This window comes from Equus przewalskii, chromosome 1 (assembly GCF_037783145.1).
Source record: "Equus przewalskii isolate Varuska chromosome 1, EquPr2, whole genome shotgun sequence".
NCBI classification, from domain to species: Eukaryota; Metazoa; Chordata; class Mammalia; order Perissodactyla; family Equidae; genus Equus; species Equus przewalskii.
In genome coordinates, this window is record NC_091831.1 from 80,600,382 (window position 1) to 80,830,959 (window position 230,578).

General features: G+C 42.6%; 2 protein-coding genes and 1 long non-coding RNA gene across 28 annotated transcripts; 2 read left to right on the top strand and 1 right to left on the bottom strand.

Annotated features, from left to right (window-relative positions):
- The first annotated feature begins 36,584 nt into the window (after positions 1-36,584).
- ALOX5 (arachidonate 5-lipoxygenase) lies at positions 36,585-93,133 on the top strand. Its single transcript, XM_070569187.1, has 14 exons — positions 36,585-36,879; positions 44,539-44,737; positions 49,196-49,277; positions 62,799-62,921; positions 73,310-73,416; positions 75,456-75,628; positions 79,281-79,427; positions 86,967-87,170; positions 87,910-87,996; positions 89,609-89,787; positions 90,098-90,219; positions 90,592-90,692; positions 91,066-91,236; positions 92,404-93,133. Exons 1-14 carry the CDS (start codon positions 36,730-36,732, stop codon positions 92,581-92,583), a joined length of 2,025 nt encoding a protein of 674 aa, XP_070425288.1. The 5' UTR covers positions 36,585-36,729; the 3' UTR covers positions 92,584-93,133.
- Positions 93,134-101,658: 8,525 nt separating this feature from the next.
- Positions 101,659-222,444, bottom strand: MARCHF8 (membrane associated ring-CH-type finger 8). 26 transcript variants are annotated; one of them, XM_070569312.1, is made up of 10 exons: positions 222,262-222,441; positions 172,974-173,153; positions 129,706-129,819; positions 128,069-128,209; positions 125,186-125,236; positions 110,719-110,801; positions 109,628-110,473; positions 108,025-108,205; positions 105,901-106,048; positions 101,659-105,510 (listed from the first exon to the last, which is right to left on the bottom strand). In XM_070569312.1, exons 5-10 carry the CDS (start codon positions 125,210-125,212, stop codon positions 105,209-105,211), a joined length of 1,587 nt encoding a protein of 528 aa, XP_070425413.1. In that variant the 5' UTR covers positions 125,213-125,236; positions 128,069-128,209; positions 129,706-129,819; positions 172,974-173,153; positions 222,262-222,441; the 3' UTR covers positions 101,659-105,208. The 26 variants fall into 26 exon arrangements, with proteins under 26 accessions (XP_070425413.1, XP_070425417.1, XP_070425329.1 ...); XM_070569316.1 differs by having other exon boundaries at positions 222,134-222,365; XM_070569228.1 differs by lacking the exons at positions 128,069-128,209; positions 222,262-222,441 and adding exons at positions 202,541-202,691; positions 222,134-222,166.
- Positions 174,997-178,463, top strand: LOC139075102 (uncharacterized). Its single transcript, XR_011525154.1, has 3 exons — positions 174,997-175,136; positions 177,994-178,101; positions 178,208-178,463. It is a non-coding gene; the product is annotated as an uncharacterized lncRNA (long non-coding RNA).
- Positions 222,445-230,578: the final 8,134 nt, after the last annotated feature.

The following is a 230,578-nucleotide window of genomic DNA, read 5'->3' on the forward strand; positions in this document are numbered from 1 at the left end:
TCAAAGTACTGAAAGAAAAAAAAAAACTATCAACAAAGAATACTATATCCAGCAACACTTTCCTTTGAAATGAAGGAGAAATTAAAACTTTACCAGATGAAGTAAAGCTGAGGGAGTTCATTACCACTACACTTGCTCTCCAAGAAAGCTAAAGGGAATCCTTCAAGTTGAAACAAATGGATTATAGACAACAACATGAAGCCACATGAAAATATAAAGTTCTCTAGTAAAGGTAAATATATGGAAATATATAAACCTGTATTATGTAATTTGAGTACATAAATCTATTTTTAATTCTAGTATAGAATTGAAAATTAAAAAGCATAAAAATAACTATAAATGGAAAACTGTTAATAGATATACACTATATCAAGATGCAATTTGTGACATTGGTAACATTAGGGGAGGAGGAGAGCTGTAAAGGAGTACAGCCTTTGTATGCAATTCAAGTTAAATTGCTACAAGTTTAAAATAGATTGTTAGATCTTTAAGATGTTTCACATATCCCCATAGTAACCACAAAGATGTTATCTATAGAATAGACACAAAAGGAGACAAGAAGGGAATCAGGACATGTCCTTTCAAAAAAAACAGCAAAACACAAAAAAGTCAGTAAAAGAAAAAACGAGGGTCAAAGAAGCTATGAGACATAGAGAAAATAATGAATAAAATGGCAAAAATAAGTCCTTCCCTGTCAGTAATTACTTTAAATGTAAGTGAATTAAACTCCTCAACCAAAAGATATAGATTGAAAAATAGATTCAAAAAGTAAGATCCAGGGGCTGACCCCGTGGCTGAGTGTTTGGGTTTATGCACTCCACTTTGGTGGCCCAGGGCTTTGCCGGTTTGGATTCTGGGTGTGGACATGGCACCGCTAATCAAGCCATGCTGAGGCAGCATCCCATATAGCACAATCAGAAGAACTCACAACTAGAATACACAACCATGTACTGGGGGGACTCTGGGGAGAAGAAGAAGGAAAAAAAAGAAGATTGGCCACAGATGTTAGCTCAGGCACCAATCTTTAAAAACTAATAATAAAAGGACCTGTATTTATACTGTCTATAAGGGATTGAATTTAGATCTAAGAAAACACATGAGTTGAAATGACAAGACGGAAAATTATATTCCATGCAAATGGTAAACAAGAGAGCAGACTGGCTATACTACTATCAGACAAAATAGACATTAAATCAAAAACAGTCACAAGAGAAAGAAGAACAATATATAATGATAAAAGGCCAACTCACAGGAAGATATAGCAATTATAATATATATGCAGCCAACATGAGAACTCCCAAATATATGAAACAAATACTGACAGAATTGAAGGGAAAAACAGACAACAAAACAATTAATAGTAGGAAACCTCAACATCTCACTTTCAACAATGAATAGAACGACTAGACAGTATACCAATAAGGAAACTCAGGACTTAAACAACACTATAGACCAATAGACCTAACAAACACATACAGAACACTCTACCCAAGAAGAAAAGAATACACATTCTTCTTAAGTGTGCATACTCAAGGATAGACCACATATTAGACCACAAAATAAGTCTTAGCACATTCAGGAAGATTGAAATCATACAAAGTATCTTTTCTGATTACAATGATACAAAACTAGATATCAATAGCAAAAGGGAACTGGTAAATCCCCAAATATGTGGAAATTAAACAACATACTCTTGGGTCAAAAAAAATCACAAGGGAAATTAGAAAATACCTTAAGACAAAGAAAAATGAAACTACAATATACCAAAAATTATACGATGCAGTGAAACCAGTGCTAACAAGAAGGTTTATGGCTGTAAATGTGTGCATTAAAAAAGAAGAAAGATCTTAAATCATCAACCTAATTTCATACTTCAAGAAACTACAAGAACAAACAAACAAACTAAACCCAAAGCTAACAGAAGGAAGGAAATACTAAAGGTTAGAGCAGATATAAATGAAATATAGACTAGAAAAACAAAGAAAAAATCATCAAAAATAAAAGTCAGGTTTTTAAAAAAAGAACAACAAAATTGACAAACCCTTAGCTAGACTAACTGAGGAAAAAGTCTCAAATAACTAAAATCATAAATAGAAGAGAGAACATTACAAATGATGCCCCAGAAATAAGAAGGATCATCAGAGAATATTATGAACGATTCTATGCCAACAAATTGGATAATCCAGAAAAAATGGATAAATTCCTAGAAACACACAACCTACCAAGACTGAGTCATGAAGAAATAGAAAATCTGAACAGATCTACAACTAGTAAGGATATTAAGTAATCAAAAACCTCCTGACAAAGGAAAAACAAAAACTTCCTAACAAAAAGAAGCCCTGATGGCATCACTAGAAAATGCTCCAAGCATTTAAAGAATAATTAACACCAATCCTCCTCCAACTCTTCCAAAAGATTGAAAAGGAGGGAAAACTTTCAAACTCATTTAGTGAGGCTTGCATTACTCTGATACCAAAGTCAGACAAAAACATTACAAGAGTAGAAAATTACAGACCAATATCCCTGATAAATATTGATGCAAAAATCTTCCACAAAATGCTAGCAAACTGAATTCAACAGCACATTAAAAGGATTATACACCATGACCAAGCTGAATTTATTCCTATAAGGAAAGGAGGGTTTAACATATGAAAATCAATGTAATACACTGCATTAGCAGAATGAAGGACAAAAACTACATGATCATTTCAATTAATGCAGACAAAGCATTTGACAAAATTCAAAACCCTTTCATGATCAAAAAACAGCCCTCAACAAACTAGGAATAGAAGAAAAATACCTCAACATAATAACAACCATACATTAAATCCCACAGCTAATATCATATTCAATGCTGAAGACTGAAAGCTTTTCCTCTAAGATCAGGAACAAGATAAGGATGCCTGCTCTCACCACTTCTATTCAGCATAGTACTGGAGGTCCTAAAAAGAGCAATTAGGCAAGAAAAATTAATAAAAGGCATCAAAATTGGAAAAGAAGAAGTAAAATATCTCTGTGTGCAGGTGACATCTTATAAACTCTGAAGACTACACAAAAAACCTGTTAGAATTAACAAATAAATTTAGTAAAGTTGTAGGAAACAAAATCAACACATAAAAATCATTTGCATTTCAATACACTAACTGAACAATCCAAAAGGAAATTAAGAACACAACTCCATTTACAATAATATCAAAAGGAATAAAATACATGGGGATAAACTTAACAAAGGAGACAAAAGACTTGTACACTGACATCTACAAAGCAATGCTGAAAGAAGATACAAATAAATGGAATGGCATCCTATGTCCATGGATTGGAAGACTTAATATTGTTAAGATGTCAATACTACCCAAAGCAATCTACAGATTCAACGCAATCTCAATAAAAATCCCAACAGCATTTTCTGCAGAAACAGAAAAATTCATCCTAACATTCATATGATATCTCAAAGGACCATGAATAGCCAAACAATCTTGGAAAAGAACAGAGTCAGAGATCTCACACTTCTTGATTTCAAAACATATTACAAAACTATATTAATTAAAACAGCATGGAACAGGCATAAAGACAGACATAAAGACCAATGGAATAGAATAGAGAATCCAGAAATACACCCTGGCATCTATGGTGAAATGATCCTTGACATGATGTCAAGACCACTCAATGGAGGAACGAAAGTCTCTTCAATAAATAGTGTTGGGAATGCTGGATATCTACATGCAAAAGAAGGAAGTTGGTATTTTACCTTACACCATATACAAAAATTAACTCAGAATGAATTAAAGATCTAAATCTAAGACCCAAAACTATAAAACTCGTAGAAGAAAACATAGAGATAAATCTTCATGACACTGGATTCAGCAATGATTTCTTGGATATGACACCAAAAACACAAGCAACAGAAGCAAAAATAGACAAATGGGACATCAAACTTTAAAACTTTTATGCATCAAAGGATACAACAACAGAGTGAAAAGTCTACCTACAAAACAGGAAAAATGTTTATGAATCATATATCTAATACAGGACTAATATCCAGAATGTGTAAAGAATTCTTACAACTCAACAACAAAAAAGAATATCATGATTTAAAAATGGGAAAAGGGCTTAAATAGACATGTCTCCAAAGTTGATATACAAATGCCCATACGAAACGCACATGAAAAGATGCTCAACATGACTAATCATTAAAGAAATACAAATCAAAACCACAATGAGATATCACCTCACACATTAGAATGGCTACTATCAAAAAACCTGGTAAACAAGCATCGATAAGGATATATTTAAAAAAAAGGGAAACCTTGAGCATTACTGATATGAATGAAAAATGGTGCAGCCACTGTGGAAAATGTTATGGCAGTTCCTCAAAAAAATTAAAAATAGAATCACCACATGATCCAGCAATCCCACTTCTAGGTATATATCCAAAAGTATTGAAAGCTGGATCTTGAACAGATATTTGGATTCTTATGTTCATTACAACTTATTTACAATAGCATAAGGTGGCAGCCACTTAAATGTCCATTGACAGAAGACTGGATAAACAAAATATGGTATATACATATAATGGAATGTAATTTAGTCTTAAAAATTAAGGGAATCCTGGGGCTGGCCCCGTGGCCGAGTGGTTAAGTTCGCGCGCTCTGCTGCAGGTGGCCCAGTGTTTCATTGGTTCGAATCCTGGGCGCGGACATGGCACTGCTCATCAAACCACGCTGAGGCAGCGTCCCACATGCCACAACTAGAAGGATGCACAACAAAGAATATACAACTATATACCAGGGGGCTTTGGGGAGAAAAAGGAAAAAATTAAAGTCTTTAAAAAAATTAAGGGAATCCTATCACATGCTACAACATGGATGAACTTGAAGAACATTATGCTACATGAAATAAGTCAGTCAGAAACAGACAAATACTGTGTGATTACACTTATAAGAGATACCTAAAGTAGTGAAATTCATAGAAGCAGAAGGTAGAATGGTGATTGCCAGGTGCTGGGAGAACACAGAAAAAAGGAGTTGTTTAAGAGACATAGAGTTTCAGTTTTGCAAGATGAAAAAGTTCTGGAGATCTGTTGTACAACAAAGTGAACATGATTAATACTACTAAACTGTACACTTTAAAATGGTTAAGATGATAAATTTTATGCTATGCATTTTTACCACAAGTAAAAATTAATAAAAGAACCAAGTGGAAATCCTGGAGCTTAAAAATGTGGTAACTAAAATAAAAATTCACTAAATGGCCTCAATATTATATTTAAATGGATAGAAGAAGGAATTAACAAACTTAAAGACTGATCAATAGAGACTATGCAAGACAATAAACAGAGAGAAAGAGAACGAACGAAAATGAACACAGCCTCAAAGAAATATGGGACACCATTTACACATAATGGGAGCACTAGAAGTAAAGAGAAAAGAGAAGAAAAAATATTCAAAGAAATAATAATTAAAAACATTGCAAACTTATTGAAAAACAATAGCCTACATATCTAGGGGGCTCAACAAATGCCAAGTAGACCCACAGACATAGCACAGTAAAAATGCTGAAAGTCAGTGACAAGGAGAAAATCTTGAGAGCAACAAGAGTAAAAGCGCTCATTACTTACAAGGGATTAATAAGATTAACAGTTGACTTCTCAGCAGAAACACAGGAGCCAGACCATGATGGGAAAACAAATTCAAAGTGCTCAAAGAAAAAAACTGTCTAACCAAGGATCCTATATCCAGCAAAGCTATATTTCAAAAATGAAGGTGAAATACTTTTCCAGATAAACAAAAACTAAGAGAATTGGCTGCTAGCAAACAGATTAAAAGCAAGTGACTGCAGATAATAATGCAAATCTACATGAAAATAAACAAAGAGTACTGGTAAAGATAACTGTATAATTACAAAAGACAATAGAAATGCAATATCTTTTATAAATATGGGCATAAAAATCCTCAGCAAAATATTATAAACCAATTCTAGCAATAGATAAAAAGAATTATACACCATGACCAAGTGAGATTTATCCAAGAGATACAAGGTTGTTTTAAAACTCAGAAAATCAATTAATACAATACATCATGTCAATACAATAGAGGACAAAACACATATGATCATCTCAACAGACACAGGAAAACTACTTGGAAAAATTCAATGCCCTTTCATGATAAAAACACTGAGCAAACTAAGACTAGAAGGAAACTTTCTTAACATAATAAAGGACATTTTGAAAAAAACCACAGCTAACATCATACTCAAAGTGGAAAGACTATAATCCTTACCCCTAAAATCAGAAAAAAGGCAAGGATTCCCCTTTTCATCACTGCTATTCAACACTGTACTGTAAGTCCTAGCCAGAGCACATAGTCAACAAAAAGATATAAAAAGTATACATATTTGAAAGGAAGAATTAAAATTTCCTCTATTTGCAAATAACGATTCTATATATAGAACATCCTAAAGAATCCATCAAAAAACTACTAGAATTAATAAACAAATTCACAATCTGCAGGGTACAATATCAGCACACAAAAATCAGTTGCATTTCTATAAGCCAGCAATGAACAATCTGAAAAGGAAATTAAGAAAACAACTTCAGGGGCCGGCCCCACAGCTGAGTGGTTAAGTTCGCACACTCTACTTCAGCTGCCCAGGGTTTCACCAGTTCGGATCCTGGGCGCAGACATGGCACAGCTCGTCAGGCCATGTTGAGGCGGCGTCCCACATGCCACAACTAGAAGGACCCACAACTAAAATATACAACTATGTACTTGGGGGACTTGGGAAGAAAAAGCAATTAAAAAAGAAAGACTGGCAACAGTTGTTAGCTCAGGTGCCAATCTTTAAAGAAAAAAGAAAGAAAGAAAAGAAAAGAATTCCATTTACAATAGCATCCAAAAGAGTAAAATTCAAGAAATAAATTTAACCAAGAAAGCAAAAAACTTGTAGACTGAAAACTATAAAATATTCCTGAAGAAGAACTAATTAAATAGAAAGATCTCATGTTCACGGATTGGAAGATTTAATATTGTTAGGATGGCAAACTCCCCCAAAGATGTCTATAGATTCAATGTAATCCCTATCAAAATTCCAATGGCCTTTTTTGAAGAAATGGAAAAGTCAATCCTTGAATTCACATGTAATTGCAAAGGGGTTCCAAATAGTAAGAACAATATTGAAAAAGAAAAACAACATTGAAGGACTCGCACTGTTCAATTTCAAACTTAACAACAATGCAGTGATAATCAAGACTGTGTGGAAGTGGCAAAAGGATAGATATATAAATCAATGGAATATAGCTGAGAGTCCAGAAGAAAACCCAGACATCTATGGCTAATTGATTTTTGACAAGGGTGCCAAGACCATTCAAGGAGGAAAGAAGAGTTTCCTCAACAAACAGTGCTGGTACAACTGGATCACCACACGCGAAGAATGAGGTTGGACCCCTTCTCACTTCATATACAAAAATGTACTCAGAATAGATCAACAACCTAAATATAAGAGCTAAATCTACAAAGCTCTTACAAGAAAGCAGAGAGAAATCTTCATGTTGTTGGATTTGGCAATAGATTTGATTTGACACCAAAAACATGAGCAACAAAAGAAAAAATAAAGCGGACTTCAAAAAAATTAAAAACTTTTATACTTCAAAGGACATTTCAAGTATGTGAAAAGACAACCTACAGAATAGGTGAAAATATTTGTGAATCATATAATTGATAAGAGTTTAACATCCAGAATATATAAGGACTCTTACAACTCCACAACAAATAAAACAATTCAATTTTTTAAATAGGCAAAGGACTAGATCAGACATTTCTCCAAAAAAGATACACAAATGGCCAAAAAGAGCATGAAAAGATGTTTGGCATCATTAGTCATAAAGGAAATGCAAATAAAAACAACAAGGAGGTATCACTTCATACCCACCGGCACGGCTAGAATCAAATAGTAAAACAGCAACAAGTGTCCACAATGAGGTAGAGAAAACGGTATCTTCACCATTGCTGGTGGGAATGTGAAATGGTGCAACTGCTTAGGAAAACAGTTTAGCAGTTCCTCAAAAAGTTAAACATAAAATTACCATGTGACCCAGCAATTATACTCTTAGATATATAACCAAAAGAAATAAAAGCATATGCCCACACAGAAACTTGTAAATGACATTTACAGCAGCATTATTCATAATATCCAAAAGGAAGGGACAACCCAACTGCCCATTATTGGATGAATGGATAAACAATATATGATATGTCCATCCAAAGGAATATCAGTAGGTTATCTGACCACAATGGAATTAAGTGAGAAATCAGTAATAGAAAAATATCTGGAGCCCGCCCTGATGGTCTAGTGGTTAAAGTCTGGCACTTCACCTCTTTGGTGCCCAGGTTTGTTTCCTGGTTGTGGAGCCACACCAATCAGCTGTCAGTTGCCATGCTGTGGTGGCAGCTCACATGGAAGAACTAGAAGGACTTACAACTAGAATATACAACCATGCACTGTGACTTCATGGAGGAAAAAAAAGAGGAAGATTGCCAAGAGATGTTAGCTCAGGGCAAATCTTTCCCTGCAAAAAAAACCCCAACAAATCGTGGGCATGACTTGCCATGTATTAACAGATATATACATATCTGTTAATAAATATATATATATATATATATATATATAATATGCACATATGTGGAAAATTCTCAAATACTTGAAAGTGAAATAACAAATTTTTAAATAACACATGAAGAAAGAAGAAACCAAAAAGGAAATTAGCAAGTATTTTGTGTGTCTGTGTGAGGAAGATTGGCCCTGAGCTAACATCTCTTGCCAATCTTCCTCCTTTTGCTTGAGGAAGATCATCACTGAGCTAACATCTGTGCCGATCTTCCTCTCCTTTATATGGGATGCCACCACATCATGGCCTGACAAGTGGTGCTAGGTCCGCGCCTGGGATCTGAACCAGCAAACCCCAGGTCCCCAAGGCAGAGGGCACAAACTTCACCACGACCCACCAGGCCAGCCCCAGAAAGTATTTTTAACTGAACAAATATGAAATAAACTATATCAAAGTTGTGAAATGCAAATTCAAGCATACTTAAAGGAACATTTATAGCACTAAATGCACATATTACAAAAGAAGAAAGATCTCAAACCAATTACCTCTGTCTCATTTCATTAGAACTAGCAAAAGGAACAAACTAAGCCCAAAGTAAGTGGAAGCAAGGAAATATTAAAGATCAGAGCAAAACTCAATAAAATCAAAAACAAAAAATAGAGAAAAATCCATTACACATAAACCTTTGATTTGAAAAGATCAACAAAATTGATAAATCTCTAGCAAAATTAATTAGGAGAAAAAAGAGAAGGCACAAATTGCCAACATGAGAAATGAAAAAGGGGAATCACTACAGGGAATAGAGATATTAAAAGGGTAATGAAAGAATAGTGTGAAAATTTTATGCCAACAAATTCAACAACTTAGATGAAAAAGACAAACTGCTTGAAAGATACAAATTTCCAAAGTTCACTCAAGAAGAAACAGAAAAGCTGATAGTCCAATACATATTAAAGAAATTGAATTTGGAGATTAAAAACTTTGCCACAAAAATCTCCAGACCCAGAAGTCTTCACTGGTAAATTTTGCCAAACATTTAAGGAAAAAATAATGCCAATTCAATAAAAACTCTAGAAAATTGAAGATGATGGGATATTTTCTAACTCATTGCATGAAACTAGCATTACCCTTGTACTAAAATCAGATGAAGCCATTATTAAAAAAATTACAGACCATTATCTTTCATGGCCATAGATACAAAAATTCTGGATAAAAATTTCGTCAACCAAATCCCAACAATATACAAAACCGATAATATAGTATGACCAGGTGGGGTTTGTCCCAGGAGAGCAGGGTTGCTCTAATATATGAAAATTAGTCAATTGTCATTCACCATATAAACAAACTAAAAAAGAAAAAATATATGACCATCTCAATAGATGCAGAAAAATAATTGACAAAATCCAACATACAACATCCATTCATGATGAAAACCCTCAGCAAACCAGAAAGAGAGGGAAACACCCTCATCCTAATAAAGGGCTTCTATGAAAACCATACAGCTAACACCAAACTTAGTGGTAAAAGACTGAATGCTTTCCTCTGAAGATCAGGAAAAGGACGAGGATGTATGTGTTTCCATAGACAACTTGATTATATATGCAAACAAGCCTATGGATTCTAAAAAGTCAAAGACAGGAGCCGGCCCAGTGGCGCAGTGGTTAAGCGCACATGTTCCACTTCTTGGTGGCCCAGGATTCGCCAGTTCAGATCCTGGGTGCGGACATGGCACCACTCATCAAGCCATGCTGTGGCAGGCGTCCCACATATAAAGTAGAGGAAGATGGGCATGGATGTTAGCTCAGGGACAGTCTTCCTCAGCAAAAAGAGGAGGATTGGCAGACGTTAGCTCAGGGCTGAGCTTCCTCAAAAAATAAATTAATTAATTAAAAAATAAAAATACAAAGACAGAAAACAAAAAGACAAGCTATTAAAACAAATAAGTGAGTTTAGAGGTGTTGCAGGTACAAGACCAACATATAAAACTCAATTTTATATCTACATGCTCACCATGAACATGTAGCAATTGAAATTACTAATTTATTCCTAAATATATAAAATATTTCAATTATATATAAATATATAAAATATTTCGGAATAAATATGACAAAAGATGTGCAATATATGTACCCCCAAACCACAAAATATTGGTAAAAGAAATAAATAAGAACTAACAAAATGAAGAGATATGCTATGTTTGCAGATTAAAAGACTCAGTAGTGTTAAGATGTCAATTCTCTCCAAATTAATCTATAGATTAAAGCAATCTCAATCAAAAGCCCAGCAGGCTTTTTTGTAGATGTTGTTAAACTACGTCTAAAAATTATATGAATATGGGGGCTGGCCCCGTGGCCAAGTGGTTAAGTTCGCGCGCTCCGCTACAGGCGGCCCAGTGTTTCCTTGGTTCAAATCCTGGGCGTGGACATGGCACTGCTCATCAAACCATGCTGAGGCAGCGTCCCACATGCCACAACTAGAAGGACCCACAACGAAGAATATACAACCATGTACTGGGGGGCTTTGGGGAGAAAAAGGAAAAAAATAAAATAAAGTAAAATAAAAATTATATGAATATGCAAAGGACTTAAAATTGCCAAAAGAACTTTGGAAAAGAATAAAGCTGGAGAAATACCACTACCTGACTTCAAAATTTATTATAAAGCTTCCATAATCAAGACAATGTGCTACCGGTGAAAAGACAGGTGAGTAAATCAATGGAATGGAATAGTTAGTCCACAAGTAGATTCACATATAGAGATTCAACTGATTTTGGGCAAATGTGCACAGGCAGTTTAGTGGAGAAAGGGTAGTCTTTTCAAGTAAATGGTGCTGGAAAAATTGGACATCCGAATGCAAAGAAACGAACTTTGATTCATACCACGTACTACATACAAAAATTGGCTCAAAATGAATCATAGGCGTAAATGTATAAATACCTAAAACTACACAATTTCTAGAAGAAAACATAGGAAAATAGGTTTTTATTAGCATTAGGCAAAGATTTCTTATATGCAATACCAAAAGCACAATTCATAGAAGAAAAAATTAATAAATTATACTTCATCAAAATTATGAAGTTCTGCTCTTCAAAAGAAACCGTTAAAGACAAATCTTAGACTGAGATGAAATATGTGCAAATCATATACCTGATAAAGGACTTTTATGCAGAATATAAGAGAATACTTAAATCTCACTAATAAGAAAGCAAACTATCCAATTGAAAAAAATGGGCAAGAGATTTGACTAGATGCTTCACCAAAGAAAATATACGTCACAAATAAGCACTTGAAAATATGCAAATGTCACTAGTCATTAGGGAAATACAGATTAAAAGCACAATGAGCTACCAACACACACTTAAATGGCTAACATTAAAACAATTATACTAAGTGTTGATGACAAGTGGAGCACCTGGAACTCCCACACACTGCTGGTAGGATGTAAACAATATAACCACTTTGGAACACAGCTCGTCAGTTTCTTAAACTCTTACCATCTGATCCAACAATTCTACTTCTGGACATTTACCCAAGAGAAATGAAAATGTATGTCCTTAAAGACCTGTACATAAGTGTTCATACAGCTTTATTTTAATAGCCAAAAAACTGAAATGTTCATCAACAAGTGAATGGATAAACAAAAAGCAAGACACTATACAATTAAACAGTTCTCAAAAATAAAAAGAATGAATAATTGATACATGCAGTAACATGGATGAATCTCAAAGTAACTCTCCTGAGTGAAGAGAAAATCCAGAAAAAAAAGAGTACCTACCGTATGATTCCATTTGTGCAAAAATTCTAGAACACGTATACTCATCTGTAGTGACAGAAAGCAGATTGGTGGTTGCCTGGAGGAGGCATGGGGAGTGATTACAAAAAAGCATGAAGAAACTTTTGAGAGCGATGAATATGTTTGTTAATTATCTTGATTGTGGTGATGGTTTCACATGTGACCAAACATTTCATAGTGTACACTTCAAATGTGTGCAGCTTGCTGTATGTCAATTATATTCCAATACAGTTGTTAAAAATTTATTTTTGACCAAAAAAATATCCTACCTGATGGCAAATTGCAGTCACTTAAAAGATGAATCAAAATAAATGGCTCATAATGAAGAAGATGTGGTAAAAAAAAAATACTCATAGTAAGCATTGAATCCATTTAAATATAGAACCATCACTAAGAAACTGTGCAATTTATGGTTACAGGACAGAATACACATAGTAATATAAATATCTAGAAGTGAAATTACTGTGACAAGGAATTTTCATAAATATTGCCTAATTGCCAACCAAGGAAGCATTTTTACAACTACACTCATACTATTTTGGTATTTCATCTTTGCTAAGTGAAAAATATGTTGTTGTTTTATATTTTATTTCTTTAACTAGAAAGGTTGAACGGCTTTTCATATTTGTTAAATTTGCATTGTTATTCTTTTCTCAATTACTTGCATGGGCTCTTGCTATATTAGGAAATTATTTCATCCACCACACATTACAAATAGCTTTTGTTTCATATGTGTATCTATGTGTGTGTCTGTATGTACAGGAATTTTGACTTTTTATGCAGTCAAATTAACAAGTCTTCCCTGTTATGGGTTTCAGCTTTTCCATCTTGCTAAGAAAAGCCTTGTTTATAACGTTGAAAATATCTAGTGTTTTTACTTAGTAATTTTAAGGTCTAATATTTTATACCTAAAACTATGATTTCACAGTTCCTCAAAAATTTAACATAGGATTGTCAAACGATTCAGCAATTCCAGTTCTGGGTATATACTCAAAAGAACCAAAAGCAGGCATTCGAACCGATATTTGCACACACATGTTCATAGCAGCATTATTTACAATAGCCAAAAAAGTGAAAGCATCCCAAGCGTCCATTGATAGATGAATGGGTAAACATCTGGTGTAGACATACAATGGAATATTGTTCTGTCTTGAAAAGGAAGAAAATTCTGGCATATGCTACAACATGGATGAACCTTAAAGATATTGTGCTGAGTGAAATAAGCCAGTCATGAAAGGATAAATATTGTATGATTTCTCTCATATGAGGTACCTAGAGTAGCCAAATTCATAAAGATAGAAAGGAAAATTGTCGTTAACAAGTTCTAAGGGAAGAGGGGAATGAAGAGTCATTGTTTAATGAGCATAGAGTCTCAGATTTGCAAGATGAAAACGTTCTGGAGACGGATGGTGATGATGCTGCTATCGCAATGTGAATGAACTTAACATGACTGAACTGTACACTTGAAAATCATAAAGAATATAAATTTTATGATATGTGTATTTTACTACAATCAAACCTGATTCATCCAGTAAATATTAAGATGGGAAGAGAGGAACCATTGTTCTAACCCATTTACTGAAAAATCTATCCTTTCACTACTGCTTTGAAATGCAGTATTTACCTTACTTTAAATTCCCAGAGTTATTTGAGTCTACATTGAGACTCTGAATTCATGTCTGCCTATTCCTGATTCAGTATCAAACTGTTTTAATTACTGTAGCTAAATCATATGTTTCAATATGGTTTCCAGAATTTTTTTGACTATTACTTTATCTTGACCCCATGTGAACCTTAATATCAGCTTATACAGTTCCAAAAAGGAACCTTGATATCTTTATTGAAATTACATTAACTTATGGATAATTTAGGAGGATTAGACATTTTTACAAATTTATCCTCCTCTCTAAGGGTTAGCCATGTCTTTCCATTTTAGTGTCTTGTTTCATATTTCTTGGTAAAAGATTAGAAGGTATTACACATAAATTTTGCACATGTATTACCAAGTATATTTCTAGTTATTTTATCTTTTTTGTGCTGTTATATATAGGCGTTTTCTCTACCATCATACTTGTTAACTTTGTAAAGATTTACATTTCTTAATTCTTGTATTGTTTCTCATAGGAATTAGTTAAATTTATCTATTTATGCTTATATTTCTCTAAGTTTTTACCTTATGAAATTTGAGGTTACATTATTATATTGTATTATCCAGCTAGGGCTACCACACAAAATACCATAGACTGGGGGGCTTAAACAATAGAAATTTATTTTCTCACAGTTCTGGAGTCTGGAATATCCAAGATCAAGGTGTCAGTTAATTTTGTTTCTGCTGAGAAGTCTTTCCAGCTTGCAGATGGCTGCCCTCTCAGTGTGTCCTCACGTGGCAGGGGGAGGGAGAGAGATCTTTTCCTCTTCTAAGGTCACAGTCCTATAGGATTAGGGCCTCACTCTTGTTATATCGTTTAACCTTAATTACCTGCTAAACCCTATCTCTAGATACAGTCACCTTGAGAGTTAAGACTTCAATGTATGAATTTAGCGGGGACACAATTCGGTCCATTGCATATACCAAGATTCAAAAAAGTTAGACCTTCAATGTTGATTGTGTTCCTTATAATCTAAAAGGTCATAATATGTCAACTTTATGTTTTTTTCTCATATTCTTTTATTTTCAATATGAGAATAATAATAGTAGTGTTATTATTAGGATTAAATACAATAATTACTGTAAAGTAAAAATAGCAAACCCAAAACAATGAATTTTCAGGGGAAAACAGCATAAGACTAATGCAAAAGTTCTACTCAGAATATTAAGGAAAAGAACATAGTGTACAAAAGACATATTTAATATATTTTGAAAGAAGTTTCAATCTAGGCACAAAAGAAAGTTTTTGACAAAAATATTCAAAGGAAATGTAAACTCTATGAAACCACACATCAAAGAATATATTCAAGAGATCAAAGAAGGAATAATAAAATTCTTTTAGAAGAGAAAAAAGGAGCCAATGAAAATAAGGAAAATTTTCAAAAAATAAAGCCATGCACATCCTAACTAAGAAGCAGTAAGCGGTAGAATTGCCATTACAGAAAACTGAACGAATGACGTGGAGAAAAACCTTGAGAAAAATGTGAAGAATGTGGTTGAGATTATCAAAGAAATGAAAGCTATTAGAAAAGTGATTGACACAGGGGAGAAACTATGGAGATCCAATATATGAATACTTGATGTTCTTGAAAAAGGAACCAAGAAGGGGAATAGAACAAATAAAAAGATATTATTGAAGAAAACTTTCAAGAATCAAAAGGACACCCAAATCTTTAGCTTAAAAATGTTCATCAAGTCCAAAGCTGTGGAAGACATCTCCCCAGTAACTTCAGATGCTAGAAGATAGTGAAGCAAGGTCCACAGAGTTTTGAGGTAGAAGAGATTTGACTCAGGAATTTAATACATAGCCAAGTTATTATTCAAAGATCAAGGAAACATAAAAACAATCCCCATTATTCAAAAACTAATGATGACATCCAATTACCTTTCTGCAAGATGTATGCTTGCATACTTAACAGACTAAATAAAAAACAAAAATAAATTTTAAAATGTCATCAATAAGGAAATCAGGATGGGAAAGTGCTATGAGCATGAAATGAATTCTTTTAGACATGGACTTACATTTCAATAACAATTACAATTCAAAATGCAATTCTTGTAATTCTTGACAAAACTTCAAAATTTAAAACATGCTAATAAACTAGCAGTTGGGGGCAGACTATTCACTGTCTAGTAAGCTATTTTAAAGATTTTGAGCTTTACACCAATGTGAAAACTTTGAAGCATTTTAAGCAGACAACATTGGTGGTGGTGGTGATGAGGTAACATAATGAGGCTCTCTTGTTTAGAAGATCAATCTGGCTACAGCTGGAAGAATGGATTGGAAGGAGCCAAGAATAGTAGAGGGGTCATGTTAAAAATGGCAGAGTTGTAGCAGTAGGGATGAAGGGACACGGGCAATTTGGAGCATTATATAGCAAGTAGAATCAACCATCATTGGTGATTGATAGAATATAGGAGATAGGATGGGACAGGCAGAATGTTAAGTTTACTCACATAATTCTGGCTTAAGCAGTTGTCTAAGTGTTGGTGACTTGTATTGAGATAGAACAGAATGGAGAAGTTGACTTGGGGACAAAGATCATGAGTCTAATTTGAACATGTTGAGTTTGAGATGCCTGCGAGATATCCAAGGAAAAATGACAAAGATGTCATGTACATACACACCAGAGACAAAACACACTAATTAATATGAATGCAAAACCTCAATAAAATTAGCAAAGAAAAGTGCTTTGTGTTAGAGGATTGCAAGTAAGCTTCAAAATTAGGAAACCTATTAATAAAATTCACCAAATTAATCAGCTAAAGGAAAAAACATACAACCTCAATAAATTTACAAAAATTATTTGATAATATTTAACATCAAGTCCTGATTTTAAACATTTACTAAAATTCAAGAATATACACTTTTTTAATATTGTTACAAATAATATGTGGAAATGATACATATTATAAAATTATATAATTTATATTATATTTGATGACATCATGCGCTTCTGCCATCACTCTTTCTCCCTTTTCCACAAGCACATCAATGTCCCAGATAAAGACTGCTCCTTTAGGCCATATTCCAAAGCAAAAAGGATGTGGAGCAGAGCTGTGGCCAGTATGTTGCAAACATGTCAAATGAGTGACAAATAATCTTTTGTTACCATACGCCATTGAGATTTTAGGTTTGTTTGCTGCTGCAGTATAACCAATGGAAGCAGACTAGTACTGACATTGTTACCTAAAAAATGCAATGCTGACCAACAACAACAACAGTGACAAAGGCTGTTAAAATATGAGGGATTGACTCCAGGGGTGGGCAGCGAGGAAGCTATTGTTGGCACCTGGAATGATGGCAACCCCTGTTCTGTAGTGGTAAACATAATTCGGAGAACAAATAATGCACGAATAATTCTGTGCTTTCAGGCGAAGAATTAGGAAAACAGACTATTAAAAGAGTGCCTTGATTGCTGTGGGATGCATCTTAAACAAAGTACTACAGGAAAGAAATGAGCTCAGAAAATAATTGACCAGGTTGGAAGTAGGATGAAAAGGAATACAGGGAATCCAGAAATTCCAGGATTTGCAGTGTTGAAAGTTGCAACAATTTCTCACTTGTAGCCAGTACAAGATGAAATTTAGAAGAGCTGTGAGCAGAAAAGTCTCGTTAAAACCCAATCTCATGTGAAGTGCCAAGTTAATGGGGCAGTTGTGACATTTTACTAAATTCTGAAATAAGGAGTCACCCAATAAATCCTTTCAGTTGGACAAATGGCTCAGAGAAAAAGACCAAGGATAGAGAACCTGATTTGCTCAAGACACTGGTAATTAAGTCTACACGGGAGGATGTATCAATGAAGTGTGTGTAGCTATAAGCACGAGTCTGACATATCACATAAATTAAAAGCTTGTTATATTTTTGAAAGATTTGTACTGCAAAAAAAACCCAAAAGCAAAAACAAAAACAAATTCTGCTAGCCTGGACTAAAAGAGACTGTGATTTTTTGAGGTTTGAAACAATCCTTAAGTCCCAACCTTCTATGGGCAAAAAATTCATGCTGAAAAAGCTGCTCAGCACTTAAGGAGGTCATATTTTCTAATGAACAGAAGCTGTACTCACCACTGCATGGTTCCCACAAATGGTAGCCCTGTCCTGAAAATGGCAGTGTCCCACAAAATGCTGCTCCTTGAGCCTCGATCCCAGAATGAAGAGGACACAGAGCAGAGCCGAGCATCTGCAGCTGCAGAAGCACCTTTGTCAAATATCAGAGTTTATAGACAAGATTAAATGAGAGGTGCCAAAATGCAGAATAATCAAATGACAGAGGGGCTTGCCTGATTACAAAAGTCAGGACTTAAACAAGATGGAAATTCACTGATTCCACATTTATTAAGCATCCACTAAGTGCAAATCCCAGTGCTGAGCACTGAGCAGTGGGTGATGGAGTCAGGCTCCTCCCAAACGCAGGAATCCTCAGAGACATTTCTGACACTTCCGAGAGGGATGCGGCTTAGTGAGGACACGTGGTGGCCCATGACACCCTAGACTCACCTTCCACACTCTGCCCTTTTTGTTACCACCACTTGGGGATAAACTGTTAAGATGAAAACCAGGAAGATTCCTCTCCTGAATCCTGCTCTCCCCTCCTCCGCCCCACTCACTCTGGAGCAGCTCTTCACTTTGCCACCAGCCCAGCTGTCTGGGGCCCTGGCCACATCAGCCTTCCAAGACCAAAGATGTCAAGTGTTTGTCCCCAAAGCTGGGTAAAGATAAGGGTGTGCCCTCCTTATCCACTTCCTCCCACCTCAGGCTCCCCTCTTTCCCTCTCCAAGCAGGACCTTTAGCTGCAGACTTGGTCCCTGGGGAGCTGGCACCTGGTGTGAAACCCCACCAGCCCCCAGTCCTGGACAGGTGAGAAGATGAAGGAGAGCCATCGTGGCCGCCTCACGGAATAGACTTACTGGACAAGTCACTTCACTTTTCTGAGCTCCTCTTTCCCAGCCGTCAGCTGAGAATAACAACATTCCTCTGCCATGCCTCCCACAGCCATTGTGAGAAGCCAATGGAGTTATGTGCAAGCAAATGCCTTGTAATGTACGAAGTGCTATGCACACATTCATTGATACTATATCATTAGTCTGGTAGATCAAAAAGGCTTAAACTCTAAAAGTGAGGTTTTTTTCATTCATTTTACAAAGCATACCTCCCTTCTCCCCCACATCTTTGATTAAGACCAGGGGCCCTGAGTTTAGACTGCCAAGATTCAAATCCCAGCTCTACCAGGTACTAGCTATATGACCTTGGGAATGTTACCTGGTCCCTCTTTACCTCAGTTTCTCCATTTGTAAAATGAAGGTCAGAATAGTACCTGCCCAAATAAGATGCTCACCTCATGCCTGGCAATATGAAGCTCTAGTAAAGGGTAGCTAACATCACATGCAGAACTGACATTTTTGGGTATTGGGTTTTTATCATACTGTAGCATTTTTCTTCTTTAAGATTTATTCACTCTAAGGGGCACTTTCTTGGATACTGACTGCAATTCTCACAGGCTTGAGACATTGAAGCACACACGCACGTGCACACGCACACAGACACAATGCCATTCAGGAGTATTTAAACATGGGCTTTCTTCTCTGTAAAATTGAGTAATGGCATTTACTTCCTGGGAGTGTTGTAAGAATAAATGAGACAGAGTATGTAAAATTTCTTAGCACCGAGTGCCTGAAAAATTACTATTTCCCTTTCTCCCCACCTTTATGTCACCTGAAATCCTTGCTGTGGGGATCGTGCATGTGAAAGTGAACAGAACAGGCAAGATCTCAGAGTGCTCAGCCTCTAGCAGGAGACAGACAGCAAACAAGGGAAGACTCAAGACACTGTGAGGTAGCATGAAGAAAGTTCACGGGTCACGAAGGGGGAGAGAACAATGAGGAGCGCTTTCAGATAGGAGTTAGGGCCAGCTTCTAGGAGGACCTAAGACAATGCTCAGACCCCTTGGAGTTACTATTTCTCTTGTGCTTGTTCAGTTAGAGTTCACAGAAATCATTTCTTGTGATTATCTAATCTTGGGATGAAAACTGTCATATGGGTTTCAGCCTGAGCATGAGAATTGTTTTCCCTTTTGAAAAAGGCGCTGATAACAAATATAACAAGTCTTTCAGAATTTTGTCCTTCATGGATCAAAAAGTGTCTTTGGGGGCTGCCCTGTGGCTTAGGGGTTAAGTTCTCGTGCTCTATTTCAGCAGCCTGTGGTTCGCAGGTTCAGATCCCAGGCACAGACCTATACACCACTCATCAAGCCATGCTATGGCAGTGTCCCATATACAAAATAGAGGAAGATTGGCACAGATGTTAGTTCAGGGACAATCTTCCTCAAGAAAAAGAGGAAGATTGGCAATGGATGTTAGCTCAGGGCCAATCTTGCTCACACACACACACACAAAGTACCTTTGTACTTAGTCAAGAAGTTCCAAAGGGAAGAATGCTAATTAGCTTTGTCTCCCTAAGTAAAGGAGAGTAGTTGAATTGTGCTACAGATGGTAAACCTTCCTGGGTCTTAGGAGAGCATAAACCACAGTAAGGTAGCTTGGGGTGCCCTCCCCCACTTCTTATGTAACTGAAGCACAAAGCACAAGGGATGAGAAGATGGGAGGAGGGAAGACACTCACCTAAAACTGTCTGAGCTCTGACCACAGGCTGAAGAAGCTGCAATAGACATTTCATCATTATCCTCACAGCAGGATCCTTACAAAGATATGTGAACTTCTTAAAACTTAGTCTTCTTCCTCTTATTCTTCCTGGGACGGGACAGATGACCTAAACAAACAACGTGGCTGGGAGGGACTAGTAACATCCACCTGAGGACTTTGAAGTCATCCATCCTAGGGCAGGCACAGGGAGACGGCTTTCCGGACAATTCATTACTTTTTCTTTCTTTCTCTAAATCCCCAATGAATGAGCATTTCTTTTTACTGCTCAGTGGTAGACAGTGCTTAATTTTATTTCACTGTGCAAATGGACCAGGAGAAACTGAAATGAGCTATAAATGTTTGGAACTGGCCAAAAGAAGGTGTGGTCCCACAAAATACCCTCCAGGGGAAAATGACTACTCAGAAGGACCTGTCCCCAGTCACTTCCCTGGCCAGCCATGTTGCCCTGCTGGAGCAGCACCCTTGTCCTACTGCAGTTATGAGCACAGGGGCTGCAGAGCTTCCTGTGGACACGCCACAAGGTCCACTCCATGAGTCAGGGACCATGTGACCAGCTAGAGGGGAAGTTAGAGCTGCTCTCATGAGCTTAGGCTCATGCCGCCTGTCTGCTTTGCCAAACACCAAAACCATACTTTCCTAGTAAGTTGCAGGCTCTCCAGTTAACTCAGCCTTCCTATTTACAGCTTCCATTTATAGCGCTTCCATGCCTGGCACTGTGCTGAAGACCAAGAGATCAATAAAATACAGTCCCTGTTCTCAAGTACTTCAGAATATGTTGGGGAAAATGGAGACAGAAGCAAATACTGATGGGACAGAGTGGCAATGTGCCAAAACATGAGTATGAGCAAATGTTGTGTGAGCCCAGAAGAGGTGCAAAGAACTCTCCCTGGGGAAGTCAAGGAGGGTTCCATGGGAGAAGCAACATTTGCGTAGGTTCTTAGAGGTGGAAATCAGGAGACTGAGAAGGAGAATAGGAGTCCTCCAGACCAAGGGAAGGAAATATGCCAAGATTTCATGGGAATGATAAGAAATGGAGTGTTCAGGAATGAGCACAGTAGTGGAAGCATGGTATGATGGTCAGTTTTACGTGTCAACTTGGTTAGGCTACAGTACCCAGTTATTCAACCAAACACTGATCTAGATGTTGCTGTGAAGATATTTCACAGATGGGATTAATATCTACAATCAGTTGACTTTATGTAACAGAGGTCTAGGTGGGCCTAATCCAATCGACAGAAAGGCTTTAAGAACAGAACTGAGTTTTCCCTGAGGAAGAAGTTCCTCCTGTGGACAGTAGCCTCAGCTCCTGCCTGAGAGTTTTCCAGCCTGCCCTTCCTGACAGCCTGACCTACAGATTTCAGACTTGCTCACCCAACTCCAACAATCACATAAGTGAATCTTTGCAATAAATCTCTTCATGTATACACATATCCTTCTGGTTCTGGTTTGCTGATGGAACCCTGACAGATACACAGGGGAAGGGTGGAGGAGTGAGTGGATGAGAGCAGACAGGGCAAGATTGTGAAGGGCTAGTGCACAGAGTGAGTGCATCACCCTAAGGACAAGTGATTTTCCACAGTGTTTCCACCTGTATCAAGGAGAGAGATGACAGCTGGGGATGAAACAAGAAAAAAAGCCAATCAATCAACACTTCCAGCCCCTGCATTAGTTCACTTTATGTTCAGCTGGAGCATCTCCACTTTTATCTGCTTCCTTTTATTTGAAAAAAAGGATTCACTCTTCAGGCGTTAGGAAGCAACGATGCAAGAAGCATTTCCAGAATGATGGCATGAGGAGCTCCACAGATATTCTCCAGAGTGAAACAACCATTACTGGTGAAAATTAAAAACAAAACAAAAAATATTAAAGTGAGTGGAAATTGTCCTAAAAGCATACAGCAAATGAAGGAACATTTATCCAAGAAAATCTACAAATCTCAGTAAGAGCAGTGAGAGTCTGTGGCATTTAAGCCTTGAGCCATTCCCTCCTTCCCCTCCACCCAGCTCAGTGCAACAGAAACCCTATTCTGGGGATGTGCAGCCAAGAAGATAGAGCTCCCTTGTCCCCCAGCAAGGGAGGGGCAGACCACCACTATTTCTCTTCTCATCTGGCTCTATATTACAGAAGCTCTGTTACAGGCACGCTTGGCCGAGAGGTCTAAAGCTCCTTTCTTCCACCCTTCCAGCCTCCACTCTTAGGGCGCAAGTTCTATCCCAGGCACAGCAAGCTGAGAATGCTGGGTCCTGAGAGCCCTCACCCCAGATCACTCACAGGGTGGAAATTCCATGCCAAGAGAGGAGGTTCCATGCAAAGAGACACTGAAGAACAGCGGCTACTACCCCACTCACTGCCCAATTCACAGAGAAGTCATCTGAGAAAAGCATGCCACTGTCTCCAACCCAGCTCCAGAGCAGTGGCATGGTGGACCTGCCTAGGGAGAGAGGCAGGCTGTAAGAAAAGAGCTCCATAGTTCTGCCTAGGGGGACTGACTTTGTTTGGAAGAGAGCATGGTGAAGTTCAACCTCAAAAACAGTGGAGATTGTGGTGGCAAGAAATTAGGAGGAAGATGGCAGCTTAATGAGAGCAACAACCTAAACCATAAGCCAAGTAGAAATGTACATAGAAACCAAGGAAAGAAACAGCTAAGAAGAGTCTTCCTAGGTTAAAGCAATCTTCAAACACAAGTTACAAAGACTATTCCTGTAAAGGGTCCAAATTTATTTGGTGATCAAACTATAGAGCAATTTGTGCCCCCAGGAAACTATGAAAAACAACATAGCAATCAGCCATCAATTACTGGAGGCTAGTAGTGGGGTATGATACGAAAAGAAGCAGAAAATGTATTACATAAGGGAAAGAGAAAGTCAAAGAGAGCATTGCTAAAAACCTTGTCATCCCAGCTTGGAAATGCACATGCCCAAGGCTGTGCCCCTGAGGAGTGACATCAGAGGCCCTGCAACATTGAAGGGGAAATAGACTTCAATATATAGTGCAGTCAAGTCAATAAAAAATGAACAATCAAGTGACAAAAACCTGGCATGGGGTGCATGGGACTGGCGGAAATGAGTATCCAGAGTTGCTAAAAAAGTATTATCTAAAACATCCAGTTTGGAACAAAAAATTATGAGACATGCAGAGAAACAGGTAACCTATACAGAAGAAAAATTTGATCAAAAATATTAATCTATACATCCAAGAACCTTAGTGAAATCCAAGCAACAGAAATTGCCTTTGAGAGTCCAGATGTCAGACATAGCACAAAAACTTCAAAGCAACTATTTTAAATATGTTCAAAAAACTAAAGGAAACCATGCTTAAAGAGTAAAAGAAAATGTGATGAAATGTCTTGTCAATTAGAGAATATTTATAAAGACATAGAAAATATTTTTTTTAAATCAACAACCAAATGAAAATCCTGAAGTTAAAAAGTACAATAACCAAAATAAAAATTTCACCAAAGGGGATCAAAAGTAGACTTGAGCTAGCAGAAGAAATAGTGAAAGAATTTGAAGACAGATTGATAGAGACTGTGAAATCTGAAGAACAGCAAGAAAAAAAAAATGAAGAAAAATAAATAGAACTTCAGAGTAATATGGGAAACCATTAAGCACACCAACAGATACCTAATGGGAGCACTAGAGGAGAGGAGAGACATGTACAGAAAAAAATATCCAAAGTAATGGCTGAAGACCTCCAAATTTGATCAAAAATATTAATCTATACATCCAAGAACCTCAGTGAAATCCAAGTAGGAAAACACAAAGAAATCCACACCCAGACACCTCATGGTCAAAATGTTGAAAGAGCAATGCTGAAAACAGCAAGAGAAAACAACTTCTTGTACAAAAGGAAACCTCAATAAGGATAACAAATGACTTTTCACTAGAAACAATAGAGGCCAGGAGGCATTGGGATGGAAATTCAAAGTACTGAAAGGAAAAAATTGTCAGCGAAGAATCTTATATCAATTTAACAAAATGTAAGAAGTTTTAGCCAAAGTAATTAGGCAAGAAAAAGAAATAGAAGGCGTCCAAATTGGAAAGGAAGAAGTAAAATTATCTCTGTTCACAGATGACATGATTTAATGTGTGGAAAACCCTAAAGATTACACACAAAAAAACTGCTAGAACAAGTAAACAAATTCATCAAAGTTGGAGGATACAAAATCAACACACAAAAATTAATGGCACATCTACACACTAATAATGAACAATCTGAAAAGGAAATTAAGAAAACAATTCCAGGAGCTGGCCCAGTGGCATAGCAGTTAAATTCACATGCTCCACTTCAGCAGCCCAGGGTTTGCTGGTTCAGATCCTGGATGTGGACCTATACACTGCTCATCAAGCCATGTTACGGCAGGTTTCCCACATATAAAGTAGAAGAAGATGGGCCCTGTGCCCATCTTCCTCCAAAAAAAGAAAGTAATTCCATTTACAATAGCACCAAAAAGAATAAAATACTTTAGAATAAATTTCACCAAGAAGACAACAGACTTCAGAAAACTACAAAATATTGCTGAAAAAAATTAGAGACACAAATAAATGAAATGAGATCTCATGTTAATAGATGACTTCATGGACACTTAATATTGTTAAGATACCAATACTATCAAAGACAGTGTACAGATTCAATGCAATCTCTATCAAAAGCCCAACAATGTTTTTTGCAGAAATAGAAAGTCCACCCTAAAATTCACATGGAAGGGCATGGGACCTTGGATTAAAAAACAGCCTTGAAGAAGAAAAACAAAACTGAAGGCATCACACTACCTGATTTTAAAACTTACTATAAAGCTATAGCAATCAAAACAGTGTGGTATTGGCATAAAGACAGACATAGAAACCAATGGAATATAATAGAAAGCTGAGAAATAAACTCTCACATATATGGTCAGATGATTTTCAAGAAGTGTACCAAGACCATTCAATGAAGAAAGAAGAGTCTTTTCAACAGATAGTGCTGGGGAAACCGGATATCTAGATGTAAAAGAATGAAGTAAAACACTTACATCACACACAAAAATTAACTCAAAAAGGACCAAAAAGCAGAACTCAAGATCTAAAACTATAAAACTTTTATAAGAAAACAGGAGAAAATCCTCATGACATTGGGTTTGACAACAATTTCTTGAATATGACACCAAAAGCATAGGAAATAAAAGAAAAATAGATAAACTGGACTTGATCATAATTCAAAACTTTTATTTTGTGCACAAAACTTTTGTGCTTCAAAGAACACTGTCAGCGTAGTGAATAGATGACCCATGAAATGATACGAAATGTTCACATATCATATATATGATGAGATTAATATCCAAATTATATGAAGAACTCCTACAACTTAACAACAAAAAAATAACAGCACAATTCAAAATTCTGCAAACGGCTTAAATAGAAATTTCTCCCAATGAGGTATACAGATGGCCAATAAGTACATGAAAAGATGCTTAACATCAGCAATCACTAGGGAAATGCAAATCAAAACCACAATGAGATACCATTTCATATCCCTTAGGATGGCTATATCAAAACAACATAAAATAACAGTGATGGTGAGGATCCAGAGAAATCAGAACACTTGTGCATTGCCAGTGGAAATGTAAAATGCTGCAGCCACTGTGGAAGATGGTATGGCAATTTCTCAAGAAATTAAACATTGAATTGACATATGATCCAGCCAATCTACTTCTGGGTATAAACCAAAAGAAAATTAAAAGCAGGGAATTAAACAAGTATTTCACACCAATGTTCATAGCAGTATTATTCACAATAGCCAAAAGGTGAAAACAACCCAAATGTTCATCAATGGTTAAATGGATAACCAAAATGTGGTTTATACATACAATGTAATATTATTCAGCCTTAAAAAGGAATGAAATGACAAATGCTACAACATGGATGAAACATGTTAAACATTATGCTAAGAGAAATAAGCCAGACACAAAAGGACAAATATTGTATGATTCAACATATGAGGTATCTAGAGTAGTCAAATTCATAAAGACAAAAAATAAACTAGTGGTTACCAGGGGCTGCAGACAGCAGGAAATGGATAATTAATGTTTCATGGGAACAGAGATTCAATTTGGGAAGATAAAAGAGTTCTGGAATGGATGGTGGCCTTAGAAGCAAAAACATTATGAATGTTCTTAATGCTGCTGAACTGAACACCTAAAAATCAATATGATAGTAGTAAATTTTCTGTTATACATATTTTACCACAATAAAAAACACTTTTGTAAAATACAATTACTGGAAAAATGAACGAAGTAAAGAAAAAAAGATACATTTATTTAATGTATTTTTGCCATAATAATTAAAAGAATTTTACATCCAGCAAAACTACCTTTCAAAGATGAAGGTGAAATAAAGACATTCAGCAAAACTACCTTTCAAAGATGAAGGTGAAATAAAGACATTCAGAGATTACTATAATTAAGAGAATTCTTTGCCAGCAGGTGAACCTTAAAAGAAACACTAAAGAAAATTCTTCAACATGAAGCAAGTAACATCAGACAATAATTTGAACCCACCCAGAAAAACAAAGAGGATCAGTAAATGTAATTATATAGGTAATTATAAAAGACAGTACATTTCAGGACAATTGTATGTTTTTCTCTTTTCTTTCCTTAACTGATTTAAAAGGCAATTGCATTTTATATATGTGTGTGCGTGTATACACGTATATATATAGAGAGAGAGAAAAAACTGAGAGAATTAAAGGAAGAAATAGATGATCAACAGTAATATTTAGAGACTTTAAACCCCTACATTCAATAATGGATAGTACACCAAGCAACAGATCAACAAGATATAGAATACTTGAAAAATAGTATAAAACAATTAGCCCTAACACACGTCTATAGAACAATCCACCCAACAACAGCAGCATACATATTTTTCTCAAAAGCATGTTAAACATTCCCCAAGATAGGCCATCTGAGAGGCCATAAAACAAGCCTCAAAAAACGTAAACAGAGGAAATCATACAAAGTATGTTCTCTGACCACAATGGAATAAAATTAGAAATCAATAACAGAAGGAAATGTGGGGAATTCACAAATATGTGAAACTTAAATAATACATTCCTAAATAATCAATAGGTCAAAGAATAAATCATAAAGGAAATTAGAAAATACTTTGAGCTGAATGAAAATGATGATACATCATACCAAAACTTATGAGACACCGCTAAAGCACCACTTAGAGGGAATTTTATAGCTGTAGACACCTATACTAAAAATGAAGAATAAAAAATCAAACAACTCCATCAAAAAATGGGCAGGGGGTATGAACAGATATTTCTACAAAGAAGATATACAGATGGCCAATAGGTACATGAAATGATGCTCATCATCACTGATCATCAGGGAAATGCAAATCAAAACTACACTAAGATATCAACTTATATCTGTTAGAATGGCTATAATAACCAAGACAAATAAATAACAAATGTTGGAGAGGTTGTAGAGAAAAAGGAACCCTCATACACTGCTGGTGGGAATGCAAACTGATACAGCTGCTGTGGAAAACAGTATGGAGATTTCTCAAAAACTTACAAATACCATATGACCCAGCCACCCCACTACTGAATATCTATCCAAAGAACTTGAAATTAGCAATTCAAAGAGACTTATGCAGCCCTATGTTCATTGAAGCATTATTCACAGTAGCCAAGACGGGAAGCAACCTAAGTGCCTGTTGACTGATGACTGGATAAAGAAGATATGGTATATATACATACACAATGGAATACTACTCAGCCATAAAAAAGGACAAAATTGTCCCATTCACAACAACACAGATGCACCTTGAGGGCATTATGTTAAGTGAAATAAGCCAGACAGAGAAAGCCAAATACTGTATGACTCCACTCATATGTGGAAGATAAACAAACACATGGACAAAGAGATCAGTGGTTACCAGGGGGAAAGGGGGAGGGGAGTGGGTACAAAGGGTGAAGGGGCTCACCTGTAAGATGACTGACAAATAATAATGTACAACTGAAATTTCACAATGTTGTAAACTACCATAACATCAATTAAAAAAAGGATACAAAAAAGTAAAGATCTCAAATAAATAAACTAAACTTCACCTTAAGACATTATCAAAATAAGAGAAAACTAACCTAAAACAACAGAAAGAAGGAAACAAGAGCAAAGTGGCAAAGAATAAAATAGAGGATGAAAATTAACAGAGAAAATCAATTAAACCAAAAGTTGATCTTTGAAAAGATGAACACAACTGAGAAACCTTCAGCAGAATAACAAGAGAGAGATTGATTAAGGGGTTCGAGGAGAGAGGAGACGCAAGTATCTAAACTCAGGAAGGAAAGAGGAACATCAGCACTGATCTGACAAAAATAAAAACGATTAGAAGGTAATACTATGAACAGCTGTATGCCAACAAATTACATAACTTACAAGAAATGGACAAATTCTCAGAAAAACAGAAACCACCAAAGCTGACTCAAGAAGGAATAGATCTATAACAAATGAAAAGATCAAATCAATAGTCAAAAAACCACCCACAAAGAAAAGCCCAACCCAGAAGGCTTTACCACTGACTACTACCAAACATTCAAGGAAGTATTAAGACCAATTCTTTACAAACTTTTCCAAAAAGTACTAGTGAAGGAACATTTCCCAACTCATTTTATGAGGCTGGTATTAACCTGATAGCAAACCAGAAAAAGACATAATAATAAAACTAAAGATCAATATCTCTTATGAATACAGCCACAAATATTCTCAGCAAAATACTAGCACTGAATCCAGCAAGATTAAATAGAAGAAAAAATAGTATACATCATAACCAAGTGAGCTTTGTCTAGGATTGGAAGGACAGCTTAACTGAAAATGAGCTAAAGTAACACTCCATATTAATCGAATATAGGAGAAAAACTGAATGATACCTTAATTGATGCAGAAAAGAAGCATTTAATACACTCCAACACCTTTTCGTGATAAAACACTAAAAAACAACAGGAATAAAAGGAACTTTCTCAATTTGGTAAAGGGCACCTATGAAAATACCACAGCTAATATCATACTTAATGATGAAAGACCAGATATTCACCCCTTAAATTAGGAACAAACAAGGATATCTGCTTTCACCACTTCCATTCAACCTTGTACTGGAGGTTCTGGAGAAGGCAATTAGGCAAAAAAAAAAGAAAGCAAAGGCATTTAGACAGATGAATAAGAAGTAAAACTATTTCTATCCTCACATGACATAATCTTGCATAAAAGGAATACGCACACACATATGCACACACACACACACACACAAAACCATTAGAATTAGTAAATTAAGTTTAGTAAGTTTGTGGGTTATAAAATTAATGTAAATAAATCAAATATTTTTCTATATACTAGCAATGAACAATCTGACAATAAAGCTAAGCAAACAATTCTATTTACAGTAGCATCAGAAAGAATAAAATATCTAGAAATAAATTTAACCAGGGCAGAGAAAGACATGTACACTGAAAACTATAAGATAACGATGAAAGAAATTAAAGACACAAAAAAATAGAAAGGTATCCCATGTTCTTGGATTGGAAGAATTAATATTGTGAAAATGTCCCTTCAGCCCAAAGTGATCTACAGAGTCAGTGCAATCCCTATCAAAGTCCCAACAGTATTTTTCACAGAAATAGAAAAAACAATCCTAAAATTTGTATGGAACCATGAATAGCCGAAACAATCTTGAAAAAGAAGAACAAAGATGGCGGCATCACACCTCCTGATGTGAAACTATATTACAATGCTATAGTAATCAAAACAGCATGGTACTGGCATAATAATAGACACATAGACCAATGGAACAGAATAAAGAGTCCAAAAATAAACCCGCATATGCTCAGTCAAATAACCTATGACAAGGGTGCCAAGAATATACAATGGGGAAAGAAAAGTCTCTTCAATAAATGATGTTGGGGAAACTGGATATTCACAGCAAAAGAATGAAAGTAGACCCTTATCTTACAGCACTTACAAAATTAACCCGAAATGGATTAAAGACTTAATCGTAAGACCTGAAACCAAAACCATAAAACTCCTAGAAGAAAACAGAGGGTAAAAGCTCCTTGACATTGGTCTTGGCAATGATTTTTGGATACAACACCAAAAGCACAAGCAACAAAAGCAAAAATAAACAAGTGGGACTACATCAAACCAAAAAGCTTCTACACAGCAAGGGAAACAATTGACAAAATGAAAACGCAATGTACCAAATGGACGAAAAAATTTGCAAACCACATATCTGATAAAGATTTAATATCCAAAATATATAAGGAACTTATACAACTCAACATCAAGAAGAACAAACAACCCGATTAAAAAAATGGGCAAAGGATATGAATAAACAGTTTTCCAAAGAAGACATACAGATGGCCAACAGGTACATGAAAAGATGCTCAACATCGCTAAGCATCAGGGATGCAAATCAAAACCACAGTGAGATCTCACCTCTCGCCTGTTAGGATGGCCATTATCAAAAAGTGAAGAGACATGGGGCTGGCCCCGTGGCCGAGTGGTTAAGTTCACGGGCTCCGCTGCAGGCGGCCCAGTGTTTCGTTAGTTTGAATCCTGGGCGCAGACATGGCACTGCTCATCAGACCACGCTGAGGCAGCGTCCCACATGCCACAACTAGAAGAACCCACAACGAAGAATACACAACTATGTACCGGGGGACTTTGGGGAGAAAAAGGAAAAAATTAAAAAAAAAATCTTTTAAAAAAAATTTAAAAAAAAGTGAAGAGACAACTGTTGGCCAGCGTGCAGAGAAAAGGGAGCCCTTGCACACTGTTGGTGGGAATGTAAATTGGTGCAGCAACTACTGAAAACAGTATGCAGGTTCCTCAAAAAATTAAAAATAGAACTACCATATGATCCAGCATGCTTACTTGTGGGTATATATACAAAGGAAATGAAATCAGGATCTCAAAGAGGTATCTGCATTCTGATGTTCACTGCAGCAGTATCCGCAGTAGCCAAGATATAGAAACAACCTAAGTGTCTGTCAATGGATGAATGGATAAAGAAAATGTGCTGTGTATGTATATATATATAATGAAATACTAGTCAGCCATAAAAAAGAAGGAAATCCTGCCATTTGCAACAACGTGGATGGACCTGGAGGACACCATGCTAAGTTAAATAAGCCAGACACAGAAATTAAATACTGTATGATCTCACTTACATGTGGAATCTAAAAGTGTCAAACTTTTAGATTTAGATTTTTAGAACCGGAGAGTAGAGTTTACCAGAGGCTCAGGGTGAGAAGAATCGTGAGATGTTGGTCAAAGGGTACAAACTTTCAGTTATAAGATGAATACGTTCTGGGGATCTAATATACAGCTATAGTTGTTCATCACATAGTTGATAACCATAACAACATAATAATAATATAGTTAGTTATTAACTATAGTTAATAATACTGTGTTGTACACTTGAAATTTGCTGACAGAGTAGATCTTAAGTGTTCTCACCACACCAAAAAAAATATGCTAACTATGTGAGGTGATGGATATATTAATTGGCTTGATGTGTTAATTGCCTTGATTGTGGTAATCACATCACAATGTATCTGTATATCAAACCCTTATGTTGAACACCTCAAATATATACAATTTTTTAGTTGTCAGTTATATCCTAATAAATCTGGGGGGGGGGGGAACCAAAAATAAATAAATAGCTTTCCTTCAAAAAACAGGATAAAATATTTAGGAATAAATTTAACAAAAAAGTACACTGCAAACTACAAAACATTATTGAAATAAATTATAAAAGATTTAAATAAATTGAAACATATCTCATGTTTCCAGTTCAGAACACTTTATATTGTTAAGATAGCAATATCTCCAAACTGATCTACAGCTTCAATGTAATCCCTATCAAAATACTAGCTTGGGTTTTTTTTTTGCAGAAATTGACAAGTTGATCCTATAATTTATATAAAATATAAATAGCCAACATTCTTGAAAGATAGCCAAAACATTCTTGAAAAATAAAGAACAAGGGTGGATTCACACTTCCCAATTTCAAAACTTGCCAAAAAGTTACAGTAATTGAGACACATCACGCTGACATACGATACACATATTGGTCAATGGAATAGAATTGAAAGCCCAGAAATAAACCCCTACATTTATGGTGAATTGATTTTTTTCTAAGGTACCAAGATAATTCAATGGAGAAAGAATTGTCTTTCCAACAAATTATGCTGGACAACTAAAGATTCATATGCAAAAGAATGAATTTTTTTAATGGGTCCCTATATCACAGCATACATAGAAACGGGCAAAATGGATCATCGGTCTAAACGAAGAACTAAAACTATAAAATTTTTAGAAGAAAACATAGGAGAAAATTCTTGTGATCTTAGTATAGGCAACAGTCTTTTAGAAATGCTACTAAAATTACAAGTGACAAAAGAAAAAATATATAAATTGGGATTACTCAAAATTAAAAACTTTCGTGCTTCAAACATAACCATCAAACAAGTGAAAAGACAAGCCACAGAAGCAACAAAATATTTGTAAACAATATAGTTGATAAGGTACTTTTATCCAGGATGTAGGAACACTTACAACTCCATAATAAAAAGATAAATAAGCTAATTTTTTAAATGAGTCAAAGATCTGAATACACATTTCTCCAAAAAAGATATACAAATGGCCAATAAGCATGTGAAAAGATGCTCAGCATCATTAGCCATTAAAGAAGTGGAAATTAAAACCACGAGATACCACTTCACAGAGAATATAATGTGTTGGAGAGGATGTAGAGAAAATGGAAACTTATAAATTGCTGATGAAACGTAAAATGGTACAGCCACTTTTGAAAACAAACCGGCATTTCCTCAAAATGATCAACATAGAGTTACCATATGATCCAGCAATTCCAGTCCTAGTTATCTCCCCAAGAGAAATGAATACATACGTCTACACAAAAATGTATGCATGAATGTTCATAATAGCCCAAAAGTGGAAACAACTCAAATTTCCATCATCTGATGAATGGATAAACACAATGTGGTACATTCATAAAATGGAATACTATTCAGCAACAAAAGAAATAAAGTACTGATACATTCCACAATATGGATGAATCTTGAAAATATTATGCTATGTGATAGAAGCCCGTCACAAAAGATCACCTATTGTATGATTCCATTCATATGAAATGTCCAGAACAGGTAAATCTATAAACACAGAAAGTAGATTAGTGTTTGCCCTGGCTGGAAAGATGAGGAGGTAACGAGGTGACAAAAATATACTAAAACTGATTGTAGCGATGGTCTTGCAACCATCTGAATATTACTAAACACCATTGAATTGTACACTTCAAATGAGTGAATTGTATGGTATGCTAATTACATCTCAGTGAAGCTGTATAAAGGAAGGAAGGAAAGAAGGAAGGTAGAAAAGGAAGCAAGCATTGATGGTCTTTAAGTAAGGCAGTGAGATGATCCTATCCATGTTACAGGGAAACAATTCTGATTAGAGAATCGGAGCGGGAGGGGGCAGTCAGACTAGAGGCAAAGGGCTTAGGTGGGAAGCTGTTGTGACAATCCATACAGGAGATGCTGAAAGCCTGAACCAGCACAGAGACAGTGAGGACAAGACGTAGAGATGTTCTGGAAACTATCCCATGATAGCAAAGTTTCTGTAAAGCAAACATTTCATTTTCTGCATGAGTATAAATTACTACAGTCCTTGGGAAAGTAGCTTAACAACGTGTTACAAAGGTCTCAAAATGTTCATATACTTTGGCCTATTCTTAAGTCCTTATCTTAAGAAAAACTTTTTTAAATGTTTTAAGCACAAGATACATACTATATAGCATTATTTATGAAGGAAAGCAATCTAAATACCCAATACTAGTGGACTGATTAAGGAAATGGTGGTATATCCATGTAATTGAATATTACACAGTCGTTAAAATATATAAAAAGTGAAATTACATAGGAAAATATGTCATAATATTAAGAAAAACAGAAATTTGACATGAAATTGCACATACAATGCACTCTTAATGGTGTAAAAATGTCTGATGTGAAGAATTTTCACTAATTGCTTTTTCTGCTTGTTGTTATGAATTTTGTTTCTGTACCAAACTTTTCTATATTTTCAACATTTTCTACAATGATAGGTCACTACTTTTGTCAAAAGAAATATATCGTATTTTGTTTTTTAAAGAAAAATAATAGCCATTTTATTCTTAAAGGACAAACGCACAGCCATCCTTCACACCTCCTCCAGGGTTTCCTGGAGTACTATCTTGCCTGGTAGGGGTCACGTTCCACTTTTGTGCTGTCTTCATCCATCTCATCTCAACTATGCCTTTCATGTCCTACAATTTGATTCCCCAAGAACCCCTTTGCTGTCTGTCTTTTGATGAATAAAGCCAGTCCCACTGAAATCTGCCCTCCCCTCCACCCATAGAGGTGGAATGACAGGTACCCCTCTCTGCCCAGAGTGGTGGTCCTGCCAGGCACAGGAAGCAGCAGGATTTGCCATGAGGTAGAGCCCAGGCTCACAGAAATGGTGAGCCTACCTTTGGCCTGTCTCTGCCCATGCCTAAAAATGAGTGTACAAAGCAGGTGACTTGACATACCCACCACCTCAAATGGAAGGAACCTATTTTTCAATTTTAGCTCATTTCATGACTGAATGACCACCACAGTCTGAGCCAGTTCTGAAGTTGGGGGTCGGGAGGGTGATGGTGGGAATGAGGGTGTGGGGGAGGTGTAGGCGAACACAGAAGACTTTTGAGGTCAGGTCGCGGCAGTGGATAGCTGACCACCGGCGGGAAGCTTCCCTCTGGCTCACGCTTTCCACTAACATCCCTTCCAGGCCTCTGCCCACCGCCAGTTAGCACGCCTCCAATTACTCCGCCGGGCAGCCTGTTCCCCAGGTACCGGCTCTAACCCCTGGAACCTTCTTGCTGTGGAGTCCATCTTCTTCCCTAGGACTTCCAGCCATTGGTCCACTCCCATGAGCCATCTCCAAACAAGCCTGACTCCTTTCCCACCACGCACCCACCTCCTGGCCCCCGAGTTTCTTCAGCCCCTCGCCTCCCAAGAGCGCTGACCTGCTCCAAACAACCTCTAAGTGGCCACACGTGGGTTTTCTTGTCCTGGCCTCCCTCTCTCTGGCTGCCCTGCCTCCCATTATACACTAACAATCTCGCGGCCTGAGCATGGCAGGCATCTGACTCACCTCGGTGCCCGCCTGCACCCGGCCCAGAGTGACATTCAACCAAGCCTGTGTAAGAAGTCAATGCTGACAAAAGTCTCTGCGTTGCAGATTCCACCCTCCTCCAGGAAGCCTTCCTGACTCACCAGGTGGGTTCCTCTTCCCGCGGTAGACTCCCAGAGCATCGCTGCTCTAAGTAGCCACAGCGGGAGTAGTTGCCGGGGTCGTGCGGCCTCACCTCACACTGAGAATTTGGTGAGAGCAGGGACTATGTCTCGTTTCCTAGCGTTCCCGGGAGCCCAACCCCAGAGCCATACAAGAGCCTGGCACCGAGGGATACCGAGGCAGGAAAGATTGGTGAAGAGTGGTAACAATGAATGAGAGACCAAGCGAATGAATGGATGGATAGATGGATGAGGGGACGGGACGGCAGCTTAGGCTGCCCGGGTCCCCTGACTGCTGAAACAGACACCAAGCCGAGGAGGTGAGACGCAGGAATGGGTGACATCTACGTGTCCGAGGCGGGTCCCATCCGGTCAGAGCTGCAGGAGGGCGGGGCGGGGGCGGGGCTGGGGGGGTAGGAGGGGGGCCTGGGCCGGGGGTGGGGGCGGGGCCAGGCCCGGGGCCAGGGCGGGGCCTGGCCGTGGGCGGGGCCGGGGAGGGGCGGGGCGGGGCTGGGGGCCGGAGGCGGGGTCCGGGCCCTGGCGGTGGGAGGAAGAAGCAGCCGGGTCGGCTAGGCGCGGACGCGAGGGGACAGGCGCGGAAGCTTCGGACGCTCGCTGCGCCCACGGCTCGTGGCGCTCGCTTCCCGCCACCATGCCCTCCTACACCGTCACCGTGGCCACCGGCAGCCAGTGGTTCGCTGGCACCGACGACTACATCTACCTCAGCCTCGTGGGCTCCGCGGGCTGCAGCGAGAAGCACCTGCTGGACAAGCCCTTCTACAACGACTTCGAGCGTGGCGCGGTGAGTGCGCGCGGCCGGGGCGGGCTGGGGGCGCCCGGGACCCGGCGGGCGGCAGAGGCCCAGCGCGGGGAGAGCCTTCCATCCCCTCTGGGCGGCCGGGATCGGGTTGGGGCGCGTCCCGAACCCCGTCAGGGCGGCTGGGACCCCAGGTCGGGGGCGAGGCGCTTCCAGGGTGAGGTCTGCAGGGGGCTGCGCTTCTCCCCTGGGAGCAGAAGGTGTAAAGCTTGCTCTCATTTCACAGATGGGGACCCGAGGCTCTGAGAGGCCCCTTAACTGGGCGAGTGCTGCGGGCAGCATTACTCGTGCCCCCTTTCCGCGGGTCGTCAGGGTGGAGGGGTGTGCTCACGGAGCTTGCGGGTCCTTGCTCTGCTGTGAAGCACAGGTGGCACCTCGGAGCAGCTGCGAGCTGTGGGGAAAATGCGCAGGTCTGGGGGCCTGCGTTCCCTCTCGGCCTGATCCCTAGCCCACTCTGTTCCCTCTCTGGGCCCCAGTTTTGCCAAATGTAAAATGGAAGGGATGGCTTCAGGCCGGCCCAGGAGTCCTGGGTGAGCCCAAGCCCAGCTGGTGGCCCAGAGTGGCGCTAGCCCATGTCTTCTCACCTGGGGAGCTCACATTCTCAGGACAGAGGGATTTAGAAGGAAGGACCAAGCGAACCCAAACAAGGAGAAGCCTTTTGCAGACCTGGAGGTTGTCACTGGCTCCCAGCAGAGTGCACACTAGGGTACACTTCCACCCGAGGTGTGAGGCTCAGTGGAGGAGGAAGAGGGAAACGGGCTTCCCCCTCCCTCCTCACTAGAGACCCGGGAGCTGTGGGAGTTCAGGGAGCAAAGGGAGCTGGTGTGTGTGACACCTCTAGTCTGTGGTGCCGGGTGCTATGTGAGGCTGTGCACAGGTGGCCTCATTTAGAAGCGGGTTCCTGATGCTGACCTGGGCGTGAATTCCAGCCTGATGGCTTTCTCTATGAACATGGCAGGTCCTCACCAAGCACTCAGTGATGTGCCCAGCCCAGTGGCAAGCACATAGGAGGAGCATTAGATGACTATTGTGATAACCCCAAGACGCTGCAGGTGCCCAGGGAATATCTGTTCCCTTCCACCACCTCCAGCCCCTGACCTGGACCAAAAAGATTTAGACTTCGCAAAGCTGTCACCACTTAGTTGGTTATGAGGTGGAAGCATATGAAATTGCTCATAGCTGACTTTGACAAAGAAAAGTGGCAATTTTCTTGTGGTTCAACCAAATACGTCTTGGATAAAATTCATGAAGTATGTTTTAGGTCTGCAGAGCCTAAAGTAAGTAAATAATAGTCCACTCCTTTTCGGAATTCCAAACTCAAAGCGGGCTTGATCCCTACCCAGGAGCCTCAGAACTTCCCTCTAAGCTGGCCTGGCACTTAGCAAAATTCAGCATATTAACCTGGCCTGAGCGCCTTTCTCTTCAAGGGGGTCAGGTGTTGAGTATAAGAATCTATTGTTTGATTTCCCCAATCAGGGAACTGGCCCTAAGGACAGTGGTGCGAAGGCCTAATGAGTCTTCTGCTGGGGATGACACCGGCTGCCATTCCTGAAGCACCTTCACTTATTCCCATTATTTCATGGATTCCGCCAACACTCGGGGAGGAGGAAAGGGTACAGACTACTTCCCTTTTATAAGTGACCACCGTGGGCCCCGTTCTCCACACACCACACAGGCTGGGCTCACACTGGGCAGCACAAGGCACCCCACGTGTGGCTTCTCCCCGGAGAAGACAGAGTGGTGTGGCCCTAACAGGTCGTTGGAGGAGGGGTGAGGCCCTGCTCTGTTCATTATTCCCTCCCTCTATTCTGGCTTCGCCACCCTGAGAATTCATTCAAATGACACTGTGATTAAACACCTCAGTGAGAGTCCCAGAAACAAATTTCAGGAGCGATTTGCATGTCACATTTCCATTGAGGTGAGAGAGGGCAGGTCAGGGGGGGCTGCTGCACTGCAGAGGAGTCAGCCGGCTCCCACAGGCTCTTTGAAAAAACCAGCTTTTGAGAAAGTTCCTGTTGATGCAAAGTTACTCCACACTTTGTCTTGCACATCTCAGAGCTACTTCCTCATGGTCCAGCCAGTGTCCCTTTAAGGTCAGTCTGTCCCTTAGAGGAAATACTTGGTAAGAAAGTACGGCTGTTTCATTTGACACTCATGCACCACATAATGTTTCGGTCAAAGAGCTTTATACACAGTGGTCCCACAAGATTACTACCATAGAGCCTGGGTGTGTGGTAGGCTACACCATCTAAGTTTGTGTAAGTGCACTCTATGATGTTCGCACAATGACGAGATCGACTAATGACGCGTTTCTCAGAACCAGAACGTATCCCTGTTTAAGAGACGCATGACTGTACTCAGGAAAGTGCTACAGTCAATATGGTTAACACAGTAACCGTAACAACAATAAAGACTATTTCCAGGCAACCAATTCAGTCATTTCCAGGTCATTGGCAGATCAACACCCCCAGTTCTCCATGCACAATTCAGTCAAATAATGCACAAGACTGATTTTTTTCTCAATATGTTGGTCACAAATCCCTGATTATTCTCCTCAGCGTTCTTCACAGTGATTCAGGACCCCAGGACTGGGAATCCCAACCCCTCCAGGTGCGATTCTCCGGTAGATGGTCGCACCTTCACTGGCTCCCCTCGGTCTGCTGCAGAAAGCCCAGACTGTGGACTCGAACAGCCCAGAGTCCAGCCCAAGTCTAAGCGCATTTGACAAACTGACTTGTTTCTTTCACTCTGAATTTAAAGTAATTCCAGTTGGATCAGATGACTTTAACAGGTCTGAAGATTTCTGGGAAGTCCTACTTGGCCCATTTTCGTTCCATGACAACACTTTTAGGAAAGCTTAGGGCAATAGAGTGATGTTTAATATATTGTCCTTGAATATATTCAGTCAGTGTAAATGAGTCTTATAACTATATATACTTCTTAAATATATTCAGTGAATATTCTTATATTCATGAAGAATACATTCCAGAATACCTGCTTCTCGAGAATAAGAACATATTAATGAAGAATAAATATTTCCTTATCATCCTGAATCTCTGTCTCTATCCCCATCTTCCCTTTCTGTCTCATCTCTTCCCTACATTCTGCCTCCTCTTCCTCCTCCTCATCCTTCCTCTACTCCCTATTCCCACAATCCCCTAATACCCCATTTCTCTCTGCTTTTCTGCTCCACTTTCTCCCTACCTCTCTCTCTCCCAGTCTCCCCCAGCTCCTCCTCCTCTGCTGCCTCATTCCCCGGCTCTCTGTCCTGCACTTTCCCCTCTCTGCTCCTCAGTCTCCCTGACCACTGCCCCCTTTCTCCCTCTCTCTGCCCCTTGCTCTCCCCTGCTCGTCCTTGTAGTCTCCCCTCTCTCTTGTCTACCCCTTAATCTTCCTCTCTCTCTGCTCCACAGCCTCCTCCTCTTCCCTCCCACTCCCCATCAGCTCCCCTGCCCCAAGATGAGCATCCCAGGCAGGGCCACATCATGACTGTCCTTGCTCCAGCAGAGAGAGCCCTCTCCCTGTCCCAGCAGCAGCAGGGATCTGGGGCAGAGACCAATGAAACCTTTCTTAAAATGCTGATATAAAGATCAAATGAAAATTGACCAGCTAACACTTTGCTGAAATACTCAAAAGCCTTAAAACCATATATCCAATATAGAATTGAGAGCAACAAGCGAAATCAGCAAACTGGCCCTTCCATGAAATGAGGCTGATGAATTGCATGTTTCCCTGCCTCCATGTCTTTCTCCAGCATCTGACCACTGCACCTGATACCTCTGCCCCAAGGAACTCCATGCTCCAGCCTCTGCCTTCTGTGTGCGAATTCCACACCGGAGGGAATTGCTCTAAGTTCCCTACATCTGAAATGCCCCGCCCACCTCTTCTCCTTCCCACTCACCTCACCTCTGAAATCTTACCAGCTCATATGAGCTGCCTCACATGCCGTCTCTTATGAAACTTTTCCATGTCCTTCCACCCCACCCCATGTAGCCTCTTCATACTCAATCAAGAGGCTGAACCAGGGCTCAAAGCCGGGTCATCTAGCTTCCAGTCCAGGGCTTTTCCCACAATGAGGCCGCGGGGAACAGGGGCAGCAGCCGGGGCTGGGCCATTACACAGGTGTGGATTCTAATCTTGGGACCACCAGTTACTCATAGCACAGTAACTGCCTGACCTCTCTGGGCCTCAGTTTCTCTCTGTAAAATGGGATAATCTCCCACTCAGCCATGCATATGTACTGTATTTATTGTGGGCCTGTTATGGGCCATTCACTGTTAATATTGTTCACCTTACAGAGTAGACATGAGAAGTCAATGTGTCACAGCAAATAGATGACAAACACAGCATGTGCCCAGCATACTGACCCACAGAGAGGAGGGAAGGAGGTCATCACAGCTTGTAACTCTGTGTACTTTCCTAAGGCCTGACATTGCTGTTTAATGTACATGACCCTAAGATCTTCCTGGAGGCCTTTCTCTATCCTCTGTGACTCTCCAGTAGTGGCTTTCTTGGATGCCTGAGCCGCAGTCACCAGACTTTGTCCCTGAGACTACCTGAATTGGGTTGGACCGAACTCCTTGGAGCCTGGTTCACCTCCTGTAGTACCCGGCCTGAAGCCAAGGTCAGCCAGAGACAAGCCACACTGCAGGCCTGTCCCTCTCTCCTTGCCGAAGACACTGTCAGATGGCATATTGAGTCCCTGTAAGTCTGTCCAGTCTGTTCATCCCGGGTGAAACTCCAGGGCCCTCTACCAAGCACCTGCAAGGGTGGGTTGAGAAGGGGGACCTAGAGGGTCCCATTCTCCTGTGACTGCATCACAGGTGTGCTGAAGGGGGACCCCACTGTCCCATTCCCTCAGAGAAGCTGCTTTATCTCTCCCTTGTTGGTCACCACCCACAGCTGCACGTCTGACCCTCTCTCTGAGAATCCCCCAGTCCTGGTGAGGCTCCCTTAGCATCATGCCCCTTCTCTTTGTATTCCAAGGTGCTGGGCTCCTTCCTCCCATAAGAGTGCCCACCTCAGATGCTCATGGTGCCTGTTACTTTAGAATGACTGTCCTCTTCCCCATCACCCCAGCCTTCCTGGCATCCACCCCCAGACACCTTCAGCCCCCTCCAGCCCCTGGAACCACAAGAAAACCACTTCCCCTGGAGCAGCCTCTCCCAGCCCCAGCCCCAGCCTCACCACACTCTGACTTCCTTTTGCTCAGACTGCCCTGCCAACACCAAGAATGCCCCTCCCCTACCCCCATTCTCACTCTGGCCTCAGAGCCCCTTCTCCAACCCCACAGCAATTCCCTCCAGGTTTTGAGCCAAGAGGTTTGAGCTCATGAACTCAGTTTCTTTCTCCCACATCTACTTCTGGCTACTCAATTGGGCAGGTGTAGTCAAGGATGGACTGCAGTGTGGGGACCCAGGCTAGCTCATGGCTGCTCGCAGGCTGTATGGAGCCTGACGCCCTATGACCCCCAGGAGTCAGGGAGGGAGGACCATGTGGTTCTGATAGACACAGCAGCTGATGGCCTCTGCCCTTGGAAAAAGCAGCCCACTCAGACATCATGTCATTTGGATCTCTCAGTGGTCCTGCGAGCCAGGCATTATTTATCCTTGGTAGGTGAAGAAACAGAGCCTCAGGGAATGGAGCAATTTGCTGAGGCCCATGGTCAGTCACTCTGGTGCTGGGATGTGAATTCAGGGCCCCCTGAGGCTGGCAGTGCTGTCTTGACACTGGGCTCAGCTTGTCCTCTGCCCCTCACTGCCCTCCCCTGATGCTCCTGGGTGGGAATCTCTGCCTTGGCCCCACAGAGAGCTGAGGTCTCTGTAGATCCCCAAGGCAGGCGGGGCCCAGAGTGGGGTGGACCCTGCAGATAGCCAGTCCTGGGCCACCCAGTCCCCACTCTGCTTCTCCAGATGGACATTGGGCCTCTTGCCCCATCAGAGCCTTCCTGCCCTGGCCCCCTGATGCCTCAGATCCGGGGTCTCCCTTCTCTCCCTGCCCCCTAGAAGCCACCCAACAGGAGCTGCATCCTTCCTTCCCTCCCCCTCCTCCCCGCTCCTCAGGTTGCTTGCCCCTCCCTGGGACTCCTCTCCCAACTCTGCGTCCCTGGGCCTGCCGGCTTCTCCCCAAGGGTCAGCACAATACAGAGGTCCCATAGGCCCTGGGGATCAGTACTCTCAGGCCTCCCCAGGCCTCCTTTCACTGCTCTCCTGCACGACAGACTATGGGGCAGGAGGGGGTTTCATCCTGCAGGATGGGGCATTCGGCAGGACAGATGAGCTTGTGCACCTGTTAGGGACTTGGAAATGTCATCCCAGCACACAGGACTGGCTCCTCAGAGTCTGTTTCTAACTGGGGACCCAGGCCCAGACCACAGGGCACGGGGAGGGGGCTTCCGCTTTCTAACCGCAGCGTCTGGCATCTTCGGCAACCACAACATGCGAGCTGCTCACTGTGCTCTGAGACAAGAGGTTTGCTGAAATATCCAACTTCCCATTCCTCTTGTGAAGTCCTCCCAGGGGTTCTTCTGGCAGGTTGGTGGGAGAGGGTTGGAAATAGGGACGCATGGGGTCATGTGCAGGATGACCACCCCTCCCCTCCATTTACTTCAGTATCATGCTGACAACTCTGGGTTCTGCTGGCAAGGAAGAAGTTCAAGGATTGGTGAAATCTGGCTTAGAAATTGCCTTGGGAAGGAATTGGATCCAGGGCTTCTCAAACCTGCTGGTCTTCAGAACGCCTAATGCAATGCTTGAGCCGTCGTCCTTCCTTGCCATTGAGAACTGCAGACACACAGACCATCCAGGAGCCACGGGGCAGCGAGAGTTGCCCAGCACTGCCACTGTGCCCGCCCGTCTTCTGGAGGAAGGAGCCTCGCAGCACAGGGTGCTGAGCAGCTCAGTCCCAGGGGCCTGAGGGGCAGCGCTGCACATGGCGTGGGGTAGCACCTTTCACCAGCAAGGCCAGCCTCCACCCATGGCCGTGCCCCAGACAGAGGGGGAACTGCTTGGTCTGAGTTCCTCGGCATCACTGCGGCTCAGTGAATTGCAGATGCCCCAGGAGGACTTGAATCCATGCAACTTCGCTTAGACCTGAGCCTCCCCATTTTCACTCAGTTATTCACGCCACTGAGAACGAGAGAGAGGTGGAGAGGCTGTACTGGAATTCCAGCTCTGCCACTGAATAGCTGAGATGGGACTTACTGAGACTCATTGTCTTTGTCTGTGACACGGGTCATAACCCGCCCCCTCCTCCCAGGGTTGTTGTGGGGACCCATTGCCATCTTCAGCACGCCCTTTGCAGGTTGTAAAGGGTCACCCCTGTGTGTGAGGGCCAGTTTTCCCCCCTGGCCTGTCAGGGTGGAAAGGCCAGCAGCCTCGCTGCCCTCCTTGTGAGTGGGGGCAGCGGAAGAGGACCCTCACTGCACAGCCCAGCAGAGGGGACTCCTGCCTGCAGTCTCTGCCTCCTCCAGCCTGAGGACGTGCAGACAGCAGAATGTCCCTGTCCAAGCAGGGCCAGCCCTTACTCACTAGACTTCCATCTCTGTCCCCCAGGGCACAGCACAGAGCCTTGCTAAATGAACTAAGGGGTGATACAAACGCTCGGAGGACCCCAATGGGCTGATTTGCCTTTTCTCCTTCTCAGGTTGATTCTTATGATGTGACAGTGGATGAAGAGCTGGGCGACATCCACCTGGTCAAAATCGAGAAGCGCAAGTACTGGCTGCATGACGACTGGTACCTCAAGTACATCACACTGAAGACGCCCTCCGGGGACTACGTGGAGTTCCCCTGCTACCGCTGGATCACGGGCGAGGGCGAGATCGTCCTGAGAGATGGCCGAGGTGAGCTGCTCAGGCCCCTTCCACTCCCTGGGCTTGCCAGGAACCGAGAGGGCTTGCTGACCACCTACCTCAAAGAACTATCTTCACGGGAATAATGACAATGCTGTCATGGGTTGAGCACCTGCCCTATGCCTCGATGCACCTGCAGAAGGCATGACCTTCCTCAGGGTGCTCATGAGCCCCAGGCTCAGAGACTGGAGTGTGAGGCCCCAGGCACATGGCCAGCCATGTTGTCCCTCTGTGCTATGGTCCTTCAAGGGGAAGATTATGACCCCCTTTTTGTCAGATGGTAACTAGGGTCCCTAGTAACAAATACCCCTGGGACATACCCCTACATGGGCAGCTCTCCAGGTGTCAGGGAAGTGGCATCACTGGCCAGATTCACAGACACCCAGGCCCGGACTGCCCTCTGTGAGGTCACAGTAGAGCCTGGGCTCCAGGGCACCCCACACGGAGGGGCCATGGGCAGGCCTGACGTTCACAGTCACCAGTTGTTAAACCTGAAGTCCCACGTTTTGCTGAAAGAGAAAAGAACCTAAAATCTGCCCTCTTAAACAAGACCCTCAAATGTGCAGACGCCCATCTGGGCCTTCCTCAGGAGGCCAATCTTCATAAGAGACGCAGCTGGCCTGGTATGGAGGGGGAGAGAAGAGGCAGATGGCAGAGGTCAGCTGAGGCCGCTCTCCCTCTGAATGGCTCCTCCTTGCACACTAGCCTCTTCACATGCATGAGTCCAGTCCAGGTCGAGGTTCTGCCTTACTTCAAGTCATGGCCTTTCAGTTTGCTCACACTCTAATCCTGGAAGGATGTGTCTTTAGATGCCATGCGTCACTAGAATAACGAGGAAGAGAAGAGCTGCTTCTACCGGTGGCACCGTTGAACGCCTCCTAGTTGACATTGCATTCTCTGTCGCTTGTCCATCGTTCTTCACAGAAGTTCACTGGGGTCAGTAAAACAAGAGTATTACCTCCATTTTTTAACTGAGAAAACTGAGACCAAGGAGGAAAAAGTTCCTCTCTACCTGGTGTTTCTAAACTTTCAGGCCACGTCCCATTGTTTCTGACATGGAATTTAACTTAAGACACCAAATTCCAAGAATATTCCTGAACTAAATGATTGGGGCTAGGAGTTTTGTCCCCTGATCTCATGGCAGGAAAAAGATCACAAGATTCACTTTGTCTTTTGGTTGGCCAGAATGTGGAAGGCTGTAGACGGGGCACTTTTCCTTTTCCAGTGGTTGGAAAAACACTAGCTCCAAATCTCCCTCCTGCCCCTCTCACCCACCGTCTCAGTTGTGGAGTCCTTCTTCCCACAGACCCTGAATCTCTTTCCAGTAAAAAACGTATGGCACATTCAGATTGGGATATTTAGGAAGGTGTAGGCCAGTGTGCAGGGCCATTAGCACTGCTAGTCCTGGATGGGGAGAGAGAATGCCAGAACAATCCAGAGGGGTGTGTCCTGGAGACTGAGCTCCCTTGGGAGGAGCTGAGGCCCCCAGCAGAGATGCAGATAGTGGGGGAGACACTCAGAGAGCAGATGGGGAATCAGTGTCCTCTCTTCACTGTCGCCATGCCCCCCGTTCTCTGGTCAGGGTTCCCAGTGGCTGAACCCAACGTGAAGCCCATTGATGCAGTTCATTCCAGTTGAGGACAAGATCAGGGACCTTCAGGGACAGGACAAGGTGAAGGGTGGGTCTAGAGAGGGGCACATGAAGCTATCCAGCTTGTTCCACTTATCTATCACTATGTAACAATCTTAGTGGCTTTAAGCAGCCATTTTATTTTGCCCATGATTTTGTGGGAAAAGCTCAGCTGGGCAGTTCATCTGTGAGTCATAGGGCATCAGCTGGAGGCTGGGGCAGTTAGGGCTAGAGGATTCACTTCTAAGATGGTTCTTCTCTCACATGTCTAGTGCCTCAGAGCTCCTTGGTGTCTCTCCCTCCACATGACATCTCATTCTTTAGGGCTTCTCCATGGAGCTGAGGCTCCTCACAGCTTGGTGGTCTCAGGGTATTAGCACTTCTTATGTGGCAGCTGGTTTCCAAGAGCAAGTATTCCAGGCGACTGTGGAAGCTGCCAGTTTCCTCACACCTGAAAACTGTCACAGTGTAACTTCCACCGTATTCTATTGGTCCAAGCAATCACAGAGCCCACCTCGACTCAAGGGGGACTTAGATCCCCCCTCTCGATGGAAGGAATGTCAAAGAGCTTGTGGCCATCTTTAATTCACCACATGGCACAATAACCAGTCCTTTGGACAGCCTGGAAATGAGGGGGCCCAGCCTACAAGCGATTCAATCACTCGCCACATGATAACCTCTGAAATCTAATATTTCACCACTGCACCATGGGTGAACAGAAAAGTCCGAGGCTGTCACTGTGGTCCCAGAGATCCAGAGCATCTCTGTGAAGGGACAGCTTCATTAAGGCACAAGTATCAGTCTTTTGGAATCTGCCCCTGAGCTCTGCTGCAGTCAGTCCAGGCTTTGTCACCTGCCATGTTCCTGGAAGTCTGGCAGTCACTGGGGTAGAATGTTCCAACACCCTCAGGGCCAGGAGAAAAGGAGCTATATGCCTCTTGAAACTTGGCATGTTGCAATTCCGCATGTCTTGACTTATTCATACCACTGAAGCTGGAGAGATGCAACTCCTCAGAGCTAATGTGCCTGAGAAATAGGCCTGTTATTTGAGGTGGGTTAGAAATGATGCATGTCGAGTGCCTGCAACAGTGCCTCCTGTGGCCGATGATAACTGTTGTTACAGTTAATACCTTGCCTTCCGTGACCTCTGGCCTCCCCTGTTGGTTGGCTTTACGCAGAGGTGTCCCATTGATCTTTCTCTTTGGGCCCCAGTTCCAAGCCTGGGACTGGAGCTGCCTCGGGCAGAAGGTGCTGTGGGCCAGGGAGCTCCGAGTGTAGGCTGAAAACTGTTGGGAGCTGGTCTGCCATGCAGTCAGTACAGAGATTGAGAGCAGGCGTTTACAACCTTTCGGCACAACTTGCCAGAATAATCCCATGACTGGTGCATCTGATAATAAAAACAGGGCCTATATTTTGAATGTCTTCAGTTTGTTTTTCATTTTGATTTTCCAGTAGTTAATTTTAATCATATTTTACAAAAATATCAGTCTGTGATGGAATAGAAGTTTTAAAAACTGGGCCCTTCACCCCAGAGAGCTGGAAAAGCACTGTTCTGGGCCCCCTTTTCAGGCGATGCTCTGGAATCCTGCTGCTCAGATCTCTGTTGACTCTGTTCACTGCTTCCCTTTAAACAATAGCATGAAGGGTAATCGTGAACCAACCTCCCTGCTCTAAATGCCCTGAGAAGCACCACCCACCCTCAGCCACCTGCCCCACTCCTGGAATGAGAGATGAGACACCTCTACAGTCTGGGCCTAGAGGGAGGAAGAGGATGCTCGGGTCCATATGGTTCTAAGGATAAGAACGATGGCTGTTGTTCCCATTTACTGGGCACTTACTGAGTGCCCAGCACTGTGTGGGGTTCAGGACCCTAGAAATAGGCGTTATTATCTCCATTTTACTTGTGAGGAAGCTAAGGCAGCTTGCTCGAGGTGACACAGCCCAAGTCCACACCCAAACCCAGCTGTGTCTCTTCTAAAGCCCACACTGCAGGACACCACATGCTGTTTTAGAGTTCAGCCTGGTTCCCAGTCCTCTGTGCAGGCACCACAGGGAACTGGATAGTGTCAGCGTCTGTATGTTGGGTCGAAGTCACACGTTTCTCCAGGAAGCAACAACCAGTTGGACTTAGAAACATGAGTCCCTGCTGCTCTCTCAGGCAACACGGAAGCCTGCAGTCAGGTGCCATTTCTGCTCTGCATGAAAATTGCAGAGGGGAGAGGAGTGAACTACTCTGCAGTGGTTTAAAGAAATCCACCAAGGACCAGGAAGAGAGGAGGGGCAGCTCTGCTCCAGGGACCCCAGGATGGTTGGCAGAAGCAGTGTCCTGGAGGCCAGGTGGAAGGTTAGAGCCCCCACGTGGAAATCCACAGGCAGGCCAGAGATGGGCACACGGTGGGGCTGCCGGAGAGAGGCAGAGATTCATTGGCCCATGTCGGGAAAGCAGAATGAGAACCAAGCCTGACTCATGTGTCTGGAGAAGATTCTCAGGGCCTGAAGGTGCAGAGCCCTCAGGCTTGCTGAGTGAGCAGGCAGGAGGAGGTGGAACTGAATTTGTCTTTTATAAAGGGAGTGGCTAAGAGCATAGGATTTGAGTTTTGTGTTGAAAATCCACTTATTAGGTGTGTGACCTTGGGCAAAGTTCAAGGGCAAAGCTAATCAACCTGCCTAAGCCCCAGTTTCCTCAGTATAAAATGGGGGAGTGTGCTGAGGTTTAAATGAGATGATGCATGTGAAGTACAAGGTGTCTGAGGGAAACCTAAATATGGGGTGTTATTCTTCTTCCTGAGGCTCTTCTCACACTTGTCCTTTCCTCACAGCAAAGTTGGCCCGTGATGACCAAATTCACATCCTCAAACAGCACAGACGTAAAGAACTGGAAACGCGGCAAAAACAGTACCGGTGAGTTATGACATCAGACCAAATGGCCAGAGGGCCATGGTATGAAATAAACCCTGCCCTCAGCTTATGGCCCATCACTACTGAGAAGTGATGACCAAGGCCCCAGCTCCCTGTGGTGCTCCTCAGTCCCTGGCTCCACCTGAGCACCGCTCCAGGCACAGATGGTGAAGAGAGTTGTGGAGCAAACTTAGGATCAGCCATCTTTTCGTTTAGAAGGAATGGGGCAGTAAAAGCTTGGATTTATCGTAATGTTCTCCCACCTTCCATTGTAGGATTACCCCTCACTTTTTATGTCTTCCAATAATAATTTAGTTATAAAATTGATATATAATCTACAACAAAATTGACAAATCTTTAGCTAACAGACTAAGAAAAAGGAATGAGAGGACTCAAATTATTAAAATTAGAGATAAGAGAGGGAGCATCAATACCAAGTTCACAGAAATTAAAATGAATAGAAGGGTATACCGTGAACAACTGTATACCAACCAATTAGATAAGTTAGATGAAAAGGACACATTCCTAGAAAGACAAAAACTGCCGGAACTGACTTAAGAAATAATCCAATCACAGGCAAAGAGATTGAATTAGTCATTTTAAAACTTCCCACAAAGAAAAGCCCAGGCCCAGAGGGCTTCACTGGTGAATTCTATCAAACATTTAAAGAATTAACACCAACCCTGCATAAACTCTTCCAAAAAATAAAATAGAAGGGAACTTGTCTCAACTCATTGTATGAGACCAGTATTATACCAAAACCAGACAAAGACATCATAGGAAAAGAAAACTGTACACCAGTATCTCTTATGAATGTAAATGTAAACATTTTCAACAAAATGCTAGCAAACCAAATCCAGCAGTGTGTAAAAGGCATTATACAATGTGACCAGGTGGGGCTTATCCCAAGTATGCAAGGTTGGCTTACCATCCAAAAATCAATTAATGTAATACACCATGCAAATAGAGTAAAGAACAAAAAACACATGATTATCTCAATAAACACACAGGGAAGCATTTGCCAAAATCCAAAACCCTTTCATGATTAAAATAAACACTCAAAAAATAGGAATCGAAGGGAACGTCCTCAATCTGATAAAGGGCATTGACAAAAACTCACAGTTAACGTCATACTTTATGGGGAAGGACTGCATGCTTTCTTCCTGAGATCCAGGAGCAAAGATGTCAGCTTTCACCACTGCTGTTCGACATTGTGGTAGAGGTTCTAGCCAGGGCAATTGGACAAGAGGAAAAAAAAGGCACCCACATTAAAGAACGCTGAGTAAAACCATTGCCATTCACAGATGACATGATTTTGTATATAGAAAATCCTAAGGAATTCACCAAAAAACTATTGGAACTAATAAATCAGCAAGGTTGCAGGATACAAGATAAATATACAAAATTCAGTGTTTTTCTGTATGCTGGTACTCCACAATCTGAAAATTAAAATAAGGAAACAATACCATTTACAATAGCATCAAAAGAAATAAAATATTTATGAATAAATTTAACGAAAAAAGTCCAAGACTTGTACAATGAAAACTACAAAACATTGTTGAAAGTGATTAGAGAAGTTCTAAATAAGGTGAAAGACATCTCACGTTCATGGACCCGAGGACCTAATGTTCGTAAAACGGCAATACTCCCCAAAGCAGTGTACAAATTCAAGGCAATCTGTATCAAAATCCCAGCTGACTTTTTTGCAGAAATTGACAAGCTGATTCTAACATGCATGTGGAAAGCAAGGAACCCAGAATAGTCAAAACAATCTTGAAAAAAAAAGGTGAGAAACTCACACTTCCCAATATCAAAATTACTGCACTCCTGCAGTGATCCAGACAGTGTGGTGTTGGCATTAGGATAGACATATAGAGATCAATGACATAGGATTGAGAGTCCAGAAATAAGCCCTCACTTATGTGGTCAATTAATTTTCAATAGAGGCAGCAAGACAATTCAATGGAGGAAGAATAGTCATTTCAATATATGGTGTTGGGACAACTCATTAGCCACAAGCCAAGAATGAAATTGGACCCTTACCTCACACCACATACATAAATTAACTTAGAATGGATCAGATACCTAAATGTGAGAGCTAAAAGTATAAAACTTTGAAGAAGACAGGTAAACCTTCGTGACCTTGGATTTGGCAAAGGATTTTTAGATACAACAAAAGCGTAAGCAACAAAAGAAAAATAGATAAATTGATGTAATCAAATTTGAAAACTTTTGTGCTTCAAAGGGTACCATCAAGAAAGTGAAAAGGCCACATCTATGGACAGCTAATCTTTGACAAAGGAGCTGAGGGCCTACAATGGAGGAAAGAAAGTCTCTTCAACAAATGGTGCTGGGAAAACTGGACAGCCACATGTAAAAGAATGAAAATCAACCATTCTTTTTCACTATTTACTAAAATAAACTCAAAATGGATCAAAGACCTAAAGATTAGGCCTGAAACAATAAGTCTTCTAGAAGAGAATATCGGCAGTACACTCTTTGACATCAGCTTCAAAAGAATCTTTTCGGACACCATAACCCCTCACACGAGGGAAACAATAGAAAGAATAAACAAATGGGACTTCATCAGACTAAAGAGCTTCTTCAAGGCAAGGGAAAACAGGATTGAAACAAAAAAACAGCCCACTAATTGGGAAAAAACATTTACAAGTTATTTATCCAACAAAGGGTTAATCTCCATAATATACAAAGAACTCACAGAACTCAACAATAAAAAATCAAACAACCCAATCACAAAATAGGCAGGGGACATAAACAGACATTTCTCCAAAGAAGATATACGGATGGCCAATAGAGACATGAAAAGATGCTCATCATCACTAATCGTCAGGGAAATGCAAATCAAAACTACGCTAAGATATCACCTTACACCTGTTAGAATGGCAAAAATATCCAAAACCAAGAGTGACAAAATGTTGGAGAGGCTGTGGAGAAAAAGGAACCCTCATACACTGTTGGTGGGAATGCAAACTGGTGCAGCCACTTTGGAAAACAGTATGGAGATTCCTCAAAAAGTTAAGAATAGAAATGCCTTATGACCCAGCCATCCCACTACTGGGTATCTATCCTAAGAACCTGAAATCAGCAATTCCAAAAGTCCCATGCACCGCTATGTTCATCACAGCATTGTTCACAATAGCTAAGTCATGGAACCAACCTAAGTGCCCAGCAACTTATGATTGGATAAAGAAGATATGGTATATATATACAATGGAATACTACTCAGCCATAAAAAAGGACAAAGTCGTCCCATTCACAACAACATGGATAGACCTTGAGGGTATTATGTTGAGTGAAATAAGCCAGACAGAGAAAGACGAACTCTATATGACTCCACTCATAGGTGGTAGTTAACATAAAGACAAAGAGAACTGATCTGTGGTTACCAGGGGGAAGGGGGCTGGGGAGAGGGCACTAGGGGTGAAGTGGTGTACCTACAACATGACTCATAATGATATACAACTGTAATTTCACAAGGTTGTTAACTATCATAACCTTAATAAAAAAAAAAAAGAAAGTGAAAAGGCAACCCACAGGATGAGATAAAGTATTTGCAGATCATGTATCTGATAAGAAACTTATATCCATAATATATAAAGAACCCTCACAACTCAATAATACAATACAAATAATCCAATTTAAAAATGGACAAGGACCCGAATAGACCTTGTTTTCCAATAAGCACATGAAAAGATGCTTGGCATTGTTATTCATCAGGAAAATGCAAATCAACACAATGAGATGCTACTGCACACTCATTAGGATGGCTAGAATCAAAAAGTCAGATAATAACAAGTGTTGGTGAGGACATGGAGAAATCAGAACTCTTACACACTACTGGTGGGAATGTAAAATGGGGCAGTTGCTTCAGAAAATGGTCTGGTCGTTCCTCAAACTGTTAAATATAGAGTTACCATATGGTCCAGCAATTGCACACCTAGGCATATACGTAAGAGAAATGAAAACATATGTCCACACAAAAACTTGTACATGAATGTTTATAGCAGTGTTATCCATAATAACCAAAAAGTGAATATAGTCCTAATATCCATTAAATAATGGATGTATAAATAAAATGTGGTGCATCTATACAATGGAATATATTTCAGCCATAAAAAGGAATGAATAAACACTTCTCCCGAGAAAATATATGAATGGCCAATAAGCACATAAAAAGATGCTTGACCCCATTAGACATCAGGAAAATGCAAATCAAAACCACAAGATACCACTTCACACCCACTAGGATGGATAGAATCAAAAAGACAGATAATAACAAGTCCTGCCAAGATGTGGATGGAGAAACTTGAGCCTCATCCATTGCTGGTAGAATGTAAAGTGATGCAACCACTTTGGGAAACAGTTTAGCAGTTCCTCAAAATCTTAAACAGAGTTACCTCCTAGCAATTTTACTCCTAGGTATCCACACAAGAGGAATGAAAATATGTGTCCACGTGAGAAACTTGGTACACAAGTATTCACAGCAACATGATTCATAAGAGCCAAAAAGTGGAAACAACCTATATTCCATTAACTGATGAGTAGCTAAACAAAATGTTGTATATCCCTACAATGGAATATTATTTGGCATGAAAAAGGAATGAGCTGTGGATACATGCTAAACCATGAATGAATCTCAAAAACATTAGCTAAATGGAAAAGACATTTACAAAAGACCATATATTGTATGATTCTATTTAGATGAAATGTCCAGAACAGGCAAGTCTATGGACAAAGATCAGTAGATTAGTAGTTGCCTAGGCTGAAAGTGGGGAATATGGCATGGGGAGTGACTATTAATGGGTACGGGGTTTCTATTTGGGGTGAAAATATTCCAAAATTAGATTATGGTGGTGGCTGCACAACTCTGTAAATATACTAAAAAGCTTTGAATTGTTTACTTTAAAGGGGTGAATTTTATTGTATGTAAATTGTTTCTCAATATAGCTGTTGTTAAAAATAATACATGATCCAGAGTGCACATTTGGAAACTGGTGGTCAGTGGGCTGTTATCCAGCCTCTTTGTGTGTTTAATGGGCCTTTGTGGAGTTCTGAGTAAACAGGGCTTTTATTCTCTGGGTGTCCCCAGTCCAACACCTGTCTTCTGTCTGTATGAAGGCTTCTTCCATTTCCTGCTTTGGCCCCTGGAGAAATTTAAGTTTGAGTCCTTCCAAGGGAAAGGGGTGAAAGGAATCATGCTAAACATTCAGCACTGTTTCCTGGGCTGGGCGGGGGTGGGGCGGGGTTTGGCGAGAGATGGTTGTTACACTTTTCCACGTCTTCCTCCATAGTTTAACTTCTTACAGGGCATATGTAGTATATCAGGGTTTTTTAAATCTAATAAAAGCAAAAGAAGAGGAATAATGTAGAAGCAGAAAAATACCTGTAATTAATCCATTTTCACTTTTATTTATTTGAGACTGAGCTGTGTACACAATTTGACATCCTCCCTTTGTTTTCCCCTTAGAAGTATAGCAGGATCATTTCCCTGTATTTTAAAAATCTCATCACAAAAATCCTATCACATTATTCTAGCTTTTATATAATATTCCATTGTATAGATGCACCATAATTTGCTTAAACACCAGCCTGACTAGGCGTTTAGGAAGTTTCTAGTTTTTTATTCTTATAAACAATGTGAAAATCTTTGTGAGAAACTTTTTGTGCATTATTAAGTATTTCCTTAGGATAGGTGCCCAGAAATGAAATTACTAAATCAAATAGGGTAAGTTATTGTATAATAGTGTAAGTATATATTGACAAATTTCCCTTCAAAAATCTTTAACCAGTTTTCACGAACTGTGTATGGGTACCCACTTCACCAATACTTGCCATAGCTGGCAGTATCTTTTTTTGTTAGCTTTTCTAATTTGTCAAGGCATCTCTCATCTCTCAGCTCCTCTTTTCCCCCACTCTCAGCAACTCGCTGATGTCCAGTGGTTGATAAATCCCCACTGAAATGCGTGATTGCCTGAGCCTCAAAACTATCTTTACCTCTGTCTTCCTTTCCATCAAAAACTTACATTTCCATGAAACAGAATGAATAAATGAGAAACAGAGCCATACACACATGGCTACTTGATATATTACAGAGGGCACCGATGATGAGCAGTTCTGGGGCGGTGGGGCATCTGTACAGAAGGGGGAGAGAGAGGAGGAGGAGAAGAAGAAGAAATTGGATTCTACTTCTTGTCATTCAGAAAATTCAGTTTTAGGTTGATTAAACTTAGATGTTAAAGGCAAAACTATAAAACTTTTAGACCTAAGCTTTTAAGAGATTTTTCTTCATAGCCTCAAGGGGAAAAGATTTTTCAAACACAATTCAAAATGCGCTAACCATAAGAGGAAAAAAGAGGTCAGTTCACCTACCTTGAAATGAGGAACTTCTGCTCACTGAGACATACCACAAAGAGAGTGAAAAGACAATTCACAGAGTGATGGACAAGAATTATTATTCACAATATACCAAGGGCCCCTACACATCTCTAAGAAGAACGTTGTCAATTTAGTAGAAAAATAGGCAAGAGATTTGAGAACAAAAAAGATGCTCAGCTTCGTGTGTAATCAGGGAAACCAAAAGTGAGATCACAATGAACTCCCACTATTATTACACATGCACACACACCACATACACCCAAAGTGTTAAAGAACCTGTGGAGGGGTAGGAAGGCTCATGCACTACTGGCAGGAGTATAAATTGATACAACCTCTGTAGAAAACAATTTTTCAATATCTAGAAAATTGAAGCTACATTAGAATCTATGACCCATACAATTTATTCCTGGATCCAAATCCATGTGCATGAGTATCTGGATACGTGGACACAGATGTTCACAACAGCAGAATTTATGAGAGCCAAAATATAGAAGCTGCACAATATCCATCGACAGTAGAGCAGGTAAAAAAATTGTGATCGTTCTACCCTGCGAGGAAAATCAGTGAACTGCTGGCGCACAGAGCAGCATGGATGAACCTCACAAATACAGTGTTGCAAACAGAAGCCAGACACAAGTTTGTCTGGCCAATCCCTAAAAGTTTGCAATTATCTTGTTTAGGGAAACTTATGTAGCAGTGGAAAATAGACAAGAACACAGAAATGATCATCATAAAAGCAAAGATGGTGATTGAGGAAGGATGAGCAGGAAGGGGGGCTGAGGGTACTGGCAATGTTCTGATTCTTCATCTGGGTGTCACTTACACAGATGTTTTGTGCATTTTTGTGCATGTGTGAGTGTGTGCTTATGTACATACATAGATTTGTATGTTCTACTTCATAATAAACATTTTAAAATAAAACTTTTGTGTCTTTATACGAGGTCCAGGTTGGGGGGTAATCTGATTACACTGTGGGTGATGTTAGGGATTTATGAATTGGTGATGTGTTTTAGAATATTGGTATGTAAGCCTCTCACTCAGGCACCGTATGATGGGTTTGGAAATGTTTGTACTTGGAACAGTGCACAAGGCATTGTCTGAGAGCTCTGCACCGCCCATTCCCACCCTGAAAGGTAGTTGTTTCTATGCTCCTCTCTCAGCTTTCCTCCCCACTTCAACCACCTGTGGCAAAGCCTGTACAATGAGCACTTCACGTGCTTCTGGCCTGGTGGAAGGAAGGAATCCTAGACTGTGGTGATATGACACTGTTTGTGTTCTGTTAGGTGAGTGGACAGCAAGTTTTATCAGTTCCACACTAATTCATACTAAGATGTTAATGGCTGGTCAGTTTCATTAGTCTTACTGACATTGTCTTAGCCCAGTATTTTCCAAAGTGTGCCCTGGGGCATTAATCCCCAAACTTTCCCCCCAGAGAAGGGTCCCATGGTAAAACAAATTTGGGAAACTGTTTATCACATCCCCGTCCTGGAGGTTCACGATGCCTATAAGCATTGAGGATTCTGAGAAGTTCTCTGGTAATGGACCATAGTTAGTTTTGTTTTTAATCCAGTGTTTCCCAAGAGAATTTGACATATGAATCTTACCGTGCTGCAGAACGAGTACCCTATGGAGTACGCTGTGGGGAACGCCCCTTTACCAGGAGAAGTGGATTCAGTGCTGCGTTTATTTCTCAGGGGTGTAGCTTTTGGCAGGGTCTAGGGAGAGGGGCAGGGGGCTTTAATGGCGAGATAACTTGCCTCTTTCTTAGATCTAATGGTCATTTTTTCTTCCTCCTTCCACGTTATCTGTCCTTTTCAAACCCCCTCCTCTGCTTCCGCTCAGGAAACGCTGAACTTTGCGCTGTCTGCATAATCTTGGAGTTCCTCTTTTACATGAACTCTCGGGCTTCCAGATTAAGGTTTAGAAATAAAATAACAACTAAGAATAGTCTCCAGTGTGTCAGAAAGCCAGCAAGTCCAGCTGGCCTTCGTCACTCAGTCAGCCAGGCAGCGAGATGGAGAAGTCAACACAGGTTGACCGTGTCCTTCCACTGTGACTGCGTGGCCTGTGTCACACACACAGAGCAATGTATGGTGGTGTGGGTTTTAATCTACATCATTTAATCTAATCATTCTGTGACTTGCTTTTTCTCACTCATCATTCTGTGTTGAAGAGCAACCAGTTGACGCAGATAGGTGTGGTCCATTATCTTAGCTTCTGTGAATAAACCTTCGTGCTCGACCACTCTCCTCCTGATGCCCGTGGGAACTGTCTTTCATTTCTGGCTGTTACAAGCCGCACCGGCCGCCGTGGGCTTCCTCATGGGTCTCCTGTTGCTCTCACGGAAGAGTTACTCTAGAGAGCATTCCTAGACGTAGACTGCAGGGTTGCAGACCACATTTCAAGTTTTCTAGATATTGTCGATTGTTTTCCAAAAGGGTTCTGCCAATTCTTGCCCCAAGGAGCCGTTTCTGAGAGTTGCTGTTTCCCCACGTCGTCGACATACTTCGCGCCTGAGGCATTTCACTCTTGTTGATCTAGGGTGTGTGAAATAGTATCTCCTGGTTCTCCTCAGTCTTAAATTGCCGCATGTCTCTTCCTTTATGTGAATATACCATAATTTATTCAACCGTTGTCCTATCTGTGGACCTTCAGCCTGCTTCCCACTCGTATGTTTGGTTGGTTTTGGTATTAGAGGCAGTGCTGCAAGAAGCGGCCTCGTGCAAACATTTCGTTGTACTGGTGCGTTAGTCCCTGTCAGCTCGTTTTCCAGAGTTCACCCTCTCTGCGTAGCCTCTTTTTTGAATTGCCTATTTATGTGCTTTATTTTTCTGTGGTTTTTAAATTATTAATCTAAAGGAGCGCTTTACATGTTAGGATAGTGTCCCTTTGTGATACGTATAGCATATATCATGGCTTCTATTGCTTTTGTCACAGATTTTAGTTCTTTATTTTCTTAACTGTGTGTATTGTTTTTCCTTTATAACTTTTGGGTTTCGTGCTTTGCTTAAAAAGGCCCTCCCCATGCTAATGTTACATAAATACTCATATTTTTGTCTACTACTTTTATGATTTTCGTTTTGCCTTTTTGCCTTTAATTCGTCTGCCATGTATTTTTATACAGGATGTGAAGTAGGGGTCAAAGCCCCCCTCTATTGTTCTCTACATAAGACAGTCCTTCCCTCTGCCTTGGGATGACACCTGTGGCACCCAGCCCTGGCGCAGGGCAGTGGTCCTATGCCTGGGCTCCGCTGCCACTCACTGCCCCTTACTCTGTGTCCTGTGCAAGTCAGTTAATCTCTCTGTGCCTCAATTCCCTCATCTGTAAAATGGGGGAAATAACACTACTACTTCATAGGGGTTTTGACAGAATTAAATAGGTGAAAGCATGAAACACACCAACTAGTATTTGGCACATAGAAAGCATTCAGTAGGTATTAACTAGTTTTTTACTATATTCATATATCTTCTTGGGTCTGTTTCTAGACTTCGTGTGTTGGTCTGTTTTTCTACTCTATGGCCCAGCGCCATCTTTCACTATCAGAACTTTCTAATAAATGTTAATAGCTGTTTTGTTATCTCACCATTCTTTTTTAAGTTTTTCATGATAAGAATTGCTCTGAAATTACATATAAATGTGTTATGGATTGGCATTTTAATGACACTCAGTCTTTCCATCCAGAAACACAGTGTGTCTTTCCTCCATCCAGATTTGTGTAATGTCCTTCAGTAGAATTTCTAGTTTTCTTCATGCAGGTCTGTCACCTTTCTGGTTACTTTATACCAAGGAAACGTATAGCTTTTACATTCTGGATGGGATGTTTTTGCAGTTGTAAATAAATATTGCTGCAATGAAGATAAATTACTCATTTTTAGTATTTGTTGTGATAACTTCCTAAACTCTTTTATCAGATCTAATCATTTTCAAGTCTTTTTAGTTACCTAGTTATTAGATCATGTTATCTAGATGATAATTTTGTCTCTTATTTTGCATTATTTACGTCACTGATATTTTTCCTTATTGCCAAAACAAGTAACGGTAGCAATGACTCACAAATTGCATCATTGAATCAGTCCTCTCTGGGCTTTGATTTTTGAGAAAATGCTTTTGATATTTTTGTTACTTTAAAATTATACTTGCTATTGTTTTCTGATGAACACTGTTTACAGTATTTATGAAATTCTTGGTTCGTTCTAATTTCATTTTTGTTTGACTGAACGTGTTCAATTAATTTCCTCCAAAAGGGTACGTGGGTAATACAATCTGAGTCCATGCTCGTCCCCACCCCTCAAAAAGATTCTCCTGCCCTCGTCGATTTCTTGATTTGATCTAAGAGGCTTAGATGATGATCTAAAAAGAAAAGTCTATAAACACTTTACACTGTCTCTTCATTTTTAGTATCGCAAATGAGAAAACCCTAATGAAAGTTTGATTATTTTTCTCTTCCCGGAATCTTGTAAGTTTAGGAAGCATGTCTCTCCTCCCTCTGCTCCCTCCTCCCTACCCTCCTCCCTCCTCCTTTCCCCTCATCTCTCTCTCTCTCTCTTTCACGTTCTCCTCTCTCTTTGGCATTTTAAAATGTAATCAGAACTGGGGCCAGCCCTGTGGCTGAGTGGTTAAGTTCACGTGCTCCACTTTGGTGGCCCAGGATTTCACCGGTCTGGATCCTGGGTGTGGACATGGCACCGCTCATCCAGCCATGTTGAGGTGGCGTCCCACATGCCACAGCTAGAAGGACCTACACCTAAAAATATATATGTATACACAACTGTATACCGGGGGGATTTGGGGATAAAAAGCAGAAAAAAAAATTTAATCCGTATATTTCTAGGTATGCCTTTTTCGTTTTCTGCCTAGGATTTACTCAGAAAATTGAGGTCTTTTCAGCTTAAGGAAGTTTTTCTCTTATTTCTCTGATTTTTACTTCGTATATTCCTCTCTCTCCTTTTGGAACTTGTATTCTCTGCATATTAAATCTTATGTACCTGGCCTTCTTGTCTCCCATGTTTTCATTCATGGCTTCCATGTCTTTGAGGTTTTGCTCTGTATTTGTGTCACATTTCCTTCCGTTTTGCACAGAGCAGTGCCTGGCACGTAACAGGAACTCAATGATTAGTTATCAAATGAATAAATTGTGTCTTCCAGGGGACCAATCAGATCTCACAGTGACTATTCTCTTTTTCCATTTTTCTATTGAATTTTCAATTCAGGAATCATGTTTTGTGGTTGCAGAAAGTCTTTTTACATTCTAATTGCATCTTCTTAAGACTTCTCTCCATTTTTCTTAAGAAATTAAATGTCTTTTCTGCTTCTTCCTTCCTTCTGCCTGGTTGTTCAACTTGGACTTCCTCAACAGAGTGTGGTTTTCTCTTTGCCTATTTATCTGTGGGTATGAAGGCCTTTGGCCCCTGCTTTTCATATCTCAGGCAACAGTGACCTGCAGTGGAAGGGACAGAGCTGTTTGGTTTCAGGGGCCAGGAGCAAGTTAGCTGGTGAACTGTCCTGTCTCTGTGCAGTGAGAGGCCATCATCTCCTGATAGCCCAAGGTGGGGCATTTCTGTGCATGTGCTGCCAAGGCCTGGGAGATCCTTTCTGTGCCGAGGAGACATGCCCCATGTCTCTCCACGTAAACCCTACACATCAGATGATGTGAATGCGTTTGCTGGCACATTTGTCCTCATTGGGCTCAATATTTACACACTGAAAAAATCTAGCTCAGCTGGGCTCTTCAAATTCATTAGAGCCCTTGGACTTCCCAGTGCCAAGGAGAAAATGGTTAGCAATGTTTAAATTGTTATGACTAATTGACAGTTAATACCAGTGGGGCTACCAGATGACTGCCTCAATTTTAGACATGTGTTGGAGATACCTTGAATTATTTTCTAAAACAAAGGGAAAAAAATCCATAAACTAGTTGACATTTTATGCCTGTCCACATTTTTATCTCTGTTAATGTACCAGCATTGGTGTTAATACAAACAATAAAAATAGAAAGTTTCCTTAAAGTCTAGGAAAGTAGAATGTTGTGAGTTAACTAACAGTGAGAAATGCAAGGTGCTATACATCAAAAAACCCTTTTCAAAATGCGTTTGCTCCAAGAGCAATCAGGTCCAGCCCCTGTTCACCTCTTATGATCCTAACGAGAGGCTTACTGGGCCAACCAGACACCACAAAAAATGGGATTTTGTGACAGTAAAAGCACAAGATGATATTAAAGAGACTCAAGACTTGTTAATGACCTAAAATCTCAACCTTTTACTTTCCTCTTATAAAAACAGATTCAAAGGGAAGGAGAATTGGGAGTAGAAAAGGAAAAGCTGAAATCCTAAAATGTAAATTTTGGTTTTTAAGCAACTACAAGATCTTTCTCCCAGCCCTGAAGAAACTAACAGTGTTTTCTTTTGTTTTTACAGTAAAAAAAATAGAAGTAAAATTTTTTTAAAAAACTAAAAACAGAAATGCCCAGTGCTGCAGGATAAGTTTCCAGGACACCAGGATCTAAAGATTTTGGCCAGATAGAGTACATGGCCTGACTTTTGGGGGAGCTATTTGATTATAACAATCTCTAAACCTACTGTTGGCAGTGGTCTGTGCCTGGAGGTCCTCACCCAACGTCTCTGCTGCCTTGTGCACCCTACTAGGAAGGCGTGACCCCTGTTCCCTTTCCCCCTACCACCACACACAATATGGGGGCGTGTTGGCTGAGCTGGTGGGACATGGGCCATCCAGGACAGGTGTCAGGGGGCAGCTGCAACCACTTCTACATCCAGTGACTGGCAAGGCAGCTCTGTGGGGAGACATTGCTGTTGAGTGCAGCCTCAAATAAATGAGATCTTCCCTTTTAACTTCTTTTTATGCACTGGTGCACACCTACCATTTGCCACCCCTCTACTGTAAGCCCAGTCTCTGGTATAAGGGTCCTCAGGCCTCCCACTGTGATGCTTGGGACACAGCGAAGTTGGCTGCCACTGGACCTTGGGAGGGATCCCAGAACCTCACTGGATGCATGCTCAGCTGTAAAGTGTTGACTGGTGGTGGGCACATCCTCAGACCACACGGGCAGCCTTCAGCCTGAGGGGCTGACCCAAAGGCCAGGCATTTAACCCAGTTTTCTTTTTCCTGCTCAGTTGGACGGAGTGGAACCCTGGCTTCCCCTTGAGTATCGATGCCAAATGCCACAAGGATTTACCCCGAGATATCCAGTTTGACAGTGAGAAAGGAGTGGACTTTGTTCTGAACTACTCCAAAGCGTAAGTTGATAAGAACTTAAGGACTCTGGGCAGCCTCTCCAATGGCCGGGGCCGGAGGTGGGACCCTCATTCCTTTCCTGGTGGGGGCCTTGGGCTGGGGGAGCAGCTCTTCTCAAATGCATTTGGTCATTTCTTGGCCATAGAGCGGATCTTCAGTGCACAATCACAGGATAACCTGTATACAAAGTTACAACCTGTAGAGAACTCCAGACGCCAAACAAAGCTGTGTTTCCAGCCTGAAGTAGAGGTTTTTATTTGGAATGCCCCATCCCCACCCACATTTTGTCCCCTCTATGGCCAATTCAAGGGTAGACAGTGTCCAGGCTGTCACCTAGATAGCAGGCCTCTGCAGTAATAATGGCCAGCATGCCTGTGCTGATCCCTGGCAGGCATCCCCATCCCCATTCATCCATCACAACGACCCATGAGGCAGGCACAGTCATTATCCCCATTTTGCAGTTGAGGAACCTGAGGAATAAGGAAGTCAGATACCTTGGCCAAGGCCCCTGCACATAGATGGCAGAGATCCGAGTTCTGTGCTCCCTCCTTATGGTTGAATTGCTGCAGGGTTTTAAAGCTTGCTGAACCCTGAGACTCCTTGGGTGCTTGTTAAAAATATGGAGCCCCAACCCCACCCTAGGGCTTCTGGAGGGGCCTTTGAATCTGCACCTTGACACTTTAGGGAATTCTCACAATCATGCAAATCTGGAAAACCCTGAATCCATGATTCTGAAAACTGATGGAGCCTTAGAATGCCCTGAGGAGCTTCGGCACCTCCCAGGACCAGGCGACCCCACGGCCAGGATGAAAGTCTCCCATGGTGGGCCCCTGGCTCCAGGTAGGCACATCCAGGAGGCATATGGATGGGGTGGAGAACCACCAACCCAGTCAGTTTCTGTGACAACATTTGGTTGGTTGTATAGGTGCTTCCCTCGAGAAGCGCACCTCGTTTGGTTGGACTTCTGGAAGGAAAATGCAGGATGCCACACACCCAGGCCTGAGCCAAGGCCTTCCTCCTTTGAACATTTTGGAAGAACTGTACACACACACATACACACACACACACACACACACACACACACACACAGCCTCACCATCAGCCTCCACAGGGAATCCCCTTGCGTCAGAATGACCATATGCATTTGTCTCCCCGAGGCTGCGTCTAAGTGAGGGGGAGGAAGTAGAAACTGCCTGACACTCATCAAACCTCTGCCAAGTGCCAGCTCACTAGGTGTGGGTGCTTTTACATACAATCATCTCCTTAACCTTCACGGCAACGCTGGGAAGCAGGTACTGTTCCCCGGTGAGTAAACTGAGGCTCTGCTGAATCCAGGTCAAGCAATTGGCAAAACCAGGATTTGAATCCATGTCTATTTGGGTCCAAAGCAGGGGATTTGTTTCCCCTTGCTACAGTCAGGATCAACTGGAGAGAAAAATTGAAACTGAACATCTGGATTAGTAATGCAGCAGTATCCAACATGTGGCTCCCTGGAAACATCATGGCAATTAAATTTCTCACTTCCCACCCAGGGATGGGCAGTGTTGAGTCAAAGGCATGTGGCTTTAGTAGGGCAGAGCCTAGACCAGAATGGGACAAGCAGGACAGAAGGCTTGTGAGAGGGGCAGTTCAGAGAGAAAATGATAAGGATGGAGAGGCAGTGAGGTCAGAGGAGATGATACTGCTTTGGGGGGTGGTGCCACCTCTGCTTAGTGATAGTGGAGGGATGGATGGATGGATGGAGGTGGATAGATGGAGGGTGAGTGGATGGTGAGCTGATCGATGTTAAGTGGATGGATGGATGGATGGATGGATGGATGGATAGATAGATAGCTGAGTGAAGGGCAAGCTATGCCTTTCTTATGTCTGCTCAGTATTCCTCAAGTTCGTTGTCAAATTGAATCTCAGGAGCCTAGCACAGCAGCTGCCACAGAATAAGAGCTCACTAAAGCCTGTCAAAATGAATTGAATGTTACCCAGCTGGCTTCCCAGGGGCCTTTGTTTCTACCTCACTGGCTCTCTCTTCACACATACACTCTCTCACACACACACATACATACATACACAGACACACACACACGATTACCTTTTCCTTTTCATGTATCCTTATCTTGGGTAACAGCAGCCAAGATCAGTGTTCTCAATTCTGGCTGTGTGTTTCATATTACAGAGTCCATGCCGCCTCTGTCTACCCCGCCCCGCCGCACCCTGACTGTTAATCTAGCATCTGTATTCCAGGCATGTGTATATTTTTCAAGCTCCCTGGGGGGTTCCAATGTGCAGTCAGGGTTGAAACCACCGGCCTAGATGCCTCCCTTGGGCTCATCCTCCACCCAGTTGCTTGTGGGATCACGTCCATCTCCTAGGGTCTCAGGGTGCATGTCCTCCTCTCCCAGCACCAGCCTCTCTCCCTGGGACCTTCAGGAACATCCTCCTACCTGCTTTCCCAGACTCCCTCCCACACAGCAGTTGGAAGGTCATTCTCAAGTGCATGTATAGTTTTTTGGAGGCTCCTGCTTCCAAGGCAAATATAATTCTTTTACTCCCCTATCCGGAATCCTTCAGTGATTGCCCCAGCCGCAGGTGAGGGCCCAGGTGTCTGCCCACCTCCCTAGCCTCCTCTCTTGCCCCGACACACAGGACACTCCAGCCATGTGCATGCGGAACCAGTTTGCACAGCATCTTCGTGCCCCCTTGTCTTTGCATGCGCTGTGTCCTCTGCCTCAGAAGCCCTTCTTCCCTCCTTTGCCTGGATAAGTCCAACTCATCACTTTTCAAGACTCGGGTGAGGTGCTCCTTCTCCCAGAAGGTGCTCCTTCTCCCAGAAGCTCCTAGAAGCCCGTGGGCCTGAGTGAGGTCTCCTTCCTCTGCTCCCTAACGCTGGTCACACAGGCCACTCTCTCTCCAGTGACACCCTAGCCTATCTTTGTCCACATCTTTCATGTCACTTGGTCCCTTGAGCTACGGACTATTTGGCAGGAACCAAGCAAAGAAATCCTGAGGTGGGTCTCAGCCCCTCCTGGAACAGCCCAGCTGGAGCGGCCAGCTGAGCGCCACCTCTGTTGGCACAGTGAGCTACAGACCATGAGGCCCTAAGAAGGAGGTGAGAGACGCAACCCCTGCATTTAGAAGGTGCAGCCTGAGTCAAGGGGACTGGACCTCACGAGCCAGCTCAGAGGGACCCCACCCTGAGAGATGCAGGAGTGCATGAGGGAGGGCTCGGGGCCAGTGGGAGGTGACCCTAGGGAAGCCATCTAACTTCTCTGCTCCTCAGCATCTTCACCTGAAAAATGAGGCCAGAGCTCCTACTCAGGGTTGTTGTGAGACTATAACAGGCCACATATGTCAACCCTGCGCAGAGAAATTTCTCCCTAAAGACAGCCTTAGTCTTCATCCATTCTTGGTAATGGGGTCAGGCCAGCCAGGACCCACTCCTCTATCATCACACACCTGCTGAGCCCAGGCTCCCTCAGATCGGCCCCTGTGCTCAAGGACTCACAGAGGGACTCCCACTCTGCCTGGTGTTATCTCATTATGGGGTCCAGGAAGCCTTCACAGCAGAAGGGTATCTGGCCTGGCCTTGCTGCTGGCCAGGCAGACACAGGTGGGGGCCTAGAGAAGTGAGACAAGGATGCTCTGGCAGAGAGCGCGTCATGTGCAAAGGTCGGACATGGCTGGGTCTGTCACAGAAACAAGTGAGTCATGAAATTTCCTGGCGGATCAAAGGAGGAGCAGCTGATGTATCTACTCCCCACTCCCCGTTGGCAGCCTGGAGCTTGATTGCAGGAGGTTGGCAGGGCTGATAAGGGGATGTCCTCTTTAAAGGAAATTGAGAAAGAGAGCTTCCTTCCCAGTAGAGTAGAACAGTGCAGAAATGTGACTGAGTTCCGGGAGAGGGGACCAGCCTCGCACAAGGACCAGGGTGCTCAGACCCTCACCCACTGCTCATTTCCCATCAGATGAGATCGGGTGGGGGCAGCTTCTTGAAGGGGTATCCTTCTCCCTGGGGCCACAGAGGCACCTCACCCACACCACAGATATCTTCCTGGCAAGGCAATACAAGAAATGCTGCCTTGACCCACGGTCAACCACTGTGGGTCTGGATTTGCAGTGTTCAGTGAGAAATGGGGAGACGGGAGAGAAATCAGAGCCGCATTGCAGAAGCTCCACCTGGCAGCCTTTGAGGGTCAGACGAGAGAGCTCAAGGGTGGGACAGAGGCTGAATAAAGACAGAGACAACGGGAGAGTGGGGAAGACTCAGGTTGTTGTATGGACAGACTTGGGATCTGGTTGGAATTCAGGTCACAGTGAGGAGAGGCTGAGGGGAGGACCCTGATGTTGTGCGTCTGGCTTGTAGGGAAAGTGGGGCGGTCATTAAAGAGGAAAGTGGGGAAGAAGAGGTTTAGAGTGGAAGATGAGTCCAGTTTGGGGGCATGTTGAGTATGAGAGCCCTGTGCAGCTTGGAGTGGCGAGGCCAGCGGGCAGCGGGCCGTGCAGGCTCAGGGCTAAACAGAGAAGCTTCAGCGAGCATTGAAGCCAAGTGAAGCTGGGAGCCCTACAAGGGATGGGGAAAGGGGGGTCAAGGGCAAGATAGAGGCTTTGTTGGGGGCTAGGGAGAGGAGTGTGGTCTGATGGCAATAACTCCCCCCACCTCCGCTCCTAACCCCACAGACAGGCCACCGATGCATGTTTGAGATCAAACAAAATTATGTATCTGAAAGCTCCTTGAAAGGAGTTGGTGGTAAAACGAAGGAAAGAGCAGGCCCCTGAGATGAAGAGCAGGAGCCCAGAGAAAGCTGGGATGGCAGTGGCTGGGGCGGTGTTCTAGTGGGGGAAGGGAGAGAGGAAGCAAGGGGAAGGCTGGGGTGGGAGCTCAGAGTCTGGGAGGGAGCCAGAGAGGGTAAGATGAAGGGAAGCGATGGAGAGGAGGGAAGTCAAGAGAGGGAGCTCGTTCTTGTAGCTTGGAAACTGAAGCCATGAGCCCCTACACCCTCACAGTGCCACCCCAGCTCAGAAACAAGTTGGCTCCACGTCACCAGAGCACTCATGGAACGTAGGATTCTCCCCCTTAACTTCACAGATGCTACCCGAAGCCCCAGTCTCCTTGGAAATTTTAAAAGTCATCTCCTCCTACTTCTAACTGATGCCTGTGTATCAGTCCTGTGTATTGAATTTTGTTATCAAATCAGAGATGTGTCTCACCGGAAAATAAATTTGTTGGGAAAATATAAGGGAAAAAAATCTCACCTAAAAGTTAGACAAAGCTGGAAAATTTTAATTATATTTGCTAAAATAGTTTTTTTTGTCGTTAAAAAAGGTCATAAAATAAGACATAGCTAACACAAAGCATAAAGTAGTGTTTCCCTAAAGAAGGGTTTGTTCTACAGTCAAATCAGCTTGGAAAACACTGCAGCCTCTTTAGCAGTGGTTCTCAGACTAGAGCTTGCATCAGAATCTCCCGAGGGCTTGTGGAAATCTGGATTTCTGGACCCACCCCCAGAGTTTCTGGTTCAGGCAGCCCGAGGTGGGGCCTGGGAATCTGCATCTCTAACAAGATCCCAGGGTGTGCTGGACCTGCTGGTCTGGAGCCACACTGAGAACCTGTGCCCCACACTATCGATCGATCGTGAGGGATTGAGAAACCCTGACCCCTGACATAAGGAAATCTGCTTCCTGTTGCTGTCCCGTGCTCTCCACACTCAGCCTGGCTTACCTTTGGGGCAGGAGGCCCCTCCCAGAGCAGGTGTCCCTCTGGCACAGGTGGCAGAACCAGGGCTAAAGGTGCATTTACCTTCCCCCTTCTTGTTTTCCTCTCTTCCCGTGTCCTCCTCTGCGCTTCAGTTTAGCTCAGCTGGCATTTATGGAGTGCCTGCTGTATGCCTGGCCCCAGGACTGTTCCAGGGACCAGCAGGCTTGCCTTCTGTCTTCCTGTGCCCCACCTCCACATCTGCCTGGGGGGTGGGGGCCCGAGATGGATCAAACTGGCCCCTCGGTCCCAGCTCCAAGAAACTCACAGTCCAGTGGGGACTGAGCTGTGGATCACTCATCACAATAGCATGTGGTAGATATTCTTTAGGAAAGGAGTTCTGGGGAAACTTGAGGCAGGGGAGGAATTAAGTCTGGGGAGACAACATCAGAAAAAAGCTTTCTAAGAGAAAAGAAGCTCAATCTGGGTCTTGAAGGATGCGTAGGAGTTCATCACGTTGATTAAAGGAGCTGAGGTGATGGCATTCTGGGCAATGAGAACTCCAGTGATCCAGGAGGACCAGACTGGGGATCTGAGTAGGGAGTAGGACTGAGGCTGCCAATGCAGGGAACTGGGCAGGAGTCCCGGCCTTTACCTGGGGGTGGGGGCAGGACCATGGGGGTTTGAAGCAGAGACGAGATCCAAGGACCTTGGCATTTTAGTGTCAAGCAGAAAGGGGTTGGTTGTCAGATGCGTCAGAGATATCAGGGAGTTTAGGGCTGACCAGGGCCCTTGAGATGCAGCCACTCAGAAGTCAATGGTGCCCTGGGTGCGAGCACTTTCGGGGGTTAGAGAGGAGAGGAAGTAAAGAGGCGTCAGTAGGTGAAGAGTCTTCTGTGAACGGGGTGTGAAGGAAGAAAGGGGATGAATGACTTAGAAGAGCTTGGGGGAAAGGAGAGGGCAGACTGCTGTGCTGCAGTCTGTAATCATGAACTTGCCCACTGGGCCCCCAGAATGCCACGGTCTAAGGCTGCAGCCCTGAATATTAACAGTAAGAGATGGTCATGGTGGGTGTCATGGTGCTAGTTGCTAAGATTCGTTGAACTCTTTTTATATAATAATGCTTTCTATACATCATGTCAGCCCTGTGAGGCAGGAACAATTATGCCCATTTCACAGATGAGGAAACTGAGGCACAGCAAGGTTAGGGACTTGCCCAAGCCCACGTGGCTGGGAAGTGATCGGGCTGGGATTTTAGGGCAGGCCCACAATGCTCTGTGCTGACCAGCACCTCAGCGGCCCTGTCACCTTGGCGTGGGCCTGCAGGTGGACTCCCAGCCCCATCCAAGATTCCTGTGTCCAGACCCCAGCACACGGTGGGGCCCGAGACCCTAGTGGTCCAGCCCCCTAGTGGTCTTATGGGGAAACAGCACCCACCCTGTGCCTGGCAGCGGGCTCTGCACTGCTGGTCCCTGATAGACAGACAGAGCCTGCAGACCCAGGGCCTGGCCTGCGTCCCTGCGGCTCACGTCTGAGCAGTGCCACCGTGCCCGTGGCCCAACCAGTCCTCCTGTGGAACACTGACGCTCAGGCTGAGGTCACTGAGAAGCCATCCCCCTTGAACCTCCGACTCTGGGCAACTGGGTTTCCGCGCCACTTCTGGGTATCTCTGACGACTCGTTTCCTCCAAGCCACCTGCTCTGCCTGGAACAAGGCCAGCCCTTCTCAGTAAGCTTTGTCCTCGCTCCAAACAGGAAAGCTATGAAACAGAAAATGGAGAAGCTGCTAGAAGGAGGAAAGTGGTGGGGGAAGCAGAGGACACTAGTTCTGCGGCCTCTCCCAGCACAGGGCCAGCAGCTGGTGCCCACCCCTAGCCAGCAGCTCGTGTGGCTCCCTGCTCAGCTGTGTCTTTACCTGGCTCTGTCTTTACCTGGCTGTGTTGTTACCTGACTTTGTGACCCTGTACAAGCCAGGTGCCTCTCTGGGCTGCAAGTTGCTCTTTGTGCAACAACAGATCTTTGAAGTCCCTAATATCATATTCTGATTGTCTTTAAGTATAGTGATGTAGGATTTCATCGTTGTGCTAACATCATGGAGTGCACTTACACAAACCTAGATGGTACCACCTGCCACATGCCTAGGCTCTCTGTACTAATCTTTTGGGACCACCGTCATATATGTGGTCTGTCATTGACTAAAACGTCATTATGCAGCTCATGACTATATGTAGAAATATTTTGCCTCGAGATGACATGCAAATATTTTCCTACTAACACCGCTTCTTCCTGGATCTGTGGCTTCCTCTGAGTCCTGCCACATCCACCCTGTTTTCTGTGCCAAGCTTCTGTTTGGAGGTTAAAGAGACGGAGCTGGAGAGACTGACCCATGTGGGGCTGTGACTCACTCCCAGTTCCCGTGAGATCCCCGGGGCCAGGACCTCTTTCCTGGGCACCCCCTGGTGCTGGGCCATCCTCAGGGCTGTGAGGATTGTACAGGCCTGGGAAGGCCTCTCCTGTTCCAGAAATAAGTCCTTGCCACACCCAGACTGACACTAGAGGTTACGGTAAGGTTTACTCCTCTGGCTTAATAAGGGTGTCTTCCCAGGATGCTCAGCTACCAAGGGCCGTTGGGGAGGAGGGCCACGGACGCTGGGGGAGGAAGGAGTGGACAAGGCTGGAAGAAGCTGAGCTGGGGCGTCCCTGGGCCCCGGCGGCCTGCCTAGCAGTGGCAAGTTCACTACAAGCATGTGTGTGAAACAACCATGTGTGTAAATCTCCTCCTTCCCCATGAGAGGCTGGGATAAAAGTGAGGGAGATACCAGCCCGGACTAGGGCATGACACCAGCGTTATTCTCCAGCTCCGAGGTGCTGAGTGCCACCTGTGTGTGGCCACCACTGCCCAGGCTGTGTTCCAGAACCTTCCAGGCATTACAGCCTCTCAGTAACCTGCAGGCAGCTGGTTTGTCCAACTCACAGAGGAGAAATTGAGGCTCACAGAGGTCACTGGCCTTGTGACTCCAGGACCCTCTCCCAGGCAGCGTGGGCTCCTAGGGGTCCCAGGGCAGGCAGTACAAATGAGAGAGGTGTTTGCTAAACTAGGGAGGAATCCGAAGGGGAGTCTGCAAGCCCATGTCACGTTCTGCCTCGGTGTCTTTTCCGTACCTGGCAGAGCAGGAGGGACCCCAGTGTCTCCTGCTTGTCTGCCCAGTTCCCACCTTCATTCACTTGGACTTGCTGCCCTCATGCATGCTCACAGGTGGCTCCCTGGGATGACAGAGCCCTCTGTCCCCATCAGCCAGGTTCCAGTCTGGACAAAACACCCAAACCTCAGTCCTCTGATTCCGCTGGTTGGGGAGGGCGTGAGGAGGCCTCTGGACTCCCAAACCTTCCTGTGGCAGTGCTCAGCCAAAGCCAGCCCGCTGCCCCTGAAGCCAGTGTAGGGAAGCTCAGTGCTGCTCCCTGGGGAGGGGCTCTGCTGGCACCCATGGTGGAGGAGGGCAGGAAGGGGAGCCCTCTGGAGGAGCACAGCCCTGCCCCAGGCACCTGTGCTACCTTCTCAGACAGTGATGGCAGCTGGATCCTGGGCTCAGCGCTGAGCAATGCAGCCACCCGCCTGGTGCTTAAGGCAGAGGCGGGTCTTCACACAGTCGAGTCTGTCCTCCATCTGCCTTCTGCTGCAGAGACCGCATCCAGGGCCAGCCTGGTCCAGGGAAGCCGTGGCTTCCTGCACGTGGAAGGGGGAGTGGGGGACGCTGGGCGGGCCTGCCAGATCCTCTCACCCTGGATGCTCAGGAGGAGAAGAAGGAGGGGCGCAGGGCATGCCAGGCCAAGGGAACCGCACATGCAAAGGCCCTGAGTCAGGCCTACAGGAGACAGAGTGGTGGGGAGGCGTGACCTCTGGAGGAGAGGGCAGTGAGTGCTGACGGCAGGGAGGGGACTGTCAGCCATGTGTGTGCCAGAGAGAGAAACTGAGGCCTACTGTCACAATGAACACTGGCCAGAATTCCCAAACCTCTGCCCTACGCCTTGCATGGGTTATGTAGAGAAGCCTGGGAAGCCTCTCCCCTTCTTCTCCACCTTTCCCAGACCCATCCTATGCCTCCTCCAGGAAGCCCCTGGGATTGCCCAGGCCCCCTCAGACCTCACTCCTCACTGCCTGCGGCCCGCATTGTGAGTTCAGCGAGCTCTTGTCCCTGGTTCCTTGGCTGTCCTGTGTGATGAGCATTGGGAAACTGTGTCCCCAGCACCAGGCACAGAGCCAGGGTTAGGCAGAAAGTAAATGAGGAATGGAACCACTCATCCCCCCAAATCCAGGAGACACCATAGAGCAGCTGCCGAGGGGATGCGGCGCTCTGTCCCTGGGAGCTTGCACAGGACCGGGCCCAGCGAGTGGGGCAGCAAAAGTTTGACGAGTGGCTGAATGCATGCATGGACAAAAGCAGGCATGAATGGGATTAGAGGCGCCCTAGACTGTTCTGGAGGGCAGGCAGCTAGTCTTCCTCCCAGGGGAGGTGCAGTGGGAAGAGCATCAGGCGTGGATCCTCGTTCCACAAGGCCAATTGGCTGCCTTCTCGGAGCTGCCCTGGGTTCAAGTCCCTGCTGCCTGGGGTGTCTAGGGGCTCAGTGAGACCACGGTGTGAGGGCTTTGCAGAGGGAGTCGAGGCTAGAGCACATCTGAGGGGTGATGCTGTCTCCTGGTCTGCAGGATGGAAAACCTGTTCATCAACCGCTTCATGCACATGTTCCAGTCTTCCTGGAATGACTTCGCCGACTTTGAGAAAATCTTCGTCAAGATCAGCAACACTATTTCTGGTGAGTGTGCCTTTGGGGGCTCTCGTGGTGCTGGGGAGCTGGGCATGCCGTCCTGGAATTGGAAAGGGCTGCCCCACCCGCTCCAGCACATTGGCCGGCCCTCCAGGCTGAGCTGTCCAGCCCTCCCCATCACCCCGGCCAGCATCCTCTGTACCCCAGGCAGTTTGTTTCACGGGGGGTCACCCTCATGCCCAGAGTTTCTCCTCCTGGGACATTCAAGGTGATCACCCTCAACCTCATTTCATTATCAAAGGTCTCAAAAATACCGGAACTTTGTGTTTATATATGTCAATCACTTATGTTTCTGAACAGAGTAAAGGCAGAACCTAGCTTGTTTTTTAGGTGTTTGCATAAAAGCCACACTGGGTTCTTTTGGACTAGGATGTGTTTGGTGGAGCGAGAGCCTTGTGATTGCCAGGGATGGCACAGGAAGGACAAAACAGCAGTGGAAAGACAAGGAGCCGGGAAGGCGGGGTGAAGACTAGGTATTGAAATAGGCCCCTGGGCGAAAACTGCCCTTGCAGATGCCTCCCCAGGATGCCCTCCACTCTCCTCCTCTTCCCTCCATCCTGGGCAGAAGGACCTGAGTTCTTTTTTTTTTCTCTCCCCCTATAGGTATAATGTTTTACGGCAGATCTCTAGAACTTTTCCATCTTGCTTAACTGAAACTTTATGCTCATGGATTAGTAACTTCCCATCTCCCCCGCCCCTAGCCCCTAACACCTACCATTCCACCCTTTGATCCTATGAGTTTGACTCTTCTAGATAACTGATATAAGTGGAATTGTGTGGTATTTGTCTTTCTATGTCTGGCCGATTTCGCTTGGCGTAATGTCCTCCAGGTGCATCTACGCTGTCACGTGTTGCAAAATGTCCTTCTTTTTTAAGGCTGAATAGGATTCCACTGTGTGTATGTACCACATTTCCTTTATCCAGTCCATTGTAGATGGGCATTTAGGCTGTTTCTACACGTTGGCTGTAAGGATTGTGCTGCAGTGAACATGGGGTGTAGATGTCCCTTCTAGATTTCAGTTCTCCTGAACACATACCAGAAGTGGGGTTGCCGGATCATATGGTAGTTCTATTTTTAATTTTGGGGGAACCTCCATACCATCTTCCATAGCAGCTGCGCATTTTGCATCCTCACCAGCAGGGGACAAGGGTTCCAATTTCTCCTCATCCTCGCCAAAACTTATTGTCTTTTTTCTGTTTTTAACAATAGCCATCCTGACAGGTGTGAGGCAATATCTCATTATGGTTTTGATTTGTATCTCCCTGGTGATTAGTGATGTTGAGCATTTTTTCATACACCTGTTGGCCATTTGTATGTCTTCTTTGGATGGAGAAATGTCTGTTCAAGTCCTTTGCCCATTTTTTAATTGGGTTATTAGCTTTTTTGCTATTGAGTTGTAGGCGCTCCTTATATACTTTGGAGATTAAGCCCTTATCAGATATATGGTTTGCAAATGTTTGCTCCCATTCCATAGATGCCTTTTCACACTGTTGAGTGTTTCCTTCGCTGTGTAGAAGCGTTTTAGTTTGATGCAACCCCAATTGTCTATTTTTGGTTTTGTACTTGAAAAAGGGGTTTCCCAGGGGCTGGCCCGGTGGCACAACGGTTAAGTGCGCACATTCCGCTTCTCGGCGGCCCAGGGTTTGCTGGTTCGGATCCCGGGTGCGGACGTGGCACTGCTTGGCACGCCATGCTGTGGCAGGCATCCCACATATAAAGTAGAGGAAGACGGGCACGGATGTTAGCTCGGGGCCAGGCTTCCTCAAAAATAAAAAGTGCGGGGGTTTCCCAGGAACTTTCTGAGCCACTAAAGGCCAGCTCAGGGATGGCGGGTGGTGCCATGGGCTGACACAGTTGTCAAGCAGTTGGGCCCAGCGGGTGGAACCTGTGATCAGCTGTGATGCCAGCTGATGCCTGGAAGAGGGGGCCCAGCAGGGACTCTGGCCCTTGGCCATGGTCAGGAGGGCCGCAGCCCGGCCTGCCTCCACTCAGAGCTTAGGCTGGACTGTGATTCTCTCCCCTGTAGAGCGAGTTATGAATCACTGGCAGGAAGACCTCATGTTCGGCTACCAGTTCCTGAACGGCTGCAACCCTGTGTTGATCCGGCGCTGCACGAAGCTGCCCGAGAAGCTCCCAGTGACCACGGAGATGGTGGAGTGCAGCCTGGAGCGGCAGCTCACCTTGGAGGAGGAGGTCGAGGTAGGACCTAGGTGGCTGGGGATGGCGGCCCAGGCCGGACGCCCAGCTCAGATCGCCTGGGTCAGACAACCAGGTCACACTCCGCTGGGCGGAAACCACGTCCTGCTGGCCAGTGCTTGCTGGCCCCCAGGCCACTATCTCCAGGCTTGTCTGTCTGGCCCATAGTGAGATCAGCTGCCCTCAGTGAAGTGGCCTCTTTCTTTTCCTGGGCATTTATGAAAACTGTCTTGTCCAATGTAGGAGGAGGAATTGAGGGGGATGTTTCCCCATGATGCTCAAGTCTGGGAGCATAATCTCAATATTTTCAATATAATAATTAAAAGGGCTCCCTCTGACTAGGGACTGGTATGGGCCAGGCGTCATGAGAGATGCTTTACACACACAGCCATCAGATTGTCCCTCACCTTGCAGAGGAGAGGGAACCAGAGAGAGAAGCAAGCCTTGCCTCAGGACAAGAACAGAAAAAGAGAACACTGATGGAATTTTTGATGGTCTAATTAGAAATGTTGGTGTCATCACTTCCCGCCCTCTCCCCCTCGCTCAGCCCTCGCCTGCAGGGTCTGCTGTCTCCATGTCCAGGACTAAGCTTGTCTTGAGACAGAAAGGGTTCAAACCGCCTCTTCCATGGATCTGGGGGGACTCGGTGTCAGGCCCCTCTGTGTCAGAGACTGGAGGCCCTGGGAATGGCCATGGGCTCCCAGCAGTTGGCCTCTTCCCACTAGAGCCTGGATGACTGGGCCTCCTGCCACCTGCCCCCAGGTGTCTCGGTGGCCTTCTGCTGTTTCTGGTCACCCCCATCTTGCTTGCTTAGCTTTCCTTGGGGCCCCAGCCAAAAAGGCATGGTCAGTGCCATCTGTGGACAGACCTTCCAGCCCCCACACCCTGCCACCTCACTCTGGAGGGCCACCTGCCCAGCTGAGGTCCCAGGGCAGGCAGTCCTGGCCCCTTGTGGACCTGCTCTGGCCCCAGGACACTACCTGATCACATGGACAGCTGACAGTGCCCCCCGTGCAGGCACACTCACGAGCACACACACAGTATTCCTCTGCATTCTGTTCCTGGATGTATTAATGTGACTTCGTGGCTGTGCACTTCCAACTTCAAATCAGAGAAACTTCTAGGACTGGGAGAGACCGAGCAGCTATCTGTGCACCCAGCCGCCTGGGCAGGGTGACAGCCTCTGCTCAGGAGTCCTTGCCACCTCCAGGGCAGGTGGGGTATGGCAGCTTTGTCACAACCATCATCTGTCCTTTGAGTTATGGTCTTGATGCTCAGCTGTGGTTTTGGTCATGAAGCTATAATCTAATAGCCACCATTGACTGGATTCTTACACACACACCTCCCCATCTCTCACACACACCACCCCATCTCTCACACACACACCTCCCCATCTCTCACACACACACACATCTCCTACACACATCAGCACAATTCTTAATTCCCACTGTCATTTGTGCTACGTCTCTTTGGCAGTATCTTAGTGATCTATGTTAGACTTGTGGCTTACCAAAACTTCTAAGTTTTTTTTAGTCTTCACCTGCGTGGTTTATTTTTGTAGAGAAATTCTATCCCTATTGTTGGTTTTGACTCACTGTTATGGCTCTTCAAGACTGCTTTAGTTTATATGAGGATTTTTAGGTTTCAAGTCACAATAACCAGCTCCATCTGGCTTACTCTAAGAAATGCACTGGCTCAGGCAGCAGTAGGAGCAGAGCTAACAGCTCAGAGCCCGGGCCAGGGCTCAGACGATCCCCTGGCATCGTCTCTCCATTTCTCAGTTCTCTGCCTCTGTTGGGTTTTTTTCTTAGGAGGATCTCCTTATGTGGAGGGGAAGAGGACCACCAACAGCTTCAGACTTACCTTCCACCAGTTTAGCAACCACTACCCACTGCCAGAAAGGACGTCCCTATTTCTCTACATTCCCAGCAGGTGTCAGAGCCCAGAGAGAATTCCCTGAATCAACCCACTGTGGCCAGGAGAATGGAGCATGCTGACCAAATGGAGAGCACAGGGACACCAGACAAGCAGGAACGCCAGTGTCTGCTACAGAATCCCGCAGTGTCAGAACTGAGAGACAGGGTTGGCCCCTCCCTTTCCAGAAGCATGAAACTGAGACCCAGAGAGAGGAGGTAGCCTGGAATAACAGAGAAATGTTCCCGACGTTGGCCCACATCCCAGCTTTGGGATTTGGTTTCCAGGCTTGGGTTCCCAGGGCCTCCCTTTAGCCCAGCATTGATAACATTACCCAACCTGGGTTGTCTCAAGATTTGATTGGCAGCTGCTCCTTCGGCACAGTAGTCACTGATGGTCACCTCTGCTCTGAAAGTCCTGTTACCCAGCCCATCATGGAAGCCCAGTCAGGGTGTCTCCACCTTCTTGACAAGGTGTCCTGAGTGGCCCGGTCCCGGCTCTCCTGGAGCCAGCCTCTCCCCACCCTCCCTCTGCCCTGGTGACCAGGATAATCCCTCCATCCCCACCTCTGACCACACACATCGTGGTCAGACTGCTCAGAGTTCATCATTGGTGTCAGACATCTGCCAGGGTTCTCCCTGTCTGAAAAGGAGGCAGATGGTGGCCAGGCTCTGAGCTCCTCTCCCATCTTTGGGCCCACGCCCCAAGCCAGGATTCGTGAAGCGCGTGCGCAGTGGCCACAGTGTGCCCTCTGCAGATAGAGTTCTGGACACACATCTCACCTGAGTGCCTGTGACCCGTCTCTGCCACGTCGCAAACCCGGACCCCCACCCCAGCCGGACCACACCCCTGCCTCCATTACTCGCTTAAAACAAGAAACGCTTAGGAAGATGCGCTGCTGGCTATCTACCCAAACTCCAAATTCTGGCCTGAGCAGACCCCATTCTCGAGGAAGGAGCCGTCACGGCGCTGTGGTTGGGCTCCCCCTAGAGGACACAAGTGTAGTCTGAAAAGGACAGCTTTCTACCTTGCCCAAGTCCCAGGCACATCGCTTGTATTGAAGTATAATAACTACAGAAAAGGGCACGAATCAGGAGTGTCAGCAAGCTCAGGGAACATGTCCCAACTGACCCCACCGTGTCACCAGCCTCAGACCAGGATGCGGAACGCTCCACTCCTGCAGACCACCCCCTAGCCCTGCAGATACCCCGAAAGACCTCCACCGGCCTTGAAGACCGCTCATGACCCTGTAGACGCTTGCCTCTGTGGACCCCACCCCTGCAGACCCCCCCCCCCTCCATCTCTTCTCCCGAGAGTGACCCTGTCCTGCCCCTGCCCCTCGGGTCTGCCCGCTTTTGAACTTCATGTCAGTGGGGTCCTGCAGCATCACTCTGTGGTATTTGACTTCTCTCATCTATTTCACCTAAACTCTGTCTCCTTTCTTCTTACTAACCTGTCATTCTGGGTGTTTTTTCAACATCTTTCATGAGGGTCAAGCAGGTTTCAGGTACCACAAATGCAGACTTGGCTGCCTCCCTTCGTGTTACCAAAAAACCTCCACAATCTGTAAAAGCTCTCCATGTGCATCAGCCTTTGAGCCGGAGGACGAGAGAACTGTAAATTCTGAACTCCACTGAGTTGCCAGGGGCCCCCAGAGCCACCTTCCCGCCCTCTGGGACTGACTCTCGGGTCTGTCTCTGCCTGAAACTGATTAGGATGTATTTCCTCTTGCCTCCTGAAGCAAGGGAACATTTTCATCGTGGACTTCGAGCTGCTGGACGGCATTGATGCCAACAAAACAGACCCCTGCACACTGCAGTTCCTGGCCGCGCCCATCTGCTTGCTGTACAAGAACCGGGCCAACAAGATTGTCCCCATTGCCATCCAGGTAGGCCGCCTGGCCCTGCTCCTTTCCTGGGTAGCTCCCTCCTTGGCAGCCAGGGCTTGGGGAGGAATTTCCTGGGTGGCTCCAGCCAAACCTCCAGGAGGCAGAGGCTGCTGTGCCTCACATCTCCTAAGCTGGACAGGAAAAACAAGAACTTGGGGCCTCCTGCCAGCTGTGGGGAGCGCTGTCCACGAGAGGGAAAGGGCTCCATTCCCCAAGATACTCTTGTGAAATCCCTGGCAGGCCGAGGTGCTCTGCGGAGGACCTGCCCTAGCATGATGCATTGTGCCCCACAGGCCAGCATCCTGGCCAGGGCCCCAAATCAAAACACCAGCAGGGGCCAGGCAGGTGAAGCTGGGAGATGAGCTGGAGGGTGAGGCCACAGAGAAGCACCATGAGGCCTGGGACCAGGAACTGGGCCAGCCCTGGGATGCTGCCTTCACGTGCCCACGGGCTCTTGTTTCCACCAGCAGCAGTGGAGGAGGGCGGGGAGCAATTTGGGTGAGAGGCAGGCAGAGCTTCATCTGTCCCCATTCCTAGCTGCTCTCTGCTTCCTCACAGCACCAGGCCCCTGCCACGCTGTGGGATCTGGGACGCAGACAGCAGGAAACAACGCCCAGGACAGAACCAGGTCTGAATCCCAGCTCTACCACTGTCTGTGTGCACCAGTGCCTCAGTTTCCTTATCTGCGTAAAATGATAGGTAGCCAGTAGGGCCTGCCTATCTTGGAAGGTTGTGGCAACAATCACGTGACTAAAGGCAAGTCCTAGTCTGAAACCCTGATGGCCCAAATGTTTCAGAATCCAGGATTTTAAGGATTTTGGCAGTGCGTCTACTTCATTATGTGACACCTCTCTCCCTGGCCCAGGTCTGGGGCAACATGATATTTTACAATCAGACATGTTCACTGCAGAAATACTAACATGTCTGACTGTAAAATACACACTGCTAAAATCCTTAAGGAAACTGAGGCACAGGTGCACACAGACAACGGCAGAGCTGGGATTCACACCAGGCCGTCTGGCTCCAGAGTTTGTACCCTCCCGACCCCATTCCCACACCCATCTCCCAGTCTCTGGGGCTTGTCTCCCCCAGAGGAGTCCCAGCGTGTTATCAGAGAGAAGCCCTATGCTGTGCTTAAGACACTGGAGCACAAGGTAAAGGGACGGGTGATGTTAGGGAAGTAAACAGAGCTAGGAGACCCAAGGAGAGGGGCCCTTTACCACCGGCATGTGCCTCTGAAGCAGCCTGTCCCCCGGGACCTCTTGAAGTGGCCTAGAGTCAGGGCCTGGCTGAAGTCCCGGCTCTGCCACCTGCTAGCAGTCCGTGGGACCTCAGACAAGTCACAGCATGTTCCTGAATCTCTTCCCTCTCCTGCAAATGGAAGCTTTGCAAACTGTAAAGAACCATGCAAATGAAAGCCAGAGGATAATAAATCCAAAATCTTGTCTGAGAAAATAAATAACCCCCCTATGAGGCTGCTGAAAGAAAGAGCAAAAATATACAAGATTAGGAATAAGAAAGAAAAGATAATCACACATTTAAAAAAAAAAAAATAATAATGTGTAGGCTGGCCCACTGGTGTAGTGGTTAAATTCAGTGTGCTCCCCTTTGGTGGCCCGGGTTCGCGGGTTCCCAGATACAGACCTACACTACTTATCAAGCCATGCTGTGGAGGCATCCCACATACAAAATAGAGGAGGATTGACAATGGATGTTAGCTCACAGCCAATCTTCCTCACCAAAAAAAAAAAAAGAATGTGGCAACAATCTGAAAAGCTAGTGGAAATGGATAAAAACCTAGCAAAATATAAATTATAAGAAGAAGTTATATAAAAAAGGTCAATTTTCACACCAGCAATTGGAAAGCTGAGAGGCCAATACGATGAACAACTGAGTTTTAGCCGACCTCTAGACAGCAGACATTTCCAGAGCTCTGTAAGGTCTGTCGGCCCCTGAATTCATTCTGTGAAGCCGGCATAGCCTTAGTACCAAAACCCAATACAGCTGGGCTCTAAGAGAAAGCCGAAGACCAAACAAGTTACAAATGTAGATTTTAAAAGAAATCTAAGAATGACATTAGCAAAGTGCATGCAGCAGTGTAATAAATGACTAACATGTTGTCACCAAATGGGCTTTATTCCAGATGTTTCAATATCAAGAAAACTACCAGCATAATTCATTAGGAAAAAAATCCTCTGATTATATCAATCAACACTGAAAGGGAATTTAGTAGGCACAATTAATAAAAATTAAAATAGTAATAGAAACAGTAAACTTATGTATGATGAGGACAGGAAATATCATTCAAAAATGGCAACTCTAAAGCCATTTCTGTTCAAGTCATAAACAAGAATGCTGCTATCATGATTCGTTATTCGGTGTTGTCCTGGAGGTCCTCGCACGTGTGATAAATAAGAAAATAAAATAATCAATAAACATGTAAAAAAGCAGAGGAGACTCTCTTGTGGTAATGATATGAGGGTGGACCTAAAAAACCTAAGAGATTCTAATTTTTTTAAAAGCTACAAGAATTAATAAGTACGTTTAGCAGAGTGTCAATAAATATACTCCTCAAAAACACCAATAGCTTTCCTCCATGCTAACAGTAACATACAATACTCATATAAAGAAAAACTATAAAATTATTTTAAAGGATGTCAAATGAAATAAGAAGTGCTTTGATATTGAATAAGAAAACTTTGTATCATAAAAATGTCAGTTCTACCAACTTTTATCATACAAACTTAATGGATTTCCAATTAAAATTTCAATCAGGTTTTCTCTCTTTTTTGAGGAGGTGGAGAATAGGAAGGTGAGAAAACTGAATAAAAGAATTTAAAGATTCATATCAAAAAAGAAATGTTCAAGGATAGCTAACATTTTTTGAAAAAGAACAAACAGAGGAGTTTCTTTGCCAGATATCAAGGAATACCATAAGGTCACTGTTGAAAGCGGATGCTACACATGAAAACAGACAGCATATAGATAAAGAGTCCAGAAATAGGCCCCATACATAAGAATTCAATGTCTGACAACGGTGGTTATTTGACTCAGTGAAAAGCGATGGAATTGCAGTGGGGCCATCGTGACTGCCTTTGCACAAGGAAAAAGTTAAATTGGACACATATACTATTTACAAAAGTTTCAGATGAAGTGAAGATTAAAATGTAAAAGAGTAAAAGAAAATTTAATAAAAAATGTATAACATGGGTGCTAAGGAAACTTTTTAAAGAAGAAACAGGAAATCAAGAAGTTATAAAGGAAAATATAGGCATATTTGATGGTGTCATGTTTTAAAAATTGAATGGTAAAATAGGCCAGAAACAAAGCCAAAAGGCAAATGATAGATTGGGGAAAATAACTGTGACATAGTGACAGATAAAAGATGAATATGTATAATATACACATAGCTCCTTCAGATTGATAAGGCAAAGACAAATATCCCAACAGAAAAATGGGCAGAGAATGTGGATAGACAGTTGATACAAGAGGGATGGTAATCATCGGTAGATGGAAAAATTCTCCACCTCACTAGTAGTTAAGAAAATGCAAATTAAAGTGACAACGACATATTGCTTCTGACCCATCAGGCAGGGAAAAGAACAGTGGTAACACCCAGCCTCCAGCAAGAACGGCGCCCCCACGCGCCAGCCTGAGTTGTCGCAGCCGGGGACGCGCACACTCTCTCCTAACAGGCGGAATGCGCAGTTAGTACCTGGGCCCCTGGGCCTGCCCTGAGCAGGTCCACAGCACCTGCTTGCTGCACCAGGTGTGCCTCTGGAGGTTCTGGATTGCAGAGTGGGTGGTCAGAGGCTCCTGGGGGCGGGACTGGTGTGGCCAGTGTGATAGGAAGGACACTGGGGGGCTCCTGGCCACCACTGTTTACCGTTTAAGTGTTCTGACAACCAGTGCCGCTGAACTGGTGCGTCCCAGCGGAAGGAGCGCAGCAGTGGGGCGCCCTCTACCCACGTCGCACAGCCGCATCCCTGCGGCTCCGCGGGCTCCCAGCGCCGAGGCAGTAGAGATGAGAGAGCACATCCGCAAGGATGCGCGTGCGAGGATGACTGTGCAGAGGGCTTTGCGGGGCAGAAAGCAAACTTGAAGTCAGTGTGAAGGCAGGAGAGGACTGATTGAGTGAAACCTGTCCTGCCCAGACCGTGAAAGGTGATGCTGCCTTTAAAACGGATGAGCTAGGGGCGGCCCCATGGCTGAGTGGTTAAGTTCCTGCGCTTGCTTCTGCGGCCTAGGGTTTTGCCGGTTCGGATCCTGGACGCGGACACAGCAGTGCTCATCGAGCCATGCTGAGGTGGCATCCCACATAGCAGAGCCAGAAGGACCTACGACCAGAATATACCACTATGTACTGGGGGGTTTTGGGGAGAAGAAGAAGAAAAACAAAAAAGAAAATTGGCAACAGATGTTAGCTCAGAGCCAATTTTTAAAAAAATTTAAAAAAAAACAAAAAACGGATGGATTAGGTCTGTCCCAGCTGACCTGGAGGGCTGACCTGGAGGCCTTTCCACGAGGAGTTAGCAAAGCAGAAAGCAAGATCCAGGGGAAAGATTATATGATCGCCTCCGTGTCAACTGAATTCAAGGACCTGACTAGATACTCGTGTGGGCATGGGGAGGCGCAGAAGGACATAGGTCACTGGGTTGGGAACACTGGGATGGACTGGTTGGGACACAAGTGAGCAAAAGAAAGAGACAGTTCATTATAATAGTGTTCGGTTTATGGAAAGTCAAACAGATAAAGATGCACATGTGCAAAGAAGCTGGATTATGAAGTGATGTTTTCTTTCTTACGATCTTCTGTAATGACTGGAATTTTTACAATAAGTACATCTTATTTTCTAATCAGAAACAGAAAGCTACTTCCTTACCCAAAAAACAAGAACACCAAGCCATTCAGGGCACATTCTGGTATCCCATGGCGTCACTAAGGGCCTGGACAAGAGAGAGGAGGATGTTTAGGATGGGTAGGAGGGGAGCCCCAAATTGGAGTGGCCTGTGTAGGAGTTCAAGGTGGAGAGCAAGTGAGGGTCTGGACTAGGCAGTGAGAGTGGAGAGAAAGACCCCAAGGTGCTGCCGGGGAATGGGCAGAGCCCTGGGCCCCATCCCAGCTTAGCTCTACCCACTGTGTGACTTGAGAGAGCTGCCTGACCACTCTGAGCCTCGGTTTCCCCCTATGTAACATGGGAATGGCAGGAATCTGCCTTGCGGGGTGATGGTGAGGAATAAATGAGATAGTACAAGCAGAGCCCCAGGCATGCAGCAGAGCATGTTCCAGAGGGCGGCCGCACCCCACGTACTCTGGGAGGCACAAAATGGGGGGCCAGGCAGTTAGTGCACATGAGTGAAGCTCCAGGGAGATGGGGAGACGCAGAGCAGTGGGAGGGGTAGGGTATGGGGAGGGGTGGGGATGGTGGGAGGGGTGGGACAGTGGCGGGGCGGGGCAGTGGGGAGCCTGAGAGCTGGGACTAGAGAGAAGGAGCATGTTTCTATGAGAATATGGGTGCAGAATTCACAGACCTAATTTTTCAGGAAAACCTAGTAATCCAAATTTTTATGTGAAATTGTCTGATATTTTAAGGTTCACAACTAATTGCATTAATAAGCAAATAAACAAGAATACCGTAAAGGTCAAACTCGGCTCTCCCCTCGTCCCCACACTGGTCGACCCTGGGTGAGCAGTGCAGCTGGCCTCTGGAGCAGCTCTGTCTGGTGCTGGAGCCACTGGCCCCTCGGGGCTCTAGAACACTTGGGCTGTGGTTAGTCCGAACTAAGGTGTGCTGGAAGTGCAAAATACACATCTGCTTTCGAAGACTTATAAAGAGAAACAAAAGAACATAACATATCTCTTTAATAATTTCATATTATGTTCATGTTGAAATAATATTTTGGATATATGGGGTAAAATAAAATTATGTATTAACATAAAATTCACCTGTTTCTTTTTACTTCCATACTGTGGCTACCTGAAAATTTAAAATTCCATATATGGCTTGCGTTATATTTCTACCGGGCAGCACCGTTTTCGAGGGAGAGACAGGGAAATGACCTTCTAGAACACTCAGCATGACCTTGAGGAACCCACTCAGTCTGGCCCCTCCTCACAGCTCTCGTGTCCTTGGTCACTCGGCTCCTGCCGCACTGGCCTCAGCCAGAGCCAAGAGTCTGGCCCGGCGCCCACCCTCCGGCCGTTCCTGCAGCCCAGCGCTGCTCCTCCAGTCTTCTCAGTTCGTTCTCATCCCGAATGTTCACCCTCCAAGGCTCTATGTCCTCCTCTGAAAGATGGGGTGATCACAGCACCCACCTTGCAGGCTTACCGGCCATCATGCTGTCAGGTCCTGAAGCTGTGCCGGGTGCCATGAATGCTGTTGTCATGGGCAGAGGGAGAGACCAGGGGCCTAGTGGGTGGGGAAGGTCAACGTCAGGATTCATTGTCAGTGGCAGATCATGGAGTTTGGGGCTTTATTTTCTGGCATTAGCAGATGACTGAGTGTGTGTTTTTGTGTGTGTGTGTATGTGTGAGGAATATTGGCCCTGAGCTAACGTCTGTTGTCATTCTTCTTCTTCTTTTATTTTTCTTGCTTGAGGAAGATTGTCGCTGAACTAACATTGGTGCCAGTCTTCCTCTGTTTTGTACGTGGGATACTGCCACAGCATGGCTTGATGAGCAGTGCATAGGTCCACACTCGGGATCCAAACCCAAGAAGCCCAGGCCACCAAAACGGAGCATGGGAACTTAACCACTATGCCCCTGGGCCAGCGCGCCCCCCCACCCGACCCCCTGCTGAGTGTTTTTAAAGAGGGATTGACGCGGCATGATTTGCATTTTAGAAAAGATTGTCCACTGTGGAGTTGAAACTGGAAAGAGGAAGACAAGCCCCGCCTCTACTGAGGCGGCACCTGGCTGCAGGTCTGGGCCAAGGGACAGTGACCTGGGACACGGCATCCTGAGGGCCCTAGAGCCCTGGGAACTGGAGGAGCAAATGGAGAGCAAGAAGGGAAGTCAGGAGCACCAAGGCCAAGCCTGGAGAACAGCAGCATTTAAGGGAAGAGCAGAGGAAGGGAAAGTGCAGGAGACCAACAGCAGGGGTCTGAGAAGTGGGGGGGCACCAGCAGGGAGGGAGGGGGCACGCAAGGCAGGAGAGAAGAGGGGGCGGGGCTGGGAGACCACAGCAACAGCCCTACACACCTCAGCGTGCTCACTCCATGCTGGTCCCTTCATGCCCTCTATTCACTTCCTATAATAACTCTGTGACATGAGTAAATATTGTCCCTTATTACAGATGGTGACCTCGGAGCTCAGAGAGGCTGAGTAAGTTGTCCAGGGTCCCACAGGTAGTAGTGGTGTAGCTGGGATGAGAAGTATAAACCCTGGGCCTTCTGCCCTCCCCCATGATCCTCTCATGATTCCTGAGTGACTGTTGAAGAAGTTTGGATTCTTCTGGAATTTCCTGAGAGGCCAGGCTCTCCTATAGCTATAGTCTGGAAAGAAATATTGCCATGTGTTTTCTTTCTCCAATGTATTCAGCTCAACCAGGTCCCAGGAGAGGAGAATCCCATTTTTCTCCCTTCGGATGCAAAGTATGACTGGCTTCTGGCCAAAATCTGGGTGCGCTCCAGTGACTTCCACGTCCATCAGACCATCACCCACCTTCTGTGCACACACCTGGTATCTGAAGTTTTTGGCATCGCCATGTACCGCCAGCTGCCTGCCGTGCACCCCATTTTCAAGGTATAGCAAGCTGCTGCCCCACCTGGTTGGGGAGGGCAGCCAGACATGGGGAGGGGACAGAAGGAAGGGAGGAGGGGCACTGACATCCGCACAGGAGGACTGCGGCTGAGCAGAGAGGACCCCTGGAGAGATGCTCAGGGGGCTGTCATGACCCCGAGGATGAAAGCAGCTTGGAGCCTGCTGGTTCCTGAGGACACAGGGCCTGGGCCTGACACAGACCCTGGTGGCTGGGGGGCAGAGTTTGAAGAGGCAAATAAGTTCAGCGTGACCCTTGATTGATCGCAGGTGGCAGCCCCCACCGTCACGGCCCTTCTCTCTTCCCGAATCCCACAGGCACTGACTGCTGGAGTGACTGCAGGCTAAAAATACCTCTGTGTGCCTCAGTTTCCTCATCTGTGAAACAGGGCTCAAACAGTACCCCTGTCTCATAGGATTATTGTCAAGATTAAAGTAGTTATAAATTCAGACAGGTTAAAACAGACCCTGGTCAAGCTCTAGACAAGCAGGGACTGTATCATTTTTATCATTATTGCTAAGCCTCGAGCTGCTCCCCAGGCCTCCAGCAACTACGCAGCAGCAGTGGAGGTCAGCATGCAACCGTCACTTCCTCCCTGAGCCCCAGCATCGCCCCTCCACAGCGGGCCAGGATGGGGGGTGCCGAGGGTCCCTGGAGTACCTGAGGAGGGGCAGCGCTGGTCAGGAGGCGTTCTCTGAGATCCTCTCCTGCTCCTCCACTCAGCTCCTGGTGGCACATGTGCGGTTCACCATCGCCATCAACACCAAGGCCCGCGAGCAGCTCATCTGCGAGTATGGCCTGTTTGACAAGGTGGGTGTCCCCGCCCCCTGCGTGCCGGGAAGAGCCCAGCCTGGCGGGCACCCACTTCTCAGAGCCTCGGTGACTTCCCCGCCACCCCTGAGCTGAGGTCCAGGTTTCCTCTCAGGAGCCCAGGCCCCTGGCGTCACAGGGGCGGAGGCCTGGGAAGGGTGGGACGCTGGAGGCGCTCCCTGTGAAGGCTCCCCAGGTCCTCTGGCCAGTGTCCTGCCCCTTCCACGCAGCCCCCAGGCGAGCTCTCCTCTTCCCAGCTCTGCCTGCTGCTCCCCAACATTTCTTCCTCCTCCCTGTCGACTCCCTGTCACCTCCCCCGACACTGTCCTCAGGCGTGTGGGTATTTACCCTATCTCCTGGCACCCACTCCTCGCCTCCTACACACTAGGGCCCTGCGTCTCCTCTCCTGCTCTGCCGCCCATCACTCTGAGCACAGCCTCCCACCCTCTGCCCTTCCAGGCGCTCAGCACCCCCAACCCGCTCTCCCCCTCAGTGGAGCCTTGGGTCCCTCCCCACCCCTCCCCTTCTCTCAGGCAGCACCCCACCCCGTTTTGACCCTCTGTAACCTTACCAAGCCTAGCCCCTCGTGGTAGCCCTCCCCGCAACCTTCCCTCCCTTTAGTGAGCCGCCATATGATCACCAAGGTTGGGCCACTGTTTGCAAATGACAAACCCAACTCACACCAGCGGCAGCTGGACAGGAAATGTATTATCTCTTGCACCTGGACCTAATGGGGTGAGGGAGCCTCAGACGATGCCGCCAGGGTGCAAGCACGCTGGCTCCCATTTCTTTCTTTCTTTAAACTGTGTTGGCCCCATTCTCCCAGGCAGGCTCTGCAGACAGGCTTGTCCCCATGAGAGGGGGACAGAACCATTCACAGCAAGCTCCAGGCTCATGTTCCTCCCAGTGGCCACTACCTCCCATCCAAATAGAAAACAGTAGGGAGCAACTCTGATTGGTCCTGCTTGGGTCCCAGCACCCCAGTCCTCCTCTGAAGATTCTGTGCCCCGACTGCCAGCCACAGTGTGTGCCCGTGCAGGCCTGCGAGCACGTGTGTGCGCCTGCCTCTCTGCAGCTGGGAGGAGGACCAGTGTCCCACCTTGAGCACCTCTCCAGCCCTCACCTAAGCACACGACAGGCCCTCAGCAGAGTTGAGTGGGTCCCGCGGGCTGCCAATCTGCCCTTCTCTTTAGCCGAAAGATGAGGTCACTGACAGAAGTGCTCGGACCCTGAGCAGCCTGTGCTCAGAACTAGAGCAGGCCCGAGGGCTGCCCCAGCCCAGGCCCCACACTGCCAGGTGTCCCCGCCGCCTTCCTGGGGTGGGAGCTCGCCCCTCCCTCCTGCGACTGCCCCAGTCCCTGCCCTCCCTCTCCGCTTCAGCCCCTCGCATTAGATCCGGCAGCGGCTCCTCCCTGAAACCGCCTCACCTGGCTGCCTTGGCGTTCTCTGAGTGAACGTCCCTCCTACCCCGCCTCACAGGACACTGGTTTGCCCCTCTGCATGCCTGGCCACCCACTGCCCGCTCACAGATTCTCATGGCGAGCTCTGGGGCTGTAAGGCTGGAGACGGGGATCCGGCCTCAGCTCACAGCGCCTCTCCCCTCCCACTCAAGGCCAACGCCACAGGGGGCGGTGGGCACGTGCAGATGGTGCAGAAGGCCATGCGGGACCTGACCTACCCCTCCCTGTGCTTCCCGGAGGCCATCAAGGCCCGGGGCATGGACAGCACAGAGGACATTCCCTACTACTTCTACCGGGACGACGGGCTCCTGGTGTGGGAGGCCATCAAGACGTGAGTGCGTGGGGGCTGTGGGACACGCTCTGCGCAGGAGCGGAGGGCCTGGCAGAGTGGGCGCGGGCATTGACGGACCAGGCCCGATGCCTAGATTGCTGACTCAGTGGGCCAGGGGCCTGGCTCCATTGTCAGGGCACTGATGGGGGAATGGGGGTGTGTGGGGGGAGGTATGTGTGCGACCTGAGTCTGGACATTAGAGAGTAAGTGACAGGGTCACCATGATGCCCTGCCCTGGGGTGCGGGGGCACAGGTCTGCAGGCCCCGGCTAGGCCACCCACTCCTAGCTGGGCCCCTCCTCCTGCGCCAGGTTCACGGCCGACGTGGTGAACATCTACTATGAGAGTGACCAGGTGGTGGTGGAGGACCAGGAGCTGCAGGACTTCGTGAAGGACGTTTATGTGTACGGCATGCGAGGCAAGAAGGCCTCAGGTAGGGCCGCCCTGGCTCTCCTCCCAGCTCCTCTTCTGTTCTTCCCTGCACCTCCGACTTTCCTTGGACAGTGCTGGCCTGTGGCCTCCACTTTAGCACCCGATGCTGGAGCCAGAGCCCCCAAGGGACCCCTGCCTACCAGTACGCCTCACAGGGACATCTCAGAGGCTTTCTGTGGCCCTTAGGAGCCCGGGTCAGAAATATCTGGAACACTGGGCCAATCTGCTATCCCCTCCCAATGTATCTTGCTGTTGCCTGGGCCCTCCAGCACTTGTGTGGGAACCCAGGGTCGGGGTAGGGGTGAGGTGGGTCTCCGCTGGTCAGGTGTCTCTCCCGGGATGGGGCCTCAGCCAGCCGGTGGCTCCACCCCAGGCTTCCCCAAGTCCCTCAAGAGCCGGGAGCAGCTGTGCGAGTACCTGACGGTGGTCATCTTCACGGCCTCGGCCCAGCACGCAGCGGTGAACTTTGGCCAGGTGGGCAAGGGCAGGGCGAGCCCCCCCAGGCCGGAAATTGCCCAGGTCACCTTGACTGCTCCTGGTGGCCGGGCAGGGCGGCCTTCTTCCCAGTCTTCCCTGGGGAGGTGGGGAGGGGGGCTACCTTGGCAGCCCCAGGGCCAGGAACCGGGTGTTCCCATGGGAATTCTGCCCACAAAGCTGAGGGCTTCGGCCACAGAGAGGGCCTGTGGAGGGACGGCCCAGGCCCTGCTGCGGCAGGAGAAGGGGACAGGGGGAGGAGACACTGGTGGCCGGGCCGCTGCCCTCCAGTCGGGCAGGTGTGGGCTGGCCGGCTGCAGTGGGCAGCGGCTGGCTGAGGAGGGCCCACGTGCGTCCGTGGCTGCCCCCACAGTATGACTGGTGCTCCTGGATCCCCAATGCCCCCCCCACCATGCGGGCCCCGCCACCGACGGCCAAGGGCATAGTCACCATCGAGCAGATCGTGGACACGCTGCCAGACCGCGGCCGCTCCTGCTGGCATCTGGGTGCAGTGTGGGCGCTGAGCCAGTTCCAAGAGAATGAGGTGAGGTGGCGGAGAGGCTGTTCTGCCTCCTCTGGTGGGCAGGTTACCTGGGTTTAACCCATTTCTCAACCTCAGGGGTCTGTGATGCGGGGCTCAGGCTGGGCACCTGCCAGCCAGGCATCCTGACTTCTAAGGCTGGAGGGGCCCGAGAAGTCCTCAGGCCTCAGCCTGGCCAGAGCTTGGGGGGGGCGGGGCAGGTGAGCACAGGGACTCTGCTCCACTGGGGACTTTCCCACCAGGGCACACCCACCACCCCCAGCCACTGACAAAGCTCTTTCACATGTGTTTCCCCGACACCCCAGAGGCAACAACTGAGAGTTTCCTGGGTCTCCTTCGAGACAGTGCATGCCCGTACACCTTGTTTAAACCTAATCTCGAAGCTGGGCATCCCTGTAGACACAGCCCCCTGGCTCAGTGCTGCACAGAATGACTGGACCAGTCCAACCAGCCCCAGAGCCCTGGCATTTTCATGGGTGTTGAAGTTGCCTTGGGGCCTTTGCTAATGCGTTGGTCCCTCACTCACATCCTGTAAATGTGTCTCTGCCTGTGTGTTCAGTGGGGCCAGAGGACACATTTCTAGTAGAGGAATTGCTTGAAACTGAACTGCCCGCCACAAACTAAATGCCAAACCCCATCGATAGCATGTGATGTTTCTCCCACCCTTTCCAGCCTGGGTATGAAACTTGCCAATTCTAACAATTCAATCGTTTTTTAAAAGATATGTCCAGTTTTAATTTGCAGACACCAGTGTGAGTGTGTGAATGAGCACACCACCCCACTAGGGCCCGGCTGTGGCCGTCCTGGGCTGGAGAGAAGGCCAGCGCAGGCCCTGCGTCCCTGCGGCCTGAGGCCAGGGGGGAAGGCAGGAGTGCTGTGTAGGACAGGGCAGAGCAGGGCTCCACAGCGACAGGCCCCCACAGCCAGGACCACCGCCAACCTCCCATTCGCCTACACCATCACGTGTCCTTTTAGCCACCCTACAGCTGTAGCAGGGCCATCATTTTTCCCTTTATCTGTGAGGCCTCAGCCCAGGAGCATTCTTGGAGTTCACTCAGCAGGCGGCAGAAGGTGGACATGGGAAGATGGGCACAGGCTCCCTCCCTCGCCTCCCAAGGGGCGGTGTGTGGGGATGGCTCAAGGCCCGTCTGTCGGTGTTTGGGCCCTCAGCTATACCTGGGCATGTACCCAGAGGAGCATTTCATCGAGAAGCCTGTAAAGGAGGCCATGGCCCGATTCCGCAAGAACCTTGACGCCATCGTCAGCGTGATCGCCGAGCGCAACAAGAACAAGAAGCTGCCGTATTACTACTTGTCCCCAGACCGGATTCCCAACAGTGTGGCTATCTGAGTGGTTGCCTGAGCCGGTCTCACTTTAGGACAGCCAGCTGCTCAAGGCTGGGCTTGGCGCCCAGACTCCAGCCTGCGCGGGCTGGCGGGATCCTGGGGTGGCCACGGGCAGGCCTCCTGGCAGCTCGCTCCTTAGGACCCAGATTCCTGGGAATTCTGCCCTCAGGCCCCAGGCTGACTGGCTTCAAACCAAAGGCTGCCCCAGGTTGGGCCACGTTTTAGCTAAGCTTTGGTGCATTTTCCTGTTCGCTCCTCAGTCTTTGGTGAATCTCATTCTTGGAGCAAAGTGTGTAAATACCGCGGGGACCCCTCGTACACGGGGCAGGACTGGGTAGCTTCCTGCCCTGTGCCCAGCTCAGCCTTCCACACCAGGCAGCAACAGCCAATCAGGCTAACTGGTAGACGTTCATTCTTGTTGGAGACGTGAAAGGATTATTTTCTGTTCTATTTATGCTTCGTCCAATGTCTTGCATATAGTAGGTTCCCAAATAAATTTCTGTTACATGAATTAAGGATTGGTTGTCATAAAAATAAAGGAGTGCTTTTAAAAATAGGTCTCCTTCCACATGCTATGTTCCAGTTGCCCCAAACAACTCATGCCCCTCCCCTCAGCAAAAAAAGCCATAATCATTGTGATTCCATCTAGGCAAAAGGCGCCCCCAACCCCAGTCCGGATAGAAGGTGCTTTTCTCCTCTTCTTTGCCCTGAAAGCTCCGACTCTTCAGAACATATCCCAGTGTCATCGCCTCTGGGGAGGCATCCTTGGTTGCCCAGATAGAGTTCATCTCTCCCCCAAGGCTTTGTCCAGACCTCTGTTGTTGTCCTCTTATGTGGTCCTCCGAGCTCCTGGAGGACAAAGAAACTACCTTACTTGTTTCTGTGGCCTGGCGCTGGCCCAGAACTGGCATAAGGCACCAGCCTGTTGCTCCCTCATTTTCCTCCTGGCAGGGCACCTAATGGACAGATTCCAGACATTGTCTCAGGAGCTGGGGACTGCTTTCTTCTACAGCAGGGAACTCAACATGACTTAAAATAACAATGTATTTTTTTCCCCAAGGCCCAAGAAGCAGAGCCAGCCCTGAGCCTGGGCATGGTGAGCCACTGTCTCCTCCTACACACATACCCAACCCACAGCCCCCAGGTCCTGGCTTCAGAATTGGGTCCACAGGTCTCCAGGATTTCTGGAAGGTGTACCTGATGTGGCAGGCCAGCAGCTCAGTGTTTGGGTAAAAGGCTTCCACCAGGGCCAAGATGGCATGAGAGAAGGTGTGCATGTGTTCCTGAAACCACAAGTCCCCCTGAGGAAACTTGGCCATTGGGGTGGGTACTAGAGAGACTGAGGTACAGCCTCTTACTGCCCAAGACTTCCTACCATCCCTCTGAGAACTGCCCACCAACTTGTGAATGACCTTGGTGACAGACCCCATAAACAAATGGTCTTGGTGGAGGCACTCAGCTCCATGTCCCCACAAGAGCCAACATACCAACTTTTATTACCCACAAGGCCATGCGAGACAGGAGGAGGGAGCAGGGAGGAAGAGAAGCAGGCAAGGGTGGTGATGCAGGTCTGACACATGTGGAAGAAGAGAGAGAAGGAAAGACTGAGTATAAAGGGCTTCAGATTGCAGTGTACTGCTAAGAAAGTCTTGCTCCAGCTAATAGGGAGTCCTCAAACAAAGGTGCCCATTACAGAAATCTTGCATTAAGCAGGAATGAGAAAAATGATGCAGGCATGAGTGTCACAGAGATCCAAAGGTGTAGCAACCAGAGTTGTGAGTCAGTTCTGTTCTCTGCTGCTGGATATTTGAGTAGCACAGCTCCATTGCTGCCACAGAGGAGGAAAAGCCCCAATTCTGTGCATAAACACCATCCAAATCTCTGCCTGACCCCTCAGCCACCCAGGCATGGAGCCAACTGCAAACAGCTCAATTGAAGATAAAACAAACTGAGATTTGATCTTTCAAACAGTTTTCAGTTTAAGTTCAACCAAGTTAACTGCTTGCTTAAAAAAAAAAAAACACTCTTCCAAGCAGTATAACAGAACTCAGAATCTCTACAAAATAACATTCACGACAGACAGAGCACAATCCAAAATTACTTAACGTACAGAGCATTAGGAAAACGTGACCTAGTCTCAAGGGAAAAGACAACCAAGAGAGACTAGTCACAAGATGACCCAGATGTTGGAATTAGGCGACAGTGATTTTAATGAAGTTTTTATAGCTGTGCTCAAGGAGTTAAAGGAAATATGCTATCAGTTTATGAAAGGATAGGAAATCTCAGCAGAAAATTAAACATAGAAGAAGAGGAAGAGGAGGAGAGGGAGAGGGATGAAGTAGAAGGAGGGGCAGGGGAAGGAAGAGGTAGAAGAAAGAAGGAAGAATGAGGAGGGGAGGAGGAGGGGACGAACCAGTACCAAATGGAACTCAAAATATATGGAAAAGAATAACTGAAGGGGCTTACTAGCAGAACAGAGATGGCAGAGCAAAGAGACCGTGAACTTGAAGATAGATCAATAGAAATGATCCAATTTGAACTACAGAGAGAATTTTCTTTTTGCATAAATAGAGCCTCAGATCTGTAGGCAATATCAAAAGTTAACAAACATGTAATTGGAGTCCCAGAAGAAGAGGGGAAGTGAAAGAGAATGGGGCAGAACAAATATGTGGAGCAATAAAGTCCACAAAGTCCCAAATTTGGTGAAAGACATAAATTTATAGCTTCAAGAAGTTCAGCCAAACCCAAACAGAATAAATACAAAGAAAACCATATTTCAGTGTCAAAGTCCTCAAAACCAGAGTTAAAGAGAAAAGTCTTCAAAACAGTGACATATATAATGGAATGATTTGAATTATAGACGACTTTTCATCAGAAACTGTGAGGGCCAGAAGACAGTGGAAGAGCGTTAGAAAGCCTTGAATGAAAACAATCACCAACACAGAATTCTGTAATCAGCAAAAACTTCCTTCAAGTATGAAAATAAAGACATTTTCAGGTAAAATAAAACTAAGAGAATCTATCACCAGGAGATCCACACTACAAGAAATGCTGAAGGAAATTCTTCAGGCTGAGGGGAAATGACACCAGATGGAAACTCAGATCCTCAAGAAGGATAGACAACTATTATAAATGGTAAATATTTGGTGAATGAAGAGACTCCCCCCTTAATTCCTTTAAAATACACATGACTGTTTAAAGCAAACATTGTAACATTGTCATGTGGCATTTATAATACACGTAAGCATAACACATGTGAAGTAGCATAAAAGACAATGGGTATTAAATGGACTTTTTTGGTCTAATGGTTTCTACATCTTACATCAAGTGGTACAATGTTAATTCTAAGTAGCTTGTGAAAATTTAAATAGGTAGATTATGATACTTAGAGCAGCCATTAAAAATAATGTATAGCTAAGGACCCATAGATGACTTAAAATGGAATTCTAAAAATACATAAATAATTAAAAGAAAGTAGGAAAAGAGGAACAAAGAAAAACAGAGGGGACAAACAAATCAAACAATAAAATGGTAGACAAAGAACCAACCATATCAATAATTACATCAAATGTTAGTGGACTAAAAACTCCAACTAAAAGGCAGAGATTATCAGAATAGATTTTAAAAATCAATACCCAACAACATGCTTTATACAAGATACACACTTTAAATATATACAGCAGGGGAAGCAAATTTTTTCTGTAAAACATTTTAGATTTGGCAGGTTACATACAATCTGTTGTATTTTTAAAAACAATCTCTTAAAAATGTAAAACACAATCCTAGCTCAAGGGTGTTACAAAAACAGGCCATGGGCTAGATTTGACCAGCGGGCTGTAGTTTGCCAGCCCCTGACATAAAGAGACAGATAGGAAGATTTACATACGGCAAATAAGCACATAAGATGCACATAAAAAGATGCTCCACATCATTAGTTATTAGGAAAATGCAAATTAAAACCACAATGAAATACAACTACACATCTATAAGAATAGAAAAATTCTTGTATTTTATGTTGGTGACTGACAACACCAGATGTTGGCAAGAAAATGAAAGAACTGGACCCCTCACACATTGTCAGTAGGGATATAAAATGGTACACTTGCTTTGGAAAAAGATCTGTTTCGTTTCTTATAAAACCAAAGATATCCCTACTCTCTCTGAACCAGCATTCCATTCCTAGGTGTTTACCAAGAGAAATGAAAACATATGTCCACAAAAATGTTCTCAGCAGTTCTATTCATAAGAGACAAAAACTGGAAACAACTCACGTATCCAGCAGTAAGAAAATGGATGAAGAGACTGGCATATCCATGCAGTGGAATACTATTCAACAATAAAAAGGAATGAGCTAACCAATAAAATAGCATAGAAGAAACTCAGAAACATTCTGCTGACTGAAAGAACGCTTACACAAAAGAGTATATACTGTGTGACTCTGTTAAAATTAAATTTTAGGGCAAGCTGAAAACAAAAAATCAGAACAATCTTTACCTTGGGAGGTATGGGGACAGGCGTGGACTGGAAAAGGGCATGAGAAGTTTCAGGATTGAGAGAATGTTCTGGATTTAATAGGGGTTTGGGTTACACAGGTGGATACATTTGTCAAAACTCATCAAACCCTAACTGAAGATTTATGCATTTCACTGTATGTAAATTTTACCTAAGAACATAAAGAACCATAAACAAATATTCTAGGTAATGCTACAGACTGAAGTGGTTGGGGTGAAGTATACTTACTCTTTCCATTTCCTCTGAAATGCATGAAAAAAAAGATGGAAGATAGAGTGATGAATAGAGGGAGATAATGTGGTAAAGCGTATATAGCAAAATGCGAATTGTAGAATCTAGGATATATGTATTCTCACTATATAACTATTGAAACTTTGTTAATTATACCTCAATAAAAAAGATGAAAATTAAAATGGTAGCTGCCATTTGTGGAGAGCCTCCTATGGGCCAGGCACCTTATGGATATTCTCTTATTTGATCCCAACAACCACCTTTCAGAGTTGAGGTTATCATTACTAATTTTTGAGTAAGGAAGATCGGAGAGAGATTAATTGCCTGAGTTCATCCAGCTGGTTAAATAGCTGAGGCAGGATTTAAACCTCCTATGATAGGAATGTTGAAAGACTGAAAAATATGCCTGGATTTGTGTTTATCTACAATGAAAAGAGATCTATTGTGGGTTTTTTAAAAATTAAAAAACTTTAAACAGACATGGGCAGTAAACAAAAGATGCTCCAGCTCATTTATCTGAGACATGCAAAGTGAAAAAACATCAACGAGACACAAGGGAATGCCAATCAATCATTTTAGTGACAAATTAAAAAGCCTCATGACAATGTAAGGAAAGACACATTCTCACAGTGGGAAGCTAAGTGAATAATTCTGGAGATCAGTTTTGCAACTTCAAAGTTAAAATGTCTCTACCCCTTTTTTCTACTTCTAGGAATTTATCTTCAGAACTACCCCTCCCTTCTAACCCCACGCAGCCAAGCGTGCAAAGATAAATGGCCCGGATGTGGATTTCAGCCTTGTTTCTAGTAACAACAATTCGTTTCTAATATTAAACACTTAAAAATCTATATCAATAAGGATTTAGTGAATTTAGTTAACTAAATTCTGCATTAGTTAGAATAAGGTCGATATGTATGTTCCACCCTAGAAAAATATTAGACTGGTTGTTAGGGGAAAAAGCCAGCTGTGAAGTGGTGTGTCACGTGACTGCATCGTGCTTCATTTACACATGAAATATGTGATGCCGCGCCTCTCTGACCATGGCTCAGAAGCCTGGGCACTGCCCTCCCAGCAGGGCCGAGCACTGCTCCTGCCCAGGGCCTTCCCCTGGCAAAGGGGCTGAGTTTGACTTCCTTCCTCTTTTGCTTTTACCATGCTGACAGCTTTGATTGTCCTAAGCCCTGCCCCTACCCTGAGTGTTTCATCAGACCTTTCATCTTTTCCAAAGAGAGGCCAGCCCCCTGGCCATCTGGTCAGCTCGATTGTAGCCCCGGGGTCATCCTCCTCCCGCTGGCCTGACACTCCAAGCGGTGAGGAGCAGCAAGCACGTCCTAGGCAGAGCCAGGGGCAGAGCTGCGCTGGGCTGCTGGTGCCGGGCCCTGGGTCCCTTCTTACCTGCCTCCAGCCTGCTGTCCTTCCAGGCCTGGAAGAAGGAGCTCTGAGCAGATCCTTTAACAAGGGCAACGGGGAGACTGGTTAGTACTGCCTTCATCTCCCAGCTGCCCTGGAGGGGGCACAGCAGGACTGGGCAGCCCCACTCCACAGGTGAGGACACTGATGAAGCTCAGCCAAGAGCAGGAACCCATGAGAGGCTGAGGGGAGCCGGGTCTACCAGGCCGAGCTGCCGCTCTTCCGCGATGCCTCTGGTGATCCTGCACCAAACCAAAGCACCTTTCATCGCCAACATTTTCAGAATCTACCTCAAGTGCCTCTGAAGCAGTGAAGCCTTTGCCGCCAGGTCTCGGGTGGGCAGGACTGCAACAGATCAGAGGTTGACCGGGGAGCTACTAGTTCAACCCAGCAGGCAGCACAGTTCCAGGAACCCCACGGCCTCCCTCACTTCCTCCATCTCCGATGGTGGAATGAGCCCAGAGATGCCAACTCTGATCCCTGGGCCTGGGCCTCTGCAGGGCTGACTCAGAGTGGGCGGGAGAATTGGAAATTGGCTGCATTTCCTCCCAAACACCCCAGAAACTGGCTGAGATCTCCAGGGTAGGGAGGGAGGAGAGTCTTGTGAGTCAGAGTGTGACTAGAGCAATGCCCTCGCTGGGCCTCAGTTTCCCAGCTACACGCAGGGGTCAGACTAGAGTAGCTGTTCTTAGTTCGGGGGAGAGATGCGGAGAGGAAGCACAGACCACTGTGAAAATCAGATAAAAGCTTTGGGCGTTTCCCTGGGAGTGTAAGACGGCACTCACTCAGTCCTTGAGGGACCACACACCTCCTGCAGCTGAGGAAAGAGCCTCTGCACCAGGGTACCCAGAAGACTGGATTTTATGGACCAGAAAAGTTTTGAAAAAAATCTGGAGGGACGTTTGGGTTACCAAGTTCTTATTGATAAGAACCAACCAAACAACAAAAAACACTCCCACCAAAAGCTCCCACCTACTATCAGCACCACTTCATACCAGGACATTAAACAACAGAAAGTAGAATAATACGACTAATGGACAACTCTACTCCTTCTCACAACACAACCTACATTGCTTTTTTCCCCTATCTCCCCTGATGTTCCTGCCGACTATGCCACAGCAGTGCCAGGAACCACACCCGAGCCAGCACAGCTCTAGGGGAGTGCCTGACACTGTGCTTCTCACCTGGAGATGGAAGGTGGTACGGGGATCAAAGTGGAGCCCAGGCTTGGTTCCCTGGACCCCTTGACTTCCAGACCCCTCCCGTCATGTGCAGGGGACGATCACGCCAGCAGAGTCTGGACTCTGCTCCTCTCATTTCAGCTTCAAGAGGCAGCTTGGGAGAGGCAGGGCAGACAAGGCTTCTCTGATGGTCCAGGAGCTGGGCCCTGCCACCCAGAGGAACTGTCAACTCAGGAAAGCGTGCTCTTCCCCTCTCCCTCTTACCCTCTGGAACTGCCCCTCTCAGCTCCTTCCAGATCTGGCAATGTAGAGGAGTACAGGACTCCTGGTCACCGTGGCACTTCTGAGCCTGGGAAAAAGGACAGGCCTTGGAAAGGGGCTCGTCTATGCCTCTGACACCACATGGCTGTGTGCCAGCAACTCCAGGGGCACCATTCACACAGACCAAGGGATGGCGCACGTTCCCTATGAAGGGTCACATAAACATTTTAGGCTCTGCAGGCCATACCATCTGTCCCTTTATTCACCTTCGCCATTGTAGAAGGAAATCAGCTGAATACAACATGGCAATGAACAGGTACGGCTGTATGCCCATAAGTTTACTTACAAAACAGGAGGCTGGCCACCCCCTGACACAGAGGATTAAAAGTGCACCCTAGAGGTGTGCCATGCAGCAGCCCTACGCCCATCATTTTGGCGGGTGTCAAAGGGCAGAAAGGGCTGGGGGCAGCATTGTCTTAAGCCTGCCTGCGACAAGACCCCATTTGATGTCTTCTTCAGCCAAACTCATTAAATCCATCTGGTCCCCAAAGCATAGAAACTCCTCTTCAGAGCCCCCATCTCACCTTCTTACAGAAGCCGGTTCCTCTTTCAGCTCCCCGTCCTCACCACTCCCTCCCACCAACAGTTGCGCGCTTGAGCTCAGGGCGCATCCTGGCTTCCCTCCTTACTACAAGCACATCCCTAAGCAGGTTCAGCTGCTCTGCGGTCACGTCCTCCACTGGAGCCTCAAGAGCTCCACTCAGTTCTGGGGACCTTTTCTCCACAGAAGGCAGGCAAGAGGACACTTCTCCTGGCAGCCTACCGTGGTGCCCTTAACTTGTGGATGAATTCTCCTGGCTCACCAAGGGCACAGCATGTCCCCAGGAATCCCGGCCTCCCTCCCTCCACCTGGTGCACAGGTAAGGCCGTGTGCCCCCCTCAGCACTCACAGTGCTGTAGTCGTACGCAGTCTTGAGACTGGAGGGTCAGTGGCACTGCCATTACTCAGGGAAGCCCAGTCAGGAGCCAGGAGATGCAGCCGGGCTAAACCATGGGCAGCAATCCTGCTGGTCCTCCCTGGTTCTCCCCTCAGCTGGGCTGTGGTTCAGTAAATGGATAAGGTTAGTTAAGCAGTCGACTATTCCAACAGTCATGTTGCCATTCACACCCTGAACTTCAGTCTGGCTCCTCTCAGGTCAGTGAGTCCAAGTAGAGCCCGGATGGTTGAAATAAGCGCACCTGTGAACTGCTTCGGTTTTCACTGCCGCGCCCACACGCCCTCCACAACCCTCCCTCTCCACCAACCACCAGTGACTGGGGGGGCCACCCTCCCTTGCAGGGACAGACTGAGGAAGAGACACCTCCAGAGATGGGATGATTTTCCTCCCTGACACGCAGGCCAGAAGAACTCGGAAAGGGATCAGGACTGCGGAGCGTGCGCCCACGCCGCAGCCTCCTGCAGGAAAACACTTGCATGGTAAAGCTCCTTTTTAAAGAAATGCTTTATTGCTGCAAGTAGACACCCCAGGTATAGCGCAAACAACCCCCCTGTACAGAGAATTATTCAAGTGGTAATACTGAGAAACAGTGAGCATACACAAAAGGATACAAAACTAGACATTTAGGTAACTAGAAACTTCCTAAGTTAAGAAAAACTTCAAATGTGAAGTGCCTTTTAGAAACTACCCCACACATGCCAGTGTAAATTTGGTTTTTATTAACAATCAACTTTCTATAAACATTGCATCTAAGTAGGTGATGAGCCGCACAACTTAATTCCTTCCCAAACAAAGATAAATGCTTTTATTTACCTCTGTTCCGGTCTTTCCTTGGGCTGGAGACAGAAGCTGCATATTTCAAATCAGATCCAAAAGGGAAAGTATTTCAAAGTGTATTTGCACAGGCCCAATTCACAGCACTGCGGGCCTCGCCCTGCTGGCCCGTCCTCCTCCACCCTGTGCCCCACCAGGCCGCAGGAGCAGCTCCAACCCTGCGGCATTACCTGAGGCTCTGGCAGTGGCCCAACCGCCTGGGGCCTGCATGTCCGTAGCCACGGAGGGCACAGCGGTAGGTTTGGGAACTAGACCCATAAGATTGGAAAGAGTAGATTGAAGCAAAAAAGGAAGAGACATTAGAGGCCTGGAGTAGGAAGAGGCCTTTTATGGTTTCCAGAAAAATCTTAAACTTGGACAAAAAAACAAATTACTGCTGGCAGCCAAAGTCAGAAGCCCTTGAATGGTACTGTAACTTTTGGGGGAGTAAAGGCCAAATCAGAGAGGGCTGGCTGGTGACACCCGAGGCTGCTTCCCCCTCCCGCTTGCCTGGCCCACAACTACCAGCGCTCCTGGCCCTGAGACGGACGAGCTCATCCCGCGTACCCGTATGGCTCAGCCAAGTGCCCATCCTCCCGCTGGAGCCAGGTGCAAACTGAGGAAAACCCGGGGAATAATCAACCCCCAAAAGAAGCTGGAGGGCAAGCTGACAGACTACAGGGACACCTGGCAGACCTGCTGTTCCCACTAGATGGCAGCACAGCACGACCCTGCTAGGCTTTCATGCCTCACTGTCAGTCCCTGGAGGATAGAGGTTGGAGCTGGGACCAAGAATGGGGTCAGATGTGCTCAACTAGAACCTGCAAGAAAAGAGAAAGGCAAGGGGGCAGCTGTGTGCCATTCTAGGAGAAGAAAGAAGGACACGGGACAGACTGTCCACAGGCAGAAGGCTTTTAAGGAGCTCGGCTGGAGGTGACGAGATGGGGTCAGGCCTTCCTGACAGGCAGAGAGGGCTTCCCAGGAGAATATGGCCGGGCGTGGGAGCAACACAACAGTCATGGGGAAAGGCACCTTTGCCAGAGGACGTGCCAGCCACACCGGGACTGCCCAGGCGCCACCCCTACCTAAGCACGCTTTCCTCTCTACGGGACCTCTCGGTGCTTTTCAAGTTCAGCGTAAAGGGTTCCACTGGGGGAAAGGAACCACTTAAAAATCTCTCCCAGTCTTTACTTGACTGCTCACCTGCTGTTAGTGGCTGGCAAGGACAACCCTTTTCTGATTTGGCCCTCCTGAGTGGACAGTCTAGCTGCCTGGTGTCCTCAGGCTGAGAAGGGGCGTGGGTAATCGCACTTTGGGGCACAGAGAACACAGGCACAGGCTGGATGTGGCTGAGAGACAGAGAGAGGGCAGGCTGACCTATTTTCAGGGGTCGGCTGTGGCTGGAGGAAGGTCACAGCCGAGCAGTTCCTTAGACAGGACAGTGATTCTGATGAGCCAGACCCTGGGCAGGAAGAGATGGCTGGGCAAAGCCCGTGAGCACATGCCCTCCCCGCGAGCTTGGGGACCTGCAGCCTCCTCCTGGCTTTCAAAACAAACCACAGGCCTTCCACAGGGGAAGGCAAAGGACCCATCTTGTGTCCACTTCCTCCTCTTCTCAGGGCGGATGAAGCACCTGAGGCCCAGGCCCGAGGGCAGGACCCTCAGGGCCCTCACTCCCCAGAGGCGGCTCTGAGGACTCGAGCGGCCTGAGAGGAGGCTCAGGGTGTCCTCCTGTCACACTGCAGGCCCTCGGGCCTGTTCTCCTGCAGGAGACTCTTATTTGCCTGGCGCGATGAAACTGGTTTTTAAAAATAGAATTTTAAGCAGACTTTTTAAAGGGACAAAGGCCATTTGATGGTGGTGATTTTGGTTTTGTTTGTTTTATGAAAAATGGTACAGGAGATAATCCCTGACGACAGAACAGACTGAGAGCAGGGCCAGGGGCCCCTTTTAAAGGATCCTTTCTGTTCAATCCAGTTAAGGCGACAAACGGGTGGGGGTGTGGCTGGGGGCAGTGACACAGTGGCCCATGGCAGTTCGCTGCTCACTCCGGGCCCTCGTCCCTGAGCCAGCCTGTCTGCCTCTGCCCTGGGCAGTGACGCACAGGCTCTCCCAGGCGCAGAAGCTGGCCGAGGTGCAGGCGTCCAGGAGCCCCGCAGTGCACACTCCCTCTCGGCGTGAAGCCAGCACACTGGAGAGGCGGGTCTGTAAAGGAACAGGTCTTAAATATTCAATTTTGTTCTAATTACTCATTTTCTCTCGTTTCATTTAGATCTCATAAACCCTTCTTTTGCAGTGTTGACAAAAAAGAAACTTTGAGAGTGGGCCTATGACATAAAGACTTCCCATAAAACAGGCTCGAAACCACAGGAATTATGCTTAACTTGCCATTTAGCATCCATTAACTCCCAGGAAATGTTATGAAAAAGCCTCACATCTGTTTGTCCCACTTTTGGACAAGTCCCTTTTATGGACACAGGGTGGATGTCACGTTTCTCACGTTTCTCAGACTATGTAAGGCAAAAAGGCTTTAGATCTATTACAATGTAAAAGAGATAATCAGGGTCACGAAGGGAAGGTTTGAAAATGAGACGTTCTTTGAAGTGTGGATCCCACTGGACACACATATCACAAAATAAAGATTCTCTTTTTGTAAAGTGCTGTTTGCTTAGTGAATCACTTGCCACCATGCACAGAGCACCGCAGCCCCTGTCCGCTCAGAGACCTGTCAGTGGTAGCATTGGCCTCAGCAGAGAGAGCTCATCCCCTGGGCAGTCCTTAGTGAGGAGGGAAATCGCCTCATCGTGACTCCAGGCTCCCAAACACTCCGCTCCAAGGTGGGGCCTCTGCCAACTGGCAGAGGCGGCGCCTCAGGCTCTGGGTGCCACCTGCTGCTGCTCTCCCCTCAGGTTTGGCATTTTATTCTCTCATGCTGCTCAAGACCACAGGCAAGAACCCAGCCAGCTCCCCAGCACAGCGTCACAGGGTCCTCCACCTTCCCTTCCCATGGACGTGCTACAGAAGTGGAACCTCGCTGTGCACAGCCGACGTGAGGACTCTCCAGGAGATTCACTAAGGAGGGTTTAGAAAAAGAGAAGCCATTAAAAATAGTCACCTGCCCGGTCTATGCTATTAAAGGACAGAAGAAAAGGTACAACAGTTGGCAGTAAACAATTTCCTTCAGCTGTTCGTGGATGTCCAGGCAAACTACACCCCCACACAATCAGATGTGAATGATTTCCGCTCCAGTGTCTTCAGGTTCTGTGCAAGAAGAGCTTGTGTCGGAATGACAGATTCTACGTCCATCTTTATTTTCAAAGTTGGGCTCTGTTAGTGCAGATTTTTCAAAAGTACTCTTTTTGCTTGTGTCTGGACAGTTCTGAACATAGATTACTCTGTTATAAGCCTTGAGTCTCTTCCATAATTGCACGTACACTTTGCACTGAACATACATAAAAAGAAGTCCGCCAGTGAAGCCGATGGCCACCACTACCAATTTAGTCCAAAAGGGCCACTCTAGGATTCCTGGAAGGGAAACACTTGGTTAGCCTATCAGCAGATCTTATTTACGATGTGAACTAAATAAAACGCAACTTCTGAACTTCCCATAACCAGCGATTCTTAACACATCGCATCTTGCTTCGTCACAGGTGGGGCAGAAGGGGCTGTCTGCCTCCTCTCATCCTGCTCTTCCAGGAGGGAGTCTGTGGAGGGCCTCACTCTCCATGGTTTCATCTCTTCTGGGTTTTAAAAACACCCACGGCAAGAGAAACATCCAAAAAGGATGCTTGGTGCCTCATAATTGATGCCTGCCTCCAGAAACCCAGACCGTTGAGGTCTGACTTGCAAATCAATCTGGAATATTGTTCCAATCCTAGGCCCTCTGCTGAGCTCGCTTTCACTCTGAGCACATACCTGTTGCATGTCCCTGCTTGATCTCCTCAACGGTGCGGTCAATGAGCACGTACAAAGACCAGACCACACAGACGATAGCGATGACATGAAATATCACTGAGCACATGATCTTCCTGCGCTCGCTGCCCGTCATCTGCAAGTTCTCCCACTGGAAAGACAACACACAGAGCATGAGGCGCAGGCCCACAGACGTAAAGGGCTCCAATTGGGTGAGAGCATTGTAGATGAGTAAGATTGGCTTTCCTCCCCTCCCCTTTTCCCTAGATGAATTTACCCAAATACCCAAAGTTGTTCTCTTTAAACCACTTGGCTTCAACCAGGTACCAGGCACTGGCATTCTGTCTACAGCCAACTTTCTATGCAATGAAAAGAAGCTGGGACTGAGATGAGCTAAGAGCCACCACCAGCAATCCCCTTGTCTGCTTATTCTTGCAAGCAGACACCAAATGGCTTGATAAAGGATTCTGTGGTTTCAGTCCCGATGAAAACAGCATGTTGGCCCCAAGACCCGGGTGGCACATTTTAAATTTCCCTGACTTGCTGACTGGCATGGGTAAGGGGCAAAAAAGGGTTGATGACGCCATGACACACTAGCAGATGGGTCACACTACGTCGTGAAGGCAATGGCAGAAGGTGCTCACTCTTTGGTCCTCTGCTACTTTGGCAGCAACAGCTTGAAATCGATGCTAAGAGTTCCTGGTACAAGCAGTCTCTGCCAGTCCCATCTCCTCTAGGAGCTCAATAATTTACTCCAAATAGCCAGATTTTCTTTTTCATTACCAGTTTCGGAATCAGAAGAAAACACATAAAGGTAGAGAAAAAGAACAAAGTGTAAACACTCTGCATATCCTCTGCCAGCCCTAGTCACAGTCTCTTTCCAGATGGTTCTGTGCAGGATAAGCTGAAAGCAGAGCCTCATGGATTATCTATATTGGTCAAAATGCAATAAGACTTGCTTGAGAGACCAGCATAGAGTAGGTACTGAATAAATTATGTCTTTTATGGGGCAAAACACTTTTTAAGTAGTTTGCGCCTGCCTTCTCTAACATAAGATTGCTTTCTGCTATGGTTTGATGCAGTATCTTCATTTGGCCTCCTTCCTAAAATGCTCCCCTGCTCCCTGATTTCCTGCTATTTCCTAAGACACCTCAGTTCAAGCCTTTCACACTCTCCTGAAATGCTCACCCTCACCTTTTTGGTGTATGCTTTTCTTGAGACTAGACAATCTAACCTCTCTCAACTCCTTTCACTTCACCTCCACATCCTATTGACCCTGCAAGAACTGCTTCAACACCCAGACATCTTATGATGCTCCCACCACTCTACTTCCCCAGTGCGCCAGCCCACACTGGGTACTCCTCTGAATGTCCCACGTGCTCTACTGCCATGTAAGTTAGCATGTAATCAGCACTGTCATGTGCTCTTCTCTGATTATGAGATTCCCCCTGCAACTGACATATTAAAGTCTTCAGATAAGAACAAGCCTTATTCTTCCAAACAAAGCCTTCTCTGCTGGGCACAGGGAGGGAGATAGTACACAAACAGTCGTTGTTTACAAGAGAGGTACGTGCAGGACGAGGCTGCCCTCAGGAGCGATGACATGGGGACTGATGACAGCTCTGTTTTCCCCAATGCCTGTGTTCCTTTCTTTTCCCATGCACCCCTCACCCTCCCATCCAGCAAACACTTATCACAGGTATACACAAATAAATTTACTACATTATACTGTGCTTTGTGCTGCAGAGAGAGACTAATCTCTCATACACAGTCCTAATCAGAGGCAAGACATGAACAGTTAATACGTATAGAGTATGCGGATTAAGGTGTCACAAAACAGTCTGTGGTCAAGGGCTGAGTGACTGACAGACAAGCAAGCAGTCTAGCTTGAAGGAGGAAGAAAACATTATGACTGAATGGTCAGAAAGAGCTTCTTCCTGGGAGGAGGGACCTGGAAATCAGTACCAGAACCAGTAAGCCCTAGGACAGGAGCGCATGCACCAGCCCCCACTTCTTAAAGAGCTGAGCACAGGCACGCCACGGCTGCGTCCAGCCCAGCACGCGAACTCCCACAGGGGCCCTCCTCTCGGCGGGGTGGAAGCACTTCTGGGGTGTCCCCACACGTACTTTCCTCAGGGGCTTCAGCTTGGTCTCCATGATGAACTCGTACTTGCACAGCTCGCAGCAGCGCGTGTCGGAGCTCTTGATCCACTGCTGCAGGCAAGACTGGTGCACGAAGTGCAGGCTCCCCGTGCAGTGGCAGGGGGTGATCAAAGGGCTCTCGTCATCCCCTTCACAGTGACAGATCCTACAGCAGGAGGAAAGCCAGCCGTTACGAGGAGGGCCAAGTGGCAGGGAAGATGACGCTTCAATGGAAGGTCAATCTCCCCAAAGAAAACTTGCAGAAACAGACATCACAGAAGTGACTACAAGCACAAAAACATACAAACACAAATGAGAACAATTACTACAAACTAAAAATGTCTAGCTTACCGCACCGACATGGAAAGTCTGGATGGCATTTGGCATCAGAGAAGAAAAAATGATATAAGAAATGACAAAGCAGTCATTTTTGGTAAAACTTAAAAACTTCAGTGATAGACGAATTTAAGGCAACATGAAAGCATCGTCCAGAACTTAAGATGTTAAAATTATTAGAGGAAAACATTCTGTGTAAAACAAAACTGGCATTCTACCTTCCAAAAATACCAGTGACTTAAGATGATGACGAAATTTGCTTTCTGGCTACAATCCCTGAGCTCACCGTCACACACCACAACTACACGTTTCCGTCCTCTCTCAGAGGGTGAACAGAAAAATCACAGCACTCTCCTGGGCCTAAAAAACCATTATAAGGTGCTGCAATTTCATTTCTTTTGTCAGGACCACTCACAGCAATAAGTGAGAATTCTAAATCATTATTTCTAAGGGTGCATGCAAGAGGATACAGCTGCAAACCTCAAGGAACTGAATGGGCTTCTGAGAAACAGAAAGGTCTTTCCAGCAGCTGGAGAGGAGGTACGCACACTGGCTGACAGGAGCTGGGCTCGGGCCCTGGCCGGGTTCTCAGCTGTTCGCTTCTGCGAGAGGGGTTTCTGAGCCAACTGTTAGGAGTAACAGGTGGCCTGAGGAGGGGCAACTGGGGAAAGGGTTGGAAGGGGGAAGACACAGACAAAAACGAAATTCGGAAAGATTTTGGAGGCGAGACAAGGATGCTACATACGGTAAAGTGAAGGTGGGAAGTGGAGTTAGGATGTGGGTAGAGGTGGCTGGATCCAAGTTAAAAAGAAGGCAGGAAGGAGCTGCTGAAGTACAGCCTCTCCCATGCACATTGTGTTACAGGTGGAGCAAGGGGTGGAAATGAGGCCAAGGGGGGCAGCCAATGCTTAATATCTAGACCATCAAGCTAGAAAACTGGAGATACTATTTTCTTTCTTCAAATTTCTTTATGCAAAGTCTACTTATTCTTAGTTGAGAAGAGTCAGCTTGGCCTTTAATATGTGTAGCTTCTTCCTCTTTATCATTTGTGAAACTAACTTGAGACCCATGTCATAAAAATTGATTTTCAAATGATTACCAATACTCCCTTCGTCTGGAGAAAACTATTAACCCGTAATTGTCTACAACTGCCTATTACTTCATTTTCCTGAAACTTCACATATTAAAGCAAGATGAGGCCATGGAGGTGGGATGCAGAGATGGCCAGAATGGTGGTTCTTGGCAAACCAACCTGCAGGCATCCCCTGACGCGGACACAGGAGAAATGGGGGGGCATTTTTCAGAGAGGGGAGAAGGGCAATCCAGGTCACTGTCCTTCTCCACTGAGCAGAGGGGTGCCCGCAGGACCTTGCTCTTCAGTTTTGCAGATGTGCTGTCCTCAAAGACATCGTCATCTCCCATTTCGTCGGAGCAGATGCCCACGCTCCCTGCCAGCCCGCTGGAGGACTTGGTGGTGTGCAGGTGGGTGGCACAACTCTCCAGCTCGTGGAACCTCTGCAGGCTGCTGGCACTCGAGCTGTGCGAGAGTGAGAACAAGTACCGGAGCAGTCGCCGGCTTCTGGACATGGCCTCGCCATCTGCCTTCTCTTCCAAAAGCGGGACGTGCATGCCCCCCTTACCAGCTTCCACCTCTGAGGCCATTGAATGATTGGCAGAAAGGGATGAAACACAAGAATGTTTGGAATTGCCAAGAGGTTTGCAACTCAGTGTTCTTTTTTCTTTAGGATGGAACCTGTTAATTCTGAGACACAGATCCTGGGGGAGTATCAGTTTCCCTTCAGAGCAAGTTCTTTCCACATAGTCAAAACTTCCCAAAGTATCCTGGGCCTTCTCGCCCATATCGTTTAGAGATTTTGAGAACTTTAGTGTTCTTCTGGCTTTGGTATTTTTAGCAGGCTTTGACACCTGGACCCATTCTGAACCACAGGAATTTCTCTTTGATGCCTGCAATGTGTCTTTACAGAGAACTGTCACAGTGAGCCCTTGTGTCAGAGAACTCTGGCATTGAGGAGCTTTCAAGACAACAGCAGACTGCATGGGACTGTGGTGACAACACTCAGAAAACACTGCACTGGAACTGCATGCAGAGAACAGTGGAATAAAAGCACAGAAAGTAAAAACAATTTTACAAGAGAATAGACATCGAAGTGAAGAGATGAGACTCGTGTGGTAACTGGGTGAGCAAACAGCACAGAAAACTGGGTCAACTGTTTAGAGTAGAGGCATATTGACCAAGCAAATGGGAAACGGAGAACCTACAGACACTAATGCCTATTTCTGGGATGCACGTGACCCATCGTAGCATCTGAAGCAGAGTATTACCTGCAGATGTCCTGACTGGATGGCGTGACAGAAGTGCGAGGGAAGGTGGACCCTGGAGCTGACGCCAGTGGAGGACCTCCAGCCTGCAATGACACACATCCGATCAGTTTTCAGGAAAGAGTCAAGGGGACCATGAACACCACCTCCTTCTGAGTGGCAATGGGTAGAGAATCTAAGAATGTCTGCTATTTCCTATTGCTCAGTGAGTGACAGCAGGTAAAGACAAATCAGATGGCATTCTTCTTACCTGGGGTAGAAGTGTAGCCAAGAAAGATTTGAGACTCTGGAACAGCACCACCAATCTGCAGATTGAGTGGTCATTTATTCCCTAAGCATCTAAATTGCACTAGTTCATACATAAGTCAAGAAACCAAGGACTTACAAGGTGTATGCAAATACAAAAGAAAGGTGAGGTACCATCCCTGGCAGCACTGGCTTCCCCATGCCAGCACTCTTTAACCTGCTCCCTGGGATGAGCCTAATCAAGGCTGGCAGAAGGTAAGAGCACCCTCCTACTCACAGCCTCACGCTGGTCCATGAAACTTCGCTACCTTGCCAGAGCTCTTCATACAAAGGGGAGGCCTACCTGACCACAGGGCGGCCAATCCATAGCTACCCAGGCCCAGGAGGGGGCTGAGCACAGAATGCTCCCACGAGTTCTAATCTTGGGATTATGAATTAAGAAAACAATCAAGACACTGTAAATCTGAAAGAAAAGTATAGCAAGAGGTCATGAGATAGAGTAGGGGCTCTGAGGGGTCGTGAACTAGCCAAAATTAGAGAAAAGACCTAGAAGGGTGAGGAAGCACCACAGTGGGAAGAGAAGAGGACAGAGAGAAACAGGAAGAGTGAGTATAGCTGAGCTTAGGATGCAAAATCACCACTAGAGGGTCCCCCAGCCTCCCACTCCGGCCTCTGCGGGACCCTTGCTAAGCCTTATCAAGGCTCAGATTCCTGAGTTTCCATGGCCCTCATGGCCCCATGCCTTTTCATATAAACGTGTTCTCACCTCCTTAGGACAGTTAGCCTGAGTGAGCACCTGCTCCATGCAACCTAAACAGCCACAGGACAACAGTGCTATGAGTCTGTTATCAAAAGCAAGCTTGCATCACCTCCCCCCCTTCCCCAGGCCCACTCAAGTGGCCCTTAGTCCTTTTCCCTGATTCAGGGAAGCCCCACTCTGGTCCACAACTCCTCGGCTGAGACCTAGCCCACTCTTGCTAAGTGCCACTCCCAGGGGTGTACTCTCATCCTGCTACTCCAGCTACAGGACCCTGACATGGGTCAGCCACTAGGACAGGTGGCACCACTGTTCAGAAACTCTCCCTGTCTTCCCTCTCCAGCAAATGCACCAGCCTGAAGAGAGCCAGGGATGGTAGTCTGATGGAGGTGTTCATGGGACTGCTCTTCCTGCTCCCCAGCAAAGGGATTAAACATCATTTTAAATCCAACTCAGCCTCAAGAAACCTGATCCAATAGGTTACGTGTTCTGATGTCACATGTATATACTAAAATCATGCTGCATTACTCAGTTACCACATCTTCTGAGTCACCAAAGAAGGCATGTTTATTTCCTAACTGAATGTGCCTATGAATACATTCTTTTCTTTGAAAGCATTACTGGTCAAAGTTCTTAAGAATCTAAAGTTTAATTCATTTGGAGACACGAAAATGACATCCCCAAAATGACCTGTCACTACTTCGTCACGATTTTTCCTCAAACTGAGAGGGGTCTCGGGACCCACATGGATGTTATGCTGTTACCTTCCCATTGCATAAGCGCCTTCCGTCTGGGTGGCCATCACACGTTCCACCCCTGGGGGCTCCTCTGCCCCAGCCTGGCTAGTGTTCTGCTGTCTCGACTCCCGAGATGAGCACACAGGGCTTTTCCTGTTTATCACTACAGGGAAGAAGGCTGAGGGTCGCCACACTAAGGTCCCAAACTCCTACAATCTGCCTGTTCTCTGATATTCGGTCCTACCCCCATTCTGAGACAAAAAGACTTCTTGAACTTCTTCTCCCTTCTTTTACTTCTGAAGGTGACCAGCTCTGTTCAGCATCTGTAGGCAAGGCCAGAAACGTATCATGAAGACCACAAGCTGGTCATGGTGTATTGTAGAGAAGAGAGAGCTGTCACCATGCCTCCCCAAGGAGGCCCCAGAGGGAAGGAGGACAGGAATGTCCAGTTATATTTACATTCTTGTCCTGTCTTTGAGCTAGGAGGTCAGCTCTCCTCCCTGTATGTTGCTGGGTCAAGTTTGGTTGCTTGGACTGAGGTGGAGAAGGAACTCCCTCCCCACACGAGGCACAGAAGAGTACACTGCTCATCCAGGAGACGGGGAGTTACCCAGTCATCTCCCTCCCTGTTGTCTTTGTAAGGACATGATCCTCCTGAAACCATGCACACTTTCCTGTATTCTAAAGGGAAGGCAAACCCTATGGGAGGAGAATGAGGCCCTCTCAGGATCAGTGTCCTGGGAGGAGCGAGGTCTCAGATGGGAAGCTGAAATCAAGACAAATAGCCTCTCACTCCTTGAACTTGAAGTAATCCATGTCAAACAGGGAAGTCTGGGGTAACGAAGACATTATCCTATGCCTGTAATGGGGGATTGCTCAGACATAGGAGGGCAGAGCCTCAGAGCAGAAAAAGACTACATGGAGGAAGCAGCCAGACTGTCCATACACACGACAGGAGCGTGACCACGTCCCCAGGATTCCCTGTGTCAGGTGTATCATGGGGAGCTCACACACAGCCGTGTCTGTACTTGCAGCAGAGCATCGAGTCTGCGAGACAGCGGCATCAGTCCCAAGCCCCAGCTCTCTGTTTACTTAGGAAACAGGAACACTCTCAGCATCCTCTATCTACGTTTCTGCTTTCATTTCATCCTGTCCAATCTCACAAAAAACATCACGAGACACTCTCAGCAGGTAATGTCCAAGCCTCAAGAAGCCTCCCCAAAACAGATAAAAAGTCTCTCTTCTTAGATCATAAGGTTTCAAGGAAATTTTTAAAATCTACTTATTGTTGTTTTAGATAAATACAAACCAATGAATGCCTTATCCTGCCTGATCCCTTTCCAATAAGCGTGAGAAAATGAGTAAGATTCATGTGGCCATCACAGCTCCCATAAGAGGGTCCTTCTGTTACCAGGTAAAGACGACTACACGTTCTGAAGTTCAGAACCAGTCCACATGTACAGGACTTAGGAGTGGCCCGATCAACAGCAGCAAAGACAGAATGAAGTGAATAGCTTCAAATACAGTTCCAGGATCCAGCTGGGGAAGTCAAGGTAAGTCAAGGGGCCGGCAGGCCCCTCTCAGAGGCTTGGAGCAGTGGACAGCTCTCCCACTCTTCCTGAGAGCAGGTGGCACGTGGAAGGCCGTGGGGCAGTACTAGCTTCAAGGGAAAAGGAGACTCTGTGCCACACAGAACTCCGGAGAACACCCTCTCCCTCCACATGGGTCAGACCACAGAGGACTGTCACCGATAAAAGGTGTAAATGTTCATAACGAGAAAATTCAAATGTATCCAGAGATCTTAAGCCCTCTGTTTCTGAAGCTCTTTGTTGGTTCTCAAACAAGAGACTTTCCAGTCATGAAAAGGAATGTAAAGCAATCTCACTCCAAAAGAATTTTCCTAAAAATCCCCTCTTCGTGAGATGTTGTAAACAATTATGCCAAATAAACCTCTGGATTCTATCTGGGCCTAAATCCCAGCTGCTCCCATTTCTTAGGAATGACACACACTTTGAGACAATTTGTTTGCTGCACTCAAGTCACTTAGTGGTTGCCTTTCCTATCAGATTCATTGTTTTAAATGATTTTATCAAGGCTGCTGAAAACATATAAGGAAAAGCACACTTTTCATATATCCTTGGGAGAAGTTGGCATTCACCCTTTTTTGTTTCCTTTTGAGAGAACTTACTGCTGTTGGAAGGGTAACATAACAACAGACGCATCAAGCAGATTTCTCAGGCGCTTACCAATTTTCCATTTTCCATCGGAGGGACTTTCTCACTGCAGGACACCAGCTGTACCTTCCCGGCTTGCTTTCTGTTTCACTTTCTTCCCTTGCTCCGTCCACTAGTTACTTCCCAAGCGTCTGCTCAACCACTTACTCCTTCTCTCTGTTGCTTACGTCCACTGGGCCTTCTTTTCATCTACCAGCAAAGCTTCTTTTAAAATATTTCGTTTCCTAACAAAATTTGCCCATCTGATTTACATCAACAGGTATAGGCCCACAAGAAATGGTCTGGTTGGGTTCACTTGCTTTTAAGCCAGGAGGAATCTGAGGAAGGACTGGAAAGAGGGCAAGATGCAAGTACGGCTGATGTTTACCACTGAGCTCAAATTATAGTATATCGAATCAGTGAGGAAGGAAAAAACAAGAACGAAAGTACAGATGGCTCTTAAAACATGAAAAGATGCTTAACCTCTCTCACAATGAGAAATACAAATTAAAACCACAAGATGTACTGTTATTATCAACAAAAAAAACATTTTTTAAAAAAGAAATCAAATAATACCTGTGTTGGCAAAAGCTTGGGGAAGCAGGCACGCTTACAAATTGCTGGTGGGAAAGCAAACTGCAAACGCCCATAGACGACAATTTGGCAATTTCCCTCAGAATTATAAATGCACATACACGTCCCGGCAATTCTTCTTTTAGGAATTCATCCTCACACATATACACAAACAGGTTTGTAGAGCATTGTTTGTGGGGGCAAAGGGCTGGCATGACCTCAATGGGCTTGGAGCTGACTGAGTCCATACTGGTACATCAAGAGAAAGGAAGGCCAGGCAGTCACTAAAAGAAGGGAAAGCTCATTATGCCCAGTAACGGGTACTTGGAAGGAAGAGGCAGAAGGGAGAGCCATGTTATGCGCGCTGGTACGTGGAGACTATCAATGCAAAGGCACACACTTCCAGGTCCTAACAGTTGTTTCTTCCGAAACACAGAAGGAGAGCAGGGACCTTGGGTGAGAAGGACAGTGACCTTTCATGGAGACCCTTCCCAACCATTACACCACTTTTATCATGAACAAGTATTTCCTAAACACAAATCCATTTTTAAAATAGCATGCAACTGAAAGTTTAAGAAGTAAAATAAAACTACAGAAGCACAACCAACTGTAACGATTTTCCAACTCTGGGAGCACCAGTAAAGAAATCGATTTAATGGGTCATGACCTACATTTAAAAAAAAGAAATAAAATAGGAGATGTCAGCGTGCATCTGACATAATGAAGATTAAGTCTTTGGGGGGAACTTTTTCTTCCTGTTATGTGTGTGAGTGAACTGAGTTTTGATGTAAAAACTATTTCTTACAAAGGATCGTGGTCAAAGTAATTTGAAAGTCATTGTACTACTGTATTTCTACAAAGAAAATACAAAACATCAAAATAAGTAGAGGAAGAAGGCGGTTGAATCAAGAAAACAGGTTACATTGTCAATACAGAGATTTCAGAAGTGAAGGGTTCTGACGGGTCCCAAGAAAGAAGGTGTTTCCTCTACACAGACAGCGTCTGCCACCTGTATTAGATTTCTATTGCTGTGTAACAAATTACCACCAACTCAGTGGCTTAAAACTACACAAATCTGTCATCGGATGCACAGTGTGGCAGGATCCTCTGCTCAGGGCCTCCCTCCTTTCTGGAGCCTCTGGGGAAGAATACACCTTCATCCAGGTTGTCGGCAGGTGCAGTCCCGTGCAGCGTTAGCAATGAGGCCCTGTTTCCCCGCCAGCTGTCAGCCGGGGGCCGCCTGCATTCCCCATCGATCTCTGCCCATATTCGAGCCCACTCTTGCTTCCAATCTCTCATGTCCTCTTCTGCCACGAGCCAGAGAAAGCTCTCTGCTTTTAAGAGCTATGTGATTCCACTCATGCAATATAACATGATTATAGGAGCGATATCTCATCATATTCACAAGCTCTGGGCATTAGGGTGGGATATCTCTGGGGGGTCACTTTAGAAATTCTGCTTACCAGATCACCTTACCTTTACTTCTGGCTCAGGAGGTCACTAAATGCTACAGCCTGTGACTCCCAAACAAGACAAAGTGATCTGCTCCTTTCTGCCAGCTCAGCAGGCCTCACTTCACATAAAAGCCAAACAAGGTCTCACTTGGTGTTTAGTTACTGCAATGTACAGACTGAGATTGCATTTCAGCAAACTTCCCACTTAGCACAGAAGTTGCTCTGTGAAAACAAATGCTTCCTTATGAGGGACTCTGATTTCTATAAATAAACACCCAGTTGTATTCAACTTCAAAAATGAGCTACAATTAAAGGAGGAGAAGTCAGTGTGGCTGCTCTGATAAATATATATTGACTCTTGATGAAGGGCTGTGCCAAGAACGAGCTTTCACAACAGCAATTAATTAAAAGTGACCATTAAAAAAGTAAATATAGAATATATACAATATAGGATTCATGAAGGAGAGTATGCAATAAAAACTACTGAATTCTAAAATGATTTCCATTATAAATGACTCATAGTATTGCCTAGCAAGTAGCACTAACACTGAATTCTTTGGTGGCCTTTTAGAGAGAGTTAGAATGACACGAATAGTAATATATCCCCAGCATGATGAGGGGCATTAATCATAGCACTACTAGAGGCAAGGCAACAGCTGAAGAGACTTTCTCATGGCTTATCTTCCAAAGCAGGTCTTTAAGCTACTATAGATGATCTTGCAAATATAACTTGTTTTCAATAAGTTACATTGAAGGCAATGACTTCTGAGCAAAGACGGCTTCACATTCCCAGAAACTACAAGTGTAACCATATAAAGATCCAAAATCACCAAAAGAACTCTTTACTACTACAGACTTAGTTTAAATATTTAACTTTTCAAATATAATCGAAATATTTTCATTTCCAAGGATTTTTCTTTGAGAAAATTCTGGGGTGGTGGCAAAAGCACTGGCTTTTGACTCCAAAGTCCTCGTTCTGTGTTCTGGGGCCACTCCACAAGCAACCCACCTCCCAAGGGCTTACCCTCTTGGAAGAGGAGTTTAATCATTTAAAAATCAGGTCAGTAATCCACAGGGCTGCCGCAAGGATCAAATAAAATCAGAGGAGATGTAGAAATGCGACACACGCCATTCCAGGAACGCCTCCAGCGTGCAGCCAGGCTACCATGTGAACTGCTGCTGGATGATCTGCGGGGCAAACCTGCAGGTGTCTCCACCATGAAATGCCCTGTTCCAGCAGAGGTTAGCACTGTCCACTCAACTTGGGATGACAAGTTTCTGCCCAGGCTACTCATCTGACAGGTGAACCTAAAGCCCAGGAGAATGCAACTGACAGGAACACGGGAGACAAGAAGGATGACCCCAAACTTAATGTTAAGGCTCCTCCTCTAAAGCCAAACGAGTTAGAAGGGGACAAATGATATCAGGAATCTTACTAGGCACACGTCCTCCCCCTACAATCTAAAATAAGGTTCAGAGACCTGCTTGAAACCCTTTCGCAGGTCCCACCGCCCCAACCAGGCGGCCTCCCTCTCTGCTCAGCCGCATGGCGTAGGTCACCCAGCACTCCACACCCTCTTGCTCCTCCTGGGGACGCTCCCACACCCCACCCAGCACTACTGGCCCTTCCTCAAGCCTCACCTCAAAGAGGGCTTTTCATTCTTATTATTCACTGTCCTTGTACCCTGTTCATTTCTTTCATAGCACTTATCGAGGTTTATGAAAAGATGTTTCCGAAACATGTTAGCTCAGAAGCTGCTGCCGTTTAGCCTGACACACTGCCTGACACACAGTAGGTGTTCAGTGAACACCTGTTGAGTGAACAAAACAAGTACACTCTGGAGTGACTGTCTCTCTAGTAGTAGATCTAAAACAGAGGCTCTCAAACTTGTTGGTCTCAGGACCGCTTTACACTCTAAAAAATTAGTGAGGCCCCCGAGGAGCTGGTGTTTATGTGGCTTACACTGACGAATCTTCACTATATTAGAAAATTTCAAAACACAAGACCCCCAGCACACATTCCATTAGCGTCAGAGAGAAGATGTCATCTTGTATGTCACTTAGCCCCTGGAAACTCCACTGCATACTTGTGAGAGAACAAGTGAAAAAGGCAAATAATGTGTTAGTACTATTATGAAACTGATTTCAACTTTGCCTCCCACTCCGAGAGACTGAGAACCAAATTTTGAAAACTGCTGGTATAAAGCTTTAACCAAAAACTAAACTGTAACCAGTCACAAGAAAAAAATATATGAAAATACAGTCAAACTTTGCAAAAGGGGAGCCAAACAGCCAAACATTTCCCATGGCGCTCCATCAGAACCCAGAGTGAGGCTACATGGTGTTGGCAACATGCGTGAAGCTGGCTGTCACTACTTGACGCCATTCGACTTCCCCAATTCATCCCCTTTGTTTCTGTAATATAAAAATAAGTATCTTGTCTTTAGGATAGTTGTTTTCTTTGGTATAAATTAAGAAAGGCATATTTTGCCTTATACTTACCCATAAAGCCTGAGTAACCTAAGTCTGTCACTGGTCAACTTTGTATTCAGCAACAGAGAGAAGCAGACTCTCGTCTTGACAACCACACCAGGGTGTGGCCAGCAAGCCGTCCTCCTGTATTTACATCTAACGTGTGACATTCTGCTGTATCTCATTTCTATCTAATGGCAACAGTAATTAGAAAATGTTCAAGAGGTCTGAGAGGGGATGCTCAAATTCATTGAGATTTTCTTGCCAAACAGAGAAGCAATAATTTTAAGTACTCATGAAACATGTTCAGTCTGACTCCTACCCAGGAATATTTGATTACCCAGAGGCACAGAACGCTCATGGTATCTGAATTAAGCAGAGCTCTAAAATATTCCACCAGGTAACAGCCTTCAGCAGTTACCGGAGCCTGGTGAGCCTGCCGGCTGCAGGGAGGAGGGCACCCCTGCCTCATGATGGATTCTAGCCTACCACTGCCGTCTTCCTGGGATAAGTGCCGCCAGGGAGCACTTACCGGAATTTGCTCAAGAAATTGTGTCACCTGGACCAAGTCTGATTCCCAAGGTTGAATGAAAATGCTTCCCTCAGGGTAAATTAACACCAGGTCTGTGTGCTGTCCCTTCCTGCACATAATCCTCCCCTGAGAGGCAGCAGCAGAGGCTCTAGAAGCTCCAGCTCTTATGATGAACCCCGCCTAGGCCAATTCCTGGTATCTAAGAGATTCGAGTGCAACAGAGTGAGTTCAAGCCTCCTCAGGGAATTCTGATCTTCCTCTGGCTTTGGGACAGTGGTCCTCACTGGCATGGCCCCAGCCAACGCAGCCCCACGGTTTATAGGCGCCCTGGAACCCTGCCATCCCGCAGCTGGGACAGCCATCACTCCCAGTGACTAAGGCTGCAAATATCTGCCTTTTCTCTCTCAGCACTGGATTTCCCATGGAGGTGACAAACCAGTTTCCTACTACAGTTTAACCCCATCCTGGCCAGCTCCTTCTCTCCTTTTACATCCTGCTTGAACATCCCCTCCTCAGCCACACCTTCCCCGAGTAGCCCCTCTAACTTCACTTCCTTGTAATTCTTGACCTCAGCCCCTTGTCTTTCACCTTCATAGTAATTCTCTCCGTCTGTAGGTATTTTATGGAAGTCTGCTTACTCCTCTCTCCTTTGTTTGGTTCAACATTCAAAGCACAATGTCTGGCACACAGTTAAGTGGTGGACAAGATCTGAACTCATCTGAAATCCTCATAGACGCTGCGCTGGGCCTCCTTGTCCACATTACAGATGAGGATACCTCATGCTGAGCATGAGACAGCCTGGAGGTGGGGGGCAGTGGTGGTACAATACCTCTGGACAGGAAGTCACTGCGCCTCACCCTAATGTGGTAGGCCTTCCAGGAGCAGCCTCTGTGACCACCTGAAGTCTACCCTCCTGAGGTCATGCTCAGTACCTCACTGCATTCCCCTCACCAGGCCCTGCTCCAAGTCACCCTGGGAGTGATGGTCACCTGACAGCCAGAGGCTGTACATCACACTCCTACAGCATAGACCCCCACCTCCACCCCTCCCTTCTCTCTACCGCACAGCCTCCCAAATCCCCTTGTCTATCGGAGTGCAGTCCACAAAGGGCAGTATCAGGACCAGTGGTGGATGACAGAGTAAGAGTTTAGATAACATACTGAAGAACAAATATTTTAAGTTATGTTATAATTTCATGTCAGCAAACTAGCAAATCAAAATCGTGATTTCAGATACTATCCAATGATACAAAATTTTCATTGCAAACAAATTTCTTTAATATGAAGAGTTGGTTTAAAGAAAATGATTAAGCAAACAGCAGCACAGGTAGTTATGGGGTGAGGGTGGGGTGTAGATGGCTCACATCTGGGGAACACGGCTCCAGGATGGCTCTGCTGGCCCACATGATCAAGGAGCCCTCAGCAAGCGAAAGGGTAGGGCACAGCTGCACAGAGAACCGTACTCAAATGCCCATCCTTCTGCAAGATGCCCCCCTGGGTCTCATCCTTCCTCAAACAGCTTCTCCAGATACTCAGTCAATAAAACAGGTCTTTTCCTAACAGAAAATTATTTAAAAAAAAAAAAAGCATTTTCTACACACTGCTACAATATCATTAATAAATGGATGAGGTCACAAGTGGCCAGGACCAGATCATTTTAAATCTGGCACATCAGGCAGGGAGTTCAAATCTTATTCTAAATGCCATGAGAAGCCAGTGAAGGCTCAACAAGAGACGTATTAGGATTCTCTTTACCTGGCTGCGCGGGGGAGGAAGACGTGGGAGGTGCTAAGAACACAGGCAGTCTTGGGGGGCTACTGCAGCAGCTGAGGAGCCCTGGGCCCAGAAGGCAGCTGTGACAATGGGGAGAACGGCAGGCTGGATGTAAGGCGTCCAGCACAACACCATGGAAACACTTGCGCAACAAACAAGTCCTGACCACCTCCAGAGATCGGTTCTACCCTCGGCTCTGAAGATGCAGGGTAAACAAGCCACAGCTCTATGCTCATAGAGTATACATGTGAGGTGAGGGGGCAACAGAAAAAATTCATAAGAACTCAGGGAATTAAAAGTGCTCTGTTGAAAATAAAACAGGAAAAGCTGACTAGGCAACCACTTAGGTGGTCAGGATGGACCATTAGGAAGAGGTGACAAATTTCCTGAAATCTTGCTCCCGTTACGGAGGCTCAATAAATGATCATTACTATTAATGAAAACAAAGCACTGAGTGAAGGCTTTGTCATCAGAATTGGCTTAAACGTCCCAATATGCTTCCTTTATTAACTTCTCTAAGAGGATGGCACCTGGATGCCGACTGTGAAGTAGGTAAGCCAGCAGGCTTAGCAGCCTCTTGCACATTCCATCTAACTGCCTGTTTCCTTCCTGGAAAGGGAGCGTGGTTTCTGAGGCTAAAATGAAACACGGAGAGCCTCCAATAAGCACTGCAGCACTCCGTCATTTTGTAATGAAATCTAGATGGAACACTGAGACAGATCCAAGGTTTCTTTTTACCTCTTCTCAACCTCTAACTTCATGAGCCATAACCAGTAAGTGGGAAACTGCAGGAGCATAACGCAGACTGTGGGTGACCGACTGACATGAGCACAAAGCAGTACTGAACCAGCTGGAGGCTGAGTCAGCAGAAAGAGCCTCCTGACAGAGACAACTGAGATTTCAGGTAGCATAGAACATGTCCGTGGTCTGACATTTCTTTGTATTTTCGATCTGAAGGGTATGAAGCATCTGCTTAAGTATGTCTGCCACACCAAAAATAGAGTTTTACATGGCACAGGCCTAAGGGTGGCTTCAAACAATAGGCTCAATAAAAGCACTGCATTCTCAAAAACACAGCTTTCATAGTAGTCCTGCCCCCTCCTCCAGCCCCATTTAACTGATTCATGGCTGACAACTCCATATTATACTAACTTTACTACTTACGGAGGGACACATTTTTGCAACAAAATTTCATGCTGATGGGTTCACTGGGAAGAGATGTGGGCACGCGCGCCACTCCTGAGATTTTCCTCTGACCCCAGTTAAGCGTGCAGGAACTCCTATTCTCATAATGGAAGAGGCTCAAATCTTCTTGGCCCTGCTCTGAGGCAGAGAGCTTTGAGGCTTCACAGTCCGCCTGTTCCTAAGAGTGTTTAAGTGTGGAGCTAAACCTGCTTTCTAAGAAAATTGCAGTCCTGCCCTCAGGAAAGCTCCACATCAGTGGTCATGTCGGTTTTGCTCTGCATTTTACACCAATGCCTAGCTCAGCGCCCTGCACAAAGAACATGTGATAAGTGTGCAAGAAGGAAGGAAGGAGAAACCAGAGTTTTCACTAGAGTTCTTCATTTTCACCCCTAGGTGATATTGATTTTAAAGCACACAGTTCTGCCTTTGATGAGAAATCAAATAGTAACAGCTACCATCAAGGACTATCCTGACCTAAGTCCTGACCTAAGATCACCAGGGTTCTGCAAAGGTTGCTAAGAGTCCACTGACTGACTGACTGAGGGAGCTGCCCCCTGGCTCCTTGCAAACCTCATCCCTGACTCACAACAACCCTGAAGGCTGTATAATTACCCTATTTTACTCATCAGGAAATTAAAGCTCAGAGAAGTGTCCTTCCTCAAAGTCACATGGCTAGTAAATCCTTGTCCATCTAACCCCAGAACCCTCACAGAGCAACTCAGAATACCACATCCCAGGCCTGTGCCAAGCCCATAAAATGTTCCTCTAGACACTGTAAGCCAGTGGTTTACAAACTTTTGATTTAACTATAGGAGGAAACTTTCCTCCAAATAAAATCCCACTAAAACCATAAACAAACAGTCACATATCTGAGACACAGGACAACACCCTCCTTCAGAACTGCCCTCAGCCACTGGAGCAAAGCAACGAGAGCCACTGCATGCTTCCGACACACTGAGTTCAACCCAACCAGCCAGGCCACCTGGATCTACACCCCCTTACTCTTCTTGAAGCTTAAATGTTGGACAACTCCTTCAAAAGATGGCAGCACAAACCCGGACACTGTACTCAGACAGCAATGACCTACCCCTGCACAGTGCTACAGCTCTGGCACTCCCGGCTGAAGGGACAGCAACATAAAAGAAATGGAGGTTGGAACAGAAGGAAGCACTCAGTAGAAGGTATTTATATGAAGCGGCTGAAGCTCACGGCTTGAGGGAGCGTCTGGAGGAGGTCAGGTCAGGAATGAACGGAGGAGCACTCTGTAAACGGCCTTCTACGTTATAACTGAGCACTATGAACTCTTCTGTTTATGCCAAATTAAGTGGAAGAATGATATGATTGGATCATAAACATGCCTAAGAACAGACTGATTTAATGTCTTAGAGGATTTGCTAGATTGTACTTTTAGTTCAAAAAGAAAGGGTGATATGAATGAAAATATCTGTGTGGTTGGTAAATTAAAATGGTATATCATGTGACTGTTTCAGAGTACTTAGGAGGCCTGAGACAGCAGAACGGTCTTGTCATATTGTTCAGATCTTCCTGTCAGGATCTGTGTCAGTGTCTTGCCAGCTGACATGGACATGGGGAGAAGGTCCATCTCTGCAAGGACCCTGCATGGACATACCTGCATGGACAAGTGGTTGACCCGAGCCCAGAGTCTGGGCTGAGAGATGGGAACAAGCTTACTGCAGGTGAGACACTGTCAGCTGACTCCTGGGTCATCTCCATCAGCTGACATGTTCCTGGCAGCTCAAGTAACTATAGCACAGGTGTATCAGGTGCTGTTGGACAGACAATTCACTCCCTCAGCTCTCCTTTTTCTAGCCACCCTCCAGCTGGAGGTGGCCCCGTAATCCAGTTCTGGCCAGTGAGATGTAAGCGGAAGCCAGGCAGGGGGGCTGATTCTGGGAGAGCTTTTGCCTTCCTGTTGTAAAGGATCACTCATCTGATGGACTCCTCCATCCTTCATCGTTCTTATTTCTGCCAAGGCCACAGCCATGGTGCCTAGAGGTCTAGCTCCCACCTTGAGACCATAAGGTGCTAAGCATGAGGATAACAATGTGCTAAGGAAGGTGGCACAGAGAAGACAGAAAGTGCCTGGGGCCCTGGCAACATCTGTGAGCATCAGCCTTGGACCACCTCCCTCCAGACATCTTGTCATCAGGACCACATAAATCCATAATTATTTAAGTCACCAGAGTTGGCTTTCTGTTACCATCAGTCAAATTCCTAATTGAGGTGACAGATTCTCTGGTGACTTCTGAGATTTTTTTATCTGAAAGTAAATTATTTCTACTGGAAGAAACGGGGTTTTATCCTATTAGTCACACCCTCAACGTGCACTCAGTGTTGCCTCACTAGAAAAACATAACTGCCATTCACCTCATTGTAGGGTCCCAGAGCAGATTAAAGAAGTATATCATGAACTATATGTCTTTAAAATAGAAGAGTACAAACACATGCAAGGTATGAGAATATAAAAACCCCAAGCTACAAAACTAACATATTTCAGTGGCACTCTACCTTAGAAATGTTACTTGAATGACTCATGGAATGTCCCAAAGTCTTCTCATTCTGTAAGAAAACCAAGCAGGTGTTAAGTATCAAGTTTTACTTAAAATGTGCAAAGAAGTAGTTGATAACAATCCTAGTGACAAATCATTCTGTCAACTAGAATTTGCTGAGCACAAACTACTATGTACTGGGCCAGCTATTAGATACTGGAGAATTTGGCAAAGATGAATACAATAGTTTTTGCCCTAGAGGAACTTAACAAGAAGAGAATAGGAATTTGGAATTAAGTGTAAAAATAAGAGGGTAAAAAGTGTTTTAAGACACGTTTAAGCGGAGGTTCAGAGGGGAGAAATTGCATGTTCAGTTATATGTGGTGTGGTCCACGCTGTGAGCAGCCACTGAAGGATGGGGAAGAAGAAAACAGGACAGCTGACCCCACCCAGGTCGTCTGGCTGCACAGTGGTGCGTAGGCAGCAGGGACATCACACAGCTCACATCTACTCCCTGAGCCTGTTTCTCCTCCTGGATCAGAGAAATCTGAGAGTCATGCCAGCCTCCTCCCTCTCACATCCTTCCACCTTCGGTTACAAAGTCTTGTATCAGATTCTTCCTTCTTAATGTCTCTCAACGTCAAATCTCATCTCCATTTCTACCATCAATGCCTTAGTTCAGCTTCTCTTCATTTCTTACATGGAATTCTTGAATGACGTCCCACCTGGTCTCTCTGCTTTTAAGTTGACCTCTTTGACACATAATTGTCACAGACTGAATTGTGTCCCCCCAGAATTCATACACTAAAGTCCCAATGCTCAGGACTCAGAATGGGACTACATTTGGACATGGGGTCTTTAAGGCAATTATGTTAAAATGAGGTCCTTAGGGTGGGCCCTAATCCAATATGACTGGTGTCTTATAGAAGAGGAGATTAGGACAGACACACACAGAGGGAGGACACGGAGAAGATGGCCGTCTACATCAAGGAGAGAGGCCAGGAGAAACCAAACTTGCTGACACCTTGATCTAGGACTTCTCCCTTTAGAACTGTGAGAAAATAAATTCCTGTTGTTTTAAGCCCCCAGTCTGTAGTATTTTGTTAATGGTAGCCCTAGCAAATGAATACGATAATCTTCCACGCTTTAACTTTCTAACAAAAAGTGACTGTTCTAAACATAAATCTGAGTTTTAAATATAAGAAAGTAACTTTCCCTGAATCCATTCAGCCTTGCTCTAAACCACATGAGTAAAAAAACTATTACAAATGGAAGAGATGATCTCACTTGTATTTTAAAGATTATCTATTCTCTATTCAGTTCAGAGGCCATGCAATAGCCATGGGGAAGATGAGAGAAGGCTGAGATGTAATGAGCTGGTAAAATTCTTTGGTCAGCGAGAAGTACAAAGGAGCTAGTGGGTCAGTGAAGAACTCCTTTGAGAAGAGTTGATTCCATTCCACCACGGCTCTCCTTAAAGAAAGCAAGCCAGCAGGAAGTTTTACTTTCTCCTTCCCCTCAACCCACCAACTTACAGACTGCCCTGACTTCTGTACACTTGGCTTTCGAATACCCCTAAAATGCTGATGAAGAAACGTTTTCAACATCTCCCAGGTGGCCTGCCAGCCAGCACTTGTTTTGGCAATGTTGTCTTCTTTGTCTTTATAGCAATGTTGTTTGTGCAGTGTTTTGAATATTTTTATTATATTCTCTCATTTTATAATTCCGAGTGAAAATAAAAGTTCAGTTTCTTAAGTGTTGAGTGTTCAGTCTCAATGGAATGTTTCTTGGTCTTAAGCTAGTCAATTAAATCAATTAGATAGTTAAAAAGGAAAAGAGTAAAATTATAAAGTATACTCAAAGTGTTGACAATCTATCACCAAAGACTGTTTCTAAAAGACCAAATTTAATTAGGAACATCATTCAATCATGTTATTCACAAATTGACTCACTGGGAACGGAGAGTCCCTCTGTTCACAGAAGAGATAAATCTATTACCATTTCAAGTTTCATTCACGAGTCAAGAATGTATTATGGATAAAAACAGGTGTGAATCCTGGTTTAAAGGCTCATCTACAGAGATTTACTACTAAATTTTAATTTAGTCTACTAAATTAAAGTACCATATGCCTTGGAGTATTTGTACAGAAAACCAATTATAACCACTATCATATTACCTGCTGCCTTACAAGAAACGGCCAGTTTAACACCATCTGGAAATCTACAGAAAAGTTCTGAGGTACTAAGAGCAGCAAAAATTCATATCCTAGACCTTTCTGACATTCATTATCCCATAGAGAATGGATACTGGGGTGGGGAGAGGCCTAGTTGTTAGGTTGACAACATTATAAATCCAGACTGAGATCTAAGAGTTGCTCTTTACCTTATGAACCTGAGAAATAAATGTAATGATGTAAGCCTTTACTCTGTTTCCTTCATTAGAACGATTCAATACTGTATACTGGAAAAATCAAACAAATGACTAGCCCCAGAAGGTACAGACGTTTCAAAGCCTGAAGCCTGTCGATATTTAGGATCACTTCTCCACTACCTGACAGGAAATTAACAATTCAGTTCCCACAGATCACGTTTTGTTTTTTTTCCTTACATATCCCTCCATTTATCTGAACTTAGTGAAAAATCTAAGTTCAGCACTATAACAGACCTACTTTCCGGAAGCAAATCCCAGGGTTCATTCAAATCAGTTACTCATTCATTCCGTACTTATTTACCATGCGGCTACCATATGCTAACAACAGGATCAGGCAGAAAACGTGGACAAAAATCTGACTCCTAGGTCTGTGCCAATGATAATGTCACTAGAGAACTGCTTCAAAATAGTGTTTTGATGAGGAATGTACAACTAGGGAAAAGTTGAAGAATTACATAAAAAAGTACATACATAAATTATATCAGGGTAGGGACTGGCCCAGTGGCACAGTGGTTAAGTGCACACATTCCACTTCGGCGGCCCGGGCTTCGCTGGTTCGGATCCCAGTTCCGGACATGGCACCACTTGGCAAGCCATGCTGTGGTAGGCATCCTACATAGAAAGTAGAGGAAGATGGGCATGGATGTTAGCTCAGGGCCAGTCTTCCTCAGGAAAAAAAAAAAAGAGGAGGATTGGCAGACGTTAGCTCTGGGCTAAGATTCCTCAAAAAAAAAAATTACATCAGGGTAGAGTCGGTGACACCATTCTCTCCTACTGTCAAAATAGCATGCTTCTGAAGGAGAAGGAGGAAAGTTTACCAAACACCAATGTCAAGAACTGGAATTATGAATACCAAACAGAAAAAGAGTTCCAGGGGCCAGCCCAGTGGCATAGTGGTTAAGTTCATGTGCTCTGCTTCAGCGGCCCATGGGTCGCAGGTTCAGATTCCAGGCACACACCTAGGCACCACTCATCAAGCCATGCTGTGGTGGCGTCCACATACAAAACAGAGGAAGACTGACACAGTGACAATCTTCCTCAAGCAAAAAGAGGAAGACTGGCAACAGATGTTAGCTCAGGCCCAGACTTCCTCACCAAAAGAAAAGAAAACGAGTTCTATTCCAGTTCAAGCTGAAACTAAGATTCAATGCCCAAGTGAGAAAAACCTTGGCAGATAATTTTCATACAACCTTTAATATGTTCAGTCACTGCTTAATGGGTGCCTCCGTCTTGCAGCCCTGGGAGACATGAAAGCCTCACTGCACCCTCCTTCCTCAGAGAAGGTATCAGGGGTGTCACACTGTGCTACCACACACTCCCCGAGCTTGCTCTCCTCTCAAGTCTCTTCAGTGGGCTCTTTCAGTCTACATTAAACAGGAGAGCTGGGACCGGCCCCACAGCCTAGAGGTTAAGTTGGGCGTGCTCTGCTTCAGTAGTCCAAGTTTGCTTCCCAGGCATGGACCTACACCACCTGGCGGCAGCCATGCTGTGGCAGCAACCCACATACAAAATAGAGGAAGACTGGCATAGACATTAGCTCAGGGTGAATCTTCCTCAGCAAAATAAAACCTTAAGAGCTCCTCAAAACACAGATCCACGCTCTCTTCTCATTTGTTGTCTCCCTTAGACCAGTGCTTCTGAAACTTCGTGCCCTTGAATCATTCAGGGATCTTGCTAAAATGCAGACTGTTTAGGTCTGAGGCAGACTGAGATTCTGCATTTCCAGTAAGAATGTGACTCCCATGCTGCTGGCTCCCAGACCACACTTTAAAGATGCAAATTTCATTCTAAATCCTGGGCCAGAATAATCCATAAGGGCTATGACTCATTTTTTAAAAAGTAAATCACGACTACTGTAAAAGTATATTTCCAGGTAAAAGATGGCAGTGAGCTCACAATTGAGTTAATACAAATAGATCAATCAGAAAACAGATTGGTAAGTAGACTGGGAAAGACTGAGGGTGTGAGAAAGAAAAGTTTTGTTAATGTAAGAAGTTACCAAATCACAAAGATAAAGATAAGCTCTGTTGAAGAAGGGACATTTCACAATGTAATCAATCCTGTCAGTGATGTTTTGCAAGTCCATGTGTGGCTCCAACAGACTGTACCTTAGGGGTAGAACAGAGATGCAGAGCCCAAAGAGACCAAACGCGCCCCGGAAAGTAGAAGCCAAGCGTCAACAGGAAGACAATGAGGAGATGTCCAAGCAAGTTTCTGGGATTCTGCAGAAAGGAATCAAACAATAGAACTTCACATGGGAGTTTCCTTGAAACTCTGACCAGGACTAGTCACTAAAAAAACAAAACAAAAAAACCCTACATGTAACAGACATTACTAACTATCTACTCAATATCCATCCCACCAACATAGCTCCAACTTTGTTCTGAGCACCAATAGATCCAACTAAAAGTTCTCACTTTCTCACACTATTTTGCAGTTAAGGGTAGATATGTAAGAAAGTTCTAAAAAAAATTAACCTTGAGGTTTTCTGGGAAAACAATGTGCATTCCTGATACAGCCATTGCTCCTTTCTCCAGCATTCTTCCTTCCCTCATCTACCTTGGAATACAGATGTCATGCCAGGAGGTACAGCAGTCACATTGGGACCATGAGGAAAAAAAGCATACACCAGAAGTCTCAAACTTTTTGGTCTCAAGACTCCTTTACAACGTAAAAAATTATTGAGGACTCCCAAAACCTTTTGTTTATGTGGGTTATATCTACTGATATTTTCCATATTAGAAATTAAAATAGACAATTTAAAAAATATGAATCTCAATTCATTTAGAATTAATAATAAACCTAGTTAATATGAATAACATTTCTATGAAAAATAAATATTTTTCCAAACAAAAAATGCAAGTGATCAGAGCAGCATGGTTTTACATTTTCGTAAAGCTGGTTATTGTCTAATTAGTAGAAGACAGCTGGATTCTCATACATTCAATCTCTTCTGATATGTGTTTTGACTGAAGCAAATGACGAAAATTTGGCTTTATACAGTTATGTGGTTAGAAAAGGAATGTGAATTTTAATAACCATTTGAGACAACTTGAATATAATTCTTTGTACTATACAAAAACTCAACAAGTAATTAGCTGTGATGTGGACTCTGAAGTGATATTAATAAACTTTTAATACTCTATTAAAATCATCTGGCCCATCTTTTACTTTGAATTGATCTCTTAAGCAGGCATGACGTTATAACATCACATCTTGGCCATTTAGAAATTACTGGCTCACTGAACTATGCAAATCTCCCAAGACTGACACATTCCACTGTGCAATATCAAAAAAAGCCAAACTCATTAATAGGACCGTCAACTGAATCAGAAGAGACTTTAATTACTGAAAAGCTATCAAGCGCACAGTGGTGGATACAAGTTTTCCAAAATTCTAATTTTTGCTTAGAAACCTCAAATGTTATCACTGGTAATAAAAACTGTTACTTGCTTTCCTTGAAGTTAAAGATTATCGGCTCATTCATTCAATTTTGAGAAAATCTATGCCAAATACCCAAGTCAGAATAACTACAGTTTGACTGTCAGTCATTCATTCAAATAAAAATTACATCCCATTTAAAACAAAGTGACTAGTTCAGCGCGCACCTCAGTCACAGAGTGTTTTGCCCTGAGCCAACCACCGCACTTCCGGCTGCAGCAGAAATGATTTACACCAGATACGCAAAGAAGGAAAACACACCATCCATAGTGAGAACAGTCAATGATAACTGACACGTTAAAATTAGCATAAAAGGACATCAAAATATTGTTATAACTCTCTTCCAAATGTTCAGAAAGTTAAGAGACATAGGATATAAAAAACATTCAAATCAAACTTCCAATGATAAGCAAGCACTAAAAAAGCTATTCTAAGAGAGACACTCATTAACACCACAGATAAAACAAAAAGGTATTCTTAAAAAGTGTTCAAGTAGCCCACAGGAAGGCAAGAAAAAGAGAAGGTGGGGGGGAGGCAGAGAGAACAAAGAGAAAACAAAAAGTAAAATGGCAGACAACTCCTAAGACATCAGAAACTGTCCTAAGGGCACACAGCAAATACAGAAACATTCATTCAGGAAAATCTACTACATCTCAGTAAGAATGGTGAAAATCTGTGGCATTTGAGCCATAACCCAGTCCCTCCTCACTCTCCCACCTCGGGCTGACAGAAGCTCCACTTTGGGCGGATGAAGCCAAGAAAAAATGGCTCCCGTTCCCCCAGCTCCCAGTCAAACAGAAGGGCATTTCCCAGAGAGGGGAAGGCCTCAAGTGGGACACATCCCACTCCCTCAACTCCATGTTGTAGAAGCCACGTGCCGGGCAAACGTGACTGAGAGGTAGGTCTGAGCTCTCTTCTTTGGCACAGTACCTACTAGCAGGGCAGACGCTCTCCCCAGGACCGTCAGACGAAGAGTAATAGGGCTCCAATTGTGCTTTCCGACCCTGCTGATAGGATGGAGGTCCCATACCAAGAGAGACAAGCCAAGAAAACCACAGGCTACTGCCCTGCCAGCATACTGCTCATAAAGCAGGTGTGTCACTCCAAAAGAAGCGGGCCTCTGCATCTGCCCCCAGCTCTGAGGCACAGGTTTGGGTTCTGCAAAGTGTAAAGGCAGGCCGAAAGAACAGACTGCTCCTAAGCTCTCTCCAAGGAAACGGACATTATTTGGAACAGAGTACGTAGACGTTCAAGTCTAAGGGTACTGTCCAAAATAAGGGTGTTTTAGGGCCGGCCTGGTTAAGTTCACCATGCTCCACTTTGGCAGCTCAGGGCCAATCAACAAAACCAAAAGTTGGTTCTTTGATAAGAATAAAAAAAAAAACCAGGGCTGGCCCTGTGGCCGAGTGGTTAAGTTCTCGCACTCTGCTTTGGTGGCCCAATCTTCCTCACAAAAAAATAATAATAAATAAAAATGATGTTGTTTAAGTGGTAAGCAATTAAGAGGAGGCTTACTGTCTCCTCTTCACTGGAGAGAGCAACAAGCTAAACCATAAAACAACTAGAAACATAGGACAGAAAACCAGGGACAGAGACAGCTAAGAAGGTCCTCCTAAGGTTAGAAGCAATCTCAAACACTGGCTTCAAAGACAAATACAGCAAAGGGATCTGAAATTACCTGGATGAGACCATGGGCATTTTATGCCAAAGACAATTGTCCAGAACAGCAGAGCAATCAGCTAGCAGTTAATGGACACTAAAAACTAAGGGTGAAATCAACAAAGACAAGAAAGCTTAACAGAGAGATCAAGGAAAGAGACAGCCAAAAAAAAGCACCACTAAAAACACAGTCATCCCAGCTTGAGAGTGTGCGAGCCCACGGCTTCCCCTCTGAGGAGCATCATCAGAGGCTATACATTGTGAAAAAAACAGATTTCACTACATAGTCCACGCAAGTCACTAAACAAATAAACAAAGAACTCCCTCCACCGGTTGGGATCCTGGGCGTGGACATGGCACCACTCGTCAGGCCATGCTGAGGCAGAGTCCCAGATAGCACAACCAGAGGCGCTCATAACTAGAATATACAACCATGTACTGGAGGGCTTTGGGGAGAAGAGGAAGAAAAAAGGAAGAGAGAAGACTGGCAACAGTTGTTAGCTCAGGTGCCAATCTAAAACAAACAAACAAAAAAACCCCAACAACCTTTCATCTAGCCTTATCAAATGAAAAAACAAACACAACTCTACCAAAATTAGTAATAAAAGAGTATTACCAACTTTATAGAAAAATAGAGAATTATAAGGAAATACAATTTTATACCAAGAAATTAGATAACTATAATAAAAGAGGAAAATTCTCACAGAGACACAAACTACCAAAAGGTGACTCAAGAAGAAAAAGAAATTCTGAAGAAATTAGTAATTAGATTGAATTAAATTCGTAATTCAATTAGGTTGAATTAGTAATCTAAAAACTTCCCACAAAGAAAAGACCAGGCCCAGATGGCATCACTGGTTAATTCCACCAAATAATTAAAGAAGAATAAATACTAATGCCTCATAACCTCTTCCAAAAAAAAAAAAATAGTAAGAGGAGAGGATACTTTCCAACTCATTCAATGAGGCCAGTATTACTCTGAAAACAAAACCAAAGATATCACAAGAACAGAAAATTACATACCAAAATTCCTTATAAATATAGACTCAGGAATTCTCAACAAAATACTAGCAAACCAAACCAAGCAACAATAAAAAGGATACACACCACGACCAAGTGGGATTTATACCAGGAATGCAAGGTTGGACTAACAGGTGAAACTCAATGTAATACACAAGATCAACTGAATTCAAACAACACACAGAATATACATTTAACAAAATCTAGTATCTTTCCTAATAAAAACACTCAACATACTATAGCTTTGTAAGATGCTATCATTGTGTGATAGTAGGTAAGGGTACATGAGATCTCTCTGTATCATTTTTTACAAATGTATACGAATGTAAACTTATCTCATAATATAAGTTTATATATAAATGCGTGTGTGTGTGTGATACGTATGGTTTAAACACCCTGATTAAAAGGCAAAAATTTTCAGATTGGATATAAAAGCAAGATATAACTCCATGCTGCCTATAAGAAAACAAGAAAAACATTTTAAATATATAAATACAAACCGGTTAAAAGTAAAGGATGGGACATCAATAACAAGATGACACCAATAATAAAATGCTCTGGCAAAGACTTTAAGCAGCCGTTATAAAAATACTCAAATGAGCAATCACAATACTCTTGAAACAAAACCAGAAAACGGACTCTATAGCAGAGAGATGACAGAAGAAAAGAATCAAGAACTTGATAGAAAAATAAAACTAAACAACAGATAAAAAAACATTTCTAAAAAATATGGACAGGGACCGGCCCCATGGCTGAGTGGTTAAGTTTGCACGCTCCCCTTCAGTGGCCCAGGGTTTTGCAGGTTCGGATCCTGGGCATGGACAGGCCAGACCACACTCGTCAGGCCACGGTGAGGCGGCATCCCACACGCCACAACTAGAAGGACCCACAACTAGAGTATACAACTATGTACTGGGGAGAAAAAGCAGAAAAAAAAAATGGACAGAATCTCAGGGACCTGGGCAGCAAAAACAAACAGTCTAACAATCACGTTGCTGGAATCCAAAAAGTAAAGAAGAGTACAATGCTCAAAAATACTTGAAGAAAATATTCACTAAAATTTTCACAAGTTTGGTAAAAGACATAAACCTTGATTGAAGAAGCTGAGTGAACTCCACACTGGATAAATTAAAAGAAATCCATGCCCAGCCATATCATAATCGAATAGCTAAAAACTAAAGACAAAGAAGAAATATTGAAAGCAGCCAGAGAAAAATACATTATCTAGGGGAACAATGATATCAAATGACTGAGGGTTGCTCATCAGGAACCATGGAGGCCAGAAGGAAGTAACATGATATTTTTCAAGTGCTAACAGAAAAGAACTATCTACTTAGAATTGGATATCTGGTGAAAATATCTTTCAGGAATAAAAGGGGAAATAAAGATACTGACAATGAAGAATAACTAAGAAGATTAACAGTCAAGAGTCTACTCTAAAATAACAGCTTAAAGGAAGTTTTTCATGTGGAAGGAAAATGATACCAGAAGAAAATGTGGAATATCAGCAATAAAAGAAGGGCAACAGAAAGGCTAAGTATTTGCATAAGAACAATTGACTATTATTCTTCTCTTGATTTCTTTAAAATATATGTGCTAGTTGAAAGCAAAAAGTACAACATGCTATGAGGGATTTTCAAAGTACGTACATGTAATATATAAGATAACTATAACATAAAGGGGGAAAGTAAAAGTTGTGGTATATTTTCTATACTGTGGTAAAGTTTCTACATTCTAAATGAAGTAGCAAAATATTGATTTTAAATAGACTCTGAAAAGTATTTTGTAAATCCTAAAAAAGAAATACAGAGATATAGTAAAATCAAAATAGTCAAACATGGTAATAATTACATTAAGTGCACACATTACAAACACAACAAATAAACGCTGATATGCAGAACTGATTTTTTTTAATGCCCCAATTATATGCTGTCTAAAGGAAATTCATTTCAATGATACAGGTAGGTTAAAAATAAAGGGGTGGAAAAAGATACACCATGCAAACACAAGCCAAAATATCCAAAACATAGAAACCACCCAAAAGCCCATCAATGGATGAATGGATAAATAAAATGCAGTATATCCATACAATGGAATGCTATTTAGCCATAAAAAGTAATGAAGTACTGATACATGATACAACATGGATAAACTCTGAAAACATTATGCTAAGTGAAAGAAGGCAGACACAAAAGGCCACATATCATATGATTCCATTTCTGTGAAATGTCCAGAATAAATAAAACTACTGAGTTAGAAAGTAGATTCGTGGTTGCCAAGGGCTGGGGGAAGGGAAGATTGAGAAGTGAGTGCTAATGAGCGCATGCACGTACATCGTCAGTGCAGAAGCTTCTGTCCCTCTGGAGTTGGGGTGTGCCACCCTCCTGGCACGTGGATGTGTTCACCAACTTGGGAAGCTCCTTGAATCCTGTTCTTAGAGGGTTTTTATCAGTTTCATTATATGGTCACAACTGATGAAATCATTGGTCATTGGTGACTGAACTCAATCCCCAGCCCCTCTTGACTCCCTGAAGGTGGGGGACTGAGGCTAAAAGCCCCAATCTTCCATTCATGTGGTTGGTTCTTCTGGGGACCAGCCCTCATCCTGAAGCTGTGTAAGAGACCACCAAGAGTCACCTCATTAGCATAAACTTAGGTATGGTGAAAGGGGCTTGTTATAAATAATAAAAGACACTCCTATCACTCAGGAAATTCCAACAATTTCAGGAGTTCTGTGCCAGGAACAGGGTACAAAGACCAAATATTTATTTTATTTTATTTTATTTATTTTTTAAGGAAGATTAGCCCTGAGTTAACATCTGCTGCCAATTCTCCTCTTTTTTTTGATGAGGAAGACTGGCCCTGAGCTAACATCTGTGTCCATCTTCCTCTACTTTCTGTGTGGGACGCCTACCACAGCATGGCTTGACGAACAGTGTATAGGTCCGCACTCAGGAATCGAACCAACAAACCCCGGGCTGCTGAAGGCCGGCCCCCAAATATTTATTTTTTTTATTATACCATACATGGGGGGGAAATAGAGCATAGCCTGTGATCTGAAATGCAGAGTCCAGAAAGTGCATCATAAAAAGAAGGAAGAGTAATGTCAAGAAAAGAAAGAAATGTAAAGGACTGCCTATTTAAGTAATAGCTTTCCATCTCCAGATGTCCGAGCAGAGCTCGACAATCATCTGTCATGGATACTGAAGAACAGGGCCCTGTATTTGGCAGGCTAGACTGCTGGGATTTTGCAAATCTAAAGAACTATACCATTACTATAGTCTCTAGATCAGTGACTCCTAGACTTTTGGATTTTGTGGATGAATCAAATTTCAAAAGACATTCAGAAATGTACATAAGAATGACAACTTTTACTCTGCGAAATTAGGACAGTAAAAAATAAAAAGCATCATCATGTCAAAAAAGAAAGGATATTTCATTACCAAAAAGAAACAAAAAGGTACCAATTAAAAGCCAAATGAAAAATTATTTTAGTGATCTGATTTTTCTCATTTTACATTGGACTGGCACCACTCTAAGGACGGGCACATGGGAACCCTTTTCAGAAAGCTCACAGTACTAGATTCTTTGGGATTCATTCAAATCCCACTGAATTAAAAGAAATCCACATCTTTATAGCTGACTTTACAGTTTCATCCAATGAACTGTAAAAATAATGGAAAGATTTCCGAAGGTAGAATAGGACTTAATCCATTTAGCTCACAGAGCTGTACTGGGGAAAGAGTACCCCAAAAATCCTAGTTGAACTGTATTTTATTTGGAATATTTGCAAAAGGGTATTAGGAAGTACTGATATTTGCTTTCATCCAGACACCTTTGCCTTACATTAGCTTTGGGCCTCCATTTATCAGTACGTTTATTTGCTTCTGTTCAACTCCTTGGACTAGTAGACAGCCTGATCTTTAAGTCTGGGCATTTGTGTCTCTGGGCATCAATTTGCCAGGTTGTACACACACTTACAGCCCTTATTTAACTGCTTCCAGCCCCAGGCAAGGGGCATCAAAAACTGCCTCATGAACTCTCATCCTGGACCCCAGGTCATGTGCACAATGCAAATGACTGCTGATCTCTCAGACAGATGGGGACCTAACCAGAGGTCCCTAGGAGATGTGGGGGTGGAGAGGAAGGTGGCTAGCCTTTCTCAGGGCCCCAGTCATACCTCCCTGCCTTTGCACAAACCTCGCTTTGGAGCAGATAATTTGGTTATTCCAGTTCTGCAAAGCTCTGGATCCCTAGATTACAGAAAATGACACTTTTCTTAGCAAAGCCACATTTCCCCTCTCTCTCCCATTCAGACAAGAAGGTTTCAGGATTAGTTTTCCTCTCTTTTTTTTATAGGCTCTTAGCGAAGAGTGCAAGCTGTACACAACGTAATCTAACATCTTGAAGTCTTCTTACCAAGTCCTCTAATGCTACAGTTTTGATTGGCAAATGAGCCAACATAAGACAACAGGAGACAGCCCCCCAACCGTCTCATAGTGGTATAACAAGGACTGACAACCTGACAGCCCAGAGCCAGAGACCAGCCTCAATGGCTCCCTCCATACCTCAGTGTTTCCATTTCACAAATCAGACTCTCCAACATCCATTCTCTCCTTTTCCTTTCCACAAGAGCCCTGAATTTCTCAGCTTTGCCCTTCATTAGTATTGGGTCTTACTCTCAGCTCTAGGGGTGGGTGCTAACTGGCCTAAAACAATCACTATGACAAGAGACTGCCTATCTATCACCACTTATATCCATGTGGTCAATTCCACAATTCCACACACATACAACTCCTCAGTTCTGATGCCAAATTCTGCTGCAGTTACACTGCTATCCATTTATTTGTTTCTAATCAATGCCATAGGCTGGTAACTAATGCCCAGTATCTGGTCTAGCCACTGTCTGAGCCCGGGAACTTCTGTTTCCTAGCAACATTCTGCCCCTTCTCCTTGCCAAAGCGATTGGTTGAAGGACAGGATAACATTAATTGCTTTAGGCCAATCAGAGCCATCTTCTAAGAGCCATTCTATTCAAACCACATGGTTCTATCCTATTCAAATTTCCTCACTGGACATAAGAAAAGATCATTGGAGGAGAGAAGATCAAGGCATTGAGATGCCAGGGTTTTTGCATAAATTATTTATGAGGATAAAGAAATCTCTAAGAATTATGACAGGATTAATGTTAGAGGGAGCAACAAATTAGGTGTTAAATTCTTCAAGGAATAAGAAGAATTACACAGGGGTATGGAGAAGTCTACAACAAAGAGAGTCAGTAAGAAGGGCTGGGACTAGGGTGAGGCTGATGACTCACTCGCCTCAAGGACAAAATTTAAGGGGGTGCCAAAAACCTCAATCAACAAGATGAACAGTATTTTAATGCTATATTTTTAAAAAAACAAAATTGATGCAAAAAACTCATGACATTAAAAAAATCAAAATTTAAAACTGAGACAGCATCATAGTAGGTAGAATATTCTGATGATTTGAGGTTTAAAGATAAGGCCTCTAGTTACCACCTCTGAGATTTCTTCCCTGAGTTACTCAAACGTGTACTCATCTCTCCATTTATACGGCTAGTGGGCATCTCCCACTTAAAAAAACACATGTAAGTGTGTGTGTCTATATCTATCTATCTATCTATCTATCTATCCATCCATCTATCTCCTGACTGAGAAACTTGAGATCTGCTTAGAAGGGAGAGAACTTTTGTTCTCTACTAACTTTGTTTTGGTTTGTTTACCTCCGATATATTGTCCTCCATTGGGAATTTGGTTTTATGGTCTCACCATTTTTATAACTTTTATATTTTCTATAAATGGGTAAATGGGTGAGAGACTACAGATAATTTAGTTTGTTAGTCTCTTCTGTTTGTCTGTTCTGAGCTCAGATCAAATTAAAACTCTCTTTGGGATTTCCTGGAGAGCCCTGAAAAATCACAAAGATTTATATTTTCATCCTATAAAAGAAAAGGTACTAGGAGTGGATTCCAAGATGGCGCCGTGAGTAGTCCTCTTTGTCTCTCGCCCTTCGAGTCTACAATTATTTGGACACTTATCGCTTGACAAAGGATATCCAGACAGCATCTCAGGACGTCTGAGACACCCACGCGACTATACATCGGAAGGCGGACGGACTTTCCTCCGGGAGGATGTGGAAATAGGTGAAAACTCTCCGACCCCGACGGGCAGCCTAGTACCCGCAAGCGGCTTTCTTCCAACGGACGCCCCCAGAGGATCCACACACATCTAGGGCAGGAGCGAGAACACAACAGAGGAGCGACGGTGGAAACAGGTGACCAGAACCCTACTTAAACCCCCTGCAATTACTCCTAAACGCAGAGGGAAACTTTGGAGTTGCACACCTGAGCCCGCGGGGAGAGTCTCTCCCCGCCATTGGCGGGGAGACCCAGCCTGGTGCTCGGGGCGCCCGGAGGGTCCCAGAGAGACGCCCGCCCCGGGGGACTAGGGATTGCCGGAGATCTCGGAGAGGACCGGGGCGGGGGAACTTTCAAAGGCGCATCCGGCGACCCGGTGGGGAAGCGCCGGAGCCCCGCCAGGCAGCAGACAAAACTCTCTGTCTGCCAGTAGCAGAGGGGCCACGCTGAGCACTCAGGGCTCCCGGCAGAGGCCCGGAGAGAAGCCCAGAGGGCGGGGCGACCCCCAGCTGCCGTTGCCCGCCCCGGGGGACTAGGGATTGCCGGAGATCTCGGAGAGGACCGGGGCGGGGGAACTTTCAAAGGCGCATCCGGCGACCCGGTGGGGAAGCGCCGGAGCTCCGCCAGGCAGCAGACAAAACTCTCTGTCTGCCAGTAGCAGAGGGGCCACGCTGAGCACTCAGGGCTCCCGGCAGAGGCCCGGAGAGAAGCCCAGAGGGCGGGGCGACCCCCAGCTGCCGTTGCCCACCCCGGGGGACTAGGGATTGCCGGAGATCTCGGAGAGGACCGGGGCGGGGGAACTTTCAAAGGCGCATCCGGCGACCCGGTGGGGAAGCGCCGGAGCTCCGCCAGGCAGCAGACAAAACTCTCTGTCTGCCGGTAGCAGAGGGGCCACGCTGAGCACTCAGGGCTCCCGGCAGAGGCCTGGAGAGAAGCCCAGAGGGCGGGGCGACCCCCAGCTGCTGTTGCCCGCCCCGTGGGACTAGGGATTGCCGGAGATCTCGGAGAGGACCGGGGCGGGGGAACTTTCAAAGGCGGGTCCGGCGACCCGGAGGAGAAGCGCCGGAGCTCCGCCAGGCAGCAGACAAAACTCTCTGTCTGCCATTAGCAGAGGGGCCACGCCCAGCATTCAGGGCTCCCGGCAGAGGCTCGGACAGAAGCCCAGAGGGCGGGGCGTCCCCCAGCTGCTGTTGCCCGCCCCGTGGGACTAGGGATTGCCGGAGATCTCGGAGAGGACCGGGGCGGGGGAACTTTCAAAGGCGGGTCCGGCGACCCGGAGGGGAAGCGCCGGAGCTCCGCCAGGCAGCAGACAAAACTCTCTGTCTGCCGGTAGCAGAGGGGCCACGCTGAGCATTCAGAGCTCCCGGCAGAGGCCCGGAGAGAAGCCCAGAGGACGGGGCGACCCCCAGCTGCCGTTGCCCACCCGGTGAGGCTAGGGATTGCCGGAGATCTCGGAGAGGACTGGGGCTGGAGAGAGTTCCAGAGACCCAGCTTAGTAGCCTAGGGGGAAACCCTACAGGCTCACAGAAGCCTTAGGGAAAGCCTCTGCACAGCACCAGTAGAAGGCACCCAGCCGCCAGCCACAAGGCTGGAAGACCCCAGGGCAAAAGCAGCATAGCTAGGTGTACTAACCACAGACTGTAGAAGATGCCAATAGCTCTCCTGCGACCCATAGAGGACAAGTGAGATTTGGTGGGTGCCGACAGCAACGGAGCGACAAATATAAGTGATCCCACCCCTGGCCGCTGGAAAAGCCCATAACACCGTTGCAGACCCCAAGGAGAGAGCGCATCTAGGTGGGCAACAACAGTAGGCCCCTGCAGCCTGAAGCCCCCCGTGACGGCCCCCACGGCAGAGGAGGGAATCCAAAGGGCCACTGTGGCTACGAAGAGGGGCCCAGGCCCAGTTAGCAACTACGGACAGGGTTCCTGGTTGGTGAAGTATAAACAGCTGCTCCCCCCACCGCAGCAGCTGAAACAAGTGAAAGGAGCAACTAAACTCTATCTCCATGCGGAGGCACAAATCAACATCATCAAGCAATATGAAAAAATACATTAAATCTCCAGAACAGAAAGAAAGTAACAAATACACAGAAAACAATCCCAAAGAAAATGAGATATATAACCTAAATGATGATGACTTCAAAACAGCCATCATTAAAATACTCACTGAGTTAAGAGAGAATTCTGACCGACAACTCAACGAGTTCAGGAGCTATGTCACAAAAGAGTTTGATACGATAAAGAAGAACCAAACAGAAATATTGGAAATGAAGAACACAATAGAGGAGATTAAGAAAAATCTAGATGCTCTGAACAGTAGGGCCGATAATATGGAGGAAAGAATTAGCAATTTGGAAGATGGCAATATAGAATTGTTGCAGGCAGAGGAGGAGAGAGAAGCAAGACTTAAAAGAAATGAAGAAACTCTCTGAGAATTATCAGACACAATTAGGAGATGCAACGTAAGGATTATAGGTATACCAGAGGGAGAAGAGAAGGAGAAAGGGGCAGAAAACCTATTCAAAGAAATAATGGCTGAGAACTTCCCAAATCTGGTGAGGGAGATGGATCTTCAGGTGACAGAAGCCAATAGATCTCCAAACTTTATCAATGCAAGAAGACCAACTCCACGGCATATAGTAGTGAAGCTAGCAAAAGTCAACGACAAGGAGAAAATATTAAGGACAGCCAGGCAAAAGAAACTAACCTACAAAGGAACCCCCATCAGGCTATCAGCAGATTTCTCAGCAGAAACTTTACAGGCTAGAAGAGAGTGGAATGATATATTCAAAAATCTGAAGGACAAAAACCTACAGCCGAGAATTCTCTACCCAGCGAAAATATCCTTCAAATACGATGGAGAAATAAAAACTTTCCCAGATAAACAAAAATTAAGGGAGTTCATTGCCACAAAACCTCCTCTTCAGGAAATCCTCAGGAAAACCCTCATTCCTGAAAAATCCAAAAAAGGAAAGGGGCTACAAAACCAAGAGCAGAGGAGATAAGTAGAAGGACAACAACAGAGAGTAGCAGCTCTACATCAGAACAGATTAAACCATGGGACGAGAAACAAAGGAAACTGAAGAAAACCGGAAAACAAGACACAAAATGGTAGTGGTAGGTCCCCACGTCTCAATAATCACTCTAAATGTAAATGGATTGAACTCCCCAATCAAAAGACACAGAGTGGCAGGATGGATCAAAGAACAAGATCCAACAATATGCTGCCTCCAGGAAACACACCTCAGCCCCAAAGACAAACACAGACTCAGAGTGAAGGGATGGAGAACAATACTCCAAGCTAATAATGAACAAAAGAAAGCAGGTGTCGCTATACTAATATCAGACAAGGTAGATTTCAAAGCAAAACAGATAAAGAAAGACAAAGAGGGACAGTATATAATGATAAAAGGGACTCTCCACCAAGAAGACATAACACTTATAAATATATACGCACCCAACACAGGAGCACCAAAATTTGTAAAGCAACTCTTAATAGAACTAAAAGAAGACATCAACAACAATACAATAATAGTAGGGGACCTCAACACACCATTAACACCAATGGACAGAACATCCAGACAGAAAATCAACAAGGAAATAATAGAATTAAATGAAAAATTAGACCAGATGGACTTAATAGATATATATAGAACACTTCATCCAAAAACAGCAGGTTACACATTCTTCTCAAGTGCACATGGAACATTCTCAAGGATTGACCATATTTTGGGAACCAAAGCAAACATCAATAAATACAAGAGAGTTGAAATAATATCAAGCATCTTTTCTGATCATAACGCTATTAAACTAGAAATCAACTACAAGAAAAAAGCAGAGAAAGGTGCAAAAATGTGGAGACTAAACAACACGCTTCTCAACAAACAATGGATCATTGAAGAAATTAAAGAAGAAATCAAATATTATCTGGAGACAAATGAAAATGAGAACACGACATACCAAATCATTTGGGATGCAGCAAAAGCAGTCCTAAGAGGGAAATTCATCGCAATACAGGCTCACCTCACTAAACAAGAAAAAGCTCACGTAAGCAACCTCAAACGACACCTAACAGAACTAGAAAAAGAAGAACAAACAAGGCCCAGAGTCAGTAGAAGGAGGGAAATAATAAAAATAAGAGCAGAAATAAACGATATTGAAACAAAAAAGACAATAGAAAGGATCAATGAAACAAAGAGTTGGTTCTTCGAAAGAATTAACAAAATTGACAAACCCCTAGCCAGACTCACCAAGAAAAGAAGAGAGAAATCGCAAATTAATAAAATCAGGAATGACAGAGGAGAAATCACAACAGATACCAATGAAATACAAGAGATCATAAGAGAATACTATGAAAAACTATATGCCAACAAATTGAACAACCTGGAAGAAATGGACAAATTCCTAGACTCCTACAATCTCCCCAAACTGAATCAGGAAGAAATGGAGAATCTGAATAGACCAATCACAAGTAAGGAAATAGAAACGGTAATCAAAAACCTCCCCAAAAATAAGAGTCCAGGACCAGACGGCTTCTCTGGAGAATTCTACCAAACATTCAAAGAAGACTTAATACCTATTCTCCTCAAACTGTTCCAGAAAATTGAGAAAGATGGAGAACTCCCTAACACATTCTATGAAGCCAACATCACTCTGATCCCAAAACCTGACAAGGACAACACAAAGAAGGAGAACTACAGGCCGATATCACTGATGAACATAGATGCAAAAATCCTCAACAAAATTTTGGCTAACCGATTACAGCAATACATCAAAAAGATTATACACCATGATCAAGTGGGATTTATACCAGGGACACAGGGATGGTTCAACATCCGCAAGTCAATCAACGTGATACACTACATCAACAAAATGAAAACCAAAAACCACATGATCATCTCAATAGATGCAGAGAAAGCATTCGACAAGATCCAACACCCATTTATGATAAAAACCCTCAGTAAAATGGGTATAGAAGGAAAGTACCTCAACATAATAAAGGCCATATATGATAGACCCACAGCCAACATCATACTCAATGGACAAAAGCTGAAAGCCATCCCTCTGAGGACAGGAACAAGACAAGGGTGCCCACTTTCACCACTCCTATTCAACATAGTTCTGGAGGTGCTGGCCAGAGCAATTCGGCAGGAAAAAGAAATAAAAGGAATCCAAATAGGTAACGAAGAAGTAAAACTCTCGTTGTTTGCAGACGACATGATCTTATACATAGAAAACCCCAAAGAATCCACAGAAAAACTATTAGAAATAATCAACAACTACAGCAAAGTAGCAGGGTATAAAATTAACGTGCATAAATCAGTAGCATTTCTATACACTAACAATAAACTAACAGAAAAAGAACTCAAGAACTCTATCCCATACACAATCGCAACGAAAAGAATAAAATACCTTGGGATAAACTTAACCAAGGAAGTGAAGGATCTATACAATGAAAACTACAAGACTTTCTTGAAAGAAATAGGCGATGACATAAAGAGATGGAAAAACATTCCTTGCACATGGATTGGAAGAATAAACATAGTTAAAATGTCCATACTACCTAAAGCAATATACAGGTTCAATGCTATCCCAATCAGAATCCCAAGAACATTCTTCACAGAAATTGAACAAACAATCCTAAAATTCATATGGGGCAACAAAAGACCGCGAATTGCTAAAGCAATCCTGAGCAAGAAAAACAAAGCCGGCGGAATCACAATCCCCGATTTCAAAACATACTACAAAGCTACAGTGATCAAAACAGCATGGTACTGGTACAAAAACAGGTCCACAGATCAATGGAACAGAATTGAAAGCCCAGAGATAAAACCACACATCTATGGACAGCTAATCTTCGACAAAGGAGCAGAGGGCCTACAATGGAGAAAAGAAAGTCTCTTCAACAAATGGTGCTGGGAAAACTGGACAGCCACATGCAAAAGATTGAAAATTGACCATTCTTTTTCACCACACACCAAAATAAACTCAAAATGGATCAAAGACCTAAAGATTAGGCCTGAGACAATAAGTCTTTTGGAAGAGAATATAGGCAGTACACTCTTTGACATCAGTTTCAAAAGAATCTTTTCGGACACTGTAACTCCTCAGTTGAGGGAAACAATAGAAAGAATAAACAAATGGGACTTCATCAGACTAAAGAGCTTCTTCAAGGCAAGGGAAAACAGGATTGAACCAAAAATCAGCTCACTAATTGGGAAAAAATATTTACAAGCCACTTATCCGACAAAGGGTTAATCTCCATAATATACAAAGAACTCACACTGCTTAACAACAAAAAAACAAACAACCCGATCAAAAAATGGGCAGAGGACATGAACAGACATTTCTCAAAAGAAGATATGAATATGGCCAATAGACACATGAAAAGATGTTCATCATCGCTAATCATCAGGGAAATGCAAATCAAAACTACACTAAGATATCACCTTACCCCCGTTAGATTGGCAAAAACATCCAAAACCAAGAACGACAAATGTTGGAGAGGTTGTGGAGAAAGAGGAACCCTCATACACTGTTGGTGGGAATGCAAACTGGTACAGCCACTATGGAAAACAGTATGGAGATTTCTCAAAAAGTTAAAAATAGAAATACCCTATGACCCAGCCATCCCATTACTGGGTATCTATCCTAAGAACCTGATATCAGATATCTCAAGAGTCCATTGCACCCCTATGTTCATCGCAGCATTATTTACAATAGCCAAGACGTGGAACCAGCCTACATGCCCAGAAACTGATGATTGGATAAAGAAGATGTGGTATATATACACAATGGAATACTACTCAGCCATAAAAAAAGACGAAATTGGCCCATTCACAACAATGTGGATGGACCTCGAGGGCATTATGTTAAGCGAAATAAGTCAGTCAGAGAAAGACGAACTCTATATGACTCCACTCATAGGTGGAAATTAGCATATTGATAAGGAGATCTGATCGGTGGTTACCAGGGAAAAGGGGGGGTGGGGGGAGGGTACGGAGGGGGAAGTGGTGTACCCACAACATGACTAACAAAAATGTACAACTGAAATCTCACAAGGTTGTAATCTATCATAACATTAATTAAAAAAAAAAAAAAAAAAAAAAAAAAAGAAAAGGTACTAGAAATAACTAGGTTTACTTGATTTGCTACCATTGACGAACTGCATGGGAAGAGCTGTGAAATGAGAAGAGATTCATCAGTACCCTCACTGTCATGACACATTTCTATTTACCAGAGTCCTGATGATGCTCTGCACTCTATAGTCGTTATCAGTCATGATTTCTTATTTTTTTTTAAAGTTAACTTGGTCACAAACTTACTTTTAAAATTTGAATCTAGCATCTTCTAGGCCAATGGGTTTCAACTGAGGATTCATGTCACTTACTAATGAGTTTCATTAATATACAGAAGTTTAGGACCTATTCCAGATTTACTGAATCCCTTGATAGTCCTGATATTTTCTTGGTATATTCATGGCACGTTAATATCTCAGGATTATTCTATCTCAAGATTTGTTCTCTGTAGTTTATGCTCATCCATTTTTATAAACCAGATGTAACGTTCACTGAATTCTCTGAGTAGGGAGTTAATTACTATGTTTATAATTATTTTGTCAAAAAATTCCTTGGATTGACTTTATTACCTTATTTTGCATGTCATAGAAACAACCAAATTTCCCTCTCATTTTTCTTGAAATAAACTCTCATCAGATCTTTCATTTTTTTAATTAACACTAATATTAACCATGGCCATTTTAAGTCTTTTGTCACCTACAGATACTTTCTGTTTAAGTCTGTTGCTTCTCTGAAAGCTCTTGCAATCAGCTGCAGGCCAGAGGGCTGTGTCAGAACCCCACGGAAAAGGACTATGCCAGGCACTCATGGGATAGACTTCGGATGGCATCATTTGGACAAATGTGAGACCACACCAGTGGACCAAGTCAGGATTTCCAGAACTCTTATCAAGATCCAGTGGAATAAGAATTAATTAATGAAGGCTAAATGAACTGATGAGGGATGATTGTAGGTTTTGTTTGGAATACTGTTGATGTTGTTTGAATGTTCTATTTTCTAAATACGTAAGGAAGTCCTTTCTTTTTCCTCTTAAAGCTATCTGTAACAATTTGGTAGACTCTGCTTTCATAAAGTGAAATGAAATCTTTGTAAATGATATATTATTTTCCCTGCCTGAGCCCTCTAGAATTCAGAAACTCTTGTTGAATATTCTTATTTTCAGAGCAATAAAATTATGTGCATAGGTTCAATAAGAATCTGTCCTCTTTTTGACTATGACATAATTGGAAACATTGGTTTGCAACCAAGCTCACATTTGAGAATGGTGCTCAATCAATGAGATATGACCAGACACTTCTAAGAAACTTAGATTGACTTTTCAAAGTCATGCTTATGAAGCCTTCTTGGGAAAACTGGCTTACAGGGTTCCCAGCCTTACAGGCAAGTAAGGAAAGCCGCTTACTGGCAAGCCCAGGAAACTTAAAATATTTTGGGGACCTCAAGAAATCAGGAATTCTTGTAGGTCCTACAGGTGAAATTTGATAGCAAGTTCTTGGCTTGGCTTTTTAGCCTTAGGACTACAAATAATGAATAACAGGCTTTAAAAAAACTCAATCTGAGATTCCTTATAAAGACTTCCATCAAAGTAAACTTAAGAAGTCCCATAGGAAATTAACACCCTTACTGTGCCTATGTAAATAATCGGGCCAAATCTAATAGGATCTTATTTTGTGATCAAGAATAATTTTTCTATGATTCTTTTTTTGAGGAAGATTAGCCCTGAGCTAACATTCACTGCCAATCCTCCTCTTTTGGCTGAGGAAGACTAGCCCTGAGCTAACACCTGTGCCCATCTTCCTCTATTCTATATGCTGGACGCCTGCCTCAGCACGGCTTGATAAGTGGTGTCAAGCTCAATGCCCGGGATCCGAATCAGCGAACCCCCAGCCACTGAAGCGGAGTGTGCGAACTTAACCACTACACCACTGGACCAGCCCCTCTATGAGATTATTTTTGATTAAAAATAAAGAAACTACAGGAAAAAAAACAACTTGGGTTTCAACAGAAAATTATGAGCTATGTGCAATTCTCTGTAACCTGCAGGTACTTGATAGATATACAAATGACGTTCTATCTGAGAATGATTTTAATTGACTTCCACCCCCACACACCCAGCTCCCCTCCATTTGCAATTGTCTCATCATTCCTTTACTCTACATAAATTGGTGCTGTTTGACTTTTCTCTTGAACTAGTCAAACATCTGATTAGTTCTCTCATATCACATGAGTAAAATAAATTCCTTAATATGTGTTGATGAAAATTATGATTTTACCTTTTCCTGAAAATTGTCTTGTATTTTTTTTCTGGTTGTAAGCTCGCCTTTTTTGTTTTTTTCTTGTGGTAAAACACACATAACATAAAACTTACCATTTCAATCATTTTAAAGTGTACAATTCACTGACATTTAGTACATTTACAATGTTGGGCAACCATCGTCACTATCTAGTTCCAGAACCTTTTCATCGTCCTACAAGGAAGCCCACACCCCATTAGCAGTCATCCTCATTCCCCTCTCCCAAGCCCCTGGCAACCACTGCTCGGCTTTCCGTCTCTATACTTCACATAAATGCAATTATATAAAATGTGGCCTTTGTGTCTGGCTTCCTTCACTTAGCATAACGTTGTCACGATTCCCTGATGCTGCCGCACGTATCAGTACTTCATTCCTTCTTACAAGTGAATAATACTGTATGGATTTACCACATTTTGCCAATATTGTGGATTTACCACATCCAGTGATCCTCTGATGGACATTTGGGTTGTTTGCCCCTTTTGCTTATTGTGAATAGTACTGTGATGAACATGCATGTACAAGTTTTTGCTTGAACACCTGTTTTCAGTACTCTGGGGTATATACTGAGGAGCAGAATTGCTGGGTCATATGCTAGTTCTGTTTAATTTATTGAGGAACTGCCCGTTTTCCACAGCAGTTGCACTGTTGTAACTCCCACCAGCAATGTATGAGGTCCTAATTTCTCCACATCTTCACCAACACTTATTTTGATTATACCCATCTTAATGGGTTTGAATTGGTATCTTACTATAATTTTATGATTTGTATTTCCCTAATGACTAATGACGTTGAGCATCTTTTCATATGCGTTTGTTGGCTATGAAAATTATCCCCTTTTTTTTTGGGTGAGGAAGATTGGCCCTGAGCTAACATCTGTGCCAATCTTCCTCTATTTTTTTATATGTGGGATGACACCACAGCATGGCTTGATGAGCACTGTGTAGGTCTGCGCCCAGGATCCAAACCCACAGACCCCGGGCTGCCAAAGCAGAGTGCACAAACTTAACCACTAGGCCACTGGGCCAGCCCCTGAAAGTTATCTTTTAACACATGAATGTTGGAGAACTAGCCAGCCATTTCCCTCGCAGGAAGTGTAATCTTCATTTGTAAAATCGAGAAACCAAAACTCAGAGAAATTCAGTAATTTCCCAAGATCCCCCAGCTAGTAAATGGTAGACTTGGAACTCACACACAGCTGTGTCAAATTTCAGGCCTATGCTTTCTCCTGGGACCCCTCTAACTGGATCCTACCTGTAATCATGATTGTGCGGAAGACAGACTGAACACCTCCTGTAATCCTGACTTGAGCAGTGAGGTAGGGAGAATACGGAATAGGAAAGAGTAGTGCAGCTTCTCAAATTTTTAAATAAATTTCAACACAGGGGGTTGACAACTAGAACTGTTCTGTTTACAGATGCTTTGCATAACTTGGAGCTTTATGTTCAAATTATTTAAAACTTTATTTGATTGAAAAATAAAACAAAAAAATAGTACTAGAAAGATTACTTTAAAAAACATTGCCTTGGTTGGCGCTATGGGCTGAAGTGTGCAGCCCCAAAATTCATATGTTGCAGCCCTATCCCACTGTGACTGGATCTGGAGACAGAGCTTTGAGAGGTGATCACGGTTACCCGAGGTCATAAGGGTGGGGCTCTCATCTGACAGGACTGGCGGTCTGGTGAGAAGTGGAAGAGAGTGAGCTCTCCGTCTCCATACACACACCATTTCCCATGGCAGCTAAAGCTGAACAATATAGTCAGATTCAGAAAAATTATGAAATAATCTACATCTATCTCAAAAATAAATGCAAAACCCAGGTAGTTTTAAGGAATAACAAAACTGGCACAAAATAGAATTTTATAAGAAGCTCAAATTTGAAATAAAATTTAGGTCACATTTAGTCATTACAACTTTGACTCAGGGAAAATAAAACAATTATGTCACACAAGTTTAAGAGGAAAAGCCTACAATTTATAAAACTGTATTTCAACAAACGGACTAAAGCAATATATTTAAAGTAATGCAAATGAATCAATAATTGCCTTCAGTAAAACAATACAGTCCAAATTTACAGTAACGTGATTATCTGCTTCACTTTTTTTTAGCTTTAATGTGGCAATAATGAAGTAACAAGCAAACAGAAAATAGATGAACAAGCAAAAGACCATAACAGCGAACCATCTGCTCTTGGCGTTCATCTACATTCTCTGGATTTCAGTTTTGTCCCTTATAAAGTGGGCTTGTGCAAAGCGGGAGAGAAGTTAACAGAGACGACCCCTTTCGTTTCTCCGAGCTCTCAGATGTGCAGTATCGATGGGAAATATGCTGCCCTGCTTAGTTCCACTCAGCACTATACATGCTGCAGTTTTAAACTCATCCCTGAAGCTATGAACAAATGAGTTTATGGTTCCAAAAACCCTTCTGACAGATTAACAAATTAAATACTTTTTAAAACACTACATGTAACATGGTATGATTAGAATGATAACCTTAAGTAATGTATTAATGAATACAATCTTCTTCAAATATGTTTTCTATTAAGTAATTTTCATTTTCATTTTTTGAATATAAAATAAAGTTATGCTGAAAAAATTAAACATCTCTGTATTCATTGTTGATTCTTTTAAAACTTTAACTATACAAACAGTAAGCTGAACAGTTTTTAATTTCTGCAATTTTATAACTCTTTATATAACTGATAATACATAAACTCTTGAAGTTAGCTGAAAAATCTTTATCAATACAAACCAGAATACATTTGTTATAAAAGTTACTATAGAAATTGTAGCACTGTAAATACTTCTTATAGTGCTGTATAAGCAAGTAACCTTTGTAAAAAGGCTATCCAACTTCTTCAGTATAGAATCTACTCATTCAGGGAACACATTTATTGACTATCTACTATGTGCCAGGTACCGTTCTAGGCCCTTGGGAATTAATGAGTGAAAAAAACAAGGATCCCTTCTCTTATGGAGCTTAAGAAAACGGTGCAGAAGGAGACTGCTACTCTTCTCTGGATGTCTCAGAGCTCAGAGTGTATGTCTTCAAGGGATGTTTGTTTACTTAAGAGTTTCGAAACTATAAATGACATTTCATGACGAAATATGTATATCCAATTTGGCCCAGATCCCTTGAGGCTCTGATTCTTTTCATCTTTCCTCTTTGTCTCCCTCCAGCTCAAGAGCATCTCACAGCCTCAGCAAAGTTAACAGAGACAGCATCCACACAAAATAACACAGACATACAAATGGCAACATTAGAATGTCCCTACCAAATGGAATTGCATGTCTGGCTTACACCACAAACACACAGAGTAAATAATACCAACAAAGAGAACAAAGACTGTTTGTTACTGTTGCATTTATTATGCATGTACCATCCTATGAAAAGCTAAAAGATCTCCCTAGAATGAATGCTCCAGAAGAAAGATCCAAGGTGCTTTCTGAAAACAATATTTCCTCTAGAAAATACAGGAGGCCCGCAGCTGTGCTCATTCAAATTATAAACTAAGTTGTCTTTCTCAGAATTTTTCAAAGCCATAATTCCATGATTTAAAATTATATGGGCAATATTATGTCAATAAAAAAGATATTTTTTACACCAACAACAGGAGGACATTATAAAAAATATGCTATAATTTACATACTTATTTAGCTTAAGACTACTTTTCACAATTGTAAGAAACAACTTTGTTAGAAACAAAGTACACCCTTGAAAATGGAATTAAACTGCTAACCTTCTCTGGTTGGGAACCTCAACAGTGAGGCACCCTTGAAGAAATACAGTTCTCTATACATTGTTCCATAAAGCCTAACGGCAGCCCTAAAATCAATGAGAAATCTGGCCACTACTGACAGGGCACTTCTCCTACCTGAAGCTTCATTTTCTAGCAAGATGCATCGGTGAGTCCTCAGTGCAGCTCGCCCCAGCAGCATGTTCCTAGGTTCTGCATTCACAGCAGCTGCTACCCTACAGCAGCCAGCAGGAGCACATCTTCGCCTCTGGACTTGTAAGGGCTTGCTGGAGCCCTTAGCATACCACTCCTGTGATCAAACTGGACTACTTCCTCCAGCTGACTTCCAAGGAACTAGTTAGTGAATGAATAATTCATACTAAGTCCATTCCAGCAACCAATTTCTGCTCTATGGTCTACTCTCCACAGCAATTTGCAATGTAAAGATTCTAAACCATGCTTGCTGGCATGCAAGGAATGAAAGTTTAAGTTTCTAGGCAACAACAATAAATGTTAGTGGATCTGTTTGCTCTTCTTTCATGCTAACTTAGTTGAGAGATTAGAAGAAAATGTAGAAAAGGTAAATGATTAACCACAGATGTCTAACAGAACAAAAAAATTTTTTTTCCTCCATAAAACCTGTCCTACAGAGAAGATTCTGCTTGCAGGAAAAGCAGCAAAGTGCTCGCCCTAAGATCAGCAGGTCAGTTTTTACATTTAGCAAAAGACCAGTTCCTGCAAAGCACAGAGAATCATCAAGTCATGGGGGAGGGGAGCTTTCAGTATTAATGCCAGGAAACAAATTGCTTCAAACGGGAATTTTCCCCGTCTTTCAGGCTATAAATAAAACTTTCAACCCACTGGTATTCTTCTAGGAAAAACATGAACATTCATTTTCACCAATTTGTCAATGCTTACATATTTCCAAATGAGTGATGTCTAAGCAGTGAATTCTCTGCAGCCAAAAGCATAATTCCAAGAGGAACTTGAACAAAAGAACGGAAGCTTATACTTCTACTACCTCAGCTCTGCCTCCAGGAAGTCCTGTTCCACACCTCTCATTTTCACCTACCTGCTCCAATCTGTGTTTCTTTTTCCTCTGCATGCACTAGGAACATCTCAAGCTTGCGCTCTGTTAGTAAGTTATTTTTTCAGCCATGACTATTCTGTTCTTAGCTGGTTCTAATTTATCTGTTCTACAAACTGGTTTTCTATGTGCCTCCTTGATGCTGTATTTTCCCTTTTTCACTTCATTCTGTTATTTCACAATATCCTTTCTGTGTCTGTGCTTTATGAAATTCAGGTTCTTAACAGCTTACTCCTTAATAGCTTTCTTGGGAATTCTCTTTTTTTTTTTAAGGGAAAGTATTCTTTTTTTTTTTTTTTTTTTTGCCAATCTTCCTATCTCTTTTTTCTTTTTCTCCCCAAAGCCCCGGTACACAGTTGTATATCCTAGTTCTAAGTCATTCTACTTCTTCTATGTGGGATGCTGCCACAGCACGGCTTGATGAGCAGTGAGTAGGTCCACGCCCAGGATCCAAACCTGTGAACCCCAGCCCGCCGAAGCAGAGCATGTGAACCACTTGGCCGTGGGCCGGCCCCAGAAATTACTATTTCTTACAGAATAGATGCTGTATGCTTCTTCTGCATGTACTGTGCCTTTTCCTCCATCTTGCCGTGTGTGCAAAGGTCTCGCCATGTCTTCTCACTGACTCATGCTTCACAGGGGCATTCTATAAAATCCTCTGTGCATGTTACTGTGTAGTCTAGGGCACCCCTTGCCCTCTCAGCTACATTATAAGCTGGTGCTGCATTCTAGCAGCTTTGTGCAGGGGTGTGGGGGGAGGGAGGATCATGGAGTGGGAAAAAGGGAAAAAGGAACCAGCTCAGCTGGCGCTAAGGCTACAAGCAGCCCTAACTCTGCTCTCTTCTCCTGGGAATATATTCTCTTCCTCCCCAATCTTTTTTATTTCCTCAATCCTTCTAAGATTTCGTTTCCATCAGAAAGAGTCAGCGCAGGTTGTTACCCTCCTCCTTTGCAGTCACTCCTTTTCCTCTAAATCCTGACTACTCACTCCCCACCTCCACCCAACCCAGGAGTGAGAGACGAGGGAGCCCTGTCACCTGCAGCTCCCCATGCGCCCCTTCTTCCACTGATTGTTCTCCAAAAACACTTGCTTTATTGATATTCCCTTCGGTCAGGAGTTCTGCCAACTCCCAGTTTACTGATAAAGATAATCAGCTCTAGGGTTTATCGCTATTCTGTCTTTCTTCTCTACTACTTTCCCAGCTTGGACATTGAATCTCCAGTATGCTTTTCTTTGTCACATGAGAGAAGCGTTCAGAGAAGGGCTTCCAGTCACCTGGAATTGCCAGTGATCCTACAGGACTACCTATATCCACCCACTCTCCTGCCACAGCCATTAGGGATTTTTCAGTATTTTGCTCACTATCCTTTTCGCTCATGGAGGCTTTTAATCCTCTGGGGTTAAGAATGACTTGAGCCAAACCCTCTCAATTCTTGGAAACTTTTGTGGAAATTAATAATAGAAACCTTCATTGGAGTGGGGGAAGCCCTGTAGGGGGAGCTCTTGCACTCTCTCACACATCGTTAATTACACCAAACAGGAAGAGAGACACACTTGCCCCTTGGACAGGAGGTAAAACTACTTACTACTGAAGGAAGATTTCTCTCACTACCTTGCAACAGCCCAGCCAATGAGAAACGCCGCCCTGAACTGTTATTTCCCGTAATGGGCTTTCCTTTAGAACAGCCCCTCCCTCCTCCTCCTTTTTCTCTACAAAGGCAGCTCCCCTCCTTTGTTTTCCAGATTTGCCCATGGTTGGCCATGGCACACACATCCTGAATTGCAGTTCTTTTGGCTATTCCCAATAAATAAATAATAATAATAATAATAAATAAACTCATTTTGAAGATAAAATAACAGGCGAATTTGTTTTTCAGTTGACACTTTCATTTCTCTCACTGACCATCAGATGTTTTCTTTGAATTTGCTGTTGGTATATTTCCGTAGTTTTTATTCATTTGCTGTTCATATCATCAAGTCTATATTAGGATGGATATTTTAAAATTTGGCTTCACTCTGCTATCTTAAAACAGAAATTACACTACTTTAAAAAAAAAAAAACCCTTGATATGACCACATCAAAAATAGTTCTAGGGGCTGTCCCCAGGGCCGAGTGGTTAAGTTCAGGCGCTCCGCTTCAGTGGCCCAGGGTTTCGCTGGTTGGGATCCTGGGCATGGACATGGCACCGCTCCATCAGGCCATGCTGAGGCGGCATCCCACATGCCACAACTTAGAAGGACCCACAACTGAAATACGCAACTATGTATGTACTAGGGGACTTTGGGGAGAAGAAGGAAAAATAAAGAATAAAATCTTTAAAAAAAAAACATTCTAACTCAAAAGACTTACAGCAGAATAGACACCAAAACGTAGCATTATAACAAAATAACTACCACGGCTATTGTTGGTCTCCTTCCCTTCTTCCTCCTCCTCAACAGAACCCTGATTCTCTTCAGTAGTCCTCTCTCCCCAGAGTTACTATGTGTCTCAGGATGCTGACCTCACCCTTCCTTTCTGGAGCAGGCTGACTAGCAAGAGCGCACCTCTGGCTCATGAAGTGAGATCTGCTGGAGACATGCTCACCCTTAGGGAGCGGCAAGCTTCTCTTCCTCTCACGCACAAGACCATGTGCAGCCTTCAATGCTACTGACAACCACCTACCATGTTAGGGGGAATCTGCCTTGAGATGAAACAAATCCAATGAATGAGCAGAAAGAGAGAAAAAAAGCTGGGTCCTTGAGTATGTGTGCCTCTGAAATGCTGGATGGACCACTCCTGAAGCCCATCCCTCCCTTTTATATGCACATCTTTGTATACAGCTAGTAAAGCTTTTCATTGTTTAAGCAAGGTTGGGTTGGGTGTCTGCTGTTTGCAGTTGAAAGCATCTTGAAAGACGGCATCTGGACTATCTATTTACAATATTAAACCCTCTTATGTTAGCATGTGTATTTTTAAAATTAATATAGAATTTCAAACTGATTATTAAGAATCAAGTGTGGCTGAGGATGCTCAAAAAAATTCATGATTCTCAAAACTAACGAAGACATAAAAACCATCGACTCCAACCCGATCCAGAGCCTGAATCGCTGTATTATATTGCAGCTCTGGCTGTTTCTCCTCAACACTCCCAGTAACAGAGAGCTCTCCAGCTACATCCTGAGGCAGCCAATTCTATTCACTCTGCTGAAAAGTGTATCCTTATTACTACCAGGCTCCTTCTTTGGCCTGAGGTGTCTATGGGAACACTGGATTTTAAGAAGAAATTAAAAGGAGGGCAGGTGGTTTGCACAATGGTGGCAGCAGCAGCAGAGCGATGATGAACAAGGCACACTATGGACACCAATTTTCCCTAAGTATGTTAGTTGGCAGAACTGTGAATCCATTAGCATTTAACCAGGTTATTAAAACTCTTTCTTATGGACTGTACACATGCACAATTCTACCCTGTGTTTTAGGGCCTCCTTCCACTCCCCACTCTGAGAAGGATAATGTGAATATAATGTACAAGGAGAGCCTCTTCTGTAAGAAGGGCTTACAACTGCTGTAAGAAACTGAAATTTTACAAGGGATATTTTGGAACATAATATCATTTACATTGTCCTGTATTCTCCATGTCCTCCTTAGCAGACTGAACTTTGGGTGAACACATCTTAAAATATATAAACAGGCAAAGCTTTTCAACATTTTTTCCATGACAAACCATCAGAGAAGTGTAAGGGACTGCTGGGAAATACATTAATTCTAAGTGATAAACTAATTCTCCAATTTTAAGATAATCATTACCTTAGTCACCAATCTATTGTTTTTTTATATATTTTAGATTATAACTGAAATTTTTTGAGTTATCTTTTTGTTTTTTTCTTACTGTCTCTCAACTATTTTCATCTATTCTTTGACTCTCATTCGCAAGTATCTCTGTGCTCTAGGTTTAAAGTTCCTGCTCACAGAACCATTCTTGGGGACCTTAAAACCTACATATGTACTGGTAAAGATATTGCTCCAAAGAATAGCCTCCTTGGCAGCTGATACAACAGGTGATGGACTCATACCACACTCCAAGTGCCTCATAAAGAACTTTGATTCCTTTTGGGTGTCTGAGGTGAAAGGCCAGATTATGGAGGGTCAGGCTTTCATAAGAATTCTGAAAGAGGGCAAGGCAATGGTTGTCTGGCAAGTTCTTCCAATTTTCATAAAAAGTCTACATCGAAGTCAGACTGCTCTAGAGTACTTTTGATTCTATGACCATAGTGCCACATAAAATGCAGAGATGAGAGCCCCAAGTGAGACAGAATGTGGAGAGTGCAGCTTGATTCCATGTGTACTCTCCCCACTGCTAACATTCCAATCAAGACCTTTAAACTCTTAAGACGGCTCCAATGACATGTCTCTGAGGCAGCAGGAAGTATAAAGGAAAGTACCAAGACCCCTGCCTGCCTGCCTGCCTGCAGTCAACACTCGTTCAGAAATTTTCTCTGCCAGTGCCACTGCTGTAAAGACCCTGACCTGATGAACTCTTGCTTTCCATGATCTTAAAATCTGCTCCCTCAAATGCTGCCCAATACTCTAGAAGAGACGGCTGGCTTCCTCTGACCTTTACCATACAGGCTTGTTTACTATATCCTTCACCTAGGTGCATCAACCTTAAAATTTGCCACATTTGCTTTCTCTCTCTCCTTCTCTGATACACACAGACACACATACGTTTTTCTTTTCCTTGTTATTTTTCTTTGTCTGGCTGAATCATTTGAAAATAAGTTGCAGATATTATGCCTGTTACCCCTAAATATTTCTGTATGCATTTTCTAAGAATAAGGACATTCCTCTATATAACTACAGTGCCATTTTTACACCTTAGAAAATTAACCATAACTCTGTAATCATCTAGTATGTAGATAATATTCAAATTTCCCGGTTGCCTCAAAAAGCACAGTTTATAGCTGCTTATTTTCCTAACAGGTGCCATCAACATTTACACATCACATTTAGTTGTTATGCCTCTTTCATCTCTTAAACTCTAAAACGGTCCCCATAACTCTAAAATAGTCCCCCACATTTTTCTGTTTTTCATAATAAACAATTTTTTTAAGTGAGGGGCTCAAAGTTGAAAAGTTCCTCAAAAAACTCTTAGTATCACTCTGATTTAATGGAATAATTTTTTCAAAAGTGTTACTAAAGTTCATTTGTAAAAGATTCTGGTCTCTGTGCCTGCAAGTTAGATTTGGAATGATGACGACTTATCAGTAGATTGGTATGGGAGGGCCTCTAAGGCCAAGAAAAGAGGATGGTGACACTCCCTGAGTGGCCACAGGAACCATGCTGGTAAGCAGAACCCTAAGTCACACAGCTATTTGAAAAGACCTCTGCTCTTGGGGAACAGACATCAGTGAGGCTCGGGGTACGAATCCCTTGAGCGTCTCTTTCACAATTTGGGTGTGTGACTCTGCTCCTAAGTGCTAATTACACAGCCAATAATCCACAAGCATTCACCTTAGTTGGCCTAAGCCTAATTCAAAACCAAAGCCCTGAAGCAGAAGATATTATTAAGACTCCTTTTAACTGCAACCACTACTAGTTATTCACATTATTACCCGAATACTGTGACTCCAACAGCAGTTCCCCACTATCCAAAAAAGACAGGCTTCTTTTCATAAACAAGCACAAAAAAATGCACAATCTCAGCACTAGGATGACCGAGGGGTCATAGTTCATCACCTATGCAAAAGTGGCGTGGAAGAAAGATATAAAATATTCCAAAAAACAGCAAGCACCAAAAGTACCTGCCAGCATGGGGTGCTTGCTGTCATGATGGGGGGTGTCTGTGAGACAGTGACTCCTTTTCCTCAGCGGCCTGTCTCACACACTTTTTTCTTTTCAGGCTATTCATTCTAACTGAAAATTGTATCCATTCCTAGGGCCTCCTTTACTGTCTACGTACTACCAACTCCATAATTTCTATCTTTCTATCTCTAGCTTAGATAGACTTCTCTCTAGAGATTCAGGCATAACTGAATTCTGGACATCTCCAGCTGGGCCACCCACAAGTACCTCACACTTGCACGTCTACCACCAAACTCACCATTTTTCCCACTAACCTGCCGCCCCTCCTCTGTTGAAGTGAATGATGTCACTCTCTTGTCTAGGCCAGACCTCACCTATCCCTGACCACTACAATCCATTTTAAATAGCCACCGGCACAGTGGTCGATCCCACCTCCTGTGCCTCTCCTTGCAATCCGCTCGTTTCTTGCATCCCCAAAACCACCTCTGTGGTCCAGGCCATCGTCACGCAGACTGCTGCAACAGCCTTCTAAGTGATCTCCTCTCCGACTCCCCTCAGCGAACCACAAGGTGACCTTAGTAATAATAGAGCTCCAACCGTGGAATACCCTGCTGTCCACCTTCACTGATGTCTCAGTGCCCTCAGCATCGATGTGGCTGCTCCTGCCTCATCTCACGGTTCCTGCCTGCAGACTTCAAGTTCCAGCATACTGAGTTTTTTTCAGTACCTCAAACATAGCACATACTCTTCTCTTCCCTAGGAATTTTTCCCTTGTACTATTCTCTCTGCCCCAAACACTCTCCTCTTCTATCTTCACCTATCTCCTACCTCTTAAGGACTCGTCTTTGACATCTCTTCTTCCAGAAAACCTTCCCTGTCGCCAAGAGACTGGCTCAGGGGCACTTTTCTGGACCATGGCACTTACCACACTGAACTGTCTAATTGTCTGTTTTCCCCACGAGCAGTACACAGAGCAGGAAGAAGGAGGTGGAAGCAAGGAGACCAATATGTAGGCAGCAGCACAGAAGAAATGACGAGGGCCTGGCTTACAGCTGCAGCACATGGCCTGGGAGAGATTTAGGCAGCACAGACGGTCATGCCACATTTATGCTCGACACCTGACAGAACATCCACCATGTAAGTGCTTAATTAATATTTGTTCAAAGAATGATCGTATTAATGAAGATACAAGCTAAAGACATAAGGAAGCAAACAGAAGAACATCTGAATCGAGCTCAGTATAGACTTATTGAGTGCTGTGAGAAAATGTAGACACAGAGGGCGTGGAGCTGGGTGGGGTTCCATTAGGAGGGACATGTGGTTTGAAAAGATAGAGCCCAGTGGCTGGCCGAAAGGCCTGCAAAGAGCAAGTGAGTGAAGAGCGTGAGTGTGGAGGCTCCGTCTGAACAACAGTTCTACCACTCCCCACCCGCAAACTGGGGAACCGTGAGAAGCTCACCCAAATCTTCTGTGCTTCACCTATAAAACAAAGATGACAAGGATGGCACCCACCTCCCAGCGCTCACATGAGGATCAAATGAATTCACTGAGTTAATATCTGCACAGTCCTTAGAAGAGCAGTGCCTAGCAGAGAGTAAATCTAAGTATATGCTATGTTAAATTAAATGAAATCCTCAGTGGCAGCTGTAAACATGGCCACATGTAAAAGTGAATAATTAATGGACAAGTGCATACCTTGACTTACTAGAGGGAGACGTATCGAGCACATTTATTGAAAAATGTGAAAAATTTTCATACCTAGAGTTTTCCATAGTATTAACAACAGAATTGTTTTTATACATATACACACAATTCATAGGACAAGAGGAAACCGAAACTTCTGAGCTGCATCAAACAATACAATACCCCACTCACATCTCCAAACACATAAAAACACTAGATAAAATACAGTAAAATAATTTTTAATATATGTGCAAGCTCAAAAGCAAGAAAGAAAAATTCCCAGGGGCCAAGAGAGAAGAAAAAATTTAAAATCAGAGCATCAAATAAGAGGCTAAAGCTAAAAGAAAGAAACTTGAATTATATGTTCACAACGATAAAGGAAAAATTAGAAGATACAATGTGAAGACAGGAAATTATGGAAAAAACAAAAATTTATGAAATGAAAATATGTAGACATTCAAATTAGAATTTCAATGGCAGGACGAGACCCGGCAGAGGAGAGAGTCAGTGAATAGAAAAAGAATGCTGAAGAAATCACCAAGTGCAGCACAGAGAGAGAGAGAAAGCATGGCAGAAGACAGAATGAGCTTTGTTCCCAGAGAGGGAGAAAGAAGAGAATGGGGGAGACACAATATTTGAGGAAGTAATGGGTGAAAATTTTCCAAAAGTGAAGAAAGACATGGGTCCTCAAATTCAAAAATTGAAAAAGCACACCTAAATCCCAAGCAGAAATGGGGTAAACAAACACAAAAGCATAACCAACAACATCATAGATCAAAAAAGTTCTGGTTGCCATACACTAAGGAGACTGTCATCAGAGTGTTCACTGCATTCTATGACGTGGCTCTTCTCTGTCTCTCTGCTACTCTACAGGCTCCTTGAGGGCAGGAATCTTTCCAGGACATAATATACTGTTAATATCTGTTTGATGCATAAATGAATGAAAGAATAAATGTGTACAGTATATTTGCATTAATGTGAAAGCATTTTGTTTTTTGCTTAGGAAGATTCACCCTAACATCTGTTGCCAATCTTCCTCTTTTTTTTTTTTTTTATTGATGAGGAAGATTGGCCCTGAGCTAACATCTGTTGTCATTCTCCTCTTTCTGCTTGAGGAAGATTGTCAGTGAGCTAACGTCTGTGCCAGTCTTCCTCTATTTTGTATGTGGGATGACACCACAGCATAGCTTGATGAGTGGTGTGTTGATCTGTGCCCAGGATCTGAACCCATGAACCCTGGGCCGCCAAAGCAGAGTGTGCGAACTTAACCAGTACATCACTGAGCTGGCCCCAATCTTCTTCTTTTTTTGCTTGAGAAAGATTAGCCCTGAGCCAACATTTGTGCCAGTCCTCCTCTATTTTGTATGTGGGTCGCCACCACAGCATGGCTGATGAGTGGCACAGGTCTGCACCTGGGATCTGAACCCATGAACCAGGGCCACTGAAGTGGAGGGTGCTGAACTCAACCACTATGCCACAGGACTGGCCTCTGAAAGCACTTTTTAAGAGAAAACAAAATATTATGGAAAAAATATCATACAAATTCAAGTGACCATGGGTAAAGTATTTCTCTTTGGAATTCTCACTTCATTTGTGTAAAATAAAGGAGTCATCTTGATGATGTCAGATATAAAAGCCACTAACAATTATTATAGGATACTATGACTATAGTATTATGTTTTGAAATATCTGCATTAAACAACAAATTTGTGTAGTTTTCTGCCTCCTAATTGTTTAATTCACATTGAACAGCTATAAGAGAATAGTGAGACCCAACAAATCATAATCATAAGCCCTGTGGTGGTACCAAGACAAATGTATTCATGCGTGACCTTCACTCGTTTTATATTCAACACACTAAAGCCAACTGCGAATGCTTCACTTACTGTATAACCAAACTAGACCCTTGGTTTTACCCACATCACACAGGCTCTTACCTAGCAAACTCTCACTAGAGCAACATCACAAAGGTCAGCTACAGTCATTCTGTGCATTCTTCCATCTCCACACCCTAAATAAGTAAACAGCAAACGGTTACCCATCCAAGACTTATGTGAGAATTGGCTGGGGAAGGTAAGCTGCTAATATATAAAACAACCAGAACAAATACTGTTGGCTTTCGACTAAGAATATTTCAAATGGCAGGACCTCAAAGTTGCACGTAATTTTATCTGCATTTAAGCTTCAAAATCTATGCATGCAAAAGAAAAATGTAGTGGTTCAAAATGATCAACTTGTATTTAATGTTTGGTAATAGCATGCTCTTTTCTTATCTATAGAAAAACACCTAAGCTTTTCTTCATTCTCAAAGAAAACAAGCCTTACAAAGCAGAAGATAACCATTTAGAAAAGAATCAGTCATATTTGGTTCTTAAACAGCAAGCATGCTACAACTTTCTACATGTGCGTGAGCAAATGAGGAAAAGCTCCCAGCACATTACAGTGATAGATTTGATTACCAGACAGGAAAAACATGCTTGGAAGCAGGTTTGAAAAAAATCACTCCAGGAACCAAGGAAAGGTAAACAGATGACAAAAGAAATCCTGGTTTCTAGGTATGAGAATATTAATCTCTCGGCACTCTCACAGGTACAGTAGATGGGTGATTCAAGAAGCCATGCAAAGATCTCACTGAGAATGAGGGCTACCCAAAGACAGTAATTTGGGACAGGTATATTTTAAAGATGCATATTCATCTCTTCATTTAAACATACTTCTATGAAGAAACTAGGAATGGTCTAGAACAGAACAACCAGAATGTTGACAGACTCAAATATGTAATACACGGAACAAGGGATTTTTATACTGCAGAATAAGACCTGTTGACAGTTCCTGGAAGAAAAAAACAGTACTGTTAATAAGAGAAAGCCACAGATTGTTCTTATACTGGATCTCAAATCTCTGATAACCCAAAAAAGAACGGAATTTCCTTTGGAAGTAATGGGTCAGCACCACAGGAGATACCCTAATGGGGCCCCAAGAACAAGTTGCCATGATGACACAGAGCAGGTTCAAGCATTAAACTCAGAACTGGGCTAGATGGCTCTGGAGATTCTGGGATGTTAAAACACGGATTGCTTTCTCTTATATTAGGTTTTTCTGATTTAAAAGGGAATAATTTATCCAGTAGGGAATAATTATTAAGAAGTAAAAGTGTGGTGGTTATGCCTTCAAAATACCATTATCACTTAAACAACTGTGAGGCCATCTTTTCAGAAGATGTCAGGTAAAATATAAGTAAAGTATTAGCTGCCAACATTCAAACATTTTTGTAGCAAGTATAAATGTGTTTAGATGATCATCATCCTGATCATGGTAAAATCCCCTTACTGACCCCAGAAGCAAGATGGGCCCCCAATAGGGCCGGAAACAGGACTGTTTACAAATATATAAAACAAAATACTACTTTCATTTTCCATGCAGCTCACTGGTTAAATGTAAGCTAATCATTAAATTACCTCTTTGTTTATCAAGGGATACCGTGATACAGACTGGTCTTTCAGTATCCATACAAATTTCATTTTAAAGGTATAGGGAAGAAAGTTAACAAATGTATTTTCTGGACAACTTTGTAATTTGGGTTCCAGATATAATTAGGTTGCAATAATTCAATGCCCTCACACTCAAAGTTTTCATTTGGAGATGAGACGGGGAGAAAAGCAGAGGGCAGAGCATCCACTCTGCTTGTCCAGATAATGGCAAAAGTGATGTGGTTAGTGTCTTCCTAATTCAGCAAAGTCTGTAGCAGCAGTGGCAGCTTTTCCAACCATGGTAAAGACAGTGATTTTTTTTACCAGAAATGGCAATAGCAACTTTCTGATTTGTCATCTCCTGATCTCAGGAAAGCAGTCCAGCGATGCTAGGAGTTAGCTACTCCTGGACACCCAGTGAAGGCCTGCTCCTCCAGCCCTTACAATTACTTTGTAAGCATCCATTTCCTCGTATTAAATCCTTCTCTTTAAACTAAATGGAAACGATACTGTTGTTTACAGTGGACCCTGGAATCCTGTTAATAAGAGAGTTCACGTGTTAATAACAGGGCGAAACAGACATTATTCTGAGACAGAAAGTAATTTATAAATATTGTCAAATGAAATGTAGATTTCTTTCTTTCTTTTTAACAAAGTAACCATTAACCACGACAGCAACAACACATCTTTTTTTGCGTGTGTGAGAAAGATTGGCCCTGAGCTAACATCTGCTGCCAATCTTCCTGTTTTTTTTTTTCTCCTCCCCAAAGCCCCAGCACATAGTTGTATATCCTAGTTGTAAGTCATTCTAGTTCTGCTATGTGGGACACCACCACAGCACGGCTTGATGAGCGTTGTGTAGGTCCACGCCCAGGATCTGAACCAGTGAACCCCAGGCCACTCAAGCAGAGCGTGTGAACTTAACCACTCGGCCACGGGGCTGGCCCCTGAAATGTGGATTTCTATACACTGATTTGATAACCAAATAGGAAATTGTCTTTTAGACTTAAATAATCCTACTTAAGTACACAGCGGGATGTTTTAAAACATGCTTAAGGATAAGCAAAGACATCAAACAATGGGAAAAAAGGACAGAAGAATAAGAAAAATACAGATTAAAAAAATGGTGAAATTATTTGTGTGAAAAAGAAATGAGCACTGGGAAAGAAATTAAGAAAAATCTCAGGATAATCAAATGCAAACTTATTTAAGATACTACAACCATGCTGAAATTTTTTTTAAAAGTCTACAAAGATACCCATACCACTTGGTATCTTTAAGTCAGTTTTATTTTTAAATAAATTTTGAGAAGTTCAATTTGGATCTTATAATAAAAAAGTTGAATAGAGATATGGAAGATATAAAAAAAGGATCCAAATTAAAGTTCTAGAGATGAAAACTATACCACATGTGAGATAAAAAATACATTAGATGGAAGTAACGGCAGATTACAAACTGAAAAATTAAAGATTAATGAACTTATAAACGTAGCAACTAGAATTATCCAAAATAAAACACAGAAATAAAAAAATAAAATTTTAAAAAGTTAAAAACACAACATTGGAGAACTTCAAGCCAATTAATGTGTGAATGGAGTTCCCCAAGAAGGGAGGAAAGAGAAAAAATATCTTAAAAATATTCCAAATTCAATGAAAACTGTAAACCCACATACCCCACAAAGCTCAACAAATCCCAGACACAAGAAATGAAGTGAAAAAAAAAAAAGGAAAAATATAAAGCTGAAAGAAGTCATTACTAGCCAATTCACATTACAAGAAATGTTAAAGGAAGTCCTTCACACAGAAGGAAAATGCCAGATGGAAATATGAGTCTACTCAAAGAGATGAAGAACACCAGAAATGGTAGTAAGATGAGTAAACAGATATAATTATTATTTTAATCTTTTTGAATAAAAAGTGTTTTAAAAATAATAACATTGTATTCTTGGGTTTATAACATATATACAAGAAAAATGTATGATAACAATAGCATAAAGACCAGGAGGGGAGAAATGAAAGTTTACTATTGCAAGGTTTCTACGGTATACTTGAAGTAGTATAATTATCACTTGAAGGTAAACTGACAAGTAAAAGATACATACTACAAACCCTAAAAAATTAAATAAATAAAATTTTAAAAACAATAAAATAAAAAAATCACTAAAATAAAGAGTTACAGCTTATAAACCAAGAAAGAAAAAAAAAATCTTAAAAAATATTCAATTTTTAACAAGGCTGAAAAGGGAAACAAAAACCAGATGGGACAAATAGAAAACAAATAGGAAGATCAACCTAACCCTATCAATAAGCTCATTAGATATAAACAGTCTAAATATCTAAATAAAGAGGCAGAGATTGTCAGACTGGATAAAAAGGACCTAACCATATGCTTACATGAAGAGCACTTTAAATATAAAGACACAAATAGGTTAAAAGTAGAAAGATGGAAAAGGTGCTACCATACTAACACTAATCAAAAGAAAGCTGTGGCGACTATATGATTATCAAAGTAGACTTCAGAGCAAAGAACATCATCACCAGGGATAAAGATAATCATATCATAATAATAAGGGGGTTAATTTATCAAGAAGATCAAACATGCTTAAATGTTTATGCACATAATAACAGAGCATCAAATACATGTAGCAAGACTGGTATACCTATAAGGAGAAATAGACAAATCCACAATTACAGTCAGCAATTTCACTACCACTCTTTCAACAAACAGAACAACTAGACTACAAGGATATAGCAGACTTGAAAACACTATCATTCAACTTGACTTGACTGACATTTATAGAACACTCCAACCAATAATAGCAGAATACACCTTCTTCTAAAGCACGCACAGAATATTTACCAAAAGAGACCATATTCTGAGCCATGAAACAAGCTTCAATAAATTTAAAAGGATTTAAGTTACTGAAAATATGTTTTCAGAGCAAAATGGAATTAAATTAGAAATCAGTAAGAGCAAGATAACTGGAAAGTCCCAAAATTTTGGAAATTAAATAACATGCTTAAAAATAACCCATGGATGAAAGAAGAAATCCAAGGGAAATTAGAAAGTATTTTGAACTCAATGAAAATGAAACTCAACATAGCAGAATTTGTGGGACGCCGCAAAAGCAGAACTTGGGAAATTTATAATCACTAATACCTAGGTTAGAAAACAAGAAAGATCTCAAATAAATAACCTTAAGAAGCTGGAAAAAGAAGAGCAAATTAAACTCAAAGAAAACAAAGGAAGGAAATAAATATGAAAGCAGAAACCAAAAAAATAGAAAACAGAATGAAAATGGAGAAAATCTATGAAACCAAAAGAACTCTTTGAGAAGATCAATAAAACTGATAAAGCTCTGGTCGGATGATCAGGGGAAAAAAAAGAGAGAAGACAAAAATTACCAGTATCAAGAATGAAACTGAAGTTATCATGACAGATTCTAAAGATATTAAAAGAATAATAAGTGCTATAGGCTGAATGTTTGTGTCCTCCCCAAATTCACATTCATATATTGAAATCCTAATGTCCAAATGTGGTATTAGGAGGTGGGCCTTAGGGAGAAGATTCGGTCATGAGGGCAGAGCGCTCTGGAATGGATTACTGTCCTTGTCAAGGAGGCCCTAGGGATGCCCCTCCTCCCTTGGCCATGAGAATGAATGCTTTCCCTCTAAGATCAGGAACAAAATGAGGATGTCTGTTCTCACCACTTCTATTCAATATAGCAAAAGAGCTTGTACGAATGTTCACAGTAGCCTTATTTGTCTAAGCCAAAAACTGGAAATAATCCAAATGTCCATCAACAGGAGAATGGATAAACAAATGGTGGTACGTCCATGGATTCTACTCAGCAAGAAAAGGAGTGAACTATTGATACACACGACTTGGATGAGCCTCAAAAGAATTAAGCTGTGAGAAAAAAATTGGACCAAAAAGAGTATAGAATGTATGATTCCATCTATAAAAAACTCTGGAAAATGAAAACTAATCTACTGTGAAGGAAAGCAGATCAATGATTGCCTGAGGAAAGGGTTGAAGAGGAGTGCAAGGGAGGGATTACAAAAGGGCATGAGGACACTTTTGGGAGTGATGGAAATGTTTACAATCTTGATTGTGGAGATAGTTTCATGTATGTAAATAGATGTCACAACTTATCAAATTGTACACTGTAAATATGTACTGTTTATTGTATGTCAATTATACCTCAATAAAGCTGTTTAAAAACAAAATAAAACGTAAAAAATAATCTTGAAAAACATAAAGGGACCTATCAAACCATTACAAGACAAGGAGTAAGTCTAGAAAAGAAATCAATCAAAAAGCAATCTGGATGGGGGGCTGGCCCCGTGGCCGAGTGGTTAAGTTCGCGCGCTCCGCTGCAGGCGACCCAGTGTTTCGTTGGTTCGAATCCTGGGGCGCGGACATGGCACTGCTCATCAAAACCACGCTGAGGCAGCGTCCCACATACCACAACTAGAAGGACCCACAACAAAGAATATACAACTATGTACTGGGGGCTTTGGGGAGAAAAAATAAAATAAAATAAAATCTTTAAAAAAAAAAAAAGCAATCTGGATGGCAACAGATCAATTAACCTTCTTGGATACAGAAAGATGCAAAAATCAGCAGTGCTGAGTCAGCAAAACAGGGCAATTTGGAAAAGGTCAATGCCAAAGGACCACAGCACAGAAATAAGGGAACAAATCTGAGAAAATACAATAGCCAAGAGAATATGGAAATTTAACCTCCAGCAGCAATCTCTGAGAACCAGAGTACAGAGTTCATCATCAAAGGTAAGAAAGAAAAGGTTTCAGAACTGAAAGAAGACTGAAAGGCCCAAAAATCCCCCACAAGAACCAAAGAAAGCCACCAAGAACAGCAAGACATTAACCAGTAACTCCTTAAACTATAAGGAAAAAGAAAATATTCTCCAAAAACGTATAAAGAATACTTTTCTTTTGAAAGAATGTAAACAACCACCACATCAGGTTCCTAATTGCAGACCAGAAGCTGGAAGGCAATGGATCACTACTTATAAAATGCTAAGGAGAAAAGAAAAAAAACTCTTCAAGAAACACCCAGCTCATAAGCAAAAGCAGAAATCATTTTATGGATTACAAAACATTCCTCTTCCCTCCATAGTGGTCCCCATACCACTAACACTGAGTTACTTCATTTATTTATCAACTGTATTGACTACTGTGTAAAAGTCATTACCTCTCCTTAGAACTGTAGGTATGGGCTCATGCAACTGGTGCTAGAGAGAGAATCGCGTATCTGATAAGCATAGGTAAAACTGTATCAACGTTAACGGTTGGAATATTTGATTCTGAGTAAACTGTAACGCTTCTCTCTTCTCACAAGATTCAGAAGGAACAAAATTGTTATCAATATAATGAACTGTCTCACGTTATCCAGAGATTATGAGATAAATTTCACCTCTGCAGTTCTGAGAATAGTGGGCGATGGGATGGAAGGAAGGGTTCCCCTTGCATAGCTTCTCTTTCCCCCCTCTCCTGCTCTCCCAAGCACAGGAAGATCAGATGTCAAAGGATTTTGTTTTGAACTCACTGTGTCAGGGAAACTGGATAAAGGAAAACAGGCTCCAGTGAACAAATATTTACCTTCCAAACAGATCCTGACACCACACTTCAGAGCCTAGAAACCTGCAACAACCACTTTAAGCACTGTACCAGCTGCTGCCAAAACTCTTATGGGGCCCTTCCAGCTCCTGTCTCAGCCATTCTCCCACTACCTGCCACCCCACCTGGGCACCACAACTCCCCAACTGGTCACACTGCCATCAGGTGTTCAAATTGTTCCCCGCACTAAGGTGACAGGATCGTTCCTCTTCCCAACACAAATTAAAATCCCAGCTCCATGAATATAGCTGTTTAATGACACTTATTTAAACCTTAAAACCCCCATCAAATAGATCAATTAGGTAAGTACTGAATACCCACCTACAACAAATCTGCAGTAGGATTTTACATAATGAAGTATTTCTCCTCCCGGCCTAAAATGCTGGACATCTTCCTTTCTCTATGCCAAACAAGTATGTATAGCTTCTTCATATACAAACCAAGAAATTCCTGCCATCTGGTGTCCAAATTCAACACTTCAGGGAACTAGCAGCCTCAATTTGGTATAGGCAAGCACACTAGACTAAGGAAATGTTCCATTTAGAGGTATTGAAAAATACATCTGAGCTAAGAAGGATTCTAAGAAAAGACTATTAATTTAAATGAATCTTAAATGAAGACTATTAACTTAAATAAAAATTGATAGAATATGAAAAGGATTCCCAGAAGTTGAAGAAAAACTAAAATACTGAAAATACTACATCCAGAAACCATCTACGTCACCACCAGCCCTAGTCAGCATTTCAACCAATGCTGGCCAAGCCTCTCCTAAGAGCTCAGCGAAATGGAAAGGGTGCAGATTGACAACACAAACAACTGAAAAAAGGAAAACCCAAACTAAGAATATGGAGACCTCTTTTAATTTACATGACGCCTTTTCTTTTTCCATAGTCCATGTACTTCAAGAGCTATGATACGATAGATTTGGTTTTTTTAAATTCTTCATGTAATAATGGAAAGAATGGTGTCCCATCAAGTGTAACGATGCAACTTCAAACAAGACACAACCATTCTTGATTTAATAAGGATTCTAGAGAGTCTTGGGCAAAGTTTAAGTTGTAGCTACAAAATAGGAATGCTAGGAGAGAACTAAGGAACAAATGTTTCTAGAGCACATTGCGAAGGCAAGGAAGAAAGCAGGAGTCACCCCGACTCCTCCCTGTTCCTCTGGACACGTGATCATCAGGCCCAGTGGATTAATCAACTACATCTCTCTCTATCCCCATCACCCCGAGCTTAGATGAAGTCTCCATCACCTTTCCTCTAGGCCAGGGATCCACAAACTACAGCCTACAGGCCAAATCTGGTTGGTCACCTGTTTTTGTAGATAAAGTTTTGCTGAAACACAGTCATGCTCATTCATTTATATATTGTCTTTGGCTGTTTTCTTGCTACAAATGGCAGAGCTGAGGAGATGTGACAGTTACAGTTGCAAGTCTAAAATATCATCTGGCCCTTTACAGGAAAAGCTTGCTGAATTTGGCTCATGTAGGCTATTAAATAATCCTTTGACTAGTCTCCCTACCACCCACTCAAAGCGCTCTCCAAACTGCAGCCTGAGTGAGAGCTTTATGAACACAAATCTGATCCCTTACTCTTCTGCAAAGATAAACCCAAACTCCTTAAGGTAACGCCTGTAACTCTTCCAACGTCCCATCTTCCCACTACTCAATTCGACCCTTATTTTCCAGTTATTCTAATCTCTTCACACTCACCTCGCCCTAACCTTTGGGCTTTCGGCATGTGATATTTCCTCCAACTGGAACACTCTACTTTCTCCTAGTTAACTCTGGGTCACCATTCGGGTTCTGACCAGTCCTGACCACTTGGGCTGGGATTAGATGGTCCTCAACTTCCTCCATCTCTGATCTTATAGATTCTAATGAATATTTGTCAGGCCAGATCAAGAACCACATGATAGAGACAGGCTGTGCGATATTAACCAAGATACCTTTGCAGCAAGAAGAGACTAGTGTGTATGAGGCATTCACACATTTTTGTTCAAAAAAATTTATCCTTTGCATCATGTTCTGAGAATCCAAAGAACTTTTTCTCAGCAATTTACCATAAATAATCAGGTAGATTTAACCAATGAAAATAAATAAGTCATGTACAACCATGGCAGAATAAGTTGATACCAAAATGTGAAAACTTAGAAATCTACAAAAAGACACATTCTTCTGAGTACAACTATTTATACCATGTACTTTTTAGTATATTACTAGAGAAAACCTTGATCTTCTTCATCTTCAGAGCTTATTATCCTAGACGATACTTAATGAAAATAATAAAAATAATGAAACTAAAAAGAGGATTATCTCATTACCTGCTCTTCCCTCTCCTTTTCTTTGGTCTTATTTCTGTAGATTCTAGCAGAGGTGGCATCCTGGGATGGAATGGCAGAGATCTGACGCAGTGGCATGCTCATCCCAGCCTCCTGTCTGGTCCTCTTCTTTACGGAAGAGAGTCTTCAGTGGTAGAGTCATTTTGGGCCATGGACTTTAAGCTGAGAGAGAAGACAAGATGTAACTGAGCTGAACACTTTTCAAATTTCCAACAGTGAGATCAGTATTTTATATTTATATTCATATTTATACTCAAATAAGTTATAATGTCTGACATAGATATTTGGTCTCCAAAAATGATAGAAGCTAAATGTCTACGAGGGAAATTGTATCATTTTTCTCATGTAGTAAGATGGGAGCACCTGAAGAAGGCTGGTGGATCAGGTACATGTATAATCAGATATTAATTTTCCATAGCTACTTAGGTTTTAAATACAGCAGTGTCATCTCTCATTATAAGAATATTTTTGAAGTTAAGCTTTTTTCTTGAACAAGCATTCATCCTGATATAAGCTGTGATCTTTCCTTAAAACTGCTGCCCTTCAGTCCACATAATGGTAAGATTAAAGGTTAAGAAGTCTAAAATAAATTTAAAATATCTATGATTCATGCTTAACCTTCCAAAAGTCTACACTCTCTAGACCAGTTGTCGGCAAACTTTTCCTGTAAAAGGCCAGATAGTAAATATTTTAGGCATTGTGGGCCATATTTGCTACAACTACTTAAATCTGCCATTGTAGCATGCAAGTAGCCACAGTGAGTATGCAAATGAATGAGAATGGTTATGTTCTAATAAAACTTTACTTACAAAAACAGGTGGCAGGCTAAATTTGGCCTATGGGCCTGTAGTTTGCTAACCCCTGCTCTAAAGGATTTTATAGGAAAGATGAGGGTCATCATGGACATTCCGGGGACCATGAAAAGGCTGCTCTTAAGGAAAATAATAGTGTCTGAATAAGCCATATTCAATGATTCCAGGCATCCTTGCCTTTTTTCTGGTTTTCTCCTGCATCCTCTAAAGTGCCTAATAATTGAATCGTGTGTTCTCTCTCTCTCTTTCTCTTCCCCTACCCACACCGAGATCTATCAAACTCTGCATACAAAACCAATTAGATATAAATTATACAAATTATCTATGAGGTTCAACACAATAATATTTCATGCTGTTCAAATTTTAACAAAGGATGGAAGCCTTAAACCAAAAGAACAAAATTCTAATTTGGGGATTTTCATTTATTAACCATATATTTGGGAGGTGGGATGGTAGGTGGGGAGGGTGAACAATAAGGCCTGACAACCCTAAGGTAACGTGTGACAAGCAGCCATTTATTCCCCCTCTCCCAAAACTCTGCTCTGGACCAAAGGTAGGTTTTTAGGTGGCTAGTCTCACCTCTGACAGTGTTACTAACCAAATTAAGAGCAACAGGGCTCACAAAATGGACTTCTCTCTCAGGACTCTCTGATCAATAAGCAACAGGAGGGAACAAAAAACTGGAAGGGATCAACACATATGAGAAAATGAGCTAAACAAATGTTCTGTTTTAAAAAGTCTAGTTTTATAATAGATGGGTGGTAACTCATAACCAATAAAACAGGAAAATAAAGTAGGTGATATCAGCATCTAGATATAATCAATAATAAAGAAAATGTTAGTGTCTAGGTATTATACATCACCCACTCTATTTCAAGCCTTTGTTGAGGCTGACACAAGATGGGGCATGATATCCAAGAAGCAGTCTGAATATTTGTGTTCACATTATGCAAACAAGAGGCACTTACTTACTGCTTAGTTGTCTTACACTCTCCGGGAGATCACAATAGTTAGTGGTGAGCAGTTCTTTCATCACTAATGCATTAAAGTCCTCTGCCACAAATGACAAACTCCATGTGGTCACTTGGAATACTTAGTCAAACTAACCATGCCCAGAGCCCCACCATATATCATGCCAATAGCTACCTTTGGTGCTCCTGGTATAATCATCATTATTACATCATTGGTACAGAACCACGACAAGCATGGACAGGACTATTTATGCCAGAGAAACAGAAATGTGAGGGTGTTTGAAATTTTTTGCATAATTTTACAGGGCCTCCCTCTTTACAGCCATTTAAGTTACTCTTCAGATATGCACCCCCATCTCCAGGTAAGAGACCTGAAAGTTCGCCTGAAGCAATCCCTTTCCTATGTCAGACATATATTGGATGAAAGTGATAATTTTAGGGGCCCACCCAGTGGCATAGGGGTTAAGTTCATGCACTCTGCTTTGGTGGCCCAGGGTTCACCAGTTCGGATCCTAGGCATGGGCATGTGCACCACTTATCAGGCCATACTGTCGCAGCCGTCCCACGTACAGGGCAAGTGGGGCACAGATGTTAGCTCAGAGTCAATCTTCCTCAGCAAAAGGGGAGGACTGGCAGAGGATGTTAGCTAAGGGCTAATCTTCCTCAAAAAAATAAAAGAAAAAAAAATTTAGAAAGTGATCATTTTAAAAACCAAACTACAAAACAGACCATGCCACTTTTTATATGAAGGTTCATATGAAAAGCGTAAAGCAGGTATTACTGATACTATTCTCTTTGCATAATTTCCAAATATCTGTTTTATATGATTCAATTCATCTTTAATTAAGAGCAAAAGTTAAACCTCTACACTATTGCCTGACAATCCAGGCATAAGGCCTTCAATTCCACTAATGCTAACTTACAAAATACAACACACCTGATAGGAACATCCATATCTAGAAGAACTGGACTGACAAAGTTGGTTGTTTGAGAGTATGGCCACGGACATGCCAAATTCATGGATTAGAAGACTTACTATTGATAAGATGGCAATTCTCCCAAAATTGATCTACAGATAAAGCAATCCCTATTAAAAACCCAGCTGACTTTGTAGAAATTGGATAAGCTGGGGCAGGCCCCGTGGCCAAGTGGTTGGGTTCGTGCGCTCCGCTGCAGGCGGCCCAGTGTTTCGTTGGTTCGAATCCTGGGCACAGACATGGCACTGCTCATCAAGCCACGCTGAGGCAGGGTCCCACATGCCAGAACTAGAAGGACCCACAACGAAGAATATACAACTATGTACGGGGGGGACTTTGGGGAGAAAAAGGAAAAAATAAAATCTTAAAAAAAATTTTAAAAAAAAGTATGAAGAAAACACAATGAACATTTAGAGAAAAAAAAAAAACGAAACTGGATAAGCTGATCCTAAAATACATATGGAAATTCAAGGGATCCAGAATACCCAAAATAATCTTGAAAAAGAACAAGTTGGAGAACTGGCACTTTCTAATTTCAAAACTTACCACAAAGGAATAGTAATCAAGACAGTGTGGAACTGGAATAAGGACAGATATATACACCAATAGAATAGAATTTAGAGTCAAGAAATAAACCCATGTATCTATGGTCAACTGATTTTTCAACAAGGGTGCCAAGACTATTCAATAGGGAAAGACTATTGTCTTTTCAACAAACGGTTCTGGGACAACTGGATAGCCACATGCAAAAGAATGATGTTAGACCCCTACCTCACTTAAATAAAAAAAACTTTTAAAAACCTACACTTCATCAAAACAAAAACTTTTGTGCTTCAATAGACGCCACAAAGAAAGTAAAAAGACAACCACAGAATGGAATAAATTTTTTTACAAATCATATAATAGTAAGAGAATTGTATCTAAAATATATAAAGCACTGTTACAATTCAATAATAAAAAGACAAATAGTGAAAAATGGATTGCTCAACATCATTAGCCAACAGGAGAATACAAATCAAAACCATGAGATATCACTTTAATTATGGCTATAATTAAAGACAGATAAGTGCTGGCAAGGACGTGTAGAAATTGAAACCCTCATATACTGCTGGTGGGAATGCACGCAGCTGCTTTGGAAAACAGTCTGGCTCTTACTCAATGTGGAAATAATTCAAATGCCCATAAACTGATGAATGGATAAATAAAATGTGTTATCTATACCATGGAATATTATTCAGCAATATAAAGGAATGAAATATGAATACATGCTATAACACAGGTGACCCTTGAAAACATTATACTAAGTGAAAGAAGGACCACGTATTGTATGATACATTTGTATGAAATGTCCAGAGTACACAAATCTATAAAGACAGAATGTAGATTAGTGACTGCCCAGGGGAGGGTTAGGGATGGGAAGGGCAGTGATGGTTAAAAACCCCATGTTTTTAGGATAATGAATATGTTCTAAAATTTATTATGGTGATGGTTACATAACTCAAGTATAGTGAAAACCATAGAACTGCACACTTCAAATGAGTGAATTTTAATGGATGTGAATTATATCACAATAAAGCTGTTTAAAAAACGAATCAGAAATAAGTAACATGGGTTAAGATAGATAAAATTTTATTTTTCCTTTGTGCTATCCCTAATGTAACTTATCCAGATGGCATGGAGATGGCCACTGTTACTTTATCACTCTTCCAGTTTTGAGAAAGGTAACAAGGAAGAGTGCAAAATCAGCAACTTAAGGTTCAAGTCTTGACTATTAAATACTAACAGTGTAATGTTGGGCAAACTGATGAATTCAAAAGATACTCTTTCTTCAGTAGTAAAACAGAAAAGTAATGCGCCACATAAAAACGTTTCGGTCAATGATACACCGCGTACACGACGGTGGTCCCTTAAGATTAGTACCATATAGCCTAGATGAGTGGTAGCCTATACCTTCCAAGCCTATACCTTCCAGGTTTGTGTAAGTGCACTCTATGATGTTTGCACAACGATGAAATCACCTAACTACGCGTTTCTCAGAATATAACCCCATTGTCAAGGGACACATGACTGTAATCTCTACTCAGTTCACTGGGTTACTGTGAAGACCAAATAAGACTGTGTCTATATGCACAAATGTAAGGATTCTTAACCTCAGCACATTTTCCAGCCTGCTTTTTCAGGCATCTGCAATGATTCCTCTCACTGCCTCACAAAAGCCTGTTTGTTTGCTTTGTCTTTTCAGCAGTATTTTCTGTCCCCCTATGCCTTGGTTGCACACAAGATTTACACAACTGGGACCTCAAATTCTTTCTGATATTTATTTAGTACCTCTAGCAGCATGACTCTGAAGGTAAGTAAGACTGATAATACCATCCCTATAAGGAGAGAGGTAGGTACATCGGACCAAAAGACGACCATCATGGCTTAACAATCAAGCTGTTCTATGTGCTTTCCAGATGGTCAAGATAAATGAAGGATTCTGCCCATTCTAACACAATGCTGGGGATAAATACAGATGACAAAGAGGCAGCCAGGAGAAGACAAAGATGCTAGTTGCAGCCTCCCTGAGGGACAGCCCCCACCGAGGTCTGCATGCCTCCCTGCACCCTGGCTCACAGGGTGCCAGGCTCCAGCAGCACCCTGCTGCTCTCCATTGTGAGTTGTTGAATCATAATGTCATGACTGGCACTCAGAATAAACAACTTCAAGTTATGTCTGTTTTTATCAGAAGCACGTTTCATACAAAAAAATGAGAAGCCTGTGCACATCAGCTAGCAGACACAAAAAGAAAAAGAGCAGTGGGAGGAGTGAGGAGACTAGTTGTAACACTTAGCACTGAATGATCAAGGCCAGACTTACAGCAGTGAGCGTGGAGGGAGGAGAGACCATTTGAAAAAGGAGGACTGAGACAATCTAGTGAGGAGCCTAACTGTTCCCTGGTTTCTGGCTTTGCATTCACAAGACCAGGATGCACAGAGGAGTGAGAGATAAAAGGGGGCTCGCCACAGGCACACTGAGCTTGACATCCCTGTGGGAAACCCAAGATATGTACACAGTGCACACTGGGAGTCACCAGCACACCATGACACCTGAACACACAGAAATAAAATCAGTTTCCCAAGGAAAACCTGCAGAATCAGTTGTTCATGTCATTAGATGCAATAGATGCTATTAGATGCTATAAACAAATGACAAAACTCAACATCAACACAGAATTTTAAAACCGTTTAGAAAACAGCAATGGAGAATCCCTAATTTAAAAAAAAAAAAAGAAAAACACCTATCTCAACCAAAATTTAACATTACACTCACACAGCAAAACTCTCAGAGGCATTCTAATTAAACTAAAAAGCAAAATAAGCACATCACCACTGCTATTATCTAATATATAGTTAGATTTTTCCTGCTAATGTGATAAGATTTAAAAATAAAAAGTGAACTCTATAGTTCAATGAAAGAGTTAAAGTCCAGAGGAATTTTCTAAGAACTAGTGGAATCAGTTAAAAACATTTGTATAAAATCAGTAAGAAAAAAGTATATAAACATATTAATGTCACCAACATTCCTGTACATCAACAAAACAAAAAGCATGAATTAGAGATAAATGATACAAAACCTACTTAACAACTTTTAATGAAAAACATTTAGTGATTTTAGAGTATACCTGAATGCTATAAGTTGTGTCCTCCCCAAATTAAAGCATATATTTAAATGTAATTCCAATGAAAGTCTAAGCAAGGTTCTTTTACTTGACAAAATGATTCTAAAATTATATATACAAATGAATGCGATCAAATAAAAATGTTGGAGAAGAAGCAATTGAGAGATGAGTCCTCTGAAATATTAAAAATTATAAGGTAATAATAATTATTAAACAGCAAGGTACAGGTCTATAAGACTGAAAGACAATCCAGAAATTGACTGGCTTATACAGAAGAGTCTACCAGCCAATAGAAGCAGCAGCCCAAAATTATAAGAAAGGGACAAGTTATTCAATAATGGGCATTGGGATAACTTTGGCTAACAATTTGGGGAAAAAAATCAATTAAGACTCAGTTCATTCATCAAAATAAATTCCGATGCATAAAAATGTTAAATGCAGGGGCTGGCCCAGTAGCTTAGCAGTTAAGTTTGCGTGCTCCACTTCAATGGTCCGGGGGGTTCACAGTTTGGATCCCAGGGGTGGACCTAGTACCACTTATCAAGCCATGCTGAGGTAGGCATCCCACATATAAAATAGAGGAAGATGGGCACAAATGTTAGCTCAGGGCCACTCTTCCTCAGCAAAAAGAGGATTGGTGGTGATGTTAGCTCAGGGCTAATATTTCGTGCAAAAAAAAAAGTTAAATGCAAAAAACCACATAAAAACATAATAAAATAGAATTGCAAATGAATATATGAAGGAACTAAAGGAAGACTGACTTTCTAAGTCTAGAACTAACAGGAAAAAAATCACAAAGAAAAGGGTTTGTAGATATGACTCTATAATTAAAAGCAAAAATAAACAGGCAAAAAAGACTCAAAAATATTTATAGCACATAGGACAGAAAGTTAGTATCTTTTTTTAATCAAGAAGTTAATATGAATAGCTTTTTAAAAAACATTAAAAATACCCATAGTTAAATGGGCAGTATTAGGAACAGCTGTTTCACAAATGAGGGCATAGCATGAGTCCTCACTTAACATTTTAATAATGAAGGGAAGGCAACAGCTCAGGGAACCACTTTTTTCCTTTACAAAATTCTACAGAAATACGGCAAAACCTATCACTGGCCAATATGGGCTGAGCCTATGTTCTCATGATCCTCCAGCGGCATCACAAACTCAAAATGCCCATTGGGAAACTTGAGCAACAGGGCTCAGAAACTAGAAGAGCTTACCGTTGGGAAGCTTAGCCTACGAAAATACATAAAAATTTACAAGCTCCAAGATTGTCAACATGACAGTATTTACGACAAAGGAAAACAAAGTACCCATAATTTCTCAAAATTGAGGAAAAGCTAAGTAAATTGTGGTACTGATACAATCAAAAGAATATTATGTGGGTATTAGAAGCAAGAGAAAGATGAGTGTGAGCAAAAGCAGGTAAAAATTATACACACATTATAATTACAACTACATTAATATACACACAAGCAAAAATCCTAGGAAGGAATTCATAAAAATGCTAATAGCAGTTTAATGGTGTGGCAATATAAATGATTTTTCATTTCTCTATTTTCTAAACCTTTAGCAGTAACATATTACTTTAAATATTCTTAAAGAGCTAAAATTAAAAGCTCAAGTCATTCCACATAGGTTGGTAATAGAATTTTATGTTCTCAATGACTATACAACCATAAAAGGGCTAATTTTCTGTGAGAAGTACATTTCTGAAGCCTCACAGAATTCAAGTCTAATTTTCCTACAGGAATAAAGTATGGGGATGCATTCTCAGGACATAGATGTTTACAACCATCATAGTGTTTGTTTTATGCTTGTTTTAAAATTTTTTCAGTATTTGCTCTAATATTTTGTTTAGTGCTCTCCCTTAAAAAAAATAGCACAATGCCTTATGGGAACAGTTTGCCTTTCTTCACGGTGTTTTATTACATCTGACTTTCACTCCAAAGTTACTGATTTTGGAGACTACATTATTTCATATTTTACACACAGTAAGACGTTATTAATATTTTCACATCATAGTATTTCCAGTTTGCATACTTTCCACAAAATGCGACTGCAGTGGAATGGCCTTTACACACCAGCAGAAACGGAGACTCAGAACACGAACTGCTAGCAAACAGGAATACAGCACTATAACACGGCAGACAAGGGACAGACTGTACCTGCCCACTGTCAACAAATCTGAGCATCTGCCCAGCGCTTAGAAGCTATCTGCTGCTTACACCACTTTCTTTCAGCATATGTTTGTCCCTGTCATTATGGCAGAAACAGATCTGTGGCAGGAATCATGATCTTTCACAGAACACAGAAAAGAATAATAAACATGAGCTATTAGCAAATGTTTGAATAATAAACATGAGCTATTAGTAAATGTTTTTCTCATTTAATCATGGTTATAAACGAAATCTCTTATTCCAAAATAGTAACTCTTCTTTCCACCAGAAGAGAACAGGCTGTTCTCTCTCAACAACAGATTCCCTTGTGTGAAGGAAGCCCACGTGTCCAGGATCTGATTATGAGACTAGGCACTTTCGCTATGTAAATGACATTTACTGTAAAAGTTCCTCAATTTCCTGCCACCAATCGTATAAACTTGCCCACTCCTCCCAACCCTTTCATTAATTATGTAAATTACATTACTCAGTTCAGAGGAAGAGATGACCCCAGCTCTGGGCATGTACCTGAGCTCTTTGCTTTCCTCCTCACCTGACTATTCAGGTGCCTGACTCTATCAGCCATTCTCCTACCCCATATTTTCATCGTCTCCTTCCTAAAGACTCCTTCACATCAACAAAGGAAAATGCATAGAATAAGTAGTTTGTATCACTAGATAATATAAAAAATTATAAAATTCCACACTGATACAGAACTTTAAAGAGCTTTATGGGTCCCCCATCTTTAAAAACAAAAATAAAAATGCTTTCAATGCTCCTATCCTCTTTCCCTCTATAACCAAATTTTCTGAGTGGCCTACAATATTCTTCACTTTCTTGCCTTCCACAACTTAATTCAATGCAGTCCAACCTCTGCTTCCCCATGTCATCTGTTCTTGGCTTTTCTTATTTACTAATTAAATTTAGAAGAGCTCCAAATGAAAGGAACCAATACATAAAAAAAGAAAACTAGGGGAAATAAAGATAATTTTCCAAAGTTTTTAAAATCCTTTAAAGTCAATCAACATACTCTTAAATGTACAGATGATATACCATCCATAAAGCCAAAATATGACAATATGAAATAGAAAAACAAAAAGCACTCTTGAAAATTAAAAATTATAAGCAAAAATTAAAAATTCAACAGAAGGGTTAGAAAATTAAGTCACAGAACTCACCAAGAAAGTAGTACAAAAATACGCAACAGAAAATAAGAAAAAGAAGATAGAAGGATTTGAGGATATAAGATTATCCATAGATCAGCTCAGGAATTCCAACATCTGACCCAAAAGGAGTTCCAGAGAGATGAGGCAGAGAACACAGAGGGAGGAAAATAATAAGAGAAATGATAAAAGAAATTCCCAAGAACTGAAAGACACAAGTCCCCAGACTGAAACAGCCCAGTAAGCACCTAGCGCAATGAATTTTTTTTAATTTTAGAAAGTCCACACCAAGGCTTATTCATTATCATAAAATCCTAGGACATCAAGGACAAACAAAAATGTGAGAAAGAAAATGTCCTAGCTGTGGGCAGGATTGGGTAGGGTGGAGGTATTACATTACAAAGGGATATATAAATCAAAATAGAATTAGACCTCTCAACAGCACCAGTACCAGTGGACCCAAATGACAGAGGCATAATGCCTTCAAAATTCTGAGAGAAGATTTTGAGATGGAATTTCACACCCAGCAAAACTATCAAACAAATGAGAAGGGAGAATAATGGTTTCTTGGGGCATGAGTGAAGTCACAAAATAAATTTCCCAAGCACCTTTTTAAAGAAAACTCTCGGAAGTTGTACTGTAGCAAAATAAAGGACTAAATCAAGGAACAGAAAAACAGAATGCACAAAACAGTCATTATAACTTAGGAGAGGCACAAAGTGAAGTTCCAGTATTGCAGCGGCACAGCAGGCCCAGAGAGTATTGGTAGGGAATGGAGGCGGCATATGGAACACTTCCAGGGGCAGGTCTCCAGAATAAAAGAAGTCTCAACAGGGAAGACGGAGGGACACCTTAATACCATGGACACCTTAGAAGAACTAAGGGTAAGTATAATAAAAATCATACAAGTGAAAATAAAAAGTAATTAACAACAACAAAAGTAAAGCAGAAAGAAAATGTAATCATTTGGCTCTAAAATGAACAATATTTCAATACTGAAAATGTTGTCAACCTTCTAATGATAAAGCAACATTGTGACATAACCAAATCAGGAGGATGGGGAGAAGAGAGGTGGGGTATAAAAGGAAGTCAACAGATGATGCCCAATATTTACAAGTCATATCATTTGAAAACATGGAGGTAACTATCAGAAGGCACTACTATGATATGTATGCACCTGCCTCTGTATAGCAGGACAAGGGTGGTGGAGGAGTGGAGCAAAGAACTATTGTTTTCATTACAGGACTTTAGGTACTACAAGCTCCTATCCACAGTTCTAAAATTCAGAAAACTATCAAAACAAAACAACAACAAAAAACCCTAGTTTGTCTTTACTAATACCTAAGACCTGATCTTACACGAACCTTTTGGGGGCCACAACCTGATCTAAACTGATAGAAAGCTATTCATAGTCTCTACTTATTCAACTTAGTGTAAATATTATACCTCAATGCAGAAATATTAACATGTTTGATTAAGGGGTGTTACCCCAATGGGGGTATTAAATAATACATACTATAGATTACCTTTATAAATCTGAAAATTTCTAAAATCTAAAATATTTCTAACCTAAGGGTTTTGGATAGGAGAGTCTGGGCCTGCATCTCATTTTTCAAAAAGCTATGCATTTATGGCTTTTTCTAATTTTGAAAATATTTTGAAGTCACAAATGGAAAGAAAGTGTAAAGAGAGTAATAGGCAGAAGACCTTAAACAGATCAATACCTATTCCATATATTTTCCAAAAGTGGCATTATCCCTGGGTCACTATTTAGGTGCTGAATAAGGAAATTTCCTTGTCTCATTAAAACTTAAAAAAAGAAAGGGACAGGCCAGGCCAGTGGTGTAGTTAAGTTCGTGTGCTCCACTTCGACAGCCCAGGGTTCACCAGTTTGGATCCCAGGCACCGACCCACACACGGCTCATCAAGCCTTGCTACGGCAGGGGTCCCACATACAAAATAGAGGAAGATGGGCACGGATGTTACAGGGCCAATCTTCCTCAGCAAAAAGAGGAGGATTGGCAGCGGATGTTAGCTCATGACTAATCTTTAAAAAAAAAAAAAAAGAAAGAAAGAAAGAGAGAGGGGGCTGGCCCTGTGGCCTAGTGGTTAAGTTCAGCGCACTCCACTTTGGTGGCCCGGGTTTGGTTCCCGGGCACCAACCTACACCATTTGTCAGCGGCCAGGCTGTGGTGGCAACCCACAGACAAAACAGAGGAAGACTGGTACAGATGTTAGCTCAGGATGAATCCTCCTCAAGCAAAAAGAGGAAGATTGGCAACAGATGTTAGCTCAGGGCAAATCTTTCTTAGCAAAAATAAAAATAAAATTAATTAATTAATTTAAAAAAAGAAAAGAAAGAGAGAAAACTGCACTTGACTTCTCATGCATCTCCTGGGATTGTTCTGTCTATCCTACTTTTCTAGAGCAAGACAGAGCTCTTCTATTCCATACACTAGAACCTTCTACACTCACCGTCGACACTTCCTCACCTTCACACACATTTCATCTTATCGCAATCTGGATTCTGTATGGTAAGGTCAACAACGCTCTCCATGCTGTAAAGCCGAAAGGACACTTCCCAGTGCTCACGTTATTTGACTTGACACATTGACTCTCTTCCTAGTCTTCAGACATTCCCTTCTTTTGACTTACATGATACAACATTCCTAGTTTTCCTCGTACTTCTTCACCTTTGCAGATCTGTCTCCTCTAGCAGGACATTAAATGCGAGGGTTCCTCAAAGCTCCATTTTACCCTCTCTGCTTCTCATTCCGTATTCTCTTTTCCTGAGTTATCTAACCCATAACTTTGGCTTCAATGACCACCTTTGAGCATGTTACTCAAAAAGAAAATACTGATAAATCAGACTTCATCAAATTTAAGACCTTTATGCTTTAAAAGATATCATTAAGAAAGTGAAAAGACAGACTGGGAAAAAAATATTTGACAATCATGTATCTGATAAAAGACTTGTATCCAGAATATATACAGAACTCCCACAACTCAAGAAGACAAACAACCCCATTTAAAAATGGGCAAAAGATTTTAATAGACATTTCACCAAAGAAGATACATGAATAGTTAATAAGCTCATGAAATGATCTGCAAATTAAAATCACAATGAGACAACACATATCTCCACTAGAACGGCTATAATAAAAAAGTCGATATCAACTGTAGGATGTGGAGAAACTGAAGCCATCACGTACGTATTGCCAGTGAGAATGTAAAGTGGTATAGACACCTTGGAAAACAGTTTGGCAGTTTCTTAAAAAGTTAAATATAAACTTATCACATGACCTAGCAAGTCTACTCCTGGGAATCACCCAAGAGAAAGAAAACATATTTTCACACAAAGACAAGAGTATGTTTGAATGTTCATAGCAGCATTATACATAATAGCCAAAAACTGGAAACATTCCAAATGTCCATCAACTGATAAACAGATAAAATGTGGCATATCCACACAATGAAATAAGATTCAGCAACTAAAAGGAGCAAACCAATGATACATGCTACTACATGGATGAACCTCAAAAACATTATGCAAGGTGAAAGAAGTCAGATGCAAAACATTACAAATTGTACGATTTTCATGAAGTTTCTTGAAAAGGCAAATTCACAGGGACAGAAGGCAGATCAGTGGTTGCCTAGTATTGGGGGTAGGAGCAGGCATTAACTGCAAATAGGCATAAGGGAACTTTTGGGGGCAATGGAAATGTCTCAAAAAGAGTGCACAACTAAATTTCTTAACCTCACTGAAGTGCACACTTACAACGGGTAAGCATCTAAACTGTACCTCAAGATGCTCATTTAACACAGCCTACAAGGCCCTATGCAGTTTGACCCCTATTTATCTATCCAATCTCATTTTGTACCACTCATTCCCTCTACAGTCCAGCAACAGTGGCCTTCTCTCAGTCCCCTCAGATTTCTCAGCTCCTTGTTACCACAGGGCCTTTATATAATGCTGTTCTCTGCCAGCAATGCTCTTCCTTCCCCTCATGATCTAATTAACATCGGACCATCATCAGGAAATCCCACATTTACAGGTCTTTATAGCATCAATGAAGAACCTCTACTTCATTAACAATTATCCCAGTTGGAATTTTACATTTATAAAATTGTTTAATTAATGCTTTCCCTTACTGGCTGTAAGCTCCCCAAAGCTCAAGATCCTATCTCATTTTGCTCACCTTTGTATCTCTTCTCTCTAGTCAATGCCTATCACATAAAATCCATTCAATAAATGTTGGCTGAATCAATCTCTCTCAGACAGGAGCCAGAACTGGCTGGGAATTTTATTTGTAACTCAAACTATAACCAACACTGTTCATGATCTCAAATGTTGATGAAATATTATATGTGAAAATTTAGAAAACACTAACAAAAATTCAATATTTTTCATCCTGGTACAATTCATATTAATTGGGAAGAAACAACTGATCTTTAAATATTTGCAGATTGACCACATCAGACTAAGTTCAAAATTGCAATGGAATTCAAATATAATGAAATGTGATCCAAGTATCTTTAAGAATAACTCTAAAAGGCCACAATTATAAGTTAAGCATTACTGATAAAGCTCTTTTAAGACAGAAGAAAACTTAAGTTTCGTAAGTTACAGGTGAGAAATTTCAATCTTTGAGTCAAAAATCCAATGCAGAATAGGTAGCAAGTTACTGAAGACATACCTACACAGTTAAATAAGGGCACAAAACATGTCATCACACTACCTGTACCTTATTCCCTTCACTCAGCCCAGGAAGAAAGCTCTTCCACAAGCAGCCCATATCTGAGCCACTGTCTCACCCTCACTAGGCCACTGGATAGCAAGGCACAAACCTTAAGGTATCAAGTTTACCCTACGCCTACCCTTTACTGAAATGAAGACCAAAATTAAACTTCAAAGTTCTGAGAATTCTAAGGAAGATGGTAGTTAAACCACAAGGTAGGGATAAGCCACTCACTAAAAAAAGAAGTCCGAGACAAAGGTTTGTTATTTAGACTTGGCCTGTTAACACTATGAGCTTCAATAATAATGAGCTTATTAAAAAATATCAAAATGAATTACAAATTTTATATGTAACAGAAAAAAGCAATAACTACCAGAAAATATATATGCAATTACCAAAAGTGAAGAAATCATAAAACACACAAACATATCCCCAGACTAGATAAAGTTTACTCAGAAGCAAATAAAGGACCAGTTTGTTAGTTTCAAAGTCCCCTGGAATAATTCAGAGCACGACTAGAGGTAATACAGAGTAAAATCAATGTCACATAAAAGAATGACAAATAAGCAATGCTGAAGATAAGAAGAAAATGAAATCCAAAGTATAAAAGGTTTAAAAAGATGACAAAGCAAAGAAATAAACTGAAAAGTATAGAAACACCACCTGTGAATAATAATGCTGGAGGAAAAAGAGCAACAGATGAAAGCAACTGCAAATCCTGAGTGCATTATCTCATTTAATTCTCACAGCAGTGCCAGGAGGTAGAGAAACGGTTTTATCTCCATTTCACACATGGCTTAGAGAAGTTAAGCAACTCGCCCAAGGTTTCACAGACATATTTTACCAAATATGGTAGCCTGTGACAACTTACAAAGTGGACCTAAAATATATCAATTTTTTTTCTTTTTTATCTCACTGTGACACTGCTGTTGGAAAGACAAAGATAAAGCCTGGTGTGTTGCAGACTTTATTACGGTAGAGAAGAGTTATATTACAATCACCGTGGATAAAGAAAATAACAGGGAATCCACATTTGAAGTATTAAATAGGAGCATGATTTTTACTGCACTTTTGTCTATATGGAGGGACAACTGACCAAAGCAATGGGTATACTTGCTAAAAATTTGAGGAAGAGCCAACCCTGACAGCCTAGCAGTTAAACTTTGGTGTGTGCTCTGCTTCGGCAGCCCAGGTTTGGTTCTGGGGCGCGGAATCCCACCACTCGTCTGTCAGCAGCCATGCTGTGGCAGTGGCTCACAGAGAAGAAATAGAAGGACCTACAACTAAAATATACAACTATGCCCTGGGCTTTGAGAAGAAAAAAAGAGAGAGGGCAAGACTGGCAACAGATGTTAACTCAGAGTGAATCTTTCCCAGCAAAAAGGAAAAAAAAAAAAAAAAAAAGCAATGGATTGAATATTAAAAAAAAAACTAAGAAAGATAATAATTTAGATAATTCAAAAATGGATATTTTAGGGGCTGGCCCAGTGGCATAGTGGTTGAATTCGCACACTCTGCTTCGGTGGCCCAGGTTTACAGGTTCACGTCCTGGACGCAGACGTAGCACCCCTCATCAAGCCATGCTGTGGCAGCATCCCACATAAAATAGAGGAAGACTGGCACAGATATTAGCTTAGCAACAATCTTCCTCAAGCAAAAAGAGGAAGACTGGCAACAGAGGTTAGCTCAGGGCCAATCTTCCTTACAATAAACCCCCAGTATTTTATTTTATTTATTTTTTGTTTGAGCAAGATTAGCCCTGAGCTAACTACTGCCAATCCTCCTCTTGTTGCTGAGGAAGACTGGCCCTGAGCTCACCTCCGTGCCCATCTTCTTCTACTTTATATGTGGGACGCCTACCACAGCATGGCGTTTGCCAAGCGGTGCCATGTCTGCACCCGGGATCCGAACTGGCGAACCCTGGGCCGCCAAGAAGCAGAACGTGCGAACTTAACCACTGTGCTACTGGGCCAGCCCTCCTCCTCCCCCAGTATTTTAAGGCACTGTGCCTCAATAGTTGGGTCCAATTTATAACAGATATTTAACTTTATCATTTTGAGTTCACTTGCAAATTTATATCACAAGACACAGAAAAATACTACACTTTAAAACTATAGTCCATATCCTTAAACTATTATAACTATAAAGCTATAGCCATATCTTTAAACTATTCCAGTAGATTAGTCAAAGTAATTTTCCAACATGCAACCTTAAAGACTGGAGCCAAGAAGAGGGGCAGAGGGGACTCAGGTATGCGCAACAATGCTGCCCAGTGGGAGGAGAATGGGCCCCTCGAGAAAACTGATGGCACCTCATGCTAGAAGTCCTTGGCCAAAGCAAGTGCTTAGCCAGGAGAAAGGGGACGTGCTGCACGTGAAGGGCAGTGTGTTCAATTTAGAAGCCTAAGAAGCACAGCAAGAGAGAGGAGCCAAGGCTGATCACAAGCGAATGAGAAGCTAATGCAGGGCAGGAGGGACTCAGCTGAGACAGTGCATGCCATGCTGACTCCCGCAATGACTCGGGAAACCTCAGGAGAACCACTCCACTACGTGTGTGAATTAGGTGAACCAGGCATGATTACTGGGAAAAAAGTGTGGACTAACAGCTACATTTTCTAGAAGATTCTGAACCTGAGGAAAGTTAAGGAACAGCCATGTGTATTTCCTTGCTAACAGGACAAATACAAGAATACTGAAACTATCAGAGTCAACAAAAGGGAGAGAGATTTGTTGGGGTTCTCACAGGACTTCAGTTCTGAGAGAGAGAAGAGCAAGTCTGACTGACTGTGAGACGGAAGACGCCTCTAATGAAGTACAGACATAGTCTTACTTCTCTAGTTCCTCCAAGGGCCCTTCAATGCTTTCCCACAGATGAGAGTGTCTGATCCTTACAGACAGACAGGGGAATGGAAGAGAGCTCAAGGCCACAGCAGCCCAGGGCCCTTCCTGGGCACGCACCACACTGAAACAAAGTGACCTGCGTATACTCCTGCCTCCCGCACTGGACTGTGGGCTCCTTGAGGGTTCAGTAATGAGGCCAGGATTAGAATTACACGTGTAGATTCTAGCCATTTATCACAGGACATTTCCATTTGCTATTGCTTGGTAACAGACTACCCAAAACTTAGCTGCTTTAACATCAAGCATTTGCTATTTTTCACAGTTCCATGGGGTGGCTCGGCAGCTCTTCTGCTGCTCTTATCTGACTCATGCTGCTGCCAGGGCCCAGGTGAGCTGGGGGGATAGGCTCAGTGGGGAAGGCTGGGCCTTCCTTTCCATGTGGTCTTCCTCCCAGGCTTCTTCACCCAGTGGCAGCAGCCTGCTGAGAGGGCTGGCCCACTGCACATGGCGCCTCTGCTTGCATCATGTCTGCTGATGTCCCACCGGCCAGTTTAAGTCACCTGACAAAGCCCAGAGCCAAGGGTAGGGAAACACTCTACCATTTGATGGGAGAAACAAGCAGAGTCACATTGCAAAGGTAAAGTAAGAGACATGGGGAAATGATTCATTAGGGGCCACCGTGTACCAATTTACCACACATTGTTTTTGCTGTTTTTCTCTCAGATAATAATTATTATATTTATTGGTAGAGTTTTTTTATTATAAAGTGTTACTACATTTATTACATCTAAAAATTAATTAATTCTTTAATTTGTAACATGAAAAAAAGTTACTGGGCTCTACTGCTACTTCAGCATAATGGACCCAAAATTATTTTAAGGCTTAGAGACAAGAAATTACTTGTGGCAGCAATTCACACCATTTAAGATCTCATGTTTCTTCACCAACGCCTGGGTCTTTCAAAGCAGCTTTAAGTTGACAGAGGAAGGAACTTTGGCCACATTTTATAACAGAAAAATCTAATGTAGTTGTATTTCATTTGAAGTACTTCCTACAAAAGGACTTCTCAGCACATCACACTATATAATGGAGCATATAGTGCTGGTAGTGCAGACAGCCCTGCGCCAACCAGCTGTCATCTCAGGTTGGAGCCAGCATCTTCTCTACTTACTGCAGTCCAGTGGAGAAACAGAGTGGGGCTTGCCTCACCTATTCACTCCTGCCTCCCTCACTGTCCAACAGATGACTGTCCAGCCAGGACAAATCTCAAGGACCCCTGTACATGCCACAGTCAACTCTACCCTTGTTCATTCTGATCCACTCTCTTGGGATGTTCTCCACATTCTACCCACCAGCCCAAAACCTCCCTAGCCTTAAGAGCACATCTCAAAGTTTATCTTCTCTGTGAGAAAATAAACAGCAAGACAAGTTCCCCTCCCCTTTCTTACCACCCACAGCACTTACCCAATATCCTTTACAGTTTGACATTTTAATCATATATAAAATGGTCCTTCAATATATGAGATGGCTAATTTTACGTGTCAAGTTGACCAGGCCACAGTACCCATATATTTGGTCAAACGCTATTCTAGGTGTTTCTGTGAAGGTGTATTTTTAGATGTGATTAACACCTAAATCAGTAGAGTTTGAGTAAAGCACATTACCTCCACAACATGGGTAGGCCTTGTCTAATCATTTGAAGGCCTTAATTAAAAAAGACTGACCTCCCCTGGAAGAAGAGAGAATTCTGCCAGCAGAAAGCCTTCAGATTGGAACTCCAGAATCAACTCTTCTCTGGGTCCCCAGCCTGCCAGCCTACCCTACAGATCTTGGACTTGCCAGCCTACCCTACAGATCTTGGACTTGCCAGCCTTTACAGTGCTTGAGCCAATTTCTTAAAATCAATCAATCAAAATCCCTCTCTCTCTCTCTCTCCATACGTATAGATAAATACATACATATATATACAGAGAGAGAGAGAGATCCTATTGGTTCTATTTCTTTGGAGATCCCTGAACTAATACCATATACTATATTTTTTAGATTATTCCCTGCAGTGTATAAAGCTTGGCCTACTTAAAAGGCTGAATTCTTTCTGGACCATTACATATTTCTTTAGCATTCCCTACATGTTCTGGATCATCATGTATTTCCTTAGTAGTCCCTATATAGAGCAGGCGTGAAATATTTCCTTATGATGAAACCTTGCATCCTTCTAGTTTCCTAATCTTTCTGCCCCACTGATTGTGATATGCATGTAAATCCATAACAGAGCAGTAAGTTGAAAGAAAGAAAAGCAACACTAGCCCCATTTTCTTACGGATAAATCCCAAAGGTGGTTAAAGTCTATTAAAAATTGGTAATTTTAATAATACATTAACTTGCACACAAGTAGTAAATGTAAAAAAACTTTGGTTTATTGTTTGTCATATGATCCTGTAACCCATTCTTGTTAGTTTTTTCCTCTAGATAGCACTCTAGTGAAAAAGCTACAGTTGGAGAAAAAATATTTCAGTCAATCAACAAAATAACACAAGACCTAATTTAAAAGTAATATAAACGTAAATCAGGAAACAGTTATTTGTTTTTAAAGTCAGCTATCACGTCTCAGAGACTTTTAGCTCACTGTCAATCCCTTCTCTTTGGGAGGACATAAAATATCTGAATCAATTAATCTAATCAAACAAACAGACAAGCACGTATTTTCATAAGGATAAGAAAGTCAGTCTGACTCAAACACTTGACATGATTCATCCAACATTTTCTGAGCACCTTCTTAAGTGCCAGGCTCCTATGGGGAAATGGGAAGTTTCAGAAGGAGACTGATGCTATCCATTCCCTCTCTAAAATGGATTAGCTAATGCCCAGAACATACAGAATGCTCACGTTTCGTACACTACTCTCAGCGATGTGCACATTTCTGCTCCCACCAGCTGAGTTAAGTGCATATCAAAAATCTACTCTTTACACCTGTTACAGTAACCAGATTAGGCCCAAGATGGAGCTGCTCATTCTAAACCCCACTTCAGCAACCCAAAACTGAAGTGTCTATGCTTGAGTCTCCCACAAAAGGAAGGCCTGGGGGTCAACCAATCAGCACTGGCCTGCTCAGCACAAGTTACCTGATGCTGCTCCGGGACTCCTTTTTGCTCCATATAAGGAAAGCAACCCTGCTTTAACCAGTCAGCACACGCCCAGTATAATTTCCTTGTTCCTGCTCACTTTGGTGGATAAAAATCTCTCCCACCTGTACAGCTCTCCAGAGCTTTCTAGCTGCTAGATTAGATGCTGCCGAATCATGAATTGTTGAATAAAAGCTACTAGCTCAGTAAATTGTCTGCGGAAAATTTTCTTTTAACATACCCAAACCTACTTATGTCAGTTGTACCCGTTACTGCAATTGGATAATTTAATACTATGCAAACTCATCACAAATGAGCAAAAATGTAGCTACAAAAATAAAAAGTTATTATTTCTATAAAAACTAAGTTGACTACTTTGGAAATTATCCATAAAGGCGTATTATTTTCCTTAAAATTTTTTGATAAATTGGTTATAAGTAAGACAACTACAAAAGACCAGGGAAAAAAAATCCCAAACACTGGAATTCTGTGATCAGATTGCTTCAAAAGTTTCTAAAGTTTCAATCTACTTTGAAGAACCAAAATTAGAAAATAAAGTTATTGTATAGATGTAGTTTATCAAAGAACAATAATCCAGAACTCCAACAAATGGACCCATACTCAAAGAAGACTCTTACTCTAGGTCAAAAGATTGGCCTCCCACATTCCCCACTGCTCCCAGAACAATCCATCGGCAGAAGTAACCTTGAATCTGAATGCTTCCTGAAGTCAAGTTATTCTACCTAAAACCGAAATCCCCCTGTATGGTGGCAAAATTTCAAAAGAACATATATGTATCAAGTATTTACTATGCACTATTTTAACAGCAAGAGACTAAAACAATCTCAATGTCCATCAACACGTGACTGGATGACTAAGCCACAGCACATTCACACAATGGAATGTGACACAGCTGCAAAAAGGCACAAAGAACACCTCTATACACTTGTACTGAGGGATCTCCAGGAAATAACAGTAAGAGTAAAAAAGCAAGGGGAGAAAATTACACACCGTGTGCTACCATTCAACTAGGAGGAGTTTGGGAGGCAGTTACAAATACGTACACGTGCGTGCACATGCATGCACACACATTTGCTTTTATGTTTTAAATGAAGTAAGGGGGACAGAGGAACAGGATGGAGGGAACAAGGATCAAACGTAGCCTTTTTTGATTCTACCTTGTTCCGCACACTTGACTCTGGGACCTGTGCATGTTTCCCATAATTATTAACAACAACAACAACAAAAAATCAGAAAACTTTTTAATCTCTAAAATTCAAAAGCAAAATGAAACAAACCTAAATATTTATTGAATCACTGGTGTAACCACACAAAAAGGAATTATTTCAACTGATTTAAAACACAATTTCACCCCACATCCCTAGAGGAATCTATCCTAAGAATAAAAAGAATTGGAGAAAAATGCTTTTTAATTCTTAAACCATTTTCAGTAATCATATTGTTAGTAATAATATTGATAAATAAGTATGGTATCAATATTGTTAGGAACCAAGACTTTCAGCATGAGACAGAAATATGAAATCAGAGAAGTTCAGTAAAATCCTCTATTCCTAAATTTGAAATGGAAAAATCAGTATTAAACTCATGAAGTATTTTCTGTTAGAAACAACAAATTTCCCAGCTCTGTCCACTCAAAAAGCATAGAGGCAATGACCACCGTGTGGTATCTCAACTGTGGTCTCTAAACACAACATCCACTAAAGGAACCAGGGCTCGTGGAAGAAAGGGCTGATTCTATAGTTGGAAATGTACAAGATGAGCCTGGACATCTTGTCATGCCAGAAAGCAAGATGGCATCAAAGGCGTTCATGTCAAAAGGACCCAAGAGGGGCCGGCCTGGTGGCGCAGTGGTTAAGTGCGCACGTTCTGCTTCCGCAGCCCCAGGTTCACCGGTTCTGATCCCGGGTGTGGACAAACCCCGGTTTGGATCCCAGGTGTGGACATGGCACCGCTTGGTACACCATGCTGTGGTAGGCATCCCATATATAAAGTAGAGGAAGACTGGCACAGATGTTAGCTCAGGGCCAGTCTTCCTCAGCAAAAAGAGGAGGATTGGCAGTAGTTAGCTCAGGGCTAATCTTCCTCAAAAAAAAAACAAACTATGATGGACTTAAAAAATAATCATATATGTTAAAATTCATGTGTTCATAATGATATCTTTAAAAATAAAGAAAAAATCATTGGTCATCTTTGGAGATATTAAGGGCCCTCCAAGAGTTATAAATAATGGGAAAGAATCACTCACTTAACCTGTTTGCCCTATATGAACTGTACCTCCAGGCAGACAAATAATTGATAAAGAGAAACTTCTCTATAAAAGTATTACAGCTAATAAATGAAGAAATGGTGAAATTAAAACAGTAAGATCTTGCAAATCCTTGATTAAATAATGACTCTATTCAAGTTCTAAGTGGCCACTAATATCACAAAGAAAAAAACAGACATTATATGCTATTGGAAACCACCTTCTATGAAATATTTTTGCAACAAAAATAAACCTAAATCAAATCAAACCTCCAAAACTAACATTAAGTTTACAAGAAGCATGGGGTGGGGCTGGGGAACAAACATGTTAAATGACACCACTGGGATGCATTCAGCAAAAATTCATAGTATGGGCACCTTGACAAGATAAATGACAAGATTTCTTCAGCAAACATATTTTAAGAACAAAGAAAGTAAATAGCAAGTGGAATCTACAGGTTAAAAGATATTAAGGAAAACATATTAACTGAATGTAGTATATGGATGTACCTTCCTCAGATCCTGACTCAAACAAATCAACTGCAAAAAAAAAAAAGCATGAAATAACTTTGGGGTGATAGTGGTATTGTGACTAATTTTAAGAAAACAGCCCTTATCTTTCAGTGAAAGTACTAAAATATTTAGATAAAATGATATGTTAACTAGAATTTGCATCAAAGATACAGTGGGAGCGGGAGTATAAGGAGACAAAAGAAGCGTGAGTGGATGCCAGCTGGGGACGGACACACAGTTCATTGTACTATTCCTCTACTTTTGCATATATTTTCAGTTTTTCATAACTAAGTTTTTAAAATGTGACGAATGACTGTACATCTATAAGCTTCACGTTTTCCTCTTCTATAATTCTTTCAGTGTAAGTGGCAATGCTTGTGTTCTTTCACCTGTCTGTCCTCTGGGGTGCATGCCCCTTACTTCTCTAAATTATAAACTAAAAGCACAGACCCTGCTACATAGGAGGTGCTTGATAAATGTCAAATGAATAAATTCTGTTTGCTATACATCTCCGCTGCTCTGGTTAACCCCCCAATAACTTTAATCTGTCAATTTAGTTTGTGGCGAAGAATGAATAAATAGAACTAAGCATAAAAAATAAGGTAAAAAATCTAAAACCCTGCACTTAACCTTTTTAAGTCTATATTCCACAAAAGATGCTTATTGTTTGTGTGTGTGTGTGTGTGTGTGGTAAAACAAATGTAACAAAACTTATCAAATTAACCATTTTTAGGTGTACAGTTTGGTAGTTTTCACATTACTGTGAAAAGATCTCCAGAACTTTTTCAACTCCGACGACTGAAACTCTAGACCCATTAAACAAAAGATGCTTATTCTTAATACTTTCTATTCATTGCCTATTCTATCTTATACATGCCTCTAGCTACCATGACAGCTTTTAAAGTATAATTGTTCTGACAATAAACTTTATGGCTCACTAGCACAATAATAGCACATTAAAACAACAACAACAAAAAACTCATCCTTGAAGGAAAAGGGAGAGATCAGAAGTATGACTATGACAGAAGATCCATAGGAAGCCCTGTGCAGAGAGGAGGACAGGGCTGGAATGTGGCTTCAGGGTCACTCTGAATGGGAGAAAGGGGCCAGAAGAAGCAGGCCCACCCACAGCTGAGAGAAGTCAAGGAGGCAGCACCGCCTACAGAAGTAGTAGTCCTGTTGTTTGCATTCAACAGAGGCTTACAGCTCCTCCGGCTCCCCCATAACAACGATGGCAAGACTGCTAGTAAGTACCCAGTGCCAATCTAACAGCCGCCTCAGATTAGGGACTTAGGAAGGCAGTGTGCCAAACCTCATTTAATAGACTTTTAGTTCAATATGCCTATTCAGTCCTACAAAAGAAATAATGATAATGACTTGGCTATACATTTGGTAACAATAAGCGACCATGGTATAAGTATTTAACAAATATGTAAGGAAAATGATCACTGACACTTTTCTGCCTAATACTATAGTTGTCATTAACTTTAGTATTTCTATCTTAGGAAAACGAATCCTGAGTCAATCACTACCTCTGAAAATCACTCTCATACAAACAGTATTCTTCTGAAGCACAGCTCCCAGATGAGCCTGTACTGGGACCACTCCAGGAAAGATAGAGAAATTTTGCACATGACTGAGGTATTGGCAGGGTCAGACCTGCCAAACGCTTGTTTACAAAAAAAGACCGAGAAATCTCCAGTGGGGGGAGGAGGGAGGTTACAATTCACTCTAGTGCAAGAGTCTGAGTTAGAAAGTCATAGAACACGAGCACAGAGTAGTGGCTTGGAGGACAACATGATGTCCGTCACTCACACTACGCTGCTTAAAACAAGGGAACTGCAAATAGATTTAAAGATACATCTCAAAAAGGCTCTGTAGAACAGCAAAATTTCGAGGAATCAGCAGCACAGGAAGCATCAGCTGCTAGCCATAAAACCGACAGCAGCAGGGATGATAATGATCATCCTGGTGGCCCAGCCACGATGGTTGCCCTGTCAACACAACGTTTGCACTAGCAACAGTGGCTGCACCGCCAATGCCGGGCACAGGGGTGGAAGCTCTCAGTTCAGCCTCCAGCACCAGCAGGCCGTGCATGGGTGTGTGTGTACACACAAACACACATATGTATACCTGTGTCTAACATCCAACTATTAACAGTGCAGCTGGCGAGCATCCAGGGAGAAAATGGACTCATAGGGAACTTTCAGTTTTGCAATACTGACTGATTTTTTTTTTTACAAATATAGTTCCACAAATAAAACTTATATTTTGATGAAATAAAATCTACATAAAATAGAGCATTTTGAGGCCTAAAGGGAAGGAAATATGTAGTAAAATCAGTAAAATTTAATACAGAATTTATAATAAATCCCCAAAGCATTTGTGCTTTGACAATTCTTGACTTTTCTTTTTTTTTTTTTTTTTTTGAGGAAGATTAGCCCTGAGCTAACGTCTGCTGCCAATCCTCCTCTTCTTGCTGAGGAAGACTGGCCCTGAGCTAACATCGTGCCCATCTTCCTCTACTTTATATGTGTGACGCCTACCACAGCATGGCGTGCCAAGCAGTGCCATGTCCGCACCTGGGATCCAAACCTGCGAACCCCTGGCTGCTGAAGTGGAACGTGTGCACTTAACCGCTGTGCCACCGGGCTGGCCCCAGCAATTCTTGACTTCTTAAATCAAATAAATATTCCAAGTGAATATATCTTAGAAAAGCTGTGGTTTAAAAAGTAATAATTTCCTGGCAATTTCAATCATTCAGGAAGAATATAAGTCTTAGGAAAAGAATGAATAACTCTAGCCTTGTTCTAATTGTCTGGAATTTAGAAGTTAGTAAAAACATCATAAACTTAATAGGCCATCAGAGGCAGCACAATATAAAAGTACAAGGTTCAGAGTCAGGGAACCTAGTCTGAGACCTGTGTTTGCCACTGCTAGTGAGCCTGTGCCAGAACAAACACTAACAGAGAGCTTACTGCACCATAGGCCAGTTCCACACACTTCACATACATGGCAGTCCCCGCCTTATCCAGGAGGAATATGTTGCAAGATCCCAGTGAATGCCTGAAACCATGGATAGTGCCAAACCCTATATATACTATGTTTTTTCCTATACATACTTACCTATGATAGAGTTTAATTTATAAATTAGGCACAGTAAGAGAGTAACAACAATATCTTCTCTTTGGCATATCCAAATTGCCAGCACTATTACTCTTGCACTTTGGGGCCATTAGTAAGTAAAATAAGGGTTACTTGAACACAACCACTGAGATACCGTGACAGTCAATATCATAACCGAGAGGGCTACTGACTGACAGATGGGTAGTGTATACAATGCAGACACGCTGGACAAAGGCATGATTCACGTCCTGGGTGGGAGGGAGCGGGAGGGCGCAAGATTTCATCACGCTACTCAGAACAGCGAGCAATTTAAAACTTATAAATTGTTTATTTCTTTAATTTTCCATTTAATATTTTCTGACTGTGGTTGACCATAGATAACAAGCCACAGAAAGCGAAACTGTGGATAAGTGGGGACTATGGTACTAATTAAACCAATCCTCACAACTGTATGAGACCGATCCTACTACTATCCACATTTTACCCTTGGGGAACTGAGACAGAAGAGTGGACTGGCATGCTCAAGGTCTCTCAGCTGGGGAGGGTTAGTCTAGATGGTAGCAGCAAGCCTAGCCGCAGCCCAAGCCTTGCTGATGCTGTGCTCTGATTCAGCAAGCTGTGAAGACTGGCCCGGGCCTTTCTTAGTTTCCTCATTTAGCAGGGCTCCTCTTGTCCTTTTGCCTTTATGCGTTTTAACTTATGGCTCTAAAAAGAATGAATGACATAACAAAAGTGGAAAGTGTTTTGCAAACTGTACAGTGGTATAAAGATGATAGTTAAATGTCTACCATCCACAAACATGCTATGATTTTTCATTTGACTTTGTATTACAGAACACAATATGAAGGATTTTTAAGAAATAAAATGGTCCCTAAAACCATTTCTTGTATTACTGACTCAAACACATAAAAATTTGTTTTCACTTAATTGGAGATGCTCTTACAGATACTGATATTTCAATAAACATGAACATTAAATCTCTGAGAATAAAGCCTCCATAAATATGACTGGAAATCTGCATTTCTTTCTTGGCTGAAATCTCAGAAACAAAAAATTCCAAGTGTGCATTACATTTATCATAGTTTTCACACAAGAATAAACAGGATAAGAATTTTTAATTCGCCAAACTTATTTCTGCAACAGGATTATTAATTTTCTAGGTTGGACAGCTTTTATTTTTATATCGTTCATGGTTCCACAAAGAATTTTAAACAGCTTAGAAGGATATAAGCTAGACATGTCATCAGGGCACCCAGCCAAGGGAGGTTTTGATCTCATGAACCTTCCTTCTCCCAACACACAGATAAGCATCAGACCCAAGGATAACCAACACACAGGCTGGGGAGAGGCTACTTAGGTAAACTGGCATATGGAATCTGGACACACAGGTCCAGAACCCACACTAGGAATTAGGCACTTAATAAAAGGAGTTGAAGCTGAGAGGATACATGGAGTAAAGGAAGATCCTCAAAGATTCACAAGCAAGGCTAAGGTCAGAGGGAGTTAATGACCATGAACAGAAGATATGAAACAGAGAAAAGATATCACAGAGGATGAGGAAACCTTCTGGCCTCAAGGAAAATATGAAGCAGACATGAAGAGAACAGCAGAGATGCAATGAGCCAATAAATGTGTCTGGTCCCTAGAATGATGTCAGATCCTGACAGCCTTTCAGCTCCAGTTTCCTTGTGGGCTTAAAATAAACACTTTAAAAAAAACACTCAAGCGAGTTTCTGTTCCTTAAAATCAAAAAGCCTTATATATGACACTTACAATGATAAGATATATGTAAATATGCAAGGGAAATGAGGCAAGGAGAAAAAAGGAATAAGAAAAAAATAACATAGTCCCTTTCCTAGTTCTTTATGATAAAACTATGTCCTCTGCACACACAGGAAAGAATTCCAATTTTCTATGATGGCAGGACATTTGTCCAGTTCATTCAAAAACGGTAACAAATAACTAGAGAATATGTTTAAAAGAAGTGAGCCAAAAATTTCATCATTTTTTTATTTAAATACTTCATATGTAGTTACTCTGATCAGACAAGAGATTAGAGAAGACCCTCACTCTTTAGATAGTATGACAGTACAGACTTACTTTGAGCATTTTGCTAAGAGTTGGTAAAAGAAAGTCTGGTTCAATTACTTATAGTTTCAATTCCATTCTGCTTAATTTCATCACCAATCATAACGTCATTTCTATTAGGAAAGTTGCAATTACATTAATGAGCTATCTACTTAAATGTATTGATTTCATAGAAGTGCTATCTAGTATGTGAAGTAAGACCATCCTAATTCATGACACCACCAATAATTAATTCAAAATTTAAAAATCAATATATCAAGAGAATGCTAAGACAAACCACAAGCTGGGAGAAAATATTTGTAAGAGACGCATCTGATAAAGGACTGTTATCTGAAATATCCAAAGAACTCTTGAAACTCAACAACAACCAACCTGATTAAAACAGGTGCCAAAGACCTTAACAGACACCTCACCAAGGAAGATATATAAATGGCAAATAAGAACATGAAAAGATGTTTCACATCATATGTTACCAGGGAAATGCAAATGAAAACAACAATGGGATACCACTATACACCTATTAGAATGGCCAAAGTCAAGAACACTGACAACACCACCAAATGCTGGTGAAGATGCGGAGGAACAGGAATTCTCATTCACTGCTGGTGGGAATCCAAAATGGTTCAGCCACTTCGGAAGACAGTTTGGAGGTTTCTTACAAAACTAAACTTACTCTTACCATATTATCCAGCAATCACATTCCTTGGTATTTACCCAAATGAAGTGAAAGCTTATGTCCACACAAAAGCCTGCACATGGATGTTTATAGCAGTTTTATTCATAATTGCCTAAACTTGGAAGAGACCAAAATGTCCTTCAGTAGGTGAGTGGGTAAAAAAACTGTGGTACATCCACACAATGGAGCAGGGCCATGAATAGTAACTGATTCAGCAGGCCCAAAAATGATGAATTCTAAGCTGGCAGCCGGGAAGCCCTGAGACAGCTAATTTACATTATAAAACTTGTGCAGAAAGCTGAGGAACTGACAACACTGGGTAGCTCCAGAAGGACTGGGGGCTTAAGGTAAAGTTAGAATCAGGAGGATAATGGATAAATTGATCAAGAAGTTGTTAGCATCCCTTTCCACTCACAAGGCCAGCTAAATAAAATGTACCTGTAATGAGTACTGAGTACTGGTACTCTGAAAAGTGGGTAACATCATCCAGGACAAAAGTGCTCCCTACTTCCTAGCAGAATTCATATTCGAATGGTCTCTTGAGGAAAATATCTCCAATTGAGGTCCTTTAGACTCCCACAGACTAAATCTGAAAAGAAACAAAGAAAAAGCTAATGACCAAAATTTACCATATACACAAAGAAATGTGTCTCTATGAGTGAGAGCCAGCAGAAAGAACAAACAACAGAAACAATATTTGAAGAGATAAGAGCTAAGAACTTTCAAAAACAGATGAAAGACCTGGATGAAGATTCAGCAAACATAATATACAGCAAGTAGTATAAACAAAAAGAACTCAACACCTAGACACATTGTAGCAAATTACAAAGCCAAAGAAAAAATTTTAAAACAGCCAGAGATAAAGAACAGATTACTACAGTTAGATTTTGCTAGACAATTCTCACCAACAGCAACAAAAGCCAGAAGACAGCCGAATATAATCTTCAAACTACAGAGAAAACGTAACTGTCATCCAGCATTGTATGCCCGGCAAAACTATACTTCAATAATGAAGATGAAATAAAAATATTTCCAAATAAACAATAATATAAAGAGTTTATTACCAGCAGACCTTCACTAAAAAACTTTGAAAGAATATACTGCAGAAAAATGGAAAATTATCTCAGAAACAAGATGTGAGATGGCAGAAGAAATAATATACAAGTACTGGTAAACATGCAAGTAACTGTAAACAAACATTTCCCAGGCTAAAAATAATAACGGTTTGCAATTTGTAAAGAGAGAAAACAGAAATCTGAAAACCAAACTGCTTAAGTAAAGGTGTGAAGAAGGAGAGGTCATTAGAGTTAAAATATTTTAAAGTCTTTGTATTTTTTTAGAGGGCAATTAAGATATCGCTAACTTCCAGTTTTGTTAACTCAAAACTCTATAGTAATATTTCAAGAATAAACCATGAAAAAAACTCCCAAACCAACAAGGGAGAAAATACCATAAGAAAAGTGCAAAAACCTTTTTTTTTTAAAAGAACAAAAAAGAAAGAGAAAAAATCAGCATAGAAAAGTGCAAACAGAAAGCATAAAGTAAAATGGCACCGAAAATGTATCAATAATCATAATATACATAAACGAATTAAAATTGCCAATTAAAACACAGATTATAAGATTATTTTATAAAATATAAACAGCTCTAGTTATAAAGGGCTTACACAAGACATACCCAATGAATAATAACACAAGAAGTTGAAAGTAAAAGGATTAAAAATGTTGTCAAGTAACTATTAATTAAAAGAAAAAAGGAACGACTATAATATTATCAGAAGAAATAGGCTTATTGCAGCTGTTACCCAGTGTAAGTGAGAGAGAGTTGACAAAACATGGTCTTAATGAGTGGAAGTCTCAACTGAGAAATGAAAACTATGAAAAAGAACCAAATGGAAATCCTAGAACTGAAAAGAATAAAAAGTTAAAACAAAAAAATCACTGGATGATCTTAATAGATTGAAGATGGCAGAAGAGTCAGTGAATTGGCAGACAAACCAATAGAAGTTACCCAAGCCGAAAAATGGAGGAAAAAAAAAATTGGACAAAAATGAACTCTCCCAAACCTGTCCATACAACTGGAGACAAAGATGGGAAAATTGGAGCAGAAAAAAATATCTGAAAATATAATACCCCAAATTTCACTAAAAAAAACCCCACTGATTTATAAATCCAAGAAACTCAGTGAACACTAAGTAGGATGAATATAAACAGAATTGTACCTGAGCATATCAGAAAACAGCTGAAAACCAAAAATAAAGAGAAAAATTTTGAAAGCACCTACAAAGAAATAATAATTACACTAACAGTAACAATAATATGAATGAAAACTGACTTTTTATCAGATAAAAGAAGCCAAAAAACAATGAAACAATATCTATAATGCTGGAAGAAAAAACTGTCAACCCAGAATCCCATATGCAGCAAAAATATCCTTCAAAAACTAAGGCAAAATAAAGATGTTCAGATAAACAAAAACTAGGAAATTCATCCCTAGCAAATGAAACCTGATTAAAAACTAAGATCTATACAAAGGAATGAAGGGTACTAGAAATGGTAAATACGTGGGTAAATATAAAGAACTCTCTTTCATTTTCTCCTCAATTTCTTTAGAAGACACTGGCTGTTTAATGCAAGAAGTATAACACTGGGGCTTAAAATGTAGGTATATGTAAAATATATGACAATAATACAATGAATGAGGCAACAGTGGGATTATACTGTTGCAAGGTTTTTATATTTTATGAGGAGTGGTATAATATTAACTCTAAGAGTAGACAGACTGGGATAAGTTAAGAGTGAATGTTGCAATTGCAAATGCAATAATTAAAAAAAGTTGTTAAATGGAATACTAAAAGATAGTCAATTTACCCTCTAGGGGAAAAGAGTAACAGAAAAAGAAAAGAAAAAAAAGAGATCTAAACCCAACTACAGTCAATTCTCATTATTTGCAGTAGTTATGTTCTATAAAGTCACCCCGAACACTCAATTACTGAGTATGGAACCACTACTCCTGGGGAAACACAGGGTTAGGTTCCCGTGAGGCTCTGGTCACCACACTTCAGTCAACCAATCAATACATAACCTTGTTTCATGTTTGCTCCTCTTTAAAGACACCTTATTTAGCAAATATATATTGTTGACTCATTAACATTGAACTCATGACCAATAGCACTATAACACACGCCTGGAAGCAGCTTATCTAACAAGGCTATTTTCTCTGTAAGGCACATCATGACGTTCTTGAACTTAGGAACACCAGACAGCACCTCAGCACTATGCTTATGCGCAATTTTAAACAGTGAAATCATCAACAAAAAAGTACAAATATGTGAAAAACAAGGCACTATGAGGATGAAACATGAAAGCAGAGTATCAATTTGTTCAACCTCAGCTGGGGGTGTGCATCTCAAACAACTCAAATTTTTCACTGCTCTGTGCATGTCTGTGAATGACCATGAGAGCACTGAGAATACTGATTTTGGGGTTACTAATAAATTTTAGCAAGCAGGCAAAGCTGCAGATATAGAATCCATGAATAATGAGGATCAACTGTGTATTGATAAGTATATTAAATAGAAAGGGACTAAATATTCCAATTAAAAGGAAGAGATTGTCAGACTGGAAAAAGAAAAACCAAGACTCAACTATATCATGTCTACAAGGGATATACTTCGAATATAAAGACACAGTTTAAAAGTAAGAGAATGGAAAAAGATACACCATGCAAACACTAGTAATAAGGAAAACACAAATGACACAAGATGACACTCTAAAAATCTGGATAGCTATATATCTGTTAGATAAATTGAATTTGTTACCCTATCCGTCTGCAAAAAGAAAACATCACTCAGATGGTTTCACTGGTGAATTCTATCAAACATATGAGGAAGAAAAGAAAGGAGGAAACACTTCCCAATTCATTTTAGATGCTCTGCATAAACCTATTACCAAAACCTAAAAAAAATTACAAAAAAGCTACATTTCATGAAAACTACAAAAAAACTACTTATCATGAACATGGTTTATGAACGCAGATGAAAACATCCTTGGCAAACTAATGGAAAAATCAAAATCAGTAACTTAAAAAAGAGTAATCTATCATGACAAAGTGGGGTTTCTCTCAGGAATATAAAGATAGATTAACATTTGAAAGTCAATGTCATTTAACATAATAACAGATGCAACAAAACCATGTGACAAAAATCAACATCCATTCAGCTTTTTAAAAAACTCACAACACACTAGAAACAGAAAGAAATTTCCTCAATCATATAAATGTACAGCAAATAACATTTAATAACGAAATCCTGAGGATTTCCCCTCTACAACTGGCTATAAGGCAAGGAAGCCCATTCTCACCACTTCCACTCAACAAAATACAGAATGCCCTAGGCAGTGTAATATGGCAGGGAAAAGAAATACAAGGCATAAAAATTGGAAAAGAAGATGTTTCTTTTCACAGGCTACATAATTGCTAAGAAAGAAATTCCTAAGAAATCTAAGTCAATTCAGCAAGTTTACACGATGCAAGTACAACACACAAAATACAAATGTATTTCTATATACTAGCATCAAAAAGAAAATGAAACTCTAAAAACTTATCTTAATGTCATAAAGCAGAGTAATTTGAATAATTTTAACAAAAGACATGCATGTTCCATACACTGAAAACTATAAAACACAGCTGAGAGAAATTAAATATCTCAAGAATTGGAGACGTACATCTTCTTTGTAATTTGGAAGATTCAATAGGGTAAAGATATTGATTGTGCCCAAATCAGAATTCCATTCATATTCCTACTAGGTATTTTTACAGAAATTGGCCATTTGATTCTAAAATTTACATGGAAATGCAAAAGATCTAGCACAGCCAAAACAATCCTGAAAAAGAATGAAGTTGAAGGCCTTACATTATGTGACTTCAAGAGTCACAAAGCTACAGTAATCATCAAAGCATGGTCCTGGCCTAGGGGCAGACGTAGATCAGAAGAGAGTGTCCAGGAATAGACTCACACTTAATCAGTCAATTGATTTTCAAAAGAGGCACCAAAGCAATTCAAAAGAGAATGGAGGGGGCCGGCCCAGTGGCCGAGTGGTTGAGTTCATGTGCTCTGTTGAGGCAGCCCAGGGTTTCACGGGTTCGGATCCTGGGTGCAGACATGGCACCGCTCGTCAGGCCATGATGAGGCGGCATCCCACATGCCACAACTAGAAGGACCAGCAACTAAGATATACAACTATGTACCAGGGGGATTGAGGGAGATAAAGCAGAAAAAAAAAGAGAGAGAATGGAAAGCCTTTTCAACAAATGGTGCTGGAGCAATTAGATATCCATATAGAAAAAAAGATGAACTTCAACTCCTATTTCACCATAAACAAAAAATAATTTGAGACAGATCATAGATCTAAACCTAAAATATAAAACTGCTAAAAATAAACATAGAATATCTTTGCACCATGAGTGTAAACAAGATGCAAAAGCATTTGACAAAATTCACCGTAAGGAGGGACACTAGAATGTCTCCCTGTGGTGTTGGATTAACATTGGCAGCATATGAAATCACAGTTTTTAATATACATACAGGTGTATACGTAGACGTATAAGCAAAAAATACAACATATGCTAGCTCTGTCCACTAAGAGGGCTTAGAAGTAAGACACACTAGTTGCAATAAGCACATCACGCCCCAGGTCTTGTTTCCCACTAAAAGGAACAAGGATCCTTGGAGAAAGTTGACTCGAGGGTTGAGCACACAAACGGAGCCCAGAGCATCCTGTTGCACCAGAAAGCAAGTAAGTGCGCAAAGAATTGTGGAGACATACAAAATGGACACAAGAGCCAGACTGAAAAGCTTCACGTGGACCAAATCTAGGACAATTTGAGTATCAAAATAATTAGAATAATGAATTCTAGGCCACTAAATAAGAATATATCTATGAATCATTCAAATAAAAAAATAAATGGGGGGGTGGAGGGAGGAAAGCTCTGCTCTACAGCAGAATGTCCATTAATAAATACAGAAGGAAATACAGAGTTGGAAAATCATCACTGGACGCTAAAACTAGCGGGTGAAAGTTTGATGAGGAACAGGATAGCTATATAATATCAATACTTATGAACTTCAAAGGGAAAAACTGTATCTTGGCAGTAGAGAAATCTGACAGATAGCAACTTAACCAAGTGCCCAAAGCAATCATCAATACTGGAACTATTATCAGGTGGCTCCTAATATGTTGCACTGAGAAAAACAAAAATCACTTTTGTGTTATCCCTGTCTAAAATGCATAACCTGAATGTAACCAAGAGGAAACTTCAGACAAGCACAACTTGAGGGACATTCTGTTATTCACCATCCCATTTTCCAGCAAGGTTGTTATGTCAGCCGTCTCACAGTGTTCGTTCAGGGAGCTGGACTTCTTAACTATCACTTATATCACAGCTCGTTTTATTAACTATACCAACTTGGTATTTTTACATCATCTAAACAGAGACAGCATGTGGCCACACCGTAAGGATAAGAGTTGGTGATCTCCACCCATTCCAAACGGTTGTGTCAGTTTTGGCACACGTTCACATAATTCTTGGCAAAGGCAATAAAAGTGATGCATACAAAGCAAAAAAAATTCTGTGTGATTCTGTATAAGTACCGCGCGCTAACCAACTGTGCCACTCGAGCTCCCTCAGTGTGATTCTGGACTGGATACGGAACAGGGGAAACAAAAGAGCAATAAAGGACAATATAGGGACAATGGTTGAAAAGGCACTGTGAAATGTGAATTAGATAACACTCTATCAATTATTAAATTTCTTGGCAAATAATTGTACTGTGATTATATAAGAAAATGCCCTGGTTCTTAGAAAATATACAACTTAGACTCAAATGAATCAGGAAAAAATGCATTTTTATATATATATACACATCGAGTGTGATAAAGCTAATGGGGTAAAATATAAACAATTGGTGAATCTTAGTAAAGGATATGTGGTAATTCTTTGTACTCCTCTTATACTTTTTCTGTTAAGTTTGAAATCGTATCAAAATAAAAAGTTACACATAAGGCAAAAGACATAATTGAAAAACTGGAAAAGTGTTTTTGACAAACATGACAGACAAAAGGTTACTTCCTTTCATATATAAAGAAACTATATAAAGGAGTCAGAAAAAAAGCAGTAACAACCCAAAAGATTAATGAGAAAAGGACATGAACAGCCAGTTTACAAAAGAAACTAACAAACTTTTAAAGGAAAAAGAAAAACAACAAAATGTCAACTTCACTAACAATTTAAACAGGCAAAGAAAGACAACAATGAGATGTTTTCCATCTGTTAAATTAGTTCTTTTCTTTTTTAAAAACACCCAAGGTTGGCAAGGGAGCCCTAAAATGGCCACTCACCACCCTGCTACTGGGAGTGTTCATTAGAACCTTCCAGTAAGAAAGGTTAGCCATACGATCAAAATGTCCATCTCACCCAGTGACTCTAATTCATGACACTATGCTTAAAAAAAAATCTAAACTGCGGATTAAAATGTATGCCCAAAGATATTCATTCATCAAAGAATATTTACAGCAGCAAAATTATTTAAAATAAGATATATGTCAAACAATATGGAAATGGTTAATTAGGATATAACCATAAAATGCAATATACAGTCACTACAAATTATTAAAAATGGGAAATGTTATGCAATAAATGTTAAGAGAATAAAACTTATAAAAATGGGCATTCAGGATGACCTTGACTAGGTAAAAGACAATTCTTAAAGCCCAGAATAAGAGTACTAATAACTAACATTGACTGTTTGAAAATTAATATAAACAAGGACTGCGAACACCCGTTCCAATTCTCCAGTTTATCTATGACATCCCTCCTGCCCACCTCGCACCACCTGCCTGGCCCAAGACAGAGCGACCACTCCTTACATGGTGGTACCATTCGCAGTTACCCGCCTGGCTCCCTCAGCACTCAGCATTTCTTGAGGGCATGGTACCGTCCCCAGCTGTACTCATTAAACATCTGCTGCTTATATTTATAAATTCTCCCACCTCATTTCATACACTTAAAAAAAATTACTGACTTTATCTAACTACTAAAGTCACCCCAAAAATGAAATCTAAATTGAACATAGAAGTTCATCAAGAAGCAGTTTTTCTTTTTTCTGCTTCTTCAAATAAAAACATTAAGGAGAAAACATCCCTGGAGCTTTCTTTCAAAACCCTAGACTCTCAAGGCAGGTTTCAGACAACACGAAAATGTCACATACCTGATTAGTATTGTATGCTAGGACCACCAACGTCATTGTCAGCACTTTCGTGTCAAAGAACATTTGTTTCTAAGTCTGATCATTAGCTGTCACCAAAAAACACACCCATCTATGTGCTGCAGCGCTCAGCCACTACCCAGTGCCACACCTGACTCCAGCCCTGCCCTACTCCCCACCGACTCCACCTTCCACTTGGCAACCTTCCACCTAACTAGCTTAGCAGAGCACAGGCAAGGGGAGGAGGCTGTGAGCAAGGCTGGCAACATGGAGAAACCAGATGGGAGGAGGATGATAACTATGGCAGAGCGCTGGCTCAGAAGCATCCGTAAGTTGGTGCTTCTAACTTATGGGGTGATTTTGCCACCCGGGGGGCTTCTGGCAATGTCTTGGAGATATTTTTGGTTGCCATAACTGTGGGGGTGCCACTGGCATCTAGTGGGGAGAGGGGAGGGATGCTGCTAAGATTCCTACAATGTACAAGACAGCCCCCACAACACAGAATTATCCAGCCCCAATGTCAATAGTGCTAAGGTTCAGAAGCCCGCCATCCACTGATTTATCCACTCGTACAGCAAAGTCTAATCCCAACTCAGCAGAATCGGGACACCCAGTGGGTAAAGGAGACCTGAGGTAGTTTAGGAAATGTAAACACACACACGCATACAACCTCCTCAACCAGACGCTAAGGCAGGGTGAGAGCGCTCTCCCTTTGGTGACCAAAATTCCACCTCAGGAAGTGGGAAAAAGAGCACTGTAATTTAATAAAAGTAATACGAATATCTTTTTCCCCAAGAGCTTGCTCCCCACATTATCATATAGTTCTTCAAAGACTGCTTCACAGCAGGAACTGTAAGAAGATAATATTATCAAAATTGCCCAGACTGGTAAACATCTCCAGAGAAGCTGGCAATGTACCCACATAGTCAATGACAAACTTAGCTGCATATTTCAAAAGGACCTAAGAACCCAAACTCACAGTTCATAGCTCAGCTTAAAAGAAAAGTGGCAAGCATTCAAAGATAACACAAAACTAAGAAAATAATAGTGCTGCTTTTCCCAGATGAATCATCAAAAACCACACAACACTTAAGCGGAACAACATTTTCAAAACTGAGAGCAAATAGTACTTAAGTCTGTGCTCCAACCAAAAAAAAAAATTGCAGATAAAAAAGAATTTAGTATACGAATCGTCGTTAATATAATTCAATTAAAGTCCGTGACCACTGTGCCACACTACAATATGGCTTTTTTTGATTATTTTAACAACTTTATCATCCCATGATATCCACTCACGGGAGGCCAGAAAGTTAGAGAAGTCGCCCAGCACCATCCCTTGCTGAGGCGTTAATATCTTCAACCTGATTCTGAAGCATTATTTGCTGGTCTGACCTTGACCTTTGTCCCTTCAGTTAGGAAGTATCCAGCACTTAAGGCGGCCCATCTCAATGTTGGACAGTTGTAATGGTTGGAAGTGTGTCCATCATGCCGAATCAAGAGCGCCTCTCTTCTATCTACAGGTGTTAGTTTTGCCCTAGACCATAATCAAGTGAAACAAACACATTATTCGCAATGTATCAGCCCTCAATGTTTCTGTAAGATTCTCTTGCCCTCCGCATCCCAAGCCTCTTTCTTCTCCAGGTTGTAAAATGTGCTCTCCTCATGAACTGTTATAACTAGCTCAATTATGATTCAGTGGGAAACAAAAACCCAGAATGGAAGAACCAGAAAGAATCTTAGAGATCAGCCAGTTCAAACTCAACCCCAATTTTATAAAGGAGTAAAGAAGGCAGAGAGAAAAGGAACACGGCTGCTCTAGCAGCCACTCAGGAACTCGGGCAACGGGACTCGAGTTTCCCAACTCACGTCTAATGTCCTCAGATCTACACCAACTCGTATAAGACGCTGTGTTAGTAGTAGAGCTGACATAACATTTTTTAAGTTTTATGATAAAATAGAAAAATATTTTCAGTTTTAACAAGTGAAAAAAACAAAAACCTCACACTGTCACAACCACTCTATGAAGTGTAATTGTTATCATCCTCACCAGGCCCAAGGCCACACAGTCAGCGTTGACGCTGGCTCCAGAGCCCATAACCTTAAGCACTAGGTACCTGGGTAAGTTCTAGAACATTCCTAATATTATCACAACTGAATTAACAATTTTAAGACTTATAGTAATGCTTTAAAATTCTAATGCTTTGATAGAATCTAATATAAAATCCTTCCTGAGGATACATTTAAATTATTTTTTTAACAAATCAAGATAAGTTTAAAGATTTACAGTATGTAGCCGCCTGGCATAAAATAAAAGCTCATTTTAACTTAAAAATCAAGTTACAGTATTAAAGTATCATCTTCTACATCAACCACTCTGAAGAAATTCACCTGAAAGCAATCAAATCTTTCTGGGAGTAACACAAGAGGAGCTCAGGTATGGCGTGGAGCTTTTAGAAAAACCCTGGTTAAGCAGAGCTTCACGCTCTCAATCATCTCCCAAAGGCTGTTCCACTTAAGATTATGTGCCATGAACAAAACAAGCAGTAAGCAAATTAAATATTTAATCGGCCTGATTCATACAAATGTGATAAAACATTAAGAAGTAACAAAGATGCGGGTTGAACACTTAAGTTTAGTTCCTCTTCCACCAAGATTCTATTAAAACGATAGTAAAAGGATTTTTAAAAAAGCAGCTGGGGCTGGCCAGGTAGGGTAGTGGTTAAGTTCACGTGCTCCACTTCGGATCCACACTGCTCATCAAGCCATGCTGTGGAGGCATCCCACATATAAAATAGAGGAAGACTAGCACAGATGTTAGCTCAGGGCCATCTTAATCAATCAATCAATCAAAATTGAGTCAGGAGGCCAAAAGCGGGAGCTCTCACGCAGTACCAGACAATTACAGACCCCCAACTGCAAGATATGTACATTGCACCCTCAACGAGAAATGGACTAGCCCAGCAACTCAGCCAATGAGAAACTGTCACTGCCCTGAACTCTCCCTTTCCATCAATGGACTTTTGTTCAAAACAACTCCTCCCAAAGTCCTCCTTTTCTCCATAAAATAGCATCACTCTCCTTTGCTTGCAGGAGTTACCTATGGCTTTTGCTATAGCTTGCTTGCCCCAAGTTGCAATTCCTCTGCTACTGCCGTACAAAAGCATTTTGCTGGTAAAGTAACTGGCTGTTTTATTCGTTTAGGACAACATTACAATAGAGAATCCGGTAAAAATTAAGAATTTGTATATGAAAAGTTATATAGGTGAAAAAATGAGGTAATTTAACTTTAAAAAGATACATAAGAAAGGAAATGTAGTCACAGGCTACTACTTGGCCCTGCTGTTGAACAAGTAAGTGGTCACTGACTAAATACTGACTACTGACTTCAAAAAAAATAATACTATAACCATAGGTGGAATGGAGAAAAGGTAAGTGAGGAGTTTAAGATGCCCAAATCCTCAAAAGAGGAAGGCAATGCAATAACATCTAAAGTGGATAAATAAGTAATAGTGGTAGAAGCATTAAGTTGAGAACCATGGGCATAACTAATGTAAGAAATAAATCAGAAGGTGCCGGCCCCGTGGCTGAGTGGTTAAGTTTGCACGCACCGCTTCGTTGGCCCAGGGTTTTGCCAGTTCGAATCCTGGGCACAGACATGGCACCACTCCTCAAGCCATGCTGAGGCAGCACCCCACATGCCACAACTAGAAGGACCCACAACTAAAAATACACCACTACGTACCAGTGGGCTTTGGGAGAAAAAGAAAAAATAAAATCTTTTAAAAAAATAAAAGAAAGAAAACAAATTACCTCTGTTTTTCATTATAAGCCTTTATGTTCATTATTTTTAAACAATATCCAAGTAGTATTTTGATAAAAACTTAATTTTAAAATACAGAAAATAAAGAGATTGGCAATAGATAATATGAGCAAGGGAATGGAAGAAAGGGTAGCTAAACATTATTAGGGGAAATGTGGACTGAAATAAGAACTGGGACAATTGCCACTACCCAATTTAAATCTCCTTTGACCAGACAATTCTGCTTTTAGGACCTATACTATACTAATTCTCCCACAAATTGTTCAGACATATACAAGAACGGTCACTGCAACACTGTTATAAAAGAGAAAACCAGAGTACACTAAATATCCATGAGTAGGAGAAGAGTTGATGAGTTATGAATACACTTTATTTCAGCCTTATAAAACCCAGAGTAGATAACCCAGGCAAACCTACCACATTTCTGACCTATAGAACTATGAGATAACAAATTTGTGCTGTTTTAAGCCTCTAAGTTTGTGGTAATTTGTTATAGAGCAATAGAAAAGAAATACTTGAAAAGGTGAAGAAACACATAACTCTATAACCCAGAAGCCATACTCCTAACTATATACCCAGAGAAAGTCTTGCCCACGTACACCAGGAGACACACACAAAATGTTCACATCACCACTGCTCCTAACAGAAAAAAAATGACAACCCAATCATTCCTCAAGAGTACAAAGGTCAAATTGTGGAATATTCATATAATGTAATCAATGGAGCAATGAAACATCAATGAACTCCAGCCACATATAAAAACATGGATGAGTCTCAAGTCTCACATTATGTGGGATAAAAAAATAAGTGACAAAAGTATATACCGTATGACTCTAGTCATTAAGAGTACACACTTTGAAACAACACAGCTTAGAGATGCAAATGTGGTAAAACTATAAAAAATAACAAGGAAATAATAAATACAAATCTTATGGTAGCAGTTATGTCTGTGGGGAGGTAAGAGGATGCGGTGAGAGAGGGGGACCAAGGGGCATCAAAAGTAATGAAAGGTTTTGCTCCTAACTGGTGGTAATTACAGAGTAATAGTATTTAAATTCTAAACATATTTTATATATTTATGTAATTATATATTATATAATTATAATGTTTACTCAGTATTCAAAAGATGAGGACATCTATCGGGCTGGCCCCATGGCCAAGTGGTTAAGTTTGCGCACTCTGCTTCAGCGGCCCAGGGTTTCCCTGGCTGGAATCCTGGGCGTGGACATGGCACCACTCACCAGGCCATGTTGCGGCAGTGTCCCACACAGCACAATGAGAGGCACAACTGGAATATACAACTGTGTACTGGGGGGCTTTGGGGAGGAAAAAAATAAAGAACAACAACAACAAAAAGATTGGCAACAGTTGTTAGCTCAGGTGCCAATCTTTAAAAAAAACAAAAAGATGAAGACATCTAGGAATAAAATCTTCTACATGACCAAGAAAAACCAAAAATAACCTTTCTTTTCTTTTGTCAAGACATGTTCATTGAAAAAAATAATTCAAATAACAAATAAAAGTCCAATCATTTTTTTAAATCACCTAAAATCTCACCACCTAGACATAATAACAATTTGCTGGATGTCCTTGTAGACACTTCTTGTGCAGGCGTGTATACATCCATTTACATATTTCACATAAAATTATTCTATGTACACACATATACTTATTCTATAAATGCTATTTAGACCATTGCTTTTTTAAATCAACTGTATTGAGATACAATTTACATAAAATAAAATGAACTCATTTTATTTATAATGTATTTATTATATTTATTTATAGTGTAATTTTGGAAAGTTTTGATAAAGTGTATGTAGTGTAACCACTATCCAATCAAAACTCAGAGAGGGGCCGGTCCTGTGGCCAAGTGGTTAAGTTCACACACTCTGCTTTGGTGGTCCAGGGTTTCACTGGTTCGGATCCTGTGCATGGATATAGCACAGCTCGTTAGTCCATGCTGAGGTAGCATCCCACATGCCACAATTAGAAGGACCCACAACTAAAATATACAACTATGTACTGGGGGGACTGGGGGAGAAAAACAAACTCACAGAGAAGATTTCCATCACAGCAAAAAGTTCCCCCTTGTCCCTCTGCAGTCAATTACCCCCACCTCTGACACCAGGCAATTATTAATCTGCTTTATTATAGATTACTTTTGTTGGGTCTAGGATGAATGTGAATGGAATTAGAAGGTATGCAGTATTTTGTGTCTGGCTTCTTTTGCTCAGTGTAATGTTTTTTAATTTCACGTCATGACATTATCAGTAGTTCCCTTTTCACTGCTGAGTAGTATTCCATCGTGTACTTGTTGATAGACGTTTTGGCTATTTCCAGTTTTGATGTCTGAACATTGGCATGTAAGTCATTTGCGACATAAGTTTTCTTTTGTATTTTTTTTAAAGATTTTATTTTTTTTCCTTTTTCTCCCCAAAGCCCCCCGGTACATAGCTGTATATTCCCTGTTGTGGGTCCTTCTAGTTGTGGCACGTGGGACACCGCCTCAGTGTGGTTTGATGAGCAGTGCCATGTCCACGCCCAGGATTCGAACCAAGGAAACACTGGGCTGCCTGCAGCAGAGCATACGAACTTAACCACTCATGTAAGTCATTTGTGACATAAGTTTTTATTTTATAATCAGGGATGGAATTGCTGGGTCATATAAGTGTATGTTTAAGTTAAGAGGAAGCTGCCAAACTGTTCCCCAGAGTCTGTGTCATGAACACACTCCTACTAGCAACTTTTGAAAGTTCTGGTTGCTCTACACCCTCATCGACACTCGATATTGTCAATCTTTTCAACTTCAATCATTCTTGTAGGCAAAGAGCTGTTTGTAATTGTGATTTGTATTTCCCTAAATGACTAAATTTGTTGAGAATTTTAAATGTGCCTATTGAAAATTCAAATATCTTCTTTTGTGAAATTGTCTGTCCAAATCTTCTATGGATGTTGTAATTTGAGTTGTCTGCCTTCTTATTAATGATTTATAGAGGTTTTTTGTATACACTGGATAAAGGTCCTTTGTCAGATATACAAATTGCAAACATTTGCTCCCAATCTGTAGCATATCTTTTCTTTTTCTTAACGGTGCATTTTAAAGTGCACAAGTTTTAAATTTTTATTAAGTCTAAATTAACATTTTAAAAATTTTATAGTTAGTGCTTTTTGTATCATGTATAAGACTGAATGCTTTGCCTCTCAGACTGGGAACAAAACACAAAAGTCTGCTTTCCATTTCTATCATAATCTTGGATTCTAGATCCTAAGCAGTCCAATAAGGGGAAAAAAGGAAGGAAGGAAGGAAAAAGGAGGTACAGAGGGCAAAAGAAAGTATGGAAGGAAGGAAGAGAAGGCATACTGAGTAGAAAGAAAGAAGTAAAATTGTCTTTATTCAATGATTGTATGTGTAGAAAATCCTAAAAACCTAACCAAAAGACTATTAGAATAAATGAATTTAGAAAGGCTACAAGATACAAAGGTAACATAAAAAAAAACAATTGTATTTCTACATATTAACAATAAACAAGTGGAAAATGATTTTTTAAAAATCCCCTTTATAATAATATCAAAAAACATAAAATGTTAAAATACAAATTTGACAAAATATGTCTAAGACCTGTACACTACACAACTAAAAAAACATGTTGCAAGAAACTAAATAATTAAATGGAGAGATAGACCTCATTCACAGATTGGAAGGTTCAATATTAAGAAAGCAATTTTCCACAAATTGATCTACAGAGTCAAGGCAATCCAAATTGAAATCCCAATGAGTTTGTTGAAACTAACAAGCTGAGTTTAAATTATTTATAAAAATACAAAGGACCCTTGAAAATAAAGAACAAACTTGGAGGATTTATAATAACCAATTTCAAACCATACATAAAGCTATAGTAAAAGAAAAGACAGTATGGTACTGACATAAGGACAGACATACAACAAATCAACGGAAGAAAGAGTCCAGAAACAGACTCACACATATATCATCAGATGATTTCCAACAAAAATGCTAAGGTCATTCAACGGGCAAAGGATAGAGAAAGGACAATACATTCAGTAGGGAAAGGATAATCTTTCAACAAATGATACCAAAACTGTGTATCCATAAAGGAAAATAATGAACCTAAAGCCATCCCTCACACCACACACTCAGCCCCTAAAACTAGATCATAGACCTAAATATAAGAGCTCAAACTATAGAAAACATAAGAGGACACTTCTACGGTCTGCGTTTTTCATACAACAATATTTCAGATATCTTTGTATGTTAATAAACATACATCTTTTTAAAAAGGTAAGAAAAAGGACAGGGAGAACCCTTAAAACTTTTGAAACATACCTTCATTTTTAAAAGCAAATTTCGAAACTCACTGTGAATTCATGATCCATAGTTATACAATCTTTCTTCCAGTGAAATAAAGAAATATTCAAAGGAAAAGAACAAAAATCTTTTTTTAACCTCCTTTCACATGGTTTCAATAAGAAGAGGTTGCCTTCTAGGGAAGTGAGTTTGCCTCAATCATTATTTTTTGAGTGCCTTTGCTAAAGCCATAAAAAATAAAATAAATCTGCGTAAGATATAATAGTAACCTAATTATAAGTAAAAAAAGTCACAGAAAAAACCATCCACATAGCATGATGCCATTTACATAAAGTTCAAAAGCATGCAAAAGTAAACAATGTTTTGGGGGGATGTATACATATAAAGTAAGATCACCAAGAACAGCAAAGAAATAGTAGACATACAGTTCAGGACGGTGGTTACTTCCGAGAGGAAGGAAGGGCAGTCTAATCAGGAAGGGGCACCCAGGTTTCAATGACGTGGGGAATATTCTATTTTGAGCTTTATATATGCAAATTACACATCTGTGTATGTGTGAAGTATTTCATACACATTTTTGCAAAGACTTACACTGACAGCTGAAGATCTTTCCAATACAGATACACACTGAAGAAGGTCCATCCCAATATAATTAATGCAGATGAGAAGAATCATAGTGAACCAAAAACTACATGGAAACAGTATTTTCAACTATTTTTAATCCAACAAAGCATATGCTTGGTAGCACTGAAAGGATGGATTCCCTGACCTTTCCTGCTTCTTCCTACCTTTCTGTAAACCTGTCTTCCTGACCCCAGCTTTACTTTACCACCATGACCTCAATTAATTACGACCTCTTCCAGGACGTTCTGCCATTCAGTCTATCATGTGACGGGAGCTCATCCTCCTCTCAGTCCCCAGAGCATCTGTGTCACTTCAAGACCTTCGTCACATTATCCTTGGCTTGCGTGTGATTTAACTCCTCTAGCAGAGACAAGCACCTGGAGAACTACAACACTGATGACATCAGCCCGGCTCATAGAAGGCACTCAGCTTTTTGTTGACTATTGAAAGAATAATAAATTCGAAAATTCAGGCAATTCAGGGCGAGTAAAGAAACTGGATCTGGCCTAGTTAAAAAAAAAAATCTCAAAAATGAGGAATCAGAAATTACACTCCTTGAAAAAGAATTTGAACATTGAAACTCTTCAAAATATATCGAAGACATGATGGACAACAGTCAGTTAAAATATAAAACGTTACAGGCATATACTGCTCATTTTCTGTATTTACAGGGGGCCGAATCAAAAGGCTTAAGAACTTTCTGAAAGATTATTTGCCATCAGAACAGTCCACTGCTTTAGCAAATGTCTTGAAGACAATCGCAAAACTACTGAGCAAATACTTCAGCAAAGTATTTACTGAAAAAAAAAGGATACGCCATTTCAAGACTCAAATTTGTTACTTTTAGAAATTTGGGCAACTTTTCTTTTTTTGCTTTCAGATATTTTGTTTACCACCAAAAGTATAAATCTAAACATTATGTGATTATGGCAGAAAAGCAACTGCTAAATAGTGGGGGGAAAGACAGAGAGAGACCACAAGTGAAAGAGCTATTCCTTAAGAACTAGACACTACTACTGAAAACAATAGGGGGGCTTGACTGGTTGAATCACTTCATTCCCGTCTATGCATCTATAATTTCTTCCTGGAGCTAACTTGAGACAGAAATGTTGGGGTTGCCAGATTTAGCAAATAAAAATACAATAGGCCCAGTTAAACTTGAACTTCAGACAGACAATTTTTTAAGTAAAGCATGCCCTATGCAATACTTATACTAAAAAATTATTCACTGTTTATCTGAAATTCAAATTTAACTGGTTGGCCTGTATTTTCTTTGGCAACCCTAACCGAAGCCAAAAGATGGAGCAGTAATCAATCCAATTTCCTCACTTTGTAGCAGAAACTGAGACCAGAGGAAGGGAAGTGACTTGCCTAAACTAAACCAAAGATCAAGGAAGTGAGTCTGTTGTGAAAAGAGAAAACATATTCCACGAGGTCACCTTGGGTTCCACTCCTAGTCCCTTCAACCTCCAATGCTGTCTCACCTCACAGAAGCACAAGTGGATAAGTCGTAAGAGGGTATAGTTTTCCTCTTTCAATATCAAACTTCAAGTTTCAGTAAAACTCTGATCAACTCTGGTCTTCAAAAAGAACAAATTAGGAAACTGAACATTTCTCAACTTAAAAAAAAGAAAATCCAAGGGGCCCCCCGAGGGTGTAGTGGGTTCTCCTGCTCCACTTGGGCAGCCCAGGATTTGCCAGGCATGCCCTACACACCACTCATCAGCCATGCTGTGGCAGCATCTCACACACAAAATAGAGGAGGACTGGCACAGATGTTAGCTCAGGGCCAATTTTCCTCACACACACACACAAAATCCTCCTGAAAATTGTTTTGGCCTACACACCACCACCTCATTCTGTTTATATGTCCACTCCCTGTAGAAAACGGGACCACCTTTTCTGCTCAAGTCAGTTCTCTCAAAATTCTCTTGCTTCAAAATTTGGAGTATGTTCACATTATTCCATGACCCTAACGATTTTAGTTCACACACTCTTCCAACTTTCGTATTTTTGAGAGGAAATGTCCTAATTCATTCAGTTGGTCTCAAAAGTCTTGCAAAAAGTCTTCCACTCTCATTCGGTGCCTGAGCAACTAAACCAGCCCTGAGGCCTGAGGTCTCACTGTTAACACACACGTACTCCCCCAGGGACTGCGATGCAAGAAAAGATGCAAAGAGAAAGCTCTCTTTAGGAAATTTTGGGGCCTTTTTCCAGTATATATAAGAAATATGCTAAATATCTCTCTAACTGCATGACAGACAAAATCAAAAGAAAAATAAAACTCTACATACGCAAAGGATGCCTCTGCCGAATCCCATCAAATTAACAAACACAAAACATTTCCTCAACTCTGACAGCGCTTCTCAACCTCTGATCCCCGGGGGCCCTTGGGGTGATGCGGGGGGAGGGCCCGAAAAAGGCTCCGTTTTTCTCCTTTTTACAAAATGGGCTTCCAGATAAGGTTTTAAGAAAGAAGGTCCCGTTGCATTTAAAAAGCCTGGGGAAAAAACAGCAACATAATCCATTGTGACTCTCTCTACTATGTTTTCTATTACAAACTTGAGCCCGGTGAACAAGAATCCAAGGCTTGTCAGATGAAAAGACAGGCAGAAACTCGGCAATGAAGACACAGTCTCTACCTAGGCTCTCCCTGCGGCAGCTTCCAGCGCCCGCAGATCTCTCTCGAGATCCCCACGTCGGAAGCGGCAGTCCTCACCGGTCACCGAGGCCGGGCTGTCATTTTACAGATGCGGAAACTCAGGCCAGGGCGAGGGCCCACGGGCCCCAGGTCTCGCAGCCCCGCCGGACGCGATCGCCGGGACTCCCCGCCGGCAGCCCGGGGCCCTCGGCGACCGACGGCGTCCGCGGCCCGGCTCCAAGGGCGGCCTGGAGCCCGGGCGGGCGGGCCCACGGCCGGGGGCGCTGCCGCTCTTCGGACGGCTCCGCGCGGGACCCGGGCCCACCGGGCCTCGGCAGCCGCCCCGCCCGACCCACCTGTCGCGGGCCGCGCAGCAGCAGCCACACCCCCTGCCGGGCCGGGGGCTCGGGCGGCCTCGACGGCGGACGGCGGCGGCGGCTGAGCGCGGCGTGGGGCACGCACGGCCCGAGGCTACGGGAGTTACCTCAGGTGGGCGCTGAGCTCGCGGCCTGGCCGCCCCGGCCCGCCTGGCGCATGCCGGAGACGCGGACGCAGCAGAGCCGCCGCTGGGGCCGCGGGCCTGTACGCACCCCTCCGCACCCCTCCGCCCGAGGAAGCCGACTGGGCCGTCACGTGACGCGCGCGTCACGTGCTCGCCGGGGGCGGGGCGGAGGCGTTGCCCGGCGACGACGGCGGTGGCGCAGTCCCTCGGCGCTCGCGCCTCTCGGCGGGGCGGAAGCGGGAACCGGCGTGCCTGCCCGAGGCGGGCGAGGAAGGGGCCGCGCTCTCGCCACCCCGGCTTCATGCAAACTTGAGTGACCACTGGGCCTGAACGTATTTCTTGTTAGTGTTTTGGAAGGAGAAGGGAAATCGGGCTGGCATTAGGATGTTGAACTTGGAGGAAAAAATGTAAAATACTTCCTCACCCAAAGCTAGCACACGCAGGGAGAGCAGAATAAGCAATAATGGTTTTGTTTGCCTTAATGAACGCTTGTGTCTGCTTTAACTCCCTAATCTGGAGTGAATGGCTGTGCCCACAGCCTACCTCCCCATCCCCGTCACAAAGTGTGAGGAAGGCTTATGGGACTTCCAACTTTTCTTTTAAATTATACTTTATTATGATTTTCAAGGGGATTAGTCTTTGTACGTGTAAAGACAAACATATCTAAGTAAATATTTGATTCAGCGTTCAGCTTTTGTCCATGTCAAACTTTCCTGATCATAGCTCTGTCACTTTGTTTTTAGTGAGTGTTTCTCCCAAGTCCAGTTTTCCTAGATCAAACTTTGCAGAAGTAAAGTTTCAGCCACTGCCAATTTCTCCCATAATATTCATTATAAGTTGTATAAAAGACTAACAGTTTGTATTATTTCTTAGTAAATTCATGAGTGGATTGTGAGCAAATACTCTTAAATATTCCAGAATTGTTCTGTTGTCCAGGAGTGATCTATTGAAGAATTAAGTTCCCCATACAATTCTGATCACTTTGCATGTGTGGCTAAGAGCAAATTGACAGGGTCAAAATAGTGAGTTTAAAATATCCTCCAGGTCAATACAACAAGGTCCAACATCCTCTTCATTTCTATAACACACCTACAATGCAACATTACAAAGAGTACAAAATACAGTGACACTTTTCTCATCTTTTACTACACAAAATAGGCAAGGTCAGTTGCCACAACCTGATTGACATTTTCTGCTGCTTCTGGCAGCCGATGTTTGATGAAGGCAAGAAGAGTATCTTCCATTGGTATACCTTATGCCTAGACCATGCCTAGGAAGCTAAAAAGTTGGTTGATCTGTAGGTGTGGAATCCTGCCGTCCTTCTGTAGGAAGTGGCAAAGAACTTTGGTAGATCCAGAAGGATCTCTGAGTTAGGCTGTACTCATGGAGGCAATGCTAGGGTGAGTCCTGGTGCAGCCATTACTGTCTAGGCAATTTACTTAACCTTTTGGAGCCTCTTTCTTCATCTAGCTAAAAGAAATATCTTTTGAATATAATAGTTATGAAGGTGAAATGAAATAATGCTGGCACAACACATTCAAGTGCCCAACACACACAGTGCTCAGTAAATGTTAACTATACGTGGCCTTTGGCAAGAGGGTGTTAGAGATATTTCACATTCAGTTCTGACAACTATAATAAGGCAAATATTGCAATAAAGCAAGTCACACGAGTTTTTTGGTTTCCCAGTGTGTATAAAAGTTATGTTTACACTTTACTATAGCTATTCAGTGTGCAATAGCATTATGTCTAAAAAAAATGTACATACCTTAATTAAAAAATACTTTCTTGCTAAAAAATGCTAACCACCATCTGAGCCTTCAGTGAGTTATCTGTTTGTTGGTGGAGGGTCTTGTAAAAAACACAACATCTGGGGGGCGAAATAAAGTGAACCGCAATAAAACGAGGTCGGCCTATGGTAGTATAGGAATTCAGAGTCCTGAGGGAAAGAAAGCTGACAACTTGAGGGTGTCCAGGTCCTGAGTCTGGATTCTTGCCACGTGGACTGGAGTTGAGGGTAGGACTGCCAGCAAGGAACTGGGAAGTCTTTGCACTTGGAGTGGAAGGCTGTGAGTAAGGGAATTGCTCACAGGTGACCAGGGGAGTGCTCAGGTGACCAGGTGCTCACTCCAAGGGGAGTATTGACCTTGTGGCAGCAGGTTAATTCCAAATCCTGTTTGTCGTGATGGGGACTCCTAATCTACTACCTTTCCATTGCCTCAGCCCACATAAGGAAATTGCCTGCCCTCTCCTAGAGTTTGTGGGAAAGAAGTCAGGCCTGAACCAGGTGACCAGTGTTACCCCAAGAGCCAGTCAAAGCCTGACTGTCCACCAAATGGCTAAACACATCTAACCATTTCTAGTTTTTTAGTTTGGGTTTCACTGCAAACAACAAAATGCATAGGTACATATGAGAAGATATACTGCAAATGTATAGGACTCGATAATGGCATTCCATCTAATGCAGTGGTTACACTAGTGTTTCCACTAAAATGATGAATGAAAGGAATAATGCGGGACCTGCAAACAAATTAAGAGGTGAACAACAGCCTATAAGGTACTGCAAAGCTATGGTGTGGTACAGCCAGCCTTGCATTTATGTTTCCTGATTCCAAGTCTAAGTACTTTTTCCTTTTTATTAATAATAATAATAATGGGGTTTCACTATATCTATTTCTTTATTTTTTTAAGGATTTTATTTTATTTTTTCCTTTTTCTCCCCAAAGCCCCCCAGTATATAGTTGTGTATTTTTAGTTGTGGGTCCTTCTAGTTGTGGCATGTGGGACACCACCTCAGCGTGGCCTGACGAGCAGTGCCATGTCTGCACCCAGGATCCGAACTGGCGAAACACCTGGGCTGCCAAAGCAGAGAGCATGAACTTAACCACTCGGCCACGGGGCCGGCCCCATGTTCTTTCTTGATTTTGGCATTCTTATGGTACACTGGTAACAATTTTCCTTCACATAGTACTTGGTATATTTCAAAAGTAGAGCCAACAATATTTGCTGATTGGTGAGAGGTGGATGTGAAAGAACAGAGTGAAGGATGACTGTTAGGTTTTTGGCCTATACAGTCAAAGGAATGGAATTGTCATTTAGATGGAGAAGAAGGGATATGTGCTGTATTTTGGGGGGGGAATCAAGAATTTGATTTTGGACATGCTAAATTTTACATACCTATTAATATCCAAATGGAGATGTGCAGTTAGCAACTGGATGGAAGACACTGGAATTCCGAGGAGAGATCTAGAGAAATAAATTGATTGGCCACTGGTATTTAGAGCCACAAGATCTCTGAGATCACAGTAACTTTCATACCTTCTGACCTCAACCTAGGATACAAAATACGTTTTACATACTGACCAAACACACTGACATAACTTTAAAGTTTCCAGAAGTAAATTTACCCTCCTTGTGTGTAATGCTCTATTTCCTTCTCTTCTATTTTACTCTGTTCCATTTTTAAAAACTTCTGCTCCCAATTCAATTGATTTTTTAACCGAGTAATGGTTGTGGCCTACAGTTCAAAAATCACTGAATGTCACTGACCTAGGACATTAATTGCATAATTGCAGGGGGAAAAAAAAGAGATCCAAAGGCTAGTCATGTGGCACTTTAGAGTAAGACTAGGAAAGAAGATTTAGTAGAAGCAGTGAGAGGTAAGAGGAGAAACAAAACAGAGGAGTCTTGTAAGGGAAGAAAATGTTTCAGGGAGAAGGAAGTGCCTAAGTGTGTCACTTGCCACTGAGAGGTGGAGTAAAATGAGAACCAACCTTTGGATTCAGCAGGGTACAGATCACTGAGACCATGAGAACAGAGCAATTAAAATAAAGTGGTAGGGATACAAGCCTGAGTGTAGAGACGATAAATTGGGACAGCAAGTAGATCTATTTCCTTTTGCTGTGAAGAGGAGCAGAGGAATGGGACACCAGCAGGCAAGTGATGCAGGGGTCAAGGTTTTCTGTTTAAATATTTACACACTAATAGTAATGGTCCGGTGTTGAGGAAATACCGATGCAGAAGAGTGTGACAACTGTAGGAAGGAAATCTTGAGGAGGTTGGCGGGGTCATTCAGACAGGTGAACAAGGGGAGTGGGCAGGCACAGAGACAGATGGCTTGGTAGATTTGTTGTTAGACTCATGTGGAATCTCTTTGCTTATTGTTCATAGCTTAATAAAATAAGACGTTGAGAGTGAGGAGAGGGTTTGAGGAGAGAGGGGGTGAAGATCATCCAGGAGAGTGCTGCAACCCAGCTCCTGGATGACTGCATGTGTATGTGTCTTCAGACTGCCAGGCTTGCCTCCTACAGTCTCTTTCCTACGCAATCACCAGAGTGATTTTTCAAAACTTAAGTCTGATTGTGTAAAGCCCCAATATTTTCCCAATTCAGAAAAACATCCAAAGTTCTTGCCTATGAAGTCCTCCATGAGGTAGCCCCTTTGTCCCCCTCATGTGCTTTGCTCCAGCCACCTGGCTTCCTTGCTATTTCTTGGTTTCCTCAGGCAAAAAACACCTTCTACCAGGTTCTCACTTCTTTTGTGACTTTACTTAAATGTGACTTTCTCATAGTGGCTGCCTTTGACCACCCTTTCTAAAACCACCCTCCTATCTGTGTCACCCTACTCTGCTTGGTTTTTGTTCTTAGCACTTATTACCATCTGTGGCAGAGACATTTACGGCTCATTAAATATCCATTCCCCACCCCCATAACTCTGGCAATTAGGTAGGGCCATTTGACTAGCTCTGACCCATGGGCTGTGAGCAGAAGGGTACATATACACTTCTAGGCAAAAGCATTGAAGAGCCAATGTGCAACCCTCCAGCTCTCTCTTCCCCTGCTGTAGCAGTCTTGGAGACCACATGTTGCACTGGTGAATCCACACCATGGCAACAGCCTGAATCACCGAGTTGTCTCCTCAGGCAGCTGCCATGGGAAGTTGCTTGGCTTACTGGATTTTGCATGGATGAGGAATAAACTTTGTAGAGTTAAACCACTGAGCTTTTGGGGTCAATCTGTTACCACAGCATAATATAACATCTGTTATGGTCTTAATTATGTCTCCCCCAAAATTTATATGTTGAAATCCAAAGCCCCAGTACCTCAGAATGTGAGTGTATTGGAGAAAGGCCCTTTAAAAAGGTAATTAAAGCAAAATAAGATCATTAGGGTGAGCCCTAATCCCATAGGACTGACGTTTCAGGATAGGTGCAATTTTATTCAATTTCCAATATTGACATTTTTCTTTTTCCAATTTCCATTTTCTCCTTTCCTTTGGCTTTCTGAGTTCTTTTCCCAAGTTTTAGATTAGGTATAGTTTGTGTTTTTCTCTTTCTTGGTAACATAGACACTTCTGCCTTTTTTCTTGAAAAAATATAGCACTATTTTCTGATAATTACAGCTTTGACTGTGTTGTGCAAATTTTAGTAAGTACTATTTATAAGTGCTAGTTCGCAAAATAATATATTCTAGGATTTTTTTTTTTTTTTGAGAAAGAACTTCCTGTTCAGAGAAAGCTGGTTTGTTTTTTTTTTAAGATTTTTTTTTCTTTTTCTTCCCAAAGCCCCAAAGTACATAGTTGTGTATTTTTAGTTGTGCGTCCTAGTTGTGGCATGTGGGATGCCGCCTCAGCATGGCTTGACAAGTGGTGCCATGTCCGTAGAATTTTTTAAGTGTGAAGAATTTGTAAGTCTTCAATTATTGTGACAGTTTAATGACAGCATTTTACCACACGGTAGTTCTAAGAATGTAGTGTTTAAATTTTCTACTTTTTATGTTTTACATCGATTTTCTTGCCCCCAAAATGAAATTTTTAGAGCAATCAATACTCGAGAAAAAATACATTCCCTATTATTTGTCCCATTTTATTCTCTACAAAAATGTTAAATCCATCTTGTTTTTCACTGTTGACTTGTCATGTTATGTCTGCAATTAAGGCACTTAACTACCTAGTCTATTCCACTTCTTTCTGCATATATCTTTTTAAAGTTTTTTTTTACATAAACTGTTTTTTAGAATTGTTTTAGATTTAGATTTTAATCTAAATAGTTTCAGATTTTACAGAAAATTTGTAAAATTAGTGCAGAGTTCCCATATGTCATACCCAGTTTCCCCTATTAATATCTTACATTAGTATAGTATATTGATGTCTGTCTGTGCTTTATTCAGATTTCCTTAGTTTTTTACCTAAGATCCCTTTTCTGTTCCATGATCCCATCCAGGACACATTACATGTAGTCATCACATCTCCTTAGGCTCCTATTGGCTGTGAAAGTTCCTCAAACTTTGTTTTTGATGACCTTGACAGTTTTTAGGAGTATAAGCAGGTATTTTGTGGAATGGCCCTCAACTGGGAATTGTCTAATGTTTTTCTCATGGTTGGGGCTGTGGGTTCTTGAGAGGAAGATCACAGACATACGGTGACATTCTCACTACATCATATCAACGGTACATACTGCACGACAGATCACTGTTGCTGTTGACCTTGATCACCTGGCTGAGGTAGTGCTTGTCAGCTTTCTCCACTGTAAAGTACTTTTTCCCGCTTTCCGTACTGTACTCCTTGGAAGGAAGTCACCAAGCAGAGACCACAGTTAAGGCCTGGGGAGTTATGCCCCTCCTCCTCGAGGACGGACTGTCTACAGAATTCTTCTGTGGGGAGGATATGTCTCTTCTCCATCATTTTAAAATTTATCTACTCATTTATTTATATAAGTAAAGACTCAGATATTTATTTTGCACTTGGAGTTATAACCTAACACTACTTGATTTTCTTGCTCAAATTCTTCGAGCTTTGCCCACTGGAAGCTCTTGCAGTTGCCTGCTGTGTCCATCTGACATGTCCCATCATTATTGTAGATTTTTGGTGTGGGTTTTTGGGGTTTTGTCAGTATCTCCTTACTTTCTGGCTCTACGAGAAGTCTTACATACTTCCCGTTCCAGTCCTAGAATCAACTATTTCTCCAAGGAAGTATGGTATTAGAAGTCAAGATCTGGCTGCTAGGTGTGTTCATTACTACTAAAACGTTGTTGCTTCTGGGCCCTTTCAGATGACACAGCAATGAAATATATCCATACAATTAAATATTATCAAGCAATAAAATGAGCTAAAAGTGAAAGATTGCCTTAATATTTATGTACATGTTCTACTTCAGGTATTTCCTATACAGCAAAGTGTTGGATTTTATTTTTTGATTCTACCTATAACTTTTTCACGACTTAAGTCTATTAGTATTCATTTTATCTTTTATCAATCCTTTTCTTCCCTTAATGACTTTGTTTTAAACATCTGCTGTAAGTATTTCTATAGGCAAACATTGGTTTTGGTAAAATAGGGCTGAAGATATTTAAATATTAAGAATGATTACAACAAAAAAAATACTATATAGACTACAATCTCAACCTTATTCTTTATTTCCTGTTCAACGTATATAACAACATGCTTGATTCTCTTCCTGAGCAGACATGAGCTTTTGGGCTGATCTAGTGTCCTGCATTCTCTTCATTACGATTTTGTCCTTAATATTTTCCTTCTACGTCAATAAACCTCATCTCTTTTGGAATCTAATCATTCACTGGTAGCAGACACTGTAGGTAGCTGACTCAATCTCCATTTCCAACCTTTTTCTTCCTTGCTTGAAACTGTTAGAATGGAAAGCCTAAGATCTTGACCTCCCCGCTCCTCTTGTAATAGGGTTCTGGTCAAGGTCTCTGAGCAGGGCGTCCCTTCCTGAATAAAGAGGCAAAGCCCAACTAGGAAAAAAGTCTTTATGAGAATATATACATATTTTCTCCTAGGCATTTCTCTCATCATTCCCCCCCATTTCTAGCTAATTATCACTTGTTACTCTTTGAGAGGTTTCAAACTTAAAGAGCACTGGAGTAGATCAGGTGCCTCTGTCACATACTTGCATAGCTCCATGTACTTTTCCTTTATAATATTTATCACAATTATAATAATGACATGGTGAGTTGTTTACAGTCTACCTGAATTGTAATGAAATCTCCACCTGTCTAGTTCACCTATATTCCAAAGAACTAATTACAATTCCTTGCACATGGGAGGCATTCAATAAATATTTAAATGAATGGTTTGCAAAAGAGGATTACCTGATAAAGCACAATTACCAAATACACATAAATTAAGCAATACTTCCACTTTTATCCTTGGCCCCTACCCAAGCTAATCAGTCACATTCTTACTTCACAGCCATGTACAAAATCATCAAATATTTGAAAAAAATCAACATCACAAAAGAGATGAAGACTAACAATCCAAGAAAATGAATTGAAAAAATTCA

What these genes read in the sequence shown, in the direction of transcription:
- ALOX5 (XM_070569187.1), top strand. Translation starts at nt 36,730, where the DNA reads ATGCCCTCCTACACCGTCACCGTGGCCACCGGCAGCCAGTGGTTCGCT. An exon ending in GTTCTGAACTACTCCAAAGC is followed by an intron (nt 62,922 to 73,309) that starts GTAAGTTGATAA and finishes CCTGGTCTGCAG; the next exon opens with GATGGAAAACCTGTTCATCA. An exon ending in CCTTGGAGGAGGAGGTCGAG is followed by an intron (nt 75,629 to 79,280) that starts GTAGGACCTAGG and finishes TGCCTCCTGAAG; the next exon opens with CAAGGGAACATTTTCATCGT.
- MARCHF8 (XM_070569194.1), bottom strand. Translation starts at nt 173,075, where the DNA reads ATGAGCATGCCACTGCGTCAGATCTCTGCCATTCCATCCCAGGATGCC. An exon ending in GCGTCAGGGGATGCCTGCAG is followed by an intron (nt 108,206 to 109,627) that starts GTTGGTTTGCCA and finishes CTCCTGCTGTAG; the next exon opens with GATCTGTCACTGTGAAGGGG. An exon ending in AGCTGAAGCCCCTGAGGAAA is followed by an intron (nt 106,049 to 108,024) that starts GTACGTGTGGGG and finishes TTGTCTTTCCAG; the next exon opens with TGGGAGAACTTGCAGATGAC.